Below are 244,160 nucleotides of genomic sequence, written 5' to 3'. Positions count from 1 at the left end.
ATGTATACGGGAATCTAATTTAGGAAAATGATTAAGTAAAAATGTTACTAAATATCAACAAAAAAACCTGAACGATAGTGATGTTCTGATGAAGCTTCATGAAACAGTGTCATGTTGTTTAGAGGTCAGTAGGTGGCGCCATTAGTTTAAAGTGATGTTTCATTAGAATAATGACACTGCTTCATAATGCCTCATCAAACCTTCACTACTGAACGATATGAGGGTTTTAAAAACATTGGACTCAAAAACAAAAAAACTACTTCAAAGTAAAATAAATAGCCGTAATCAACATAAATTTGATCGCAAAAATACACAACAACCAAATTTAACTACACGAAAATGTACTATATTGTATCCTGTAAGAACAATATAGACGAAGACCTGTTGGTTTTGGGCAACAAAAAAAAAACAGGAATAAATATATATATATGTATTTTTTTTCTTCCTTGCTTTCTTTGGATGACTATGTATGAGTAATAAGGGTTTAAATAGATTAAATTAAAATATATATATATTAACGGTGTTTAAAATGATTAATAGTTAGTTAAGCATCGGATACTTAATAATTTGTCTTATCAATGTGACTGCATACACAGAAAACACAAAATCAAAGGATAACTTCCTTTTTAATAATTAAATACACATGTTCAATTAAAAGAAAACTTCATCCACAACAAACCACCAGCAGACTTCACTTAAAGATTAATTTCAAGCGTCGTCCGACCACAGTTTTCTTCTTCACAGCGTTAAAAAAAAAACCTGCTCTTAACTGAAACCTAAATTCCCTGACGATTGAAAAGTTTGGAAACGATCATCTGGTTTCTTTTGTGTTGTCATCAGGGCGCATGAGTCGGTGGTTTGAAGAGTCCAGTCTTCCTCAGGTACCGGACGATGAGGGGGACCGACACCAGGGTGATGCTGATGCGCACCGGGGCGAAGAGTTTGTGGATGGCGTAGGCCAGGACGAACGTGCTGGTCCCCGCCGCCATCTTGGAGCGAATGATGGCCTCGCTCAAGCCCAGCTTGGACAGAAGATACACCACGTCCAGCCCACTGAGGAGAGGAGGCAGGTTAGACACGCAGTTCAACACACCTCCACCGAGAGGCGCCGTTCGGAAAAATAAACGCCGGCTCAAAATAATCCGGCGGTCTCTCACCTGGACACGAGGAGGTAGAACATTCCCAGAGACATCAGTGAGATCCCGACGTGAAAGGAGACCCCCACCGCTCCGTATTCTTTGAAGACCGTTTTCAACTGCTGGGCTTTGGTGGGTTTGACGGCGCCTGGATCTGCCTCCTGTGCAGACGAGGTCGGCCGGTCCTGAACATTCTGCTCCACCTGTGAGGAATCCTTCAAGGACACATGGTGAGGATCCTGAAAGTAATACAAATATAAAAACTTCATTAGAGTCAGTAGAGAAAATATCATTACACTTGAATATCACAATGTTTTTTCACAAAACTGTATCGATGATCAAAAGAATTTATCAAATTTTCAATTTTTTTTACACCAAAAATGTTTATTTTCTTTGGTTTTCAATCATACTTATTTTATCATAGTTGTTTTATGGTCAACTTATAAATGCGCGTAAAGTATTTGTTATAAACAATAAATCGGTGCGTTTGTTTATTTTTGTGTTGCAATTAAATATCATGCCACTAGATGGCTGCGCAGATGAAGGACCGCGTCCAAAAAAATGCAACATCCTTGACAAATATTGGAGAGAAAATCTCAATCACTCACTAATAGAACATTTTTGAAAAATCCAAAGACATAAAATCTAAATAAATAAAACTCAATAAAAACTAAAGAACAACAATAGTTTTCCTTGCATTGAATAAATCCGTTTTAAATATAGCAACAAACAAAGAATGGCTGCTTTGGTGCTTGGTTGTGTTTTTCTATTACTTATTTTGTGTATTATCTTATTTAATTATTTTATTGTGTACCGACAACCCAAAGAAACCCTGAAGATAGTTGCGAGTGTAACACAGGATGAGCTGTGCTGCAGAGCTGCTGCACTGGAGGGGCCTCTAGTGTGTACACTCGCTTCCCTTTGTACTCGTGACCTCAACACACATGACCCTCAAAGATGAACTCACACAATCCCACGTCTGACTTGTACCAGTGTGTGTGTGTGTGTGCGTGTGTAATAAAACTGATTAGTGGATCCAGTGACAATGGGATCTCTACAGCAGAGGCACGTGGAAGGCCAGCATGTGACTCCAGAGCAACGACCACTTTATGGTGCTCTCTGAAAATACTGAGTACTAGAGGAGCCTTCGCTGGTGCTTCGCTCGGTTTGTTGCAGGATTCACAGACAACGTGACTCTTGACGAAGTCGTAACTGCTTTCAAAATATGTCCAAACTTCAGCTTTAAAAAACCGCTGGAGTCGACTGTATCCTCTTGTCCTCAGTCATCTCAGGGTATTATACTGTACCTTTGGTAGGATGTGTTGAGTGCTGCCATCTAGCGGCTGGAAGTTAGTTGTTGATTCACAGTTGAACAACGCAGTACATGTTTTCATGTTAATTTTACATTTTTAAAAATACTTTTTCAATTGTAAAATACTTGATATAGATTAATTAACCATGAAATAAATAATTCAAAAATCTTTCAATACTCGATTCCCAGTAAACAATGCAGTATCTTGAGAAAAGAATATTGCGACGATGAAGTGAACGTCTTCGTTGTCGTCGGGGTCGCCGGGGTCACAGGCCGAAGACCTGAACTCTCCATAAGTAAAGAGAAGGTTGTAGCAGCACAAGGAGGAGTTTTGCTGGAGGGCTGTGCTGACGTTAGATCGCTGCTTTGCTCAACGGCTCAAGATAAAGAGCTCCACCCCGTGAACACCAACTGACTCCAACTGTTGAAGAATCTTCCACGTGGGCTTCTTCAACTCTTGAGGATCAACACGGAGTCATTAATACTGTTGTGGGGATGGAATTAAACGTCGCAAACCATGTATTTCTGCGGTAACTTTGAAAAAAACAGACTGAACGTCTTTCTTTTGCAACACATTTTCAGCCTGACATGAAGCTGCGACTGAAGATAAACTGGCGAAGCGAACAATGGACAATAGGAAGGCGAGAGCGGGAGCGGGCGGCTGTTTTTCAGACACCATCTTGTGAAAAGTAAAGGCGGGCAACAGCGTGGGAGGGGTCATGTGACAAAAGAAGGCCTGAGTGAGCGGTGGGAGGCTGTGGAGTGTGATAACAGCTCATGTGGAGGGTGGACCAGGTTTTCAGAGCAAGAATGTGTGTGAATGAGTGTCTTTAAAAGACACAAAGAAACCCTGATATAGTCGATCTATGAAAGTCTGATTTGAAAATAAATAGTTTTACAACAATAACGAACCGTTACTTTAACATCAGTTCAGCGTCACAACACGTCAACCTTAAAATCAGAAGCAAGATGGCCGACAGAGAAGAAAACACTTGCCAGGGAAAATAGAAAATATTTTGGCGGCACCAGGCGTGAACATCCGTTTAAAAATGATGTATTAACAATAACAACAATGATTTTTTTTAATAAAACCAAACTGAAGCAACTTTCATTTATGATTCAAAGCAAAAACAATACAATGAAAAGTTGTTTTGTTTTGACTAAAAGTCAGCGAGGTGACATGATGTCAACTTGTTTTTGTGTAGTTGATGGATCTACTGACTCCTTTAAGAAACATCTTAAGACGTTTTTATTTGTTCAGGCTTTTCCTTGATTTTCTGGAACTCCTGTTGTGTTATCAGTTTTATCTTGACCTTTAAAGTATATACTTTATTGAATATTGTTTTGATTGTTTAAGCGCTTTGTGACCCTGGTCAGGAAAAGCGCTGTACAAATAAAAATGACTTACTTACTTACTTAGTGTGGGGAAATGACAATTTTACAGTAAACATTTTTGAAGGGAAAAACAAATGCTCTGATGGTGTTTATTCTCTGAAACTCCTCAGGCCGTAACTGTCGTTTGATTCTTTTGACGGAGACGGTTGTAATGATGCTTTTGTGAATAATTGTAGACTTAAATTACTTGTTTACATTTGCCTGTTAAAACTTTAAAAAAAATGTTAATTGATTTTAGTGTTTTTATTATTATTATTATTGGCACATCAGCCATTATATTATGACCACCTTCCAAATCAATCTACACCTCTGACCCACTAGAAATTTTAAATGAATATATTTGGAATATAGTAAGTAAGTAAGTAAGTAAGTAATTGTTATTTGTATAGCGCTTTTCCAGACCAGGGTCACAAAGCGCTTAAACAATCAAAACAACATTCAATGAAGTATATACTTTAAAGAGCAAGATATAGTCAAGAACTATGGACAAAATATAATATTTAACTATAAAATGTGCAAATGTTTGAAAACAAATATTTCCCCTTAGTGACACAATTACTCCTAAAGGGACTAAACATAAAAAATAAATGATTTAGGTTCTAAACAAATACCTTAATTAAAAATATGATAAAAGAAACAAGTACTAAACTAAGATATATCATCATGGCGCTATGAATGAATACTTTAAAACAATAAACATTTCCTTAGGGGCAACATTATATACCGAAATACAATACAATATAAACAATAAAATAAACGTAAATATGCCAATAAAAATATATATAATCATTTCATTTCTTTAAAAAAGGATATACCTGTATAATATATTTTAATTCTAAACACGATCTCAATTATCACTGAAACTATTTTTTAGAAAACGTAGAAATGTTTATAAAACTGATGTAAAGTTGTCGCAGGATAAACGTGTCAGACCGGATGTTGTTTACATACGTCACAGACGGTTTTTTATTATGAAACCAAATGTACCTGTTTCTGGTTCTGGTCCTCTTTCTGGCTGCTGGGTGACGTGGACGAGGACCTGCAGGGCTGCATGGCTCTGGACCACCAGCTTCCTGTCAGCGCGGCATGACCCGCGGAGGTCAGCGGGGTCACGCGTCCAGGCTCGTGGGTCAGACGCAGGTGTGACGAGAGATCACCTGTGACGCGGAAACACCGGTAGCCCAGTAACGCGTGTGTCTTACGTAACGACCAGGTGACGTCACGGAGTCCGTTCGCCGTGGCTCGGATCGAACCGGGTGAGTGGACCTGACCCAGAACACACCTCGAGGCTCGGCTCAGCAACATGGCGGGTCCTGCTGATCTCAGAGACGCTTTTAATGCTCTTTGTTGTCGTCTGTCAACATGGTGCCGCCGCGCGTGCGTGTGCGTGAGCCGTCCTCGCGATCACTGACGGACGCAGACACTGACGGCGCAGGCGCGATCAAGGGCGGTGACGTAAGCGGAGGGGGAGGAGCCATGTAAATAAGCTTTTATAATGTTTTTTTTATTGTTATTATTTTACTGTGGAGTGAGGAGAATATCATCAGGTTAAAAATGAATTGTTTCTTCTGTCGTCCTAATGGTTTATATTTCAATTTACTTTAACTACGATTCTTAATGATTATAGACGATATATTTCCCTTTATTCTTTTAATTATACCTTTTCACGTCTTTATAATGATACAATACTATATACAGTATATATATATATATATATATATATATATACTAACTACTACAATAACAATTATTATAATTAAAATAACTATTTATAATGTGATTATAACATATAAATAGTGGTAATAATTATAACCGTCATTTGTATTATTTAAACTGTTTTATATATTGTGTAAAATGTTTGTTTCATTCAATTATTTCCCTTTTTTGCATCATTTAAAATGAAACACATTTATATTCAAACATAATTCTAATTGTTTTGGGGTTTTTCCCCCCATTTTTTTTCTTCCGTTTTCTTAAATTTCCTGATGACTTGTTATTTTTAAATTAGCTACTTTCATTTCTTCATTGATTTATTTATTATAAGGTTAAAACGATTGCATAGTGTTTTTCATACATTGATTAAAAATATTTTTTATTTAGCTTTATGTATTTGTTCTTTTAATTTGTTTGTTTTATTAAAGTTACTTAATTTCATTATTTATTTATTTTGAGAGTAACTGACTGTCTGTGAATCTGTACTTCGGTGTTTAAACATCGTGAATAATTTCCCTCTTTCTCTTTGGATTCACCAGCAGTTCCTCCCTCAGCATCAAACATTAGCATGAGCTGAAGAGCAGTCTGTGTCTCTGGGGCCGGGACCAGGTCCAGCTGGACGGTCCTGTATAGCTGAGCCACAATAGTAAAGACACGCAGCGTGATCCTGCTGACACTCGTCTGTGTGTGGGTGTGTGTGTGTGTGTGTGTGTGTGTGTGTGTGTGTGTGTGTGTGTGTGTGTGTGTGTGTGTGTGTGTGTGTGTGTGTGTGTGTGTGTGTGTGTGTGTGTGTGTGTGTGTGTGTGTGTGTGTGTGTGTGTGTGTGTGTGTGTGTGTGTGTGTGTGTGTGTGTGTGTGTTATTCACACAGGTCTCCAACAGTCCACACTGTTACATCAGCCTCTTGTGGAAGTTTGCTCTGTAAATTTGATTTTCTGATCCATGACCTAACATCGTCGGTGTCACTGCTGAGTCAGCATGTTGAATATACCCGCAGGAGAACTGTGTTGGCTCTGAAATACATGTTGATGTGACGGAACTCTGGGAAAAACTCTTCTCAACAGTGAAGCTTTATTGACAACTGTGAATCAACAAGTAACTAAACTTGCTTAAAAATCTAAAATTCTCCCTTTTGTGTATCATTGAACCCATTGTTACACATGTGTTACAACCTTTTAAGCACAATCATCTTCTAAAATCTGGCCAAAATGAGTCTTTAAAGAGGCGAACAGCAATGTGTAAAGTGATAACTGATTCAATGCATAAGCAGGAAGAATAAAATACTGTTATCAATTAATGTAATATACATATAACGGTAATAAAGTATATATAAATATATTCTTAACAACAATATTAACACATGATTTCATTGATTTGTTATAGCACTGAGGTTGAAATATATAGAAATCAAGAAAATAAAACATGTTTGTGTGGCTTTTTTTGTATGTCATGTACCACACATAAAAAAACTAATTGAAATAAACTCTCACAAAAAGAGGGTTTAATGTAATTTGATTTAATTTACCTGTTACCGCTTATATTGTGGTATTTCTTTCAAAACATTCCTCCTCCTTTTCCTCTCCGTCTGAGCTTCGCCCGTGGAAACATGGACCTCGTTGACCCGCGTCAGGAACGAGAGGAAGTTCCACGGAGAGAAAACAACGGCAAGTCTTTTGAAGCCGACAGCTGAAGTGGAGCCCAGACAGCTGAGCAGTGACGGACGCCCTGACCTCTGACCCCTGAGAGAGGACGACGCCTCACAGAGAGGTAACGCACCCGCTATGAATCAGTTCAACAGACGTTAGGAAAATTCCAAAATATACACTTTATTCAAAATATGTTGACGCAAGCATGAGTTTACAAAAATCAGTAGTTTCTCAGTTGGGGAGACAAACACAAGCCTCGAGCTACGAACCACATGGCTCTGCAACAGGTGAGTCACTTTTAGGGGGGGAAGATGAGAGGAGGTCAAAGTTCAGGGTGGGACATCTGGGTGACTGACGGCCAGACAGGAAAGACAAATATTCAGCTTCATTTGGGGCATATCAATGGACAATAAGTTTATATGAAAATGTGTACAAAAGTAAAAGGCAAATAGTGGTTAAAAAGTTTATTTAGATCCTTTTTTTTTGTTCTTGATGCATGAATACCATTTTTTTTAATCTTGAATCTGTTTTACGAATTTGTTGCAGTGCAGTTTGGGACTCAATGCGACATCATTTTTATTTACTCTATTTAAGTGGTGACGTCCTCAGAGATGCAGTAATATTGTTTTAAAACTATCATTTTGATTTATTTTAGTTATTCCCTTTGAAATGAAAATCATGGGATGGTTTGAACTTCTTCAAACAGGTTTTTAATTAGTAATACATCGTTTTATAGTAGTTATATATCAGAATTGTATCACGTAACAAGAGTAGTTTTCTTTGGCACTTACCATACACGAGTACACACTGCTTTGGTCCATTTTACTTGAATTGTTTGCTCTAAAAAAAAACTATAACCAATATTTCTGATAATTTTGGAAGAAACTTTTTACTTTATTCAAAACTGTAGAATTGATGCATGTTATCCGGCAGATGGCGCTAACCGGCAAAAAAAATAATGTGGCTAGAAAGTCAGCAAAGAAAACAAATTAATCTCAGTATTGAGTAATTTATGGTCCTTAATACTGACAAATATGTTGTGTTTTTTAGGTAAAAAAAAAATGGTAACGGAAGTCTGAGCTCAAAAGAGTTTGTGCAAATGATTTAATAATAAAAAAAAAACACTGAGTAAGTGACATCATAGGACATGAAAAAAGCTCTGCAGGAAAAGTTAAAAAAAAAAAAAAAAAAGAAGTTAATGACAAACGGAGTTATAGGGCTTCATACCGTCAAACTATTTTACAGTAATTCACAATTTTCAGTTACTGAGACAAAGTCAGTGGAGACACAGGAACACAGGAGTTTGTCGACACGAGTACAACTTTGTCACTTTCATTGAACACGCGCCGCATCCATCCACGTAATAAATACTCTTTAAGAAACAATGCTTTTTACACATTCATTTCATAAATAAAGACATATACAGTCGTTCTTCTCCGTCAATATCTGCTTAAATTATTTCCAACAAACGGGTTGTGTCAGTTAAAGAAAGGGGACGGCGGTTTAAACACTGGCGATGTTCCCCTTATCGACAGCAGGCGGCGCTCCTGAGCTCAGCAGTTTTGCTACGTTTTTTTGCTGACCCTGATATGACGACAGAAAAACACATCAGTGGCTCCGGAAGTTCCCTCTTCTGTGAAGGATAAAGTGGCGTCTCTCCCTCCGCTGGACGAGTGTGTGTCGGCAGGAGTGAGTGTCTGTCACTTCCTGTCGCTACAGTGCTACGACACGCAGCAGCAGGTCCGTGTTTTGGGGGGCTCGTCCTCGAAGGGCTGCTTGAGCTTGAGCAGGGGCGGGTCGCCGCTGGCCGGGGTGTAGTAGACGGCGCTGCCGTTGGAGGAGACCAGCGGCATCCTGGGGTCGTCCGAGAGGAGCTTGGCGTCGGAGAAGGAGTCCGTGGAGGAGCCGTTGCCCAGGTGACCGTTGAACAGGGGGTGGTTGAGCAGCTTGGCGGCGGCCCTCTGCTTCTTCAGCTCCGACAGGGTCTGGGCGCGGGGCCAGGGGTCGTCCGGGGTGGAGGGGGCGGAGGGGACCCCGCTCTTGTCGGGCGTGGACGCGCTGCCGTTGGAGGGCGACTGGGGCGGCGCCGACGCAGTGGTGTTGATGAGGCCGTTGTGTTTGTTCCGGCTGTCCTTGAGGATGGTGGCTAACTTGGGCTTGTCCAGGAGCTCCAGGGCCACGCTCGGCTTCACCTGCGCACATCGGACGCACAACATGAGAGTCACAACGTAACTTTAGAGAACACACACATTTGAAAATAATGAACATTTCAGACAGTACTAATCAATTGAAGAGAAAATATATCGGGGTTTTTTTTTTCTTTCTGTGCAGCTTGGTAACAAACAATGAAAACAAGTTTTATAAAAAACCTTTTTACTCTCTTTAGTAGTTTAAATTTTAGTTTTTTTAATTTATTTTTTACTGTTAACTGTGTTTTTGGCCAAAGTTCATGTGCACTAACTAAATCAAGGTCAGCCTCTAACCATACAAGGAAGGCTTTAATCTCATGCCTTTTAATAAATAACCTACTGATTTAAAAAAAAAAGTCCCACAATTCACTACTCTTAAAACCGTCTGTTATTTTAACCAGATATGGTAAAGATCCACTTTCATATTCTAGTTTGTATTTTAGTTTCCACTGTATTCAATTGTTGGATGGTCTGGTTCTGACACAAAAATGAAAAAATAAAAAATACATTTCTTCATTTTTTCATGTGTTCTGTAATGATCAGGTTAATTTTGAACAGTCATCATTGTAAGTAAGTAAGTAAGTAAGTAATATTTATTTATATGGCGCTTTTAGCTATTATTTCTATTATGATCTTCACTTTGTAAGTTCGTCTAGGTGAGTATTATGTGACCAAAAAACTCTGTTTTCATATGAAGTACTGAGAGACGGAAACAGACACGAAAAACCCTTTCATGGCCTTTTTTGACAGCTGTGCGACGACTAAGATGACCTTGCAGTTACACGGTTCTGACTGACGGGGGAGCCAGTAACAACGTTTACTAAATGTCACTTTAAAAATGAAAGAAAATTGCCATTTCAACCCTGAAATGTAACCTCGACCGAAATCGAAATGGAACACTTTTTATCCTCATGTTTGAATGCACTTTTGCTTTTGGTTGAATGATTTATTTATGTCTTTTTATACGTTTTGTATGTATTTATTCATTTGATTGTTTTTACATGTGTTCATTTAAGGATGTTTGTTTGGATGGATGTATTTTTTACTGCTGTACCGTTTTTTTTTATATCCCTGACGATAATTTCTATTCTTAACAAACAATGTTTTTATATGTGTCAACATGATTTTTGAAGGTAAACATCTGAAATAAGCACCTTGATATATATACAAATGTTGATTAATAAATATCAATCTAGTAAATGTCATACAAATTTCTAAATGATGAGGTGAAGGATTTTTTAAAGGAAGTTAATGTAATCTTAAGAAAATAAGGAAGTTGTGCTTCTTTTTTAAATCATGAACACAATCAACATTGTTGCATGTTGTGTGACCCGGTTTTCAAAGGTTAAAAATAATATCATTTAAGTTCATTATGAACACATGCACATCATCAATGTTGTCGTGAAAACATTCAGTGGATTCATAGTAGCAGCAGAACTTTTGACCAGACTTCCCACTATAATCATCCGAGGCGGCGCCTCAGACCAGATCCCTGCTGTGGATCCCTGAGCTGCGTCTATTAATACTCTGGCCCTGCAGCCCTTAAGTCCTGGCACACGCCTCGTAGTAGCTGCTTGTGGCCTCAAACCGGGGGTGAAGTGGTGAATCATGGCAGGTTTACACCGGGAAGATTTCTCCAGCGTAATCTCGCCGACGACGTTTGTTATCCAGGATTAACTGGAATCACGTCACCGTTTGAGGATTTCATTTAATCCAGAATAAAAACGGCTTTATTCTGGTTTCTAACGAGAGTTTTTTACGATAGACTTTGGAGCCAATGGTTGTGTTCCAGGATCTCTACCTGGATGGTCTCCTGGTCCGGGTCCTTCTCCCGGACCTCGGCCTCCTCCCGGCCCCCCCGCCACACGATGGCTTCGGTCTCGTACTCTTTGCGACACAGGTTGTGTCTGTCGGACAGGCTGGCGCGACGCACCACTTTGCTGCGGACAGATGTGGAGCATTTTTAAAAACAAAACAAAAAAAAAACATGGAGGTCAGTTGTGTTGAGCGGCCAGCAGGGGGCGCGACTCACCCGCGGCTGCCTGCGCTGGACGTCCTTCGACACAGTGACGTCTTGTGTTTGAGCTGTGACTTCATGATGATGTCATGCTTCTGCTTGAGGTCCAGCAGGATGTTCCGGAACTCCTCGTCCTCACACAGGTCTGTGGAGGACAAGATGGAGGTGTGAGGAGCAGTCGTTTGATTTTATGCAAGAGGATGTTTAAATATTCACCCAAACATCTGTAAAGTGCATTAAACTATTTTTATTGTTTATTTTTCTATTGTTTATTTTTTATTTTGTTTAAGTCAAAACGGCTGCGTTTGAGTCACACGTTCTTTGAACTTCCGTTTAGGCATAACTTAAGTTTAAAAAAAAAAAAAGTGTTAAGCTCGAGTTTCATGCAGTAAAGGTCACTTAAAGGTCATAATGTGAGTCGACTGAAAACTATTCAATTCAATTTAAATCAATTTAAATTTATTAAATTTTTTTATTTAAATGACATCAAAAAAGCACCGCGGCCCACCAGTTATGAGGAAGGCATAGATAAAGTATATCAGAGTTTTATTTCAGCATTTAAAATGTTTGAACTTTTACTTTTTTCATTTTTTTAATTTTGGTTTTGATAATTTGTTTTGTTCGAGCAATTGGTGATTTTTATATAATTAAGTGAAATAATTACTATATTGAGAGGTTTAAAAAATGTTTAATTAAATAATTGAATAATATATTTCGTATAACATTGAATTCCTTCTTTTTTTTTTAAATAATCTTTAAGCTATTATATATATATTTTTTAAATCAATACATTTCCATATTAATAATTCTTTTTTTCATAGTCAAAAATTCTGATATAATATATAAATATTTATTTTCTAAATTCAATTTGCTTTTGTAGCCTTTAAATTCAGTATTCTCTGGTGACACTGTACAAACATTTTATATTGAATTTAAAAGGCTACAATGAATTTAGAAAATAGTTTTAAATATTGGAATGACATTATACAACTATGTGTTAAGAAAGTAATTCATTCTTAACAACAACTTGAGTAAAAAAACATCTGACATGATGCCGACATTACCGATGGGCGTCTCGTCCAGGAAGGTCTTGGCGTTGAGACTGGCGCCGTGAGACACCAGCAGCTCGGCCGCGTGCATCTGCAACATGAGCGACACCAGATCAGTCTCCAGCGTCACAAACCGTCCTCCGGTTCCGAGGCGTCGTCCTCACCTGACCCCAGCAGGCCGCGGCGTGGAGAGGCTGCCACCCGTCAGAGTCCCTCAGGTCCATGCGGGCCCCGCCCTCCAGCAGCAGCTCCGCCGCCTGCACGTAGCCATTAGCCGCCGTGATGTGAAGCTGCAGGAACACAGGGGTTACAGGTCACTGATCCTGGACTCCTAATGGTTGAACTGACTCTCTGACAAAGTGATCAGAGTTATTAAAATCCAAGCCAACATCAAACAACATCAACCCCCCGCGAATCTCAGATGTGAGAGAAGATATTGTTCCATCTCCACCTGTCCAGACTTCACCTGCGACCATAATGATGTTTGTGTGAGAGAAGTGTTGTCTTCACGCATGTTTAGAGATGAAGAGGAATGTTGTCTCTTCTTCAAGAATGTGAGCATCTTTGATCCGCTGAGACAATTCCTGCAGCTAATGTATAACTTATTTTACAAATTTAATTAAATAGGAAATAAAGCAGAGAACGGGGAGTAAAAGTGGTAAAATAAATGTTGGAACAAAAAGGGTTAAGAATGGGTTAAATTAACATTCATCAAACCACAAATGTATACTTTTTATGAAATGTTCATGATGTTAACTCGTGATAAAAGAGGGAACACTGTGTATAAATGTGTGCCAGGCTGACTGGATGTGCCAGGATATACGAATTTAAGCGTCAAATAACTGAGAATCTTCTCAAAGGGTTGATCATCAGAAAAATTCTTGGAGAATATCAAGATATTTTTGTTTAAAAAAAAAAACACAAAGAAACATGCAAAAAAAAACTTTAATTAGTTTAAAGAAAATTAAACAATTATTGTACGAAAAGTATTTTTATTATATTATATTGATAAATTATATAAATTCTATAAGTTATTCAGCATAAAACACTTTCTACAATTTTCATCCCCCAAAAACTGCAGACAACAGACAATATTTTACTAGGGGTGTAATAAAATATTGATATTCTTTTCCACGATATACTTTTCCATTATACTTTATCGATTCTCGACAGCTGTTTATTGATGTTTTTTTTCTTTCTTTAGTTACTTGCAAATTCTATTTAATGTGTAACCATAATTCTTAAGTTATAGTTCAAAAAGTGTGTTTATCATTAAATAATTTTTTGGCAAAAGTCATAACGGGCGGATACTGAGGACGAGAGGATACAGACAATTCCAGACGCTTTCAAAACTGATGTTTCGCCATATTTTAGTTTCAAAACAAATGAAAGCAGTTACGACATTGTCAGTTATGTGGTATTATCTGAATCAAGTACTTGGACAATACTCTGAATATATCGTTGTCCCTGCAGTATCACAATATATTGTAATGTTGCCCATGTATCATTATACGTACTGTGTGGCCAGATCCTTGTCAACCCTTATAACCCTTTATTGTCGTCCTCATGTTTATTCTTTCTTAATTTTAAAAAGATATATTCAACAAAAAATATAGTTTGCATTACTCTTTTCTTATAATTCTACATATTATTAATAAAGTCACAAAAAAATAAACAGTTTAAATAATACAAAGGTATAAAACAATTAAACTTCTTCTAAAATGCACTGAACTTCGTACAACTTGTACATTTCTTCTTCTTTCAAAAGTCATAATGGACGACCGGTCTGGTTGAGGTGAGGTTTCTGCTACAAACAAATCGATGCTTAAACTGACTGAAGAGACAGTTCATGTGCGTATCATTTACTTGAGAGATTTGTTGTGAATATACAACACAACTCTTCTAATTCCTAAAGTGTAAACGATATCTTCCCCACATGTGAGACTGGCAGCTTCCCCTGATCAAACATGAGCCTCAGAACAAAACCCTGAGAGCACTCAGAGGGAGAGAACGAAGCAGAGGAAAGACTCCATCATGAGAGGTGAAGCTGAAAGAAGAGCAGACGCTCAGACTTCAGAGCTCAGCGAGGTTATTCCGGGCTACTATCACGTCCCCTCGGCTGTTTTCATCCTCGCAGTCTGTCGCTGTGTTTCCCACCGAGATTTAATCTCTCATGCGAAGACTCCATCAAAGCGTTAACTCAATATCGTCCGCATTATTTCAGGTCTCGACGCCTCGCCGCTCTGAGCCGTGCGCGGAAAAACAGCGAACGTGTGCGACCGGATTTAAAAAGAGGGAACGGTGGAAGGAATATGGTGAGATGACACAACTTTACCTGGAGTTGCTTCTCTCTTGTGTCATTTGTAGCTTTCCAGTGTATGCTCGCACGGCGTGACTCGATCGAGTCAAATCAGAGAATTGAAACGCTTCGGTACAGAGAGCTGGGATTCATTAGGAGTCATGTTTCGCTGCTCTTCTGACAATACTTCACACAAAACACTCACACAAAACTCTCACACAAAACTCTCACACAAAACTCTCACACATCTTCAATGATCTTCAGATCGACATTCATTCTTAGGTTGTTGAGTCGATGATGTGCTTTGTTTGTGTTTTAAGTGTTTAAGTATATCAGCATATTGAATGGCTTGTGTTATCTCAGGGTCAAGGTGACCCAAAGGCTTAAAACAAATGTGTTTATAGTATCCCTTGTGTCGTCTCTGGATCAAGGTGAACAAGCTCCATCACTGCATATGTATTTCTTGAAACCAGGAAAGTCGTTCCTCAGGACCCAGAGACAACACAAGGGATACTATAAACACATTTGTTTTGAGCCTTTGGGTCACCTTGGCCCATAGACAACACAAGGGATGATTTTTTTTAATAATTGAATTTGATCATTTTTACAGTATATGAAAATATTTTTTGTTAATATGTTTTTTTGTTTTGTTTTTCATGAATGAAAAAAAAATCTTCACACAGAGTTTGATATTCTAATTCCACTAATATGTTTGAATTAGTGACGTTAGTAAAATTAATGTTAAGTATAAAAGTGAAACATTATTGGCTGATGCGCAGTAATGTTTTGTTATTGTCTGGGGGGGATCATACCAACATTTCAATATTTTATTTGAACCGCTCAATTAAACTTATGTTTGTTTGAAAAATAATATAAAATGATTGGAATTAAAATGTAAAATACTGTTTTAATTTTCATTTTAAAATGTTAAAGGGAACCATTCAATATACTGATGGCACTGACTTACTTCCATAGTTTTATCCTTTTTTTTATTCAACATTCTGGATTTTTTGAGTGTACAATGGAAAGAAAAGAGTACAAACATTATTGGTTTTGTTTTAAACATATTGAGAAATCCAGAATAACATGAATGGTCAAAATGATTATAATTGGAATTTTGGATTATTTGACATGTTTATGAATACTAACTTTATCTTCTATTAGTCAGTTTTTCTGACTGAGTTTATCCTTCAACAATCGCTTTCTAACTCAACAGACACTGTCGTACTCGCTCTCAAAACTTGTTTCCAACACTCACTTTCTGCCTCACTCCCTCCCAGTGAACTCATCACTCCAGCTCTGATTCTTACTTTAATCTTGGATGCATGAAACCATATTTTAAATCAAAGAATCAGAATGACCTCTTGTAACCTCTATTTACCCTTGAATTGAATCCAAGAGTCTGACCTTTAAAGTATCAGAAAAAAACTTCTGCTGCTCTGAAGTCTTCATCACCTTCAGCACTGAGACCCGCGAGATGATGAGGAGGAGAGACGCTCACCAGTGTCGCCCCCTGCGAGTCCTGCTGGTTGACTTCGTCCCCTCGTCTCAGTAGTTCCTGAATATCTCCCAGCATCCTCCTCTCCGTGGACGCTCGCGTCTGGTTGATCATCTCCTGAGTGATGCCTGTCAGTGAAGAAGATCTGGGTCAGGACCCCACAGGAGGAAACACACGCCGAGTCAAGAAACCTTCAATCCTTCTGCTAGAAACGGAAACTTTTAATAGATACTTTTGTTTGACTGCAGCCCCGTCAGACTAAAACATGCTTAAAACTAGTGGTTTTCAAACTTTTTTTTGTCCCACTTGGCTTCTAAAAATGGCTTTGACACGAGATTTAAACACATATTTGTTACGTTTAATTACTATATTAATTCACTAAAATAAAAATGTTAAACCTCATGAATAGGGAACAAACCATGCTTCGTCTACATGTCAAACATGACAAAAATGTAGTATTTCAAGTGACATTTACGCCACCTTTATTGCAAATTTGTTTTATATTGATTTTTGCAAAAAACATGTTGAGAAGCTGAAATAACTTAGTTAATGGTTGGAACCAACAAAAGTTAAATCGCGCCAAAGTGCTCTTGCGGGGGGTCGAAGGGTTGTGGTGGGACTTCACGGCACATCAATCCCAAACCTTTGCGTCGCCGAAGACGAGCGCTCGGCTCAAAAACGACTCACCACAGAGCCTGAGTTTACTCTAACACGTGTCATTAATGCAGCATCTGAGAGGAAATTCTAACGTGTTTTCCTTCCAACATCCTCTACGGAAGGGCAATTTTCCTATTAAGAACAATAACATTTGTTTTTCCGGAGCCGCTTCCCCCGTAAATGTCATTCCCGCGAGCCTTTTTTTTAACAGAATACCTCCAAGAACTGGAGGCGTAGATTAAACAGGGGATTCTTTGCATAATAAATGAATCAAAAAGATTAAATTATTCAGAAACGAGACGATAATTTGCCCTGAGAAGTGGCAAGAATCAAAATCATTCGAATTGTGCCAAGATCCATCTTTAAAAGTTCCCTTGTTGAATCCGTTTTGTTTAACGTCCTGATTTCCATGATAAACACTATGACTCCTGCTATAAGCCCCATAATGCACTGCAACTGAATATTATAAACTAATACAACTTATTATTTTTATCCACTTTTGGGAGCTGGTGAGTAGAACAGTGATTTATCCGAGGATAATTGTGGCGATGGATGGTGAATATCTCCCGGAATTTCATGTATTTTACACTCAGACATATTATTTTACGACTAAAGCCGTGTGGTTTTCCATCATTGAAGGAATTTAACCGCCGTTTATTATTTATTGATGATATCGTAATGACTGCGGCAGACTGGGCTGCTCATGATTCTGGAAACTCGCGGTTTTTCTCGATCGCTCCGAGATTCTTGTTCCAGCAGCTTCTCTAAAGAGTCTCCAGCACAACAGTGGTTGGAACAGTTTCAGAGCAATTAGCAAGTCGCCCCCCCGTCTTTGATCGGCCCTCATATTCATTCTTCTCACCTCTCACTCTCTTATTAAACACCCTTTCCCTTGCCCTCACAGATTTCCAATATCATCTGCACCACTTTTTTTTTTTTTTCCTCCACCAAAATTCCGACCCGTAAATATTCTGAGAATCTTTTTTGTTGACTCGTCGGCTTCATAAAGCCTCCGGGATTCTGCTGTTTAAACAGGAGTCACCTTCAGGATGTTGACAGAGGCTGAAAATGGAATCTTGTGTTTTGTCCTTCACCACAACTAAACAAAACATGTGATAGTGAGTTTTAAGAAGGTGTCGGACAGATTCCCCCCGTCACGGTTCGCATCTCTCTTTTTATCTTTTTTTCCTGTCAGCTACTTGGGACAAAAGGCGAAGGACACCCTGGACAGGTCTACAGAACATCTTAGTGCATATACAAACTTTTAACACCAACAAAGTGTGGAAATGTACAGCAATACGGTTTTAAATACTCAGAAGCCACTTTATATTATACTGTTTTTAGGGAGCGTCAAACCAAAAGATATCTTTAGGAAAATATATGTTAAAAAATGCATGATAAAGATCAGCAGTAAATAAATTGTGTAGTATTTAATTTTATTTAAAATAATATCTTGTCAAAACACTATGAGAAAAAAGATATTCAAAGAAAGATCTTTAGGAAAACATGTAAGTTGAACTAGTGATTTTAAACATTTCTAAATGTCCAGTTCTATGGTATAATTTGAGGTTCAAGGGGTCACGGAGATGAAGGTCAGTGTGTCCTGGATCTAAGGTCTGACAGCTACTTGGGGAAAATGGCGAAGGACACCCTGGACAGGTCTACAGAACATCTAAGTGCATATACAAACTTTTAACACAAACAAAGTTGCATGTGGAAATGTACAGCAATACGGTTTAAATACTCAGAAGCCACTTTATATTATACTGTTTTTAGGGAGCGTGAAACCAAAAAAATATAAGAACAACCAATTAAAAAAAACAACAACTTAATATGCCAATAAAATATTTATAAACCTTAAAAAAAAATAGAATGTTCCCATTTTTTTCAAAATATTAAAATTATTTTATAAAAAGGCGAAAGAAAAAAAAACCTAAACAATGCCGTACTATGTCTATAATTGACCCTGAGAACCCAAACTTTCTTTTTTACTACCATTTTATATCAACTACTCTTCACATTGTTCATTTTATTTTTAAGCCTATATGTTTTCAGGACAAGTTCAAGCTCTTTTAGGGCCACATCAAATATCTTGGTGTGGGAAACGAGAATACCATAAGGAGACCAACGGCAGCACAAACTTTCAAACAATAAAACAGAATCTTCTGACTGGATTCAAACCGAAGCCTTCTCATCGTGAAGTTATTACTCTTTAAGTAAATGTTATACAGATGCATAAATACAGTCTTCATGTGCAATATTTCTCACATCACGTCCAAGAATGACTATTGAATGGAAACATGAGAAATTCATCCTCATCACCTCTGTTGGCCATGGCGGACTCGATGATGTCCAGCGTGGGGTCGTCCTCGCACAGGTCGTACGGCATGTTGCCGTCAGAGTTGACCGCCAGCAGGTCAGCGCCGCTGTGGGAGGAGATGAATAATTCACAAAGGGGTCATATTAATTCTGAAGCACTCGTGCGTCGTGTCATTGATTAACGTTTAACATCCTCGCCGGCGTGTTGTTAGTCAGAAGCCGGCGGCTGTGTGGACGCCGTTTCATAGAAGCGTTAATTGATCCTCCGATGAGTTCTGGCAGCAGTCAACCAGGCTGTAAACATGCAGAATTGCTGCACTTCAACTGTTTGTTGGCAATTTTTCTACTTAATAGAAGCTGCAGAAGAAAACTTTCTCATCTAATCTCCAATTCAACTGAAATTAAACCCCTTTTAACAGTGACTTTAAAGCGATTAAATATTCAATATCAGATAAATGCATTTAATATTCTTCCCTTCAAGCCAGACTGTTGAGAGAAGGAATGACAAAAAAAAAGTTTATTCTTTGCATCAGAGAGAGGTTATGATTTGTGGAAAAAAACAGAGGAGATGAATGGATGGATGGATCCATTGATCCATGGGCAGGTGAAAAAGGGGATGAATGGATGGAGGTTGGGTAAAAAGGTATATGGATGGATAGATGATGGATGGATTAAATGGTGAATATATGGGTGGCGGTTGGGTAAAAATGCAAATGGATGGATAGATGATGGATGGATGAAAAGGTGAATATATGGGTGGCGGTTGGGTAAAAAGGCAAATGGATGGATAGATGATGGATGGATGAAAAGGTGAATATATGGGTGGCGGTTGGGTAAAAAGGCAAATGGATGGATAGATGATGGATGGATGAAAAGGTGAATATATGGGTGGCGGTTGGGTAAAAATGCAAATGGATGGATAGATGATGGATGGATGAAAAGGTGAATATATGGGTGGCGGTTGGGTAAAAAGGCAAATGGATGGATAGATGATGGATGGATGAAAAGGTGAATATATGGATGGAGGTTGGGTAAAAAGGCAAATGATCGATAGATGATGAATGGATGAAATGGTGAACTTATAGATGGAGGTAGGGTAAAAAGGCAAATGGATGTATAGATGATGAATGGATGAAAAGGTGAATATATGGATGGATGTTGGGTAAAAAGGCAAATGATGGATAGATGATGAATGGATGAAATGGTGAACTTATAGATGGAGGTTGGGTAAAAAGGCAAATGGATGGATAGATGATGGATGGATGAAAAGGTGAATATATGGATGGATGTTGTGTAAAAAGGCAAATGGATGGATAGATGATGAATGGATGAAAAGGTGAATATATGGATGGATGTTGGGTAAAAAGGCAAATGATGGATAGATGATGAATGGATGAAATGGTGAACTTATAGATGGAGGTTGGGTAAAAAGGCAAATGGATGGATAGATGATGGATGGATGAAAAGGTGAATATATGGATGGATGTTGTGTAAAAAGGCAAATGGATGGATAGATGATGGATGGATGAAAAGGTGAATATATGGATGGATGTTGTGTAAAAAGGCAAATGGATGGATAGATGATGGATGGATGAAAAGGTGAATATATGGATGGATGTTGGGTAAAAAGGCAAATGGATGGATAGATGATGGATGGATGAAAAGGTGAATATATGTATGGATGTTGGGTAAAAAGGCAAATGGATGGATAGATGATGAATGGATGAAATGGTGAATATATAGATGGAGGTTGGGTAAAAGGCAAATGGATGGATAGATGATGGATGGATGAAAAGGTGAATATATAGATAGAAGTTGGGTAAAAAAGCAAATGGATGGATAGAAGATGAATGGATGACATGGAGAATGTATAGATGGAGGTTGGGTAAAAAGGCAAATGAATGAATGGGAGGAAGGACAGATGAAAAGGTGAAAGGATTGATGGAGGTTGAATTAAAAGGTTTGAAGGATAGATGGATGGACTGAAATGGATGGAAGAACAGATGAAAATGATGCGTTCCTTTATCGGTGCCTGTTAGGGTCGATGGAACAAAGATGGAAAGACAGTTGAAAGAAAGAGAGATTTGACATTATAATGATGGATTGATGTTTCTACAGATCATTTTAGACGGTGGAAGAAAAGATGGATCTATAGGAGGACGAGCGAATGAATCAGATGTGAGAGGAGAAGGAAGAAAGGATAGAAGGACCACGTGGACATGAAGAATATGGAAAGAAAAAGGACGAGTGATTGACTGGCAAGAGGGGGTGAAAATTGAACACAGATTTTGGTTAAAAAAAACCTTCCTTCTGTAACCATGGCAACACTAAACGTCTGCAGCGGATTAATTGAGTTTGGCGTTCCTTCCTCAGCTTTTGCCAAGACCCAGGTGCTCCATCCATCTGCACCTCCAGACCCACATGACTCGGGTCAGAACCTCATGTAGCTAACATGCTCACGACAAACAACGTCAGAGGTGATCCACTCAGATCTTAGATCATATTCTTGATCAAAACGATTATGTTTCCTCAGGAGCCTCATTACAAAACATTTAAGGGCCGTCAAGTCGAAACAAGAAAGGGACAAAAAAAATCATTTTAAATTATGGGAATTTTTTTAAATAAATAAAAAAAAAAAAATTAGGTTTTAATTTTATTGCATATCATTTTACTATAATTCATTTTAATTTTAATTACGAAAAAACAATTCCATATATTTTACCATTTGAAGTAAAATACGTCAAATGTAAAACAAGTGTTCTCATGTGATAATTTTATGTTATTTAAGTAATTTATTATTATTTTATATACTTTTAAAAAACATTTTATAAAAGCAGTACAAAAAATATATATATCTTGTAAAAACACTACAAGAAAAGGTATCACAAGAAGGATCTTTAGGAAAATATATGTACAAAAATGCATGATAAAGACCGCCAGTAAATTCATTGTGTAGTATTTAATTTTATATACATTTTAATTAAAATAATATTTTGTAAAAACACTACAAGAAAAAATATATTCCAAGAAAGATCTTTAGGAAAACATATGTACAAAAAAGCTTGATAAAGACCGGCAGTAAATAAATTGTCTAGTATTTAATTTTGTATACATTTTATTTGAAAAAAATATCTTGTAAAAACACTACGAGAAAAAAGATATTCAAAGAAAGATCTTTAGGAAAAAATATGTAGGGTTGAACTAGTGATTTTAAACATTTCTAAATGTCCAGTTCTATGGCATTATTTGAGGTTCAAGGGGCCACGGAGATGGGGGTCAGTGTGTCCTGGATCTAAGCTCTTACTGTGCAATGAGGATCTTGACCAGGCCGGCGTGGCCACAGGTGGCGGCGGCGTGCAGCGGCGTCCAGAGCTCGTTGTCCTGAGCGTTGACGCTCGCGCCTCGGTCCAGCAGGATCTTCACCATCTCCTCGTAGTTATCGATGCAGCACTAGAGAAGGACAGCGGCGTTAGATGATCCTCTTCCTCATCCCCGACAGAACACGACAGAGGGATCTTCCTCCTCCTATCACCAGCGAACACCTGCCCCAGAATTAATTAACGGCCGTCGTCGGACGTAGGTTCTTTTTTTTTGTTGTTGACCGAAGCCTTTGAGCAATTTCGGCGCTTCGTCCCCGACAAAGAGTCATCCTGAAGACCAATTAGCAGAGAGCCGGCGCCGCCTCGGGAGTTTAATCATTGCAGGAGAAGAATTCAGAGAAAAACAAAGAATCAAAAAGAATGGCTAACAAATTGACTTTAGCGAAGAGACGCTAGGCTTCACGTAGCCTGAGGGCTGCTCTGAGACCTGGCAGCTGGAGATTTTTAAATAAAGTTTTGATCAAACTTTTACACTCTTAACTTCGCTACAGCTTATATGAATATTCTTAATTATTTCTTTCTTTTTTTTATAACTAGGTATGTTTAAACTGGAGGCCCATGGACTTAATCTAATCCATGGTGTTCCAAGGACCAACACTTCTCTAAAAAAAGTAGGTTAATGTCATGGGGGCTGGTCTAAAGTTAGTGGAAAGTTAAAATGGTGGATATTGTTGCACTTAATCTAAAAGACAACAATTTTATCATAGTTCTTTTATGTTGTATTTTGAGTGTGCATACATTTATTTTTCCTCTTTTAACAATTGACATGCAAATATTCTCAGCGTTTGTTCATATTTATGTTGCAATTTAAACATCCAGCCTCTAGATGGCAGCAGTCATTACGTCCTCTGAATCTAAAGTGCATCTATCCGTATTAGACTGTGCAAGAGATGTTGTATTCGATGTTAATATTTGTATCCTTTTGAACTATGCTCTTTAAATTTGCACTTTGTTATTTCTTTGCACTTTTTATTTGCACTCTGTTCTTGTTCTTGCTTTACCTTCTATTGTCTGCCGTGTACTGGAAATCTAATTTCCCAAAGAAGATCTCCAGAGGGGTTTCTATCTAATCTAAAGATACAGTGATATCCAGCGAGATCCCGGCAATGACTGAGGGCGAGAGGATACGGTTGACTCCGCAGCTTTTAAAGCTGATGTTGACACATATTTTGGTTTAAAAACAAATGAAAGCAGTTATGACTTTGTCAAGACTCATTTTATCTATACATTCTGCAACAACAGAGTCAAGTACTCGACAATACCACATGTATGACCTACAGTATCACAGTATATCGTATCATGATGCGTATCGTACCGCCAGATTCATGCCAATACACACCCCTTGTAGGTCATCTTGAGAATTGCACCTTTTTAAAAGTTAAAGTTACAAAATGTTTCATATGTTATCCCTGGCACATCAAGGTTTCGCCGACGACGCTTCTTTTGCGAGTTCTTTTGTCCGTGACACGCCACAGAAAAACATCATGTCGCTCGGCAGCCTCGAAACCCAATTCTCTAAAAGAGCCCTCACTCCCTGAAGTCATCAGGCATCAAGTGCCAAGGCTGCTCACACAACAGTGAGGCGTGTGTTCCGATATGAAGTCACAACGGAATAGGAAATTAAATTACTGCACAGAGACAGGAACAGATCGCTCGGATAAGACGGGAACCAGGTGCTCGCTAAGACAAAAACCTTGAATCAGAAAAAGCTGTCGGAGTTAATGAAGATTGTGGTTCAATAATCGTCCCTTATTAAGGATCCTTCAAACATTACTGTGAAAATAATGTGAGTTAGCGAGAAAATATTGAACTAATATGATTTATTTTTGCTGCTTTATCATTAGGAAAAATAAAAGTGTAGCGCCCAGACATTAACCAGGTGGTAAACGCTTTGTTTATAAATCTAAATCAGTGACAAAAAAAATCTAATTTAAAGACGTTTTTAAATGAATATTTCTTCCTACATTATTTATTGTTCTCAACTGATATGTTCGACTAAATAATACATTTGAATTTATAACAAAAATACCTTTCTTCATTTTAATTCAAGGTTCATTTTATTTTATTTTGTTTTTCAACAAAAAACGGTATTGATTAAGTAAGATAATAATAAGGATAAACATGTTAAAAAAAAAAATTGTATTCAAATCTGGCTGACATATGTATGTGTTGTTATTTGTTTGTACTTTTATTATTTATTTATTATTTGACAAAAAAAAACAGGAAGCCAATAAGTTATTAGTGATTATTATTAAATCTAAACTTTCCTTTTCCTTTTTTTTTTTTTTTTTAACTCTCACATCCAAAAAGCACCACTAATGGAATTAAATAACATTCTTGTGTAGATTGAACAAGAGTGAGTTGATTCTTTTCAGGCAGGAAATCTACTGATCATATGACTTCAGTGTAGAATGAGAAGAAACACCAGCAACAGACAGGAAGTCGACTCATTCTGACCAACGGTTGACTACTAAAGATAAACTAACTGTCTTCTGAAATCTCTCGTCTCATTAAAGGGTGACGTCTGAAGAGATTGATTGTAAATCTGGAGCAGAAAAAAAGTATAATTGGAGGGAAAACAAGCAGCAGGATGACAGGAAAACACTCAAAACAGAAACAGACGACTAGTATCAGTGTTTGATGCAGTGAGATGACGGATGAACAATCTAGAACAACAAATAGTTGTGAACCCACACTGACCCTGGAGTAAACTAGCCAGACACCTGCCCTGCCCTCCTCCTCCAGACTCTCTAGCGACACAATGCAGCAGGTCAGGAAATAATGTGGCTTTCACAAAAAACTGTCGACTCTGAGGTGCAGACAAAGGCGTGGGTTGTTCACATCTGGCTGGAAAACAACAGAACTGAGATGTTTCTGTGGGCGGAGGATTGTGGTTCCATGTGTCTGGAAGGCCAAACAGAGGATGTTCAGTTTGTCTCACATTTGACCTTTTGTTAATGGTTCACTGAAAACATTTACTGGTCGTCAGCGAGAGACATTTTATTACCAGTCCAGAACCAACTGAGCGACAACAGTAGTCCAGTTTAAAACTTATTGAACAAAACGAAGAACATTTAAACATAGCTTAGCAATTAGCATAACATAAACTGAACACAAACTTAACAATTAGCTTAGCACAAACTATAGCATAGCACTAACATAACAATTAGCTTAGCATAAACTGTAGCATAACACTAACATAACAATTAGCTTAGCATAAACTGTAGCATAACACTAACATAACAATATGCTTAGCATATACTGTAGCATAACACTAACCTAACAATTAGTTCAGCTTTTACTGTAGCATAACACTAACATAACAATTAGCTTAGCATAAACTGTAGAATGACACTAACATAATAATTAGTTTAGCATATACTGTAGAATAACACTAACATACCAATTAGCTTAGCATATACTGTAGCATAAGGTCAACCTAAAAATTAGCTTAGCATATACTGTAGCATAGCACTAACCTAACAATTTGCTTAGCATATACTGTAGCATGACACTAACCTAACAATTAGTTTAGCATATACTGTAGCATAACACTAACCTAACAATTAGTTTAGCATATACTGTAGCATAACATTAATTTAACAATTAGCTTAGCATATACTGTAGCATAACATTAAGTTAACAATTAACAAGCATACACAGTAGCATAAGGCCAACAATTAGCAGTGAGGATAACATCATTTTTTAAAATGATTGTTAACAACTTAACAACTAGCATTAAACACAGTTTGAACTTTAACCAGCAACACAGTGACTTGAATTCTAACACGTCAATCATCTAAACCTTTAATCAGGGGCCAAATCTTTGTTCACTAAAAGTGGCCTTAACTAGAAGAGTCATGTGATCTACACGTTTAGTCAATTAATGTTTGGTTGTTTTGTCTTTATTGATTCCATATCTCTAAATACACAATGCTAATGCTTAATGCTAAAGTGTTGCTACATTCTTGCTAAGCTAACTCAAGCCGTGTGTGTGAAACCATCAAGATTTCTGTGATCCATCTCAAAGGAACGGCTTCTTCATGGATCTGTCAACGTGACGTTCAGGTTCAAGTCCAGACGAAGGTGTGAGAGAGACGATGAGATTCTCGGATTAGAGCCCAAAGCTGAACAGATTAATCAGATAAGACAAGTCGGGATTGTTTTTTTTTAAGATGGATGAGAGTCTGGATCAGAGAGAAGCAGCTCTTCAGGTTGGGAAGTCATTGAAGTCAAAGTGGACTCGCGGCGCTCGACCCTGATTGTTCCCCGGGTTGTCGGCTCGTGTCCCGCTTCCTTCCCAACGAGTCCAGACCCTCTGAGGACGAGCGTCTCTCAGCAGGTCCATGAAATACACTTTTAGAAAATAGTTTTGAAACTGTGCCCATCCAACAGGAAATGATGGAGACTATAGCATGTTTTTACTCAATGATCCAGAGGGGGGCGCTTTATATATATATATATATATATATATATATATAGTGTTAACAATGGAAATATAAATAGTAAATTAGTAAGATAGCTTTAGGCGAAAGATTAAAATAGTTTTATTTTCAATATTTTCTCCACAAAAAGAAAGGCTCCATAATATATGAATTGTTGAAAAAAATGCGAAATAAAAAATAAATAATTATAAAAATATTTTTATTAAAAGGTAATGAAAACAAAAAGTACAAAAAAAGTGAAACAAACTTCTAAAAAATTGCAATTAATTCATTCTTATGATCCATTTAAAATGTTTCCGCTCTTTATCCAGGTCTGCGATTATTAGTTTACACGAAAATAGTGTTTTACACACTTCTCACTGTTTAACTGTTTTGTGACTAAACCAACTAAATATAAATAAACACAAGCACAATAATAAAAATAGTAATACAGTTTCTGATTTAAAAATAAATAAATAAACTGTAATTTAAACCTATTTCATGGGATATATCTACAGTAGCACATTTTATTTACTTGTATATACTGCATATAATACTTAAAATAATATCTAATAATATAATATAAAATATATTTTTATGAATTCCTTCATTTTTTAATAACCATTTACATTTTTTATATTTTACATTAGACTTGACTATGATTTTTATTTTTTAAATGGTATGTTTGCTGTTTTTCTACTACCCAAGTGTTTTTTCTGCTTCTGTCAAGTCACCTCTACTTCCTCCTCTGACATCACAGGATGTGAACAACAGTGAGGCACCAAGAGCGAGACATCACTCGTGTAGCTTCTGAAAACAAATCCGATGGTTAGGATGCAAGTAAACAAGCCAATAAAAAAAGCCTCCCACAGGCGTTCACGAGCCTCCAAAAAGCACAAAAAGCTCCGACGACTACGACCCTAATTACCAGCAACCAGAAGCGCTGCTTAGACAGTAGATGTGAAGAGAAGAAAGTTTCTCTCTATAATGAGGTAGCAGTCGATGCTACAACGTTCCTAAAATAGTTCTGGAGTTGTTGTCTTCTTACGTCTGCCTGTAGAGTTCAACACTTATCTCAGGGAGGTTCAGAAGAAACTTCATTTATAACAAGTTTCATTTGGTGAAGCATCCTCCACCAGTGAAGTGTCAACATACCTTTTGTTGTTGGTTCAAAATAATAGTTTTAACGCAACAGAGAAATGTTTAAAATAAAAGTAATTAAGCTTGCATTATTGCGATAGTACAGTATTTAATGGATACGTTTTTAAGAAAATACTGAATATACCTTATTTGGCAATATTTATTTTTATAAAAACAGTCGGTATTGATTTATTTAGTTTTTGACTTTCAAATTATATACATTTTTTTTATCATAGTGTAGTTTACAAATAACATCTATTCACGCCATTTGTTCAATCTCATTTCGCAATTCATCTTCTGTACGCTAGATGGCAGCAGTTGAATGAAATCCAGCGTGATCCTGGCATTGACTGAGGACAAGAGGATACAATCGACGCAATTTTAAAAGCTGATGTTTTGGCATATTTTGGTTTAAAAAAACAAATAACAACTTCATCAATAGTGCCATCCTGTGCTCGGACAATACTATAAATTGTTCGTTGCTCCTACTTTATCGTAATATATTGTGATACGTTATAACTTTGTCACTATATCATGATACTTTTTGTGTCGCCAGATTCTTGCCAATACACACTCCTAGTAGCGGAGTTCATTTCAAATGCAGAAATGAACCAGTAAGTATAGTCAGGAGGTATAAGTACTTTGTTACAATGCTTCTCAAACGCACAAAGGTTGCTCGGTCTCACCATCACGACTGTATTTTATCAAATGCAACTTTTTTATTTGGACGACAGTTTTCGTCTCCAAGCTCTCTGTGATTCATTGCTGTGAACTTTATGACGTCAATCGACTGAAACTGCATTTTCATCAAACGCAAAATAAAGATAAGACTTGGGACTTGAAGGGAAAGATGATCTGACTCGTAAAGACAGCAGTAATGAGGAGAAGAACTCACTCAGGGCTTTCCAAGGATCATCACAGCGTTGAAAAGTCTCGGCGTGAATCTTCCAGACGTGGAATCACCGGAGCTGACGTGATCGGAGGAGACGACCCCGGCGTCCACTCCGGCTCGACCCGGAGCGAAGCCGAGCGCCATCTGTGACTCGGCGGATTTGGGGGCGACGTGAGGTGAACTGAGGGAGTTTTTGCACTTCCTGCTGAGGTTTAGGCCGACATCAGCGATATTTGCCGCCGAAGCATTGGGAAGACACGGAATTATAAATGACTTAATCTCAACTTCTTCTCAGTGGTGCGTCCCAGAGGGCAGCAGCCTGGAGTTGACAATGAAATATGACTGTATTTTTATATTCTCTTTTTTTGGGAGAGAAAAAAACAATCCAGTGGAGGACGGAATATTTGAATATTAGGATTGACTTGACTTTTTCGGGTTTAAAAATCTTCACATTAAGAGAAAAACCAAGCTTCATAGATGATTATAATATTAAATTGTTACTCTATTATTCGGACTATAAGTCAGACAGTAAAATTCTTAAATACATTTTTACGGACCCTCATGGAGTAATAGTGCCAAGGCGCGTATAAATCAATATTGCCGAGGTAGTATTCTAAGAGATACGATCTAGAATTAAGAAAAATCAAAGATAACCTTTCGTTCTCTTCATCAGCCGTCAAGCTGCTTCTCGTAATGAAGTAGAAATGATGCTTCTTTCTCAAGAATTGTACTCGTAGGGGGCACAGCGGCACAGTGGTTAGTACTTCCTTCTCACAGCCAGTTTGCTCTCATCTCTGAGGCAAGCTGCTTCCTTTCTGCATTACCCTGTGGTTTTACTCCGGGAACTCTAGTTTCCTCCCGCAGTAACGCTTATTTAATGTCATCTAATGACACCTGTCAGCGTTGAGTGGGCTTCACCTCCACTCAAAACTTGTCGATGCCAATGTCAGCATATTGTCACAAGAAGTACATCACTCACATCGAAATTTTCAATTGTAGAAATTAACATTTAAAATGTTGAGATTTTTTTTTTAATTCAACTGTTATTTTAAGTATTTAATACGTTTTTTATGGAATTCAATAATTTCTATATTGAATATTAACATTTTATATATATATATACTGTATATATATCCTTTTTTTTACTCATATAATCATATAATTTCATTTTCTTTCATTTTGAATATATATATATATGAATAATATATAATTTAATATAAAAAAGTGGGTCTAATGGGGCAAACTAGGGCTGCACGATATTGGAAATTAGTGCAATATCTGATATTGGTGTCTTGAATTGCGATATCCATATTAATTGCATCGGTTTTTCCGCAAAACTGAGCGACATCAGAGAGGAGCCGCCTGCAAGACACGTCACCATAGCAACCGAGCCTAGCAAGCTGCGCCTTACAGCCCCATAGACAGACAGAGACGTAAACAACAACGAGACATAGAAGTACAAATTGACAACTTTACAGAATGTGACACTGATTGGTGGAAGTGCGCATTTAAGAAATGCTTGATTTACATAATAAACCATTTATAAATGATCACATGTTTTTGATATGCATATCGTAGGGGCCAATATGTTGATATCGATATTTTGGCCCTAGTGCCAACATTTCTGTATTGAATTTAAAAAGCTACAAATTAAAAATATAGATTCATTTTTGATTAGAATAAAAATATCAAATTCCATTTAAAAAAACAAAAAACTTTTAATTTGAATATTGACGTATTAATTATTAAATTTAAATATTTATTCAATGCTTTAAAACAAGTTTCAACATTTGAAATGTTTATCCCAAAAGACACTGATGCACTTTCACAATAAACCCCGAGCAGATGATTGTGAAACTAAACCATGTTTCGATCTTTCCTGAGAACAGACGGTGCTTCTCTTAAACAAACACACATATTAATAATTAATAAGAGTCTCACGTATTGATGGAACTAAAGACATCCTCACTGACACTGACTTCATCAGCATCATCTGCACCGGGGGTCAAAGGTCGGCCCGGTGAAGGGCGAACCTGACATGGCAGCAAACGCGTCACATGACAAGTGTGGGTGAGTTAATGGAAGATGGTTTCTGAGCCACATTTAAAGGTTAGATTGAGGTCTGGAGGGAGGTGTGTGTGTGTGTGTGTGTGTGTGTGTGTGTGTGTGTGTGTGTGTGTGTGTGTGTGTGTGTGTGTGTGTGTGTGTGTGTGTGTGTGTGTGTGTGTGTGTGTGTGTGTGTGTGTGTGTGTGTGTGTGTGTGTGTGTGTGTGTGTGTGTGTTCAATCTCTCACTGATGGACATTTGTGGGTGCAGGTGAACAAACCCGGTCAAACATCTCATTTTAAGAACCATCACATTCCTTATCGTCTTCTTTCTTCGCGTGTTTCCACTCGTTTATATCTCCTCCGCAGACCAGCAGAAAAAGAGAGAAACGAGTAAACGATTCCATCTTCTAAACTTCCGTGTGTGTGTGTGTGTGTGTGTGTGCGTGTGTGTGTGTGTGAACACTAGGACCACCAGTGGCGCAGACGTCTCTGCTCGAAGACCTACGTACCGTGTGACCGCTGCAGATTTACACACACATTCTCAGCCTAAAGGTCAATCTGATCTCATCGCCCTCACTCCCGGCCTGACTGATGGACTTCAATTTTCTCGTCTCCACTTCATTCCGCCGCCTTCCCAGTAGGACGCTGAGTACCAGAGGAGGAGAGGCGGAGCGAAGATGACAGGGAAAGATGGGGGGAAGACGTGGGAACGAACACTAAAGAGGCAATGAAGGCCTTCACAGACAGTCGTCTTTAAATCTCCGCTGCAGAGAAACGACCTCTTAACACTCCATGTTGGAACCAAAGCAGCTGTTGCTGGACTATAGTATGTTTCTTGTGTCAAGTTAATAGAAAATTAAATAAACACATTTTACTCATAACTGACAAATCATTGTGTTTTAAGAACGAACATTTTGTTTATTTTCTAAATGATTAAAGCATGCAATTATATAAATAATAGGACTTTTTTGTGTGTTTCTACTATTTAAAAATGCAAAAAAAAACAACAATAATGTACAAACAAAAATAATTAAGTTGAGGATATATTAGTATAGCTTAAAAATGTTTATACTTTGAGAAAAGGAACAGGATTCAAAAGAAAATATGAATACTAGCAAAAATATATCTTCTTTTAGTTTGAATAAAAAACATTGTTACAATTGTTTATTAAATTATTAAATAAATACAAAGCATAAAATGTCACCAAAATGAAACATGGAGAACAGAAATATGCATTTAAGTTGAAAAACTAAATTGTAATAATGCATATATTTGTAAATAAATGTCATTAAAATTGAAATTACAATATCTTAAGGGTTTAAAAAAAAAAGGCTATATTTTAATATTATTTACTTTTAACAGTCTACATATTGTCACGTTCCAATACTAACATCCTAATGGCCTCAAGACTGAGAAATAAAGTTTCAGGTTCCCTGCATGACAAGGGTTCATTTAAATTCTCAAAGGACTTTTGAGTATAATGAGACCGTTTTTTGGACGCGAAACATCGTAGGAGTCAAACTAAATCACACAAGGTCAAATCTGAGAAGATGAAACTGAACATGTTTAATTAGAAATATGAAAGGAAAATCTAATTAAAGCAAGTTTGTAACAGCCGCAGTGCACTATGGGATTTGTGGAGTCAGTGGCAGTTGACATGATGAGTTTTTAACACGTGGCGTCCACATCTGTTGTTCATGCAATCAAATATCATCTTCTTTTGAGATGGGATAATGGACGTAAATTAAGATGTGATTTTGATTTTTTTCTTTTAGTCAATCGAGCCCATCAGTCGTGACAGTGTAGCAAACGCACTTGTGTGCACGTGGGCGTCGATTTAAAGTCACTTCCCTCCTGATTAGGAAGAACGAGTTGTTAATGTCAGACGTCCTGATGAGTAACAAGTGAGAGAATGACTGCAGACGACAGAAGAATCCTTTGATTATAATGTGCGTTTCAGTTTCAATGAAGCAGTTTCCACCTAAACATCCCATAATCTACTCGTTTCCTCCCAAACCTCATTCTGATTATTTAATTACCAACAACGTTGAGCAATAATCACGGCAGGAAATTAAGTTTTTTTCAATAGAAGTTTATCCGAGGACACGTTTGATAAGAGGTTCTGAACAAAACTTTGATTAATTCCATCTGCAGGTTTCATATTTGACCAGGAACGCAGGAGAAAATGTTTGTTCAATAAACTTCATTTTGATTTCTTGCACTTTCATCAGCAAGTTTGTCTGGTTTCAGCAAACAGCAGCGATTTAAAATAAAAGTACAGAAGGAATGAGAAGAAGAGGAGTTGTTTAAGAAGACGTTTTAGAGGTAGCAAGTTTTTCCTTTTTTGACTTTTTCAACAATGCTAATGTTTAAAAAAAAATGTATTGTATTTACTTCATGGCCATAAGATATACCTGTATACTGTACTGTTCCGCTTGACTGGTTTGGTTTTGATTTAATGGCTTTAGAATTGTCATATGTGTGTCAGTAATTTTGTCTATTTTCTTTTTTTAAAAAAAGGATATATATATAAAATTAAATATCTATAGCATTGGTCCCCCAGACTACAACCTGCGTCCACATTTGGCCTGGACCCCTGACGAATAATTCCGATTTTTTGTATTTCTTTTTTCTCATATACAGTGAGTGACATAAAATATAGGACCACTAAATTATTTTCAGATAAAGACTACGTTTTATCTTGTTGTATTCTACACCTACCTACATTTTTGCTCTCTAAGGGTAAATTCAAGAATTCAAATTCAAGGGCCTAAAATTACATTTCAATACTGTTTTCTGTGAGGAGGGTTGTTTGATTATTATTAATTTAATTCATAGAGTGACTATTTGACTTCTGTGAGGAACCGGTTAAAGGGCTTATTTGTTAATGTGTGGCTTTACAATTTTTACATTTTTACTTATAGGAATACCTGCAATGGTCACACCTTTTCTGTTACAAACTGATCTAAAGTAATACAATAATACTGTACATTTTGATTTGAAGTTATGATGTTTAAAAACAAACCTTATGGTAGGAAATCTAAAATTAAACTTTAAAAACGAATTTTGCCAATTTATGTAATTTTAAATATTTTAAGTATATATTATAACATTTTCACGATTGGTTGTTCGGTTTTCGGCTAATTGACAGGTCAACGTGCAGGTGCTTTAAGCTGCTGTGGTAGAATTTTGAAACTGAAACTGAAACAAAAATGGCTTTTTGCACATGGTTTCAAGTGAGTTGTTTGTTCAAAACATGTTTTTTTTCTGATTAAAAGTGCCAAAAAATGCTTATGCATCACTCACACAAGTAAAGATAAAAAAGAAGGTGCGATATTCAGAGGTAGTTAAGACCGTCGAGATGAAAGGAATAAAGGATAAAGCCGCTGGTATTTTCTAAAATAAAAAAAAAACAGTCCACTAATCTCACCTGATGCAGAGCCGTGAGACCGTCTTCGTTGCAGAGATCTGGACTCACATTGTTCTTCAGCAGGTAGCGAACTAGAAGAGAGAAAGGGATGGAAGTGAGTCTGTGATTAGCTTTGATGGGTTAAAGCTTAAATACTTCAAAAGCCTATTGTATTGTGTTTCCATCTGTATTCTTTGGAGTTGTGCAAAGCTGTGCATTGCTATTGAAGTGTTACTCATGAGGAAACAAGGATTTTGTCGTTCATGTTTTAAATGGGTTCGAACTGGAACCTATCCAAGGATTCTGCAGCCACTCCTGACCCGGGAAGTCGAACCAGAATTCCCATTTAAATCTGCACCGCCCCGGTCGACCAGCTATTCATTCTGACCTCCGCTGACAGGTGCAGCGATAACACAACGTTCACAGCTATTTTATGTCTCAACACTAAGCCGTCACTCATCGTCAGGAGACAATTGACGAGCTTGACTTCACCTTCACTGACGCACTAAATCAAGAGTACATTTTCGGACGATTTAACTTGAGGATAAAAGCTGCCAGAAACCAGTGGTCATACTGTTATGGCCAGCCTGAGAATGTATTCCCCCTTTTTTTTACATCAACCTCTGATTTTAAACTTTAAATGATCTCCATCAATCTTCGCAGATTCAGGTGATGTTTATTTCTGTGTCTTCACCACAAGAGGGCGTATGAGAGTTAAGAAAGAATCTGGAAAAGTCATCATTTAACAGGTGTTTTAGCAACGATCGGAACTGGAAAGCGACAAAACCTAGACCAATGTGGAATTCCTAAATGGTGCTGTACTTCGGCAATATTTTACCAGCTGATCCACCTGTTCTTTCGCTCCATGAGGCGTTTAAATCCCAGGACGCGACACAAGTGACGCAGCAAACAGATGCAGACCGCACTTATTAATTCATGGAGTTTGAAGTTTGTCCGATCCATGAAAACAGAAATCCCCTCAACTATTCCAGGTCTTATATTCCTGTTGTTTTATTAACCTTTTATCCTTTAACGAATAAATATTTTTCCGACTAGTAAGTTCAAGGTTTCTGATTTAATATATGAGCATAATTTTACATATATGTTACTATATACAACTTGCTGACCAATAAACCGTGAGTCTATCAAGTCTTCAAATCACCAGATCGGTCCAGCTGTTGCGTAACCGACCTCGGAAATATGAGGTGAGTCGGTGGGTTTTTGTTTGAGGTGATGTAACAAGAGATTATTTGTTTGCCCGCATCGCAGCCCCAAGAGATAAACCCACCGTCGAAAACTAATCACTTAAATTTAAATCCAGTTTGAACCGTAAGTCCAGTGGGTGTTACGTCAGACTCCAACAACAACATCACCATCATCATCATCACGTGGTGTTTTGGAAGCCTGGCCTCTTTTTTGAGGGACAAACAAAAACCCATTGAGCAGATGATTCGGCTCAAAGGGCTTGGAACGGATCTTTGGTTTGGGAGTTTCCAGCAACTCAAAAACTACTAAAAAATAAAATTAAAAAAATATATTTATTTGTAATGTTCTGCAGGATGGATGTTATTTAGAATAGTGCATTTCATTCATGTTGCTTAAGCATATACTTTATTTCCCACTGATTTTTCTACCAAGTGTTCAAGCATCAGTGTTATTACTTGTGTAGTTAAACCTGCTTAAAAGTAGGAGCGATTCCCGTCCAACACTTACTCTGTATTCGATTTGCACGACACTTCTCTACTGTGTTTTCTTCTGCTATTACCAAAGCATATTGTGCAAGTTCTATTGAGACAATTAAACCCGGTCAGTGCTTAGAGCGACTCTCGTCTAATATTAACCCTGGTGTTATCTCTGGGTCAAGGTGACCCAGTCACCTGAAAACAAATATGTTTGTGGGAGCTTCACTAAATAATTTAGTCATAAAAGCAACAACAGTGTGTTTCTTTTTTTAATTTAAGGCTTATTGCTTAAGTTTACGAAGTTAAACCCAGTCAGAATTCAGAGCAACTCATACCCAAGATGAACTGTTGTTAGTCACAGTGACACACTCGAGCATGCTTCTTTTATATATATATTCCAAGCGACAAATGTGATTCATTTTGTTCAAGTGTAAGAGCTGCTGAGACAGTTAAACCCCGTCTACCCTCAGAGCAACTCCCATCGAAGATTTACTTGCACTCAATTCAAACTACTTTTGTGTTTTGATTCTCTTTAGTGCAAAGAGAGGTTTCACATGTGATTCAGCATTAACTCCACAACCTCAAACACACACATCTCTCTCTCCACAAAAGGCAGCAAAGGTAATATGTGGTTGATTTGTGGGGGACACTAACTGCACATTCTCTTTGAGAGGTCACAGCCCTGCTCAACAGTCACACTGTGGTCATTCGGCTCTTTAATGAAAAGCTGCGGCATGACAGCCAGCACAAATATCTCTGCGGTTGAAGGTAAAATGAACAGTAAAAAAATAAAAATCGTACGTGGTTTTCTCACCTAAAATAGACATGAAACTCTCCTGGGTAATGTGGAGTTGTTATCCACAACATAGTTTGCTTAATGTAATGGTGATTTATTATAAATATTACCTTAGTGACAAGCAGTATTGGGAAAGTTACTTTAATTTAGCAATTTTATAAAAAAGGAAAGGAACTAGTTACTAGGGAAAGTAACTTATATGTAACAGAAAAATCTGGAAAAAAAATAACAAAAAATGAGATGAAAGAAAGCAATAACAAAAAACAAAGACTGTGTATTAACAGGTTAAAATATAGTAGTGCATTATAGTTTGTGAGATTTAGAGAAAGGTTTAGAAAATAATATTAATGCTATAGTGAGACTCAAAGTGACATAAAATAAAATAGTTAAGTAATAAAAATATTCATAAGAAACAGTGTGAATAAATAAATGATAAACAACAATAATTAATGATGGATTATAAAAAGAATATGTTGTTGTACATGAAGTAAAAAGCCTGTTTGGATCACAGTAATGATAACCATGTATGTTTTGCAACACTGTTTTTGACAAAGTAATTACTGTAAGGTTTGATTTGTGTTACTTCCAACACTGGTACCAAGAGAATATTAGTTCTTTGTTATGTCATTAACTTATCATGAGGGAGACAGAGAAACTATTTTCTCTGTTGAGTGATGAAAAGATCCGACGTTACTCTTCCATGTCTACATCGACTAAATCCAAGAAGAATACTTGTCCTTCAACATCCTGTTGTCAGAACATTTGATTGTGTTGCGATCTTCAGCACATCAGCAACATTTCTTTTTTTTTTAAAAGACCAAATAAAAAACAAGCCGCCTGAAGCGGGCGAGACAGCGCTCTACCGCTCCTTCCCTCCGCAGAGATTAAAGCAGAAATGAAAGATGAAATATTAGCCGAGGATCAAAACCCGAGCCATGCTGCTTGTTATTTGAGAGCTGTTTTGTGCTGTGCACATGGAGGGATTGAATCGTTTTTCTCCGTCTTTTGTGTGTGGCAAACACATCTTATTACGGCAACCACTTCATGAAGAAAAACAATATTAAGTGCATTTCAAAAATAAAAATTACATTGTCATGCTAATGTGGCACCGAGAGAAAGAACATTAGTTTCTATTTCAGCTCAGACTCTAATTGAATGTCGCAGTTTAGCTGTAATTGCAAACATATAGAGATGAAGCAGTGTTTGAGATCATACGGGAACATAAACGCCTGCAAATAAAGAAAAAAGTTGCCATTCATTTTACCATAACTCCTCACCAATCACTGAGACGCAGGGGGCGCACCAGCCCAGACAGCAAGGCCTTGAGGCTCCAACAGGAGCCGGAGCGAACACAGTCGTCTCTGACTCGTGAAGAATTGTGCCAAAGAATGACTCAGTAATAGAGTTTGGAAGAACTCAACACACTTTATCAACTTCCCAAATATTAATAAGAAAAAATTCATAACGCATCGAGTCCCAAAGCTCGGAGCAGAAGATGCATATAATATTGAGCCGGGGTCCCAGAGGGACGGAGAGCAGGAGGAAAAAAAAAAGCTGTGATCTGATAACAAATCAAATTTTGTTTGCGTACGACACTCCATACTTTAGACGAATTGAAAACAAGCGAGGGTTGGCAGTCCCACAGTACTAAAAATAAATGAGGAGCGGCGTAAACACTTGCCGCTATTTACTTCTCCGCGCTTTGAGCACGTTTGTGATTTAGCATTATTGTGGTGCATCATTTCATATTCATGAGGCTTCCACACTACATTTGACGGAGCAGAGAGACTAAAGTGGGAGTCGGAGGTCGCTGCATGAACATCATCTGTTTGCGGGAGCGATCGGGGGGTGAGGGGTCAGTGCTCAGCAGAACTTGACGCAAAGGTGTTTCAGGTGATTTTTCTTTCGTTGTCAGGGCTGGTGAGGAAAAGCTGTCTCAGTGACGGAGAACAGATGCAGGAAATTGACAGACTTGAATCAATAAACCATTAAAAGGTCGTTGTCGACAGAAACTTGACTGACATTGAGAAGCAGAGGTGTGTATTGGAAAGAATCTGGAGATACAACAAGATACGATATATTGTGATACTGTAGTAACAAGGATATATTTGTAGTATTGTCGAGTACTTGACTCTGGTGTTGAAGAATTTACACACCACATGACTCTGGAAGGAAACTGCTTTCATATGTTTTAAAACCAAAATATATTCAAACATCATCTTAAAAAGCTGCTGGAGGAAACAGTATCCTCTCGTCCCCAGTCATTGCCGGGATCTCGCAGGATTTCAGCTTTCCTTTAGCTGTTGAGGACGTCAGGACCACTGCCATCTAGATGTCGAGTGTTTAATTGCAACACAAAATGAACAAACAACGTGAATATTTGCTTTTGAATTGTACATTTAAAAAGTATTAATAATTTTCCAAAATATAAAACCATGTTAAAAATTATTTGAAAGACAAAACAAAAGAAAATGAAAGATACAGTGACGTTAAATATTGATACGGTATCATGAAAAAAATATTGCGATATTTCACTGTATCTGTACTTTCTTACACCCTTATAAGAAGACACTTTGATATGAAGCTTAATAAGATTAATGATGTTCTGGTTAATATGATGACCTATTATGATGCTAGTGTTTCAGATAAGATTAGGTTTCAACTGTACAGAAACAGGAATTTGTTTGCAGAAGGAGATACAAAAACAGAGATAATTAGGATAAATTGAGCATCAAAGAATGAAGCGACAATATAAAAATCAGAACTTTATAAATATACATTTTGTTTTCCCTTAACTTGAAATTCTAATAGATGGACCCTTGTGTTGTTAAGTTTGAAAACCCCTGATCTGAATGGACTTCTTCTCTGCATGTGATGCCAACATAAGAAAATGGCTGTTGGATGTAGTTTCCAAACAACATTTTAACGCAGTTTTAAGTCTGCTCTAGCTTTTAAGTTTAGTTAATGTTCATGTAGCTTGTCCTTTTTGTAAATACACAACACAGTCCCTCCAATTCTTACTCTGCTTTGTCATGGGTAGATTTTAGACTTGATCAACTCGGGTAAAATGTAATCCCCATAGAATAGTTTTGTTGTTTTCATCTGGCAGACCAGTAGCCAAAGTGCACCACAAACTTACCGCCCTTTAGTCATTGTTTCTTAACAGTAAGCTAACCATATCGTAGGTCTTAAGATTGTTGTTTTATGTAATACCGTCTTTGAGCTCCTTGGCAAAGGTATGTATTTGCCTCACTTTCTTTTTGGTTAAGATGTTTCTACTTGCATTTAGTGCATCTGTAGGTTGTATTAGCACGACAGTCCATAAAATCACAAAAGTATTTTTTTATCCATTCTTTTTTTTCTCGGCCTCAATTAAATTATAGAGAACTGTGACACATTTGGCTCAGATTCATTTAAGCAGGATGCGACACCTAAAGCATAAAAGCTCACGTCTGTGGCAATCGTGAAATGAGGGTTTAGAAGCTACACAAATGGAGGCAAACAGGAACTCTGATAAATGAGGCTGGTGGTCATAATGTTTTGGGAGATAATATGGCATAGCAGGCACATCCATTTAATTCTGCTAAACTAAGAGACAGAAGGTTTGATAGTATCCCAGCTACTAAGGGTATGAGGCAGGGGACACCATGGATCTGTCCAGAATATAGCAAACACACCAAAAAAAAAGGTTCACTAAATAATTAATTTTACTATAACAAATCATCCTTTCATTAGTTGTTTTTGTTTCAATCCTGATGTAACAGCCAAACATACAGTATGGGAAATACTTTTTTACGAGGCACACAGCAGCTTAACAACAGTAGACGGACGATCGATGGCGAAACTATCTGGTTTCAAATTAAAGCGAGAGATAAAGCTTGTTAGTAATCAAAACAACAAACAATAGCGGTTCCTTAAGAGGCCGCTGATCAACACACCTTCAATTACCAGTAAACATTCTGGACACATTAGCGCACTCAGCAAACAAATAAAAACCATTCAGCTAGAATGAAGTTAATTTCTCTGAATTACAGAAACACTGGAAGCTTTTTTTATTCCCAGCTAAATCCACGAAGATAAAGCCTCTGGATCATTATTAACAACGTTACAACAACCTGGAGTTTTGTACGTATCTGGCCGCTTTTCTGATAAACTCGCTTATGTTTTCCATTATTGCTTCATTTGAGAATCGATCAATCGGATTACACTTGATTTTAGTTCAGAATGTTATCGTAGAGAACAGAATTTGATATAGAAAAACTGTGTAGGAGGCAAATATCAGATATTTCAGATAACACGATGTCTACCTTCATATCTGAACATATAGTATATATATTTAGAAAATTTATTTATTTATTTACACAAAGTAAATATAGTTAATTTGTAATGTATGCTTGTAATGTATACTTTAAAGACGCCGTTCACATTATGCATGTATATATCTTTAACTGGTTTTGACCAACAAAAGTTTCCAAAACATGTTATTAGCAATTAGCATCGAGCATTGTTTACATCTTGCAAATATAGCTTATTTTTAAACCTTGCGTTATCTCAGGGTCAAGGTGACCCAAAGGCCAGAAAATAAAGGCGTTTGTGGTACCCCAAGGTGAACAACCTCCACCAGTGCATATGTACTTCTGGAAGCCAGTGAGGTCGTTTATCTTGAGCCCAGAAATCTTGACAAGGGATATGACAAACACATTTGTTTTCAGACAACCGGGTCATCTTCACCCTGAGATAACACAAGGTTTAAGTATTTTACATTGTCTGGTGGACATTTAAAACCTCATGTACTAAGAAGTTCGTAGATCTTCTACTAAATATGTCCGTTAACTTAAATCCAGAAGATGGTGCAGCACAAAAATATTCAGATGTATGAATCTGTGCACGACACGAATTTAGGTAATTTTTCTTTCGTACATCCCAATAAACCTAGAATTAATCACTGACTTGTTCGGTGATTTTTCTCCCCGCGATCAGAACAAACAAATGAAAACATGAATGTAAACTGGATTACCCGTTTTTTTTCGTTCATTTAAACATTTCTGACATGGACCACATACTTACATTTAAATAGTTCAGACGAGCTCCGCTGTAAATGTTTATATATCACATATATCACATGTGTGACGCAACTGCAACACACACACAAGTTCTTATTACATTTGTAAAATAAAAATGTTTCGTTTTGTTTTTATACAAGTGTGTTTTTCAAAGAGGTCTTTGGATCACATGATCACACGGCTTCAGCTGCTTTTATTCTACATCTTCACTTTGATCAAACCTTGTTTCACTAAAATCTTTATGACTTTTGTTGACTTGAAGCATCAGGCGTGAATCATTTTCTTTGTTATATTATAAAAACAAGCTCATAAATCCTTTCATTCTTCTGAATAGATTAAAAAAAACGGATTAAAATATTCATTATAAAATGATCAATGTTTTTCTTAATAAATACAGATCATCAATTTGGTGAATGAGAACATATTAATAAGTTTGTGAATAATTGAACATCCACTCATGTAACTACAACTACCGTGTGATAATTTATGATCTATATTGATTGTTAATGTAACTGATGTGAACATCTCAACGTGACCAGTGAGGCTGACATGCATCTGAGCAGCTGATCCAGGCGTACACGACCTACAGACCTTGAGGGAATTACGAAGTTTTTACAGTTCTTTACAGTATTGATAAATATGGACTTTCACGTAAAAGGTGGCTAAGCCCTTTTTGGGCGTAAAACACCTTAGTACATGAGGCCCCCGGAAATGTATTCATACAAAAAGTACTTACATATGAGCTGTATGATAGATAGTACTGTTGGCTGAAATGGGGTTTAATGAAACAACTTATGGTTTCAAGATACAGTTTTAGCATTTCCAGAGCTCAGTAGGTGGAGCTCAGATATGAGGTTTTGTTTTGTGTGCTTGAATGGTTTAAAACCAGATATTAAACAGCAGAACGCCATCTTAAATTGTTAAATTATTAAATTGTATCACAAAACATCGTCAGGATTTACCAAACCTGATCCACTTGTTGGGTAAACAGCTCAAACAGGGACATGTTTTAAAACAAATAAATAACTTGTATATCTACACACCTACAGATCATGATGATCAACATCTACATATTTATTCAGAAAAAATGATCAAAGCACTGAAGTGCCTCTGAGCCATGGTCGAAACATTTTCCGTTTGGCAGCACTTGCAGAACTCTCGGGGGAAAATAAATAAAGCGGGTGGATCTTGTCTGGTATCAAGATAAACTTAAGCCCATTGGCAGTCCAGCAGGGGGAGCGCTCGGGGGAGATAAGAGGGGGAGGCGGCAGGAAGATTCCAGCAACGATTGGGGAAAAACGAGGGCACTCCAGAAGAGTCGGCAGAAACTTCAACATCCTCAAACTTCTCTTGAGGCTCCGAAGCGTGAGGCACGGTGGACGAACAGCACATCAGGCACAACTAATGGTATTAAAGCCAGAACAGACCAGAGGGTCTTGAAGGGGTGTTTAACATGCAAATTGCTTTTTTTTTTTCTTTCAACCGCTTTATCTGTTCAACATTTGTCATCTTGTCGCTGCGAAGCACACAAGTGAATCACTTCAGTCATTAGGACGTATCCTACAGAAACATTAATACACTCAGCCATGAATCATTGTGTGGCGCCATCATCAGCGATGATAACATGGTTCGCAGAGAAACACTCCAGGATCTTTCTGTAAATAACACCCGGTGTTCAATGATCGATGATGATCTTAAAGAGTAAAAACATCATTTTCACAAGATAGTCACAGTTGATCAAGAAGTTAAGCTTAAACAAAGCTTTTGCTTGATTGAATTCAACAATTTAACTAGAAACCTCATGAACATTGATGTAAAATTCAGAGAAAGACACAATAAAAAAAAACTTATGCAAAGTCGTGCAGAATTTTGTTTAATTAAAATCGGCTCAGCCCACCATTTGGACTGAATTAAAAGTTTTGAGTTTACCTTTAAAAGACGCTAAACGGAAGCTAAGTCACTGACGACACATCTTCGGAGCAGTTACCTCACTTTACCACTAAACAACAACAACACAATGAAACAACTTAAGAACTTTTTTCGATTGGCGAAAATCGCTACCAAGTGTCGGCGATAGTTTTCCAAAGGCTGGTTGCAATCAGCGTCAAAAAGTAGTAGAAGAAGAAGCTGTCTAGTCATTTCAAGTGTGTAGCGTCAGAGTTTCATTTGAGACAGTACTACCCTGTGGAAAATTTGCCAACTACCCAAGTAAGTGCACTGTTTTACAGCATTGGAAATTGTTTATTGGTCCTAAAGAACCTTCAGGCTCAGTAACTTTTACTCTTTTTCTCCTTTTTAGTGATGATTTTTGTTTCCTCCCTGAACACGAAGTAAAATTACATGAAATATCAGCATCTGTTACTACGGATGTTATCAACTGCCCTGAACATGAACAAGTAAGTCCTCATTATTGTGACCCACACCTAAAGAACAAAACTCAACTTTAACCACTTAGGATGATGAGCTCCATCGTTCCCTAGAGACTCGGAGTAGAGCTGGTCCGGTTTTGTTGACTCCAGGGAAAGATTAAATTGAAATACATTTAAAATTGAGGGTGTTGGTTTCAAAAGGTGAGGTTAACTTTGGAAGTGGTATCATGAATATGATTTGATTGTCAGCATGCTGGGAAAATTCAAAACCAGCGCCTTCAACCAAATCTGATTCCCATCAGTCTGCTGTGCTTCCTGTGTGTCGCGAGCAAACGCATTGAAATATACGTTTATTACACACAAAAAGTTCAGCCGGCCGCCCACCAGTAACACAACAACAACACAAAAATCCTCACACTTCCTGGGCAAGTCCAGTGAATTCCAGCTCTGGGAGGAGAAGCTGCTGTAGATGCTTCCCAGAAGATAAAAGACACATCAACAAACATGTGCGCAGGAAGAGCAACACTCCCTTCCTTCCCGTTATCTGACTGACGGCTGTGTGGGACAGTGAGTGACAGCCAAACACTTGAGATGAAGAAAGAAGTCATGAAGCAAACACTTTTTTTTCGGTCCTGACAGAATTTCAGAGCTTTTTGAGGACAGAAGATTGACGTTGAAACGTAATCTTTTGTAAATAAAAAGATCAGGATTATTATATAACTTGTGAATAAACAAAGGACTATGAATATAACCTAAAAAATGATGATTATTGTAAGCTTGACTCAATCCTGAAAGTCCTAAAAACCAGCCATAAGAGCCTAAATACAACTCAGAAATTTGTAAAGATTATCTTTCATTCGTTTCATTTTTTTATTATATCTTGGATTATTTTTTATTTATGAATATTCTTTGGCAACTACATATTATCTAATGAATTGTATACAAATATGATATATATATATTATAATACGTTTAATAAAAATCATTTATTTATCATTATGTTTGCTTGTTTTTGTCATTTATAAAAAAAACAACTTGGTGTTGCTTCTTCAAATTACAATGTATTTTTAATTGTAACTCATCTTCAAGGTCACATCATGTATTAATTCTCAATTTTTAAGTATTATTTTAAGCTTTGTGTTGTTTTTTTGTTTGTTTCTATTTCCAAAATGATATTATTTTGGGTTAGTTTTACACATAATGCATATTTGTTTGCTTATTTTCCAATCCAAAAAGTGAAAAAGAACATCATATATATTACGTTTAGAAATAATAAGGTCCATGTTCCGGTGTGTAGAGCAGAAAAGTAGGACAGTGCACCTCCATCAGTAGCAGTGGAATGACTTTGCCTTTAGTAGGACGTTCAGAGAGATGGTTGATAAAATTAGCGTTTAGCTATGTGGTATAATTATCCAGCACACAAGGACCGCGACTGTGCTCCGTGATGCTTAACAAACGCAGCACATGAAGGAGGGCGACGGGAGGACGACCGACTACCATGCAAAAATATATTCACTGGGTCACTAAACAAAAACCACATGATGTCCGTGTCCATTAAATATCACTGTTAGATGATGAAATTCGCTGGTAAAAAAAATACACTCTCAAAAGCTCATGCATAACACGATCAATTCCAAGTGTGTGAATTAATTTTCATCGCATCATTTGCAGGTTTTATTAGCGTACCATTGGGCCAGCAGATCCAGGACTCATTAAGGGTTCAAAATAACTGAATATTTGAACTAATGAGGCCAATTTATTCCCAAATAAACAACCCTCCCCAATGTTCAAGATTAAATTATGCAGTCATTTGCCGTTCATTTAGAGGATATTTAAACCTCTTCAGCGGTGCAAGCACATTTCTTAGAGTGGTTCAACTCTGAATCTAAACCTCACTTTGGACCTGGGAGTCATTTCTCAAAACCTCGATGCTCACTTTTACACGTCTTCAGATCAAAGTGTAGTCAATATTGACACAAGGCTGTGAGTCTTTCAGCTTTCACAGTCGTCTGCTGGTTACAACCGACAGCAAAGAGGTAACGATCGTCCATTTTTATCTGTTTTTTACAAAATAACTGAAAATTGTACTTTTCCGGAACTATTGATAACAATTATTGTAGCATCTCACCGACAGATGGTCCCGTCTTTACTGCTGATTCTTGGATTTTTGTTAAAGGTTTCTTTCACCTGATCCAAAAGTCACCATAAGAGCTGGACAGACCCGCAACAATCAACAAAACATGCATAACAACATGGACAACGTGGACTCAATAGTCTGTAAAAGGCATTTTTAATGTTAATTTACTGATGAACATAACATACAGATATTGTGTCGGTTTGGGGGGGTGCTTGAACAATAAATGTCTGTTAATTATTTATTTTATTTATTCGTTTGTTTTCAGTTTGTCTTATCTCATTTGGAGCGCTTTGAACAGAATGTCATTTAAACCTTTTCCTACACTTTAAAATAAAAACTATAAACGGCGATCATTAAATACACAAAGGAATAAGCAATAAAACTGAAACTACAGTAATTTGGCTTAAGACCATGAATGAAATAAAACAGAAATAAGGTCATTTACATTGTTGGGGTTTTGTTCCAAAGTACCAGCTGAACATTAAATGCTTTTTTTTGGTGTTAATCCAGGTTATCATCAGGACCCAGGAGTCTGTTTGAAGAATTTGTCACTCTACGTCAGGGGTGTCGAACTGGTCCAGAAGAGGGCCGAGACGGTGCAGGTTTTTGTTCCAACCAGACAAGCAGACATGAGTTAACGAATCAGGTGTCGGCTTAAACAAGCAACACCTGACTGACAATCAATTGATTACTGTATCCAGGCGCCTGATTGGTTCAACTATATGGTTGGATCTAAAACCTGCACTGTCTCGGCCCTTTTCTGGACCAGTTTGACACCTGTGCTCTACGTGGAAATAGAGGGATGTCCGTCCCATCTCCTGTCATATCAAACGTAATGCTATCAAACTCAAGTATTTAATTATATGAATTAGATAAATGTAGGGCAAAAACAGGAGTATAAAGAAATATCTACAAATAGATAAAAAACATGAAGACACGATATTAAGTGTCGTTTCTGTGAGAGGTTATAGTCTGCAGTGAGAAAAAAGTGGTTAAAGTGCTGCAAGAAATCATCAATGTGTGTCCAAGAGTTGATCTATTCGCTCCATTTAATGAAAGATCTATAGCAGCTTTAAATTGCATCCAGACAGCGAGGTGTGAGGGGCTGCTGAGGACCATATTCAAGTGAGGATCACCATGACGATCCACTCAGGAACTATCTGGTTTAAATAGAAGAGCACTGAGGCAGAGCATACCTCTGCCAAGGAGAGCATGAGTCTCAGGAGTTTATAGAAACAAACGGGTTACAAAATGATTCCAGCAATGTAAACTTTATAACAAAAAAAAAAGGAAACAAATACTTCGTACACAATTCCATGTCATCTTAATAAAGTTGTACTTTTTCTGAAGCTAACAATCACTCCCACCAAGTATTAACTAAATCTTTAAATATCAGATTATCTTTGTCCACGTAGTCACTGGGACAAGGAATTACTTTATAAATCATTGAACTACAGAGTCAGGGATTATGTCTTGCATCAAATCCCTGTGTTGGTTCTGATGTCCAGCACATCAAGAGTTGGTTTAACAACATGTTTTTCATTTATTTAATATATACGCCATCCAAGTTTAAACCAAACTTTGTCTCAACGATGGATTACATTTCTGTCACTACGACACCCAGAGCTGCTTCATATTCACTTCATGAACATCCTGTGGGGGGGGAACTCGTACCCTCACCAGTTTCTGGAGACATAAGACATGTTCGTGGTATTGAAATGTTCCACTTTCTACGCTCCTGCTTGTAAGATGTATTCATTGGATCACATCTCTTCTTCTCCCCCTGCACTGGTGCGTCTCCGTCGCTCTTTTCACTCTTATTGAATTGCTGATTTGGAATCTTCGAGAAGTCAATTCCATTGAAGATATTTCAGCACGAAGATCTAGCTTCATCTACCCTCACCCGAGTTGACGTGAAGTTTGTCCTGAAAAAACAAATAAGTAGAAGATATTCCGACTACATTTTGCTGGTTTCGTGATCACATGATTGGTTGACTTAAGTGGCATGCCAACACTTAACTTCATACTAAACATACTAAACTTCACTCGTTTTCTACTCAGCCTCATGTTGACAAATGGTTGGAATTATTTTTAGAGTAATCCGTTCCTTTTTAGAGTTATAAGCAAAAATGTATGTTTATTTTAATGTAGCGACTGGAGCCCAGTGGACGAACTTCCTCCAAAAAGACGCTTGAAACATCCATATACCTGAATACTGCTCGTATGTAATGTCCATCTTGTATTAAAGCCTCGACGAGAAGAATTTTTCCGGAAAAAATAACACAAGTCTATATTTTACGCTTGTTTTTAGCAGGCGTTGAAAAACCGGAAGTATTCCAAAAGTACTTCAGGTAAATATCCAAATATCGCTTCCTGTGTAGAAAGTAGACTGTGCGCGCTATGGAAGCGCTTGCGATATTTACCCGGAGTACTTCCTGTTTATATGGCTTTCTACTGTTGAAATATAGACACTTTTTCTGGAATAATCGTGTCTTCCAGGCTTCAATACAAGATGAAGGTTGTATATAAAGTGTACAGTCGATTGTTAGTTCGTAAGTAAGAAGATAATTCTGTTGTCATGTGTCTTTTGTCAAATAAACTTGATTACATTTTCAGGAAATTATGATTACGGGTCAAAAGATGCACCATGACATTTTTGTGGTGTTGTGTAGCACCATTTTGACTTCAGAAGAAAAAATAAAAAGAAACTTCACTTTTCAAAACACTGAATACAATTCAAGTACTTATGAATATGAAGATAGTTTTTTATTGCACATTCTGAATTTTTGGAATTACTAGATATCATCTTTATAGAGCACAGTATACAGTATACAGTATACAGTATACAGTATATAGTATAGTAAGACAGTAAGTCTGCATGTAGCCTAGTGACGAGGATTCCCATCATGCTCTGCGGTTCTCTGGTAGATGTATACTCCATGACATTGCTTTTACAGTTAATCTTTTATTCATCTTAAATTCTTAAACATGTATTTAGTTGTTACTTAAATATCTTACAAAGTGTTGGGATATTGTACAGTGTTCTTTTTTCATTTGTTACAATACAAGCAAAAAAAAGTTGCTAAAATACTCAAATACTCAAATATAATCGGCTAGAACTGAGAGCAATATGATGAGCAATTGCGTGGTTCTGTTATATTAAGGCAGGCTCAGATATTTTTTCCGCTAATTTTATCTAATGCTAAATTTTGAAGCGGCTCCTTTATCCTAATGTACATTACAAAATGTTCTACTGAAGCTTTGAATATACTTGTTGTCATTCTGGATTGTGATTATGATCCAACACACTGTCAATCATCAGCCAAAATAAGGGTTCAGTGTCTTGTGACGCTAACAACAGAGCTTCACTTGCGATGACACTAATCAGCCCCTTTTGAAATTATTCCAAGTTGATTGAAACAAATTTACATGCCAAGTATCCCCCAAAAGTCCTTATCAGTGTCTCCGACTGAAGCCCACCTGCCTCCACTCAGAGCTGCCGCCGCTTTTTAAGCACCAGCGTGAGTCAGTCTGGATCCACAAGTGCCAATCTTCAAAATGCACGCTCAGCATCCCCCGCCCTCCCCCCTTCAACACCAACATCCTTTAACAAGCTTTTTCAGCACCACTCGTCCACCACCCCCCCTCCTTCCTCCCCCAACAGTCGTGAATGAACTGCCCACATTAATCCCGCAATAGGATTCGGGATTATCCAGCGAGGATTAGTCGTCACCAGACGAAGCAACAGGGCCGGAGATCCTCGTCGGAGCTCAAGAGAGATGGTGTCAAAACAAGAGAACTTCTGGGAGTGACTTCCTTTATCGTATCCACGGAAACACCGCGAAACGAGTCAACAATATTTAAACACATGAAATTACAGAATGAAAACCACAGATCTCACAAAGAGTAGAGAAAAACATCATAAGCCATCATAGAAGAAGCCAGATGATAAAAAAAAGAAATGGGCAGATGCACCATTTGGACTGAAAATGTAAAAAAAAAAAAGCACAGATGGTTGGATCGGGCAGATGCACCATTATGGTCCAGTTTGGCTATAATCAAGTTGAATTTTGACATTTGGATCCAGGATTCTAATCAGACGAAGTGGAAGTGGAGCATCTGCATTTAGTTTTATTAAGAAAACACAGCGTTTAGGTTCACTTAACTAAGTGAAGGGGTTTGACTCAGGTCTGCCGCTTTCATCGGACTTTAAACTCTTTTTATTTAATGAACTTAATGGTGAAATCATTTACTTCATTTTTACAAGGTTTCCCTTTTGATTATATTTCCCATGGAGTCTACTGACTCCTTTAAGAAACATCTTAAGACGTTTTTATTTGTTCAGGCTTTTCCTTGATTTTCTGGAACTCTTGTTGTATTATCAGTTTTATCTTGACCTTCAAAGTATATACTTTATTGAATATTGTTTTGATTGTTTAAGCGCTTTGTGACCCTGGTCTGGAAAAGCGCTATATAAATAAAAATTACTTACTTACTTACATATTTCTGGCTTAACCAGATGAAGACCACATTTCCAAGATGGCCGCAACCCCGGATTGGCTTTAAAACTGTGCTTAAGTGACGGACATGTGACATCACAAAAACTCCTTCCATATCATATAGTCTTTGGTAGCGGTGTGAAAATATTGAAACACTTTAGTAAATACTTCAAGAGACAACTGAGGAAGTACAACCAGCACCAGGAGAAATCCATCTCCCAGTCGGTTTTCTGAACCTCTGTCAGGACAAGAAGGGACTGTCAAGACTGCAGTGACATAAATAAAGATATAAACTAAGACAAGCCCCTTCAGAACATCGAGCATCGTGTTCTGATACAACTTACAAAGTGCAGAGAATACGTTGAAAATGGTATTCCTTTTTTTAATCGCTTATGCTGACTCTACAGAGTTTTTATACCATATTCAATTGTTGTAGCATGTTTTGTTGCACTCTAACTTGTTTGGTATTCAAAGTTATACTGCCCGTACCAGGAGTGTTGTGTAGTGTTATTGTGTCATTTAAGGTTTTTATTTTGACATTTCAAAAGTTAAATCAATACATTTTATTCAGATCAATTTATGTATCAATTCATCGCAATTGCATATTGTTTTTTTGTTTTGTTTAGAAAGGATTCGGATTTATTTAAGTATGGAACTGAATTCCTGCGGTAGATCATAAGGTTCCCATTTAGGTAAAGTTCAGTCTGAAAAACATTATCTTTTTTCAATTCTTGCTAATTTTAGGAAGTATCTGTTTATGCACTTTAAGCAGTTATTTAAGTCATTTTCTAGGCAAATATATGCAATTAAATGTTAAGCTAGTCAGAGAGAAAATCTTGTTTATCTTTCAAACCAAAGCTCTGAAAACACAAGGGTTTCAAGTATGAGGGCAGATCTGTGGTTTTCAAAGATCATTAAAACAAATTGTCATTAAAAAAAATCTTTCAAGTGTCTACTAATCATTATTCTGATTGAAAAATACTGTCAAGTGAAGCTTCAGTCCTCAGTTGAAGTCTCTTTAATTATCATGGATAAACATTCAGGACTACAAAAAAATGTTTTGATGCTTTAAAAGTACCAAAAGATGTAAACCCCTACATGTAATTCAAAGTAGAGTTCTTTTATTAAACAAATTGTGAGTTATATTCAAATTACTACACTTAAAGAAGAGTGCATTTTTCTTTCACCCATCTTTCCTGCATACTTATAGAATTACTGTGCATTCCTTTAAGACCCACAACTTGTTTTGTAACCTCTGGCATTCCTATTTGTCTGGGGTTCAAATGTACAAGAGAAAAAAGATGAAAACATTTGGCTCTCTTCAGCAAGGCTGGAGTTACTCAAGAGAGAAGTGCAAGAACTGAAAGACAATATTTCTTAACCTTATATTTTATTAATCATTTGTTGAAAGGACCATAGGAAATAGAATAAAAACTTTAAATATCTGATCTTATTCTTAGAAAAAATATATATAGTAGTCTCCAAGAAAATAAACTTGAACCAAAACTTAAGTTGGTCAAAACAAAAGCTTATGTATTTATTTATAATTCCAACTTTTAAATGAATCACACTGTGCAACTCTTCCACCTCCAGCACAATTTAAAACCTGAGGCACATGTTTGTACAGTCGAATGGACACTTTAAGGTGATGCATCTTGAATCCTTGGATTGAAGTTTCAAATGACACCTCCCTGGTAAATGTTCCTCGTCTTAAGTTTTTGCAAACACTTAACGAGTTTAATGACGCTCTGGCCAGGACCCTGGACCACCGGTCTTCCATAAACCATCCCATGCGACAGCAACCACAGCAATGAGGCTCAATTTATAGTTTCCAGCTGAGCGGCTGGGAGTCTGTGCTGCCGCGTCCCCTCTGGATCTGCCTCAGTTACCATGGAAATAGGAGGCTGCTTGTGAGGCGAGGCTCCTGCAGGAGACTTGACTGATGTGGAAGGAAGAGGAGCCTGGCAGGTTTGATTGTGGACTATTATTTACTTTACTCAAGCTTCACTTCATACCACAAGGCTGGAGATACAGCGTTAATTAACACAACTTTGTCTTTTATAATGAAGGCGAGACGACAGCGAGGATTTAAGAGACTTTGTGATCCTAGTCAACTTACTTACATTATTATTACTATTATTTTCCAAATGCATGATTGAACTGTTGATGCACACAATAGAAAAAACACTTTATAGGAACAAGTCAACATAGAGACAAACACAGAAGCCCCAGAAAATTAAGAAATATCTGCACAAATAAACATGTCTTAAGATGTTTCTTGAAGGAGTCAGTAGATCATCAAACACAGAGGGAGAGGAAGATCGTTCCAAAGCTTAGGAGCAACAGCCTTGAAGGATTTCTCTCCTCTGGTCCTGAACTGTGTTCAGGAACCATCAGCAGATTCTGATCCACAGACCTCAGAGCCCGAGCTGGGGTGTAAGGCTGGATCAGATCACTGATGTAAGGAGGAGTCTGACCATGAATAGCTCTGAAAGTAAAAGCCAGAATTTGAAATGAATGTGAGTTCTTCTACTAGAGCAGGTCAGTTTCTTTATGCGGGTTTTTCATACATATTGAATTACAAAGTTTATACATTTTTTACACTGTGTAAATGTCAACCACAACCAGTCTTTTTTGCTTTTTATTTAAAGCATAACCAGTTTTACTTCATAGTTTAACTATTCTAATACTCAGTTACTCAAAGTATCAGTATAGGGATAATAAAAGTCGGATCGGTGCATCCCTTTTTATAATTATATGTTATACTGCCCATTCCAAGTGTCTGGTTCAGTGCTATTATTTAAGGTGGATTTTTTTATAACAGATTTTTATCAAAAATCTTGAAAAATTAAATGTTAACAGGTACTAATCCATTTCCCATGTATTTATAACACAAACATAAATTAATAAATACATGTATCTATTGATACTGTTAAAATTTCCATTAAAAATTCTTGATTTATACATTATATGTATAATACTTACAAAAAAAACAATTTTTTCAAACAACCTTGAGGTATGGCCAGTATTAACTGGATCCACTAGGAAAAGAATTGTCCGAACACACCTGAGAATAATACAAAGAATTGTGTAACGTTTTGCTTGAATCCAGGCTGCCAAGTTATTTTGATGCTTTAAATTTGTTTAGAATTCTTAAAAATAATATAATAACAATTTTTTTTGTATTTTGAAACAAACAGAGAAAAATTTGCTAGATTCGACAAAGAATAACTAAATGAGAAGCAGTGTTTTCCGTTTACAGAATGACAAAAATAAGTACTTAAAGATTTTAATTAAATTATGGGGAAATGTTAAAAATGGAACACATGCAACAGATGATTGCATCGTGGTGCTTTTTCCATCTGGATCGAAACATAATTTAACTTTTCATTAGTCTGTGGTCAAGTGATTTAAGCAGTGCAAATTCATTTCCAGGTAATCGATAACTTTATGTAGATGAATAAATGAAATGCAAAATGAGTTTGTCAAAGACAAAACAAGGATGGAAATTAGCCACTTGGCAGAAGTATGCAGACTCAAGAACAAACTTCATCTAAAAATGAATACGGTATGAAATTGCAATAGGTTGGTGTCAAATATTGAATTGACACTTTGTATTTGATGTTTGTTTACACCATTTCTTGACCATTTTACATGCTAAACTTTTAAATTAAGATGAGCAATAGAAAATGAAAGCAATTTAAAAAATATATTTATATATTCTTTTTTTTTAATCATGTCCTACAACGAACCTGACAAACCCTAGAGCTGTGGCGGTCATTTCATTACAAGCCTGACAGAAACCACCATTCCTGTCCAAACTCCGAATACGTATTTTCTGACATTCTGCCATTGGAATGTCATTATGGGATGCAAATGATTCATCCTTGTTTACCCGAGCGGAAGCATGTGAGCCGTCGTGGGAGACGGCGTTTAGCAGGCAGCTCCAAAAAGGGCAGCCTGGAGCAGCCCGGTTGTATCAGCCCCTCTGAGGGCTTTAATTCAAAATGACAAAATCTGACCGCTTCATCCGACGGCACTGACAGCAAAGGAAGAGAATTGCTTATGACTAAATAAATTTTAGGGTCCAATAAAAATAGCTGTAATCACACGGTGTTGACAGGAGAAATATACATTCAAGGACCGACGGTAAATTAGCAAAACAAGATCAACAATGTATTTAAAACATCATTTAGAACACGACGTAATTGCAGTCGCAATCTTTGTTGCGAGGAACTGCTGTGGAAAACTGATAATCACTTCTCAAGCAAACAACAGCTCAGTACACAGTTAGATGCAGCGACAACACAGATTGTTCCATCATAAAAAGTCCTAAATAATAATATCATGATAACTACTTGGGCTTCAACTTTTTATCTCAAGAAAACAGCTATTGTATCCTAAAACAATTGTGTGGCTTATTAAGTTTCTAATGCCTCGCACCGAAAGCTATAAAGTCATGTACTTATGTTGGCTTTTTGGAAAATAGCCTTAATGCAAATCCACCAGAGGATTCACGTGTTAAGCAGGAGCCCAGTTATACAAGTTTCTATTTAATTTGTGTCACTTTGTACGACTTTTAAGGTTTGCAGTCGCATCAATTTCTGGACAGAAACCCAATTTTGAGACGAGTCATTGCAAATGGTCCCGGGTAATATTCCAGCGACTAAAGATTTGAAATGACTTTTTAAATCAAACGTTTTTCTCCGAGATGATTCACCTCAGTTTGACAGACAAGCCGTTCAAAGACGTGGAAAGAAAAACAGAAAGGAGTGTATCTTTCACCGCCCAATCTTTTCCCCTGTCGTTTTCAAAAATAATGCTTCTTAGAAGAGATGAATCGATTGGAAGGACCAGAGAGGTACACATGCCACGTCTGTAGGTGGAGTACACAACAACAAACAGATAGTAATAGAGTCATAAGACCAGAAAGGAGAGGGATCTTTGTGTAGAACCACTTCATCTTCCCACGGAGAAAAGCAAGTCATGTATTCTCTGCCCCTCGGGTCATATTCCTGGAGAGATTGCATCTCTGTGGCGGCTTCAGGAAAACAAAGTATTCCTGTAAAAGAATGAAGTGTCCATACTGGGAATGAATTCCAAGAATTGTTGACCTGAAAAACCTACAATCCAGGATAGGTACAACAACAACTGATATGGTCCAGAATAAGTAAAAAACTGATTTACTAGACGTTGTCCGATACATTAAACTAATGATGAAAAATGGTTAATCGTTTTTAGAGTTATAGTCAAACATGTATGTTCATTTTAATGTAGTGACCCGAGCTCAGTGGAAAACTTCCTTCAAAAAGACGCTTAAAAACATCTGAATACCTCGATACTGTTCATCTGTAATATCCCTCTAGTAGTGAAGCCTCGACAAGAAGAATTGTTCCGGAGAAAAACAGTGAATAGTCTATTGCCTACACTGGAGGTGCTTGTGATATTTAGCTATAGTACTTCTGGAATACTTATATCGCTTGTTATTCTTTAAACGTCCGCCGCAAAAGAGCATAAAATATAAACTAATTTAATGTGTCTGTTTCTACAAAACTCTCTTTTCATTAAAAAAATTTACATTAGTAAATGTGCTTAAGCCCCGCCAACTGAAAATGCTTTATTTTTCTGGAGATTAACTCTTGTTTACCATAACCACACCCACTCTGCTGTGATTTTTCAAACACCAAGGTCTGTCGCTGTGCATCATCAATCCTAAAAGTGTCCGTCTCCAAGGGACTTGTTGTATAAACAAAGCAGGGCATGATTACAGCTGACTGGAGGAGGAGTGAAGGCATTATTACATCAAAATGTATGTCAGTAGGTGGCACCATCAGTTTAAAAATGATCTGATGTTTTATTAGAACGGTTGTTCAAAACAGGAAAATAGTGCAGAGACCGCCATCTAAAAAATCTGAAATGACACTGCTTCATGAAGCTTCAGACCATCACTAGTGAGCAGAAAAATGAGGGAAGTTTGATCTAGGATGAAGACACCAGAGCAGAGGTCCACAACCTTTTTTTTGCACCCGGGATTTTCTTCAATAAATTTACGGACCGAAAAATATATCGTATAGAGTTTGTTCTTGAATAGTTTACACTAGTTAACGCGTTTATTTTTCAGATAAACTGATATTAAACAAGCGTTTTGAAATGTCATGAGTCACAGGCCAATATAAAATTCAAATTTCAGACAGTAATAATCAAAAGAAAACAATTATCTAGATCATTTTTTCCTTTCTGTGTGGCCCGGACAAACACGCCTCAAGGAGTGATACCGCATTAGAATTAAAGGTCACAAAGTTGATTAGGCACCAATATCTGATAAATGAAGAGGTTTAGCCTCTTCTTGGTCTCGAGTCGGTGGCAGTCGTGTGAAGAACCCTCAGAAGCAACTTCACGCAGCTTTAATTGGTCTCAGATTCAAAGTTCATAAGACATCTGGCTCAGAAGTTTATCTAAAGTCCTGGATTAATTGGGACTCAAAGACAGCGATCGGGGCCCGCGGGAGTTCGACATATCTGAACTTGGTGAGCTATTAAGAACGTTGATGTGGGTTTTGCTCAAGATGACTTCAACATTGGGATGAATCAATCGTCCTCCAGTTGAGCACGCGTCTCTTATTTCTGTCGGACTAAGCAAGAACTCACGACAAGAGTCTAGAACACGACAAACCCAGTCGGATTGACACCATTTTCTTCTCGGTTTTCTCTCTTTACTGATTTATCACTACAGGAGTTGGAGAATAACCAGCTTCAAACATAACTTGTCTTCTGCTTCACAAGTCTTCTCTTTAAGGAGCAAAACACTTTACATTTATCAGATTCTCTTTCGTCTCTGTGGAGGAAAGTATCGGTGAAGTCTGCATTGATCTCCAGGGCGAGCCGAGGAGGCGATCGTTGAAGAAGTCGTCTCACGCTGTGATCCAGGGTTAGTCTCATCACTTGATGTCTGTCACACGTTCGCTTCTTTTTTATTGCGGAGGAATAAAAGTAAGGTAAATATTTATGTAGGCATCAGAAGCATTTCTTTTTTCCAACTAACAATTATTTGAAATGGGGTCAAAACATTAGTTTGACAATGTTTTTTAAGGCCAACTTATGTTTCAAATGTTGAAGTCTTCCTCTTCAAGATGCAGTAAGTCCTTCATCATGACCATGTTTTGAACTTATTTTCTTTATAAAGTTCTCCCCTGTCGGAAAACTGAGAGTCCATTTTGATGTAATAATGTCTTCACTCCTCCTCCAGTCAGCTGTAATCATGCCCGCTTTGTTTATACAACAAGTCCCTTGGAGATGGACACTTTTAGGATTGATGACGCACAGTGACAGACCTTGGTGTTTGAAAAATCACAGCAGAGGCGTGGTTATGGTAAACAAGAGTTAATCTCCAGAAAAATGAAGCATTTTCAGTGGGCAGGCTTAAGCACATTTACTAATGTAAATGTTTCAATGAAAAGAGAGTTTTGTAGAAACAGAAACATACTGACGAGTACAATAGAGGTCCAAGATCTATTTAAGACACACTTAAATTAACATATTAGTTGCTCTATAAATATTTAAGGATATTGTGACATTGAACGCAAATATTTCAAGTCAATAAATAAACATTTGTTAGAGATATTTCCATCTGAGTGTCCAGGACGCTGATCGTTCTAACTGTCCATCAATCTGCCAAAGATGCACCTCAGGTGTGTTTCATTATTCTCCTCACAACTTGTGACTTCACCCTTTCATTGAGAGAGTGCTGTTTTATAGTGTTAATTATGTGTTTATTGATTTGAGATGTTACAATCAAAGGTGCTGAACGGTCTGTAAATTCTGAAGGTCGGTAATGGACGGAGATGGAGGCCAAAATAAAAGTGATGATCATCTGTTTCCGTTTTGTGAACAAGCCCAGTCATCTCGTGCTGATGGAAACATTATTCTTATGTGTTGGTCTGGTTACTAATGGCATCAGAAGTGGCATCTGACAGATAACAACAACAGATGTGTCTTGTCCACAACAGCGTACACCGGCTGAAAGCCTGCAATCGATCGTGAGTATATAGCATAGCCATTAACGCTGTGGTTAGCTTTGTCTTGACGTGCTGCTCAACAATATGATAACCAGGAAGTAGTTGACAAGGTGGTCAATAAATGTGGGCTTTGTCCATTTGTAGTCCTCATGAAGTTGAAGCAAAACTTTAGAACTTAACAAGAATATTTCTCATTGTTAAATAACTTTAATTCTTTATCACTTGTTCAAATCAAGGAGTCAATTCCTCAAAATGATTGACTAAAATAAAATATTTTAACTAAAAAAGTATATGTATTATACTCATTATACTAAAATACACATTTCCTTCCTTCTTAATCCTTAGATAAACATTTTCCCATCATATTAAGGCAACAGACAAACTAAAGGTTGACGTCTGTGGTGAACTATTGGTTTTCCTCAACATTACGGCCCCTTAAATGGCCCTTAACTAACAACTGCAATTTTAAAAGTCCATGTCTTGTTAAATGGGAGTGAAAGTAGCAGCTACTCGGGGTGACATTAAAACAGACGGAGCATGTCAGGGTTTCATTGTTGTTATTCAAACGACGAAAGTTTTCACCGGAGCGTCTTCGTCGCAGCCATATGTCTGAGCCTCTGAGGAAAAGAGATCTTCCATCATTAATGAGACAGCGATGACAACAGCTCCGCCGAGGACTCATTTGCACACAAATAGATACTAAGTGACAGAAAAAGAAGGACAAAACCATTGATGAGCGTTCCGTCCCCAATCTCCACGCGTCTGATGTAATTCCATTCTAAAGCTTCCTCCCGTGGATTTTTTTTACCGTGATGACAAGTGTGGTTCACCAGGAGCCGGATCTACGCGGCATTAAAACTGGAGCATGGATTTTTCCATGTAAATCAGGTAATCGTCGTCCATGTTGGCTGCAGGGTGTTGGCAAAACAAGAGACCAGGAGAGAGATGTTGATCTTCTATAATGATGCTTAAACTTTGACTTTTCAAACTGAGCTTCTTACATCAGCGATTAGAAGGAATAAAAAAAAAAATGGCTGATGGCAGAGAAGCTAATCTGAAGCACTGCGTGACCACATGTTTTTCGCTAAAGGGCACGTGGAGCGGTCAGAGTGGAGTTCATTTGCAGTTAAAACAGTGAGCATGATCACGCTGGATGAGTTCTGCACTCATTCTCGTGCATTCTATACTGTGGCATGTCAGATCCGATTGTGGTTTAATGCATAACTCTGAATTAAAAATAGATCCTGTAGAGCTGGAATGAATGCAACAGTCTTTGCACAGTTCAGATGGTAAATGTGCTTCATTTAACCCCCTTAAAAAATATATATATTTGTTTTGAATATGCATGAGTTCCAAAGTGACATTTATATTTAAGCTACAAGAAAACAAATTGTTTTTGTTCTTTTTTGAGAAGGTGTTAACAAATAAAGTAGAAAAAGGGAACATTAAATGATTAATACGCTAAAAGTGTAAGCAGTAGGATTAAAGTGGGTGTCAGAGGAGGCCTGAGGCAGTGTTGATAAGCTGGAGGGGAATTTCTTTTTTTTTTTTTTTTTACTAAAATAGTCCTGATGGAAAATATCATTTGCATCATGATGAAAACGCTTGTATGCCAGCCCTGGGGTTTGACTTCAATGGTTTGACCAGTGACTTTAGATCTATTCCTTGTTATTGTTGCATGAACAATAAAAACAAAAATTACTGCTAATAGTCGAACTCGAAATTATTAAGTGATTTGATTTTACGATGTGTCTCGTAAAAGCAAGTTTTCCAGCTTCTACTTGTTTTTACTGGTCATCCTGGACACCGAAATGAACAACAAAACCTTCAAAACTTTGGATAAACCAGACGAAAACTACTCAAATAACTTCTAAGTTAGCTTGTTACTCAACTATCACAATTTACTTTGGGGGAAAAATGTTGCACAAATCGTTATAGCACTATTTTCTTTCACCCCTATCATAAAGATGAAGAATGACAAGAAAATACATTTAATTTAAGGTGGACGTGGCAAATAAATTGGGTATGAGCATCTTAATTAAAAGTTAATCCAAAATTTAACTTGAACTAATTTTTGCGATATTCGATAGCTCTTGCAATTTGCAAAATGATTCTCTCAGTGTAGACAGAAGACACTGGAAACTCTTGCGGTATTTATGGTGTTTCCTGTCTGAGTAACATTTTAACTTCTGTTACAAACGATCTATAAATAAAGGCATTTTTGTCTTTTTCCGAACAATGCCGTGAAGGCACCATGGAGATATTTTGATGTTTTTGAGTGTGTCTTTTTGGACAAAGATAAACAACTGAGCATAATTCGCTACATTAAAATGAACATACATTTTTGCCTTTAACTCCAAAAAGGAACATATTACTCTATAAATAATCCCAATGCTTGAGGATGAGTATAAAATCAGTAAAAAAAAGAAATTGCAGTATTTTTTGGTAGGATAAAGAATGTGAAAAAGATGTTTTAACACGGCAGGAAGGATCCCTGCAGTTTGTGCGGGATCAAGCTGTAATGTGTTGCGAAGTAAGATTAACTGCAACTGCATTGGCTGAGAGTGAAGTGTTGCCCTGCAGCACTGTGTCCTCTCGGGTGTGATGGAGGTGAAGCCAACACTCCGAAGAAGTCCAGGTCAGCAAATGTAGCCACTAATTCTGTGCCGGTTCAGCAAACTCCCCAAAATCTTCTCTGCAGGTTTACTGAGTTGACACAACCGCCTCCGAGGATACCTGATGAGGATGCCATGCAAGAGTAATTACACTGTTATACGTCGATGCTTTAGTGAATAATTGAGGGGGTATTTTCAAAACTATAGAAAGATGATATCAGGAATACATTTTCTTTCATCTCGTTTCATAAGAACCATCAAAGCCTTCAGGGCTTGACAGGACACATTCTATGCTTCAACCACATCATTAGTCCAGTTTCCTTTGACATGTCTGACTCGTATCCAAACAACTCCGTGGTACAATTCTGCACTGGTGTCAGAAAAATGACAGCCCGGTCCGTCTCTCGCCCTCTCACTCAGATTCAAAGGCCTTTTTTTCTGTCGGCGGCTCTCGGGAGGCTCCAAAACAAATCAGGTTTCCAAGCCAAAGGGTGGCACGCACGAATTGATTCATTTTCCAGCCTGTGTCACATCACGAGGGCACGAAGTTCACAGAAGAGGCAGATATCAGGGATTAATCCTTCAAAATATACTCGTGTTCATCTATGGCAGGAGTTAACAGCAGTCACGATTCCACTACAGCCCATAGAAACAGTACCTCTGTAGACGCATCGTCACGAGCCTCCGAGCGCCTGCTCAGCTTGATACAGTCCTCGGAGAAACAAAGACAATTTCATTCCTGACAAAGTGCTATTCCTGCAAGATTTACACCAGCGAGCGAGAAGTAGATTCAACACAAAATGAAGCTCCAGAGTCACAAGACTTCTTGTCAATTATCTTTACAAAAGAGATTCACATCCATGAACCTCTTCTCCTTCATCCCGGGGTCTCCATCTCCAACATTCAACCTCAAACACAGCCTCCAGTTCACATGTCTGCATCATCTGACCTCCCTCGGTTGGTAAGTCGGTCCGGAAAACAATTTTTGTTCTTTCTTTTCAATAAAAATGTCTTTATCTCTTACACTTCTTATAGGGGTGACCCGGGGGGGGGGGGGTCACATGCAAAACTTTGCCAGTGGTTCGTCCTCCCTCCAGTCAGCTATTAAACCCGTCATGTATAAATGTTGATAGATTAACTATTATATTTATTCTTTTCATTAGTCACTTCAATTATATATTGAATAAAGGGCTTAATCTTCGTTTTTTCTGCCACTAGATGGAAGCTGCCGTTATCCCACGAGATAACGATGATGACTGGGGATGAGAGGATACAGTCGACTCCTGCAGCTTTTCAAGCTGATGGAACATAGTTTGGTTTCAAAACAAATGAAAGCATTTACGACTTCTTTAAAAAGTCATGTGGTCTGTGAAGTCTGCAACACCAGAGTCAAGTACTCGGACAATACTACAAATATATTCCTATAGTATCTCAATACATAGTATCTTTGTCACATACACACACACACACAACTATACATTAACTTTGCTTCCTTGTTTTGTCTAGAAACATAACATCTACAACTCGAGGAAAAAAAACATACTAAATCCAAAATAATCCAATACCAATAATCTGAGATTAAAATCATTCTAATCCAGCCAATCGACTGCACGATTACAACATCAGGAGCAGCAGCTAATGTCCAGGTCAGTCTCACGTTCTCCATCTCCCTCCATAAATGAACAGACATCATCTCCACACATCACGCGTCATCTTCCTTCTCGCCTTCACCACTGATCAGACGGAAACAGGGAAGTTGTCAAGAGTGTTTTCTGGTGGAGTCCATGAACAGCAGCAGCAGCAGTATTGCGTGAGTGAGTGAGGACGCTCGACTGAGCATTTGGGGACCAGAGGGAACGAGAGCGGAGATTATCAGGCTCCTGAACTAGCCAGCTGCCACTGGCGCTGTGTGGGCAACACGGCTGTCTTCCCCTCATCATCCAATGTTTTTACCCACTGAAGGAATGTGACGTAACAACACATCTGCCTCTGATAACAAGTGACTGAATTGATTTCTTGTTCATTTTATAAAAGTCCCAAAATTAAATTAATAAGTTGGGAGTATTTGTCGAGTTAGAAAATGAGTTTGAAAGACGTTTTATTTTACTTTGGTGGCTCTATAAAGTTTAACTTTATAGCTTCTACTGGTGCCAAGATATCTATCGTAATTTGACATTCTGCTTGCGCAGTTTTTGAAATAGCTTTTCTTCACCCAATTTGTTTCGGGGCCTAAGGGTCAGCTTGACCCCCGAGATAACACACGGGTTAAAAGAAGTCGTAACTGCATTCATTCATTTTGAAAACCAAACTATGTTCCATCAGCTTGAAAAGCTGCTGCATTGGACTGTATCCTCTCGTCCTCAGTCATCCCTGTGATCTCAGAAATCAACACACTTTATTGAAATTAACCAAAAAATAATTATGATGAAAAAAAAAAGGAGCATGATTTGAAATCACTGCATTTTTTAAATTACCGTATAGTACTTTTTAATATCTATAAGCTCTCGTTGGGGGGAAAAAAATGGTGATATATATTTAGGTGTATTTATATCAACTTACACCTCTAACCTGCAAACGTAAAAAAAAAAAAAAATTCTCCCTCACTGAACGAATATAAACAAGATATAGTTCAAACACACTCCTCATTGAAAATAGCGACGTTCCGCCCGATACAGGATGCAAACGTGGCACTCAACTTAAGGATGAAATGAACCCACTTCATTATTTCTCAGAGCTGCACCATTAAAGCCTTTTAATTCACTTCCTTTGGCAGTTTGGACAACAAGGAGTAAAGCTAATTGTTTGTACAACCTTAACCTTTGGCTCGGACTGAAGTGGCGAGCAATTATTCAAACGGAACATTTGTTCAGGCTTTGACTTTGAGCTCACGATCACCGGCCTGCTGCATATTTATCGCGCGGAGCGAAGGATACATTTATAATGTCAACCCCAAGTACATAAATCACAAACTGTACTGTTCCAACTTTTCACTCGACGTACCTTCGTCGGGGTCGTTCCTGGCCGAGGCCTCCAGGAGGGCCACGCTGGCGGCGAAGGAAACTCGTCTCTTGGACTCCAGGAAGTTGAGGTTGCCGGCGTTGCGCCCCTTCTTGTCCGCCTTGCGCTTCTTATTCTGCATCTCCTTCTCGTACACGGCCCATCGCTTCAGCTGCTGGGTCCGGCGCTTCTGGGCCGCCCGGAGACGCTCCAGGCTCGGCACTTTGTCCAGCTGCTGCAGCTCCTGGATCAGCTCCAGGTGGTTGGCCATGGCAAAGTGACAGTGAGGTGGGTGATGAGCAGCGAGATGAGAAGGAGGATCCTAGCGAGGTCTGCACTGTCGGAGGTGGCCCCGTCCCACCGTCCTCGTCGTCATCGTCCAACCGCTCAGCAGCAGATAATGTCCTGAGAGACAAATATAAACATCAGACGTCGTGAAAGAGATGTCAAGACGAGTCAGTTGTGGGCAAAGTCTGGTCGTCCAGGGGCCACATACATCTCATTTTCTAAACACAATTAAATGTTGAAACTGTGATTTTCTGAAATTTAAAAAAAATGTAATAATTTAATTTTTTTTTCTCCACGAAAACTTGAAAAAATTCCCCCCCAAAATTGAAGAAAATACAAAAAACAACGTTTAATATGTCCAAATGGTGTAAATGTTTTTCCAACAAAAGGGAAAAAATGTGACCATTTTTTGTTGTGTAAAGTTTTTAAAAATGGCCAAAAATTCTAAATCTCTAAAAATTGAAAGAAAATGCAACAAAACCAAAGTACAATATTTGGTGGGCCAAAATGTGAGCACAAATAAATGTCGAAAATGTGTTTTTCTTAAGTCCAAAAAAAGGGAAAAATGTAACCTTTTTCTCATTTAGAAACGTTTGAAATAGTCCAACAATCAACGTCCCTTAAAATGGGAAATAATGCGGCAAAACCAAAGTTCAATATCTGGCGGACCACGTTAACACAGATAAATGTTGTCTCAAAAGAAACAGGAACATTTTTAGTTTAGAAAGTTTCTTTATTTTAGCTTCACTAAATTATTTATCATTAGAATGAAATTGATATTGCTTTACAAGTCGTTTTTTATCTGAAGACTTCTCATCCATTATAGTGAATTATTAAAGTGCCTTTTTAATCAATTTCAGTCCAAGACTCATTGAATAAAAACATATTCAAGCAAATGTTTTCTTTTTTTATTTTATTCCAATCACTGAGATAAATTGTACATACATCCAAAATAAATGCTTCCTTGTGATCAAATTAATGTATAATTGTTTGTTGTTGTGTATAATGTACACATTTGTACAGAAAAACTAATGAGATGAAAATGTAATAAAATGTTTGTTTTTTTTTCCTTATGATTTCCTAAAGATCAACTCTTTCATTTCGATAGTTTGCCGAAGTCAGCGACTATACAACATGTACATATTGTGGACAAATAACATTCCATTTTCCAAATAAACAATTTGGCTTTTTATTAAAATAAATAGCCAAACCTGTGGATTTTAAGTAAGTTATAAGTGTTTAATTGTACTTCAATGTTTGCAGTGGATTATGGGATTGTAGTATATATTTTTAAAAGAAAAAGAAGCATATTAATTTATTTATTTTACATTTCTGATAATATGATGATTAAAAAGGAGAGAATAAGAAATAAAATAAAGTATATTATCACTTGGCATAGTTCCATTTGATTGCACAGGGAAAATAATACAAATTAAAAATAAAATATAAAGTTTCAGGAAGTAGAAAAAAGAAAACAAATAAATGGTGCAAATCAAATTCTATGTACTTATCCTATGTGTTTAGTGGGAAAATGCTGGCGGTCATAATGTTATCATATTATATGTGTTATCATGTGAGATCCTAACATCGTAGTATATTATTTCGATTTTACACAACAAACTTTCCTTCATCTTGCTCGGCTCACTCAGTCTCCGGTCATGCATCTTCATTTGTAAAAAATCATGTTTCCGTGTTGACGTTGGATCGATATGTCCATGTCCTACTGGTCTGTGTGGGCCGTTACAGATCTGAGTCGCCCACCTCACCACTTCCTGGCTGCTACGAGCAGGAGCGAGAAAATAACAAGTCACAGAGGAGTTGAGGTGAAACTGACGGTTCTTCACATCAAAGCGTCCTGGTAAGAAAGTTGCGGTCTTCTGGTAAAAACGGAAAATGTCGACACACCATCGAGAGTCACAAACTTATTGTTCCGACACAGGAAGCGGAATTATTTCACACGCACTTCTTAAAATTCATTGGTCTTTGATGTCGAGCACTTTTTCATTTACTCAGTCACATTTCAACAAACACTGCAACAAGTAGAACAGATACATATTCATGAACTCACTGTGCGAGATTCTCTTAATCCTGCCTCAATAAAGACACCTTCCTGCAGGCTGAGCTACACAATAAAACCCATCAACACAATGGGCTTCAGCGCCTACACTTTCTACTACGTCTCTTCGCTGCCACATCACAAGAGGAAACAAGCAGCTGTATCACTTCCTACAGCATTGTCGTTGACCTCCAGGACGAGAAGTACCAACAATAATAGTCGATCAATACATCAAAAATACAAAAACAGTTGACCGTCAATAAACCCAAAGAACCACAGTATTTGAGATGCTATTTGTAATCTTCTAGAAGAAAGCAGCAAATGTGAGAGTGCAGACCTCTGCCAAGCAGCTCATTTCCATTCATATTGTTAATGTTTTCCATCTGCGACCACGGCCATGCCTCTTACTCGACAAATTACAATACAATTATAAGGGAAATGTTTGAAAAATGTTCACCGCGGTACAGTATGTTCTGTTTTTTTAACCATGCTGTCAATAGGTCAATAGGGGTGTAAGAAAAATAACTGCACTGATGTACATATTAATATTTTTTTATTAACATACTGTATCAAGATTCAATTCAGTACGATTTTTATTTCTTAGCTTTTAAATTGTATTATATTTCTATAATCAATCTTTTTTGGTGTATTTTTATTGAATAAGGGGTTTGTTAAATAAAATAATTAGATTTTTCTTTTCACAATTAAAATGCAAATATTCACTCCTGTGAAACTTTTCACTAAGTCTCCCGCCGCTAAAGGAACAATGAAATCCCGTGATGACTTTGGACGAGAGGATACAGCTGGCTCCAGCTGCATTTAAAGCTGATGTTTGGACATATTTTGAAATTTCGGTTTAAATAATTCAACAAAACAATAGTGGAACAATCATAAGATGCGACTAAAATTCAGAATCCCCTTAAACGGTTCGGAAGATTGTGCAAGTGTGTCGAAATATATCGTATGAATCATATCGTGAGATGTAATATTTATACAATTACGATTGTAATCTCTGTCCTTCTATCAAACACTCTATCAAATTAATTCTACTCGACCCCATTTTATCTCTTATTGGAACTATCTGTATAATTGTTGACGTCTATAATCTTTTCTTTAACATATTTAAAGGTCACTTTATCAACATACACATCAAATCTACTTTCATCAAATTTTGAAGTTATCTTCAATTTGAATCATCTGACAACGTTTTACTCAGCGTAATTATTCAACAGAAAAATTAATAATTGTGTATATTTTATTCCTATACGGTCCATTTTAATTACTTTTCATACTTAAGCAAACAGGGCGTATCAACGTGCCAGAGCTTCCATCACCATCTGCTCTGCGCTGAAAAATGCTAATTCATTTAAATGGTAACATTTGAATTGGAAATTAACTAATGGAAGCAGCACATGTTATTAGCTTTTATTGGATAAGAGCTAAAGAAGACTGTGGAGGCCAAGGACAGCATTAAAAAAAAAGAAAATCTCCATCAGTCATTTGTTCCAATGACTTTTTGATAAATAGTTTCCTCTGCTTCCAAAAGTATGAAAACATGAGTCACTGATTTGTTTCCAAACGTGTGTTGTGTTCGTTGGAGTAAACAGAGAATGTGACTATAGACGTCACATTCTCTGTCTTGTACGTTTTAAAAAATTCTTATTCATTGAGATTTAGAAACATCTGAAACAGCATAAAAGTGTAAAATAAAAAATGTTTTTAGCATAACTTCTCATTAGCTATCGTCTTCTTCACTGGTTCCGTGCTGCCTGCACTCTCTTCTTCACCACTCCTTCATTCATCTGGAAGATTGACCTCTTGAACTTTATCGTTCTAACTACCACTACTCTGTACATCTTTCCTCATACTCCTGTCATTTAACAATGTCTTGCTTCTACTGACCTTCATCCTCTTTTCTCCAGCGATACAGCTCTGCTCTACAAATCACTGTATCATCAGCAAACATCAGAGTTAGTCTCCTCCCTAACCTAGTCCATAGGTTTTGTCCAATAAACATCCGAAAAAAAGGCTGATCCCTTCTCTGACCTTCAACTCATTTGACTCACTGTCCTTGTGCATATCCTGCGCAACCCTCACATACTTCTCTTGGCATTCTCAGAACCACGTAAAGATATTTGAAGTGTTTTTGTTGTTTTTTAGTAGTCACAAATTAGTTAACCCTTGTGTTATATCAGGGTCAAGGTGACCCAGAGGTCTGAAAAATGTATGTGTTTGTTGCATCCCTTGCACTGCATATGTATTTATGGAAGCCAGGGATAGTTTTTACTTTGAGCCAGAGACCACACAAGGGATACCACAAATACATTTGTTTTTTGGGCCACGACCGTGAGATAACACAAGGGTTAAAAGAAATCAGCGTGACATGTACTGCAGTCATTTATTTGGATGTCCCTGTGGTTGACAAAAAAAAATCCATTTGTGCTTTGTGTATTAAAAAAAAGCTTTTTGTGCTTTGCCAAAGTATTGAGACTGGACATAAAACGACCTTGAAACGGCTCCTGGGATTATAATTGGACACGTGTCGTGTCACGAACGACGTCAATGGTTTCTTGTAATTTATCAGTGCAGAGGTTGGACACGCCTCTCTCTCTCGGGGCCCCCCCGTAGATGAAAGTGATCCTTCTCATGACGGGGTGCGTCTTCTTTGATGCTCCACGATATGAGCGGCGCGAGTACGAAACCCAGCGGCTCGGCCTGATTCGATTACCAGAACCAGTGTGGAGGTAATCACATCCAGAAGAACACGTGCGATTACGACGCACACGAACAGGACGGCGGAGACGAAGAACACAAACATGAAGTGCATTCATCAACAGCTGATAACCGTAAACAAATGATCGCCAGGCCTTTAAGTAACAGTGTGGACGTGAGAGAGAAGCCATGAGACTCATCACTGGCAGTTTTTAAAGTTTTTAAATGAATAAATGACTTAGTCTTGAATGTTCTGAGAGTTACAGATGACAAAGGCCTTAAAGAAACATCAGAACCTGCATGAATGAATGGACTATTACATTAAAAAAGTGGAATATATGTTTAAAAAAACAGCTCAGCCAGAGATAAAGCTTAAAGTTAATAGTTTACCTACTGACTTCACTTCAAGATTAGGCTTAATTTTATATGGAAAATGGATGCTATACACAGGTTTGTCCATAACAAGTTGGCAATCTTTTTACAAAATTAAATTAAATATACAGTAAATAGGAAACAAGGATTTGGCAAATTCTAAATGTATTATTTATTTATTTTATTAAGTAGTTCAAATGAATGAATGTTTTGAAAAAAGCCTGGTTACTTTAAAAACGTAATATGCACCATTTTATTATGTAGTTTTCTGACTTCCTATGTTATCTTTCTTTATTATGAAAATTAGCAATGCGATCAAAAACTGGTTAATGGCATCATCTTGGGTGGTTAGGATTTTAATTTTTTTTATTTTTAGTGAGCCTTTTGTTCAAAGAAATACAAAACAATAATTATTTCAAAAAAATATTTTAAATAAACAGTTTTATTTACTTACAAAGCATTGTAAAATATATTTTAAAAAAACAATAAAAAAGGAAGGCAATATGAAGATAAGTCTTCATCTGAATTGAGACTAATGGAAAAAAAGAAAGAAAGAAAGTTTCATCACAAAAAGAATTTTGAAGAATTCATGATAAAAAAAAAGAAGAATATGATCATTTATTTTAGACATGTCATTAAATTCATATAAAAGGTAATGTTCTAATTCTAATCAAGCATAATGTGTTTAAAATTTTGGGTATTAGGTGCTATACAAAAAAAACAGTTTGTATTTATATGTTGATGTATTTATGTAAACTGTCTGCAGCTTTGTTGAGGACTACAGATGGAAATTAGAATTGTGCTAAATCTGGTGCAGCCATCTTTTTAATGGTCCTTTTAAATAAACTGAAATTGAAATTGAAATTGAAAACTGTTGTTTTTTTCTGAGTGCAGTTCATTTCCAGTAAAGAAGTGAAGCTTCTTTGAAGTTTCAGTGAAAGGGGAAAACTACAAAGTAGACCCTAAAATAAGATTAGAATGCAAAGCTAATCACAACCAAAGGCAACATTTGGATCTTTATCACAGTTGACCCCGAATGTGGCGATGAATTCATTGATCAATGTGATCGAGGTGATACTGATCAGAATCTTAAAAACCTTGTGACAACTTTATTTCCAAAAAACTACTTTGTTGTAGAGACAATAACTAGTAGTAAAAAGCGGAACAAATATGTTTTTACAATTATGTTCATCAACCAAGAGCATGAGTGGAAATGAGGACGGAAATATTGTGGGCAGCTTTTGCAACAGTCGTCACTTGTTCCACTGAGTTGTGTGGCGATGATTCGAGATCTTGAGATTAACTGTAAACAATACGTCTTTAGAACTGCTGCGTCGAGAACGGCTGAATTGATCAAGACTCAACAACTAAATATTAACAATCTATATGTTGTCGTCACACTGTCACCGCAGCAAGCTGTACATTCACCGAACGTTTGTTAGCGTTCGGTGATATCACCGCTGGTCTCAGAGCCGAGGCAGCAAATCACAGATTGACCTCAATCAGTTTTCCTGGCTTCGGATAGAAATGTACCAGTTGCATTTCACTACTAAAATGGAAACCACGCAGGCTTAGTCTAAAAAAAAAAATGTTTTTAAAGCAGGTCAGGCGATACATCAAGCGGCTTGTGAGATTTTAAAAAACAGCCGTTAAAACCACTGAAGTCACATGTATTTCACGTCATGTGGAACACACCCCCCAGCCACAAAGAACTCGATCTACTTCCTTTTCAACCTCTTCAAAATAAAACAGCGGAAGTTAATATTAACACAATGGCGAGTGCCTAGAAGTCGGCTACAGTGGCATATATGCCGCATTCAGAATTACAAACACGGACATGCGGATTCGCACGGGATTAGTATCATCACCCGACGTCTGTGTTTGGCGAATTATAGTGTGTTATTACATTACAAATCAAAAACATGGCGCATTCACACGGGATTAATACTCAGACATTCTCCGTGATTATTACAAATGACCAGAGGTCCCCAGGTTATACTTATACAGTGTGAATCGGACAAAAGAAGAGACAAGGAAAATCTTCAACTTAAATCTTTCATTCCTACTTCAAAATAAAATGTATTATGCTCAATGTTGCGGCTGTTAAGAGTCACTAAAGGAACAATGGAATCCTGTGATGACTTTGGACGAGAGGATACAGCTGGCTCCAGCTGCATTTAAAGCTGATGTTTGGACATATTTTGAAATTTCAGTTTAAATAATTCAACAAAACAATAGTGGAACAATCATAAGATGTGACTAAAATTCAGAATCCCCTTAAACCGTTCGGAAAATTGTGCAAGTGTGTCGAAATATATCGTAAGAATCATATCGTGAGATGTAATATTTATTAGATTACAATTGTTAATCTCTGCCCTACTATCAAACACTCTATTAAATTAATCCTACTCGACCCCTGCCCGGGCGGTCATCGGCGTCATCACGCTTTCCCTGTGTCGCCGCAAAAAACGACGAGATTGTCCTTGATTTAAATGTTTTGAGTGCTTTCGTTTTGGCATGACTCGCAGTGTAAACAACGTATTTTGAATGTAGGTTCCCGGCATAGGCGCAACGTAATAGCGGAACCAACCAATACGATTCGAGTCACGCTCTTTGAATTCATTGCGAGATTCCGTAACATGGCGCCTGACAGAAACTGGGGAATATCGATAAATTTGACCCAAGAACCCCTGAAAAAGGGGGGTAAAGACCCTATATCTGATGATGATGTGTGAGATGGCGCGGCCACACAATGAGTCGAGAAGAGTATGACCAAAGTGAGCCAGCGAAAAAGAGCCACAAGTGACCATGACCTAGAACTGAGTGCGGTACAACATAACAACATGCAATGAGATGTTTATAATGTATGAGCTAAACAAGTCAGAGGAGTGTCAGCCTGGCTTTTTAAAGACATCGGATACCTTCATTTGAAATCACATTCGATCATAACTTCTTCCGTTCCACAGAAAACATCCTTCTCCAAAATTAACTAGATCCACTTTATATTCCTCCCGCACGAACCATCTGGTATAGACTAGATTGACAAGGTCTTAAAGTGCAGAGCAGTAAACATAGAATGGTTGTGAATATAAATGGTAGAGCACCAGCACTGACCAAAATTTAAGAAATCAGTCAAGGAACCAACGCTGATGCTTGTAATTGATGGGTTAAACTTTTCTGGTTCCGTGACTGATACATTTGTCTTCTTATAATGTGTCCACGAACCTTGAGGGTTTTACCTTGTGTACTTGTAGACTGTGAAGCTCTTTAAGAGATTTGGAGACATGTTGCTACTCATGTCCTTTGATATCCAGCATTGAAACAATGTCCCGCCTACTCTCAAGTTGCATTTTCAAAGTAGGTCAATGTGTCTGTGTCTCAAGCTAGTGGAAATTCATAATGTCAGATTTGGAAGTCCCCGCCTAGGGGTCTATCAGATTCTTCAGAGGTGCGATCATTACTGAGCGTTCCATTTAACTTCTTTTAGATTCTTTTTTTTTTTCTGATTTGAAGGATTTATTTCCAAGTGAAGTTTAACAATACAGATGTTCAAAGTGTTTTAATAAAGCATTGAAGGTGCCTTCAATTTTTGGTTTAATTTATCCTTTTTTTATGAACTTAAAATGACCCAACATTAAAAGGAATTTCCACCAATTGAATTCAAACCATTTTCAGCCAAGTGTAGTTGCCCTTTGTTGGATTTTCATTCACCGTGTATCACAGAGATCAACTTCCAAACCTGAGAGAAACAATGATCTTAAATGCTACATGAGTACAATCTTCACATCCATTTTAAGTCACTCAAGTTATACTTATTAAAGAGGGTGCAAAACATTAATAAGCTTATACTGAAGTCGTGGAGTCCACTGCTGACCTCATCATTCATCTTGTATGTCCAGAAAGCTGCTGTATTAATGTTGTTCTGAGACTTGCATCATCATAACTCTGGCGATCCAGGACAGGCTATATACAGTAGATGTACACGCGGGGTTAACACACAACATCACATACATCTTAACAATAAACCTCAGGCAGGATTAAATGAAACATCCTTTTTATGAAATGACTAGAAGCCAAAATTAATTAAATTCATGGTAACACCGGAATTCGAAGACTAAACGGATCCAGACAGAACATGTAACAAATGTAATATCCGTTTAAGCTTTACTACACAAAGTAGAACACGCTGTCAGTCGAGACACTGGAGATTATCAAACCACAGAGAATTAACCTGCAATTTACTTGAAATGTTCCCATAAAACGAGCTTTATGCCTGGAAAATCAAATAAATAAAGCAAAGTCTGTTGTTTAAACTCAATTTATAGCCGTGAGCTCCAGTAGTGACCTTATGAATAAAACATTTGATTGACATTTCTAACATTTTAAGCCATCGTTTTCTTCCGGCTTATGTCGGCTTTACAAAGGTTGCTGCACAGACAGGACGCCTTGTTGTCTTGTAAGGCTGTAGAAATATTCTGGCCTTTTGTAAATGTTACTTATAACAATAAAGCTTATCAAGTTGTATGATTTGTCGTCAGTACATTGTAACATGATTAGCTTTGCCAGCATGAAATTAATAGAAAGCTTTAGATACAACTATTCCATACAAAACCCTATAAAAAAATATATTATTTTAACATGCACTTTGGTTTTTTTTTTAGTAGTGTTACCTTAATACATTTAGATATTTATAGGTGCCGAAGAGTGCTTAAAAAATTAATTTAAAATATGTCCAAAAATATTTTTTTATATATATTATCTATATTATAACATGACATTTGATAGTGATGAACTTCAGTCATGTTCTTCATTTTGTCAATTCTGATAGACTGAGTTACTTCTGTCAATATTCTTTTGGGGTTATATTGTGTCAATTGACACAGACTGAGTTTCTGTTCGGTCATTATTACTTTAGACTTTGTAGACTGTAACAAACGAGTTGGAAACAAGGCTATAAATCACTGTCAAGACTTTATTTTTGAAAATACGTGCTGAATGTTTTTATTTTAGAAAAAATATCAGTGAAAATGAAACCAAATTGGCAAAAAGTGTACTTGTTAGACGTGAAAACGACTTTTAAAGTTTTTTTAATGGATTCAGAATAGCAGCAAACAATAAGTTATATCGTTAAAAAATAAAAATAAAAGTTATTCGGTTGTTTTAAGCCAAGTTCTACCCGACTTCCTTTAAGACAGCTACTGTTGAAAACTGGCTGTTAAAATGCCAATAATGGAAAGTAAGTATAAGTCAAAGAATCAGTCCAAAATACTCCCTATAATCAGTTCAGTAAAAGCTCTCTCCATTGAATAGAAAATGCATTTTCCCGAGTATGATCACATCCAGAGCATGAGAAAAGGGTTGAAAAGAGGCTATAATTACACCGACGTCTACAGAAAACATCTCTTAAAACCTGCCGGGTTTTTAAATGTAATCCGGAAAGTGCCTTTATTCGAAGAAGTCCCTCAACTGTTGAAATCTTTTGTGTAGTTGTTTGTTTCAAAGGCAAAAAAAATTACATCAGCCACGTTTGACAGTTGCCACGCCATGAAGAGGGAAATGACATTGGAGAAACTGTGATGTCAATCAAGAACTGCTGAAGGGGAACGCTGTGCTACAGGATGAGTGATTCATTCTTGTGCGGCTCCTTGTTTTCCTAAAGCAGGAGGCATGTAAGCTTTGTTATCAGCCGTCCTCATGATGTGGTCAGTATCCAGACGCCAGAGAGAGTAAACAAAGAAGCAATAAGAATCCTTGTGTCTAAGATCAACATAATACATTTGAATTATATCAAATAATACATATCCTTTAACGGTTTGCTAGATATTTTCTCTTAATTCTACACTTGTTTTTTTCCCTGGCAATAAAAGCTTCGAGACATCACTTTTCCAAACGTATCACTGGTGTTGCTTCAGAAGAAGATTCTGATAAGAAGTCCATTACTGTCTTAAGAGGGCTAAGTCCACATACCAGAGCAAGGATTGAATGTTTTCTATTTGACTAGATAGTATGTGCGATTAGAGGCACATACCAAGTACCAGTTGTCGAAACTTCCTCATCAGATAAATCAATCACTGGAACTTTTTTAGGTAACTTTAGAAAAACTAAAGGTAGCCGGCTATTAAAAACAAACAAACAACCTTTTTTCTTTTATTACATAACTTTGGGGTTTAGTCATGCAACAATTCTAATCATATATATATACATACATACATACATACATATAGAAGATGCATTTCTACATTGCATAGTATCAACTAGTTCAATATTTTTTATGAAAAATAATATATATGATATTACATTTTTATATGGCAGAATATTCCTGACCATTAGTAAAACGATCTGTCCATGCATTAAGATCACTCTACTTGATAAGTATATTCCCTAAAATTAAAATTTAATAACAAGAGGGGAATATTTATGTTTGATGGAATTTAGGGAGTTGTAACTGTGAGCAAATTGAGTGTGGAATACGATTAATTTCCTGAGATTATAAATCTGCTCTTGATAATACGAGGAAAATTTGGCAACTTTAAATCCCACATCAGGAAAACAAAGTACATTGGCTACCTTGTTTTGAGAGTTATTTAGTAGTTTTTTGTACTTTTAATTCAATTCTGCACTCATAAACAGCTTTACATTTGATATTTTCATATATTCATATTTATACTCTTGACTATAATATAGTTTCTTATTTTACTGGTCAATAATTTACTAGCTTTTCTTCCACTTTTCCAATTGTAATTCAAGTTTCACATAAACCCAAAGTCAATCTCATGACTTAACACAAATAAAGTTTAAAAAAATCAGGAGATCACCCTCAAACAATGGTTAAGCAAGATGTAACTTGTTACTGTTTGTGTCATGTGACTAACGGACAGAGAAGAAAAAAACATGAAAAGCCTAAAATCCCTATGATATACAGTAAGAGCTATTCATGTAAAAACGTTAATATTCAGCTCTTAAATATACTTTAACGAGCCATTTTAGTTTTTTCTTGTCACTATATTTGTCACAAATGTACTATTAATTGTACCAGGTACAATAAATTGAAGAATGCATGGGTGGTTTAACATTATTAAATACCCTTGTTTGTCTTCATTTTAAGTCATTTTTATGTTAAAAAATGCAATTTTGTCTACCTTAAGCCTCGCAAATCTTTTCTATAGTCTGAAATATTTCTTGTTTTGTCATATTTGAGCAGCACTACAACCGAAAAAAACTCTATTTGACCCGACTTATTTTGGAATGTCATGGCAAGTATCAATTAAATCCTAAATTGTTTTATACATAGACATTTATTTCTGAGACAACTCACATTCTTAATGTAGGACAGTGTGATGGGCCTGAGTAATCTGTTCCTTCTTGCAGTTATAGGCAAACATTTTTAAACTGATAATCGCTTTCCAAAAAGACACGCTTAAAGCATTTTCCATGGAATGGAAGCCCTTGCCATATTTACTTCCTGTTTGTGAAGCATGTTATTCTTCAAACTTCTGCTACAAAAGAGCTTAAAATATAGACTTATGTGTGTCGCAACAAAATGGACATTACAGACAAGCTGCTTGGAGGTACTTGGTTGTTTTTAAGTACATCTTTTTTTGGACAGCGATTATGAGCACTATGTTGCTGCGATAAAATGGATTTACCTTTTTGCCTACAACTACAAAAAGGAACAGATTACTCTTGAAAATAATCCCAACCTTTAGACGACATGAGTAGAAAATGTGTATTATATTCTAGTAAATCTTTAAAAACAAGAGGGTATTGATCAGTAAATAGAACAACGTGTTGCATAGAAAAAAGGAAAATAAGGTATAGCTCGAAATTAAATACATTTATTTATTTACCAATTCAGTTACGTAGTGTTAGGTCAAAGAGGACATAAGACCACGTTGTGCAAGTTACATCAGCAGCACTCTGCCACAACAGTGCGGGTCAGCGAGGAGGCGTGTTGCCGTGTCAGGACGCTCTGCACAGCCTCACAATCGCCTCAGTGTCGCACACAATAGCCACAGTGTGCGTCTTCATTTAGCCATCGTTGCTCACTAACTGCACCAGGAAGAGAGCGCACAGAGAGTACCTGCCGTCCCACCACCTTCTTTTTTACGAGACGTTTCGAGGCCTTCCGTTCCGGTCCAGCGCTTTAATGACTTGTTAATCCATTTAATAACCGCACAATACCAAAGGTGGACCGAGGCTGATGACTTAAAAAAACCAAGTCGGACCAAAGCAATCCATGCAGAGAGAAGGAAGGAAGATGACGACCATAATAATTCACAGTGGAGATACAAGCGCTTTGTTTCCTGTCAAATCTTCAGTGTCCTTCATCGTAATTCCAGGGTCACAGATCCACGTTCATTTCACGACAAAAGAAACATCTACAATGCAAATGTGTTCGTCGCATCAAAAAGGGGTTTTGTGAGTCAAAGGTTAAAATCAAGCCTCACATCTGTCGTGACTTTTTCATTTCAGCATCTCTTGTTAATTGTCAGTTATTACACAGCAGGAAGTCTGACACAGTCTACAGGAGATGGCGGTTAAATAACAGGCTGATGTTATATTTGAATAAATCCATTTTTAGCAGTAACTTACATTATGAAAAGGACTTGATCGTTCAAAGGACAACCTTCAACTCCCCTCACGTACTAGTTAGTAATCGACCGCAATAACCCTTTGACAAGGAGTTTCTCGAACACTTGAATTCAATCAAGTACAAGTACGTATAATACTGGGGCAAAAGAAGTGACTAGAAAATCAGTAGGACGAATCATACCACTGCCAAGGAGCTCATTTCAGATTCCTTAACTAAAAGACAGTAGTGTTTACCAACAAAGAATCGCACCCGTAGTATGATAGCAAAGTGCCAACCAACTAGTGATGGGTATCATGAAACAGCTGATGGAAGTATCATGATAAAGTGTCTTCATTATTAAATTACACTCTCAGTTTGAAAATGATTCCAGGTTTCATTGAATGAGTAGATCAGGCATCAAGTAGTAGTAGTAGTAATTGAGAAACTGTATCATGATACGTGATCAGCTGTTTCATGAACCCTCATCAACCCATCACTACTACCAACTAACACTGGTTGTTGAATGAAGGTGATTTATTTGAGCATTTCCATTACATCTATTGTTTGATATAGTTCTTAAGGGAGCCGGAACAGCAACAGCAGCAGTTAGAAGCCATACAAGTGACAACTATTTCCAAAAACTTCCTTAATCCAGAGGTAACAACCATACAAGATCATCATTTTAATCTGTTACTGTTAACATGTTCTCTTTTCAAACAAACACCAACACCTTTCTTGAAGTAATTAAGATTGTACAAGAGAAGAAACGTATTCAAAGTCACTTTTATAAATAAGTTTTTAAAAATACAATTTTAAAGGATCATTAAGTTAAGCCAATATTCTTAACATGACATAAAACGAAAAGTAAAGAGTTGATTTCTATCTACTCAGGGTAGAGAAACCATTTAATTAAACTTAAACAAAGCATTTCTTGATGCTTATTGTCCTCACACGGTCACAGTGGTTGGACACGCACATCTTGGTTCTCACAGAAAGAACGTTCATATTAAGTTCAGTCGGGTAAAGAAGAGCAGCCGATGTTAGAAAAGAACGCTCAAACTTCAGGACCTCTTTGTCATCCAGGAGTGGGGGATTATTTTCTGCCTCGTGAGCTGCTGTTTTAGAAACACCACAGAGCCGCTGAAAGACGCGCCACATGGCAATTAAAAGAGGAAACAGTTGGTTTTGACAGTAAGGCAGAGAGTTGAACTCTGACCCCTGCGACGACCGCAACCATTAGCCGGCACACGACCCCGGAGCCGAGTCAAAATAAAGTCATTGGAGTGAAAGAACGCAGACCCGAGGGAGACCATAATGAGCCCGTTGTTAAGTTCTCTGCTGAACTTTACAATCAATTATTTTTAGGAATTAGTTTTAAACATTATTTTTACATGTTTGAATACAAGTGTACACAACTTTAAATGTTAAAAAAGTTAAAATATGGTTTGATTAGATGACGTTTTGATCCTAACAAGTGAAGAAAAAAATGCTATCAGTTTCTAGTTTAATGATCTATATTCAGGATTCTCTCCGGGAATGTGAAAAGTTGTGTAAGAGTTTTGGGTCGTAACACAAAAGGAGGATTATTTAGGGAAACACAAGCACTTAGTGTGTGAATGCTTCAATAAACAAAGGCAGGACGGGCTCTTCTTGAGTGATAGGAGAAAGCAGAGTAGAAAACAAATGTAGAAGTGGCAGCTGCTGCTGTATGTAAACAAAGCGCAGGCCCGGCTTCATTGAGCCACACTTACACACACTTACACACACACTAACACACACTAACACACGCGTCCACAGAAACCTTTTTGATGTAGCGAGTCAAAGAGACACAGGTGGTTCTGGCCGAGGTCTCTAGCCAGGAGCAGGAGCAAAACACATTTGCTTTGGAGGACGGACATAAAGCACCGTCTGGGAGCGACATTTCCCTTCAACAACTTTTTATAAATGTGAATTAAGTCTCGAAACCAACCCAGGAATTTGGCACAGGATCATCCAAATGATCTAATTCATCTTCACTAATGAACTGCCTCACTCGGCAAATAGATGTTAACATTTTTTTATTTTTTTTTATTTTCACAGTGATCATAGATATCGACACTAAATATCACAATCTTTCAACAGACTTACTAATACAATTATATCAAGCTAGATTTTGATTTTTAACTTCATAATGGACTGAACTTAACTCCTTAGCAGTATTAATCCGCAACTCTCCTTAGTGCTGGCACTTTAATAAAAGTGATTTTTTTTAACTGATTTTATAATTAAAATAAGTGAATAAGCACTTCAGAAATTCTAAATTTGTACCCTTAAAGGTCAACTAATGTGTTAAATGTTTCTTAAATATTTGTTGGACCTCTATTGTACTCATCAGTATGTGTCCGTTTGTACAAAACTCTCTTTTAATTGAAAAATATACATTAGAAAATGTACTTAAGCCACGCCCCTTCCTTACAATAACCACGTCTCCACCTCCAATGGACTTGTATGATTATTACTAATCATCAATACTATGATTGACTGCGCTCTCGTAACCTCTTGTTCGCCGATATTTCAGATGGGGAGAACTTTATAAAGTAATAAGTTCAAAACATGGTCATGATGAGGGACTTAAAAGACCTGTAAAGACCAGGTTCTCTGCTTTCATAGGAGCGTCGAAAGTCCTAAAAATGACCTTTTAAGGGGAGAAATGACGACATAAAAAGGGGAAATTAAAAGGTATCATCAGGAACAGGATTATGAATCAAGGGTTAAACTATATAAGAGTCAAATAACTTGAAATTAATTTGCAGGTTTCAGTATTTGGACCTTTCTCCAGCATCTCCAAAAACATGCAGTCTATGTGATGCAGTGGTCAGTAGTGCTGAAGGTTTCCTCTTATTATTTGGATTAAGAACTGAAGTAATGAGACATTAGCAAAAACCACAATAACCTCCGAAGTAATCCCGTCAACAATTTATCTCGCCCTCTCCACCTCTCGCTCAGCATCCTCTAACAGGGCATTTTATATCCGTTTGGATTACTTGTCCTAGTTGGCGCTATGGCTCGCTGCGGGGACGGATTTCATTTCCTTCGATGGAGCCTTGATTTAAAGCGCTCGGGTCAAGTTGATTCTGGGTCGTCGTCTCCCCTGTTGTAATGAACCAGGGCAGCGCTGGATCACGGGCGACGCTCCTCACAGCAGACAAGCGCAAGAGGAGGAACGTGCTGCACCGAGGCAGGCTTGAGAAACATCAATCCGGAAAGTAATTTAGCGGCATGTGTGGAAAACATGGACGCCAGCTCACACTCGCTCATGTCCACATAAGCCATTTACTTCAAGCGTGCAAATAGCAAGCAGGGAAATGGGTTTTCTGCCAAGCCAGATGCTCCCGGGCCAGCTGACAAACATATTCATCTTTGTAACACGTTAATCCACTATACTCTGTATTACATGCTGACGATACAGTTGGATCATTAACAGCCATGCCATAGAAGATGCCAAGAACGACAACAATCTCTTATATCATTGAATGCTTCGCCTCTATGTGATACATGTCGTTTTCTAACTGGTTCAAAAATGGCCTTTTTACGAATAAAGAAAACAGATTCTGAACACCTTCCTCTCCTGTGTTATGTGTATGATTGAACTATCTTAAAACTCTACAGGTCTTGATGAGAAGACTGCTTTAAAAATGAAAAAAATCACAGAAAAATTGACAATTTGAGTAGTTTAAGGAGGCAGCAGTATGGAAGTAGATCAGTAGCATTGGACTATTGAATGGTTCATATAATCCTTTATGTTGAAACTTTAATTTTATTTAATTATAATTAACTTGGATAATATGTTTGAATCATTTCTTTATTTTACATTTTCCAAATAATTAAGATTCAACAATTTATATTATTAATTCCAATAATTCTCAAATAAAAGATCCGATTTGATTTTTTTCTTTCAAGTAGCTCAGTACTCGTTTGGTATTGTCTGGTGGCGCCATTATAAGAACATCTTTATACTGGATTTAAAAGGTGACAAAACAAAAAATTGTAAATTTAAAAAACATTTATTTTTTAAAAATGGAATTACAGTATGAAATTCTATGTGTAACTATGTGTAAAAATATTTCATTTGAAAAATATTCACGTTTTCTGATTCAATTGTTATCCCTTCTGGGTCAAGATGAACGACCTTCATGACTTCTTGACCCAGAGACAACACAAGGGTTACATTAAATAATAATTCTACCTTTCAATATTGAGTGTATTATTTTTAACTATCAAAAAATATATAAAAACATCAAATTAAAATTATTTTTAAAATGATGATTACATACTTTAAACAACATTTCAATTAAAGCAACATTTTAACATTTGAAATAATAAATTCAACCACTTAATATCAACCGAAATACTTTGATCCAGCAGCTGATTCTATTCAGGTACAGGTACAATAAGACGCACCACCTTTCTCTGAAATGAATGCATTTAAAAATATAGATTTAACTACTAAACCAAACGATAGAAGTTAAACATTGAGCCAACATTCTAAAGATCGAACACATCCCCTCAAGCGCGTTACAACAAAAGCGTCCAGCATGAAAAGCAGGAGTGGGTCGGTGGGCACGGATCAATACCACTTGAGAAGTGAGTCAGAGGGCGACACAAACCAAACACTGTTTTCTGACCAATGTGAGAAGAATAACTTTTACCGTCCTCCAAAATAAATTCAAAGCTTCTTTCTCATCGTCAAAAAAAAATCTAATTAGCAATGCTCAGTCAAGACATTTAATTCAGGAAAGAAACTTTTGCTTTGAGCTTTTTAAAACAATACAAACTTCAAGCTGCACCTGAAGATATTTTAAAGATCCTTGTGTCAAATCATAATAATAATAATAATTAATACATTTTCACAGCACATTATGTTATGAATTGACATGCCTCCCATTGTTACCTTTTAACTATGTTTTGAATGAATCATCTTAATGTTGATAATTTGTATTTAACACAAATAAGTACATAGAAAAATTACGGGAAACCAAATCGAAGATATATGTTACCTTCCGTCTAGTTGCTACTGTTTTCGTCAAAATAGATGCCACTATGGTCCCTACTCAAGATTTATGGTGTAAGAAAGTATTGATACAATTGAATATTGCTATATTTTTAAACTATACCTTATCGTAATTATCAGTGTTGTTTTTACTTTATTTAATGGATATTAATCATACTTAATTGTAATCATTATTCTTTAATGGTTTTTATTTAAATTGTGTGTGTGTTAAAATAAAACAATTATATATATTTTTTACACTTAATATGCAGTTAATAGTTTATATTTGTGTGGCAATTAAAATAGATGGCAGCAGTCATTACGTTCGCAGCTGAAGGAACCATAAAATCCCTCGAGATCCTGACAATGACTGAGGACAAGAGGATACAGTCGACATCAGAAGCTTTTTAAGATGTTTGGACATTATAACTGTTCCTTTCTTTCTAAACTTTGCAGATCCTTTAACTCGTAAAGGCCAAGGACTGAATAAAAAACAAGGTCATCCGAGTGACAAAGTCCAGGTCTCAGAGTCAAGGAGGTGAGTTAACAATTCTTAGCACATTCCCACAATGAAACAAGCTCCCGCTGTTTTCAGAGAAGCGATTTGTTTTAGTGCGGCTTATTTTTCACCTGAATTAATGAGGTTATTGCTCTCGATTTCATCAGCCCAGGAGACTGCGGGTCTGAGACCACAGGCTTCACAGATCTAAACTCGCTCCTACTTCCCATATCAGAATGAATGTTTTTGGTGGGAATATTCCGACGTGGGATTGACTAAAATAGCGGAAACCTTAAAGCGTGGAAATTGTGTCATGGAGCCGTGTATTCTTGGATCCTGGAGTGGGTCGATCCATCCTGCATTCCTGCTTTCCTTAGCCATATGTGTTTATTCGTCAAAGGTTCTGACCTCGGCACAACCTGGACACTGCTCTGAGCGAGGCCTCAAAACATCCAAGTGATCGTCAGACAACGAGTTTGGGTTTTTCCTCTCGGGAATTCTCCTGGACAGTCGACTCATTTTGCTGCCTAATGATGATACGAGGCTCCAGCATGGACCGGGCCAAGTAAACAAGGCTTAGACTCAGCCAGCCTGCAGTAAGTGTCACTTCTAATCCAGCGCCAGAGCAAGACGGGTGCACATTGGACCCGAACTGTCCCAGGATCTGAAGCCATGCAAGTGCAGCAAGCGGAGAAAGAGCTGTGCATGTCAGTTGTTCGCTTAAGCTACGACAACAGAAGTGAAGATCACTCTTGTGCTGAGATTCAGAAGCGCTGACCGAGACGGAAAAATGCATTTAAATGTACTAAAGCAGCACAATGGGTTTGTCAGTGTGAAGATGCCTTTATTTGTTGCTGCGTAGGAAACCTTTTTGTTTTATTCAGACCCCCATAAACAGACTCTCACAGCAGAGCTTAATAGGTACCGATATTTGTTAAATGTCTGATGGTTATGGAATAAAGATTATCACGTCAAATGTTATCGTTTACATAGCTTTGATTTTATAGTATAAATCTATGAAAAAAAAATACATTTAGAAAAGAATGGCCTGAATCTACAGTGAAACCACACATATATCCATACAAAACAACAAAATACAAAAGTGAAATTAAAAAGATGTTCAAAAAAAGCTGCTGAAAAATGCCAGCGACCCAGTCTGCAAAAGAACTGGCCTCCAGAAGCCCCCGAACCAGTTGAGTTTGAGGCCCCTGATCAATGAGACATGATAAAAAAAACATATATAAATATACTGTATAAATACAGTAAATATTAAAGCAGGGCTCCCAAACCATTTATTAAATGCTAACGCATTAATAGTCAGGATTATATTCACGGACACACGTTCAGATGGATAAAATAAAAACTACAATAGCACGTCTTGCAAAAAAACAACATCTCCATAATGCTGATTTTCGCAAGAACTGGTTAAAACAAGTGTTGGGTTTTTGATTGTATGCCGATGATGGTGTTCTGTATGTGCGTCTTCCTAGCTTTTAGAGACGTTATACAAATGTGTGAGATTGTGTTTTTACCATTGGTTATATAGAATGAGGACCCTGAACGGGAAGTTTAGTATCTTAAGAGTTTGTGTTTTACTCATTTTCATGAGTCAAGAGTGACATGCTAATGTTATTGAACCCTTGTGTCGTCTCTGGGTCAACATGACCCAGACGCCCGAAAATAAACGTGTTCAAGGTTTCGACTTGACCCATAGACAACACAAGGATTGAGAACAACACAATTCAAGCAACAGTAATAGTCATTAGAACATGTCTTTCTGTTTCCCAATAACAAATGTCTCAAGGACTGGCACTGGTCCCAGGACTGGGGGTATGGGACCACTGTATTAAAGGGTATTTTATTTAAACACTTTTTTTGTAAATCTTTATTCTACAAAAGAGTTACTTTTATTCCGTTCTGTCCATTTTTTTGTGTTCACTCAAAGAGCTTGACTGTTGCAGGGTTGTTTGCACTAAGTTCCTCACAAATATATCGCTTTGTTTACAGTATATTGTTGCACAGGCCTTGCTTGTTTTTTGCAGGTCATACAGTAAACACAGTTAAATATTTAACTGTATTCTCTGTCTTCTCAAAAGACTGGTAAACATTAAAACATGTTACTTAAATAATCACTATTTTTGACCCGTGTCATCTCACAGTAGGGCAAGAAATATTTTTTATTAATATTTTAACCCTCGTCTTGTCTTTGGAGCAAGGAGAAATGTATTTGCAGTAGTGTAGGTCACTTTGACCCAGAGTCAACACAAGGTATACCACTAACACATTTGTTTTCCAGCCACTGGGTCACCTTGACCCAGAGTCAACACAAGGTATACCACTAACACATTTGTTTTCCAGCCACTGGGTCACCTTGACCCAGAGTCAAAACAAGGGTCGATACTCATAACCCTTGTATCACTATTGGTATCGTGACCCTAAAAGTTGCATCACTACAGAGAAAAAACGAACTAATTGTTGGTCATCCTTCAACTTAAAGGGGTTACAACTTTGCAAAAGAGAGAAATATGTCCTAAAACTTCGTTAAGTTATACTTTCCAATTGGACTCATGAGCAAGAATGAGGTCACATGGGGTTAGGGTCAGAGCTACAGAGGTCAAGAGACCGGTGAGGTGCTGGACAGGGTAAGTGATGAAGCCGGAGATAACTCAAAGAAAATTACACTTTAAGATAATCCTATGTTTAACCTAAATTGATTATTAATTGCTCTATTAAATTGACTCATTTTTGTCGGAGCAGACAGTCTCATGATGAACGTTGCTAACTTTAGTCGAGCATGATTCATGCAGGACCAGGAGCGTCCCTGCGGGTCACTTCCTCAAAGTCTGTTCCCACTTGTGTGTCCCTCACTCCTGCTGACGGGCCGACAAGAGAGTTCATTCCGTAGAAAGCATCGGTTAAGGGCCACTCCACAGCAGAAAGAGTTCGGACAAGCATGTCAATGAGTGAAAACGGCGGGAAGGGAGATGTGGCGAGGGGGCGGAGGGGGGGGGGGGGATAAGGATGACCACACTGACCAAGAATGAGCAGCAGCATTAGTCCGCGGCCGACGTGAGGGTCTCAAAAGATACACTCACGGAATTAGATTTTCAAGTAGGATCTAATGCTCAATTATAGTTATTTACAACACAATTTAAATAATCAATGCTTTTATGCGCACACATTAAGAAAGTTGTTTGTCAAGTTAATGTTTCTTAACCCGTTCGTTGCAGACATCACAAAATGGCTTTTCAATTGTCTTCTAAAAAGGTTTAAGATTCAAAAAAATATTCAAATGTATTCTTTTGTAGCAGAGATGAGCAGTTTTTGTGCTTATATGATGGTAAAAGTCGTACTTTATATATATATATATATTTTTTTACAATATAATATGTTTGTCTTTCTCTATAGCAGTGGTTGTAACCAGGTCGCAAAGAAAGAAAACAAAATTATTTGTATTATAACTGTTTAAAAGGTGATTCAGTTTAAAATGGATTTTCTCTTTAATAATATTAGCGGTCGATGAATTGTAGTTTTCTTGCAGGTCATGCGATTGCGTTTTTACCATCTGATTGTCTGTCCATGAATATAATCATGATATTTGACTTGAGCCAAAAATCGTCACATTAAGTGTTTGTATTTCATTGTTTTTTTTTCTGTCAATTCTGTGGAATTATAAGAAGCCGTTTAGGAGTTTATGTAAATTTGGTACTTACACCTAAAAAAGCAATTTATTGGTACATTTACTTCTGAGACTTCCTGTGAAACTTGTAAGCAAAGCTGGAAATGTGCTGCATCAGTGGTAGACCTTGTTCCTTAACTAAAACTCGTTTCATTTCACCCCAAAAAAAAAAAGATCATCTTAAAAATTCAAAATCTGCACTTTGTGGTGTCCTATTGAAGCACTAAAAGGATCCCGGTGTGTCTAGACGGTAAACACGAGTAATGTTTGTCCTCTTTGCCTGGAAAGAAGCTTTCAGACAGACCAGAATTTACCATCAATATTTAAAATCAGCTGCACTATCTGAAGGATTAGTTTGTTCTTGATTATGAAAACCATATCTGAAAAAAAAACATGTGGTAATGGAGGGCTGAGAGAAAATGACAGCGATTTAAAAAAAAAAAAAATCCAACCACACAGACGTTCACTGAGGTCTTGGTACGACTAAGCACGGCCAGGCACAAACGCAGCTCTCTTTTCGGAGCTGCAGACGGAGAAAGATTAACTGCCACGTCAGGCAGAATACTAAACACAGTCAACGTGAACCAGTGAATATAAAATAAAGACTTAAAAGTCTTGTATTTAAAGCTTGTTTGTATTGTGAAAGAAAAAAAATGAAAATTAGTTATTGTATGGTTTCTATTTTTAAAATGTAGAGATATACTTAATTATTTTTTATTTTGAATGAAATATGATGCAAATATTCACGGCATTTGTTCACTTTTGTGATTAAAATTCCCACCGCTAGGCGACCGCAGTCATTATGTCCTCAGCAGCCAACAGAACAATGAGATCCCGGTTGTGACTGAGGATGAGAGGATACAAGCGACTGTCCAGCTGCTTTTAAAGCTGACGTTTGGGCATATTTTGGTTTCAACACAAACTATATCACTTACAACTTCCTCAAGAGTCATGTGGTCTTTAAATCCTGTAATACCAGAGTCAAGTACTCAATACTACAATATACAATATACAACGATATTTGGTATCATTGCCCGTGCATAGTGATACACATGGCCAGGTTCTTTTCTAATACCAAAAATGCCATAAGGTCTGACATCTGTACGTAAACACCTCTAGCCACATGCTCTATGTATTTATAAGGACTATAACCACAAGTCACAAAGCATGAGCTGAAGGTCGCAGCTCTGTGACCCTTGCCTTGACAATTTGAAGTCGGTTTCACCAGTTCAATCCGAAGCAAACAGGCAGCAAGAAATTGAAGCAGTTAGGAGGTATTAAAGCGTCAAAGGCATTGATTTCAGAACAAGCCTGTGATAGTGATGAAAATGCTGCAAAATGCTGACACTATAATGGTTGAAAAGTATTTTGTAGAGCATGCATCAAGTAGTGTTGTAAAAGATGGTGGAGTATATCTTTTCTGTTGATTTTCCCTCATCAAAGTTGCTCCCCCTGAACGATTTAGTAAAGTCCAGAGAGTTTTGCAGCGTCCTCCACAACAATGTGAGGAAAGAACATTTACAAAGCTGCCCCCTCCGTCGAGCTCCTTCCTGAACACTACGAGAGCACTTCCTGTTTACATTACCTCTTTGAATCCGATTGGCGGATTCAAACGTTAGGCCCCCGATGATGGATTTTGTTTTTCAAAAGGCGAATTAGACAATTGCAGCGTCAGATCAGAACTGAGTCACTGCGACACTGGAAGCTTAATGTCTGAACGCTGACACACACAGTTTGAACTTCTGAGGTAACGAATTAAAGAGCTCAAAAATGTAAATTCAAATGGCTCCGAGACACTGCTGACTTTACAACTCTGGGATAATTAAGAAGTACCTAAAACTGGGACGTGGAACTCTGTGACCTCTGGATAACTTTGTGCGGAGGAGAATTTGCTGGGGGGGTCGAACAGATATGGCTATCATATTGAAGGGTGACCTCATTATGAAGACGTATGTGTGGCTATTTCACCATATGTTCAATGATCTAATGCCTTTAGATGATTCAGAAGAATTCATGAGGAAATACATGAAATAAGTGGATTAAGCAACAGAGTCTCTTCTGAAGAAGGAAGAAGATTTTGGATGTAAAACGTCACTATTGAGACAAGATAACAAGGATGTTTCTTCATTTCTGTGTGCAGGTCATGATGACTGTGTTTGTAGGCGTTTTGTTACTTAAAAAAGAACAAAGAAAGAAGATGTTTTAAACCCCGTGTGGGCATTAAGTCATTAATCTCCTTATTCAAACTAGTACTTGTGAAACAAAGCAAAATGTAAAATAATTGTCTTGCTACTTAATCTTATTTTGCTGGCAGGAGGGATGATAACATGTTAAAAGCATTTTCATACTATTAAAGAACTATTTTCTATGAGCATTGAAAAACATTTTATCCAGTTTAACAATTTAATGCAATACCTTTTTTACGCTTTTAAGATATAATTGATCCCTTTCTTTGACTTTCTAAAAAAAAAACTAACATTTCAAATATTCCAAATTAGGCCGATTAGGAAACAGAATTTTGGGTGGGTGGGTTACAGAGGTACGGGGTTTTATGTGTGAACCGATTTTACTACTGGTGTTTTGGTTTGTCTTTGTTGTTGTGCTTTATTTATTTTTTAAGTTTGTTTTTGAATTGCCGTGCCGTGCATGGCTTGACATTTATTGCCTGGGTCTCTGAGATCATCGCAATTCATCAATTTAATACATTGTACCCGCTCAGGTCACCAACATATTCTGTAATTTGTTTGTTTTATTTTATCAATTTTTTCTGTATGGGGTGAAAATGGAACACTTGAAATGTTTACATTGATATTGTCAATGCTGTTTCCTGTAAAATTGAATAAAAAAAAAAGGTGTGGAGAAAAAAAAAAGATATAATTGATGGCAGTGACCTCATATGTTGCCAGATCTATTATCAACATTTGTCTGAAACTCATTTTTTTTATTCATTTCCTGAAAGACAGTTAAACACCAGAGATCGCAATCAGTCTGAAGATGTGCTTGAACGCTCTTTAATTGTACTTCATCCTTATTTAAAATGTGTAAATCACTTCAGACCGAACAAGTGTTCAATCTATCGGAAAAAAGGGTTGTTTTGAGACCAAGAAGCCTCCATAGATGTGCCCGTCTCAGGAACAAGAGCATAGATTAGCAGCCTAGCGCCCTGTTGCTGGCTTTAATCAGAACGCTGATCTAGTATAATCGCTTTCCGATCGTAGGAGAGAACGACGGTGTCAGCCTCAGCTCAGAGAAGACGTCTTATTCAGCAGGAGGTCAAGAAGCAGCTTTGCAGTTTAAGTGGACAAAAGGGGGGATTTCTTATAAACACTAGTTCATCTACATCTCCAGGGTAACAATAATTTCCAAGGCCTGCTAAGCTTTAAGTAGAAACACCTTATTCACATTCTTTCATCGTGCATGATGTGTAAAAGTAAAACAAGATCACAGCGGGATCAGAGAAGACACTGCAGGGTGTCAAGATTTTCTTTAATTAACAATATAAAGTCCAACGGTGCAGCAATTTAAACCCTCAGAATTACAACAACTATATAGACACGAACTGATGCACTGTAGATTAAATACCCATCTGTCTTCGCTCATGCTGGTTCTGCCCATTTACCCCTTGTTTAAAAAGTGTTCTTTAGGGATATTCCTTCCTGTTTAAAAGGAGCTCTTTGGATAATTAAGGAATTCATTCTGCATTACAGACTGATGCAATTTGGCATCGTGCTATCAATAAAGAAGAGTTACAGATCAAGGTGAGGTACTTTGATCAGCACAAGGGAGTAGCTAAATTGTACCTTTTTCCATTTCTAACGTGTATACTGTCGTTTTCTTTGGTTAAGAATCCAGGGTCACTCAGCCGACCCTCCATGACCTCCACCCAGCTATCAAGTGATACAAAGCAAACACTTTTTACTTTCCCTTGCAAGGCTTTGTTGGGCTGAAAATAAATGAATCCTTTGCCGATTTCTCAAAGCCAGGAGCCCTAGACAAAAAGTCTCCAATCTCAAGAGGTACAAGGGCATTGAGCTGCACTGTGTTCCTGAGCAAGATTTTTAAATATCCTACCATGGATTTTTAGAAGTAGTCAAAACTTTGTCAACACAAGATTCCTCAGACCCCCAGACTCTAATCCAGTGTTGTTTTTAAAGTGGGGGGGACCCCTTTAGTAGGTATTAGGGGGGCAATGAAAACATCTGGGAACCCCATACAGCAGTGGTCCCCAACCTTTTCCAACTCAGGGCCCACTTTTAAGTCTCAAAAACCTTTGTGGCCCACCTCCGACCCCATAAATACGAAAGCATTATAATGCGTTCTTATTGAAGATTGAACATAAAGGAGTGATATCAATAAAGGAGAAACATATTGGAAGCTCCACAGAACACATCTCTAACATGTTATTTATATATATATATATACATCCAATATATAATTACATCCAACCTCCAACAAAACAAGTTATACCCTCTTGGAAACGATTTTGCTGTCCACTTGCAATACCTTCGCGGCCCACGAGGGGGCCGTGGCCCACAGATTCCAGGAAAACAAAGTGTTTACAGTGGGCGGGGCTTAAGCACATTTTCTAATGTAAAACATACACATACTAATGATACGATATAAATAAAAGACACTAAAATCAACATATCAGCTCCATAAACCACTAGCTTTTACACTTGGTTAAAATAAACAGAGGTAAACCACTGTTAAGTATGTGTGGCTTCTCCCACTGTAAGAACAGAGTAACTGCCAACTGTTTACAACCAGGGTCTTCACAGTCTGCATGTGCCTTCTTTTTTTTTTTACAAAACATAAAAAAAGCTTTTGTTCATTCCATTTCCTGTTTTCTCTTCCTGGAAAAATAAGACAAATCGAAGTCTGGGGTCCTCAGTATTATGCAGATGTGTGCCGAAGTCACTTTACAGCGACACACAACAAGAATGAATTTCTGTCCAGAGGCTGATGAGGAATTTTATTTTTGTAAAAATCTTTTTTCCGCGGTTTTTCTTTTACTTTGGTATTTAATTATTTTATTACTTGTACATCAAAAACTTTATTGATACTACATGGTCCCGGAAAAATATTTTTGTAAAGGTCGAGCTGATTCTGATTCTACTTCTACTAGTTTGAGTATAATTAACAAATGGCTGCTTACTTGGTCAATGGGTCCAACCATTGAGTCTAAAGATTTTATAGGACAAGCTTGCAGAAACAGTTCTAAGATAAAACAGCCGGTGTGCAGTTTAAGATGGCTGAATTAAACGTATGAAATCTTTTGATTGTATCGATCTAGTATTGCCTCATGGGGTTATGTAAAGACATAAACATATACTTTACATATTAAGGTTTGTCAAAATATTAATTTAAAAAAAATGTTGTGTATTTTTGGAGTAAATAGAGCACCACTGTATTTTATTCATAATAGAAATAAATTAAACTGCCGTCTCTGACCTGCTGCCTTTAGGCACTTTAGTGGTCATGGGGGAAAGTCCAACGCAAGAAAAGAACACCTTAAATAACAACTAGAACTGCTTGTCCACTGAACAATCTCATGAAATATTAGATACTTCTAACATGGTTTGGTTGAATTTAAAAAAAAGTATAATTAAACATGAATAATGAATGTGTTGCAGGAGGTTTCAGGGAAGACAACCTTGAAGAGAAACAAGAAGAGAGAGCAGATAGAACTTGAGATTAATATTTATGGGATGTCCGCTGTGTACACAAGACAAGACAACAACACCTGCTTATTGTCACATGGATAAAACTTCATTTATAAAACCTCCTACAGCGATGCGTGACCCTGTCAAAAGGCAGTAACACCTAAACTATTCTGCTAATAACTGTATAATTAAGCCACAAAATAAGAAGCTATCCAATTCATCCTGTTTGCATAAAGACTGGAGGCGAGATGAAGTTCAAATGGGAAGAAATATGAGCTGGAAAATAATGATGCCGTACAAGAGAACACAAGTCAGAATAACCTTGGCTGTTGTGTGAAAGATTTGACTTGTAATTTAAAATACGTTGATGTGTATATTGGAGTAAGACGGCACAACAAACATCTTCTTTTGCAGACATTTGCTTTGGAAGCAAATTTTTAATATATCAAAGTGTACTTGTGTCAGTTTGAGAAGAACAACATCTTCCAACTGAGGAAAGATGTTTACAGAAGTAAACATTCTTAATGCATCTCAACACGAAGAGTGGAGGCGGCAGAGAACTGATGATCATGTATCCTAGTGTGAGCAGCAACAGATGCAAAAAGGCAACACAGAGCGATTGCTTCTTGAAGAGCGAAAATATATTTAAATTGTCACAGTGACAGCCACGGACCACCAAATTTAACAACAGCGTGTGAAAATGAAGAGAGGAAGCAACAGGATGTAAAAGTGTCTCTTGACGGGGCTCAGCCTGATGAGGCGTTATAGGGGTCATATATTTTTAATGAGGTCTTGTCTGTATCCAACGCTGGAGTGATTGTCTAGTGAATCAATTTCTATATCCACTTACAGAAAAAATCTGTTCATTTACATTCACTTATGTGAAGGATCAGCCCGTCTTTGTAGCGGTTGTTTTTAAATAACAATCATTTAAATGCATTAGTCATGTTTACAGTTATTTTGAAAAACATCTACATTTACTTGTGTCGACTTTCCAAAACTCTCTGGCACAGATTAAAATTCATAACGTTTAGAAATATTGAAACTGTGATTTATATTGCGACACAAATAAGAACGTCTACATTTGATGCAACTTTTACACACAAACTACAGACATGTTTGCTGATGACATGATCTTTCACTACACTAGAACCTGCCCCGAACAATATTAAGTTGAACTCAAGCCAACTACAAACCCCAAGATTTACTTCCCTGACAGCTCGACGTCCATTACTACTGTAGTTGCGAAAATCATTCAAAGGTACCATCAATCGGGTTGAAAGATGTGATGCATTTCCTCTCATTTTTATTATTTTGTTAGGCTATATGAGGTCAGTAAGTTTTGTGTTATGGACAGAAAAAGAAATGTGTGTATGAGGTTAGGTTATCTATCTTATTATAATAATTATATTTAAATATATATATATATATATTTTTTTTAATTATAGCAAACGCTAACTTAATCCTTTATTTATTTATTTTTTAAGTGACTTTTCAACACGCTTCAAACGGATTAAAGTTTATATTGTATTAACTTTTATTTGAACCGATCAAGGTGAGATGCTAAATGCTAAGCTAGTCATCTTATTGATGCTACTTCGCTGAACCAATCAGAGCACGATGCTGAGCAGCATGCTTGGCCATCAGCCAATGACGTGCCACGTAACAGGCAAAAACAAAAGAAAATACTAGTTCAAAGAATCCCACCATTGAATTAAAATAAAGAATATTATAAAATAGTGCATCGTCTATAATACAAGATAATGTTTGATCTATTAGGTTGGCAAACAAAAAGAAAATAACAACAGGTGATCGCAACCATTTTATAAAGTTAATGAATTAAACAGTAGAAAAGATAACAAATTATCTCATTGTGTCTATTGCAAGTATTAGTGTATTTAGAGTAAAATACTATTAAGTATTTAATGCTAACATGGTTTGCTTTCTGGTAAGACGTTCCAGTCTGGAATTCTGCAGTCTAGACACAACAGAGGAAACAAAATAGTCGACAGAGGTTAATAAAATATATATATATAAGTGACAGAAAAGTTGTGTCGATAAAGAGAAAATACAGCACTTTTTTTTTTTAAAAGGTTTGACATTTCATTATAAGTGACAACATCATCTCGACACATTATTTTTTTTGATTATATATTATTATATTGTACACAAAACATGGACCTTTGTAATTTTAAACTTCGCCAGAAGACGTCCAAACGTGAGGTCTAAACAGTAGTAAAGTCAGAGAGAAGAGCTCAGGAGTGAATGGAGAGCATGAGAAAGAAACAGGGAGGATGTTGAGTCTGTTCTCTTCACAGGCGCCAGCAGCGGAAACAGAGCTTTAACCCATTTAATCGCGACTTAATAAGACGTTAGTGGACTTGTGTGGAGAAGAGACTCCAGAGAGACCAGAGTTGCTGAAAGAACTCCAGTGCAGCTCTTCTGGAAGAAGCTTCTTTTTTTTCTCCTGCTACTGACAGAGTGAACCAAACGAACCCACCTCGGTCCAGGTCCAGGTCCCGGCGCTGATGGTCACATATCCGGGCGGCGAGACGACAGCACGAGCCGCGGAGGTTATCCTGAAGTTGTCCCGTTAGAACTCACACTCAGACTGATAAGAAAAAAAAAAAAGCTTAGTGTGTGCGTGTGTGTATGTGTGAGTGTGTGTATGTGTGTGCAGAGCGACTCTGGGCTCTTCCACCAAGTCAGCCCGGGAGGGCGGGGCTGAGCGGGTGGGGTGGAGACTCGAGGCGCGGATTCAAGAGAGGCAGGGGCGCGCACGAGAGGGCTGAGGGCGGCGGGGCACCCCGTACCGAAAAAAAAGGGAGTGATTTTTGATACAGTTTTAAAACTTAAATACGCTGTTTTTACTTATCACGGTTGAAATAACAAAGTGGTAACACATACACAAGAGTAAGTAAGTTAGTAAGTAATTTTAATTTATAGAGCGCTTTTCTAGACCAGGGTCACAAAGCGCTTAAACCATCAAAAAATAAATAAATAAAATACTCCAAAAAATATATATACTAAAAAGATCACGATAACACAGAGAACAACACAGGAGTCCCAGAAAATCAGAGTTACGTTCTGAGAACCACCCTGAAGAAACAAAATTATGAACATGGATTCATTTCTCACTATTTAAATACATGTCAGGACTCACACTTTACACATTCTCCAGAATTTTAAGCTCTCGAAAACGTAACATTTTACCAAAATGTAAGTCTTAAAAGACAACTAAAGTGTTGATTAAAGTGTCTCTTAACAGTTCTTGGACTTCTATTGTACTCATCAGTATGTGACTGTTTGTACAAAACTCTCTTTTCATTTAAATATTTACATTAGAAAATGTGCTTAAGCCCCGCCCACTGAAAACGTTTCATTTTCCGGATATAGAAACTAGTTTACCATAACCACGCCTTCTCTGCTGTGATTGGTCCAGCATCAAGGTTTGTCCCCGCACGCCATCAAAACCCGGAAGTATCCAATTCCAAGGGACTCGTTATACAAACAAAGCATGGCCTGATTACAGCTGGCTGGAGGGGTGAAGCAATTATTATGTCATAATGGACTCCGCTCCCGTAACCTCTGGTTCGCTGAGATTTCAGACGGGGTACAACTTTATAACGAATAAGTTTAAAACATGGTCATGATGAGGGCAATTTTCCACACCCTCACAAAGTTTATGCACTCTCAAAAACTTGATATTTTCGTCTTTTTTATATAAAGAATCGACAATTCATTTATTTAGTAGTGAGTTCAGGGTTTTTACGTAGGTCAGTGAAGGTGTCATGAGACCGAGCGACTGACTCTAAATTGGAGGAAGTTTTCGTTTACAGTTTAGAACTTAGTTTAACATTGAATGAGACTCAAACGTATAAATGTTATGGTTTTAAATAAGGTTTTCAGTTATGCCTTTGTCATTAAATCAAGGGAGAAGAGGTTGAGTTTCTGGTCCTGAGAAAAGTTAAATGTTATAACTGTTAATCCCCCTGAAATCCATCAAAAATGAAATACTCTGTCCTAGTGTTGTACTACGTTAGAACACTCTCTCTCTCCATCTCGTCCGGGCCATAATAACGGTCTTGATGGATAATGGACTGTGATTATTTTTCCTCCCCTTTAATGATACGCATGGAATAAACCTTGGCTCGCCTGTTAACTCCTTCTCCATAAAGCTCAGTTGCTATTGTGTGTCGTAGCAGGTTATTGTGTATGTTATCTATGTCATTATTTTTTCTATCTTTTTCTTTCCTGTCTCAGTATTGGACCTGGAAGGGTATTTGGTCCCCACTGGGGTGATCTTTACTTCAAGGCTATTCCGAAATATTTCATCTGTGTCGACACAAAACAAAAAGGTTCATTTAGCCAACCGTCTTTAACCGGAAGTATTGTCTTTCTTTTCGCGGTTCAGTCCGTCTTAATTATCTCTGTGTTTATCCCTTTTCTCAAACATTCTTATCAAATTCCTTTCGTTTAACAGTTCAACTCTTATTGGTTTATTTAGGTATATCTTTTGAGTAGATTTGACCCAAACTCATGTTACTGTTACTTCAGAGAAAATTCCTTCTTTATCACAACAAAACACCTTTAAGATTCTCCTAATCAATGTTACAGAATTATATCATGTTTTTTTTTTTCTTTCTGTCCCCGGACCGGGGATGGTGACTACTTCTCTAAAGTGTATAAGTGGAAAGAAATGAATCCAAAGGTTGAATGACACTAACATAAAGGTAATTTAAGTACATTTTACTCAAATTAAATGTCTTCTTTAAGGTATTTTAAGATATTTCTACTTTTTTTGGATATTCCCATCACAGATTTTATGTCTTGGATCAATTTACTTTTCCTTTAAATGAGTTAACGTTTGCATCCTGCTTTTATGTGTAAAAGGTGTGAGTGTTTTGAAAGTAGGTCGACATCAATGGGTCGATGGAATAAAGCACTAGTTTAATTCCCCCATCGCGCCCCATCACTTCTTAACCCCAATCTCTCTGGCCCGTGGTATCTGGAATCGCGGGCAGGCTTTACATATTTCATGGATTGCTCCACTTTTCCTTTTTTTTTCCCAAGGAAACATGTTTGTTGCTTGTAAAATATAGCTCTGCGTGTAGATTGATGTGGAGTTGATTCTGAAGCCATTAAGCTCCTGCTGACAGTAATGTACTCGAGGTGATTCATTCCTTTGTGATGGTTATTGAAAGTCTGAAAGTTTCCGTCGTCAACTTTAATGACGAGGAACACGTTGAGCGGTGAATCAGCGGCGATGGCAGAAGACATCTGAGTCGACGCCATAAGGAGCTATTATGAATGTGCGGCACGACACAAGGCCTGTCCTGCTGCCCTCCATTGATCCTGCTTCCAAGATCCTCTCCTGGATCCTGGCTCTGTGCCTCCATGATGTGATGAGCTCCACCGCCTGTCCCCGTACATGGAGGATGTTTGTGTTTATGATGCTCTTTTTACAGTTTTTGGTCAATCCATTTCTTATAGTCGTACATCATTTCGTATTCCAGCTTTGTTCTGCACTTGGACGACTGTGGTTGATGGTATTGACCTTCCTGCTGCGGTTAACAGCACTCGGCCAAGAAACAAGCTTGCCAATAGCATAATGGACTTCTCACCGCAGGTCCTTAAATAATGAATGAATATCATAGTACAAAAAAATGTTGAAAAACCTACGACATATGTCTGATAAACACCATGGATATAACACGAGTATGTACCTGTCTCCAGATCCTTTAGGTCGGGGTGTATAGTCTAGAGACCTCTAGCGGTTGAATATTGTATCGCTTTTCTTTCTTTCTTTGGTTCAAAGAGTGGAACATGTGCTTCAATCTGTGACCACTTGAGAGACTCATGGAGATGCAAATCCAACAGTTGCTATTGTCATGTCTCTTTATAAGCTATTATAAATATCTGAATTAGTTTTAATTATATTTAAAGCATGTGGTGTTGAAGGGTAGTTGGACCTCACTAGTAAAATAATTTAACATATATATAAAATAAAGGCAGCATTTCTTGCTATATTATTTATTTGTATCTACCTGTGATTCTGTACTTAACAGAACTTTAAGGGATTTTTGTCATAAAAATATTTTAAAAGGCCTTTAAAAAAAACTTTTTGTGGGTGTCTGTAAGCCAAATAACTCTAAACTGATTTAACCAAAACTCCAGGAAATGGGAATAAATATAATTTAAATTCAGACATGTTTACTAAATTACCATCAGGATCCACAAAGAATTTGAGGATTTATGTTTGGAGTTCCCTTTTCCTCCTTGTGTCTTATGTGTGTACTAGAAAACTTTTGTAAACACAACACAGGAATTTATTCTGGTGGTATTACAGAATATAAAAAAATTATAATACGAAGGAAAACATATATATAAAAAAACACATAATAAATTTAAATAAAATAAGTGATATTTCCATATAAAGGCATATCAATAAATAATTAATAAAAATACAATGAAATACATTACATTTGATTAAACAATATTAACAACATTTCAAATGCCAAAAGGGTATGTTTTTATATTAAATAAAACACATATGCAGCAAGTTAATTGGTGAGGGAAATAAATCACATTACAATATAGGTATAACTTAGCTTTTAATTTTCAGTTTTATCTTTGCTTTTGTTTCTTAGAACCTCTCACTACAACTTCAGAAAGAACACTTTCTTGTCATCTTTGTATAAACATGAAGTAGTTAAGTCAAGTACATGGTAAATGTGAACCCTGTATTCCTGTCGGAGCCAGTACACGACAATATCATCCTGTTTCATCATTTGCCAAAAACCAAGCATTTTCTGAGGGAAACAATAAATGGATCACTCAGAGGTCTGAGGATTACCTCGGAGCCTCTGACAGTCACAGCCACTGCTCCTCTGCCAGCGCTGCGTCACCTTCTCTCATATTTTATTGGCGAAAGTAAATAGAATCTTCCGGCAGCCTTTCATTCTCTCTGGCATCCTGTTGACAGCTCTTGCATGGTGTGCCAGCGGTGGTTAATGTCCAAAACTGTAAATCTGCCTGAAAATAACAATAAAAAAAAGAGGCTTTTTGAGCAGCGAGAATTGCTTATCCTACCACAGTGAAGGCAAAAACCTGACTCCTTTTTTTTTTCCTGAACGTGGGAGTTGAAGCAGAGATTTGACGTTCAGTCTGTGCCAGGAGGGATGTTGTTGCAAAGCTGGAGCTACCTTGAGGTTTAGAGGTTGCAGACACTGACAGTGCACTTTTAAGGCTTTACAATTTTCATTTGGACGAATTACTTTGATGGAAAAAAACAAAAACTGCAGTGACAGTAAATCTTTGGTGTCCATTAAAAAGGGTTTATGGAAGAAATAGCAACAATTAAGTTGTGTTTGCCAAATAAAGTGAATTGTCTTTTGAATGCCTTTTGGATGACCTAGATTGCTGCATTATTGCCATTGCTAACAAAACTTAACTTGATGCAGTGTGTTTTAATAAATCCAGTCGAGGGATCAAAGTATTCATTTGAATAGTTTACACCAATAAAAAAGTTGTTTTATTGAGGGAGGAAAGCTAGCCATATGCTAAGCTCAGTTTATAGTTTATTGGTCACAAAATAATTTTAGAAATATCTAATAAGGCAAATAATTGACAGATCTGTATAAGGTGTTTCTTAAAAAAAAAAAAAAGGGATGCTATGATACACTATATATATTATTTCAAACATTACAAAGGTTTGAAAACGTTTTTAATGATTTTATATCCATTAATATTTTATATTTTAAAGAATGACAAACAACATTTATCTCTTGAGACATCGATATCAGGGGTGGGTGTGGAAATAATCTGCATTTTTTTAGTACTTTAATAATATTGATACAATTTTTACAAATTATTTTTTCTTTTAAATTATGGCCTCACCGTCCAAGAGCGCAAGTTTACTTTCCTAAGAAAGAGGATAGCGACACTTAGCGGCTACAGTTGAAATTACAGAAGACTTTGAATCAACTTCATTATAATCACGAGGAAAAAGTCAGTTTAGATTTAATTTTAGATTCATAACTTGACATTATTTGAGTAGAAAAAAATAGAGATATTAAAACTCTCTTTGGTAAAAAAAACAAACAAAAAAAACAACCCATACGTGGTTATGAACCCTTTTTTTCTTAGAATAATCTTAAACCTCAGAATTCTACCAAAACAAATAAACAAGAGGCAAATCTCAGCAACTATTAATTTTGATGCTTTTGAAAAATCCTTTTAGAGCCACTCAGAACGGACTTTAAAAATAGTCAGCAACTAATGGACATCAGCTTTTGTAAGCATCTGAGTCAGAGAACCCAAGAGCTTTTGACAGAATGGTACCAAAAAACCTTAGAAGCACAAAAATATGTATTGATCAATGCTCTCACAAAGACCCTCATCTCTGTGTGAGATCATCTCTGGTCATTCGTCATCGGAACCCGTGCTGCTGAGCTCACAACCCAGCTCTGATATTAGTCGCCGTCATCAAGTTTAATCCCAAAGAAGGATTTTGAGTCATTGCTGTTTAAAATTAGCTCAATCAATGGTGTCCATTGTTAGCAGCTTACTCAATGCAAAGCTCTTTCTCGGAAAACAAGAAGTATCTGAATCCTGATGAATAGACTGTGTGCAGTCATTCTACAACGATGAAGAGATGAATGTCATGAACATGAAAATAAGTCTTTTTTATTTATTTTTATTTATATATTTACTATTATATTTATTTTTACACATTAAGATGAGGTTCAATGATGTTCATATATACGACCGAGTCTTTCCTGCTTTTACTTAAACACAAATAAAATCATAGCTTAATCGATCTTCAGACATTTTCCTAACAAACTATTTACATCATGTTGTAAATACATTCTCATTGAACAGATTTATTTAACAGAACATATTTTGGTAGACCACATTGAAAAAAACATGTGGAAAGTGAAGACAGCACTGATTTTGTTGGCAATATTGAAATAAAAAGGACTTTTTTCGTGAGTGAAACAACATGTTTATGTAGAAAGGTATGTCTTGTACAAATAAATTGTAAACAAAATCACAGAGTAGCAGTTCAAAGATCTCTTTAAGGATGATGTTTTGATTGGAAACAGTTGTGAACACATTCAATGGATAAATATTCAACAATGTATTTTTAAAATGATGGAAAAGGGTCACAAAATACACCAATGAACCTAAATTAATGGTATTAAAATAATATAACAATATTATATATTGCTATATTTATTGTGATTAATGTATTATATATACATATATATATATATATATATATATATATATATTATTTTTGTTTTATTAATATATATATATAGAAATAAAACTAATAATAAAAATAATGTGTTATTTATTTTAAAATAAAATCTGTTTAATTGGATTTAACTTTAAATCAAACTTAAATTACATTTGCAAGAAAGTATTGTGATCTGTGTATGTTTGACTATATTATGTACTAATTATGTCTGTTTTCTACATATTTTGTGTTAGTAGCTTGTTTAGATTTATTTAGACTCAAAGTTGTTATGTATCTTTGCACTATTCCTAGACTAGACCTAGTAGAATCACATCCCATTGTGCTACCTTAATCAATAACATGTTCACCAATGATATTGAAAATAATACAGTGAGCGGACTATTAATAAATGACATCAGTACCACCTACCAGCACTTATAACGTATAAAAACAACCACCAGAGAAATCAGAAGAGGAACATTTCTAAAAAGGTATATAATGGAAGTGATAGTAATGTTGCATATGAAACGTTTTTAATAATATTCACGGCGTTAAATTATTAAAAAAAATACGAATAAAACAATACTGCAGAAAACAAAAAAAAAGACAAAGATCGACCATGTTGCACAAAGGGATTACAAAATTCCTGTAAAAAGAAAAATACATTATGTAAATAATTCATAAAGAAAATAACTAAAGAGGCAGAAAATAAATATAAAAAATATAAATAATAATAATAATAATAAATAATACAAATATTATAAGGGTGTGTAGGAAGGAATACTACAGTAAAATATTATATAGTAACAAAAACAATATTAAAGGAATTTGGGACACATTAAACAATCTAATTAAAAATGGTGCCAAACAACAGAGCTATCCTACACATTTCATTGAAGACAATATTAAAAAGGAAAATATGGATGATGTGGTCAAAGCTTTAAATACATTTTTTGTGAATGTTGGACCAAACCTGGCAGGAAAAAATCCTGATGCATTGTTACTTGAGGATTGGAATGATACATTTATAGTGAAAACAAGTTCCTCACAGCAGTGGATAGAGAAGAGATAATAGATATCGTAAATACATCCAAACCAAAAACATCTACTGATTCAAATAAAATTGATATGAGAATTGTAAAAAAAAAAGGTAATTGAGGGGATTTCAGAACATACATCTTATCATTCCAAACCGGTAAATTTCCTAACAAAATGAAAACAGCTAAAGTTATGCCGCTATATGAAGCTGGGGATAGACACCACTTCACAAATTACAGGCCTATTTCTTTACAGCCACAATTCTCCAAAATCCTAGAAAAAACGATTCAACAACAGATAAGATAATTTGATCAACAAACATAAATTACTTTCAGACAGACATGTGGATGTAGAGCACATAGTTCACTAGCATTAATAGAATCAATTGAGGAGATCACAAAGGCAAAAGATCACAACAAAGTTTCAAAAATATCAAAATAAGTTTTATTTGCAGATGACACCAACATTTACATGAACTGCTGGGGAAGATCACAACGGGAAACTGAAAATGTGGTTTTAAACATGATTAAACATAAGTAAAACTAAATTCATGTTATTCAGCAATTGCTATTCAAGTACACAATTACAGATAAAAGTAGACGGAGTGGATATTGAAAGAGTTAATGAAAATAAGTTTCTTAATGTAATCATTGATGATAACATAAACTGGAAGTCTCATATAAAACGTATAAAAAACAAACTCTCAAGATGCATTTCCGTTCTGAACAAAGCAAAACACATTCTGGAACACAAATCACTGCACATTCTTTACTGTTCAATTCTTCTATATATTCATATATTCATTACTGTGCAGAGGTCTGGGGAAATAGTTACAAAATAAACCCCTTAAAATTCATCGACCTGGTTCACTACTAAACAGCACAAACCACGTACAAACAATCTACTGCCTTAAAACATTCAAAAATATTTTTTTAATAGAGAAAACATCAGTACAACGTTAAAAAGTTTTTGTGTTTCTGTTTGTGGAGTGAGGTTGTGGAACAGACTGGATGAGGAGCTCAAGCAATGTCAGAGAATGACCCAGTTTAAGAAGCGCTACAAACACACAAGGTTTTCACAAGGTGCAGGGAAGAAGAAGGACGTTAACAATCGGGTGTTTTTGGTTTATGTATTATTTTAATTTCCATGTTGTTAATATGTATAATGTCATTATGTAAAAAATAAATGTGATAACAGGTTGCTGTTATTAATTGCATTGTGGAGAAGGGTTAGGTTTAAATAAGCTTATTATCCTTTCCGTACATATGGGTTCATATCATTATTGTTTGACTATTATTATTTTGACTATCGCTATCTTTGTTTCTCTAATCTCATTGGTTTTGTTTTATTGTTTGAAGTTTATTTTCTTATGGACCTACACATACACTAACCAGCTATTTATTATATATTATTTTACTTTTTAATGTCTTACATCAGCTTTATAACTATGCACTTTGTTCAAAAACTGTTTAGCCACACACCTGTCAGCAAACACCTCACAATGATTTGTAATGACCCTGCATATTGTGACAGTTTGAGGTCAGGATTTCACTGAAAGTGTCACAAAGTGAAAAGCAGCGTTGCACGTGCAGAGGAGCTCAACAGATGTCTGGCCTCTTTCTCAGCTTTAAGGAAGCAGCTGAAGGCGCTAAGAACCTTAGCGATCCTGCTTAATGCACACATGTCAGAAAGTAAGCCGGAGTCGAACCTGAGCTTCCACATTTTTCTCTACGACAACAAGAGGCGGATATTCTCGCAGCACAAGATTTAGATGATCCTTTTTACTGCGAGGAGTGTTTTGATAGCTCGTGTTTGAGTGCTCACGTGCAGCAGGGTCCACGAATAAAAGTCTTGTTTTATTCAAATATTACTGCAACTGAACTGTGTTTTTGACACAGAAGTTACTTGTGTATGTGTGTTTGTTCATTTAATAAATCTGACAACATTAATGTGTTCTAGTGTGCGGCTGCAGATTCCAGAAATCACAGGTTGACCCTGAACAGTTGCCATTAATGCAGTTTTGCTGATGATGCAATTATCCAGTAGCATATTCTGTGTCTCCATGGTAACACGGGGCAGCTGTGGTCGAGGGAAGGGGGGATGTCGTTGCTGGTCCAAGCCTCCTCCCAAGGGTCTCTGAGATTAAACAATAGCAGGAAGACATCGGGGCGACTCGACGGGTTCGCTACGAAATCTATCAAAGTAGCTGGACCTTCCCCTGCTCGGTTATCTGTGGCTCTGTTTTCCCTTTTTCCACATTCTTTCTCTCACATGCTTGACCCACAGAGATGAAATGACTAACTGGCGAGAAGGCTCAGTCCACAATGAAAACAAAAACAGGATGGAAGGAAGAAGTCATGGGTCCAGGAGGAGTGAAAATTCCAACTGGAGTTGCAGGTGTGGCTTCTATAAATCAACTGTCTGAGAAGGGCGTATGACATGGTGAACAAGACGTGTCATTATAACTATAAAAAAGGGGAAACAATGGTGCAGACGATGTTTTTAAATATACATCGAACACGAGACACGTTGGCATCAGTTGACGGTCATCGTTGAGAAGACATAAAATGAACAATGTCAGCAATAAAAAAGTATTAAAGGCAACTTCCTGGTCGGCAACATTTTCGCACTCACAGTCAGAAAAAAGATGCATAAAGTATATTCTCTGAATATGAAGTATATTCTCTGAACATGAAGTATATTCTCTGAATATGAAGTATATTCTCTGAATATGAAGTATATTCTCTGAACATGAAGTATATTCTCTGAATATGAAGTATATTCTCTGAATAAAAGTATATTATCTGAATATGAAGTATATTCTCTGAATAAAAGTATATTCTCTGAACATGAAGTATATTCTCTGAATATGAAGTATATTCTCTGAATAAAAGTATATTCTCTGAACATGAAGTATATTCTCTGAATATGAAGTATATTCTCTGAATAAAAGTACATTCTCTGAATATGAAGTATATTCTCTGAATATGAAGTATATTCTCTGAATAAAAGTATATTCTCTGAATATGAAGTATATTCTCTGACTATGAAGTATATTCTCTGAATATGAAGTATATTCTGTGAACATGAAGTATATTCTCTGAATAGAAGTATATTCTCTGAATAAAAGTATATGCTCTGAACATGAAGTATATTCTCTGAACATGAAGTATATTCTCTGAATATGAAGTATATTCTCTGTATGTGGGTGGCTGTTAATGTTCCCAGTATAAGACTGTAGACCAGATTACCATCTTGAAATATTTTTACTACATTGACCTCTTCTTCTGCATTGTGTCCATTTAATAATTAAAATGTTATTTAATTGAAGTTCCCTGATTATAACCAAGCAGACAAAATATTTTTATTTTATTGTATTCAAACACAAACGATAAATACATATATTCACGACAAAATAAATAGATAGGACACCAAAACATTCCTAAATACAGCGCTAGGGCTTTCTATGTAAATTATATTTATATGTTGAATTAAATTAAACAGTTTAACTGCAAGTCGATTTTTTTTGTCCTTTTAAGGGCTTTTAAAATACTTATGAAAATATTATTTTATGCTGTATATACTTTACAAAGAATGTCGTTAACATTAAAATCATCTGAAACAAAAAGGTTACATTCTTACTCATATATTCCAATATGTTCAAATGAGATCCTGCTTGAGACGCTCTTTGGCCTTGTCGCGGCTGTGACGTCACGCGCATCCCTCTCCCTCCTCCTGTCTTCTCTCCCTCCATCCAGCTGGGAGGAGGTGAGGTTCACTCCCACCATCTGCTTGTTGTCACCTCGGCATCTCAATCTCGTTTGTGTCCCACATGGAAGGATCTTCTTGTCCAAGAGAGTCGGGTCTTCTCTCTGAAGGGTCGACGCTGTTTCCTCAGGTGAGAAGCTAGCACAGGATGCTAGCACAGGATGCTAACACAAGTTTAGACTTTATTTAATGGCGATTTAAATGCGTTTAAAATGTTAAAATCCAAAATATCTGCTGTGTATTCCGTTCGTATTTAATCCGATTCATATTATTTACAACTTTATCTATATATATTTTAGGAGCTGGTGTGGTTGCTAGGGTAGCAGGATCCGGTTGCTATGGGCGTTCACCTCAATCCCATTTGACCTCTTTGTTGTGATGATTTTTAAATTAACCGTCTGGATTAACTCAGATTGAGTAGATTTAAGATGATTTATCCACTTGAATTTGTGGTATCACATCAGCATTTCAATGAATGTTTATCGAATTATAACGGTCTGAAGTATAATGTAAACATTTTTTTTTTTAAGGTGTCTTTTATTATGTAAATTAAGATTGATGTATTAGTAATCTCAATCTAAAGATATTACTTGGAGTGGATTTACTAATTATTTAAATCTTGATAGTCACTAGTACCTTTACAAATGGCTGGGAAGAGAACATTGTTTAATCTTAATGATCTCTCTTTAAAATAATAAATTGATGTTTATAATTTTTCTTTACTACTTTTTGATATATTCTAGTTAAATATCAACATGTGATTTATTACTAATAGAGCCAGCTAATTGTATTCACTCAGTCTTCAAGGAACAAAGAATACTTTGTAAAGCAATATCATGTGTTTAAAATACTTGGCTATAAAATACAATGTAAGTGAATTGTTGCGGGTTATTTGAAGGCATGTTGAAATTATTCATTCTTACATTGGATTTATCAAGTAGTCAAGTAACTTCTTGTTAGCAACGATACTACAGTTGTGGCATCAAACAACAGCAGTGGAGACGAGGAGTATTTGCAGATTAAACTTTTGACCTACTCAACATTTTGTTGTCGTCGAGTGAGTGTTTGGCTACTTATGTTCCCAAGAATGTGAAAGCACGACACGTGCAAGTGAAGAGTCCTGTGTTCAAAATACAAGGAAATGCTTTGGTAAATAAAAATAGCTTTTACATTTATTAATAGTTTCTACAACACTTCCTGTATTTGGTTTTAAATATACTCATCTCAAATATTTCACGTTTTAATCGTAATCATTTCAACTTTATAGTTTAAAAAGTCTCTTCTTTAATAAGAATATAATGAAAGTCTTCACATTAGACTTTTCTTTTATTGTCATCGCACAGAAAACACAGCAGTGAAACTGGCAACGAAATTTCGTTGCTTGGCAACCGTTAAAAACACAGCAGAATGAATGTATATATAAAAAGTATAAATATAATTATTAATAAGTTCAAAATAGGGCAGTATAGTATAAACAGAATAAATTAATAGTGTTTTAAATATAAATATAATAATTAATGTATATAAAAGTATAAATAAGTAATGGTATTTGTAAGTGTGTGCTTTGTCTTAACCAGTTATATTCATTAGTTCAAGTACATTTTTTTTTTGTCTACAATTTTTCATGGGTTAATGTTTATTATTAATAGTTTTTGTTTATTGATATCCCTTAAGGAGATTGTAGCGGAGCGTCAGCGTACCTCAGCTACATCAGGCGAAAGGCAGGGATACCTGGTACATGTCCCTCAATGCACTCTCCGGCTGCTCGTGCCAAATCCACCTCTTGACTTTTACTTTTGACAAGCTCAACGCCCTGAGAGCCAAGAGGCGGATGAACACGGCGTGAGGCTGAGCTGGCCGTCAGTTGCCATCTGTGGGGTCAAACCCCAACCTGTCGACTCCCTTTGCTTCCAGGCATATCTGTGAGCTGAAAGAAAGTGCCAGTGGTGCAAAGAAAAGGTGATTGATCACCTGCCGTTGTAAACCAGGACGACAGTCTTACAGTCTAGCGCTGGCTTTGAGGGTTTAACTAAAACAAATGTTGCATTAGAGGTTTCTTTTTATCGTCTTTATCTTAGGTAAGAGCTTCATAACTTAGATACTTGTGAATTCAAATTAAAAAGTATCATCAATTTTATTTCAGATCGAGTGAGGAAAGTAGTGTCTCAAAGCCGTCCTAATCTGGGTTAGTCTAGTCAACCAGAGTCGGAGAGAGTTCAGGAGTACGATCGAAGATTACAACATGTTAATACTGGCATCGACCACCACTAGTTTGGTAAATCATCACTTCATACGCACACACAAAATAGATGTTGATAAAAATGTGGGATTGTAATTACACAGCTTTGTTACACTATGTACTTTAAATGGTGAAGCCAATGGACCACCAACGCATTTATTGTCAGCAGCTTTTCATTCGTATATTTAGCTCCAGACTCACTTAAAGAGGTCAAAAACATCATAGCCAGGCTCACAAAAACGACGCCAAGTTTCAAATTTTTCCATTTTACAGGCTGTTTCCAAGCAACCAGATGTTTTATCTTTTCCGGTTTTTAAGTGAATTAATTGGGAAAGAAAAGCAGAGAAATCTGGAAATGGATGCCAGGGGAAGTACAATTTATGTGTTTTGAAACAAACAACTTGGATTTTTATGCGTTCACACTCAGTTTAGAATATAATATGCATTATATATATATAATACATATGTAGTGACAGTTTTTGAGCGTGCGTATTGGCAAGAACCTGACAATACGTTTACGTATCACGATACAGGAACAACGATGCGGTTGCGATACTGTAGTAACAAGGATGTATTTGTAGTATCGTCGAGTACTTGACTTTGGTGTTGCAGAATTTACAGACCACATGACTCTTGACCAAGTCGTAAAAGCCTTCAATTATTTTTGAAACAAAAATATGTCCATACATCAGCTTTTTAAAGCTGCTGGAATCCACCGTAATCCTCTCGTCCTCAGTCATCGCCAGGTTCTCGCAAGATTTCATTGTTACTTTAGCTGTGAATAAATGATGTATTATTGTATTAGTGGTGGTAAATATCTAGATGGTATTATGGAAAAAAAGAATCGCGAGATTTCAGTTTCAATTTCAAATTGTATTTTCTCACACCCCTAAGTAACTAAGTAATTTATATTTATAGAGCGCTTTTCTAGACCAGGGTCACAAAGCGCTTAAACAATCCTAAAAATACTCAAAAAATACATAATAAAAATATCAAGATTACACCGAGAAAAACACAGGAAATCAGGGAAAAGCCTGCACGAATAAGAAAGACACATCTACAATAAACTTGCAGTTTTAGCTTCATTAAAGTCTCTGACAAATGAAAAAAATGTCCCAGTAATGAAACACAAACCTCACTGACACAAGTGTTTCTTTTAGAGGTGCGAGAGTCGCCCCGCCACTGTCGCACCTTCCACAACACCACGGCCCGAGCAGACTTCCTTTCCTGTCCCAGGATGCGTGGTCGTGACGCGCCGCCTGACGCGGAGCGACGGTCCTTGTTCTGGCGATGTGTTTGTGCTGTGAAGAGATTAGAAGGGAAGCAGCTTGCCGAGGGCAGGCAGCTGCTGTTTCCTCCGGCTCGCGGCAGTTTTGGGGGACATCGGCAGGATGCCGTGGGGGAGAAGCGGCACTCTGGCCCTGCTGCTCCTGACGGGCAGAGTCATGGGTCGAGGCAAGGCCAGGTAAGAGAAGGCCTGGAGTGTCACACTTAATGGTGCAGTTGGTTTGTCCATGAATTTGACTTTTGCCTGCGTCACGTGAGCATGTGTTTAACAGGTTTTACAGCCTGAAAAACATGGCTTCGATTTTGTTGACCTCCTTTTTCGTATCATTAGTCCTAAGATCTGTGTCAAAAGCTGACCTTCTCTGACTTTTCAAAGGCTTTTAGTAAAAAAAAAAACTCTTTTAAACTCTAGTTTTCCAGCCAAGACTCTTTAAAAAAAGTTGTTACTTAAAGTCACTAATGGTAATTACGCCAAAATATGACGTGAGGAATTAATAAGAGCTCAACGTTCCATTCTTCCTTTGGCTTCCTGTTGTTAAACGTGAACGTCTATTCAGCTAAAAACAACCTGACATTCTATTGTTGCACACAGAGTGAGTCTTGTGTGTTTGTTCAGGCTGTCATTAAGGAGTGAATTTTGATTCGAAACAAAAGCACAAAGGTCCGAAACAAAGGCATAATTTGTATTTGTCGAAACGTTTTTGAAACCACTCAATAACAAGACAGAATTCAGTCTTTTACGGCATTTAGAAAATGCATGATGACAACATTTCTTTGAGATTTAAGTAAATCAAACACAAAGAAGAGTGTTAAGTCACATATTTAATTAAAATGTGAGTATGTGTGTACATCAAAGTGCAAGTGTTTCTATGGATTATGGAAGTTGTGGACAGAATCTTAAAGAACTTTTTTGATCAAATAGTAGCACACAACTCTCTTGCTTTTTTTTTTCCACTAGTTTGTGCGACAGCTTTACCATTGACTCTTATGTATATCCATTATATAGCAAATGCTTAAAGAAATATGTAGTTGTGAATAAAAAATGAATGTTGTACAATTATGTTGGATAAAAGTCACAATATAGGTGGAAATAAACTGCATAAGGTTATAAGGCCAGCTGTTTGTGAAACATGTGATCTTTGTTTAAGACGTCAGTCATGGAATTCAAGTTGGTTTCAGAGGTTAGTTTTATTCGAGGTTATAATGGATTTCAAGTTGGTTTCACAGGTTAGTATTATTCAAGGTTATAATGGAATTCAAGTTGGTTTCCATGTTAGTATTATTTAAGGTTATAATGGAATTCAAGTTGGTTTCCATGTTAGTATTATTTAAGGTTATAATGGAATTCAAGTTGGTTTCCATGTTAGTATTATTCAAGGTTATAATGGAATTCAAATTGGTTTCCATGTTAGTATTATTCAAGGTTATTTTATTCATGTACATTTAAACACTGGGCAACTGTAAAATGCTAATTTTCTTTTTATAACTAACACTTACTTGTATTGCAAGAACCTCTAAGGAGGCTAAATATTTTTTTGGTATTCCATTTATTATTGTTAATATTGCTTACGGTTTTGTATTGTATGTTATTTTTCTATCACCAGGCCCCTGAAAAATAATTCTCAAATCCCAATAGATGAAATGACAACTAAAAAAAAAATTGAATGATGCTAGACACACACAAATGTATTGGGCGAACCACATTTCTATTATCTTAAAGGTCTGTTACTGACCCTCCTTTAACAGTTAGTCAACACCTAATGTCCTTTCAATCTACGTTTTTATTCTTAAACGCTAATTCTACCATTTAGCATCCCTACTGTCATGTACTTTGAATTAAAATCCATAAATTCAAATGTACGATCCTTCATCTCATGCAATATTTTTGCTTCATCTTTGATCTCCTCCCCATTGCATGGGTTTCCTCCCACAGTCCAGAATCTGGTCATGTTAATCGGGTTATTTATGAGTCCGATCATCAGAGACACATCCTCTATAGATACCTGCTGCACCATCCGCATGACAAAAAGTCTTAGAGATTTGTGTCCAGGTCGCCTGTCGACGGACCTGTTGCACTAGAAGAACAACTTTCTCTTGCAGCGTGAATCTGTTTTGTTTTTCCTCCTCATACTTGACAGTGATTTATCAGTAGTGCTCAGGTATGAGGTTCAACTTATACGATAGTAGAACAATCCTGTCCTTCTTAAGTCATGTGTCAAGTCCCAGTCGCAAGTGTGAGCTTTTAATTGATCAGTGTTTTCGTAATTGTCGTCTTTGTTGTGGTCGTGATTCGTCCGTCGACTGGTGATTGATTGACAGCCGAATGACTTGGTGGGTTTCAGTTATTCGCTGTTGACTCGTGTTGTTTTGGAAGAGCTACTGAGGGGTTTAGTTGATGGGTTTCAGTTCGGGGTCTTCAAGTGTTGCTAGTGTTATGATCAGCTTTGCTACACGGGGTGTGTCTCCATTCAGGGTGTTGTGGGAGGAGCTCAGGTGAGAGTGTTTCGAGGACTTGCTCCTCCCTTCTCGCTCCGATCAGATCTCAGACCAGCCTCCGACCAGTACAGCAGCTCGCAGTGGAACTAGAGGAGCAGCAGGATTTGAACACTGAAGGAAACTGTGGGATCAGAGTTTTTTGTGCTGGACTGTGATTCTCCTCGAGTCTTGGAGGACATGAGAGACAGAGAGGTCATGGTGAGCAGGATGGAACAGAACACCCAGTTTCCACACACAAGGTTGAACCGATTCCGGTTTCGTCCCAAAAAGGAACAAATGAGAAGTAGGCACTTGAAACCCACGTCCTTCAAGACAAAGATCAGGTGAGCCGGAAATGATATTTCAGTCCTGGAATCATTGCTAATATTATAATAATAATAATAATAATAATATAATAATTACTATTATTACTATAATAGCATTGACCATTTTTTTGGTGGAGATTTTTGGATTTAGATGTTTTATTTTAACTTGTGCACACTTAGGCGATCAGTTCCTGTGAGAATATTTTACTTAGATGTGATTGATGTTGATCTATTTTCACGATCAACAGCGTTGGTTCTCTGAACAGCAACTTACAATAATAATAATACACTCTAAAAGATAGTTCAGTAAAAGCAATGATCCAACTTGCTTGTAAATATATGGCATGACTTAGCTTCTTATCATGTTGAACTGATTTATAACCGTGCGTCCAATGTTGTTTGCAAAATAGCTTTTAAAATCAAGTTATTTTCATATGGTTTGCTTACACAAAATGAATATTTACCTATTTTCAAGTTCTCGTTAGAAAGTTTGTATCATTGCACTGAGAAATTCTTGTTTTGAGTTTGGAGGATCTGACGTTTCACCTTGTTAGAAGTATTACCATTGTGAAGCTACGTTTTCAAACCTGGTTTCTTGTTAATAGATACTTTTTTTCCCCCATTTTATTCAACTTCTGAAAGATAATGAACTTTAGCTCTCGCACTCATTGTGTGGTTGTATTTTGACAAAATGTTTAGCGTTTTCTATTTTTGTCTTTTAGTTTGTTGGTTGCATGAAACAACCGTAGCACGGTTTACACATGCATGTTTAATTAATTCCTCTCAGTAAATATAATAATACAGACTTCAACACGGTTTCTTCATGGGCTCAGATGACATCTTAGATAAGGAATCTACCATGAAAGTCAGTGCAACACTGATGAAAGAACACTTTGTAAATCTCAATCCTCAATTGGACTCTGATAATCTCTGAAACATTCCAGAGTGATGTACTTCTTCAGTTCGGAATGTCATCCGAACATTTCCAACCTTAAGAATGTGCCTGAACCACACATGAGCAGAGTGAGTCAGCTGACCGTTTCCGGTGTCTCTTATCACCGGGTCACATTTGACTGCCAGAGGGTGTGAAGGAATCTGTCTAACTGAGGGTTCTTTTGTTTGAGCACAGAGAGAAATTAAAGGACAAACTATTTTTAAAATGTTTGTGTCCTCACGATGCAAATTAAATCAGTTCAAAACCTTCATCTTGTGCTCTTGGGCATGTTTTTTTATAAAAGCATCTTGTCAACATCTGCGGAAGTTGATAAATGTTTCTAGTCATATTATTTTTGAAAGCTATGATTTGAATGACTCACGTTTAAAGAATCAAACTTGCAATCTTAGAATTGCTGAAAAACTACTCATCCATTTACTATCACAGTTATTTTTTCTTGGATTTTTCATGGATCCAGATTTCGAGTTACTTTTTTCTTTCCATTTTCAAAGGCAAAGGTTATGGAGTATTTTTCATATTTGATCATTTTCAACTTATCTCATAATATCTAATTTATTTTTTGCCATATTGTTCTCATGGGCTTTCCCACTTTCTCAAAAATGTTGCTAATATGCAGCAATAAAATGCGATTTCTGGACCACCTGATTCTGTTTTTCTATTTTATTTTTTTTGGTGTGTTATCTTACTTCATGGCTTTATTCTGCACCGACACCCCCAAAACAAATCATATGTTGTGTTTAGAACACTGGCAATGAACGTTTCTGATTTGTATAATTGAATGTATTCATTTATTTAAAAAACTTATTTTATTGTATTTTAATTAATTAATCTTTGTTTATTTAATTTGCATTATTTCATATTTTTGTTTTCTAAAGCCACCACAACAAATCCCTGTGTTGTGTTTACAGCGCTGGCTATAAACGTTTTCTAATTCTGATTCTGAAATAGATTCTGAAATAAAACCATTAATCTTATGTGTGTTTTAAAACACCGCTTACAGTTGAGACTAAACCAGTATACAATACGTATTTATATTCTCTAGCACTCTCCTAAAAAAAGATTTTAAATAAGCATTTCAATTGAATTGAATTTATGTATTTATTCCTCGGCTGGTTTAACGCCCATTTGTTAATTTAATCTTACTCTGCTGACATCTAGTGGCCAGTCGAGGTACCTCGGCTGCGGGCAGCGTTTTTCTCCAGAACAATAGACTCCCTCCTTTGTGTCCACTCCGGCGTCTCCTCTCCTCCCTCCATCCTCTTCCTTTTGTCTCTCCATCTCTGCTCTACCTCCACTCCCCCTCATCTCCATTTCCCTCTCTTTTTTTCATCCTCTCCTCTTTTTTTTCGCGGTTTGCATGCATGCGTGCGATTTCTTTACGTGCGTGTACGTGTGCGCCAGAGACCCCAGCCCCACCGAGATGAGCGTGGAGCCCTGGGTGAACCCGCTGGACCAGGCTGCAGCTGAACCCCCGCAGAGCAAGACCCTCTCCTCGCCCCTGGACCAGGAGCAGCACCCGGACAAAGCCTGCCTGGATTCCTTCTGGAGCGAGGTCGAGACCATCAGACTAGGGAGTGGCGAGGACCTGGACTGCAGCAGGAGGGACTCCAGACAGTCAGAAGGTAAGATGTTCGAACATGAATCTACTTTAAAAAAAACTGTTTTTCTTCCCATGACTCTGCTTTAGTTTATTGTGGCAGGACTTCCTGCAAACAACGTGCAGCCATATCATGTTTCTCACGCCGCAAAGTAGCTCGTATTACCATGACAACAGCATCACACACTTGAGTGATTCCCACTCGTGGAACAAGCTGCTTATGATGGACTTAACTTAAGTGTTCTCATCTCAATATTGACTTATTTAACTCTGTTAATTGAGACTCAAGTTAATTACCTTTTCATTAAAAACAATTGTAAAAAATAAATAAATGTGTAGATCTTCTTTAAAGATAATTGTGTGTTAAATAAAGTGTCTATGGAAATATAAGATTATTGAAAGGTTCGATTTAACATGTAAAATGTTATTTTTTTATGTCGATATGGTATCGTTTTTTAAGCATTGATTTAGTTTTATTTAATCATTTATTACATTTCGATACATTCTATATTGACAAAATGAGTTTTTATTTAATTATTTAATAAAAAGATAAATTACACATACTGTTTAAAATTCTGTTTCCAATAATCCAGAAATACATTATCTATTTTTTTTTCATTCGTAGAATTTAAAATGCAATATTAATGTGTTGCTATAATATAGCACCATGATTGGACGAAAGTTCAATCAAGTAAAAAATACCAAAAAAATAAATAATAATCAAACTTTATATATAAAAATGATGGAATTAAATAATTGAATAAAAACAAATTCAACCTTTCAATAGAACAATTATTAAAAAATATCAATATAGAAATGATTGATTTTAACTATTAAGTAAGACATTTTTATTTGTATAGCGCTTTTCCAGACCAGGGTCACAAAGCACTTAAACAATCAAAACAATACTCAATAAAGTATATACTTTAAAGGTCAAGATAAAACTGATAACACAACAGGAGTTCCAGAAAATCAAGGAAAAGCCTGAAAAAATAAAAACGTCTTAAGATGTTTCTTGACGTAGAATAAATGCAACCTTTCATATAAGAATTATTGAATTCAAATTCAACCATCAATATGGAAATGATTGAATTTGAATCAAAAAGAAAACATCTTTAAACAACTTTCAATTTCAATAAAAACATTGTAAAAGTTAAACTCCGCCAGTCAATATTCACTGATACACATGTGACTCTCAGAGGGCGAACAGGAGGAGCAGTGGTTGGCAGACGCAGGCTTGTCGACCCTCATCAGTGACGACAGCGAGGATGTGGAGAACGCCGTGCTGCTGTCCACTCTGACTCGCGCTCAGGCCGAAGCCGTCCAGCGCCGACTGGATTCCTACACGCTCTCGCTCCGCAAGAGGAACAAACCGGCGCCCAGGGACGTCCGAGACATCTTCCACGCTCCCATCAGTCAAGTGAGAAGCTTTTGTCAAATATATCTTTTGTGTCGCTGTCGCTTACACTGAGACGTTTGAATCTCAGTTGTTGTGAATTTTGTTGCCATGTTTGGTCCCAAGGGGAGGGCGGACAAGAAAAAAATGCAATAAAGGTCATCTTTTGTCCTGCTGTTCGCTCACAGCACCTCAGGGACTCCTTGTGAGATCCTTGTCAGTGTCTATCAGCTCAAACATTCACGTCCTCCATGAGACCATACATTTCGTTGTTGGACCAGTGAAGGCGTTTGAATGTGCCGTTTAACCCTGTCCTGTTTGATTGTCTGGATAACTCAAAAATATATATCCTTTCTTTTTTATCCTCCCCGTAGACTCTTCTGTCTGACCCTCATCACAGTGACGACCTGGCTCAAAACAGCATGGCGTCGGTCCAGAAGACACCACTGTCAGGTGAGAGCATGTGTAGCATTGATGGTTGTTTACTCTGCTGTTGCTCCTTAAAAATGATAAACAGCTTATTACTAATTGTTACATGTTATGTGTCAAATAGTGACTATATTATATCTCTTTCTTCCTAAAAATTAAGTTTTTTGAGTTAATTTGATAACAGTTCTGCCCTCTTGTGTTTTCTTATTCACGTCCCCTTTTCTTCTTTTTTTTCTTCATTAAAGCTTGCTTTGCACCAGGATTATATTTTCTAACCAAATAGTTCATACTTAAAATGGTGTGTTTTTATATTGTTTACTATTAGACTCTTGCTCAATTTTTTTAAGCATTGTAGTCTTTGTTTTTAATAATTGAGTTCAATACTTTTTATATTGAAAGGTTGAATTTGACTTTCTAAATAATTGAAGTAAATTTGTTAAATTAATTATTTTTACACAGAATTTTATAGATTTTCTAAATTCAATATATATTAATTCTTAGCCTTTTAAATTAAAAAATGCAAATACAGTAGTGCCACCTTGATTGGATTAAATAAATTGAATTAAAAGGCTTAATTAAAAACTATACGTAAAACAAAGTCAATTTTTGAAATGTAATGATTCAATGAAAAAATATATAATTAACTCTCAATATAGAAATTAATTCAATCATTAAAAATAATTAAATGCTGTTTAAAACATGTTTCAACATTTGAAATGAGGCACCAATATTCTTCCATGGGTGTGTGACACCTTTTCTAAAATAGTCAAGTCAAAGTTACAATACAATAAACAAACTGATACCAGGTTTATATTCAACTCTAAGAAAAGCTTTCTTGTGATTATCTTCATACACGTAATCGATGCGATTTGTTTTCTCCCCACAGCTTTGACCCCGGAACACCAGCGAGGAGCTCCCAAAGAAGAGTTCTTCATCACCGACGTGGCTTATTGCGAACAGGCCGTCATTCTTCTCAAACAGGCCAAACTGCCTCAGAACAACGTCCAGCGTCGGAAAGAGGACGGAACCCTGCCGGTGAGAACTCAACGTCTCAAATAATACGTTCATTTTCACTGAAATTTAATCAATATAGATGAAACTAAATATAACTTTCCAAGTCTTTAGAAATGAGGCTAAATGTACACATGTTAAAGATTCAATGATGAAAACCATCAAACTAAATAGATGTTTACATATTTAAGTTAAATTAATTGAATGGAAAAACTGCAATGGGTTAAATCTTTCAGGGAAACAATTCTACACTTTATGATGATTATATACAGTATACTGACACTACTTAAACTGTATTGTGTTTTGAGATACCTTTGATTTAACGCTTATTAATTCAATTGAATTTCATTCATAGTAATGTACACTATAACAACTTGTGAATTTTAAATATATTAACTTACGTTCTGTGTATCTTTTCTTTATTTTACAAATATAACTGTCATTTCTTTTTTGTCTGTTGTCGCTACGATCTCGATCCACTTGCTGTGTCAAGTTATACACATTCATCCACTGTAGTGGATAAAACTATCGTCGTTTTGTTTATATTGTTATTAAACCCATGTGAAAACTAAAATAAATACACATTTGTTGATGTAGTAAAATATAGAAGAATAAATAGTTGTATTTAAGATTAAACAGTATTGACCTGGTTAGAATAAACTTTATTTCAATTTCTCACAAGTAAAAAAACTGAATTGCAATGATATAACTCACAATAAATCTTCTAGCTCAGTGCATTTTTTAAAAGATTACTTTAATACTGTTATTTCATCCTTGCAAACTCAATCATCACTCCACACTTTCTCAGCTCCAGAATAACACCGTATGAATGCAGGAATTAGCTCAGAACAAAAGGAGTCTTGTTTTGGTATCAAAGAAAATCCGATTTAATTCTCTATTTGTGGCTACATTCACCAACACACTCACTGCTGTCCGAGTGTTACATCACACTCAAACTGTGTTTCCTTTCCTGTCTGACAGAGGGTGATCTGCCCCAAGTGCCGGTTGGGAGTGACCCGGATCCAAGACCTGTCCCACCCCGACATGAAGAAGGTGCGTCAGCTGGCTCTGATCGACCTGACCGCGCTCTGCGACCTGCTGGAGCTGGAGGTCAAGAGGCACAAATCCGGCCGGAGAAAAATCCCAGGTATGACGATGACGTGTTACACGTACGTAGAGCGATAAAAGATCTGGACTACGTTCCTCATACCTGAGATAGTGTCACTTCTTAGGCACGTGTGTTGATACATACTTTGCCAGTGAGTTTGATGAGTCACGTGCAGGAGTTGCTCAATTCAATAAGAACAGTGACGTCTGGATTCCTGAGCAGACGTTTTTAGAGGAGAGGTTTAAAAAGCAATTGGCTGCCAGAATAAAACAAACAACAATAATTCCACCAACTAGAAATATTACTTTGACATTAAAGGGTTTTCGGTGAAAAAATAAAATATTTACAGCATTTCCTGTCGTGACCTTTTTGTTGTTAGAATCTGATATAATGAATAATAAGATACAGAATATATAAAACCATGGTGGTCAACACACACTCATGCAAGACAATAATAAAATACAGAATATAAAAAAACATGGTGGTCAACACACACTCATGCAAGACAATAATAAAATACAGAATATATAAAAACATGGTGGTCAACACACACTCATGCAAGACAATAAAAAAATACAGAATATAAAAAAACATGGTGGTCAACACACACTCATGCAAGAAAATAATAAAATACAGAATATAAAAAAACATGGTGGTCAACACACACTGGCGAGGAAATAAAAAGAAGCAGTGGAGGACACGAGATAATGATACATTATTGTCAACAGCCAAAACAGAGAATGTGCAGGACGGTCAAACATACTTAGAGAAGATGTCACCAGTAAACTCACCAATAAACTGAGCTGTGAAGGACACAACAGGAAGTCCAAAGAAGAGCCAGATTACAACCTCTGGAACACAAGGAGCTTTTGTTTGTGCAGAATTGTTTATTGTGGGATGAGTTCCATCTGTGGGTCATTAGGACAGCCGTCGCAGGAAGGAGCTCAACAAAATAAAACCAAAATAAAACCAAAACCTTTAAATGAAAGTAGATTTACGTTGATGATGTATGTCTCACTCTCAGAGAGCTCACTGTTCGGGGTGTCGCTGGCGGCACTGATGGAGAACGACCAGAAACTGAAGCCAAACTCGTCTACTCCTCTTTTTCTACAAGCGGTAAGATCTATCTATCTATCTATCTATCTATCTATCTATCTATCTATCTATCTATCTATCTATCTATCTATCTATCTATCTATCTATCTATCTATCTATCTATCTATCTATCTATCTATCTATCTATCTATCTATCTATCTATCTATCTATCTATCTGTCTGTCTGTCTATCTATCTATCTATCTATCTATCTATCTATCTATCTATCTATCTATCTATCTATCTATCTATCTATCTATCTATCTATCTATCTATCTATCTATCTATCTATCTATCTATCTATCTATCTATCTATCTATCTATCTATCTATCTATCTATCTATCTATCTATCTATCTATCTATCTATCTATCTATCTATCTATCTATCTATCTATCTATCTATCTATCTATCTATCTATCTATCTATCTATCTATCTATCTATCGTATATATATATATATACGTATATATATATATTTATATATATATGTAATGATATATATCGTTTTTAAATATATATATTTATATATATATAAGTATTTATATATATATATATATATATATATATATATATTTAGTTTGTAAATCTGTATTTGTTTTCAATCGTCCTTCAGTGAACTTGACTGTTTGTTCTCGAGGAATGTAATGCTTTGACCACACCCTGCTGTAGAAGCAGTTACTCAGAATGTCCGGCAGGGGTGACCGTGATGCTTATCTTGTGATGTTTCCCTCCGCCCTAACACCTCTTTTTCTCTCTCTCTCTCTCCCTCCCTCCCTCTCCCTTTGCAGTTGCTGACATTTTTAGAGAAGAAAGGAATTGATTCCGAGGGAATCCTGCGGGTTCCAGGCTCTCAGTCCAGAATCAAGGTGAAGCATCTCATCAGTGAAATACAGACTCTGGGTCAAATCATTACTTCTCCATGTTGATTTGTAAACCAAACAACATTGACACCGAGAAATGTCAGAAAGTGTATGAATGTATTTAATTACAGGTGACATTTAAAAACACAGAGGGAGGAAATGTAGCTTTACATGAAACCAGTAATTTGAGTGGGCACCAGAGGGCGCTGTTGGTTACTAAAATGATCCTTATGTTGAGGCGTCTTGATGTCCACGTTTTTTATCCTGTGTTGTCTTATCATTCTTTTGGTTCTTTATTCTCAGTTGCTGCAGCAGAACCTGGAGAGCAACTTCTACTCAGGTCACGTGAGCTGGGAAGAAGTGAGTCCAAACGACGCTGCGGCGCTTCTGAAGAAGTTCATCCGGGAACTTCCCGCTCCTCTGCTCACCGCCGAATACCTCAACACCTTCAGCGCCGTGAGAGGTCAGTTCAATTCATGGACAGTCAAAGACTGCCATTTTAACTTTGTATTTCATTTTCATATAACTTTATCTTTGTTTTTTTTAAATATTTTTAAACAAAAAATTCAAAATAAATAGTTAGTATTAAGTGCTTTTATATAATATTTGTCTATATACTGTATATGTCTATATTTTTCATGATTTGAGTTTAAATAAAATCTATTTAAGGGAAACAGTCAACTGTAAAATAAAATTAATGCACTTGGTAATATTGGTGTTATATATTGGTCAATCATTTTTGATGTCTTTCAATGTTTTCTTCCTCTCATAATGCAAAAAAAACAAAACAAGATTGATATTATAAGAATATTATTAATGTGTAGTCGCCGAAGAGAGTCCAGACGGTTCTATGAACGATGAGCGTGACCACAGACCTAAGCTAACAAAGCTAATGGCCACCTGTCACAACGTCATTAATCTTTGCACATCCCATCATTCTTTGTCACACACAGAGGAAATGAACTGTGTGTGTGTGTGTTTGTGTGCGTTTGACCTGACGTAGCTTTGCCTCTGCAGACATCACAGATCTGAAGCAGAAACTCCACATGTTGAACCTGCTCATCCTGCTGCTGCCAGAGCCCAACAGAAACACACTGAAGGTAAACGAAAAAGACATTGATTCATTTTTTAACCACTGACAATTTTGAGTTCAAAATCAACACACATGTGACTATAAAGTTTCTAAAAATCTTGTATATTATTTATATATATAAATATTTATTTATTATTATTTATTTAGATTTGTTCAGGCTTTTCCCTGATTTTCTGGAACTCTGTGTTATTCTCTGTGTTATCTTGACCTTTTAAGTATATATTTTATTGAGTATTATTTTAATTGTTTCAGCACTTTGTGAGCCTGGTCTGGAAAAGCACTCTTTAAATATAAATTACCTACTTACTTACTTACATACTTACTTATATTTTTAACTAACAATTTGAGAGAAGCTAGTTTCTAATAAAACAAGTTCGAAATTACATTTTATTTGTTGTCACTCTCCTATTGTGATGCAGTAATAAGTGATTGTATCGAAAAAACGAGGGTTGAAAATCTTCAGTGTTATATAACTGTTGCTCTGACACAAAAATGTCCGGATGTGTAAATCTGTTATCAAGTTGGCAGCTGAGGGTAGTTCTGTAAAAACTTTCACAAGACCTGTCAACCTTGGTGGCGCTGCATTCCTCTTCCTGTTTGAAGCACTTATGTAACGTCACCGCGTGACTCACTCACACTATAGTGGGCATCAGTCAGCTCTACCGTGAAACCCACCTGATCCTGGATCTACACCCTCTAACCACTGTTCACGTGTGACCTCCAGGCTCTCCTGGAGTTCCTCAGCAAGGTCGTCTCCCGAGAGAAACGGAACAGGATGAACCTGTGGGCGGTCGCCACCATCATGGCTCCGAACCTCTTCCTCCATAAAGCTGTCCCCAGCAAGTTGACCGAGGGCGCCGAGAAAGGTCAGGCGGAGAAGGCGGCCGACGTCATGAGGCTCCTCATCCGCTACCAAGACCTGCTGTGGACGGTACGTCCCGAACCTCTGCTGTCACTCTCTCAACACCTGTGATAATGAAGAGGAATTAATCACAGATCGGAGCTCAGTCGTCCTGCATTGTTCGAATAAAACTGCTGGTTGCATAATTGAATACCGATGACAACTGGTTCAATGTTGAAAACATGATTACTAGTCCAGTTTAGACATAAATAAATACAATTTTTACAACAAATACATGTATATTCAACTCATAATAGAAGTCTAACACAAAGTTAAAGCAAAAAACATTTTAATATTATATATTTAGATCCAAATTATTAAACATAAATGATTTTTACTTTACATTTATTTTCACTTCATGCGTGAGTTTAAAACAGGATCGCCTTGGCTGCATTGGAAATGTCACATTTCATACAAAAAACAAGAACTGGGGATGTTTCTGACTGTCCATAATAGCACAGGGTCTCAGATAAACAGCAGCCAAATTTACACAATTTAGCCCTAAAATAATCCTGATAGATCTCAAAGTGTCTTTTACAACTGACACAATTTGGCCCAAAATAATACTGATAGAACTTAAGTCAGTGTCTGTTACAATAGGCACAATTTATCACCAAAGTAAAACCGATAGAACTCAATTAGGTGTCTGTTATAATTTGGCACAAATGATCCCCAGAATATTACTGATAGAACTCGAATAGTTGTCTGTTACAATTGGCACAAAATGTCCCCAAAATAATACTGATAGAACTCAATTAGGTGTGTGTTTAAATAACAAAATTAAGCCTCATAATATAAGTAAGGAACTCAAATCAGAGTCTGTAACAATGGACCCAATTTAGCCCCCAAATAATACTGACAGAGTTTAGTGTATAACTATGTTAACAGGTTCAAAACGTACTTTCATTAATGTTGTCTTCATTCTTTACACGCTGCTTTTTGCATCAGATTAGTATCAGAGTCTAAGAAGCAGGTTTCTACTTCAGATCCCAAATTTCGTCATGAGTCAAGTCCGGAGGCTGAACGAGAACAGCAGTCGTCGCTACAAGTTCTACGACCGACGGATCAAGGACCTGCTGAGGAAGATCCACACGGACAGTCGTGACAAACCCGATAAAAACGCCTCAGAGGTATATTTTCTTTGACCATCACCGTCCTAAACGTTTACCAAGAACGCGTCAATGACGAAATCCTCCTTCACGTCCCGCAGCTGTGCCGCCCCGTGAAGATCCAGGTGGCGGACCAGGTGAGCGGCACCATGGACTTCCAGCTCAACATCCACTCTCGTGCCTCGGACCTGCTGACGCAGTTCCACCGCCACCATCCTCACAGCCCTCAGAACGTCAAGGGCAAACTTCGAAGGAACGGCTCGGTGTCGTACTCGGACTACGCCCTGTACGAAGTGGGCGGAAACATCGGTGAGTGACTTCCTGGTTCTTCTCTCCGTTGACATTTGCATGTCTGCTCACTGAGCCGACCCGCTGAAGTAATGAAGTGTGCGACCTCCGGAGCGACACGAGCAGTGCATCTGCAGTTATCAGAGCAGACAAATGCTTATCGCACACATGCTACAGTGTCGACACAGACCTGCGCCGCCGCCGCTTCCTCTTTGTCGTCCGCCGACATCTCACCGCGTCGGAGGTTATGACTCAAACACTCATCTCTAGACTGGCTCTTAACTCGGGCTCGAGCTGACATATGAGCATTCCAGACGACCAATAAAATTTGTGTCCAAACATCAGCTTTTAAAAGCTGCTGTAGTCAACTGTATCCTCTCGTCCTCAGCCATCGCCAGGATTTCATTATTTAGCTGCAGAGGACGTAATGACTGCCGCCATCTAGGGGCTAGAAAGTTGAATAGAAAGTGTATCACCGTTATCGATTTCAGATCCCAAATATATATATTTTTCTTTATTAAAACAGTTTTTACCCTTTCAAAGACTTCAGATGTTAAAATTGTACCTAAAAGATACAAAAACACACTTTTTCCAACGACTCAACAGCAATAAATTGAAAATACAAGAGGGCACTTTTATGAAAAAGAGTAGTCGAGGGTTAACATGCCTCCAAAACCAAATTTTTATTTCTAAATGTTTTTGTGCAAATAATAAAACAAATGTGTAAAATAGATATACATTTCTCTTAAGTATTAAGGATATTAAGGGTGTAAGAAATATCAACACTTTTTCTTTTTTTTCACGATACTGTATCGATCCTTTCAAAGCATTTTAATTTTCTAGGCTTTTAAATCAAATGTTCTGTTTATTATAGTTCTTTTATAGTTTATATTTCATTAAAGTGAGTAAAAAAAACTATTGTAATTTTTATTTATTTACAATCAACATGCTTACAGTATATTCACAGCATTTGTTTATTTTCTTGCCAACTAAAGGAAACAATGAAATCCTAAGAGATCTCCATGCTGACTGAGGGCAAGAGGATACAGTTGACTTTGCCAGTTTTTAAAGCTGATGATTTTGTTTCAAAACTAATCAAAGTACTTACGACTTTCCTTTTTTTCTTTAATAACACTGTTATTACATAGTCAAATTAAAAAAAAGGACCACAATCAATCACTTTTACCACTTTGTTGAACAATTAAATCAAAATAAAAGAGGCCATTTTGATAAGAGTAGTCAAAAAATGGGTTAAAATGCCTCCAACCATAAAAAAAAAAGTTTTTGCTAAGCTAATAGAAAAAATCTTAGCTACACAATACACTTAAATACGCCTGAATATATTTTATTTTAAATACTGTATCTCTACTTTAAAAACATTTAATTTTTATTTCGGTTTTGAAACCTAATTTTCTTTTTATCATAGTTATTTTCGTGTTTACTTTTCAACAAAGTGTTAAAAAAAATACAACAATTGAACAACAATTTTTATTTATTTACAATTTACATGCTAATATTCAAAAATAGTTTTTGTGTGTAGCTAATAAAAGCTCAAATATATGTGTCCTAAATATTTGCCTTGTTAAACAATTGTGGTCTAAAGTGAAGCACAGTGTGTGTGTGTCGCGTCGGGGAGTGTGTGACGACGGTGTGTGTGTGTGTGTGTGTGTGTGTGTGTGTGTGTGGAGCAGAATGTCACAGTGTGTGTCTTGTGTCTGCAGGCGAGCACTGTCTGGATCCCGACACACACCTTCTGGATCTCTACAACAGCAACTCGGGAGGAGAGTGGGTCGTCAAGCCCAGGCCCAGCGCCGGCCGAGGGATGTGACACGGAGGGAGTGGAAGGACGGACAGATGGACAGATCTGAGGACAGGCTGCTGAAGAAAGAAAAAGAAAAAGAACAAAAAAAGATGCAGCGCTCTCCTCGCCGTCCGTCTCATCCTCGGAGCAACAAGGAGGAGACAGATGGAGGAAGGAGGCAGACGAGGAATCTGCCAGAGGAGTCTCCAGAACTCCCTTTGATCAGATGAACACCCGCGTCGCTCCCTCCATCTTTTCTCTCCTCCTCTCTCGCCGCATCACTGCTGCGTGACTCATTACTTCCTGACGGAGGACTCGCTCCGTCCATCTTTTTTTATTTTTCCTCCGGAGCCGTCACCTCCAACCCACGAGCGAGCAGATGGGGGTTCAGAGAACAACCTCTGGCCCCGCCCCCCCTTCCTCAGATGAGCCCCCTCGTCATCAGTCCGCCGGGCGCTGTGCGTCCTTCTGTGCCTCGGACCCTTTCAGGGTCTTGATCCGTCATCAATAGCATTTTGACACCAGTGTTGTTGACTCAGAGAACTGTAAATACAATCCATGATTCCACAACTACAGCCTTAATGGCTCATTCTAAGAAACTAGTGCTGATTTTTAAAAAATACTTTATAAAAACTGATCTGAAAAAGTTTTTTTTGAGGCTTAAATCCCTGTTAATATGATTTTTTCTACTGTGACTCAGGTCACTTATCAGCAGATGAATTGATTCAATCACAAAGATACCTCCATTAAATTACCATTTTTTAATTAAATTACATGTTTTCCTGTCATCAAAAATGACTTCAACTTGTCATTATTAGAGATGATCTGCTTGTTTACATTACAATGGAGTAGCTTAGCGTCTTATTGGTCACATGGGTGATCAGTTTAAGATTAACAACTAAAAACTGAGAGCAAATAAATCACCTCAAAGATTGTGGGAACTTGAATCCTTGGCTCCCTGCAAAGGTTTGAGTTACATCATCGGCTGTATGTACCTGAGGAAACCGTTTCTATCGACCAGAACATCAGAATTTGATGTAAAGAAAAATGTCGTATCAAGAGACATAATTCAACGAAAATATTACTGTCATAATTCAAACTCATCTTCTTTTTCAACACTATTTGGCCCCCAAAATAATAGTGAAAGAACTCAGTGTCAGACACAGTTGCCACAATTTTAAATTAAAATAAAGAGAGTAAAGAGCACTATTCTAATAATAATTTCGGTTGAGGATCTTGTGAAACACACAACAAAAAGGCACCAGTTTCATAGAATGACCCCTAATTATATTCAACTCCTGCTGCAAACACCGTTTTTCTTCTATTGTGAAATGAGCCAGCAGGGGGCGATAAATCGACCCATTGAAACGAAAAAAAATCTTCTTCTTGTGTTAAACGCTGGCATTCGCCAGAAACCAATAGTGTTACCTTCAAGTGTGCCATTAACTTTAAGACCCTGATGAATATGTGGAACCCTAAGACCCCCCCCCCCCACAACCCCCCCGGACCAGAGGCGACCTCTGGACGGACACGGTGAAGCTGGCCTTCACTCGTTGGAGAGACTCTCGTCTGGTTGTTATTTATATGACTGTCGTGTTTGAGCAGTGTTGCGTAGCTGTAGCGTCGTCGTGTTCAGGTTGTGCGTCGTGTTTAGCGTCGTTGTCGAAATGTCTCTGAAGTGTGCGGCGGTCAGTGTGCGTCGAGTCCACGGTCGCGGAAGAGTCGTCGACCGAAAAGCAAAAAAAAAAAACAAGCAGTGTTAGCGTTTCGCGGCCATGTTGGTGGTGTCTCGCCGCCATTTTGTGGGTCTCACCGGTTTCGGAGTAATGGCGGCGAGCGGCGCCATCTATCAACGCCCCCCCAACCCCGCCCGCCACGCTCCGTCTCCTCCCTGTAATGGACCATGATGGCACCCCAATCACTTTTCTTTTGATAAAGGGAGAAAGGTAATAAACGGCTGTTGTAAATTCTGAACCTGATGACAGCCCCGTGAGCACGTGTGTGTGTGTGTGTGTGAGTGTGTGTGAGTGTGTGATGAGCTTCATTACACGAGTCCAATCGCAGTCCTAGCCACAGTTGAGTGGCTCGGCACAAAGACGAGCTGATGGAACTGCCTTCTGCTGACGGTCGGTGGAACTAGGTCACCTCTGCTGCGGCGTCCCAGAGGGCGAGCGGCGAGGGGCCAAACACCCGGGGACACACACACACACACACGTGGACGTGATCAGCCGCAGACTCGAGAATGTACATTTGTAGTTTCATATCTGTAGGAAGCTTTTTTCAAATTGTTTTTTGTCAATAAATGTGAATCTTTTAACGGCTCTGATTTATTTCCTCAATGGCGGAGAGATGGTATCAGCGGCGCATTCATCATGTGGAGGGTCAGGAAACACACACACACACACACACACAAACACAGGAGAAAACCTGAGCTGAAGTATCGGTTTCTGGTAATCAACGGAGCGATTAAGTCGGAGCGTGTTTGGGCCGGAGCGGCTCGGCTTCTTGATTAATGGATCCTGCCGGTGCCGCTCGCCAGTGACGGGCTCATCAGCTCTGATTATTCAAGGTTCCTGCATCCACGGCGTTCTCTATTTCTGGAGACAATGAAGGCCTAATTGATGGCTGTGACTTTTACTTCAGAGAAGAACTGTTTTCGCCCTGAGGTTCGTCTGGTCCTGTTTTTAAGCTAGTTTGTGACGCCCAGTCTGGTTCTACTCGAGGTTTCTGCCTCGGTGTAAGAATATATTCATACACTTAATTATTGCAATTTATTTCTTCACAATACAGTATCAACATTCAACCGCATGGTATTGATATTTGAAGAAAAAAAAAATGTTGGCTTTCAAATGTGATTTGGTTTCTTTTACTATAGTTTTTATGGTTAGTATTACAATCAATTCCGTGAAACAGAAAATAATTCGATTTTTTAATTTTTTATTTCAATTTACATGCAAATATTGATGCCGTTTTTTTTTGTGTTGCAGTTAAACTTCCTGTCATTACGTCCTATTACATAGGAAACAATGTAATCCAGAGAGATCTTGGCGATAACTAAGGACAAGAGGATACAGTCGATCCATCGGCTTTTTAAACCTGATGTTTAGACATATTTAGGTTGCGAAACAAATCAAGCAGTCACGTCTTCGTCATTTGTCTTGCGGATACTGCTGAGGACGCCATGACTGCTGGGAATATATCTTATTTGTACATTTAAATTTTTATATTTCTGGAGACAATGAAGGCCTAATTGATGGCTGTGACTTTTACTTCGGAGAAGACTGTTTCCGCCCTAAGGTTTGTCGTTCGTCTGGGTCTGTTTTTAAGCTAGTTTGTGACGCCCAGTCTGGTTCTACTCGAGGTTTCTGCCTCGGTGTAAGAATATATTCATACACTTAATTATTGCAATTTATTTCTTCACAATACAGTATCAACATTCAACCGCACGGTATGGATATTTGAAAAAAAAGAAATGTTGGCTTTCAAATGTGATTTGGTTTATTTTACTATAGTTTTTTTATGGTTAATATTACAATAAATTCTGTGAAACAGAAAATAATTAGATTTTATTTTATTTTATTTCAATTTACATGCAAATATTGATGCCGTTTGTTTTTGTGTTGCAGTAAAACTTCCGACCTCTAGATGGCAGCAGTCATTACGTCCTATTACGTAGGAATCAATGTAATCCAGAGAGATATTGGCGATAACTGAGGACGAGAGGATACAGTCGACTCCATCAGCTTATTAAACCTGATGTTTAGACATCTATTTAGGTTGCAAAACAAATCAAGCCGTTACGAATTCGTCATTTGTCTTGTGGGTAAAGCAGAGGAGGACGTTATGACCGCTTGGAATATATCTTATTTGTTCATTTAAATTTTAAATTTAAATTAATTTTTTCATTTTAACACACTTTTTTGAAATACAAACCAATTATAATTACAAAAAATACATAAATAAAATATGACGATGCAAAAATATTATATATATATATATATATATATATATATATATGTTTGTGGTATTCCTTGTGTTGTCCCTGGGTCAAGATGAAAGACCCCTACCCCCTATCATGTACTTCTGGAAGCCAGGGAGGTCGTTGACCTTGACCAAGAGACAACACAAGGGTATCATTATTTTCTTAAAACCTCGCTTTTATTGAGGTGCTATTAAATACTATTTTTGTTAAACTGTAACGTGTCTAGCTCTGTTAGCATTTGACACTTGAACAAAAAAGTATTTCAATAAATTAGCTTGCTAAGTTAACTGTCCTCAACACAGTCGTGAGACTTCCTGGATAAATAAAGGGGTCTTTGAAGGCACCACGATAGATCTCTGTGCGTCAGAAGGACCAGCCAGACGTGGGTCCCTCCGGCTGCAGGTCTAAATGGCTGTAATCAGAGGATGAATAGCAATCAGAGACCTCGCATGAGCCGCCGGCGAATCCCCGGGACCCCTCGGCCCTCTTGGCCAATCGCAGCTCAGCGTCTCCTTTCATGACTAATCGCGGTGAACGGGTCGGTGGAGAGGAAGCTCTTGTTGTCTTTGTTCGACGGTGGCGGTGAGTTTTCACATTCAGACTCGGACTTCAATTGGCTCTAGAGAAGCGGATGGATCCACGTGGACAGGATCTGCTCAAGTGTCTCCAATTAGAAGAAGTAGAAGAAGAAGCTTCAAGTATTTTAGATTCAGGGTTCAGAAAGAATGCAAGAGAACTCAAGACTTCAGACCTGAACTGAGTTTCAATAGAAATTCCCAATAGAAAAAAGCTTTGTATTGTCCTTGAGTGAATATGAAGGTTGTTATAGTGTATCGAAATTTAACAGCATTGTATTGACTTTCCTTGTCATCATCATATTTTATTTTAACAATCATCAATAGTTTATATTGTATAAAATAAAATTATAAATTTGATTTTTTTAAATCTGCTAATAACTTAACATACTAATATCCTACGAGGTTTTTTTTTTCATTTTGTGTTTTAATTAGACTTCCGGCAGCCGTCATCATGTCCTGCTCAAGTAAAGCATAAATAAAAACCCTGCGAAAAATTCCAGCCGATGACTTAGGACGAGAGGATACGTTTAAAGCTGATGTTTTTAGCATATTTAGGCTTTAAAACGAATGAAAGCAGTTGCTACAATATCACAATATATCGTGTCATTGCCACGATATGTATCGTATTACCAGAATATTTCCCGTATTTGAGTTTATTCAAAGTAAGTTAGGTAGAGAAAATAAGTTAAACTCTCCAGCTGATTCAGCGTTATTATAAGATTTATTATTATTGTCATGACCATTTTATTTTGGCTGTTTTGGTCTGTGAAAATAATGCTGATATTAAACCGGTCCGTGGTGTAAAAAAGGTTCGGGACCCCAAATTTGAACACTTTTTTTATCTCAGGGTCAAGGTGACCCGGAGGCCCGAAAAAGTGTTTGTGTTTGTGGTATCCCTTCCACCACTGCATATGTATTTCTGGAAGCCCGGGAGGTTGTTCACCTTGACCCACAGACAACACAAAGGATACCACAAACCCATTTTTTTTTCGGACCTCCGGGTCACCTTGACCCAGAGTCGATGCAAAAAAAAGAAGCTTGAAACACAACTAACTAGGTGTGTGTATTGGCAAGAAGCGGGCGATACAGGGCCATATATTGTGATACTGTAGTGACAAGAATATATTTGTAGTATTGTCCAAGTACTCGAGTGTTGCAGAATATACAGACCACATGACTCTCGATGAAGTCTTACTGCTTTGATTTGTTTTGTAACCAAAATATGGTCAAACGTCAGCTTTATAAGCGGCTGGTCGACTGTATCCTCTTGTCCTCAGTCATCGCCGAGATCTCTCGGGGTTTTATTGTTTCCCTTTTAGCCATCTAGTGGCCGGAAGTGACTAGTCTACAGTATAAACTATCACAACCCTGTAAACTTAAAAATCAAATCACAGCAGATACTTCTGTAACCTATGCGGGAGACCAGAGGTAAGAAAGAAGTGAGTGTACGATGAAAACAAGACAACAAAAAAGGCAACAGAGACTCGAGACCTAAAGCAAAAACAAACCCAAGGTGAGACGAGTTGATCGCACACATATATGAATATAAATGTGGGAGGAGAACTATATTCCAGGAAGGACAAGAGAGGACAAGAGAAAGTTAGGATCGGATAAGGAATAAGACAGAATAATAGAAGACAAAATCAACATAACAGAACATAAGAAGGAAAACACAAGTAAAAAATACAACTCGGGGACATTAAACTACCTTGAACTTCAGACAAAAACTGCAAAATAAAGTGCATACAAGAATGGAAAAAGGAACTATTTAAGATGCCTATGAGACAGGGAGGGAGAGACAAACATAAAAAAGTGAAAGTTTGAGATATCACTTGTCATTAGAAAACAACCTTGTCAGAGTAGACAACACAATCTATAAGACAACTGAATAAAGGTTGTACACGGTAAGACACACAAGAAAATTCTAACAACACAACACAATGGTGATAAAAGTATGTATGGACACAGAGTTTGTCACATTCAAGACGACATAAGGAGACAAAGAAAAGATCAAGATAGTTAAATATTGCAATATTTAGAAAGTAAATAAATATATAATATATTAATAAATGATGTTTTATTTTGCTTTCAAAACGTTTTTCAGTCACGTTATTATTTTATAAAATAAAATTAAGAAGATTTACAATTTAAAAATACTCATGGAATTTGTTCATTGTTGTTCATTGTGTTGCGATTTAACTTCCGGCCGCTAGATGGCAGCAGTCATTACATCTTCCGCAGCTAAAAGGGAAACAATAAAATCCCAAGAGATCTCGGCGATGACTGAGGACGAGAGGATACAGTCGACCATCCACTTATATAGCTGACGTTTGGACTATATTTTGGTTTAAAAACAAATCAAAGCAGTTACGACTTCATCGAGAGTCATGTGGTCTGTAAATACTGCAACACCAGAGTCAAGTACTCGGACAATACTACAAATATATTCTTGTCACTACAGTATCACAATATATGCCCACTTCTTGCCGATACACGCCCCTAGTTAGTTGTGTTTCAAACTTTCTTTTTTTTAGACACAACACCACACGACAAAGATGCGTGAGGTGAGACCAGAAGTTTGAAGAAGGAGATAAAAGTGTCACTTTAGGAAGATGGAGTTTGTTCAACACATCCTGATGCTTTGTAAACTTGTGTAACACGACAGAGGATAAAAGACGGCTTATCTGTCATGAATAGTGACGACACCCCCCCCCCCCCCCACATCACCCTCCTCCACCTCTCTTCGCCTCCCTCCCTCGTCTCCAAATCTCTCCCAACCCTGGGCTCTCACCGGGGGAGGATCCCGGCGTTTATCTCTCGCATCCAGCCCTGGCGTCTCCTAGCAACAAGAATCGTTTAAACCGCCGCCGCATCCCACGTCTCACCCCGTCCTGTTGTTACACGTCGACTGCTGTTGTTTTCCTTTCTTTTATTCCTCTATATAAAAAAAACAAAAAAAAAACTTCCCAGTGTCCTTCCATGTTTCTCCGGCTTCAGCCGGTTGTGACACTCCAGTCATATCGGAGCCGCACTCCAGGCTCGACAGACAGGCAGGAGAGGCTGTCAGGATGTGTCACTCCAGAGCAGGTGCACACACACACACACACACACACACACACACACACACACACACACACCCTGACATCAATGAGGAAAGACAGGGCTTGGCCCTCCGTCTGAAAGGCCCTCGCAGAATCAATTAGCATTTAAATTAATGAAGCGCGTAATGAAGAGAGCGCTATCGCCGCCGCCGTCAGACGGAGAGAGAGAGAGAGAGAGAGAGAGATAGAGAGAAAGAGAGAGTGGAGTCTGCGTCCAGGAGAGACACTGGAAAGGAACATCAAAGCCATTTTTCGGAAACGGTCAACCCCTGTTTTTTCAAGAAGAGGCGCATGAAAGGACGAGCGTCTGTTTGGAACAAGGCGACAGTATTTGGTGTGATTTACATATAAAAAGTTTCCCATTGAAAGACGTAATTAAAGATAAAATGATTGGAGACCAGCGGCTCCATCGCTTCAACATCCATCTGATATGATTAAGACGAGGGCGCTGTTTCCGGCCTGATAACTGGGGCTCATTTAGTTCCAGCAGCTGATTAAAATACAATGTATTGTGGGGAGGTGAGGAGTCGGACACGTGGTTGGAAATATGGAAATATATATGGACTCCAAATGTCCCTCGCGTTCTGCCGCCTCTGACTGAGGGACCCCCGGTAAATATCAGAAACTGTTGCGTGTGAGACTTCTTAATGGAGACGACTTACAGAATGGAGAAAAAAAGACAGCGACAAGTGAAAAATTAAAAATTAAAAAACACCTGTCATGGCCCGGGGACCAAATTCAGTCCACCGGGTGGTTTTATGTGGCCCGACGCATGTGGTTGATGCAATATTCATGTAGATTAATGTTGTAAAATAAAAAAGATTATGAAATATTAATAATAATCTATTAATGAAAAGTGAACGACCTCCGCCACTGGAAGACAGGGAGGTCGTTGACCTTTGTTTTCCGGCCTTCAGGTCACCTTGACCCTGAGAGAACACAAGTGATACGGCAAACATATTTATTTTTCAAGCCTTCGGGTCACCTTGACCCAGAGACAACACAAGGGATACCGTAAACATATTTATTTTTCAGGCCTTCAGGTCACCTTGACCCTCAGATAACACAAGGAATACCGCAAACATATTCGTTTTCAGACCTTCAGGTCACCTTGACCCTGAGATAACACAAGGGATACCGCAAAACATATTTGTTGTCAGACCTTTGGGTCACCTTGACCCTCAGATATCACAAGGGAAACCGCAAACATATTTGTTTTCAGGCCTTCGGGTCACCTTGACCCTGAGATAACACAAGTGATACGGCAAACATATTTATTTTTCAAGCCTTCGGGTCACCTTGACCCAGAGACAACACAAGGGATACCGTAAACATATTTATTTTTCAGGCCTTCGGGTCACCTTCACCCTCAGATAACACAAGGAATACCGCAAACATATTTGTTTTCAGACCTTCAGGTCACCTTGACCCTGAGATAACACAAGGGATACCGCAAACATATTTGTTTTCAGACCTTTGGGTCACCTTGACCCTCAGATATCACAAGGGAAACCGCAAACATATTTGTTTTCAGGCCTTCTGGTCACCTTGACCCTGAGATAACACAAGGGCTAAAAGTATATAGTTTATTTAAGAATTTCATTGCAACTGTGGCTTATCGCATTATATCGAAACCTCCCAGCCGGTCACAGCAGGAGGCTGTCAACCATGAGTCTCGTTCTGCTTGAGGTTTCTGCCTTCTAAAAGAACGTTTTTCCTCCACACTGTCTTGCTGTGATTCACTCATCGTTGATAAGCTGGGATCTGTTTTTTTTTAATTCTCTAATATAGTCCTATTTAAATGGCAAAGTGTCTTAAGTTGACTTTAAACTTTAAAAAACGTCGAATTATACAAGCAAACAAAAAAGAAACAAACAACAAGATCTTAACACAATTAACATTTGATTCTATTTGAGACTCACATATTAAAACCACCGACTTATAGGTGATGACCTTTGAACTACTGTCACATCTAAAGATAAATGCAACATGAGCAGAACTGCTCTGAGTCACAAATGTATTTCTGATGATGTATTTAGTGTCTGTTGTTCCGTCCATGATCATTTCTGAACCCCTGCTGACCATCCCAAGGGGAGCTGTGACACCCCCACTGACATGACCCCCCTCTCTCTCAAGTATAAACACAAACAGACCTGACCCCCTTTTTTTAACTATTGACCCACTTCCTGCTGCATCAGTAGCTTCTAGAATCTGCTTCTGTTTTGTCTCACAAAAGCAGAGGATGAAAGACATAAAGAAGAATGGATACGGTTATAAGGCGACACACATTTCAGAAAAGACAGAATTAATTTCAAGATACGTAACATTATGAGGGACAAGACGATCAAAAGAGTGAGCAGGCGTGTGGCACAAAAGAGACGTAGAACAAGTGATTTAAAAAAAAAGGTTTAGACAACATTTGTTTGGGAAGAACTTGCCGAGACAAAGACAACAAAAAGTTGCGATAAAAGTTTGCGAACAGGGACATCAAAGCAAGTTGACGATCCCTTCACCAAGTTCAAGACACAAGTATGATTGTAAAGACGTCGAGGAAAGACGCAACCCGTGAGGCCTGTCGAGAGAGACGGAGATTTGAAAAGACAAGACACTAAAAAAGTTGCCAAAAAAGCTCAGTGAGACGTCAAGAAGACACAAGTCTAAACGACAAGACTTTAAGTAAGACAAGGCACAACCCTTGACCTGACGACAAAGGAAAAGACGGACAAGGCAGACAAAGGACATTCAAATTAGAAAGACAGAAAATAAGAAAGAACAATGAACAACTCACTTTATTTAGGACCCTAAAAAAAAGAGAAAAAGCTACACAAGACAAAATCATGTTAAACAAAAAAAAGAAACGTCACAAGACTCGCTTCATTTCTGTTTTCATGTCTTAACAAGAAGGAGCTGTCTCACCTACTATTGATTCAGAACTCTGCAGTGAGAATTCTCACCAGCTCTAGTAGAAGAACTCACATTTCTCCGATCCTTAAAACTCTTCACTGGCTTCCAGTTTCTTTCAGGATCAACTTTAAAATTCTGGTTCTTACTTTCAGATCTATTCATGGTCAGACTCCTCCTTACATCAGTGATCTGATCCAGCCTTACACCCCAGCTCGGGCTCTGAGGTCTGTGGATCAGAATCTACTGATGGTTCCTGAACACGGTTCAGGACCAGAGGAGAGAAATCCTTCCAGGCTGTTGCTCCTAAGCTTTGGAGAAATCTTCCTCTTCCTCTGTGTTTGATGATCTACTGACTCCTTCAAGAAACATCTTAAGACATTTTTATTTGTTCAGGCTTTTCCTTGATTTTTCTGGAACTCCTGTGTTGGTCTCGCTGTTATCTTGATCTTTTAAGTATATATTTTATTGGGTATTGTTTCGATTCTTTAAGCGCTTTGTGACCCTGGTCTGGAAAAGTGCTCTACAAATATAAGTTACTTACTTACTTATTGTTCAAAAATAATAAGATGAGGCCCAGAAGAAAGAAACTCAAAGGAAGAGGCGGATCAACCTCAGATTCAAAGCTGAACTGGTTCACGAAAAAGAGTTTCTTCCACCGTCCGCAGATATAAAAGGATGAAACTTGACAAGCTGAACCCTCACTATTTTAGACTCCTGTCCTCCACGTCAGCACCGATCGGAGCCACAAGCCAAGGACCCACTTCCCAAACCACGTCATCGTCCTGCAGCTGCTGATTTACGCCCCTGCATTGAGAGAACACCCCCTGATGCAGCATGTCCCGCAGGAGGACTTCCTCCACGAGGAGCTGACGTGGGTGGATCAAACGGTAATGACACTGGAATGCTGGAGGACAAAATGTGTGTGTGTGTGTGTGTGTGTGTGTGTGTGTGTGTGTGTGTGTGTGTGTGTGTGTGTGTGTGTGTGTGTGTGTGTGTGTGTGTGTGTGTGTGTGTGTGTGTGTGTGTGTGTGTGTGTGTGTGTGTGGGTGTGTGTGGGTGTGTGTGTGTGGGTGTGTGGTGATGATGATGTGAAGGGAAGAGGAAGAAAGGCCTTCCTTCATACACAGTGTAACAGCAACTTCAGCGAACTCAAGTCTGACACATGATGGATTTTCTTTTTCTTTTTTTTCTTTTTTTATCTTTCGCTTATTGATGTTGAGTTAGTATATTCCTTCAGGCACTCTGGTTTTCCTCCCACAGCCCAAAAACATTTTACATTCATAAATTGTGTGTCAGAGTGTGTGACCAGATGTGAGCCCTGATCCCTCTTTTAATGAAAATAATTCACATTTATTTTTGTTTTTCAAGAACATTTCTTTGTAGTTGTTTTTTTTAACATACTGTAAAATGTAATTTTTTTAAATTATTAAATCAGGGCTTCATTCCCAAATTCTCTCTATAGTTCTTTAATGGTAAATTGAATTATAAACTTGCCTTTTTACAGCATTTATTAACAATATAGCAATAATTTTATAAAAAGTTTTATAATATGTGTATAAATTATTTGCTTATTTTGTGCTTATTAACAAATTATCCAAAAATGCCTTTTTTTTTGCAATCCTCCAATAAAATTAATTTTATATATAAACATAACAAATCATCTTTATTCTACTAGGTTCTTAAACATATTTATACGTATAACCTTTCTGCAGTGATTCTATCGTTTCTAGAATGTAAGTAAGTAAGTAAGTAATTTTTATTTGTATAGCGCTTTTCCAGACCAGGGTCACAAAGCTCTTAAACAATCAAAACAATATTCAATAAAGTATATATTTTAAAGATCAAGATAATACTGATAACACAACAGGAGTTCCAGAAAATCAAGGAAAAGCCTGAACAAATAAAAACATCTGCAAAGTAAAAATATGTTAAACTCTCCCCAAATTATACTGAAAAAGTATAAAACATATATATAAATATATATAACGTATGAACATTTTAATTTATACAAACCTTTACCATTTACCCCTCTTTTTTCTATCTCTGTCAGTAGCATCTTTGCGCAGTTCCACTCCCAGCCTCTAGTTGGTAGCATTTGCCCAGCCCTCCTTCACTAAAAAGTCACTTTTTTTCTCTTTTTCTTTCTTTCCCAGACAGTTGTTGTGAGACACAATCACACACCAACACAGAGAAGAGGGGGAAAAATAGGAGGGAGCGCTCAGCATCTCAATTATTGTGACCATGGCAACTATCTTGGAGTATGGCCCGTGGTTACGTTCACTATTACCAGGTCATTGCCCTGCAGCCTCCTATCGACACACACACACGCACACGCACACACACACACACACACACACACACACACACACACACACACACACACACACACACACACACACACTGTCGAGTCTAATCATCAGACGCCGAGACGACACAATGCTTAAAAAAGGACAGGAGGGGAAATAACCATGGCAACAAATCTGAGGCAATTTCGGTAATTCTATGAATTATGCCAGATGGAGGAGAAAAAGCTCTCAGCCCTCCTTCTTTTTTTTTGAAGTGTCAGGACCCAAAACTCTCTTCATCAAAAGAAAGAAGAACGCTGCATATATATACCCACAGCTTGTAACCACGCTGTCATAGTAAGCTTCGACATAAGTCTCGGCGTGAAACGGCAGCTGGCGATGCAAACTTATCCGGGCGTGAAAACCTACGTCAATTCCCAGTCGGCGTGAGCTTCGGCGCCCTGATGCGGCTTTTAGCGTGACCCGCGTCCTCAGACACCCCTTCACACTGTGGAGTGCCACAGTCCATGATGTGGAAGTCCTCTCTTGTCGTGGAGACGGACGTACGTCCAGCGTCATATAGTAGATTTTGAGATTCTTTGTCGAGTGGTAGTTGTGCTTACGCTCCTTTCATCAAAAACTAGACTTGCATTTTAGGTATTTGTCTAAGAGCGTTTTTTTTTATACAATAGACTGCACCAACTTGAGTTGTGTATCCTTGTCAAGTCTGTAGGAGTCCAGGGACTTGGTCTCATCCCACTGTTGTGTGAGATAAAAAGTTGTATTTAAAAGTTTCCAATAAGGGGGGTTGAGATCTAGGTGGTATTTCAATTAGGGTTGGGGGTACAAAGTACTGTATTTTTTTAATTATAAGTCGCAGTTCAAATCCTGGAATATTCTCAAATAAAGTGAACCTGATAATCTGGTGAGCCTCGAGACTGAGGTTGAATTTATGTGGTACAAGCTGGAAAATCTTTCAAAATGAAGAAGCTAGGCTCCACCTCACTGTGAGGCTTTCGTAGTATTTCTCCGCAAGGCTCCACCTCACTGCGAGGCTTTCGTAGTATTTCTCCGCAAGGCTCCACCTCACTGCGAGGCTTTCGTAGTATTTCTCCGCAAGGCTCCACCTCACTGTGAGGCTTTCGTAGTATTTCTCCCCAAGGCTCCACCTCACTTTGAGGCTTTCGTAGTATTTCTCCGCAAGGCTCCACCTCACTGCGAGGCTTTCGTAGTATTTCTCCGCAAGGCTCCACCTCACTGTGAGGCTTTCGTAGTATTTCTCCCCAAGGCTCCACCTCACTTTGAGGCTTTCGTAGTATTTCTCCGCAAGGCTCCACCTCACTGCGAGGCTTTCGTAGTATTTCTCCGCAAGGCTCCCCCTCACTGTGAGGCTTTCGTAGTATTTCTCCCCAAGGCTCCACCTCACTTTGAGGCTTTCGTAGTATTTCTCCGCAAGGCTCCACCTCACTGTGAGGCTTTCGTAGTATTTCTCCGCAAGGCTCCACCTCACTGTGAGGCTTTCGTAGTATTTCTCCGCAAGGTTCCACCTCACTGTGAGGCTTTCGTAGTATTTCTCCCCAAGGCTCCACCTCACTGTGAGGCTTTCGTAGTATTTCTCCCCAAGGCTCCACCTCACTGTGAGGCTTTCGTAGTATTTCTCCGCAAGGCTCCAGCTCACTGTGAGGCTTTTGTAGTATTTCTCCGCAAGGCTCCAGCTCACTGTGAGGCTTTTGTAGTATTTCTCCCCAAGGCTCCACCTCACTTTGAGGCTTTCGTAGTATTTCTCCGCAAGGCTCCACCTCACTGCGAGGCTTTCGTAGTATTTCTCCGCAAGGCTCCACTTTCGTAGTATTTCTCCCCAAGGCTCCACCTCACTTTGAGGCTTTCGTAGTATTTCTCCGCAAGGCTCCACCTCACTGCGAGGCTTTCGTAGTATTTCTCCGCAAGGCTCCACCTCACTGTGAGGCTTTCGTAGTATTTCTCCCCAAGGCTCCACCTCACTTTGAGGCTTTCGTAGTATTTCTCCGCAAGGCTCCACCTCACTGTGAGGCTTTCGTAGTATTTCTCCGCAAGGCTCCACCTCACTGTGAGGCTTTCGTAGTATTTCTCCGCAAGGTTCCACCTCACTGTGAGGCTTTCGTAGTATTTCTCCCCAAGGCTCCACCTCACTGTGAGGCTTTCGTAGTATTTCTCCCCAAGGCTCCACCTCACTGTGAGGCTTTCGTAGTATTTCTCCGCAAGGCTCCAGCTCACTGTGAGGCTTTTGTAGTATTTCTCCGCAAGGCTCCAGCTCACTGTGAGGCTTTTGTAGTATTTCTCCCCAAGGCTCCACCTCACTGTGAGGCTTTCGTAGTATTTCTCCCCAAGGCTCCACCTCACTGTGAGGCTTTTGTAGTATTTCTCCGCAAGGCTCCGCCTCACTGTGAGGCTTTCGTAGTATTTCTCCCCAAGGCTCCACCTCACTGTGAGGCTTTCGTAGTATTTCTCCGCAAGGCTCCAGCTCACTGTGAGGCTTTTGTAGTATTTCTCCGCAAGGCTCCAGCTCACTGTGAGGCTTTCGTAGTATTTCTCCGCAAGGCTCCACCTCACTGCGAGGCTTTCGTAGTATTTCTCCCCAAGGCTCCACCTCACTGTGAGGCTTTCGTAGTATTTCTCCGCAAGGCTCCACCTCACTGCGAGGCTTTCGTAGTATTTCTCCCCAAGGCTCCACCTCACTGCGAGGCTTTCGTAGTATTTCTCCCCAAGGCTCCACCTCACTGTGAGGCTTTCGTAGTATTTCTCCCCAAGGCTCCACCTCACTGTGAGGCTTTCGTAGTATTTCTCCGCAAGGCTCCAGCTCACTGTGAGGCTTTTGTAGTATTTCTCCGCAAGGCTCCACCTCACTGTGAGGCTACGTGGTCAGGAGCCTCCTGGACTAGTACTAGGAAGCTACACCGCCGCTTTAAGTCAAGGCTATCAGTCACGCAGCAACAAAATGCACCTTATAATCTCGTGTGCCTTTTATCGTACTACTTTAACAATTTGGAAACAAACCATTATGGTCAGACGGTCAGACGAAGACTGGTACGCTGAGCCGCTTCTTGTACCCTCAGGCGAGGGCTCGCAGGTCGGGATGATGAGGGGGGCTGGGCTCTCAGGTTAGGGGGAGGAGTCGTGCCACCATAACCGGTGCAAGAAAAGTCGGCGCCTCCTCAATCAACCACAGAATTACTTCTCTAGTTGCCATGAAAGTCGTTCGTAAAAAGTTTTCGATGTATTCATCCGGAAGTTGCACTCATGGCGTTCAACTCCACTGGCCAATGAGGTGGCAGTGACGCTTCGGTTTTCCCCAACCAAGGTAGGTGCGAAATCGTCAAGGCTAGTCACGGGACAGTACTTGTCCGCAAACACTGGGGCCTTTGAAATTCCGGACAAAACTGTACTGTACCTACCATACCTACCTTGGTTTTCGTCAAGGGTAGTCACGGGACGGTACTTGTCCGCAAAAACAGGGGCCATTGTAATTCCGGACAAAACGGTACCGTACCTACCGTACCTACCTTGGTTTTCGTCAAGGGTAGTCACGGGACGGTACTTGTCCGCAAACACAGGGGCCATTGTAATTCCGGACAAAACGGTACCGTACCTACCGTACCTACCTTGGTTTTCGTCAAGGGTAGTCACGGGACAGTACTTGTCCGCAAACGCAGGGGCCATTGTAATTCCGGGCAAAACTGTACCGTACCTACCGTACCTACCTTGGTTTTCATCAAGGGTAGTCACGGGACGGTACTTGTCCGCAAAAACAGGGGCCATTGTAATTCCGGACAAAACTGTACCGTACCTACCTTGGTTTTCGTCAAAGGTACTCACGGGACAGTACTTGTCCGCAAACGCAGGGGCTGTTGTAATTCTGGACAAAACTGTACTGTACCTACCTTGGTTTTCGTCCAAGGGTTGTCACGGGACAGTACGTGTCCGCAAACACAGGGGCCAGTGCAGTTCCGGACCAAACTGTACCGTACCTACTGTACCTACCTTGGTTTTCGTCAAGGGTAGTCACAGGACAGTACTTGTCCGCAAACGCAGGGGCCAGTGCATTTCCCCGACAAAACTGGTGAAGTGGCCCCCTTGGGGATTTAGACACAAGGATGAAAGGGAGGTCCATGGGTGAACAGGTCTCACAAGGGTGGACGATTAAGACGGGTAAAGGTGGTGGACTGTGTTTTGTGGGGCAAACCCTCTGGCGAGATACGCCGAAGGAATGATCAGTTTCGGTTTCAGACTTTCTAAGCCACAGTGTTTCGGATCCGTCAGTCTCGGTTTGACATTTACCTCCTGCTGCTCCCAGGTGCCCTTGAATCACACCACGACGATTGCCTTCAGGTCCAACTTGTCCTTTTATAGTTGTGGAAATCAAGAAGCGTTTTCGAGGCAACCAAAAGATCCATAAACATGTGTCTTTCAGCTCAAAGTTTAGCAACGTTTTCCACAAAATCTGAAGCTCAACTTCGTAGGGAAAAAAACACCTCATAGATACTGAAGATTGCTTTAGTGCCTTTTGGCAAACCCCCATCTTTGCTACCAGCCGCCATTTTGACTCTTCTCTTCTCTGGTCATCTTGAGTCTGCCAGTGATGCTGAATGGATATAAATAACCTGTAATTTCCACTTGCGGCTCTATGAAATCAAAATGGTCGAACTCGGAAGCGGCGAGTCTTTTCACCCTCCAGAAAGCACCAGCTGTGGGAGACAGCGGTGACGGGGAAGAAAAAAGGGGGAAATAGAAAGAGAGGGAGGCCATTAATCTCTCCCCGTCTTTCATTGGTCTACAATGAAATTGCAGCTGTGGCTGCAGATAGAAACTGATCTTTTGCTTTCTTTCTTCTCGGGTTCCTGAGCAGAGGAACAATCACGACGGACCGGCAGGAGGAGAAAAGGAGGAATGAGGGTGTAGGTGCAAACACGTTCAGCTCAGAGGAGGAGAGAGAAGGAGGAGATGCTACGTTTATCTTTGACCCAGGTGACGTGTGATGGAGCTCAACGCAGACTTCAAGTCGCGTAATTGCTCTGGTTTTTGTCCTGTCGCCTTGTAACCTGGCAACAATGTCATTAAGTTGTCGCCCGTGTTCGTACGTATGACGCAAGCGCTGTTTTCTAAAGAAGGGTTGTGGGTTTTAATCCACAGTACACAGAGCTAGTTTCTTTCAATACAGGTGTTGGGTCAACACACTTTTTTTTTTAAATTAAATTCAGAAACAAAATGTATAAGAAAGGCCAGTTGTTTAGGCCATAAGCATTAAAAAACTAAAATAGACTAAAATAAAAAGGTTTAATGCTGTAACTTCTGTATTGGTGGAGGTCATTCAACTTGACCCAAGAGACCACAAGGGATACCACAAACACATTTGTTTTCAGTCCTTAGTGTCACCTTGACCCTGACATTACACAAGGGTTAAACAAATAATGTTGCTTCAAATATGACCATATTTAAGATTCACTCTCATGCCTGAATATATTCTCTCCTCCTACTCTAACTTCAGATTTTCGTTTCTTTTTCTTTATAACATCCTTTTCCATGTATATGTTTATTTATTTCTACGTAATGTCTTCTTTTTTTGTCATTTCTGCCCCTTTGTATGGGTATTTCAGCTAAAAGTGAATAATAAACCACAAAATGATTTAGTACCGCAATGCATGCTGGGACAGGGACGTCTTGATTAAAAACCTTTTTTTAGAGTTGATTTCACTTAGATTAAGTTTCAGATAACTTCATCACAACTAAAACAGGTTTTGTGTGAACAAATCGATCATTTTATCATTTTATTTGATTTATTCATTTTGCTCCTTTTTTATGTATTGCCTGAACCATCAATCTGTCCAGGGTGTCCTCTGTCAGTCACCCCTATTGGCCTGGAAAACAGACCATTGCAGTGATTAAATTAAAAACATGGCTGTATCACTAAACGTGTCTACTATACCACTGAGGAAACATCTAAATCGTTGAATCAAAATGGAAGGAAACATCTCATATTAAAGTATATTGCAAAAGCTCAATGATAGTACTTGTTCAGCAACTATGTCTTACAGAACATGATGTACTTCTCAACACAATAAGGTTTTTAATCTCAAAATCCTATTATTTTATTCACATTTTCCCCATTTAAACATTTTTCCTTTAATTCTGTTGAAAAGATGATTCATTGTGTTGGTCCAGAAAATCCCTCTTGTGTCATTTTTCACGTTAAAAATTGGAATAATTGGAGTTTTATAGTCAAGATGAGCTAATTGTTGTTACCTCGACAGGTATATTTACGTAGTCACATGACCAGTTCTAGTCGAGAACACATGGAGTGATACGTGAAGGTAAGAAGCAACCATTTATTTTTTTCTGTAGAATTGTGAAGGAAATCCGACTGCTGAGGTAATGAAGCGTAAAAAGAACCAAACTGAGTGGAACAGAATCATCTGTCAAAAACAGTCCATCCTGTCCATCACCGTGAAGTCAATCAGGTGCCAGACTTCAGAACACCTGCGCTCGCTCTGCGGCGACCAGCTTCCTCGCTCGCACCTCCATGTGTTTCCAGGAGAGCATCTGGACTCCAGCGCCACTTCCTCTTTTGCATAAACATATTAAAGTGCAGCATCTGAGCATCGGAACACGAGGCCCAAACTAAAACACCGCCGGGAGATTCCACCACACTGGCGAGGAGGAGGAGGGCCCGAGGCGAGCGAGGGAAGCGTAATAAAACATCAAGACCTGGACGCCGGGAAGAGAGAGGAGATGTAAGGCTCAGATACGGATGTGTTTAATATTGTTTATCTGCACTAAACAGAGGCGCACAATGGCGACGCTATCTCGGCCACCTCAGGCTGGCAGCGTTTGAGATGGTGGTTGCGAATGTGATAACCGCCACATTCGAGATTGAATTAGAGGGAGTCGGCATCTGATAACTTTCCCTTCTGCTGCAATTGATACTCGGAGTATTGACTTGTTTTCAGTGGAGCCGACGAGGCCACCTGGTGATGACCAATCTGCTGCTGGAGATGCTTGATCAACGCCTACCTCTTCTCTCATGAGTCTGTGGTGACTTCTATTCAAGATATTTCTTTGAATACTTTTATTTTTTACTTTCATTTAGTACTTTCATTTAGTATTTTTTTAATCTATGGAAGCCTACACACATGAAGCCAAAAAAGTACACTTAAAAAATGATTGAAAAAGGTAACATTATTATTATCTGTAAAATTGTTTTAAAAATGCTAAACATTTGTGATTCAAGTGGAAATGTATGTGGACTTCACCTGAAACTAGCAAGACAAACAATTACGAAGTTGGGACGAACAGTTCGTCATTCATGTACTTAACATATGGTCTTTTCACAGCGAAGTACAAAGTGTTAATCGTAGTTTATTCCAACACAAGGGTATTTATAGTGATGCTTAGCCCAATTTTTTTTTTTATTTTATTTAACCTGATTGTTTTTATCATTAATTTAACCCTACTTTCATTTTCTTTAATTGTTTCTATATTGATTTTTACTAATCACCCCTGACGTTTATTTAACCAATTTATTTAACTTTTTCTTCTTTTTTTCTAACCTCACCTAATTATTTTTTTCTGACATTATAACTTAAAAAGAATACTGACTTCAGCTATAGCTGAGAATACGTAATGAAATCAATCAATATTTAATGGGACTCAGATTGACTTCTTGTGACGATAGAATTAGATGATTTAAGAAAAACGTCTTCATGTAAACACCACTTCTCTCTTTACACTTAAAGCAAATGGACAAATATATATGTGATTAAAGAAAGTCCTGAGATAAAGTATGTTTAGCAAATTTACATTTAAAATGATTACCTCACGGATTGCATTTCTTACTACTGCTTGCGTGGGAGAGGAATGTTGGAGTAATCCTGTCTTCACTCCAGGTACGATCTGATACTGAAGCAGTGAATAACTTAACCTCAACCTTTAGGATAACAACTTATTTAAGTTAGTGTTTGGTGGAAACCTTTGGATTAAGATAATTAACGGCTTGTGAAACTGCGACGAAGATATAACAGCGAACTAACAGCTTAAAAAAGGATTTAGACAGATTAGATAGACAGACTGTGTTTTTCCTTCTCATTTGCAAGTATAATGTGTTACTTTAAACCAAATCTGATTTCTATCCTCTGTTTAAGTAAAAGTTATATTCCTAACCCGTACGTTACCAGCAGTAATACTCTAGCCCAGACACGTGTAGTCCTTAAACTCTATTCATTTATTAAGCCCGCATGATGACCAAGTGAAACTATAGCTAACAATTTGATTTCATATTTCTCATTATTTATTTGTAATTGTTCATTAATTGAGTCTTTTTTTCCTTTTGGAAAGTATTTTTTCTTTAAAATGTAGGGTAGAGAAGGTTAGTTTTGTCACTTCAAATTTCCTTCAAACCTCTCTTGACAAGTAAAGGGGATAAAGAAAAACCTAACAGCAGCAGCAAAGGAAGTGACTATAGTCACATTACAACAAAACAAAATACAAATTCAATCAAATCTGAAGATGTGAAAAAAGGCTCTCGAGAGGTTCAAAGAACCGAGGCTAAAGTGTGTGTAAGTGCACTCTCTGTTGTGTTGTGTGTGTTTTTAACCTGTGTTCTCCGAAACAACAAGGATTTGAGGAAACAATCGGAGCAGAACCGGTGTAGTGCAGAAGAGCCTGAGGGATGCTGTCGGAAAGAATACATGATCCGTGGTCTTCAGGGACCAGAGTCACTATGTTGGACAAGATGCTAGTGAAACAGCATCAAGACAGAAAGATTCACATCATCAGACTCGTATAAAAATATGAAGTGAGTCTTTTGAAAGAACATTTTGATCCTGACAGGCGGACTAAATATAGATTCATCTGGTGTTACAGAACAATCACGTCTCGGCGAAGACAAAAACACAGTGTCTGGCACATCATTGCACAAATCAATAGTAACATCTTTTCTCCTGCAGCGTGTGAGGTGCTTTTTTTTTTCGGTGTCCTGTTTTTTTTTTACGGCTCCCGATAAGTGCTGTAGTATTTTTCTCTGCTCTTGATTGTGTCGCTGCCAATTGCAGTTAATGACAGAGTGTGCACAGTCGGGGGGGGGAGGAGGCGCAGAAGGGGGGGAAACCCATTTTCAAAAGCATACACGCTTTTTATTCATAGACCTGTGTGCAATATGGCCGACGGTTGCCTCTCTAAAGCTCCTCCTCTGAACAGTGTCAATTAAATCAAAGCCGTTTGAAGGCTCGCCCACATCACAGCCGCCGAACAAAAAAGCTTTCAGCGGGTCGCCAATGTAGTCAATCGCAAACAAGACGTGCATTTCAATGAATCATTCAGAGCGGACGGCGTGAGGAAATGGTTGAGTTATACTAATAAAAACACATGGAAGGAAAAAAAAAAAAAAGACCGGAGGTTCATTTGAACCCGGGATTCCCTCTGATGGAGGAAATATTTGATCGTCCTTTGATCCACAGAGACTCCAAGTTTATTTGTTTTTATTACAGGGCCAAAAAATGTTAGTTTATTGTGATATTGTCATAACCCTTTTGTTGTCTCTGGGTCAAGGTGACCCGGAGGCCCAAAAACAAATGGGTTTGTGATATCCCTTGCGTTGCCCATGGGTCAAGTGGGCTATTAGGTCACCCCAGCTCGGGCTCTTAGGTCTGTGGATCAGAATCTACTGATGGTTCCTGAACACGGTTCAGGACCAGAGGAGAGAAATCCTTCCAGGCTGTTGCTTCAAGCTTTGGAACGATCTTCATCTCTCTTTGTGTTTGATGATCTACTGACATTTTTATTTGTGCAGGTTTTCCCTGATTTTCTGAGACTCCTGTGTTTGTCTCTATGTCTTGATCTTTTAAAGTATATATCTTAACTGTGTATTGTCAACTTTTATAATATTTTTTCTGTGGAGAAATTCATAAGGGGATGTTCAGTTTTTGCCAGACTTTTGGGGGGGGGGGTACCTGAAAAGAGACAATCCGACTGTTATATATGGAGGTAGCATCTGTGATGTCATCGGTCTGTTACTGAACCAGAGTTTCGAGGACAAGCGGAGGTCGTTGCCATCTTGGAAATTAAGTCTTCCAGTTTAGCCAGACTCTGGTAAATAGCCGGAGTTCAGGCGGGCTGAGTTATGATTTTGCAATTTAAAGCGCGTTGAGTTAGCTTCAGGCTACTGTCACTGCTACGCGCTCACTACTCAGTCAATTCAACCCCCCCTATAATGCAAATTCAGGAAAACTGATGCATGGCACGATAATTAAAAGAATAACACACCACTTGTACAGTGTGTGCTGGTGGTCAAATTCGTGTTTAAGAAATGGTTTTCAGTACCAGGCTGTACATATGTTTTAATGTTGTTGAAGTAAATCTTTTGAACATAATCCTGCTCTGTTGTGTTATCAGTTTTATCTTGCCCTTTAAAGTATATACTTTATTGAATATTGTTTTGATTGTTTAAGCGCTTTGTGACCCTGGTCTGGAAAAGCGCTATACAAATAAAAATGACTTACTTTCTGCAGCCAGCCTCAAGTGGACATTTGAGGAACTGCATCTCTTTTTGCACTTTGCATTAGCTTCACTTTTTAAATCCGGAAATGTTGCCCCTCGGGACGCTCACTACGTTGCAGTTGTTGATTGATGGAATTAAGTAACAAATGACAAAGTGCTTGTTGTTTAAAAAAAAACAAAAAGAAATGGCAAGAAATGTGCATTCAGTTTCTCCTCATTGTGGCCCCTTTCTTCCCCCCTTGGTTGTGACCTCACGTCGCCCCTGAGGCTCACTTGCACTGTCAAGTCAATGTAGGCCACGGACCAATCCGAAGAGACGCCACATGTGTCCTTCCCACGTCCGAGCACACGTTCATCTCTCCAGTCCAATGCCAGATGGATACTAGGAATCCAAACAGCCAGAGTGTAAGACTAAAATTGTTTTTGTGATACTTCCTCCCTCGGCTGAGCCTCGGATCAGAGTGCAGCCTGCATCAACCTTACAAATCCCACGGGGAGCCGACAAGATGCTCTCAACACATACAAGTTTAATGAGAACAAAAGTGTTAAAGAGCCACTGAGAGCTGTTGTTTATTGACCAGACCACACATACACTACACGTGTGTGACCCCCCGAGTTACTTACACTCCTCATCAGGACCAGTGTCTCTTTAAACAGAACCGTCATTAGCAGAAGAAATGAGCTCCGATCCAAAAGCCTGGAGGCAAAAACAACAACAAATACATCATCATCAACAAAATCATTTCAGCATAACAAAACATCATGAAGTGTTGATGGCACTTCTTTTTATTTTCCAGCAGTGTGTGAAAAATCGATGGCGCAGCTCCGCTCTCGCCCCCCGGGCGTACCCGGGTCCCTGCAGACGGGCTGCGTTTATTGTGCTCAAAAAAAGGCAATTACAATGTTAATGTGTCGCAGCAGGAGAGTGAACCCGAAAAAGGAGCGCGTCAAAGGTTGATGCCGTGACAAGAGTCACCGTGGGTTAACAGCCAAGCGGCGCCAGGGGAGCGCTTGCTATCAAACACACGCAGAGGAATCAACTCCGCGGCACTTCATCCACAGTCATTCACATGAATACATGAATAGCTGATGATGATGTGGAATGATGGAAATGTACAGTTGACAGGAAGTGTTGATGGAAATGATTTGGATAAATGAATCTAGAATGATGATTGTGAATAAATCTGAGGACCAAAGAAATAAAAAAATATATTGATGGAAGCAAAGCAGATTTTACAGACATACATTGAAAATAAAAATAAAAAGACAAAAAAGGGGAAGTAGATAGATGGAAGGATGAATGTATTGATTGATAGAATGATTCATTTTTGGATGGATGGATGGATAGTTAGAATATATGGATGTAGAGATGGATGGATAGGAGGATGATTGTGTATGGTTGGATGACTGTATAGATGGATGGTTGGATGACTGTATAGATGGGTGGTTGGATGACTGTATAGATGGATGTATGGATGACCGTATAGATGGATGGTTGGAAGACTGTATAGATGGATGTATGGATGACCGTATAGATGGATGGTTGGAAGACTGTATAGATGGATGTATGGATGACCGTATAGATGGATGGTTGGAAGACTGTATAGATGGATGGTTAGATGACTGTATATATGGATGGTTGGATGACTGTATAGATGGGTGTATGGATGACTGTAAAGATGGATGGAAGGATGACTGTATATATGGATGGATGGATGGATGGATGGATGGATGGATGGATGGATGGATGGATGGATGGATGGATGGATGGATGGACGGACGGACGGATGGATGGATGGATGGATGGATGGATGGATGGATGGATGGATGGATGGATGGATGGATGACTGTATAGATGGATGGATGGATGGATGGATGGATGGATGGATGGATGGATGGATGGATGGATGGATGGATGGATGGATGGATGGATGGATGGATGACTGTATAGATGGATGGATGGATGGATGGATGGATGGATGGATGGATGGATGGATGGATGCATGAATGCATAGATGGATGCATGAATGTAGATGAGTGGATGGATGAATACATAGATGGACAGACAGAGGATGAAATATAATGCAATAGAAAGAATGGACGGATGAATGGGTACATGAATCAATAGGAAGGGTCGAATGGATGGATGAGCAGGTTAATGGATTGATAAAGAAAGGAATGATTAGACCGATGGAAAGAGGAGAAAGAAAGGATGTTGTGGAAGGGTAAAAAGGAAAGATGTATGTGGATGGATGAAGGTTCATGGAAAGATGAGTCGATTGATGGATGAGTCGACGTAGAGCAGGATAGAAGGACAGAAAGTGAGGGATGGATGCTTGTGTAGATAAGCCCCCCCGCACCCCCACCCTCCCCTGGGAAGCCATAATAAGCCAATAAACAGCAGCATTAGTGTTCTAATGAAAAGCCTCTCAGTGGTGGCAGCACCTGGACGTCTCTGTGAGCCGACATGGTCTGCAGACTGCTGTCCTGGAAACACATCTGTCGGGGGCTCGTTCAACTCTCAGCCGCGTTCCATTCCTCACCGTTGCACGTCCTCTCGGTTTCTAACAACTTCCTGGTTACTCTTAAACTCGAGCAACCCCCGGCTAGCCGGCACCAATGAAGTTCTCGAACGAAAGGAATTTATACCTATTTTAAGATGTGTTCGATGTGTTATCACTGATGTGCGATGTGCTAGCGAGTCGCACCAAACATTCCCAAAATTACAACCTCACAACTTAAGCACACACTGGACCAAAACATCTTGAGTCGCCATGTTTTTACGGCAAACCATACGAAAAAAAAAGCAATAAAAAAACATGGCAAATCCAGACAGGCCAATGCACATGCGGAACAATTGAATCATAGCTTGTTCCCTTATTGTTCCCTACCCTTAAAAAGTAAAAGTTCTTACAATAACCATCTTATTTGGGTGTTTCCTTCTTGTTGCCCAATTGGTAGTTATTGAAAAAATAAAAGATGTGATTAGTGTGCAGGTATATCGTGTATCACCCACAAATATGCTGTATATATAAGATATGTATAGGTGTTTGTACCGAAACGATAAGGCCTTTATATAAGTTTGAATAAAAAAAAGTGGGCGAAGAAGTCGAGCGGATACATTTTAACTAAGTCATCTGTGAGCGACTCAGAAAAGAACGTTGGATCGATACAAGCAGTAGAATAGCTCTGTCCGTGGTGCTGAGCCAGTGATACGCGACCGTGGACAGAGCTGGGTAGAAAAAAGGGGGCCACCTGTGATTGTGATGCAAATGCTAATGGACTCTGAGCTTCTCTTATTAGCTTGATATGGACTAATTTCCCTCCTCGTCGCTCCCCAGAGAGCCCGGAGAGCCTTTTTCACTTTGTCCTGCTATAATGGAGGAGCGTTGGTGGTGATTTCTGCTGCGGCTCAGCCAATCACCTGCTAAATGGTAGTGGTTGTGTTGCACAGCATGGAGATCTACACACACACACACACACACACACACCTACACAAACACGCGCGCACACACACACAATCAGGGTTTACTCGAGCGTCATCACCCTGTTAGCTCCCATTTAAAACCTTTTGCTGCTCATCTTTCTGAGGTATTATGGTAAATAATTCATAGATATTTTCCCTTTTTTTTTTCTTTCTCTCAAATATTATGAAAACGTGTTTGTTTTTTTTCCTTTCAGGGCATTAAGTAAAATATAAAAGAAGTATTGCTATAAACAATTCATCAGAAAACATTTTATCAATTAAAAATGTCTGTGCTGTAAAGCCTGGAATAGAGGAGCAACAAAATGTTCAATAAATACTGAACATTTCTATAGTTTAAATATGGTAAAATGGTTCATTTAAAGTTGCTTGAGTACATTTTAAAGTTTCTCTACCATAATGTCTTGAATATAAGTGCAACATAATCTATCTAATCTATAAATCATTGTGTATGTTTTTGCATCTTCCTATAAATCAAGGATAACGGTGTTCCTTTGAAACCCTTTGAATTCCGTGCGTTGACCTCTTATAAACGTCCTCTGACCCAACCCTTGAGCATGACAGAAAATCTAGCCTCCATCTTCAATCAGCTGCTTCCACTCATGTCACACTGTAACACTGACACACACTCACAAAGTCAGGCTGCTACAAAAAGACGACATGATTGCAGTCAATGATGGCAAAGAAAACACACCTGGCAGACACACACACACACACATGCTGTTGCACAATGTTACATGTTGTGTTTTTTTTACAGGCGTCATTTCATCATTTCCGTCTTTTGTCATTCTGATTTATCTGCACATAATTGGAGAAATTAGGCTCGTATTGCGGGACTCGATGGGGGTGTGTAGTTTGTGTGTGTGTGTGTGTGTGTTGGGGGGGGGGGCGAGGAACCTTGTGCCAGCTCACCCAAGTGTGTAATGTGAAAAGGAGAGCCTGGGGGGGAGTTGGAGTGGGAGGGGGGTTGAAGTGAAAAAGCGAGGTTGGATTATGTGTCCGTGTGAGTGTGTGAAATATAGGATATTATTGGTTCTATTTATTTATTTTCAGGATGAGAAGGTTAATTTTTTCTAGATCTTGACGAGGGTTCGCGTGAACATCGCGGGTCCCATTGTGCTGCTGAACCTGTGAGCGACAGATAAGAGGCTCGATTAGTGGAGTGTGAAAGGAGAGACACGAGAATCCTCCCGGGACCCCGTGACACCCCCTCCCTCCCTCTCCCCAAAAACCTCGATGATCGCCGATGAACTGCAGAGAGAAAAATCCGTCGATTCTCTCTCTCTGCAGTTGAGAGGTGGACACCGTGAGAACACACAAAAGGGAACGTCACGGAGGCCTACGACTGTGTTCATAAAAAAATAATTTAAAAAAATCTGTTTTAGGCAAACCTTTTTGTTCTATTGTGTATCTGCGTCGATAACACACAATTACATTTGTTCAATAAAGTTTTCATTTATGTGTGTATTTTCCTGTATAGCCTATAATTGTGTATAAATTTCGTGTACTGAGGGAGTGTGGGTTTGTTTGTTTGTATATATATTTTTTTTGTAGTATATATTTTCAGCAACTTTCGACGTGTGTCACTACACGACGTTTTGTTTGCGTGTGCGCGCGCTCACGCACATGTGCGCGCGCCATCACTGTACAGCGGATACATTTATCAGACAGTTGTTTGTCGTTTTCTCTTGTGCTGCGTGGACGTGGACTCAGTCTCAGACCAGAGGGGGCTGCAGTCTGCTGATAAGGACACATTCACACACAAATAAAAACACACACACACACACAGAGAGATACAAACACACGCGAGCGCATGCACGAAGATAAATTATCCTATTCTAAAATGGGAAATTAAAAAGATAAGGCGCTGGTTTAACCTGCTTATATCACAATAATGTTTGAATTTAAAAGTAGTGTCAGGTCCAGTTCGTTGGGGTTAAATTCGGTTTTTAATTTCATTTTCGTGGAAGTCAGTCCTGCTGACTAGTACCTGCGTGGTTTTATTTTTTTCTGCGCCAAAATGCAGCACGCAAACAAACAACGTGCGCAACTCTTGTCACGCAGTTGACCCCTTTTTTTTCCTCTCCACGAGAGTCGTCCTTTTACAGTCCATTCAACAGGTTGGAGCTTCTAATGGCTGCTCTTTTTGTTCAATGTTAAAGTAAACAAGCGACGCAGATACTGTTGAAATGCAGATAAAAAAGGCCGCGGTGTTGTATTGTTGCAACAATACTTCAGCAAATATTTGATCAGTCGAATAAAGCCATGATTTTTTTTCTTCAAATAATACAACCCAGCCCAATATTTCATATCAAAAGCTAAAATAGATTTTTCTTTTTTTTAAATTTAATTAAACATTTTAAAATGATTGTTCTTAACGAAGACGAACCCAGGGCCGAGAATAAACTAAACACAAATTTAAAATATATTAGATTTATACTAATCTTTAGTTGGTTCCGCAATAAAGCAAGGTTTTACTTTAAAATATATATATAGCAATGCTGCTGGATCGATGCCCGTCCACGCGTGCCTGAGCAGGACTGAACCCCTAATTGTCCTCTTCGTGTGGCCCGCGATTCCATTTGGGGAAGAAAAAGAAACGGTGCGTAAAATCCCCCCAAAGAATTACGAACTAGAGAGATGTCCTCGTCTTTTTTAGAAAAAAATAAAAAATCAGTCGCGGAATTTGACATTTATAATAAGAAAATGCGGTTAAATTGTCTACGAAGGGTTTTCTTGCCTCCTTTTATACGCGTAAAGTTGGAGGAGAATCGAGGCCCTCGGAATGTCATTGGATGTGATGGGATGAGGTATTATAGATTATGGGATGGAGGGGGGGGGGTGTTGGAAGCACCTCCCCTAGAAATGCAGCAAATCTTCTCTCCTGGTGGGGGCACTGGGAGGGCTGGAGACGTGCTTTGCATTGGCAGGCTGGCGAGGACACTCCCCCCTGCCTCCCCCTCCTCACCCTCAGGCTCCATGGTACCGCATTGGCATCAAGTGAAAGCACCTGAACGGGCGACTCCTGGAACTCGCTGCAACCTCACAACCCCCCCTTAAATGAGAACGATATCACAGGCCTTTTTTTTTTAAAGAAACCTGTGGCTTTGACGCTCTTTTTTTTCACCCCCCTCTCTCTTCTCAACGTGCGTAAAACAGCTTTTGCGCCCGGCTGGAGAGGTGCGTCAGAGCGCGCGTGGCGAGGATGCAGAAACCGAGCAGCGACGTCTGAAGGTGAAATGAACCTGGAGATAACCGAGAGGCTGAACAAGAAGTGGAGATAGCAACTGACGCGCGACTCTACCTTCTTCTTTTTTTATTTTTAAATTCTTCTCCCGAAGAGAAGCTTCGCAACATTGTTGACCGTCTGGAGGAGGACTAAGTGCGCACCAACTGTCTGAGAAGAAAAAAAGGAAGGGAAGATGGCCACGTTAATCAGAGGAAAGCTTTCCAATAAACTGTCCAATGCGGCCACCACGGTGTCCAACAAATCGCAGGCGAAGGTGAGCGGCATGTTCGCCAGGATGGGCTTCCAGGCCGCCACCGACGAGGAGGGTCTGGGCTTCGCCGCGTGCGACGACCTGGACTACGACCACCGGCAGGGCATGCAGATGGATATTCTGACCTCCGACCAGGTGGCGGGGGGAGAGGGCAGCGGGGACGGGGGAGGCTTGGACGGGGACAGCCACTACCAGAGGGAAGGCACCGGTCCGTCGCGATCCGCCTCCAAGGACGGAGGCTCGACCACCGAGCTGGAGTCCGAGGTCAGACCAAAGATCACGGCGTGGGAGGCCGGCTGGAACGTCACGAATGCGATCCAGGTAAAGACGGTCGAGGGGTGTTCACCCACGCCCCGAAATAAATGTCATATATTGATAATAATCCGTGTGAAAAAATACAATACAATTTCTGCATTTGGACACAGTTCAATTTCAAAATGAAGTTTTTCTTTAACGAAATCAATTAAGGAGAATAAAAATTTAAAAAAAGATGTAGTTTTTAAGGTGTCAGATTCAACCCTGAAGCCACTCAGCCTTCTCCTCCCACACACACACACACACACACACTCTTTGTCTAAATACTGATGTCCACTTTCACTGACGCACATTGAACCCCAAAATAAAATAATTCAAATTCAATTACTTTTTATTTGTTCTATTTAGAAACATCATCGGAGACTTTTCAAACAAAAAACACATCATGCTAAAGTTGTTCATGTAAAAAAATTATAAAATGAACGAGAAAAAAAAGGGTATTTTAAAGTGAAATAATTCGATTATAGCTGCGCAATTTAACGTCGGTGTGCGCGCGAGGTTCGGAGTGAGCACGCGCGTCTGCAGGCCTCGGACCACGTTGGTCCTCGAGAGTAAAAAAAAAAGAAAAAAGTCTCTGCGACAAAAATCCTCTCAGACGCAATCCTTTTTCACGCCTCCTCAAGGCTGTGGTCACGGTGACGTCACGCCGTGTCTCCTTCAGCCCTCGCGTGACGTCAGAAGCGGACGGATGCGCTAAAAGCCAAGTGGAAAACCCTCGACATGAAAGTGGGAGGGACGCCCACCGATGTAGTCACGCGTGTGGGTTAAAATAAAAGACGATCGGTTGCTCGTTTTTTGTACACACACACCTTTAATAGCCACACACACATTTATCTACTCCTATGATTAAGTGTCGTTCGTTGAAACAGACACTAAGAAAAAAAAGAAAAACACGTTTTATTATTCTTTCGTTTTATATTCGAAAATATATATATTTTTTAAATTGTCATTTTTAAACAACTCTCTAATACTGTGTTTTTTCTCCTAATACCACCAACATATGACGTTAATATTCATGAAAGCATCACTAAATTACAAAATACAGGAACATTGAGTTAATATATTTCTAATATTTGAAGTAAATTAAATACTTTCTTTATTAGTGACGCCCTTTCATCCATTTTGTAGAGCAGTTTACGCGCAGATATTTGCGGCCTGTCGCTTTTTGTTGAATAATTGCTCAACACGTAAATTTAAGTAGAAACGAGGGCGTAAAATTCAACATATTTTGGTTGATACAATTGAAAGTATGTATTGAGGTCACATGTTCGAGCACCTCATCTACATATTGCGCTGTAATGATGCGTTCAACATAACCATAATCTCACTTCCCCAGTTAAAACCAGTATCTTTTTTTGACTGAACATTTTACGCATCTACACCAAATAAAATGTGTTTTAAACCATTTATGCATCTCATTTTTTTTTTACAAATTGGCGATTTTTTAATTCTGAAGTTCTGATTTTCTTAAATGTTTCCCGGTGTTGCCTTCAGTGTCAGTCCGCCATTTTGAAGTCACAACATCAAACTCGTGTAAATGATTTAAACTCAAAACTTGATCTCTTCGCTACATAATGAGGTTAATAATGATTTTATTTTTGACCCTTTTTCCGATCGACGTGAATAAGAGGATTAATGAAGATCTTGAATTCAAGAGACGTCCGTTTCTTTGAATGCACCACGGGTTGAATTAATGATCTGCTAAATATTTGTTTGTTATGTTTTTTGTTTTTTTTTAAGTTTCTAGTTGTTCATAGTTGTTCATATGCTAACCAAGGCCTATATGAACCCGAGCCTATAGGGGGAAGCATTTAGGCCTCTTATGATCCGGAACAACGCTATAGAAACACTTCAATCTACGAATACCAACCATTAGCTTGATGTTTATTTTCACTTCAACCATTTGTTGAATTTTTTTTTTTTTTAACACATTGCATACACCTGTAAACGCACCTTTTTAAGACATCTGTTGTTAGATTTTCTTTTCAAAATTATAAACCATTTCAATATTTGTGTCTCTTTAAACCAATTCATTTATACCGTTTTATGCTTTTTAAAATGAAACATTTAATTAATTTATATCTTATTGGTAACATACATTTCTTAAAAAAGAACAATTCAGCCAAAAAACTACGAAACTCTATGTTTATAGTACTGGCAAAGATGTCGAAAAACGGTGAAATCTACTGGAAAAAATTGTAGTATTTTGGATAATAATTTGGAAGGAATTATGGTAAAGTTATCAAAGCAATTTCAATGGAAAAACATTTTATCAATGTATTATCTTACCAAACATTTTAACTAGAATAAATAAGTTGATGTTTAATCATTAAATAATTTGAAAGGGTTTTTTAAGAGTTTTCATTCAGATGATCATGTCATCTTCCTTTCAAATTCACACTGAGATCCCCGTCAAATGTTCAGTGGCTTTGGTCCAAGGTTCTTAGCTTCACCAGAACCTTGGATATGGTCCAACACTCTATTACTTGCTGTTACATGCTATTGTAAAAGTCAACACGGTGTCTTGTGTGTGTCTGCCTCAGGGGATGTTTGTTCTTGGGCTGCCCTACGCCATCCTGCACGGAGGATACCTCGGACTCTTTCTCATTATTTTCGCGGCGGTGGTGTGCTGCTACACGGGGAAGATCCTCATCTCCTGCCTGTACGAGGAGGATGAAGACGGGCAGCTGGTGCGCGTGAGGGACACGTACGTGGACATTGCCAACGCGTGCTGCGCCCCCCGGTTCCCCACCATCGGCGGTCACATCGTGAATGTAGCCCAGATCATCGAGTTGGTCATGACCTGTATCCTCTACGTGGTCGTGAGCGGGAACCTCATGTACAACAGCTTCCCCAACATGCCCATCTCCCAAAAGTCCTGGGCCATCATCGCCACCGCCGCCCTGCTGCCCTGCGCCTTCCTGAAGAACCTGAAAGCCGTGTCCAAGTTCAGCTTGCTGTGCACCATGGCCCACTTCGTGATCAACGTCCTGGTCATCGCCTACTGCCTCTCCCGGGCCAGGGACTGGGCCTGGGACAAGGTCAAGTTCTACATCGATGTCAAGAAGTTCCCCATCTCCATCGGGATTATCGTCTTCAGCTACACCTCCCAAATCTTCCTGCCGTCCCTGGAGGGGAACATGCAGAAACCGAGCGAGTTCCATTGCATGATGAACTGGACCCACATCGCCGCCTGCATCCTCAAAGGTCTCTTCGCCTTGGTGGCCTACCTGACATGGGCCGACGCAACCAAAGAGGTCATCACAGACAACCTCCCCCCGGGTATCCGCGCCGTGGTCAACCTCTTTCTGGTGGCGAAAGCCTTGCTGTCGTACCCGTTGCCATTTTTCGCTGCAGTCGAGGTTCTGGAGAAGTCCTTTTTCCAGGAAAGCGGACGAAAGTACTTCCCGGATTGCTACGGCGACGACGGACGCTTAAAATCCTGGGGACTGACTCTCCGATGTAGCCTTGTGGTGTTCACCTTGCTTATGGCCATTTACGTGCCGCACTTCGCCTTGCTCATGGGCCTCACCGGCAGCCTGACGGGGGCAGGCCTGTGCTTTCTGCTTCCCAGCCTCTTCCACCTCAAGCTGCTCTGGAGAAAGTTGCAGTGGCACCAAGTTTTCTTTGACGTGGCCATTTTTGTAATAGGGGGTATATGCAGCATCTCGGGTTTCATCCACTCCACAGAGGGGCTCATAGAGGCTTATAGGGACAACATAGAAGAGTAGACCCGCGCAGATGTAGATGAAGAAAACCCCATTTTAGTGATTAAAAAAAGCGCTGCCAAGATGGAGGACCAGACCTTCAACTAAGGCGAAGGAATTGATTACAGAGAACAAACCATTTCATTAAGACGATTCTGCAAAGTTGAATCAGACATTTTTTTTGCTAATTTTCACCAGATCAATGGTACGCACTCAAAGTTGGTGGAGTTTATGAAGTGGCAACCTCTTAAAATGTCACCCAGCTGAGGTAACACGAAGTAAAATCTTTATCCGGAGGGTAAATTTGAGCGAAGAACCTCTATTTCAAGTCTAGTTGCAGACAGTGATGGAAAATGTGTCTTTGTTTTCATCTAGATAGGTAGAAATGCTGTGTTAAACAATGGGTTTCAATCGTATGGTGTCGATATCCGAAACTAAAAAAGTTTTTTTTGGTCGAACCTCAACTTGGCCTTGACTCAAAGATGGCTGCGGGCCATGTGAACACTAATCAAAGGCCGCAAAAGCCCCCCCGGACCGGACTTTGGAAATCCATCCCAAATGGATAAACAGCTCAATAATTCCCCGATTTGTCTTCATACCTACGTCAAATTTTTTCAGCCCACTTTGAGGTCTGGTCCTCTGAACCCTCCTGCTTACTTCATGCGTAAAAAGCGTGCACAGCACATCTTCATAAACAGCCTTCGCACACATGCTAAACCCGAAGCGAGTGCGTGCGACACAAAACACACTCCGCTCACTATATGGACAGTAAATGTTGTATAAATGGATACAAAAGTACATCGACGTATTTTTCAGTGGTGAGTAAACGTTTACAACATTCAATTGCAAAAATGAGCGCAGGGGGCGCCGTCGCACCGCAAGACGAGATTTCAAGACCGGATCAAGTGTTTACTTCAAATTTTGCAATAGAGGCAGTGAATGTGGAGAGAGAAGCCAGGATGGACGAATATATAGGATTATAATAAGGGCTCCTTTACCAAGATATAGTTATTATTAACCGATAATTACAGATGTGGGCTCACAATTAAGACTTTCAATTGTCATTGAAACACGACCATATTCATTCTTAGCAATATGGCTGTCAAGACTGTTACAAAAGAAGATAAAAAACGTAATGTGTACAACTTAAAACAACAGCAAAAAAGAGCTAATATCACTTTATACTCAGCGGTATGTTAGATAGCCAGCTAAATATTGAATTAAGCTCAATAAGTATGTTAGAAATACAATCAAAAGGTTGTTTCTTTTCTCAAATTCATCACCTTATAATGCCAAATTATGAGCCCAGATCCTATTTATAAATGTATAGGGGCTTTTATTATGAATAAATATTTCACACGTAAGAAGATAGCCCGGATTTGTTTGGACCTAGAGCAAATACAGGAAGTGGAAAACAAAAGGATAATAAATCAAATATAAAGCAGCTATTCAAACTATGCATTTGAATGTATTATATTTCACTAAACACTATGGGAACTAATTTTTTTTTTCGTGTAAAAAAATGTAGTTTGATCAGAAATCCAAACTGGTGGAAATGATCATTTGGACCTAAATAGACCATACAAATGAATATTCTTGCTCCTAGAAAAACATCTTCATCACTTTAATAGGTGGCCTGTTCTCGAAGATTCCTGTGTGCAAATTTGGTGTTCAAGGGAAAAAAAAACAATTTGATTCAAGAGGAAAATGTGGAATACAGACATTTTCATTATGTGCAATCAAAATGGGGTCCTGTGGAAATGTTATCAAACCGTATGTGTAGTGTGTTCTTGTGGTTTCAAAAAGATGGAATGTATATCTCAAAGTCGTTCTCCTATATCGTGAAGATTAATATTAAAAAAAATAATAAAGATTAAGTGAAATTATATTGTAAAAAGAAATGTGTGTGAATTTATGTAAAATCATCCAAAAAAAAAAAAAAGGATCAGATCGTGTATTTTTTTCCCTCGTTAATAAAAGAGAGAAAATAGATTGTTGTTTTTATTCATCTTAACAGAGGTGGATTTTGAGAGTGAAGATTAACAAATGGTTCCTCACTTGTTTTCCGCTCGCACTCAAATTAGAAAGCCAGATTTTCTGCTGCAGGCGTGAGCGGGACGTCATGCTCGACCTGTTCCTTCTACAGTGTTGATTTACTGCACATCTGGATGAACCTTTTTTTTTACTCCACTGATGCTCTGAACACAGCTGCTGATGTTACCAGATATTTAGTGAGAATAAACGCAACAATGATCACTCAATTATGGAGCCGAAACTAGTCACATTATTTTAAAAAAAACAGAAAGAAAATATCAAATACAAACATGTACATTCTAAGTCCAGTATAAAATATGAAACTGCCTAATATTTCAATGCTGCAGTGATTCCCAAGCACTGCAGCATGGAAATACAGCTCATTGAATAAACCCCCATTATAAATAGTAAGCCGTTTTTAAAGCCCAAATATGTAAATTGCAAACATTATTACAGCTCCACCTAGTGCCGCTTAGTGTAACTGGAAAACAATTTTTGTTGGGTCAGTTTCTTGTTTTGTTGCTTTAATAGAATCATCATAAATGAGATGATACAGAAAACCCTCACAAAAATTAGTGAAACAAACTAACACTAATATAATGACAGAGACAAAATGGATGCACAGATCACGCGTGTTCATAAATAACATGACTAAAAAAAGGGACACATTCACGAAATATACCTCTTTATCGGTGCATACACTTACAGCGTTACACGATTCCCAGAAAAGGAACTTACAAAAAATACATGTAAACATGCTACACATGGACATAGATCACAGATACAATTAGAAAACATTCACATGGACGACAAAAAGGAAACCACAAACAATGGAACAGAAACACTAAAATATAGAGAACATCCTTGTATGCTGGGTATTAAGATAGTGTAGGACTTGGTCTCAGGAAAGTATCTCCAGTAGCAAATGTTTTTCCTGGACAAATAAAATAACCTTGAGACCTGTCGACTTTTAGAATGGTGTAGTTGTGTAGAAAAAAAAAAGCATATAGGAATTTATTTTACGGATTAAATTTAAAAAAAATTGCTGAATAGTTACCAATTATTGAAGACAAATTAAATTTTAGTTTCATTGCGTTGTCGCCGTCACCATTATCAACTTCAATCATCGACGCTTGACACACTTTACACTTGTTAAGAACATTCAACGTTTTTATTTTAGCAACAGCATAACCATGAACAGTGTCACGACTAGACGTGGCATCCATAAGTGGCTCAGCAGCGTCCTCTGCTGGAGAATCAGGCATTTTATTTAGATCAACCATTGATCCCTCTGGAGGTCTCCTTCGGGAAATTGTTCATTTCAACTGTAAAGAGTCAAAATTCAGATGAATTCTTTATAGACCACAAATCAATTGGCAAAATGTCCATTAATTATAATTTATTGTTTCAATTCAAGACTCGTCAGGAAATGATAAAATTCTGGAAACACAAAACGGTGAAATATTTACAGGCAGAAAACTGCCACAGTGGTTCAAAACAGCCTGAAATTATAGGGCGAAGGAAAAGTGAAAGGTCAAGCAGACATCTGGAGTAGTAGAAGTCATTTCGGGTTAAACTGTTAGAAGAGGAAGAACGAAGGTTCACTGCGAATCCCTGCCCATAGTGGTGGGCTTCTTCGTGGAGTTCTCGTTGACCCAGGGGTGAGCCAGGACCCCCTGGATTGGCAGACGCAGCAGGGGGTTGTGCTTCAGCAGCCTGGCGATCAAATCTTTAGCGCCATCGCTGACTTTTATCGTTGCAGGATAGGTGTACTCCACCTGGATGAAAAATGCATCAGGTTCAGAATGGGAGAGACGAGATTCAGTTTTCCTGAAATGCCTAAATAGATGGACAGTGTTTGAAAATAAGGGGATGATGATGATCAGGGAGAAGCTTTTGTTTACCCTGGAAATCCTGCGATAAGTGTCGTCGTGCGTTTTGGACTCAAATGGCGGTTTTCCCACCAGAAACTCGTAGCAGAGGACGCCCAGGCTCCACAGGTCTACCTTCTCATCGTGGGTTTTGCCCTCGATCATCTCAGGAGGCAAGTAGTCCAGGGTACCACACAACGTGGATCTCCTAGCAACAGCAAGTAACCTCATTTAAAGTAAAATCAAAATCCAATTCGTACTTGGTTGACAAGGCCTCATGAAACAGCTGATGAGGTATCATCACACTCATACTTTTTGGTTCCGATCCACTAAGTCAGTGAAACCTGCCATAATTTTTTTAACCGAGAGGACGTCAAAAGAAGACACTGTACGATACCTCACGTCAGAATTTTCATGAGGCTTCATCAACCCATCACTATTAACAACTGAAGTCTATGAATAGTTTCAACTACATAAAAAAGTGAATCTTGTTAATTAGACGTCAAAACAATAAGGAAAGTGCTTTGTTGAGCAGATTATATACCTGGACGAGGGAGTGTGAACAGACCAGCCAAAGTCTGCAATCTTCAGCTCCCCGTTGGCTCCCAGTAATAGGTTTTCTGGTTTGATGTCTCTGTGAATCACCTTCTTGGAGTGGCAGTAGTTGAGTGCGTCCGCCAACTCCATGATGTACTTCACAAACAAGAAAAGGTGGTTGTTCAGTACGGTGTTCAAATAAGAATCTTTTAAAAACTTAAAATAAGAACACTTATTAAAAACAAGCTACAATAATGACACTCTAGCTTAGGTTATGAATCTATTGTTGTAGAGGCTTTTGACAAACACTTCTACAATTCGTATTTGTAAATTAGTTTCTTTCTGGGACTAGCCTTTGTCCTACTCTGTCTCTAAGAGCTGGGATTATTTTCAAAGTAATCCGTTCCTTTTTAGAATTAAAGACGAAAATGTACATTCATTTTTAATAAGCGACCCACGCCTAGTGGACGAACTATACTGCGCAGATGTAACGCCCATCTTGTACTGAAGCCTTGACGAGAAGAATTGTTCCGGAAAAATAACGGTATATTTTACGCTCGTTTGTGGCAGATTATTAACAATACTATTAAATTAACAATAGTGAAAAAAACAGGAAGTACTCCAGTTAATCGCTTCCAGTGTATACAGTAGTGTGTATGCACTGTAGAAGTGTTTGCAATATTTACCTGAAGGTACTTCCTGTTTTTAAATCAGTTTTTATTTTTAATTTAAAAAAAAAGTGATAGTGTCAGAGCGAGCGTATGATAAATGACAATTTTAATAAATACATGTACAAATATTGAACCAAATGATTCATATAAAAACATCTAATTACTTCTGGTTTTATAATTGACAGGGAACCGTGACATTACCATGTCTATAAACACATAAGTTAATTTATTTCACATTTGATGATTTGTGCATTTTCTTAGTTCACCGTTTGTTTATACATTATGTTTACAATCAAGTTTCTTTTGACATGCCACTGGCTGTCATATATAAATGTTGTTTTTAATTATTAAGCACGTCAGTCATCGACCTTCATGCACACTCTTCCATTCTTCAAATGACAATAAAACAAATCACTTTTCCTGCGAGAGCATACCGTTGCACTTCTGGTTTCACAGAAACCGTTGCTGCGCTGCAGCTCGCTGTAGAGTTCTCCTTTGGGGGCGTACTCCAGGATCAGGTACACTCGGCCCGTATCGTGGAAGTAGCCGTAGAGACGCAGGATATTTGGATGTCTGCAATTTATATACGACGCAATCATTTTTAGTAGGTCGAATACTGAATGGCTTAGGACAGAAAATGTCAGGATGTGATGTCAATATTCCTTTATACAACAGATGTTTAGAAGCCAACTGAGGCGTATAGTTTATGTTCATTACATATCAAGTCAAACATACTAAGGTTCATAATCACACACTAGTTTCATCCCTTTACCTGAGGTGAGACTGGATCTCCACTTCCCTCCTCAGCTGGTGCTCCACCCCGGCCTTTTCCAGCTGCTTCTTGAAGAGAACCTTCAGCGCCAGGATGAACTTGCTTTGCCGCTCTCTGGCCAGATAAACGTTGCCGAATTTACCCTTTCCAAGAGGGCGACCGATGTCAAAGTTCTCCAAGTGCCACTTTTTCCTAAGTTCACATTGTGATCCGTCAACAAACAGAACATTGAAGATGATACGTTTAAGGTTTTTCTACCTACTTTGAGGAACTCTCTGAGGAGTCACTGGAAGGTTTGCCTGAGAACATTAAAAAAAAACAACATCATTAGCTTAGCAACAAAATATTTCACAGAATGAAGAGGCAAATCTTCTTCAGGCTTACTCTGGGTTTTCTCAGGCTTTGCTGGTCCCGTCTCCGCTTTACCTTGCACTGGGTGCGACTTTGTGTCCTTAGAAATGTTGTGTTTGGGCACAGATACTTGGTTTGGCTTAAAAGCGGGATTTACAATACGAGTGGCAGGGTTCACATTCTGATCCACATGGCTGGTGGGTTTTGTAGCAGCCATTGACATGTTGGAAGTGGGTTTCTGAGCAGGAGGTCGCTGAACCCGCTGCGGTCCATTTGAAACACCCAACACATTTTGGTGCTGCGACGGGGTGACTGAGGCCTTTGGAACCACGTGAGACGATTGAGGAATCCTCTTTGGTCCATACGTTGGCTGCAAAAAAAGAGGAAAAAATTAACTCTAACAATCTATCAGATAGTCCATTTTAACAGAGTTTGCCGGCATACGCATACATATTGCTAAATATAGCCGATTAGCAACAAGCAAATCCAGACTTTTACAACAGCTTATCAAATATTTCTTGAGTATAAGAAAGTCTGTCATTTACTGTAGATTCTTGCATTGTCTGACAGGCACAGGCAGTGTGTAGTGATTTATTAAAGACAGCTTTTCAGTATCAGGCTTGTGTAGACTGGGACTCTTTCCAGAACACAACCAAGATCTGCAAGTCTGCTAACTTTGGTTGATTTTAACTGCATTCTGGAAGACCTTGAAATGGAATTATCGAAGTGACATTTTAAAAAAATGATTGCATTTTAATTTCTGTTTGTACTTCGTTTCAGTATTTTTAATTCGGTATGTAAAGTGAAACTGGGTTGTGTATTGGTCAGGACTACATTGAAAACGAGATCCGAGAATCTAAATGGAAATTTCCAGAATAAAAAACTGATAGCCGGGCAGAAAAAAAATAAAATATTAAAATATTAATTTCAAACGTACAAGTCTGGCGAGTCATCTTACCTCTGGCCGTTGAACTTTCATATCATAGGTCTTTGTGACTCCTGTAGCAGCATCCATGATCTGAAAAACTACTATTATTATATTTCACACAATAAGAGCCCATTGGTTAAGTTTTAACTGTGAGTGGGGGAGGAGTAACAGTTAGCACTATAAACAGTGGAGGGTTGACATTTGGTGGAAGCTATATTTTATGGGGAAAAAAAGGAAAAAAGTAATTCAGGCATTTTCCATTAACTTAAAAAAGGTCACTTACCTCAAACTTTATTGCACGTTGACCAGGAACAATGACAAGGTTAGAATCAGTAGCTAAAGCGACGTTAGCCAAGCTAACTGGAAGCTAAGGGCTACACATGCGACAACAACAAAAAATAAAAGCAACGCGGTGCTTTTGTCGCAACGTATGTCTAGAACCAGTTGAATAAAGCCAAAAGCACTTGAAATCCAGATTATTTCTTCAAAAACGTCTACAGGGACCGATCAGTCTTGAGCGTGACTCTTCCTTGTTCGCTGCTCGTTGAAATTTTAAACGATCCCGGTTGAAAGCCTTTACAACGAGTCCCGGCTTGTGATTGGTCGAGAGAATGCTGCAGGTCGGTTATCATTGGCTAACAGTCAGTGCGGCGGGGCGTCGATCTAATCATCCAAACCAGCAGATGTCGCAGTTTTCTAATGCTAGTTTTCTAGCGTGTAAAACAGAGAGGAAACGGAAATAATTTACGATTTCAGAAAAAAAAGGTTTTTATCTTTTTTTTTTTAATACAAAAATACTATAATAATACATTTAGTATCATTTTACATATCTGACAAAGCTTGCAATTGGTTCTAAAAGTTGAAGTCCAGTCACGAAAACGTTAGTAATAAAGACGAAGCCATTTTAGAAAACAAATTAAAATCTTTTATTTATTTGCTTGTGTTTCCACATTCTTAAGTTGCTTTGATCCTCTTGAGGCACACAGAAAATAAAATAAATCAACATGTTACAATAACAAATGATACACGTTTGTTCATCAACCTTCAAAGCAGTCCTTTGTTTTAAATAAATAACCAGGTATCGATTTCAACATTTGTCATTCACAGTTCTATTTTTTCGCAGATGATCTAAAATAGCAGCTTTTGTTGGTCAATACACAAATAAGAATTAAATAAGGTTTTCACACTGACCCATGCAGATCTTGCTCTTCATCAAACCACAAATAAATTAACTTGATCCCTTATCTTAAGGAATATTACTCAATAACAAAGCAGTTTATATTTGTCACTGGTGTTTGGAAAGGAGTATTATGGCCCGCTGTAAATATTTTCATCACCTGTCCACATGGCGGGCAATAAAACGTTGATTAAAGGTGGAGCAACAAGGATCCATTGCACTCAACACCCTACAGACAACATTGCTTACTGTTCACGCAGTCACTTCACTGCATCGCTACATTGCAATAACCCAGAGTTTTTTTTGGCAGTCTGAGGTATTTTACCAGAAGCTGCTGGCAATTGGTGTCTTGAAGAAGCCCCAGAATGATCCGCACAGGGCTTCTCTATCTTCTTGGCACATTTTGACTTAAGACAATACTGCAGTCAAAAGAGCTTGATCTGGCAAAATTCTCTCACACAGAGAGTGGAGATAGAAATGTTGTTAAATAGACACCACATGCCGAGCTGCATCCCCGAAATAGACAGATTCCCTTTATGTTCCAAAGTGCTTCTTAAACACATCTAATGTAGACGTTACTGGAAAAGTTGGCGGTCAGAACCTCCTGGGGTGTAGAAAGTTGTGCATTGCACCACAAAAAAACATGGCTGGCACTGTACAGTTTTTGTTTGGTGTTGAAAAGGTGGATGTCATTTGTCTATCACTGCTGCTGCCATCGGCGTGCGAATGGTCCCTCGTGCTGTAGCGGCCAGGTCCTCCAGTTCTACATTCAGCTTCCTGATGACCCACTCCATGGCTTCACGGCCCTGAAGGAGGTACAGAAGAAACATTTGTATGAAAAAGAGATACTTAATAATACACTTAAAATGTCTTTCTCTGTAACATCTTGCTTGATTTAATTTGAGAATTGTATCAATATATGGTTAGCCGAAGTACCTGGTGTTACCCGGGTGATTTCTTTAAAGATACAAAACTGCAAAAAATATTTTAAATTACAAATGCAATGGCCATGTAATCCAGTTTTAAATATTTGATTGCCCCTTTAATATGCTTGAAGTGTCATTCTTCGGCCAATTGTTACAGATTCCAAAGAATGACGCGGAAGTTGCTAAGGGCTAAAAGAATGTCCAAAATGTTGGTCTTGCGACTTTTAAAAAGCTGTTACGTGCTTCATATTTGAGGATCGTTAACGCACAACCATTTTCGGACTTCATGAGGCCAAAAACTCAACATAAAGTAAGTAAATGTAAATGTGCACCAAGAACAATATTTGTCAATCACTATGTCAATAATGCTTGAGACTGATGCTCAAGCAGGTGGACATAGATCCTACTAGAAAGTTTTAAGAAAACCGGTTTTGGGTTTTCTGTCGCGATTATTAAGGGATGTTTACCTACTTTTCATTCATTATTATTAATTTGCTTTTTAACAACACCTTTGCATGACATTTTGAATTGAAGGTTTATTTTATTTATAGGATATCTGTAGGATATTAATATGAAAAGAACATCTTACTTTCCCTGCGTTCGTGGTCATGGTGCTGGCCAGGACACCCTCCAGGTAGCTGCTTAGACTGACACCTTTGACTGAGATGATTGCCTCCTGGGTCAGTATTGTTCTAAAAATAAATACAATACATTAAACCCATCTCTGATCTGTGAGCTTTTCTGCCTTATTTGTTATTTGAACACTTACTTTTCAGAGTCATGTGGGTGGGGTTTGTACGTGAGCTTCTCATCTACGGAGACTAGGTTTGTGAACGTGATCTAAGGAGCAAAGAAAAGACAAGAAGAATAAGGTCAAAGATTAGACATATTTAATGCAAATTGTCTGCAAACAGTGTTGTTGGAATAAGATAAGCTTTATAATTAAAATAAATATAAACCAATACTTCTTGAAAGTAGGTCAGAATACCTAAAATCAGTAAAGGTAAATTACATACTACATTGAACTACACCCTGAAGTATAACTTGTTCTTTTAATATAAAATATTTTCAAACATAACTTACATTGGTGGACTGAAGCTCAAAACTCTGCTTTTTGGGATCCACAACCGACTGCTCTTGGATGTATGTACAGGTACGGGTGTTGCCGATGATCTGGAGACAGACATGACAGACATGGAGGACACATTTTACAACTTAAAATCTTTAAATTAAAAGGAATGAAACAGCTGTCATTTTAAGGACATGATCATGAGGAGATAAGTACCATTTTGTTGACCATAATACAACTAAATATAAATACATTTTTACAACTCACTACATGTGCATTCCTATACATTTTATCACAGCTAATTAAAATCATGGAAAGAGTTTAGTCATTTTATCACAGCTAATTAAAATCATGGAAAGAGTTTAGTCATTTTATCACAGCTAATTAAAATCATGGAAAGAGTTTTAAAGTGGTCGGTAATCACACAAAAAAACAATCTATGGAAGTAACAAATTGTTATCAATATTGATGCCTAGAAAAGCCTTAGATATAATGCATTCAAAATCGGAATCAATCAATGCTTCCACATCTCAAAGCAAAGGTTGGACTAAGTCTGCTTCCACATCATGAGCACGTCAAAGTTGCTGGATCACTATCTTACGCCGACTGCACTCGTTCTTATCTGAAGTTCAGGTGATGAAAGAGGGACAACAGACAGATTAGCAGTAGTACTGTCTGTTCTAGTGACATCAGGTTTCAACCCCCGATAAAACACTGACACGGAGGGTTACGTCACACGCGGTCAAGGGTTACATTTCAGCCATGGTAAAAATGGCACATCAGTGTCGTATGCCGCACGAGTTGTGGCGCCGGGCCACAGAGTCGTCGGAAACCATGTCAGCAGCCAGGTCATCTGCCCGTGACCGGAATAGCTCTAAGTTAAGGTCACTCTTAAGTGACTGGAAGCATGTACCTCTGTCAGGTGCTACAATGACATGGGACATAACTTTACTTCCACGTCAAGGATGACATTACACTATTTTCAGAACATTGACTTCTGTCTACTCTTGAAGTTGAGCGCTAGGTCACATTGTCTTCATCAATAAGCGGGTCACCGAAGCGGTTCAACCACAATCCTTCCGAGGGTGTTCCTACATGTTGGAAGGCTTCAAAGCGGGTCCACTCACAGATTTGACGATAGATGGAAGGCCCCACTCTGTACTGAGCAGTCTTTTACTGTGAAGGCGACCCTCTTTGTCGATCCCTCTGTCCAATACATCCACGCCAAACACACTGGGGTTCATGGGGTTTGGGTACTTCTGCATGGCTGCCTTGATCACAGTCTCCCATGGGTGGCTGTTGGAGAAAATAAATGAAGAAAAAAAAAACTTAAGAAAAAGAGTAAACGTACACCTATAATAAAGCAGGGTTTACACCTTGCATGTTTATAAGTAAATAAACTGTTTTCAAACTGGATTTAGTTTTGGTTCTTAAAAATACTTTTAATCCATCATCCACTGATTCTTTGTGTAAAAACCGTGAAATTATATTATACAGTATATATTATATTAAAGCACTGCAATTACCGTGGCTATTTTAGTCATGCACTTCCCCTGCAAAATAAGAGAAAACAAATCAATAATATTTATTGATTTATATTGCATCATAAGGGAAACGCGGAAGTACGCATGAATACACGCATTATTCTATTGTATACATTTTCTAATAATGGGGAGATTTCAAGGATTCAATTTTTCAAAAATTACACTTTCAATTCCATGCTTCCGAGATTTTTTAGCTCTTTAAAAAAAAAAATTTTACAAGCTAAAAAGCACCTAAAATAGGAAAATGGATAACTTAATCACACAATGAAATAGTCTAACACTAACTTGTGAAAATAACAATAATAATTGTATATATAATAATTGCAGTTAATGTTACTTCTTCCTGTCGTGATTTTCCTATTTTTGGTGCCGTTATATATGTATATATATTGCATAACGTTGGCAAAGTCGTTGGACTGAGACGCAGCTACTGCAATGCTTCATTTTAAGAGATTTAATATTGATGTTTTTAATTGAGTAAATATACAAATTAAAGCGACCAATACTTGTTTTTCTTTAAACACTATCCCTCACTAGTAGCTTCTGGCCATCAATGGTAACCATGGAGAGGCGTGAACGCGCCTGCGTCACAGGCAGACTCCAGCCACGATGTAGAGGAAAGGTCGCGCGCAGCTCACCGGCTTATTACGCAACGTGAACGCACTCGTCGTTTATCCATTTTTTATCACGTGTTGTTTCATAACTATTATGTTTGAGAGGTTATTGTGGAAACATGTTTATTTTCTAAACGCGTCTGTCTCTTACACGAACAACACGAATTACGGTTTATCGGATTAAGTGAAGGCTGACTGAGACGATGAAAGAACCTCAAGATTTGTTATCAAAACATAAACGATGGGAGAAAAACTCACTTGAAAACGTGTTCCGATGTCCAGATCTTCATGGCTGTGTGGGTGTGAGACGGTGCGGGTGTCGCCGGGGAGAGGTCCTGGTGTGGAGGGTCACTAGCAGCACCAGAGGAGGCAAGTTCACGCAGAGAACTACAAGCCACGCCCCCCTCCTGGGATCGGTCACATGATGATGACGCACTTCCGCATAGAGTCGCACTGAATGAAATAATACGGAATCTATTTACATTTAATCTTAATTACGTTTAATCTTTCGTAAGATCACATCTACATGTAGTCAGTGGTGGAGCTTTTAAATTATATATTTATAGTTTCTAATCTGATAAAAACTCATTCAACCTCAGCAGTTGCACAATTGACCATTTGAAGGTTGCATGTTCCCAACAACCTTCAGGCGCACAGATACAAGGACACAACAAGGACAGAACGAAGTTTTAAACACACATTTAATCACAGATAAACACCATTCTCAAGCTCTTATTATTTCTGGGGGAAACCTTCCTTTTCCTAATCATTAGTAATGATATAAAATAATCTGTTATGTATTATGAAGCAACTTTTAAAAATATTTATCAAATTGTTTCTCATAAGCTTATGATAATTCATTCTTTTTTTATTTTTCTGTCTCAATATTTTTATTGGAAAACGAGAAATTAGATCGTACAATACATCACAAAAACCAAAAACTTTCTTTGACATTTTCCTTTTCTTTTTTTTTTTACATACATAGAAGACAAAGACCGAAATAAATTTAAAAACAAAACAATTCAATATTAATAAAAAAAATAGAAGGAAAACAAAAGGACAATACAAGAAATCAAATAATCACCCACCTGCACCCTCCCCGTATCCTGGCATTCGTAACGTAACCTCTAGATACGTTAAAATAATGAGTAATACTTCTAACCACTCTCAGTCGGGCAGAACTTGCAAAGCTTTAACATATAGCAAAAAAGGTTCCCAAATACCTGTGAATTTTTGTGTGTCATTGTATATTTGATTTTTTCAAGCTTGAGAAAAGATATGACATCCCTCAGCCACATTGAGATTGTTGGTGGCTTTGGAGATTTCCAAAGTAGCAGCAGTCGTCGTCGAGCAATCAACGAGGTAAATTCCACAATCGTTTTTTGGGAAGAGCTCAGATTTAAGTCTTCTGACGGGGTTCCAAAAACTGCTATCAGTGGGCATGGCTGAATTGTTTTCCCTAAAACAGTGCATATACAGTTAAAGTAGCCTGGCCAGAATGTGTATACATTTGAGCAAAGAAAGAACATATGCCTCAAATGACAATTGGATTTGAAACACCTATCACATTTATCAGCTGCTTCCGGGTACATTTGTGAAAGTCTAAATTTAGAGTAGTGAATACTGTCGGAACCGATTTCACAAACGACTTTATCCCACCAAGTCTCACCAAGCTGCATATTTAAGTCTTTTTCCCAGGCAGTTTTAAGTTTAATATTGGAACGATCACGGAGATTTAAAATTCGATCATAAACCTCTGACACAATTCCTCCTCAGTTTGTTTCGAAAGTCATAAAAACATCCCTGAGCTGCTGAGATGGCTTTGAAGGAAAATTAGTGAAGTTATGTGAAATGAAGTTCCTGATTTGAAAATAGCTAAAGAGACAGCTAGCTGGTAGTCCGTATTTCAAAGACAGGTTGGTAAAGTTTTCTAATTGGCCATCTGTATACAAATCAAGGAAATTATGTAGACCTTTGTTGTGCCACATAAAAAAAACTGAGTCCTGGGTTGAAGGAAGAAAGAGGTGATTTTTATATATTGGACCTAATGGAGATAAACCCAAACAATTAGTGTGTTTTCTGAATTGATACCAGATCTTAATTGTGTTCAAGATCACAGGGTTTTTAAGATATAATGAATGATAATTCATTCTTGTCGATCATTGCAGATTGTTTATCGTTCAGAGTGATCTGTCTCGAAGGTGACTTTAAAACGTGTGTCTAACACAGAAAGACAGTTTCGTTTGACGAACAATATTCATATTCACTGACTTTAAATGAATCACAATCAGAAACCTTTATTGCCAGTGTTGTAAACACAACATGGGATATTTTTTTGTGGTGGCATTACAGAATTAAAGATAGATAATATGATGCAAAACAGTATTTGTTCTACACTATTCAACAAAAATAAAGGGAACACTAAAACAACAAAACCCTAGATTTGAATGAATTAAATATTCTTATTACATAATTTGTTCTATACGTAGATGAAGGTGCTGACAACAAAATCACGCAGAAATTATCAATGGAAATAAAATTTACTAACCACATGGAAAAACACATTACTGGCTGATTCAACTTGCCGATGGCAACCTCCAGGTGCCTGTATGACCTCCCCTAAACATCTGAGCATGCGCCTGATGAGGCGGCTGATGGTCTCCTGAGGGATCTCCTCCCAGACCTGGACTCAAGAAACCTCTAACTCCTGGACAGTCTGTGTTGCAACGTGAGGTCTCCAAAGAAATGGTGTCCCACATCATTACTGACCCACTGCAGAACCGGCCGTGCTGGAGGATGTTGCAGGAAGGAGAACGTTCTCCACGGCATCTCCAGACTCTGTCACATCTGTAACATGTGCTCACCCACCTGTGGACGTTGGGCCCTCATACCATCCTCACAGAGTCTGTTTCTGACCGTTTGAGCAAACACATTTGTGGCCTGCTGGAGGGCATTCTGTAGTAGGTTGTTCACCTTAAACAAAAGGCAACACAAGGGATACCACAAACACGTTTGTTTTTCGGTCCTTCAGTTCACCTTGAACCTGAGATAACACAAAGGTTAACGTCTCAGTGCCTTTATTTAATGAAATCACCTGAAAGAGGCATTGATCGAAAGTTGCTCATCTGCCAAAAAATACAAAAATGTGGGTCCAGATGTAAATTTCTAACACCATCCATTTTCCTTCACCCATTCCTTAAAATGTAGTTAGATCGACTTATTAACTAATTGATTTACTCTAACTTATGATCATATTACTTTTTCTGGTCATAACCAGATAGAATATAGAGAGTGTCGAAAATTAGACAAGGTATTATATCAGTATATATCAGTCGTGTTATGATGAAACAAAGATAATATAAACAAGAATTGTTTATATGAGTGTTACTTATTAAAATATATTTGGCCATCTTCACTGCCACTCACTCTTATCACCAAGCACAGAGGAGGAAAAGTCATGCATAATTTAACCGCAGCAGGAAATGGTCAGACCATGTTGTCAGGCCCACGTCCATCAACACACTAATCTTGGTTGGGAATGAATTCCGGCAGGATGTTTTTAAACACAAATTATTTTATTTGAATGTTCATTGTACACAGTAATTATTTCAGTCTTAACAAAACAACCAACAACATCAAAACCTTGTCCTGCCAAAGCCGCCAATATCCTATGTTGGGTTAAGGCTGTGCAGTGAAAAGTAGGATATTAGACATATATTTGGCAGGCTGATATATTTGGACTTTGAATTCAAGCATTTGTTGCACCTTTAAAATCAGTATCAAAAGAAGCAAAGTAGCATCATTAGTCAAATAAAAGTTTTAAAAAAGATGCTTGATCCTTATTCAAAATCATATCTTGAAAAAACACTTAACACCTAATAATACAGATTAGAAACTTCTGGACAGGCAAAGTGAACTGTAAAAGTTAAGCGATGTGTAAAATAAAAGTGCGAACAGACAATTTTGTGTGGGACAAGATTTGCTATCTTATCTGGACCTCATGGGTCAACAAAAGTTGACGTTGTACTTTCCATCACTGATTCCTGTTGAACCTCAACCCGGGATTGAAGTGTCGCTGTTACCAATGGCGGACCTTCGTCTTCTGCTTCATCTTCAAAATCGGCGGTGGCATCTTGGTACTGCTGGTACTCGGACACCAAGTCGTTGAGGTTGCTCTCCGCCTCAGTGAACTCCATCTCGTCCATGCCCTCCCCCGTGTACCAGTGCAGGAAGGCTTTCCTTCTGAACATCATGGCAAACTGCTCTCCCACCCGCCGGAATATCTCTTGGATGGCCGTGTTGTTCCCGATGAATGTTGACGACATTTTGAGACCTCGGGGTGGGATGTCACACACGGCGACCTTGACGTTGTGGGGGATCCAGTCGACGAAGTACTGGCTGTTTCTCTGTTGAATCAACAGCATTTGTTCGTCCACTTCCTTCGTGGACATCTTTCCGCGGAACACGCCCGCGACTGTGAGGTACCGCCCACGCCTGGGGTCGCAGGCCGTCATCATGTTTCGAGCGTCGAACATCTGCTGCGTCAGCTCGGGGACGGTGAGGGCTCGGTACTGTTGGCTCCCGCGTGGTGTCAAGGGCGCGAAGCCGGGCATGAAGAAGTGAAGGCGAGGGAAGGGCACCATGTTGACCGCGAGCTTCCTCAGATCTGCGTTGAGCTGTCCGGGAAATCTCAGGGAGGTCGTGACGCCGCTCATGGTCATCGAAACCAAATGATTGAGATCTCCATAAGTGGGCGTGGTCAGTTTGAGAGTACGGAAACAGATGTCGTAGAGGGCCTCGTTGTCGATGCAGAAGGTCTCGTCCGTGTTCTCCAGCAGTTGATGGACGGACAGCGTGGCGTTGTACGGCTCCACAACCGTGTCAGAGACTTTCGGCGACGGCATGATGCTAAAGCTGGTCAGAATCCGATCCGGGTATTCTTCTCTGATCTTGTTGATGATGAGGGTTCCCATGCCGGATCCAGTACCACCGCCCAGAGAGTGGACCAGCTGGAAGCCCTGAAGACAGTCACAGCTCTCGCTCTCGTGCCGCACTCCGTCCATCACCTGCTCTACAAGTTCTGCCCCTTCAGTATAGTGGCCCTTCGCCCAGTTGTTCCCAGCACCAGAGCTACCTGGACGACCGAACAAAAACCAAGGATAAGATATGAAATTATCAAGGGATTAATAAGTTAAACATACGGTATAGGTATAACGACAAGAGTTTCAAATACATTTTAACACACAAATCTTGAGGTTTCTACGACATTTTATCATTAAAGCTTTTCAATACTTTGTCACTTGATTATAGCGACAGAGAGTGTTTCAAAATCTTACTTCAGAATCACTGTAGATGAACAATTATAAGTTGAACTTTCTCTGCAGTAAGTAACAGTTATTTGTAAAGCGTCTTTCTAGACCAGGGTCACGAAGCGCTTGAACGATCCAAAGCAATACATAGTGTTATCTTTTTGGAAGCGATATCAAGGCATAACTGTCAAAATCTTAGAAATGTGTTTATTAAAAAAACGCTAATGGGAACCTGTCTACAGACAATTGTTTGTCAAACATTTGTATTCATAATTAAATATTGTTCACCATGGATGAAGTTGTCAGGTCTGAATAGAGCCCCGAGATGACTTCCTCTCACACTGTCCATAGTTCCGGGCTCCAGGTCAACAAGCAAGGCCCTGGGAACATATCTTCCCCCTGAAAGGAGAGCTCTTAAATTCAAGCATACGAGATGGTACTTTTATTGTGAGAGATCCGTGAGTGTCTGGTACCGTGTGCCTCATTGAAGTAGACGTTCACTCTTTCCAGTTGGAGGTTGGAGTCTCCTTCATAAAGTCCTGTGGTGTTGATCCCGTGCTCCTCCCTGATCACGTCCCAAAACTTGATAAACAGAATACAGTGAAAAAATACCTCTCAGAATTTCTGCCGTTTGTCAATATGGTTAATTTAACTGTTTTATACTTGTATTGTTATTTGCTTTTGTATTGTTGCTTCTGCTTCACTTTCTTCCACTAAATGGATTTCTTATTAATCGCAAAAATACCTCATAGGTAATTTCATTTTAGTTTATAAATGCTTTTTAATGAACAGTGAATTGAAAAATAATCCAGTTTCGCTTACACAGTTTTATCTTCTAGTTCCGTTCTCTTGTTTTGTGTTGCACATGATAAAAATGAGTCACGCCCCGAGACGCAGTGAACTTGCCCTTATCTTAACACCAAAAGGCTTACAGAAACACCCTGTCATCTATGCTTTTCTTTGGATCTTTATGTGTAACACACAAACCATTTATGAATGAATTTCAATTTAATTTAAAAATAATAATTTATTAACTTTATTTGATATAGTTTCACAAAAAAAATATTTAATGTTAAATACATTATTCAGGTCGTAATGTGAGGAAATGTTATCCTATTAGGTAACAAACCATTAGCATTAGCATTACAATTAAAACAACATATTCTAGTCTGTAGGCATAGTTCTGGATTATATTAAACTTTAGCACAAGAACAATTTTGGTTGAATTACCTTTGAGCCAATCTGGTTGCCACATTGTCCAATTTGCAGATGAACGATTTCCCGCATGTTGAAGTGAAACTACAGTCAGAGAGCAGACGAGGGTCTCTGATACGCTTCCCCTCTTGAACTGGCCTCTTATAGCACGAGTGACGACATCGTGATGTCAGGGAGTCACTGCTGCTGATGACCCAAACTAGATTACTGCAGCCATGTTAAATGGGATTATTTATTAGCAATATCACCTTAAAATATTGTGCTTATCTGTGTCATCCTGGTAAATAAATTTAAATAAAACTTGATATATTAAATCAAGTGGGCGTTTATTAACTGTATACTATATAAACTACAAATGTATCTTGTGGCAGTTTTGTGTCTATGACTTCTTATATTGGGGGTTAAGACATTTGACTAGTATTAAGAATGGAAAATAAATGACCTCAATGGAGCTCCGTTGAGTATGACACCCATGTATTCATCATCTTCAGTGTTATTTTAAATGTAATTCATGTGCTATAGCTTGGCCAATTAAAAAAATAAGTATTTGAAGAGGAAATTCATCAGATTCTACTGCAGTTATGTTTGTTTAAATACATATTTTGATATGAGCAGCTACGACTGACAAGATAGCAAGGAGCAAGGCTGTCCCAATTCTTAATCCAATATTTCTACCCCAGTCTTTAACAGTCTTTTTCAAGGCGTAGGCAAAGAGTAGGGTCTAAAATTTTGACGCAGCATCAGCAGTCCTTTATGTTCAATGATCTGTTGGAATATCTGATAGACTAAATAGAAAAAAAGTTTTTTTAGTAGGAGTTACAAAGGTGAATGGACATGACTACATTTGACTCTATATTTCTAAATAACCCTGAATAATGGGTGTGATGAAAATGCAAAACAAGAGATGGATGATTGACAAAAATCCCAAATGTAAAAAAATGCATGATGTAAATTTCAGAGGCGATTGGAATAAATCAGTTTAATTTATTTAATGTTGACCAAAAGAGGGCGCCCTTCGCCCGATGAACCTTTTCGGTCACGTGATAGAACTGTACTTCAGCGGTGTTAAACGGGAGAGAATAAAAGTTGTTTGTATTTATTTCACGTTACCTTCACGTTAAGTAACAGTTCCATTTGATGATAGATGGACGCAATCCGTTGTTCGTAAAAGCTGGCAGTAAGGGGGGAATTAAATCCATTAAAAATGATGTTGCGATTTAAGCCTAATTAAAAATGCTATACTTTAAAGATTACATTTTTAGATAGGGGCTCAAATAATTATACATTCAGCACACAAATTCCATAGTCACATTTTGAAAAACAAGTAGTTCGAATAAATGTAAGTTGAATTTCTTTGTTTATAAATTACAAGAATTGGAAAAAAAAACTACTGTTGTGAAAGGAGAAACCGGAAGTATTAATTTCGATACAGTTCGGCTTGACCATGTCATTCGTTCCCAGGGTTCCGTGAGAGTCGTCGCTCCACCCATCTCTTCGCTATCTATCCATCTCCATATTCAATTCCCAGAGAGAAAACGGGGGCGAACTCATTCCCAGTGTCATCGTAAACAAACCGCCCTCAGTTCCCGGAGCAGACCTGTCCTCTCTGCGCCGGAAGCGGCGAGTGAACGCACCGCGTTGCGTTCACGTACCAAGCCCATGATCTACCGTGGAGGAGTCCAGGGGAAGACAAGCCCGAAGGAAGCTCCGACAGCCGGCTGTACCTGCGCTAACCTCACCTGGATATCGAGATCGATTCAAGGACATCCAAATGCGAGAAGCCGCTGCTTCTGTAAACCGGTAAAGAACGCGTGAACCCGGAAAAGAACAGCATCATTGAGGATCTGATCACAGCCATCGATTACAGACCCACGGGGTGATGAGGCTCCTTCACATGTCTTCACTTTAGAAGCTTAAAAAAGATTGTATTTTCTAATGTGCCTTTTCTTTCATCCCAAACATACCAACTGTATGAATTCGGGTTTGTCATCGAACCATGAAATCTCTAATCGATATTTGCGAATGAAATCAAAATCTCGTGGCTTTATTTTTGTAAATACTATTTATAAAAGGACTGGGACACTCATGGATGACTATACTGTCCAATGAGAGACTGAGGATCTGACACCCTCCAGGGTCACCCACATCTGGATCATCTGGCTTCATAGATGTCGAGGGATTTAGGATCGATGGACCCCCTCGAGTGACCCTTTCCTACCGACCCTGACCCCATCACTTTCTTTATTGTTTTCCTGCTGGGAAGATGGGCTGCCTGGGCAGCAGCAAGACTGAGGACCAACGAGGTGAAGAGAAGAAAAAGAGGGAGGCCAACAAAAAAATCGAGAAGCAGCTCCAGAAAGACAAACAGATGTACCGGGCCACACACCGGCTGCTACTATTAGGTAGGTCTTCTCTGGAGGTCATGGTCTTCTCAATTGTTTGCGGGTTTGTTTTCTCTCATTCAACTTCCTGGAGCATCAGCCAATGATGCGATGACGCAATTTAAACTTTATTAAAGTGTTTAAATTCAGATCAATTTAGACTTTTTATAGTCTTTAAAGTCATGTCTACAGTACTTAAAAAAAATGCTGCACACAAATAATGTAAAAAACACACAACAATAAATGTATTCTAAGTATTTTTTTTAAATTAGACAAACAATTATAAACTAAAGCTATTTTCTCTCAACATTTTTCTCCCAGGTCATGAAAGTAACATCTAACATTTTATTCAAAAGTGTAATTTTAATATTTTAACATTCTTACATTTTTTGTAACCTTACCTTACGTTAAACAAAATATATATATTTACTATTGAGATTTAAAAAAGGTGATTTGTTCCCGTATTAATGTTGTTGTTGTTTTTAGATGAAACCATGTTTAACGACCCATATTTCTTTGACCCATATTTATTGGACAGTATTATGAACCTTATGTTTACTCTGAGATTATCAAATGATAAGAGGAACAAAATAATAATCATTACTACATGTTTCGTATAGTGACAAACAAACTTTAGACTGAAATAAACATACAATTCTTAAAGCTTTTCACCTTTTATACACAGGACAGCTTAAAATCGCAGTCAAAAATAATAAAAACGACATATATGCAATTCAAAACGTAAAAATTTCATTTTCATTGGTTCAAACAACTTTATAATATCATGATGGAAAAGCACATTGAAGCTTCTAATAAAAAGAACAATATTTGAATAGATATTACATTCTTTCTTTCACAATCATTTTTAAAACTTCTGAAAAATGCCATGAAGAAAAAGCAGAATTCTAAACAAAAAACAAAAACTTCTAAAAAAGACTTTAATACAGTATTTAACACAATAACACTGCATTTTGTTTACAGTAAACAAATAATCAACTGTGACATGCGGTGGTCAAGGTTTCGCTTCCTAATCTAGTTATAAAGTTATTTATAACTATAGATGAAAATAAAACATTAAGATAATGTTTAAATTATTTTCAACAGCATAAAATTACTCCATACTTTTTCACCGTCCTGTTGTTGTTTAGCGCCTGTGTGGGTTTTCTCTGGACACTCCGGTTTCCTCCCACTGTCCAAAGACCATACAGAGGTTAATTGATGTCTCTAAATTGTAGTTGGATGTGACTGTAAGTCTTTGCCAGACTTTTCTAAATAATTTGACACAGTTGTAAAGAAGTTTTTTTGAATATCAATACAAACCTTCTGTTGTTAGTAATAAACAAATGATGCTAAGCTACATCCTTTCTCTGCCATTTTGGCTGCTTGAGGTTCACTTTTTGTGTTTTCTTGTCAAGTATTCTGGATCTATCTGGAGGCAAAAAGAAAATTGTGGTAAACATCATGAAGTGGTTCATCTTTAAATCTGTCGATAACATGAAACTATGAACATTATTCACCTTGTCTTTCTTTCTCCTCCAGGAGCCGGTGAATCCGGTAAAAGCACAATAGTCAAACAAATGAGAATATTACACATAGACGGCTTTAATGCAGAGTAAGTTTCACCTCCTTTTCCTTGTTACTTTTTTTTTGTCCAAATAAAGTTTTAAATGAAGATTATTGTGCATCCTAATGCTAGTATGAACCTTTTGGCTGGTTTGTCATATTTAAATATATAAAATAATTTCATTTAGATATTGTTTGAGCTGCTGCTGGTGTGTATAATCAATTTCAATTGTATGAATGCATTTATTTATTATTTTTTAAATGCTTGCTTCATCATTTAAAGTCGTGCAAAATATAGCAACAAAATGCATTAGCTTATTAGCTTGTTAGCTTAAACGGTAAGAGAAGATAACTTCTTTACAGTATGTTCCATTATTTTCTACATTTTAACATACAGTACATGTGATAACTTGTATTTAATTTCATGGTTAATGAAACAACTTGTCCTGAGAATTTAAACTTTTAAAACACAGGTAGTCGGCTTCAAAACCTGTGCTTACTGTTTTTGTTAGCGCAGCTAGCTTAAATCCTCTCTCCTTTCTCCAATTTTTTTAACTACCAAATCCAAGCTTCATTTCAAGTAATAAATCACTTTTTCTTTGCGACAACAAAAGCACAGTAGCGTAGTGATTATTACCTCAGTCTCACCAAAAGAGAGTTGTAGGTTTGAGTCCAGCGTAAAGGTAGCTAGTTAGCTCGCTAGCTCGCTAGGTGAGTAAATTGGATTTCTTTCCGTGTGAACTTTGTGCAACCTGTGCAGGGTGTTCCCCACTGCTCCTCCCCTAACTAGCTGGGACAGACTCCAGACGCTTGTTAAGGGAAGATAATGCAGGAGCGTGGACAACATCTGCAACATGACATCAATGAAAGCTTTTATAACTTTTCCTGGAATACAGTCGCTCTGATCTTTTTTTCTTCTCATCAATAAAATAGCTTTTAAAACACAGACAATTCTTGTTTGGCATCTGATCCATTTGAACAGATTTCATTGAGTAAGAGCTTTTTTTTTTTTTACGCTGTGCGACTTGAGAAGAAAGGCTTTTCTGTTTCGGGAGTTTTTTCCGCAGGAAACATTGCCTTCAGTGTTCGAAGCGCCACACTGTCTTGTGTGTGTTCTAAATCCTGATCCTGAGCTGATACAATGGAAACAAAAGTCACATTTTTCGGCTCTAAATCGGCCACTTCCTAGAAAGGTGTCTTTGCTAGACGGCATCATCATCATCATCATGTGCTTTATTTGGGGTGGCGTCGAACAGTTGCTCCTCACAGACATGGTGGTGCTGAAGCCAAGTCTGGAGTGGGTCGGGTATATTGTTGCATTTCTTCTATGTTCGTTTCTGTCTCTTGCAAGCGATTCCATCTTTTAAAATAATGAAGCTACAAGCTATGTTGATGTTACTGTGACGTATAAGAAATTATTTATTATCTAGTCATAAATGTTTCTTCATTTGAGTTACTTTTTTTTTCTTTTCTCCCCAGAGAGAAAAGACAGAAAATCAATGACATCAAAAACAATATCAAAGAAGCGATAGAGGTAAGAATTGTGTGAAACAATTTAACGACGAACCAATCCGTCAAAAGATTATGACCACCTGCTTCATTTTTAGCTGTAGCCCATTTCATCGCAACTTTAGCTTTTTAAGTACAGATTGTATGTATATTGAAACTCACATTACACTAAGAGATTGGTAAAAACAAAAAAAGTTTGTAATATTAGATGTTATAAAAATTAATTATAACTCAAATCGCTTGTTTATTTTTTTGCATTTATTTTATTTAAACAGTAAACAATAACATCATTCTAAAACTGAATTTGACATTGACATTTGATATTGAAAATGTAGTTTATTTTCAAAAATGATACTTTTTCTTGTGGAATTCTATAGACGAAAGCTCACGTGACCTTTATATAATTGTTTAGTTTGTACTTTTTCAATATTTTAGGTAATACAGTTTGAATGAAGTTTAACCTATTGTTTATGACGTCCCACCAAAAAGCTGCATTTGTAGCCGGAAAAAGGAAAATCTTATTGGTGGTCATAATGTTACACCCAAATGGTGTTAAAGAAAGTAACAGTGCTCTATTTTTTGGTAACATAAGTCCTGTTATTTTGCAGACCATTGTTTCTTCCATGAGTAAGCTCACCCCCCCCTGCCAGTTAGCTTCCCCAGCAAATAAAATTCGAGTGGAACGCGTCCTGAAGCGAAAACACCAGGAGGATTTTGACTTTTCTCAGGTGAGTGTCGCCTCTTTTCATTTTAGAAAGACACTCACTCCGGTTCTTTTGCTGCAGAGAGAACATTTTCGGTGGTGTCTGTGTTAAAAGAATTACCTTTGGTCCTTATAAAGAGTAACCCGTTAGCATACGGCTACCTTACCCTATAGTCCAGGGGTGGGCAATTATAATTCTTCAAGGGCCACATTCAATTCCATGAATGTTGTCAGGGGGCCGTCAAGCAAAAAGAAAGACGAGAAAATCCCTAAAGAAAAAGGACCTTCGTCATTATGCCGTGACATTTATCAAGCTAAAGAAGCTGCAATTTTATTCTATTATACATGAGTTTATTTCAAAACATTCAAAAACATTTCTTCAAGTAACTTAAAAAAATGTTTTGAGGGATTAATATATACTCGAAAAATTACACAAAAAAGGATTGCAGAGGTTAATGCATAAGAACCATTTATACATGATTAAACTTTGACATTACGAGGGCCGCATAAATACAGTCAAAGGGCCGCATGTGGCCCCCGGGCCGCACTTTGCCCAGGTGTGCTATAGTCTATAGAAGAGATGGTAAACTCACTAAACACCCTCTGGCCATCAGACTGTTGAATGCAATATAACTTCGAGCAATGCACTATTTAAAACATTATTTGTTTGTTCTATTTATAATATATTGCCCTATGTTTTACTTATTTATATTTATACTTTTATATACATTTATTATATTGCACTATTTATAACTTATTAATATTTATATTTATACGCTCACCCTATGCTGTGTTCTTTAAACAAATTTCGTTGCCAGTTTTCACTGCTGTGTCTTTCTGTGCAATGACAATAAAGAAAGTCTAAAGTCTAAAGTCAATAAAAAAAAAAAAAATTCTCCTTGATAGTACGATTTACTCCTATGACCCACTTTTAAAAAATGTTATATTTGTTAAAATATATACTTATAAATATGCCATTTGATTGCAGTCATTTCAAAATACAATAATGTTGGGTACAATATAAACACAGTTTATGTCTAATTTAGTATCATAAAAAGTCTAAAAAAGCGAGTATATAATTAGATGAGCAATAAGGTAATATGGTTTTGAAGGATACTGATGACACCTTGACTCTGTGTTTCCTTGTTTACCACTGAGTTGGTTTGTTTTCACTTGGGAGACATCTATTCAATGAGCTCCTCACCTGAGAGACTCGCTCTCCTTCTAACTGTTTGTAATCACCTTGAATACGTCCGCTGGGATGAAGCATTCTGACAGACGGAGGAAATCTTACTGAAGTTCCCTGACATCATCAGAGTCTTTGTTTGCTGTCAGGGTTCAGAACAACTCCTTAATACACTGATTAATTTGGAAATATACTTTCAATGTAATTAAGTCATTTCTAAATTTATTTGGAGTGAAAAATAAATGAAAAAACAAGAAGTTGGTTTGATTTTCATACTACGTTCGAGACTGCTGTCGCCCTAAAAACAAATAAGCGATAAAGATCTTTTTTTTTGTAAGAAACAAAAATAAATATTTTCTTTTGTAGTAAAGCCTATTAAAATATACAAGCAACTACTTTCCATCATATGGAGACAAACTAACTAACAAACTAAGTTTGTAAATGTAATCCAAAAGTGTGTATCATTTTAGCACATTGTCATACGATGACCTATTATTAAAAAATAAAAGAACACACTATAAATCAATTTAAACTATTGATCTCTTGATTAATGCTTTACTTTGATTTGTTTATAATCAGAAAAAAAAACTAAACTAAACAATGTATTTAATAAAACTTGTCATTTAGGTTCATAGTCTTTTAAAAAAAAAAATGTTGAAATGTTTTACTTTTTTCAACAATATTTTTTCTGAAATTAAATCTCACATACTGTATAAAGAAGACTTAAGTCATTATGTATTGCCCTGTCCTGTGGTTTGATCGATAAATATTGGATTAAATTGTTTAAAAAAATAGAAGAATGACAGAAAGTAGAAAGTTACTCCATCACTTGTCCTCCACTGCTAACCACACACACACACACACACACACACACACACACACACTTTGGCTCATAATGGCTGTTTTGTGCACATTGTATGGGAGCGACTGAAGATCTTATGAAGCAGATAGGCCCAGATGTATTGAGAACCAAGCTTTGTGTCCATAAAAAGCTCCTCATTTCTTCACAAACTCAGTGAACTGCTCCGTTTTCTGCCTCTGCCAGAATCTTCTCATCCAATATCCCTCGCTCTGCTTTAAGAAACGCTCTATTTACAGTTAGTTTCTCTGATCACAGATTTTGTTATAAACAAGTGTCCAGTGCAAACATATTTGTCGACCTTCCTCAACATCACATATTCCATATCGGGGGCTGCAGAAGTGATGTCTCGGCTGGCGGTTGTTTCCATCGGTGTTATGTCATGGATCCTTCTTCTCTTTCCAGGAGTTTTACGACCATACAAAGCTTCTCTGGCAGGACGAGGGAGTGCAGGCCTGCTGGGAGAGGTCCAACGAGTATCAACTCATCGACTGTGCACAGTAGTAAGTCACTTTTTCAAATACTTATTATCTGTATTTTAATATCTACAGTAAAAGTCACTCAAATGCATTTATTTTTTGTAGTAAATTATTATTATTCAATTATATTTAGGATCCTAAATTAAGCTTAAAAGCTCATTTATTTTACTTTTTTACATTCATTTGTAGCATTCACCTGTTTGTAATGTAGTGACAGAGGTAGAAAGTGACTTTGTAATGCACTTAACCAAAGTAAATTTACAACATGGCAGGAACATTTAAGTATATTCCAATTATTCATCATTATCAATACTAGCACACAAGCAACATATTTAGAATCTGAACATTTTTATTGCCAGTTTTTAAACCACAACATAGGATCTTTTTGTTGCAGAATAAAAGAATGAAATATTTATTTGTTACTTTTGTGATATTTCCCTAATACCATGTGAAACTTATAAACCCTTTTTTTGGATTATTTTCTGGTGGCATCTTTAAGTTGACCTCTTTCAATATATGTGCATTTGAGTCTCAAATAAATTAATAAATACATAATAAATGAATAAACAACAGTAATTAAACACGTTTAATCCATCACTCTAAAAGTGCTATATTGCTTAATTCTGTGTTAGCTATTCCTGACCACCAGTGTTAACTGCTGAAAAGGAAGGATTTTAGACAATGTTCTAACCAAAGTTCCTCATTATTTCTCGTTCAAGTCGTAGAATACGATATATAGACTACATATATTTACATATGTTTTTAAATTGACCATATATTATTTTTATTTTATCTATGTGTTACTACTCATGCAGTCCCTCATCTTCAGTAAGGCTGCAGAGCCACATGTGCTTGACTGTAGAAAGATCTTCTTAAGCTAAGAGAGATTGAAAATAGAAATGAAAGTCTGAAGTGACAAGAGGACAGACAGGGTTTCCCCCGTATAGCAGGATCTCCCCTTTTCCACACCCAGTAGCACCAGTATAATGCATGTGATGGTGGGCTGGGTGGCCAGACCGGAAGTGCTGCCCCCCCCCAACCCTCCCTCTCTCTGTGTAAACAATGAAGCTATTTCCACCCCGGAAGGCTGTATAGGAAGGAATAATGAGCAAGTCTCACACTTAACAAGAAATATAAATCCAAACAAGGCTTCAATATAATTTTTTTAAAATTTCTGAAACAAATAATTACATTTGTTTTGAATTGAATAGGCCACATGAAATAACTGGTCAGCTGTATTCTGACGCTCATGAAAACGTCCACAAAGATAACATGATCATCAGTGTTTGTATGTCTCGATACAACAGATTGAACTGAAATTCATTGAAATGTACTGGAAATGTTGATACTTCTTTGCTCGATATTTTGCATGCGAGTACTGGGATGTTACTGCCTCTCTGACTGAGAAACTTTTAATAAATGTTATCATGATATTTCAAATTATATATATATATATATATACAGTATATATATATATATAAATCGCCTTTTATATAGATAATGATAAATGTATGACAAATATATTGGGTAAAGATTATTATATTGGTTACATTAACTGTCTTGGCAGAGATAAACATAAAAAAAACTTGAATTTTACTTCAAATACTCACGTTTTATTTGGGATTTTTCTATTTAATTCTAGCAAAATGTATTTCCAGCTCAAAATAAAGAAATAAATAATATTAATTTACTGCGCTCTACTGGTAACATTTTTCTGTTGCATGCATGTTTTGGTTGTTTTCATTAAAAATAAGTCACTCAAAAGTCACTACAGTTAAACATTATTCAGTTTATACTGTGTTTATATTATTATTATTTTTACCAGACAAAGTTGAGCAAACCCCTCCTCTAGGGTCATGGACTTTGGATAGTGACCAAAAGTGCGAGGATAGAATAAATTCAAAAAAACAATACACACTAATAAACAATGTGTGAGAAAGCTTAGTCATCTGGGAGGAACTCAAACTAGAACCAATTATCCTCGAGGGCAGAAACGTTTAAAGCCTGTTCTTAAAACGAGAAGACCCAGTAAATCAACAGGCAGATCAAAGATGATAAAGAAGAATCTCCACTCTGGTTCAGGAACCTATCATGATACATAATCTCACCAGTCAGAGTTGAGTTCAGAATGTTGCCGATGCATTTTTGAGTTAATGATCAGTAGTTTTCTGCTCAAAAACAGATCTTATTGCTGTTTAAACCTCTTAGAAACGAGTACTTCCTCTTTCCCTCCTCCATCCCGATTCTTTCTCTCATGTGTTTCTGTTTACATCTGTCTCTCCCTCTTCCTGGCCTCCCTCCTGTCACACAAGATTCGAAGCTGATAAAGTCTATTTATAGCTCCTGTGGTGCTGTCGCCATGACGACCATACTGGAAGCCGGGCGCCAGGCAGCTATTTTGGGATCGGCCTGTATTGTCATACATAGCCTTCTCTCTATTTCCTTCTCTCTGTCTCTTTATTATGTCGCTCAGCTGGTGTTTGATTAGGGATCGGCCGGTGCAGACGTGGACTTTGGACGGGATTATAATCGTGTAGTAAACCTATGAAGTTCTGTCTCGCCCAGATGCTGCTCAGATCAAGAGACTTATCTTTTTTTTTAGGCTATGATGATGTCACAGTTTTAGATTTGATCCATATATTTCAGATGTTGACGGATCAATATCTTTCAATAATATCCACTTAATGGTTTCATTAATATACATATTGTTTGGATGTCTATCATTTTGTTGTTTATTTTAGATTAGTATTACCATGAATATTTAACTTTAATTTACAATTATTGTTATCTCAAGACATTTTTATTTGTTCAGGCTTTTCCTTGATTTTCTGAGACTCCTGCGTTTGTCTCGGTGTTGTCTTGACCTTTTAAGTATATATTTTATTGAGTATTGTTTTGATTGTTTAAGCGCTTTGTGACCCTGGTCTGGAAAAGCGCTTTACAAATAACTATTACTTACTTACTTACTTACTTACTTACTATTAAATCTTCTTCATGGAAGCTGTTTTGTTTTGGAGAAAAAGCTCCAGATTATTTATTAATAGTATTTCCATGTCAATTTTTTATAATTCACATTGTTTAACTATCTTTGTCACAACATTTTTTGTGATTTTTTTCTTTTTTCTTTTAGCAAACTCAAATAAATATTTGGTTAAAAAACATTATTAAAATAAAATCTTAAGGCTGGTTGACATTAACACATATTAGCAATACGGTACGGCAATAAAAAATATCAAAACCTTCCAGATATCATTCATATTTGAACTGATGTTAAAAGTCAAATGAATCGGTAAAGCAAACATTAAAAATGACAACTATTCGTCTATAAAAAATATATTTTTTAATAATTGTGTGGCTAAATAAATATACATTTTGCGTTTGATAATCCAGTATTTGAATGTTAATTTGTTTAAATGTGTACTTGACAATAATCTGGGTCATATTTATCATCCAGATGAGTGTTTAATGTGTTAATCAGGTCACGCTGAAGCCTTTAATAGTGTTAACATCCTGTTCTTAAGCAACACAACCGGTTAATTGATGTCCCATCTATAGACACTAAAATTGTATCTTTAAAATCAACTAATGGATATTTTTGAAGGTGTAGAAAGGATTTTTGTGGTGTCTCCTTCAGAGCTCATCTCGAGTCATCCAGGAGAGACTCAAACTTCTTATATTCACAATATATTTCAGAAGATTTTATCATATAAAGCGAATTGAATTGATCCGATGTTTCTAGATTTTCAATTTAAAATAGGGTTAAGACCTCAGTCAAGCTTTAGAGACTTTTCTTTTGGATCAGGACTCTAAAATAGAACCATCTTAAAATCCCTCGATCAGAGCCAAATTGGTCTGTTGACAACACAGTTAACCGCTGATGTAAACTCAGATAAAAAAAAAAACTTCTTCTGAGAAATCCATTCGTCATGAAAGACACGAAGGTCACCATCAGTGAAACACAGCATTTAATTTTGAAGAGATAAAGTGTGAGCAAGTATTTATAGAAAACTTTTTATTTTAGGATTGGTTTTGTTGAAAAGCCATTGTATTGTAAATATCTCATCTAAATGTCGAGGCTGAAAACCTTCAAAAAGACACGCGCCTATAAAAAGTGCTTCATCTCCTCGTGTAAATTCGAGTTATTTTCATTCACGACAAGTGCCTGGTTGTATTCCTAGAGTTAAAGTCGGCGTGTCTGCCACCCCAGAATAACCCTAGCAGTCATTCATAACAGCGGAGCGCTCTGTTACCGTGGCAGCCGCTATTATTTTGTACCAGGCCAAGTTATTATGGGCTCATCTACTATTAATAAGCAGAGGTGCTAAAAACTGTGCTCTTGTTTAGTGGTTCGAGACCAATTTGGATTGTTTTTTTCTACCCATATAATTTCATTAAAACTTTTTAGCTTTGTCTAATTTCTTGATTTGGGACATGGCTGGTCATTATGGGATGTTCCTGCTCTTGATAGTGAGTGGAAACTTTGGTTTCTTAACATAAAACATCAGAATAGTGATTTAACACTTGACTCTGTATTCCTTGGTAAAGTAATGCAGTATTATGGAGCAAAATCAGGGTCTCTAGTTTTAAATGTGAAAAATATTTTTTTTATTCATCCAAACAAACATAATTTGAATTAAACATTTTTTAAACTAATTACTAATTATATCATTTTAGTTTATTGGTTTTTCCAAAATAAAAAAAACATTAATATTTATTATTTATTATGTTTCTGATGGGATGCATTTCAGGAACTTGATCAAAAATGTTCTAGTTAGGTTTATTTTCACTGTGATGGGTTGTGCGTGTGTGTGTGTGCGTGTGTGCGTATGTGTGTGTGTGTGTATGTGAGGGGGTGTGTGTGTTTGTGTGTGTGAGAGTGTTTGTGTGTGTGTGAGTGTGTGTGCAGGTGTGTGTGTGTGTGTGTGTGTGTGTGTGTGTATGTGAGTGTGTGTGTGTGTGTGTGTGTGAGTGTGTGTTTGTGTGTGTGTGTGTGTGTGTGTGTGTGTTGTGTGTTTTTAAAAAGCTGGATGCCCTGTTTCGTTTTGAAACTTATAGCAGTAGTTACGCTTCAGTAAACCGTTAATTAAACACAAATAAACACTGACTTAAACCACAAAACAACAGTTAGCTTCCACTTGTTTTTTAATAAATAAAAAAAATAAAATACACAAAACATAGGATGAGTTGTAAAGATTATTCCTACGAAAATATATTCAACTCCATCAGACAGAGTTTAAATAGTCATTTAGTCTTCTTTTGTTGAATAAATGTTGTCCACTTTTCCCCATCTCTCTCTGTCTAAAAGCATTATTTTCATTTGGTGGGTGAGCAATTCCATTTTGTAAATTCCAGAAATTCTATTTGTCCATTCTTTTACTGGTTCGTGCTTCTTTTCTTGTATCAGTTCTTGGCAATGGCTTTCTTACTATCCACAAACAAATATTTTAAAAGTTATGCGTCGCCCTTCAATATGGTATTAAAAGATAATATTTTTGAAAGTACATGGACAATTGCAACCAAGTATTTAACCAATTTTTGAATGTATTTATTGCAACAGTTTGTTTTCATGTCTTAACAAGAAAGATCTGTCACGCCTGCAGTTGATTCAGAACTCTGCAGCGAGAATTCTGACCTGCTCAAGTAGAAGAACTCACATTTCTCCGATACTTAAGACCCTTCACTGGCTTCCAGTTTCTTTCAGGATCAATTTTAAAATTCTGGTTCTTACTTTCAGAGCTATTCATGGTCAAGCTCCTCCTTACATCACTGATCTGATCCAGCCTTACACCCCAGCTCGGGCTCTGAGGTCTGTGGATCAGAATCTACTGATGGTTCCTCGCACACGGTTCAGGACCAGAGGAGAGAAATCCTTCCAGGCTGTTGCTCCTAAACTCTGGAACGATCTTTATCTCTCTTTCCGCTTGATGGAGTCTACTGACTTCTTTAAGAAACATTTTAAGACATTTTTATTTGTTCAGGCTTTTCCTTGATTTTCTAGAATTCCTGTGTTGTTCTCAGTGTTATCTTGACCTTTTAAGTATATATTTTATTGAATATTGTTTTGATTGTTTAAGCGCTTTGTGACCCTAGTCTGGAAAAGCGCTCTATAAATATAAATGACTTACTTACTTACTTCTTCCCAGAATGTATAAATAAATAAACTTTCATGTGACTGTGAGATTATGCAACGACTATTGAAGTTATGTTTTTGATTTTATGAACTTTTATTGATTAGATCATAAGTTATGTAAGTGTCTCAGTGTTTTCCAGAGTGAATTCATGTTGTAAATCAATTAACAAATAAACACATTGTTTGAAAAATCCATCGGCACAAATGACGCCATCATCAGATGAGGCCGAAAATTTCCCATCTTGTCCAAGCTACCTCCGGCTTCCTCTGTCTGAGGAACGTGTTCCACCCAGTTTGCTACCTGCAGCCTTCCCGTCACATTTCACTCTTGCCTGCAACATTCCCTGTCCTCTCAGAGTAGGTCGCATACCTGCCAACAGATGTTAGCCCGACCTCCTTATTGACATGTTGTTGTTGTTACACTAATAGGTCAGAAAAAAGCAAGCATGCTGGAATATTTGGTTGATATTTGGCTGTCGGATTAGATTGTCATATTACTTAATGTCTCTGTCTTTTAGCACGAGTTTTGACTTTTTAGTTTTATTGGAAGTTCATCCGAGACGTCGTTCCTGGAATTTTGGTCTATAATAAGTCTATAATGCTTATACAATTAGCATTCACTTAAACACCTTGTTGACTTTGGAGGTGTGCTGGAAATATGAACTCCCACACACTTAATGAACAACTACTACAGCAGGAGACAAACTGCTGGGGAATCGCTGTGCTGACAACACCTGGTGGACAATCCCGGGACTGCACTACACTACCCAAAGTGTCAGACTCAAATTGAAGGTCTGAAATGTCCCAAAAATGTAGTTTTACAGTTGGTCAAATAACATGTCCGTCTGTTGCAAAGTAACAGCAAAAAATACGAGTTTGATCTATTTCAATGAGATTCCAGGACATTCTCATAGAACCCATGGTTCCAGAGACACAGGTGGCTCCTTCACATCAGTTTAGAAAGGACAATTTTAAGAGAAATAAAAAAATGTATTTTATATATAATATAAAAATATAATGAAATTTATATGAATTGAAATATATGAATTTATATTTATTTTTAACTACTATTTTTTACTATATTTTTACTTTTTGAATTAGTAGTTGATTGTTGTTAAGTATAGTTAGTTCATTCGATGATATTTAAATTTAATTAAACTTTGCGTCTTCCAATATCATTATTATTATTTATTTTTGTCAATTGATAATGTTCCTGGTGAAGAAAGAGTTACAGCTAAAGCGCAGACCTAAACTACATTTTAAAATAAAATGAGAAATGACCAATATTGTTTTCGTCATTCAGTTCAAACACCAGCTGAGCGACATTCCGTTTTTGTTTACTATATTTTAAAGGAAATTTATCTGTGTTGTCTTAAGTTTATATATCAAAATTTTTATTTATATCATAAAAGTCTTTGCTCGGTAAAGGTTGCTGTCCCTGTAAGAGAGTGAATTACGCGATCTCTACTGCCACCCTCTGTCCAATAGAAATAATTGCATCAATTATATTTCAAACTCTAAGACAATCTTTTCATTTCTATAGAAATGTATCGGAATACTATTGATAATAACTAAATAAATAAATAACAATATGGATGAAAAAAGTAGCTTCGAGGATCTTAGTGCATGTATTGAACACACAAATGTGGTTTGAAAAAAATGTTAAGCTGTTTTGAAATGTTTCTTTATTGGTACGTTTGTGGTTTATTTACAAGTTTAAGTATGTACTTATACCTTATACTTGACTGTTCTTATTGCAGCTTCTTAGATCGCATCGACGCGGTCCGACAAAGTGACTACAGTCCCACTGATCAGGTGAGAAGTCCCTTTTCTGTGTTACTTATTCTTAAACTAGTTTTCATCACACATATTTTTATTAAAAATATTTTAAATGTATTTTGATGAATCTCTTAAAAATTATTATTGTTGAAAAGGGTACTATATATTAGAATTATATTGAGGGAGTTTTTGTGGGTATAGAAATTATTATTACCATTATTGTAAAATACAGTGTTTAAGGAAAAGATTTTCAAAGACTTTCTCAACTAATGTATTTATTCAGGAAAAGTCATTGGTAGTAAAATGATAAATACAACTTTAAAATACTAAAAAGGCACACTATTATTGGATAATGGCAAACAATGACAGATATAAGTACATAATTAGTGTCCCACTAGATGTTTTTTAAAAAAGATCATCCAATGAATCAAGTTAAATAGAATATAAATCCAGACAGATATCTTTATTAGTGATTCACTGAAACGGTTGTGAGGTTTGTCTTCATAGTGTCCGTTCATATACATTTCTTTTCAAATCCTCTTCTATCTCGAGTCTGACGTTGATCTTTTCCTCCACAGGACCTGCTGAGGTGCAGAGTACTGACGTCCGGGATCGCAGAGACCAGATTTCAAATAGATAAAGTCTGTTTCCAGTGAGTGACCATGACTCTAGTTTCACACCAGCCACAGAGGAAGTTGTTCAATAAAACAGTGAAAAACCTTGGAGATGTAGTTTATAGACTTTTTATCTGCTGATCCAAATTGACATAGCTTGAGGGTTTTTTTTTATCACAGATAATTCAGAGAAACACTTCAAAGTGATGTCACACTGAATACCTGTGTTTAATATAGCTTATGTAAGGTCAGGCTTCTGGGCATTCCTCACCGTGAAAACAACTCTTTTTATTGCAGCATGTTTGACGTCGGAGGTCAGAAGGACGAACGACGTAAATGGATTCAGTGTTTTAACGGTAAATTGAGTCCATTCTTTCATAACTCCTGCTTATTCATCATTTATTGTTTTTAATTTTTCTCTCATGGCAGATGTGACGGCCATTATCTTCGTGGTGGCGAGCAGCAGCTACGACATGGTGATCAGAGAAGACAATCAGACCAACAGACTACAGGAAGCACTTAATCTCTTCAAGAACATTTGGAGTAACAGGTGACTGAACCAACGATTGTGAACATGAATCCTGTTCTTTTTTCATAGACTTCAAAGTTTGAGCTGTATTATCATCCAAATGGAAATCTATTAAAACTCATTTCTGTGCATTTTTTTTCAACAATTTCTTTCTGGAGAATAAAAACATGTTCACGACTTAACTGTTTTTTCCCCGTCCCAGGTGGCTCCGGACCATTTCAGTAATCCTCTTCCTGAATAAACAAGACCTCTTAGCCGAGAAGGTTCTGGCAGGGAAATCCAAACTTGAAGACTATTTTCCAGAGTTTTCCCGTTACACTACACCTGACGATGGTAAGACACTTCTTTGACATCCTTTTTTATTTGAATTATTGTGAATTGCAGTGTCTACAGTCACTCAGTGGTGGATTAAAGAAAGACAAATAGCCGACTCAAGTGCATCCGATCCTTCTTAAAAAGAAATACATGAAACTGGAAGACAAATTAAGGTTTTAGTACACACTGGGTGGTCATGACATAATTCTCATCACTAAATATTGCATCCTTTTACCAAAAAACATTTCAAATATATAGACTAGTCCATGGCCCTGGTGCCATTTGCATTCCTAGAGCATATTCATGCTACTCGCAGTCTCTAAAATAAACTATATTATTTGACAAGAGGATGTAAAATGATTTGATGCTAAATCCTAAATAATGAATATGTTTTTTCCTAAGGTTTTTCAACTCTATGTTGAGCAGTTTGAAGATATATAGAGCTTTATATTTGCCACTTCTGGAAGAGATACGCCTGATGTCGCTGCTCAAATTTGTCCCCTGCTCGTTCTTATGTTAACAAATGTGGCCCTCTCTGAAAAAAGTTTAGACGGAAAAAAACTCGAGCAAGATACAGTATGTTATGCATATAAACTGCTACATGATGGTAAATAAATAGGTGTCACTGTAGTAGCTGTACTTTTTAACCCTTGTGTTATCTCTGGGTCAAGGTGACCCGGAGGTCGGAAAGTAAATGTGGTATCCCTTGTGTTTTTCACCTTGACCCAGGGATAACACAAGGGATATCACAAACACATTTGTTTTCGGGCTCCGGGTCATATTGACCCAGAGATAACTCTGACAGGGTTAAATGTCTTGTTGTGATTTAATGACACACATTGGGTTATTACTGCCTTGTCTTGAATTGACCTGATGATTTGTGCCCAACAGCAAAACCAGAGGCAGGCGAAGAACCACAAGTCACAAGAGCAAAATACTTTATTCGGGATGAGTTTCTGGTACGTCAGGTCCATCCTGATAAATCATGTACATTTTGATTTGTATTTGTCGAGTAACTGTAAATTAATACAGTCAAGAAAATGTATTTTTAGAAATCTGTTAGTAGACTTTTTGCCACTTTAAGGATACAAGTATACTCTTTAGTAAATTGACATTATTCAAAGATGGAATCCCTTGCTCGGGCCCCACCACGGGCCGCAGAATGTTATCTAACAGGCTGCAAATGGGCTACAGGTTTGGAAACTTGTCTTTGCATTGGAAGTATATTTAGATAACTACTTGAAAAGACATTACTAACAGTTATTTGAAAATCAATCGTTTAAAAAAAAGAGTTTCCAGACTTACTTCCGTCTCTTCCACAGAGGATCAGCACAGCCAGCGGAGAAGGACTTCACTACTGCTACCCTCACTTCACCTGTGCGGTCGACACGGAAAACATCCGCCGAGTCTTCCGCGACTGTCGCCACATCATCCAGCTGATGCACCTTCGGCAGTACGAGCTCTTGTGATGATCTACAGGACTCTCCCCTCTTCCTCCCTCCCTCACTCCCTACACCAGGTGACCTCAGATTCTCCCGCCAAACAAGTGACTATCAGCTTTACGACCTCTGGAGGAGAATCATCATTAGTATCATCACCTGTCGTCATGGCAACTTTTCCTACCCGCCATTTGGACATATCAACACACTTGTACGTCTGCTCACACACACACACTCATATATCACATGTTGAATCTGAGCAGGAAGGAGTATGACGGACTGTCAATCAAGTGGATGGAAACAGAAGGAGGCTTTTTTATGACTATGGATCACCAGGAGGACGAAATGCAAAAGTAAAATAATAAAAAGACAATAAATGCATCACATTATGATCACTATGGAATTCATGCAAAAGATAAAACTAGAACTATGTAGATATTTATATATACAATATAAATATGTATGTATACGTTTTTCTTGGTCGTGGGTGACTCTTCGTTCACCTTCATATTCACTCGTTCTGCCTCTGCTGCTATTTTCACCAGATTTTATTTAATAAGGATATTTGATTATTTTAAATGTAAGCACTGAGACTGGATGTTTCTCCCCTTCGTTCCCCTCTGGCTGTAACAGCATCTCTTGTTCTACTGCTGGACTCTTGTACAGACTGTAAAATGTATTATTCTGTACAACTTTATTGAAAATCGACTTGTAGAAGAACCCTGTGCCTTGATCGCGACCATACGTGTAAAAACAATGAGCTAAGTTATATTCCACTGCGCTGTATAGCTGGACGGGTCACCCCGTCTCTGCTAGCTCACCCCCACATCTGGGGTCGTGGGGAGGGTCTTCGGATCAGGGCGGAGGCCTTTTTTTTTTGTCTGTTGCTCACTTTCCTTTTTGTTTCTTTTTTTTCTGGTTTCTAGAATTTGAAAACAATCAAACACTTTAAATGTCGTGACAAACTGGTAACTTGACTTTATATATATATATATATATATATAAAATATGTATATATAAATATACATCATAATTTATATTTTATATATAAATATATTAATAAGGACTGTACTGTTTCCCCTCTATGCTTGTTCCTATGTGTTTTCGATAACATCCTCTGGTTGCACTGGAGGTTTTTTTGTTTTTTTTTTACTTTTTGGAAGACAAATAATTACTCGACTGCAAAACTGTTTCTACACTCTCAAATTATCTTTTGTTGTTTTGGTTAAACGACAAGAAACAACAGCATCTTTGTCTGCGTCGTTATTCCATCTGTGTTTTTTAATCATGATAAGAACCAATACTTGGACATGGATGGAGGTAAATATGTTTCTTTATTATTCAATAAAAAGTTGCTTCAAACTAAACAAATATTTTCAATTCATGAAATTGCTTAAACAAAAAAAGGGTACTTCAATTAAAAAGTATTTAAATAAACAGAATAATTTCTTCAATAAACAAAACACTTATTCCACTTCAACGAAATAAATGATTCAAAACTTTTATTTCAATTAAAACGTTATGTCTTTTTTTTACTTTATTAAAGAAAAAAACGATTTTTGGATTGAATAATAAATACACAAATGACCTGCTTATTTTGTAATTGATGGTTCTAAAGCTTAAAAGTTAAGTTTAAAGTATATACTTTATTGAATATGGTATTGATTGTTTAAGCGCTTTGTGACCCTGGTCTGGAAAAGCGCTATATAAATAAAAATGACTTACTTACTTACTTAAAATTGAAAATATATTTTTTTATTAAAGCAGCTATTTTGAAAATAAATGTTTTTTTATTGAAGCAACTTATTTGCTTTTGATTAAAAATATGTTTTTTTATTCAAGCACCTTTTTTTAATAATAAAACAAATGGTCCCGTTGCTCGTTCCATCCGCTGTTCTCCACCGCTCCACCAGAGGGTGCCAGAGACGACACCGGAAGACGCAAACACGCCAAGCAGGAAGTACCGCCTCCGCGTCTCCACAATCTCCATGCTTTGGCGCGCATCCGTGGCCGCGACTCGCCTCTCTCTCTCCCGGGTGGACTTGCCTGCCGGTGGACCGGATCCCTACTAGCCCCCGGCGCAGGTGTACTCGCAGCAGGGATGAGCGCGAGCGGCGTGGCCCGGGTCCAGCAGGGCCTGAAGGAGGCTCTGATCGAGACCCTGACAGCCATTCTGTCCCCGGTCCAAGAAGTACGTGCCGCCGCGGAGGAGCAGGTTAAAGTTTTGGAAGTGACGGAGGGTGAGTGGTGTGGTGTGGTGGGTTCGAGGCGACCCCCGGGGGGTGGACGTCGAGTCCGTGTGTAGCGACCCCTGGACCTGCGAGCAGCTGTCAGTGCTTTAGCTCCAGCCTTAGCTCGAGCTAACATGCTAGCATCGCTGCTTCGAGCAGGATGTGTTTGGGAAAGTTAGTGGAGGGACGTGAAACCGTTTAAACGTCACCAGACACGAGCCCTCGACCAGGTGCGTCATCGTGGATCACCTGGTGATCCCCCCCACCTGACTTGTAGGGTTAGCTTGTTTACCCACAGAGAGAAGCACGGAGTCCGGCCTCAGCGGGGCGGACACTCCACACAAGTACCACAAACGACACATCCTCCCTTCCACGTGCTGATACTCCAATCCGATCCATGGTTGGTAGCTATGGCAACAAAGTTTTTAATGATTATAATCTCCCGCGAAAGTCTCCCCCCGAGGAGATTCCAGATCCCGCCAACCACGTTGCAGCATCAGCACCAGAGAAGGAATGCCAGGTCATCACTAACATGTCCTGGAGAAGAACCCTTGTTCTGATCACCTCCTAGAAGGTTTAAACCCAAATACATGAGTCGTTTAATGAATATTCTTCTACGTAGTCACTAAACAACTTGTGTATTTCTTAGTTCAGGCCACAGTTTTTATTTGTTCAGGCTTTTCCTTGATTTTCTGGAACTCTTGTTATGTTATCAGTTTTTATCTTGATCTTTAAAGTATATACTTTATTGAATATTGTTTTGATTGTTAAAGCGCTTTGTGACCCTGGTCTGGAAAAGCGCTATACAAATAAAAATTACTTACTTACTTACTTACATGACCGATGGATGATATCAATGAAACACTAACAATAGTCGATATCAACAATGATCTGGATTTGTCGCACCGATCCTCTTCGTGAACCTGTCGTTGAGTCTGGACACAAGAATCCTAAAGTCGCTAAATCATTAGTTTAATTTTAATTAAGGACAAAAGCTAGAGTCGAAGTTATTTTGTTCATAATTACCAATGGATGTAATTCGTATTAAAACAAATACTGACTGTTAAACTACACAGTAGGACGAGTTTGTAAAAATGAATCACAAATTCCGAACAAGAACAAAACCGAGCGTCTACAAAGGTAGTTAATGTATCAAACCGGTTGATGAATACGTAGTAAAATAATGTTATAAAGGATGTTCAATAAATTCGTTATACCATTATATCTTGGATGGATGGTTTGCTTTGTAAGTAAGTCATTTATATTTATAGAGAGCTTTTTTAGACCAGGGTCACAAAGCGCTTCAAACAATCAAAACAATTCTCAGTAAAATATAAACTTAAAAGGTCAAAATAACCCAGAACAACAGAGGAGTTCCAGAAAATGAAGGAAAAGCCTGCACGAATAAGAAAGTATTTTGTGTCCTCTATACATAAAATAACAAATATTATAAGTCATTTAAATTGTAAAGACGCAGATCACAAAGTACTTGATGTTAAATACAGTTTGAATAAAATCCATCGCCTACAATATCGACTGGAGAATCGTGTCAGTCGAATGGATACATTGTGTAAATTCAGACTTTTGCGGTTACTACTCTACTTTTGTGTACATGACTTGTACTGCTTGGTCAGATGTTTTGAGGAGACGAGTCTGCAGCACCGGACCTCTCTGCTGGGCCCCTCTGTGGGGCCGTGGCTCTGCAGGAGTGTCAGCAGTTATATTGTCCTCGAGGGCCGGATGTATAACGACCTGACAGGAGACCTGCTTTAGAGATAAAGCTGGTCCTGAGCTGTGTTTCTCTCCAGCACTCTCATCTGTGGAGTTATTATTAACAATACAATTGATTATGATTACAGAATAAGATGTAACAATGACAAAATAAATACTTTATCACTTTTTACTTTGCAGTATTAATTAAAAATCACAATAATTGCTTGATATTAGAAAATCACTCGGAAATCGCAGATATCTGCCAAGCAGCTCATTAAAGCATTGACTTTTACGTCCATATAATTGAAACATTTTCCAAAAATATAGTTTATTCATAGAAGTATTAGAAATGGAGCTTGCAATGTGGCTTCTTAAACACTGTAGAGTGAATACATCTTTAAATAAATTGTGGATCCAGATGGTGATTTAAGACCCCACCAAAAAAGAATAAAATGTATTATTATTATTATCTGTTTACCATGCATTTATCAACATTTAGTGATTTTCTTTTTTAAACTATTGTACAGTTCATCGATACACGTTCACATAACCTCCATGGTTGAGAAAAAAAAAAGTTCTTCATTATAGAATTGTTATTGTTGTTTATTTATATGAATTCCTCCTCAGAGTTTGGTGTCCACCTGGCAGAACTTACAGTTGACCCACAGGGGGCGCTGGCTATTCGTCAGGTGAGTGTGTGACATTGGATTGAGTTCAATTTTAGAATGTATTAACTTTTTTTCTCTTTTTTTTATGCAGTTGGCGTCAGTCATTCTGAAGCAGTATGTTGAAACTCACTGGTGCTCTCAATCGGAGAAGTTTCGGCCTCCAGAGACGACCGACCAGGTAACCTCTGATCCGTGCTGTGACCCTCTTAGAAGGTGTTTATATTTTTAATTTTTTTAATCCACTCCAGGCTAAAGCTGCCATCAGGCTGCTGTTGCCGGGCGGCCTGCGAGAGTCCATCAGCAAAGTTCGCTCCAGCGTAGCGTACGCCGTGTCCGCCATCGCCCACTGGGACTGGCCTGAAGCCTGGCCTCAGCTCTTCACGCTGCTGATGGAGATGCTGGTGAGCGGGAACGTCAACGCCGTGCACGGAGCCATGAGAGTGCTCACAGGTGAGCAGGAGAACGTGTCCTCAAGGGAAAAATGTCTCATTTATAGGGTGTAAGAAAAAAATTGATGCACCTGAAAATAGCGACTTTATCATTAAACAGTATTGTATTCAACATCACTGTATCAAAATATTATTTAGTTTTCTTTTTGCTTTCAAATCGTATTTAATTGTTTTTTCTGTTTTATATATACAGTATATATCTAAATTAAGTGTGAATACAAAATAAATATTTTTTATTATTTACAATTGACATTATTCCTGGCGTTTGTTTACTTTTGTTTTGAAATTAAACCATGGCCACTAGATGGCAGCAGTCATAACTTCCTCTGCAGCTAAAGTATCAATAAAATCCCTTGTGATCAAGGCGATAACTAAGGACGAGAGGATACAGTTGACTCCAGCAGCTTTTAAAGCTGATGTTTGGACATATTTCAAAACTAATAAAAAGTAGTTACAACTACCTCGAGGGTCATGTTTTCTGTAAACGGCAGAGTTAAGGTCTCAGACAATAATGCAAATATATCCTTCTGTCTACAGTATCATTTCCCTTGTTACTATTCTTTGTCAAATGAATGATGTGCAGACGCTACGATTGTCACAATACTAACCTTTTCAGTATAAAATGTTCAACACTATATACCATACACATGCCTACAGAAAAGCCTCCCCAAATAATTTTTATAAAAAATAAACAATTTTAGATGATATTGATCATTATGAAAATAAACATCGTATCCTGATATAACATTTTAGTACAGATACCTTTTACAACACAAACAGATGCTGACTATTGTGAACCTTCTTCCGATTCTAAATCAATGGCGTGTGTTTGCAGAGTTCACCAGGGAGGTCACGGACACACAGATGCCCCTCGTCGCTCCTGTCATCCTCCCAGAGATGTACAAGATCTTCACCATGGCTGAGGTAGACTTTCTTCACACATGGAATGTCTTCATGAAACTTATCGTCGTTGTTCCGTGACCCATTAAATGGATGTTGCAGGTTTACAGCATCCGCACTCGCTCCCGAGCAGTGGAGATCTTCACCACGTGTGCCAACCTCATCTGTGCCATCGAGGAGATGGAGAAGGTTGATCTGCTGTTCGCATTCGTTTCGCGAGTGGTTTAGGGCGCCGGCTCACTCACAGCGTTGCGTGTTCGTAGGGTGCGGCCAAAGCTCTGATCTTCCCGGTGGTGCAGCAGTTCACGGAAGCGTTCGTCCACGCTCTGCAGATGCCAGACGGGCCCTCGTCTGACAGCGGCCTGAAGATGGAGGTGCTCAAGGTGAGGGGGTTCATCTGCAGTTTCTGATGACAAACGAAAACAAAAAAAAGATTTGTTGTTTAAAATCCTCTCTCCTGATCACCAGGCGGTGACGGCACTTGTGAAGAACTTCCCCAAACCCATGGTGTCATCGATGCAGCAGATTTTACCCATTGTTTGGAACACACTAACAGAAAGTGCAGCTTTATATCCTTGGGTTAATTTTTGGTAGCATTTACTACATTTCAAGCCTATAAAATCAAATTATTTGTTTGATTAAAAAAAATATTAATCATGTCTTCTAATAACCAAAAAAACTGTTTAACCTTCTGAACCTAATGTTTATTTAAATTGAAGTATTTATGTAGCATTACCTTTTAACTGATCAATAGTAGAGTCTTGCATTTACTGAAAACATGATTGTTCAACTGGTTTATGTAGAAAAGTTATTAGTCAGTTTTCCTTGACTGCAGTTTACTTATGTAAGAACAGAAGTGAACTACACGGAGGAAGTGGACGACCCGGTGGATTCTGATGGTGAGTTCTCTTCCAAATGTGGCCTCAATAATTTGCATTTTATAGATTTTTGTAATGTTTGTTTTTTTTCTAACTTTTGCTTTCTTTCAAAGGTGAGGTTTTAGGTTTTGAGAATCTGGTCTTCAGCATCTTCGAGTTCGTCCACACGCTGCTGGAGAACAACAAGTTCAAGAGCACCGTGAAGAAAGCTCTGCCGGAGCTCATCTACTACGTCATCCTCTACATGCAGATCACAGAGGACCAGGTGAGCCATGAACCTTCAATGCATCAGCTGCAGGAATTCAGCTTCACTCGATATCCTTTCATTTTGTTTTTCATTTTGTCTAAGATTAAAGTGTGGACGGCGAATCCTCAGCAGTTTGTAGAAGATGAAGATGACGACACTTTCTCATACTCGGTCAGGATCTCTGCGCAGGACCTGTTGCTGGTGAGAGGACATGTGTCCAACACAAAGTATTTGCATTTGAAATTCTGAATGTATTTACTCTTCATTCATAAAGCATGAATTCTCCAAAATTGGAGCCAAGTATTAAAATAATTAAGAACTAAAACTAGCTTTTAAGGATCGTTCTTATTAAGGAAGTGTATTGGCAAGAATCTGAAGATACGATTCGTGTCATGATGCAGGGACAACAATAAAATATATTGCAATACTTAAGGAACAAGGATATATTTCTAGTATTGTCAAGTACTTGACTCTAGTGTTGCAGTATTTACAAGACCACATGAGTCTTGACGAAGTCGTAACTGCTCTCATTTGATTTGAAATCAAAATATGTCCAAACATCAGCTTTTAAAGCTGATGTAGTCCACTGTATCCTCTCATCCTCAGTCACTCACAGTTTTTGGGGGGATTTAATTACTCTTTCAGCTGTGGAGGATGTAATGACTGCTGCCATCTAGCGACCAAGTTGAATTGCAAGACTAAAATCAACAAATACTGTGACCATTTTCTTGTTAATTGTAAATGACTAACTGGAATAATTTTATTTGATCCACTAGATTGTTAAATATTGCTATATTTATTTTATGATATCGAATAAGTATTCAAGTTTATCAGAATTTGAAACCCCTAGTTCTCGTTAAACAATATGTTTATTGATTTATTATCACAGAAATGCATTTTATTAAATCGCATTTCCCTTCCAAAACAACAAAGACAGAATAATAACATTATATTACATTACAGTTAAATCACTTTGAAGAACAATACTTTATATAAACCATTGTCAAGACTTTTCTAAAGGTCATGTGTTCAGTGTTTTTACTATTTATATTGAAATTCAGAGTAGGAGTCTCAAGTGACTTATCTCTTCAGGCGGTTGCAGCAGAGTTTCAGAACGAGAGTGCAGCAGCTCTGGCTGCAGCAGCGACTCGTCACCTGCAGGAGGCAGAACAGGCTAAAAACGGCGGCAACGAGCACTGGTGAGGCTCGTCTCTTGTTCTTCGTCTACAACAGTTTCTTTCTTCTTCGGCAAACACTTCTTCCGTTCCAGGTGGAAGGTCCACGAAGCCTGCATGTTGGCCCTGGGCTCGGTCAAAGCTATCATCACAGAGAATGTGAAAAACGGTCGAATACAGTTCGACATGCACGGGTTTCTGGCCGGAGTCATCCTCGCTGATTTAAACCTGGCAGGTGAGTCGAGTCGGCTCTGTTGTGGACTCAAGCCTAATGTGAGCTACACTGTCCTCAATGATCAATGAAGGCAAGGTTTTCTTTTTTCAGGCTTTTTCGTCTGTTGTGAAAAATAAATTGTCACTACTTTATTTTAATGCAAGGGGATTTCGGAACCTCACAAGTTTTCACCGGCGATGTAGGAAGCTGTGAACTTCACAATCTAAGCACATATGTCATTGTTTATCTTATCTTTGGAAGAAATGCTCTCCTTTAATTTTCCCCACTTTACCTATTTGTAGTTTCTTAAGAATTTAGTACAGCTTTCTGTTCGACGTATGGAGGGGCTTGATTTCTCCACCACAGTAGCAGGTTAAGCTCGAGTGCTTGATTTCCCAACATATCTAAATGTCTCCAACAAAAAATATCTAAGCACTTCTGACTTGGAGTGAAGATTTGTTTTAAAAATATGTTTTGTGTTCATCACCACCAGCCGCCTCTCCGTTCCTCCTGGGCCGAGCTCTCTGGGCTGCCAGTCGTTTCACTGCAGCGATGTCTCCAGAGCTCATCCAGCAGTTTCTCCAGGCCACAGTGAGCGGCCTCCATGAAAGTCAGCCGCCCTCGGTTCGCATCTCCGCAGTCAGAGCCATATGGGGGTGAGTTTAAAAAAAATCACACTGCAATATTGAACACAAAAGTTTTCAGATGTTCAGTCAAATGCAGATTTGATGACGAATAATTGTTTAGATAAGTGAAATGGAAATGGAAAAACAATAATAATAATACTAATAATAATTAATAATTAATAAAAGGGAAGAGAAAACAACATCTCCAGAAAAACCCCTCATAACCCACCCCTTCTTCTTATGTCCATTCATTACTACTTGTTCCTTTTTCTTCTTTAATCCCTAGTTGACTAGATTCGACCGATCTCTCTTTATTCAAACTGTTTTGAGGAACTAGGGGTGTGTTTTGCTACAACTGTCAATACCAGTAGGATGTAAGAAAATATACACCTAATCATCACAATAATTATTTATTGTGTCTCTTGAGATATTCAACAGCGGTGTATCTTTTTTTTCTCTCTCTCTTTCAAATCACATTGAATTTTTACCCATTTCTTTTTTATAGTTTATATTTCAATACAGTGTGTGTGAAATAACATACTCACCTGCATGTGCCAAGAGTTGCAGCAGGTTGTTCAATGTTGTGTAATAGTTGTATGATCATTGAGAAAGAAATAATGTTTAAATGAGTTAAAATGTGTTTTATTTTAGCTAGAATGCTAGTTGTTTTTTCACATTTTTGAGCACAAAATCTCTCTCAAAACAATGCATAAGTCAGTATTAACTTATTTAAAAATCTAAATTCATCATCGTGGAGTTTTAACCATGTTGTAAAGTACAAATTAATACACATTCAAAAAGTGTAATAACTGCCAGGTAAATGAAACTCACTTATAGCATTAATCATTAGAATTCCACATCCATGTAAAAAAAGTAAATCAAGCCCACAAGTCTATCATTCCAGTATTAAAATGCTAAATTACATTCCTGCTGTTTTTAAAGGTACTGTGACCAGCTGAAGTTGTCAGACAGCACGCATGTCCTGCAGCCCTTCTTGCCCAGTATCCTGGACGGACTGGTCCAGCTGGCAGCTCAGTTCAGCTCAGAGGTTCTGACTCTCGTCATGGAAACGCTGTGCATCGTTTGCACCGTTGACACGGCCTTCACCACCAGCGCCGAGAACAAGATCTGCCCGCTCACCATCGCCATCTTCCTGAAGTACAACAACGGTACAGCAACGGCCTCCCTTCACGCTTTGATCCTGACCTTTTGAGTTGACGGCTGCTCTTCACCACAGACCCGGTGGTGGCGTCGCTGGCCCAGGACATCTTTAAAGAGCTGGCTCAGATAGAGGGATGTCAGGGTCCGATGCAGATGCGCCTCATTCCAACACTGGTCAGCATCATGCAGGCGCCCACTGACAAGATTCCCTCTGGACTTTGTGCTGTAAGTAAAAAAAAATGTTTTAAGATCTGAAACATTTCCAGCCCATCGATCTCCACCACAGTATGAACGTTGACTCGTGTTCTCTGCTGCAGACGTCCATCGATATCTTGACGACAGTCGTGCGAAACACCAAGTCCCCTCTGTCAGAGCTGCTGGTGTGTCAGGCGTTTCCTGTGGTGGCTCAGTGCACGCTACGTACTGACGACAACACTATCATGCAGGTCAGTCCATCGGTGATGTTCTGTAGAAACCATGCCCTCTTTCCCGTCCACTTTAGATTAAGAATCCAATATTATTATTATTTCAGGAGCTTCTTAATTGTTATTGGGTCTTTATTTCAGAAAGATTTTTTGTTTATGTCCCATAAAAGTTTTATAGAAGATGATATTTTCCTGTTCTACTGCCTTCATCCGGAGCTGTAAACCAAAACGTTTTTTATTATGTATAACCACCTAAGAATGCCTCCTCGAGCAACTCTTTTGTCCTCCTTAATCTGAGCCTTAATAATTTATTCACTGTTCAACAGAGAGGTAGAGATGCTACCAAACACCAGTTAATAAACACCTTAACTGTTACAAGAGTGACTCTAAAAACAGTCCTCTTGATGTCATCAGGTTTCCGCTAATCCTTAAAAATTCTTAAAACGCATTAAATTCTGGAATTAAAAAACAAAGCCTTAATTGTCATTCTCAAAAGATCTGGTATGTTAAAAGTAATGATGCACAGGTTGACACACAATCACAACAGCGGAACTAAAACGTTGATGTGGTTGCATCAGGGACTCGGATGCACGTCGCACTTCTACCTAAACATGATGCAACTTTGGAAAGACACATTTGTGCTTTGGTCAACCGACGTGGAGAATTAGCTTTCTAGTGCACATTTAGTGGCTGAAAGCAGTACCAGACAATTTTGTGATTTTTCAAAATCATGCTGGAATCAAAGAAATGGATCCCAAATGACAGCGAGTTACATATATATCCATTTCTTTGAACACAAAAATGTCTGGTACTGCTTTCAATGTCTGGTACTGCTTTCAATGTGTGTATATATATATATATATACATACATACATACATACATGCATGCATATACAATACCTATTGAATGTTAGACTTATGGTAATATTGTGTTTTTTTATATTTGTAAATAAAACTTATTAGTGGACTCAGAAACTCCTTCCTGTCTAATGAGTTCTGCGCATTTGTTTGATCCAAGGAAGAGTAACATTTAGAATTAAAACAGTCAATTTATTAAAAGTAAAAAATGATTACAAAAGTAGGCCATACAAGACCTCAAATACAACAGTTAACAAAGAATGCAAATTATTCTGTCCGAAATCCTCGTTCACCCACCAGATCCTTTCAGAGAGTGGCTCCAATCCTCTTAGCATGTTCCTTCTTTTAAAGACCTCGAAACCCTCCCTTCTCCCAGTATTCCTTCACACACGTTATCTCGAGCCAGGTCTGTAGGCCATAAATTCAAGGCGTCCACATGACTGTGTCACATATATCTTTCACAGTTTGGAACTATTGTAACACAGAGTCAACCACCAGTCAATGGTATCAGAAACACAAACCAAGGTTCACACAAAGTTGAGCCATAGATGCTTAGAGCCTTCAACTTTTGAACCCTGCTCTTTGGGAATAACAAGTTGTTAAAAGATAAAATACAAGAATATGTTTTTACTCTGAATAAAAGATAACATTATCAATGTTAACAAAAGAGTACATAAAATGAGGATATATAATTGAACCCTTCAATGAGTACATATATGTGGATCAATCTGAGGATATATCTTCAATTACCATATTTTACGATGCCATTGTAACAAGGATATATTTGTAGTATTGTCGAGTACTTGACTCTGGTGTTGCAGAATTTACAGACCTAATGCCTTTATTTAATTTTTAAATCATAATATACAAACGTTAGCTTCAAAAGCTTCTGGATCCAACTGTATCCTCTCGTCCTCAGTCATTGCAGAGAACCCCCCCAGGAATTTGTTTTTCCTTTTGCTACAGACGGTGTAATTACTGCTGCCATCTAGCGGCCAGAAGTTTGATCGCACAACACAAAAATAAACCTTTAATATCTGCATATTAATTGTTAAATAAAATGTATATTTATTATCAATATATGAAAAATTACTGAAAAAATATTTCTTTAAAAGCCAAACAATACGGATACAGTGCTATGATGTGATACAACGGTATTGTAAAAAAGATATATTAAAATATTTAACTGTATCGATATTTTGTAAAAGTGTTTTCTTGTCATAAGTGTTTCTAATAGTTTTGACTGAGAATATGTTTCATGTCTTTGGCTCAGAACGGGGGCGAGTGTCTGCGAGCGTACGTGTCCATGGCTCTGGAGCAGATCGCCCAGTGGCGCGACGAGCAGGGCAACACTGGTGTCTGGTACGTCATGCAGGTGGTCAACCAGCTGCTGGACCCCAGAACGTCAGAGTTTACGGCCGCCTTCGTGGGTAGACTGGTGTCCACACTGATCTCTCGGGCAGGTACGGAACTGGGCGAACAGCTGGATCAAATCCTGCGAGCCATTCTGAGCAAGATGCAGCAGGCGGAGACTCTGAGTGTGATGCAGGTGCGACATCATGAGACACCCTAGGAGCAACTGATGATTAATGTTTCCCTTTTTTTACCCCCAAGTCTCTCATCATGGTGTTCGCCCACCTGGTCCACTCTCAGCTGGACCCTCTGCTGGAGTTCCTGTGCAGCTTGCCCGGTCCCACGGGGAAGCCCGCTCTGGAGTTCGTCATGACCGAGTGGATGAGCCGCCAGCACCTTTTCTACGGACAGTACGAGGGGAAAGTCAGGTGAGTGCTCTCGTCCAGAACCACAAATCTCAGCGCTCAACCGACGACTTCTTCTCCTCGCAGCACGGTGGCGCTGTGCAAGCTGCTCCAGCACAGTCTCAACACCGACGACAAACGACTCCAAGACATCGTGGTGAAGGGGGACGAGATCTTCAATCCTGACGAGGGAATCAGAACCCGATCCAAGTCTGCGAAAAGTGAGACAACCTTCCAACATATTTGATTCTTTTGAAGGTTGTAAATCGATAAACCTAAATGTTTTCGTTTTTTTTTCATGATACTGTATTGACTCAAAAAAATTATTTTACAATTAATATGTAAATATTTACTGTTGGTTCATTTATGTGTTGCAATTAAACTTCCGGCCCTTAGATGGCAGAAAACGTTACGTCCTCCGCAGCTTAAGGAACAATAAAGTCCTGGCTATGACTGAGGACGAGAGGATACAGTCGACTCCAGCAGCTTTTAAAGCTAATGTTTGGATATATTTTTATTTATTTATTTTCTTAATGAAAGCAGTTACGACTTCATCAAGAGTCATGTGGTCTATAAATACTGCAACACCCGAGTCAAGTGCTTGACGATACTACAAATATGTCGTATCATTGCCTGTGTATCCTGATCCGTGTCGTATCGCCGGATTCTTGCTAATAAACGCCTCTACCTTTTACAGACCCAGAGAGATGGACCAACATTCCACTGCTAGTGAAAATATTCAAGCTGATCATCAACGAGCTGTCGACGGTCGTCGAGGCAAATGCCAGCCGGTCGAACGCAGCCGACTGGAGTCAAGGTAACCGTTGGTTCTTCACCTCCATTTTATAAACATGTGATACGTTTCTGTTAGTTTATTGACGCGCATCTCATCTTTCTCAGACTCCACTGGTATGTGGGAAGAGCAGGATGAAGGTGAGGAGGACGATGATGAAGACGAAGGACTCGCCGGTCAACTTCTGTCCGATCTTATCGCCTCCAACAAATACGGTACGAGATATCATTCAACGTGAGATCATCACAAAGATCATTCCCCTGAACGATCGATTTTCTTCCAGATGACGATTATTACGAGGATGACGATGAAGACGATCCCGACGCATTAAAGGACCCAATAAATCAGATTGATTTGCAGGTATAAGATCTACCGGGAAGTTCAAATGTGATAAAACTGTTCCAGGTTGATGAGTCATCACTTTTTGGTCGTATTCTAACAGGGTTTCTGTGTGTTGTGCAGGCGTACCTGACCGACTTCCTCACCCAGTTCGCCCAGCAGCCGTGCTACAGCATGTTTTCAGGTCACCTCAATCAAGTAGAAAGACAAACCTTGCAGTCGATCGGCCTCTAGCGCCCCCCTGTGGTCGCTTTGTTTGTTGTACTTTTAAGCATCATCCGTCGTATCAATTGACTGCCTGAGGCGGGAGGGGATACCTGCGCCTCCCCGGATGTTCCTCTGTCTTCACTCTCGATGGGATGAAGGACCTTGCAGGTGTTTAAACGAGGAGGATGCTGAATTTATGCAGTCGTCTTATCCTCTGTTCGTTTTAGCTGAACCCAGAGTCTGGACGAGGTGTTACGAAAGGTCACAGCAAGTGAATTATAAAAACTATTTTTGCCTTGTTCAGCCTAGTTATAACCGTTTCTCTACAAACCATGAAAGAAACTTGAAGGTAAATAAAAGTAATAAAGAGAAACATTGGTAGCCTTATATTCCACTTTTTGACATGAAAAGCTCTTAAAACTGTCTTGTTTGTGTGGTCGGTGATTGGAGTCTGTTGCCACCATGATTTCACAGACTGTTTCCTTGTACCCACTGTCATTTGGGATTTATTTCTAAATAAAGTCTTTATCAGACAAGTACTACATCGGATTGGCAGTTTTCTCCCGCTCACTTTTTACTTTACAGTTGAAGTGGAGCTGAATCAAAGGGCCGTATTTACCAGAAACCTTTTCCAGTTCTTGGAAAATGTCGTTTTTTAAACTTCCCCACAAAGTTTAAACATGTTTTCCTTAAGGGTCCTTCTGGGCAAGATGAGTGAAATCTCATCCCTGCTGCAAAAAAAGAAATATTCCTATACTAACGTATCTTGGAGTGAAATGGTCATGCAACAAGGGATGTGACTGTGAGATATTTAGAGACGGTTTTGGTTAAAATATTTATGGAAGCATTACAACTTTTTACTTTAAAGCGTTTATCATTGCATTATTTCAAAATGTATTTAATTCCAAATGTAATCGAAAGGAATGCATAATGTTTTTACATCATATTTAATGGTTTATTTTTGTATTACCTGACTTTATATTCTATATATAAATAACTGGATTTACAGCCGAAATTAACCAGTTGTCTCTCTAATGAAAATTGAAGACCAAATTTTAAGTCATGAGTCATTAAAAAAATAATTTTCAAAAAACATGCTTAAAGCACTAATGTGTTGATTTAAATGTCTTAAATAGATCTTGGACCTCTATTGTATCATCAGTATGTGTCTGTCACGTCGTTCCACCAATCCCCGAAGCATCCAACTCCAAGGGACTCATTGGATAAACAAAGTGGGGTGTGATTACAGCTGGAGGAGTGAAGACCAATATTAAGTCACAATGGAATCCCCTCTCGTAACCTCGTTCGCCGAAATTTCAGACTGAGGATATCTTTATAAAGCAATAACTTCAAAACCTGGTCATGATTAGGGACTAACTGCATCATGGAGAGATAGACTTCAACATTTGAAACATGTGAGTTGGGTAGCTGCCATTTGACAGACTCCTCCGTCAAGTGCCTAGACTCTAGACGGTGGCGGCATTAAAAATACATAATTTTCAAGTTTTTACATAAATTGTATTTGAGCCATATATATATATATTTATGATCTGAACTCGCATTAAATGACCCGCTGAACTGGATCTGGCTCTCAAGCCATACGTAGAAGAAGCGGTTCTTGCGTTGCATTCAAGATCATCGTAACACGGCGAAAACGTCATCGACAATTCAGTATATAATTCAGCTGCAACGTCTGATATTATTTGTCAAGTACTCTTCAAATTGTTTTAAAGAAGATTGAAAAAACATATTGAATTTTCCCAAAAAAAAAAAAAAAAGTTTTTTTTATCTTCACGCCTTTTGTTGGTAATGGTTTGCAACGCGTGTGATCACTCGTAAATCCCGACTCTCTCGCTGGCCCGTGAACGCAGCACAGTTCGAGGCGTCACTAAATGTCATTTGGATGATAAAGTCTTCTCTGCCGCAACAACCGCAAGCATGTTGGAAACAAAGCGTTAGAATCTTCATTTAATTGAATTCTTTTAAACCATCAAACCTTTTCCAAGTCGCTTCTTTTTTTCTTTCTTTTTTAAGCCCAAGGATGAGGATAATGTCTCCAGCGGGGAACATGTCTGTGATCGCGGCGACGACGCTGCTGCTGCTGGCGGTGGTCCTGAGCTCATCCCCGGGTGAGAACATCCGCTCACAGGCCGATCCTTCTCGAGGACCATACCCGGGGTGTCGTGTCCTCCTGCGGGCTCTGGCATCTCCCGGGCTCCGTGCACTTGCGACATCAGGCCCCGCTCGGTGTTTGAATGTAGAGGTTCAGCCACCGTGAGCTAGCTTAGCCGCGACCAGTGATGTCGTTACAAGTTAAACTAATATATCATATTATTAAACATTACAGGTCTTTATAATGACATCCTAGAGGCGTGTCTTTTAAATATATTAACGACAGGTTATGATTATTTATTGCATTCCCTTTCCCTCCAATTCTGGATAATAAACGTAAATACTTTATTTGTAATAATATTTTTAATTTAATATTTATTTATTGTTGATTTTATATGTCCCTTAAATGTGATGTACTGTGTCGTATTTATTAATTGAATTAATGTATACATTTTAAATTTTTTTTTACAGCACTAACAATTCAATTCTTCTGACTTTAAATAATTTAATAATACTTTTCTTTAAGTCTTTACTTTAAGAAGGTATTAAGACAGTCAATAGGTGACCTCAACAAATGACAGAGAAATATGATTTTTGTGTGTTTTTCTTGCTAAAGAAATTCATATTCCCTGTATTCCGAACGGCAAAGGAGATTCAAGGACGTAGTAAATGAAAATATACTGTATATAAAAGTATATATAGTAAGTAAGTAAGTCATTTTTATTTGTATAGCGCTTTTCTAGACCAGGGTCACAAAGTGCTTAAACAATCAAAACAATATTGAATAAAGTATATACTTTAAAGGGCAAGATAAAACTGATAACACAACAGGAGTTCCAGAAAATCAAGTATATAGGAGTGAAGATAAGACATATTTTCGTCTTATCTACACTCCTGTATATACTTTTATATACAGTATGTTTTTATTTACTACATCCTTGAATCTCATTGGTCGTTTTTATACGTCTCCATTTTCCTGATATCAGTCTGAAACTTTCTTCTATCTCCTTTGTCTGACATCTTCCAAACTTCTCCATGTGATCTGAGATATACTTGCAAATGTAAACGGTCAATTTAAATGCATGAGTTTATTTGTAAACAACCATTGTTGATGCTCTCAGTGCAACTGGTTTTGTCCCCTGAGATAACAGTTCTCAGAGTGAGTGAAGGCTGTATTTCTGAACCTCATTTAGTTTTCATTGGAGCTATTTTTCACGTTTCTTTTTTCGAGTACATTGTGCAAATATTGAATGAATGTAATGATTTAGGGACTCGACGCCAATGTGTCGCTAAACATCATGTATCATGACAGGTCCCAACACATGTTGAGCGTCAAGTTACTTTCTTTATCAGTTAAAAACATCCTCTTTTAAAATAAACTGAACTGAACTTTAAATAAACATTCAATTGTTTACCAAAATGACTACAGTCTTATTAAGAGACAGATCCGTCATAGCTTCGCTCTTGTCTTTGCAGATCAATTTCAATTGTTATCATTTGTCTTTCGGCTTAAGTAAAAATAAACTCTCTCTAAAGTTCAGATGGTCCTAAAGAAACGCATCTTATTACCAATTTGTTGTATTGCAGATTTAAGTGCTTTTGTTTTAACACGGACAACCATAAGTAATATTAGACATGTATATTACACATTGATTTGGTTTAACAGTTAAATAAATAGAGTTATTTAAACGACAACCAGCAAGTAATGTTTTACTTAAAAAAAATAAACGAACACAGACATTAGCAAAATACTGTCCAGAGTTACAGTATGTCAAAAATATAAAAATGTATTAATGTTTTAAGGCTAACAAGTTTATTAGTAAACTCATTTAAGTAATTTAAGATCTTTGTTTGAGTACTTTACTCTCTCTTTTCTTTCTTGAATTTTTTTTTTTGGGGGGGGGTCTTAAAAAAAGTTGTTTTATATTACTATAATTAAATTATAGGCATTTAAAATGAAATATTACACACAATATTATGCAATCACAATTTAATCTTATTTTTAATTTCCTTGTAATATATATATATATATATATATATATATATATATATATTTTCTCATGATCTCAAAGATCCTTTTGTTTCTTCTCTCTTTTGACTTGATGGCCCCTTTTAATATACTGTAATGTGGCCCCTGAGGGAATAAACAATCCTAACTTGTAATTGCATAAAACATTCAATATTCCTGCATGTTATAGTAATATAATAACTTTGACAAAATCTTTTTGTACATGAAATATGTTTTTGTTAATAAAAAACATTTTAATAAAGTGCTTGTACACATGAAACTAAAGAAGTCAGTAATGTGAAGTAACTAATGGATCTTGATGGTGTTGGTAGCATTTTCTCCTCCTAAACGACTGTGTAATTTTAGCTCAAAGAGAAGCATGTCATTTCAACAGAATACAAATGAAGGCGTTCTAGATTATACGCATGCCAAGTCACTGCATTGCCTTTTCATTTTATATAAGCTTTTCCCACGGTTTTCTAAACGAACTGGAACACGTTTGTGACAGAGAAGATGTTGATAATGAGGGTAATCGAGTGAGGGAAGCGTTTTTTAAGAAGGTTACCAGAGGACATCTGCCTATGTGATGGAGATTATTGAGAACAGGATTACAGTCACTTATGAAGTTCTGTCCACTAGGATGTAGGGCATCATGAAATGAATAAATATGAATTTAAAGATAATTCCTTAAACGTTTGTCTTGAAACGTGCAGTATAAAGAGAAAAGAGTATTAGTCGACTAGAGTATCTGTTTACTGACGCTGGACATGGTTATTTAGAAATGGGATGTAGACGATGAGTCGTGTACTAGCATGTGTCAATGATACAACTTCCACTGTGTGGTCAACTTTAAAAACAACATTATGTAAAGGATGTGTAGAAACTTAGCGAGTTTCTTCATCTTGTTGCCGACTATTGGTTAAAGAAATTCAAGACCAAAGCCTTTATTCCACGTGTTATTTATATAATCTTGGCAGTAGTTCAAGATTTGGTCTCAATCCCAAAATTGTGTTTACTTAACCAACCAACCAAGCTTGTTATGCAACTTTTCTTTCAGTTAGGTGTTATCTAAAAGAATATTAGTTTTAAGAATTATCTGTTCTTATTACAGACAATTAGATAGAACAAATTAGATAGATTAGAAAGGCGCTATATAAATAGAGATTATTATTATTATTATTATTATTATTAGATTAGATTGACTTAATCCCTCTGAGGATCTCTTTCGGGAAATTGGGTCATCATTTCACAGCAGACATCATAAAAACAATTATAAAGGACATGGATAAAAAAAAAAAACATAGATCAAAAGGAAATAACACAAAGGGAAGGATACAAAGATTAACATAGTATAGAATACATCATACTTTCACTCCGCTCCTAGATAGATAGATAGATAGATAGATAGATAGGTAGATAGAACTTTATTGATCCCTCAGGAGGTCTCCTTCGGCAAATTGTTTTTTCCAATTAGCACACAGCAATACAGAGGATAGATATAAAAATAAGACCAAGAACAAAGTTTCTATAAAAAGAAAGTACAAGATGACACAATCCAAGTCTAAAGATGAAGAACATAGATCAAAGAACAGAACATCATGATACTTTGGCTCCACTCCTGTCCCCAAACTCAGAATGAAACAGTCCAATAGCCAGAGGAATGAATGAGTCCCTGAGTCTATTAGTTTTGCATCATGGGAGGAGCATTTGTGCTCCATCTGCTTCTCTGCTCAATGATGACAGTGTTCAGAGGATGACTGTCATCATCCATGATGGACAGTAGTTTGTCCAGTGATCTCCTCTCAGCAACTGTCACCAGTGAGTCCAGCTTCATGCCAACCACAGAACCATCTCTTCTGATCGACCTGTCCAACCTATTGACACTCCTTTTGGACACATTTCCACCCCAAAACACCACAGCATAGAACAGAACACTGGCCACCACAGACTGGTAGAACATGCAGAGGAGCTTCCTGCAGATGTTAAATGATCGAAGCCTCCTCAGAAAGTACAGTCTACCCTGAACTTTCTTATATACATGGTCTGTGTTGCAGGACCAGTCCAGTTTACTGTCCAGCCACACGCCGAGGTACTTATAGTTGACAACAATCTCCACCTCTTCACCTCTGCTGGACACTGGAGGTGGCTTTGTCCTTGACCTGCCAAAGTCTAAGACCACCTGCTTGGTCTTTGAGGTGTTCAGCTGCAAGTGGTTCCTCTCACTCCAGTCCACAAAGTCACGTATCATCAGCAGTGTTATCAGTATACTTCTAGACGAGACTTGGCTCGGAGTTGTAGTGAAGTGTAGATGGTGAAGAGGAGAGGGGCCAGTACGGTCCCCTGAGGTTCTCCTGCACTGCACACCACAGTTTGAGACGTGATGTCTCTCAGCATGATGTACTGTGGTCGAGCATTCTGGAGACGTACATGGTTTTGATTCAACCTGTAAAATGTCAGATTGAATGGTTCAACTGTCAAACTCTAAAGTATATCCTACAAGTCCAGGTGTTTTGTGAATACTGTTATACTTTTAACTTATCTTGGTCATCATAAGTGCAGCCGTAATGAAATCACAAAAGCCATGACGTAAAAATGTATGTATACACTGTATGGTAGAGACTTTTGAAGTACCAAGAATGAAACCCAGTCGACAATAAAATCCTTTAGGGGATCACTGGCAATATTTAGTCTCTTGGTAAATTTCAAAATAGAAAACTTGTAAATTATTGAATGATGGACTATTACTTACTTACTTACATCAATCAATATGTGGCTAGAAAAGTGGACATTTTTAGTATTTTCTATAGATGTTCCTTTCGGTCATTTCATTTTCACCGTCCTTAAAATGAACAAGATGCTTTTATCCAGATGCTAAACAATAATGTAGGTCACAGAAAAAAGGGGGACCTTTTCAGGCGTTGTCTTCACAGATCTGATGTTAATTTTGTTGCCTTCATTTCCACCGTTTTATTTAAAACATAGATTTTGTCATCAATATTTACTTCTTTTTCTTTTAGACCATTTTCAATATTTATCCATTTTTCAATTGTATTCATTACTCAAATGAATACCTTCACTAATATATCGATGTGTATCCTTTTCAATTTTTAATGTGTTATTTTCTTTCTTTTACTTTTAACTCCCATTAAATATTCAATTTTTTTTTAAACAAAAATTTAGAGAATGTACTTTAATACACTAAAATAAATGTCCTAAAAATAAAAAAAAGTGAAGAAGTTGGGGAAATCTTATTTAGCTCAATTTGCCCTCCAACAAAGCAGTACATGATGAATGAAAGAGGCAGTCTGGTTCTGCTTCATGTCAGTTTTATATTTCTTCTAATCACCAAATTCAATAAATGTTAACTTTGTTTGTCTTGTAACTCAGGGTCTGTTCAAGATGTCGGCCTTTCTTGTGATTAAGATTGACACTCGTCGTCTAAAGAAATAACCATTTCCATTAAGGCTGCACGATATATCGGAAAAATATCTATATCGCGATATTGGCCCGTGCGAAATGCATATCAAAAACATGTGCGATAATTTAAAATGTTTTATTGTATAAATCAAGCATCTCTTAAATGCTCACTTTGACCAATCAGTGTCACGTTTACTTCTATGTCTGCCTGTGAGCTGTGCCGCGCAGCTTGCTAGCCTCGGTTGCTATGGTGACGCTGACTTGGTGCGGCCCAGTATATATACACGGAAGTAAGACTAACTTATGAGCTACTCGAACACTAGTGCTCTAGTCAGCCGCTCATCTCTTTCAACCCCCTTTGCTAAAGCAACATATTGAAAGTACTTTTCATCGCGTCTCAGTTGTTTTCTTATAAGATCGTTGAACTTCCAAACAAGTGTAAACCTTTCCGTCTTTGCCGTATGCTAATGAGCTAAGTTGTTAGCGTCAGGTCATTTATAAACTGTTATATGTGTGTGTACAAGGAGGTGGGATTTATTATTGATTTGGTGATATCGCGACGCGCCGGCGGCTCCTCTCTGATGTCGCTCAGTTTCGCGGGAAACTGATGCAAGTCCCGCGAAACTGAGCGTCATATTTTTTATATTAAACTGAAAGTCATATCTTTGTGAGAAAACGAAAGGGATTTACGTGTTGTTTTCCTTATCCAAACCCCCAGACCTCCCCATCAGTATTCGCATGTGCGCGTATATACAGTATATCGCATTTATATATATCTTCAAAACACCAATATTGAATATCGCACATATTTCGTGCAGCCCTTGTTTCCATTCAGTTCGACTCACTTTGAACGAAGTTTCGATATGTTGTTTTCAATATGTTTGACGTTTGACTAACCAATGGAATGACCTGCCGACCCTCACTCGCCATCTCTGAGTTACAGTAAACGCCAACGAGGACTGTCTGTGGTACGTGGACAAAAATGGAACCTGGCACAATGGCTTCGACTGCCCGCTCATTACGTTCTGCTGCGGCAACTGCCAGCGGCGCTACTGCTGCCTGGACGCCTTCAAGATGATCACCGAGCGCGAGCAGAAGCGATGCATGCTCTTCCAGTTCAGGTGAGGACAGCAGGGCGACAGAGGGCTTTGAATGTAATTAACAATGTCCTTCCACTTTTAATTCAAGGCCGCAGACGGACACCGTGTGGCGTTCGCTTGCTCTGGTGCTGTGGGCTTTAAAATATTAATGGCCTGCTCGTAAAAACTAGGAACAGGCTAATAAATAAACAACCTTCAGATTGAATAACACTGAACATAATGGACACGATAAAGTGATGAAACCATTGGACAGAAATTCAAGCTACAGGGCCAACAATATGATATATTGTTATACTGTATGAATAAGGAAGGATATATTTGTAGTATTGTCCGAGTACTTGACTCTGGTGTTGCAGAATCTACAGACCACATGACTTTTGACAAACGGAAATACTTGCACATACACGTCGATACTTTTTTTCATTGGTTTTAAAACCAAAATATATACATAAATCGGCTACAATAGATGCTGAAGTCGACTGAATCCTCTCCTCCTTGACATGTCATTGACAGAATCTAACAGGATTCATTGTTCCTCAAGCTAAGGACTTAATGACTGCTGCCATCTAGTGGCCAGGAGTTTATTTAAAAAAGCCAAATGAACAAACGGCAGTAATATTTGCATGTTTATTGTACATTTAAAAAATTGAGTTCTCTGATATTATACGTACTTAAATGAAATGGTATCCATAGAATAAATGTGATTTAAAAAAAAAAAAGGATTTGAAAAGCCAAAAAATATGTATATTATAATTAGTTTTTGATTACAATGCTGTTTAATTTATGTAGGTTATCGTGCAATTAAAAAAATATATATATTTAAGTGTTTTGAAATTTTCTTACACCCATAATATAGATGGAGTCGTACACCTTAACCTTAACCTTTTAACGGCTGGAGCCTCAAATAAATTCTTATAAAGATTGATATTAGTTTATCAGAGAGACGGTTGGTGAAGACTTTTATGTTCTAATGTGTATTTGTTTCATAAAAAGCCTTGAAAACCTTCGGCCAAATTTCTAAACTCCCTGGACTTAAAGGGAAAGACGTGTTCTATACAATTAGCTTCAGTAAACATTATTACCCTTGATATTAAAGTTGGCGCACACGTTAAAACGAGTATATATGAGTTAATTAAAACTTTTTTTGTTGAGTTTTCCTCGACTGCTCTGATCATCTGTCATGTAGCCACTTAGTTGATACAGTAGGTATCTGATCAAGGCTATTTAAAGCTAACAAAAAACATGTGTTAGCCAGAGAGTTTAAATCCTGTCTGGCTAACACATGTTTACTCAAAAACCCTATTTACCCTAAACAATGAAATATTGTTTTAGTTTCAAGTATTCACAGGGTTGCTGACCATGTTCTTGAAGTCGGGATAGTTGTCTTCAAAATAGTCCATAATTACAACCACGTCGTCTCGCTAATGTTGCGAGGATTAACTACCGACGCTCCTCGCCATGATCCCGGTTTAGAGCTAAACCCGCAGAAGCTGCAGCATGCTAGTGTTTCACCGCAGTGCAAGGAAAACCATCCATGAGCGATCAGTGCACTGCAGAAAAAACCTGCAGCTTATCGAGCCCAGTGGGAGATCAGATGAGGAGGAGGCGGTGGAAGGGATTTGTTACTTCAACTGAGAACTCAAGATGATGGTCTTTTAAAATGGCTTCGGTAATTGAGGCATTTTTTAAAAATCTGATTGAATGTGTCTTTATTCAATAGAAATGTATTATTTGTGTGATTTAAATATCCTATTCCACATCTATTCTTTCTTTGGCTTTCAAATCATATTTCTTTTATGGTTTACATTACAATTAAGTGGGTGTAAATTACAATACCATTTAAAAAAATAAATAAATGATCACGTATTATCATACCATTGTTGTGTTGCAATTACATTTTGGACACTAGTTAGCAGCAGTCATTGTGTCCTCATAATGCAGTGAAAAGAACAATAAAATCCTTTGAGATCCCGGCGATGACTGAGGGCTAGAGGATACAGTCAACTCTGGCAGCTTTTACAAGTTAATGTTTGGACATATTTTGGTTTCAAAACAAATGAAAGCAGTTCTTGGGCAATACTACAAATGTATTCTTGTTCCTACATTATTGAAGTATAGCATATTGTTGTCCCTGAATCGTGATTCGTATAGTATTGCCAGATTCTTCAATATACACCTCTAATATTTATTTTTTGTTCTATAGTATTATTAATTGGATTCTATAGATGCATCTGTCTGGTTGTCTTTCTTTAAAAACATTTTAAATGCATTTTTCTGTTTCTTTTTCAGCCCCACGACTCTCGCTGGCATCGCCTCGTCCGTCCTCCTGTTCGTGGCGATCATCGCGACCATGGTGTGCTGCTTCATGTGCTCCTGCTGCTACCTGTACCAGAGGATGCAGCGGCGGGGCCGGACCCCTTACGACGGTACCAGCTCACGCTCATTCCTGGGGACGAATATCAAGAGTTTCTCCTCACCAAAGTGTCCCTGTGCCTCACAGCTCAGCACATCCCCATGTCCAACTACCCAGTGGAGCCCATGTACGACGCGTACGGAAAACCGCTGGGACCGATGGAGTATCCTCACTCTGGTTATCCGATGGCCCCTCAGTATCCAGGGATGCCTCCGCAGTACCCCATGATGCAGCCGGGGCCCTATCCTGGACAACCCATGGAGCCTGCGTACAGCCAGGGTAAGTCGTGGATCAGCAGCAGGAGATTTTCTTTAGATATCAAGGCTTTAAAAATGTTTTCTTCTCTGTTGATTTGGTTTTGTTCTCAACAAATATTCCACTTATCCATTTCTTAATATTGTTATACTATCAGAATTGAACATAAAATTGCGTAAATAATATTAACTTAACTAAAACAAATTGTAACGATACAAAAGTCTCTCTCCTGCAGATAAATTGCCTTTAACATCCCAGTAATAAACTTTGTTTTGCCATTAATATAAGAACCTCATGGCTGTTCCAATAATCTCTGTACTTCTGCGTCTTGCTTTCCAGCTCCTCCTCCGTACTCTCCACCTCAGTATCCGGGTCATTGATGAGCCAGTCGGGACACAAGGGGTCGGGGAAAAACAAAAGACTATTTCAACAGGAGCACACACACTCTCAGACGCACGCCACATTGCTTTATACAGGAAAGATAACAGGATGCACTTTAAGCTTTTTTGTTCCTCGTTCGTCATTAATGTTCCCTTAAGCCCCCGTCTGACTGGTCCGTGGCTGTGAAGGCATCATCCGAGCGTCATCCAGTGTGTGAAGAGGACGAGTGGTGGAAGGGATGAGGTGTAGACGGGAAGACCCTCGGTTTGCTTACAAGACTTGTCGTTTAAAAAGGGGATTCAATCTGTTCAAAATTGGGTTCATATAATGCTTTTTATGATACAAAAATTTGAAATCCCTTTTCTTCATATCCAAACAAAGATTTTTGTTTGAATTTTCAGGTTTTAAATTAAATAAAACTAAATTCCGCTTTTCCTTCACTTTGATAACCACCTAAGGGACACCGTGAGTCGGCTCAGCGGCCGATTAAGCTGTCGAGGAAACGTGAAACTGTGAAGAGCATGGGTGCATGCCTGGCTTCATCATCTTTGATAAACAGCTGAGTGAACTCTGTGAAACTACTCGAGAAACCTCGCCTGCTTCTTTCAATCCACTACTGGGTAGTTATAGTCGCTGTTTTGTGTCCAACCTGAAGATCAGCATGCTACCCAGTCTTCCCCTCTTTTCAAATGACACCCCGGGCTCCTCTCACTCTTGTTGAATATTTATTTCCTGTCATTTATTATTTCAGGGATGTGAACTTAATACCTGACAGTTTTTGTAAATGGATTAACCAGATGATGAATAATTGTACTGCTTTTTAATATTTTGGACTTGTTACCTTTCGGCGTGAACGTGTTTCTCACCTTCATGGCGAGCATTAGTAAACCGGCGTCAACTGTGGCGAGCTACTGTTCACATTGACTGTCACATCGTTCTCTTTTGTCCTCAGGTCAGGGTCGTTCGTTTTACCTTCCGTCGACACCATGTTGTGCACATTTCTCCTCTACGTGGAAGCATATGGTGTAAATAACCCGTTTTATTTTCCTAATTCATATGCTGGCGTACATTTGCTCTGCCAATATCTACATCTGCTGTATGGAAATATTATCCCACTGCTGCTTAGCATCTGATGTCAAAGGTCAAGGAAAATGGCTGATTGACTTTTAACTAAATAGTAGATCATTTAAACATCATTTCACATCCGGAAAAACCTCATATTGATTTTGATATGATTGATTTTGATTGGCCATGGAAATGATTGAATGATAATGTTAATTACATTTAAATTAACAGTTTCCTTGGAAAACAAATGAAGTAAAAGCAAAGGAGTCTAATATAATCTTGAAGTAACTATGACTTAAAACAATAGATCTTTTTATTTCATTATGATGTTGACCGGTATATACGTTTACCTGCGAATAAAGGTGGGCGATCATTAGCTGCGTAGGTGTTGGATTTGGGGAGTCTGAAGAAAGGGGTTTGGAATATTCAGCTAAAATCTAGCTCAAACTCCATCTTATGATAAAACATTTTCTTTGATCGCAGTGATAATATTTTGGCTAAGGGTACTATTTAGGTCTTTATTGCCATTTTACCTTATTACCGAAGTTGAACAAAAATTAAATTTTGAGCTGTTCCAAAGTACATATCACATTAATTGTAAGAAAAACTTCCAGACAAACTTTGATGCACCTCCTCATGTCTGTGCTCTTTGACCTCTATTCTCTGGACCGACCATGAACTCCTTAACATGTTTTCATCCTGCTTGTTTTGCACAATAATGGCTGTTTTTAATTTTGTCTTCAAATAAGCTGGTCACATTTATTTGGCTGCACTTATAAAAGTTCAACTTCATCACTTATTTCTTAGTAAATACTTGTAAGTAAGAAAGTGTTCGAACTTCAACTGAATCTTTTGAAGCTGAGAGCTGCAACACATGCTGAAAATAAATATATTAAATATAATTTGTCCAAAATTTTGTTTTGGAATATGTGGAATCCTACATACAATTGTGATAATAATAATATTCTGTTTACCGTCTGCAGTATAGATCTTTAAAATAATTTTATATTGTAGACAAAATTCAGGTAATAAAACATGACTTGATTTTAATATGTTGTAAAATCAAAATTGAAGGTTTTAAAAATGATTTGTTTTTAAAGTGAAATACAGTTCTCTGGTGATCTTGGAATTATTACCGTATGTATTATAACTGAAATTATTATAAAAAAAATTACGACGTGATGCTTTACGTGATGTAGTAGTTGTTTGAAAAGTATAGTTGTATATGTTTACTATATTAAATCATTTTACTTGTTCTGTATCAAGTGTTGCAGCTCTGAGCTTCTCCTGATTTGGGACTTATTTTAATTTAAATCTCTCGGTCGAGATGCATTCAAATGTTTTCTCCGTCCTGCACGACTTCTCTTCGATTTCAATAAACGCTGATCGAACTTGACACACACTTCCTGTTCATTTGTGCCTCTGACCACGTGTTTGACCAACTGAACATCCTCCGTCTGTCATTTGTCCGATGAAACGTTGTAACTATGGAGTGACTTCAAATTTTTTTTCCCCAGTTGCATAAATTTTAACTTTGGAATGTAAAACGTGTCTTTTTCTTTTATTGTGGTCTGATTTTCAGTGTGGGGTTGATTGTCGTAGCCTTGAATCCACCACTAGGTGTCGATAATGGCAGACACAGCTGCGTTGCCAGACATATACAGTATTACATAGTATTGATCTGCAGTCAGTGCCCCAGTAAAAATTACACCAATTAAAAAAAAAAGAAGAAAAAAAATCACTTTAGAGTTTAAGGTCTACATAGCATAAAATAAACAATACGCACATTGCTAATTAATATGGCAATTTATTCACTTGACCCTCATCTGAAGTCGAGTAAAAAGGAAAAGGAACAGAATATAAAGCTATTTACATAATTGTTGGCCTGGGACCACTCTGGATGTTTCTCAGCGTGGATCCTTCTCTCCTCCTTTGCCATTTGGTAATAAACCTCCTTCTCCTGCGACGACAACATCTGCCACTGTAGAAACAGTAAATCAGGTTGTCAAATAAAGAGTTTTCAGACTTGCCTAACATGTTAGTCTGGCTGGATTCTAGAGAGCTGTAACCACAAGAAAGAAAGCAAAATATAACGTTAGAAATGTCTACAAGTTACAGAAACGGTGGGTGATTCAAACGAGCATTATTGTGCAGTGGATCAAGTCGCTATAACAATGAACACTTTCCAAAACATAGCGGCAATCGTTCGCAGTTGCTTCACAAGATCTGAAGGACGGGTTTTCAGTAACTCGGCATACGAAGGTATGCAGCAGGCTTTCACTTTTATCTGTGTGCATTAACTTTGTTCTTTGTTTTTTTTTGTTTATACAGTATTCTGGTTATTAGTTGTTTATTTAAGTTTGTTGATCATTTATTTCATTTTGTTGGTTATTTATTTTCTTGAATGTCTTAACAGCTAAAGACTTAAACAGACATTAATTAAGTCTTTAAATGTTTTAAGTGTTTAATGTCTTTGATGTTTTGCATCGTGGGTCAGAGAGGCCAACAATTTCATTAATGCTGTATGTCTTAATACATGCATATTTGACAATAAAAGAACTTGACTTGACTTAATGTAGACTTTCATAGTATAAATAATTTAAAATATTTTTTTTGTGATAGCATATACAAACTTTTTTTTTTTAATCTGAATTAATTGTAATTTTACAACTTGATAGAAGAGAAAAATGCTTGGACAATGTTGGCTTGTTTGTTTATCTTGATCAGCAGAACAATGTTACAAACTGTATATGAAAACTTTACTTGACTTATTTCTGGTCAATATGTGTTAAAAAAATATAGGTTTAGCGAAGTCAAGGAGGTGCTTGACGCTTTTCTGGAGAAAAAACAAAAATTGATATGTTGCTTTTATAAATTGCTGTGTTATTTTACTTATTTCTTAATTTACTCAAACATATTGCTTCTTTTTAAGCGTTTTACATTATTGACTTCCTCCTGTATCTCTTTTGTCGTAAATGAAATGTCTTATAAAGTTAATACAAAACAAAATTACCTAAAAATGGGATTTTAATTTTATGTCTCTTTCATGTCTCTTTAAATATTAAATAATAGTTCATCTTTAAACATTTGAATTTTTTTTACTGCTCCATTTCGATTTATTGCGTGTTCAAATATTACTACTTTAGGTAGAAACTATGTTTGTTAGAGCCAAACAACATTAAAAATGGGTAATAGTAACATATTTAATACCCATTAAAACTTATTTCAGCTCCTGATCTAAGGTAATTGGAAAGTCTCTATTCAAATCATATTTTCTGTCTGATCATTTATTATTAATACTTTTAATCGTTACTTATATAGCAGCTTTAAGACAGACAGTAGCCAAAAAGGCTTTACAAAAGAGCAGAATTAAAAACACATTTAATTTATTTTTAAAAATTACACACAAATATACATTAAGAAACAGCACAAACATTAATACATTTAAAACAAGATTAAATTAAGTCAATTGGGTCAAAACTAAAGCGTGACACTGAATACACTGCCATCTGCTGGACACTTTTAGAAAGCAACAGGATAAACTATTCCTAGAGAAGTTGTATCAGTTTTTGTTAAGATCAATAATACAAAATTCAATAATAATAGATGTTTAAGAACATATTTTTATCCAACATGTTCTGGTAGTGAGTGACAAATGGGCGACAGTTTAGGTGAAAAAACAAGCGTTAGCTTAGCTACAAGCTAACGTCAACCGTGGATGATTTAAATAAACGGAACTTTAAAAATAACATGTCAAATAGATGCATTTATTAAACCAGATCGACGGTAGTGACATGTTTATTTCCACGTGTTGCGACAAATGAATTTAACAGGTAAAAATGTAGTGAACGTTGACAAGAGTAACGGCTAGCATGTTTAAGTGTTAGCCGAGTGACAAGTACAAACTTATCACAACTCTTCGAACAGAAGATCAAACATAAAAAAAATCGTCTCAGAAATGGAATTAAAGAACAACATGTTCACTCACCGAACGTTAAGGTACGAACACACTGAATAACGCCTGAACTTGGAACAAACACTCGCTCGTGATTGGCTGGTTCGCGCAGCATGCGTCATTAGTGACGTCATGAAACGTCAATATTAAAACGATATAAATTTCAAGTTCAACGTCGATTCACCTCATTTCGCTTCGAACGTTCGGTAAGTATCACCTTTTCCATTTCCGTCCATCTTCGGTTTTACACACATTTCTGCTAACGTCTCTCACCTGATGCAACGTCACTCAACACACACGTCAATAAAACTACATTTAACGTGATTTTAAATCAATCTAATGAATCGTTTACATTAAGAATCTACTTTATTACTTTGACATGTTTTTTTTAATCCTCTGATGGCAGTGAACATAATATGAAGACAATATTTTAATATTACACCTGTAATTAACAAGATATACAATAATATAACTTTATTTATCTGCACTCGCGGACATTACATTACAGTTTAATGTCAAACATCAGTTATATCACAATAATAAAGTACAATCTTAGAGCTAGAATTCTTTTTTATATACAGTTCATGGATGTTTATCCGTGAAATACTTGAACATATTTAATCTGAAACCTATTTGTATTTATTTATTAATATGGATACTTTGGAGTTTTTTTTTTTAACCTAATAACAGGGAAATTATCCAAAGTACTGAAACTCTAATGGCAATGATCTGATGTTCCACCAGATGCTGTGGTGCCAGAAACACCAAGGTGTACATCAAGAAACCACCAAACGCATTCATGGTGTTCATGAGGGAGAGCAGGGAGATGGTGAAGAATATAGTGAAGCCAAAGAACAGTGCGGAGGGCAACACCATCCTGGGACAGATGGTCGGTGTCTAGAATCCAGCCAGACTAACATTTTAGTCTGAAAACTCTTTATTTGACAACCTGATTTACTGTTTCTACAGTGGCAGATGTTGTCGTCGCAGGAGAAGGAGGTTTATTACCAAATGGCAAAGGAGGAGAGAAGGATCCACGCTGAGAAACACCCCGAGTGGTCCCAGGCCAACAATTATGTAAATAGCTTTATCTTCTTTTCCTTTTTGCAAATTATTTAATGTTTTATTTTTTCTGTGCAGGGAAAGAAACACTAGAGGGAGAGGAAGAGAAAGAATATCTTCATCTGAAGCCATCATTGTTTTTAAAGTGTATATATGTTTAGTGTAAATAAAATATTTTAAGTCAAAGCGATGAAATGACTTTTTCTGAACGCAGCAGATGATATTTTCAACATCATCTACAACATTTATTGTGTGATAATAAATATGAAGACTTTCACAGTATAAATTATTCAAACCAGTTTTTTTGGATTAACATATACGTAATTAAGAAAATAAATCTGAATTGATTGTAATTTTACAACTTGAGACAACACAAAAATGCTTGGACAATGTTGGCTTTTTTTTTTTAAGAAATGTTAATTAGCAAAACAATGTTACAAACTGCATATTTAAACTGTATCTTGACTTAATTTTGGTCAATAATGTGAGGAAAATACACGTTGTTTACCCAGGAACTAAAAAGCGATTCCAAGTTAAAAAACAAGAAAGGCAGTTCAGCACAGAAATGATAGTGTTGGGGAATTGGACTCTCAACTTACCCAGAATAAAACTCAGTGAGCCATCGCAGCAGGAACCTTTAATCCTCATCACCCAGCATGAAGTTGACCATCTTCTGGAGGCTCTTGTTCATGTTCTGATGGAACAGCTCAACATAGAACTGGCAGATGTAGCAGCTCTTGAACACCTTCACCACCGTCAGCAGGTCCTTCTTCAGCTGCAGGCTCATGCTGTGGGTGTCGGTCTGGAGGCAAGTCTGCTTCACACGACTGTTGGATGAGAGCGACGTGTTCTCCAGTCCTTCACCTTCACCTTCACCAGGCTAGTGAGGTGTCAGGAATACGGAAGCGATGGACCCGAATGCAAACAGGCAGTTCCGAAGGAAAAAAGTCTTTAATTACAAAAATAAATCCACTGGGAAAGTTCTTTAAACAGACTTAAATCCAAAAGCGTAGTCGCTGATATGAAGAACCAAACGGGGAAAACGAAGAAACAGACGGGAACTGAGGAAGGTGCAGGCTGCAGACAGTCACTGGCACTGAAGACTAACTAGAAGAAAAAAACAATTTCAGAAAACTAGAACTACCAACAAAAAGCACGTGAGAAGAATTTGTCCAGGTAGCACTAGGAAGTATTCCAAAAAGATCAAAGTAGTCATCAGGAAGGACCAGGTCATTTGACGAGATCCACTGACGATGCGTTCAGGGAACCCAGGTTATTTTCAGCACCGCTCAATAATTGCTAGATTGTCCGCAGCTGAGGCTGTCTGTGGCGTCCACTTCCACAATGAATTGTTGCGAAGTGTCCGGACGTCGAAGAATGGGAGCCGAGGAGAAGAGTTGCCCGAGATGATTGAAGGCGGCATCGGCCTCCGGTGTCCAGATGAACCTCAGTTTGGTGGATGTCAGTCCCACATGCTGGGAGTGTTCTTCATGGGACCTGGCCGATGAGGAGGTAGAGAGAGTGCCCGATCTTTGCTAAAGACCTCGCCAAGGTCGTGATACTCCGGCGGAACAGAGGTGAGATCAGGCAAAGATGTGGGAGGAGAATAAACAGATCTAGCAGGAGCCTCAGCAGACAGTGAGAGTGATACAACGGGCTCCAAGCAGAGATGGAGGACTTAGACCAGTCGAACTGTGGGTTGTGGAGACGAAGCCAGGGAAGACCTAGTACAGGGGTCGGGAACCTTTTTGACTCAGAGAGCCATGAAAGCAAAATATTTGGAAATTTATTTCAGTGAGAGCCATATAAATAATATTCAGATGTAAGAATCTGTGCTTGACACGAATTCAAGCCCTTTTCCTTTGTTCATCAAAATCAACAAAGAATTCAGACGGGTTCATCCCTTTCCATGCCTCCATTTCAATATGTCGATCATATTTAAATGAAGCACAAGAATTAAATTTCTCCATTTCTGTGATCATGAAAAAACAAAAACAAGTGAAAACATGAATTCAAACTAACAGTTTATATTTGTTTATTTTAAACATGTCTGATATGAATCACACAAGTGGATTAATTAAATTTCAGATGAAGTTTAACGAGAATAAAACTGTTCATCAGTAACTTCACATCATCATCGCTTTGTCTGATCGTCTCTGACGTCATTAGAATGTGTGTCTCACCTGCACCTGTTTAATGTATTTGGGTTTGAGCGTATTCTTATTACATTCGTGAGATAAAGGTAATTTACAAATAGTCATCATGTGATGGTGTATTAATGCAAATGTGTTTTAAGGACGCGATCACAAATTTCTAATTTTCATATTATTGAGATTTGTTGTCATATTATTGAAAAACGGTTGTAATATATGAGGGTTTATGGTCTTAATTGTAACATTGAAGTGGCCAATCAGCGACATTCTCACATCTAGCACTTGATTGGCTGAACCGGTCTATATAAATATCGGCGAAATTCAAAATTCTTCCTGCTTGATTACTCATAAGTGATTAAGTACCGATCGAAAAATGGTAAACTTTCGCGATGAAGTTCGCCATTTCTTGCTCAATGACGACTACAACAACCTTACTCTTGACTGTGATAATCCTAAGAACAGAAGGAGGATAATTAGGAGAGCAGTACTAATTATATGTATCTTAAAGACTAGATTTTAAGTGATCTGCATTTTTTTTCCGAATAAATAAATGCAAATTTAGTGAACATCTTAGTAAACCACCCTTAAAAGGTTTATCTGATTGCTTTTTTATTGTATATGTATGAGAAAATGGTGACATTTGTTAATATTCACCTTAACTCATTTACTACCTATTTTTATCTAAAAGACGGCCAGTTGTATGACTGCTTCAATGATGTTCTACTCCTGGTATTGTTCACATGGGACCAGGTGTGTGAAGTCTTGAAGATGTGCCATGACGACCTTGGTACCGGGGGTCACCCAGGTACATTTTTTGTTCTTGTTCTTTTGCATGTCCAATATTCTTTAACCTAATTGTTTTTCTTACTCCACTCCTTCTGTATTTCTCTTCCTCCAACATGCCTAACTCTCACACCAATGACAACCCAATGATCCGATCATACAGGTAAACGCCAAACTTGTGAAAAGGTTACGGCATCATACCACTGGACTAATCTTCGACAAGATGTGGACAAATGGGTGAGATTTTTGGAGAATTCGTGACATTTTACTCAATATAAGATAGGTCTGTAACATATTTTTCCAAAGGTCGATGAGTGTCCCCGCTGCCAGCATCATGAGGTTTTGAGGACTGTTGCTCCTGTACTTCATCCCATTGAAGTAAAGGAGGCATGGACTGTTCTTGGCATAGACTTGATAGGTCCTCTCCCAACCACCGCAAAGGGAAAACGGTAAATACAAATAAGAGTAATTGCCATACGACCTTCAGCATGTCTTACTAAAATGTTTTGATTTATCTTGTAGGTTCATATTGACGGCCACAGATTTATTCACCAAGTGGGTGGTGGCTAAAAAAACGTTATACTAAAAGTGGCCATGAAGTGTCCAAAAAGATTGTGAACATTCTTCTGGAATTTTGACTTGTTGAAAAAATTAATACCGACCAAGGCAGAGAATTCATCAATGAAGTATGTGATATATATATATATATATATCACACAGTATATATATATATCACAAAGTATATATATATATATATATGGCAATTAACCAGGGCTGGGTCTAGGCAGGGGCAAGAGGGGGCCTGGCCCCCTCAAACTAAATGTTGTGCCCCCTCAAACTAAATCCCCCAAAATATATTAAATTTCATATATTTTTTATTATCTCATGCTTCTCTCCTCCGCTCCACTTCTTAATGTCTTAATGTCTTGCTTGCCCCCTCAAATATAAAATATATCAAGTTGTTTCTCATGTCATGTTTCTCACCTCCGCTCCATCTCCCCTTTTCGCTCTGCTCAGTGTATCGGCCTGCTGCCGGTTCACTGTGAGGGATAGCTGTCTGCCCAACTTCCAATCACCCTTTAGTATGCAAATGAGCTAGTGTCAGGTTTCTAATAGCAGCAGTAAACTGCGAAGCAAAGGAGCTCTGTTAAATTCGGTCATAGTGTTTTGTGTAGTGACATACTTAATTGGTAATAACAAAATAAAAACAAGAGTTAATATTTTTCTTGAAAATCTTTATTTGCTCAGTCAACAACAACAACCAAAACCACATAACCAAATTCTTGTAGTAGCTAAGCTGTTGCCTTTACTCCTAGATCAGGGTGTGTGGGCCCACAGTCCCTGTCATGTGTCACAGCACGGGGAGAGAGCACTGTCCGCTCCCTGCCACAGACTGAGCACAAATGATCTGTGCGTGCAGACCCCTAAAGAAAGCCCCGCCCCCACCCAACTTCTGCAATCTGGCTGCTATTTTACAATCCCATAACACCAGCAAGCACTACTTCTACTCTACCTCCTACACGACCATGGCTTGAATACTCTGCTGAACGGGATGCATGTTTCTGCTTTCCCTGTCGCAAATACAGTACTGTGAATGAGAGGGATGTTGTGTTCACTCTGACTGGTTTCAACAACTGGAAAGTTGCACTGGAAAGTGACAAAGGGCTGCAGAGGCATGTGTCCTCCCACAACCATGTGCATGCTTCTACTCTCTGGGCTGAGCACCAGAAGAGAGAGGCTACTGGGGGAAATGTTGACACATTATTGGTAGGCAAGACACAGGTAGAGAAAAACCGGTACTATGTTAAGAGTGTGGGCAACGCTGTGAAGTTCCTCTGTGTCAATGAGTTGAGTCTACGTGGAACAACGGAACACAGGTGTGATGCTGCTAGTCATGATGATGATGATATTGCTTCTGGGCTTTTTCTTAAGTTAATGGAATATACCCTTGAGAAAGATGAAAAACTAGCCAGCATCGCCAAGGGTATCCCAAGGAATGCATCATATACATCAAATCACATACAAAATGAAATTATTGACACACTGGCAAACATGGCGCTCGGAGAGATAAAAAAAAATGAAAATGCTGATGCTGTGGGTTTTTGCCTCAAGAGTGATGGGAGCAGGGACAGGTGTAATGTCGAAAACATGTCAGTTATGATTAGGTTTGTCAGTGCTTCCCTACCCGAGGAGCATCTCATTGGGTCTGAAGTGCTCATCTGAGATCCTGAAGTGCCTCTCTGATGCTGGTTACAGTGCTGACAACATTCTGAGCCAGTGTTATGATGGAGCTTCAGTGATGAGTGGGGTGAGAGGAGGTGTTCAAGCTCTGCTCCAACAGAAGCTGGGAAAGTATATACCCTACATTCACTGCTACAACCACCAACTGCACCTGGTAGTTGTGCATGCCATGCAGAGCGAACAATGTACTAAAAGATGTTTTGATCTGTCTTCTTCCTTGTACAACTTTTTTCAGCATTTTAAAATTTTATTTAAAAAAAAACAAAGAAAAATGTGTGCAATGCAATATCTGCAAGGCTAATTTATATTGATACTAGCTGTAAACGTTGACATTAGCGATGACGATTTGATTCATTAGCCTTAGCAGCACACATATTTCATGTGTTTTTTGTAACGTTATAACAGTGATGTGTTTTGAATAGGAAACGTGTTAACGCTAATGTTTTCTAACGTTATGTTTCAGTGCCAAGAGAGTACGTTCCTCTTCAATGGACGCCTATGTCACAAAGCCAGCTACATGTACTCCTCAGCAAGCAAATGTCCTGACTGGGTCCATACTGAACATGTTGGTCACGGATATGAGACCACTGTCCATGGTGGATGATGACGGGTTTAAAGAGATGATTAAACAGTTCAACCCGGATTATCATGACAACTACCTACCAGGCAGATCCCACTTCACCACACTGATGGAGAAGAAATATCATGCAACCTTTGAGAAGGTCAGTCTCTCTTTCTCTCTCAATTTCAATGTGATTTATTGGTATGAATGTAATAAAACAATATTGCCAAAGTAACAATAACACAGTAAAATAAATAAATGATTTAATAATTAGCCTAAAAGTTCATAGATCTCTCACTCACTCTCTCTCTCACACACTCACTCGTTTATTATTATTATTATTATTTTTTTTTAAAAACCTACTTGCCTGTATTTGATAACTGAATTATTGAATTAATAAATACATGTAAAGCTTGATGCATAAACTGACAAATATTGTTATGAAAAAAGATACTGTATATAATTTTCTTCCTAATGCTTACTATTCTTCCAAATCATCTCATGTCTTTAAGGTAAAGGAGACCCTCAGAGGCATCAAAAGTTCCCTCACTCTGACTGCTGATGTGTGGACCAGTCGTGCAACAGAGGCTTACCTTGGTGTGTCTTGCCATTTCCTGACTGAAGATTGGAAGATGAAGACCTTCAATCTTTCCACCATGCCTCTTGAGGAGAGGCATACTAGTGCAAATATAATGACATGGATGGAAGAGGTTTTAGCAAAGTTCGACATTTTGCCCAGAAAAATAAAAGCAGTAGTTCATGACAGTGGTTCCAACATGGTGGCAGCAATGCGACTGCTTGAAGAAAAACATGGATGGGCCTATATCCGCTGTGCTGGACACACACTCCAGCTAATAGTCAACACTGCACTCAAAGAAAACACCATCAGCAGAGCACTAGGTGCTGCTAGGCAGCTAGTCGAGCACTTTAAGAGAAGCGAGCTGGCTAGTACAAAGTTAAAGATGAAACAGGAGCAAATGAATGTTAAGAAAAATGCACTGGTCCAGGATGTCAGTACAAGATGGAACAGTACATTCCATATGATAGAGAGACTCCTCGAACAACGCTGGCTACTCACTGCCACTCTCTCCGATCCCGAGGTCACTCAAAGGGGGAAACACTACTTCGACTTGAAGCCAGAGCAGTGGGAACTGCTTCAAGAACTGAAGGAAGGGTTGGCACCTTTTCAGACCCCTACTGTTTACCTTAGTGGACAGCAGTACACAACCATTTCAGGTCTTCAACAGGTGGTCAGAGGGCCAGTTATTCTTGCAGCGGCCTTGGACCCCAGATACAGAAAACTGAAGTTTTTGACTCCTGAAGATGGCAACAGATTGCAGGGGTATGTTGAAGTGCTTGCTGTACAAGAAAGAAAAACAACTGGGACACAGGATGCAAAACTGCAGAGGGCCAATGGTTCAGGCAGAAAGAGTGCTCTGGAAACCCTCCTTCAGTCTGACACAGACAGTTTGAGTGAAAATGAAGGAGAATCTGAGGAGGACCGCAAGATCCAAGTTGTGATCAGTGAAGTTCGGATGTACTTTGGAGAGGCCACACTCTCTAAAAAGGATGATCCTCTGAAATGGTGGAGTGAAAATGAGGGGCGTTTCCCCACGCTGTCAAAGCTAGCAAAATCTTTTCTGTGCATCCCTGCAACCTCCACCCCGTCTGAGCGGATTTTCTCAGCAGCAGGGAACATCTGCTCTCAAAAGAGAGCAAGCCTTTCGCCTAAACGTGTAGAAATGCTAACTTTCCTGGCTATGAACAAGAGCATTGTGTAGTTTTGGATTATATAGTTAGAGTGTAGTAAAGTTGAATGCAATGAGCAAAAAATGCACTTTTTTAAGCGTTAAGTAGGCCTATTTATTTTTGTGTTGTTAAGGCCAATGCCTTATCCTTTTACTCAGCTGTTCCTGTTTGCACTGTCTACACAGTTAAATAATTGTTTGTTACAAACATATTTCATTAAAGCTTTAATGAACTATCATTTTAATTGTCTTCATTTCTAGTTAGCATATACCTTAAACACTTAAAGCTGAAAGCTAATGATTGTTGTATAAGAGCAGCTGCATGCTGGTGCGATAAGATGTATGTTATACGTTAAATTTACGCATTATCCGATTAGTCGACCAATCGAAAAAAATAGTCGGTGACTAGTCGACTATCAAAATAATCGTTTGTGGCAGCCCTAGTTGGATGCATCAGGGACAACAGCGAAGACGAGTATAGGAGTCTGATACGTGACTTTGTGGACTGGAGTGAGAGGAACCACTTGCAGCTGATCACCTCAAAGACCAAGGAGCTGGTCTTGGACTTCGGGAGGTCCAGGACAAAGCCACATCCAGTGTCCATCAGAGGCGACGAGGTGGAGATAGTTGACAACTATAAGTACCTCGGCGTGTGGCTGGACAGTTAACTGGACTGGTCCTGCAACACAGACCATGTATATAAGAAAGTTCAGAGTAGACTGTACTTTCTGAGGAGGCTTTGATCATTTAACATCTGCAAGAAGCTCCTCTGCATTTTCTACCAGTCTGTGGTGGCCAGTGTCCTGTTCTATGCTGTAGTGTGTTCGGGAGATCAATAAAGTTTTACCTTACCTTACCTACAATGTTTCTATGTTGATCTGTGTTCAGCTCAACAGCAGTGTTTTTGAGGCTCTTGGCGTGAAGCACTGCATCCCCTTTGCCTATCATCCACAAGCCAATAGTCAAATACTGTGGAGATGAACAGAATGACTGGGATGTGTATCTCCGGGGGAGTTGTTGCAAGCATTAACACATCCAAACAGGTAACATGCCACAAAGTACTCTGGTGGACAAAAAAAATAATCAAATGTTTTTTTTAATAGGAGGTCAATCAAGTACACACCGTTTTACGCTCTGTTTGAAAGACACCCCCGTACTCCAGGTGTAATTAATGATATGCCAAGTGAGATGGAAACTACATCCGTGTCTGTTGAAATCTCAGAAGAACACCTGGAGGCAAAGGCTGCAACAGTTGCAGAGTTACATGCCAAGGTTAATGTAATGATCATCTGAAAACTTCATGTATTGAAGCAAAGAATGTCAAGTATCCAATAACATTTGGTTTTGTATGTTTTTGTAGATCTACAAAAACATCAAGATAGCCCAAAAGAGCCAAAAGAAGGCATATGAGGCTCGGAAAGGAAGAAACGTGAATTATTTCCAATTCGACGTCGGCAATGAGGTCCTTAAGGCAAACAAGAGGAAGAAAGGCCGCAAAGGAGGGCGTTTGGAGTGCAACTGGTCTGGACCCCATGTTATTGCCTCCATTTCAGGGAAAGGTGTGGCAATGCTGGCGATCACTGCAGGATCTCTCCTGAAACAGAGTGTTAACATTTCCCAGATCAAACCCTTCAGACCATAATTAAGAGGTAGAAGATTTATTTCTTAGGTTAACAATGGTTACAATAAGATTAACTAATACATTTGTATGTATTGGTTAGGTGAGATGATGTATGAATCTTCACAGTACACACTCCATCTAACCATCGGATCTCCATTCTGGTTTAATGAGGTCAGCATCTTACGTATAAAATATATTTGATATTAAAATGATTAGTACCGAACATGTATTGGGTATAACACAAATTTTATATTAATAGGATGACATACCATGTATCAGAAAGTGGTGGTGTATAACCCTGATGCAAAGATTTGAGACTGAAGGGTAAGACTGAATACCTTTTTTTCCTAAGATTTCATTAAATTAACCCTATTTCCACTATCTCTGCTCTCTATCAAAATTTAAAGCCATTGACGAAGATTTGCCTACTGGACCAATGAAGCTAGAGTTCTGCTTCAAGGGACACTGAAACCAATATTTCAATAACATTCAATCTCTGGATTGCATCTAACCATTATTTTGCAGATGCCATAGGAGATCCTCTCAGAAATCCTCCTTGGGGTTATCCTACTGGTGTGAGATGGTGCATACCTAACGTTGAGCCTGGTGTGCCCCAATTTCAGAGACACTGTTTCTGCAGATTTCTTCAGAATACGGGCACATTTTCACTGGCTTGATAGTAAGTACAACATGCATGTATTCACAAATCCTATCCAACTCCTTTTTCTTACGACTTTTCTTTTTTACATTTCCCGAGGCATTAATACCTGGAGCAAAAACTCTGCATCCTTCAGATAAGATTTCTACAGGATGTACACGATCGACTCCTGCAGAGGGTGTGGTCTGGAATTCAAAAACAGTTTACCAGGTAAACGTTTTCAATTATATGGCTTAGATTCACTCACATGTACATTAAGGTCATTCTTTGAACATAAATATGGATAACCTTATTTTTATTTCCATAGGTTACACTGGGACCGGAAAAAGGGGAGATCTGCAGGCCTTTTACTCAGAAGGTTCTGAATACTGCAGTCACTTTTGCAGTCTAATGCCATAAGCAAAAGTTAGTTGTTTTTAGATTTCCATAATGTAGAATAGTTGCACTCCCTACCATGTATCTCTGCCTTCACAGTTCCTTGCCTATAGGCACACATACAGTCTCCATTGTCCATTCTGGTAAGCTGGCTTTTTTCCATTTTTTCCCAAGTTGGAGGATTCAGGTGAGTATTGTGTCTGAACATTGGCTTCCTGTAGAATTTAGAATATAATTTAAAATCCTTCTCTTAACCTATAAAGCCTTACATGGTCTAGCACCAACATACACTAAAGATCTAATCCAAACTTACCAACTTTCTAGGACTTTACGATCCTTAAACGCAGATCTATTAGTTATACCACAAATCTCTTAATGTAGATTTGGAACCAGGGCCTTCAGTTTTCAAGCCCCTCTGCTCTGGAACCAACTACCGGCTTCAGTCCAGAGGGCAGATACCCTCTCTATGTTTAAAAACAATCTTAAAACCTTTTTGATAAAGCCTATAATTAACCTAACTGTTTATCTTAGCTGCTATAGGCTGAGAATGCTGGAGGAGTTTTAGACACCGAGCTCTGTATATCCTTCTATTCTGCATTACATTCATCACCTGTGCAGTTAAAAACCCACACCTTTTTATTTCTCTCCCAGAGCCCCAGGGCTCCACCTCCAGAGCTGCTGCTGATCCAGGATCTTCACCACGTCATCAGATCCCGAGTTCTCTCCAGCACCTCTATACTCTCCTCTTTTCTCTCACTATATCCTCCCTCACTCTTCTCTTTATCCATCTCTACCCCCCCATCCTTCCTCCTAGCCGGTCAAAGCAGGAGGCCATTAACAATGAGTCTGGTTCTGCTCGAGGTTTCTTCTAAAAGTAAGTTTTTCCTCACCATAGCTCACTGCACAGTGTTTCGCTTATTGCTCGTTGTTGAATTGCTAGGATCCATTTTTCCTTTCTCCACTATAGTCTTACTTCAACTGTAAAGTGTCTTGAGATAACGTTGTAATGATAAGACACTTTAAATAAAATTGAATTGAAAGTTTGTATTTTCTTTGATTTGAAGCGGCGAATAAACGACCCGTTACACACTCTTCGTGTTAGAGTGACGGAAGTGTCGTGTTTTGATCGTTTTATGAACCA

The 244,160-nt window shown here is 38.0% G+C and overlaps 11 protein-coding genes and 1 pseudogene across 13 annotated transcripts in view; 7 read left to right on the top strand and 5 right to left on the bottom strand.

Moving 5' to 3' along the window:
* Positions 1-607: 607 nt before the first annotated feature.
* Positions 608-5,148, bottom strand: mims2 (mitochondrial inner membrane scaffold 2). Its single transcript, XM_087801345.1, has 3 exons — positions 4,831-5,148; positions 1,158-1,375; positions 608-1,053 (listed from the first exon to the last, which is right to left on the bottom strand). Exons 1-3 carry the CDS (start codon positions 5,146-5,148, stop codon positions 837-839), a joined length of 753 nt encoding a protein of 250 aa, XP_087657471.1. The 3' UTR covers positions 608-836.
* Positions 5,149-7,411: 2,263 nt separating this feature from the next.
* On the bottom strand, positions 7,412-96,221 carry ppp1r16b (protein phosphatase 1, regulatory subunit 16B). The gene is made up of 11 exons (XM_087801861.1): positions 96,065-96,221; positions 64,698-65,099; positions 34,544-34,614; positions 22,534-22,679; positions 19,233-19,336; positions 16,257-16,381; positions 12,621-12,746; positions 12,472-12,547; positions 11,423-11,552; positions 11,192-11,330; positions 7,412-9,393 (listed from the first exon to the last, which is right to left on the bottom strand). Exons 2-11 carry the CDS (start codon positions 64,963-64,965, stop codon positions 8,923-8,925), a joined length of 1,656 nt encoding a protein of 551 aa, XP_087657987.1. The 5' UTR covers positions 64,966-65,099; positions 96,065-96,221; the 3' UTR covers positions 7,412-8,922.
* Positions 96,222-98,870: 2,649 nt separating this feature from the next.
* Positions 98,871-104,152, top strand: LOC148071008 (uncharacterized; annotated as a pseudogene).
* A 7,009-nt stretch (positions 104,153-111,161) lies between these two features.
* On the top strand, positions 111,162-129,902 carry arhgap40 (Rho GTPase activating protein 40). 2 transcript variants are annotated; one of them, XM_087800655.1, is made up of 14 exons: positions 111,162-111,318; positions 116,298-116,518; positions 117,693-117,913; positions 118,264-118,342; positions 119,205-119,353; positions 120,311-120,476; positions 121,462-121,553; positions 122,322-122,399; positions 122,697-122,856; positions 123,411-123,493; positions 124,211-124,417; positions 125,374-125,517; positions 125,598-125,805; positions 127,506-129,902. In XM_087800655.1, exons 1-14 carry the CDS (start codon positions 111,245-111,247, stop codon positions 127,610-127,612), a joined length of 1,989 nt encoding a protein of 662 aa, XP_087656781.1. In that variant the 5' UTR covers positions 111,162-111,244; the 3' UTR covers positions 127,613-129,902. The 2 variants fall into 2 exon arrangements, with proteins under 2 accessions (XP_087656781.1, XP_087656780.1); XM_087800654.1 differs by lacking the exon at positions 111,162-111,318 and adding an exon at positions 113,690-113,959.
* Positions 129,903-157,466: 27,564 nt separating this feature from the next.
* Positions 157,467-163,955, top strand: slc32a1 (solute carrier family 32 member 1). The gene is made up of 2 exons (XM_087801251.1): positions 157,467-158,264; positions 160,802-163,955. The coding sequence occupies exons 1-2, from the start codon at positions 157,866-157,868 to the stop codon at positions 161,987-161,989; spliced, it is 1,587 nt and encodes a 528-aa protein (XP_087657377.1). The 5' UTR covers positions 157,467-157,865; the 3' UTR covers positions 161,990-163,955.
* A 1,426-nt stretch (positions 163,956-165,381) lies between these two features.
* Positions 165,382-169,655, bottom strand: aurka (aurora kinase A). Of its 2 annotated transcripts, none has more exons than XM_087800540.1 (9): positions 169,413-169,655; positions 169,160-169,227; positions 168,235-168,571; positions 168,113-168,149; positions 167,851-168,042; positions 167,513-167,651; positions 166,415-166,563; positions 165,904-166,078; positions 165,382-165,777 (listed from the first exon to the last, which is right to left on the bottom strand). In XM_087800540.1, exons 2-9 carry the CDS (start codon positions 169,214-169,216, stop codon positions 165,601-165,603), a joined length of 1,263 nt encoding a protein of 420 aa, XP_087656666.1. In that variant the 5' UTR covers positions 169,217-169,227; positions 169,413-169,655; the 3' UTR covers positions 165,382-165,600. The 2 variants fall into 2 exon arrangements, with proteins under 2 accessions (XP_087656666.1, XP_087656665.1); XM_087800539.1 differs by having other exon boundaries at positions 169,160-169,219.
* A 405-nt stretch (positions 169,656-170,060) lies between these two features.
* Positions 170,061-174,830, bottom strand: prelid3b (PRELI domain containing 3). The gene is made up of 6 exons (XM_087800370.1): positions 174,718-174,830; positions 173,429-173,597; positions 172,316-172,405; positions 172,002-172,072; positions 171,822-171,924; positions 170,061-171,112 (listed from the first exon to the last, which is right to left on the bottom strand). The coding sequence occupies exons 1-6, from the start codon at positions 174,747-174,749 to the stop codon at positions 170,996-170,998; spliced, it is 582 nt and encodes a 193-aa protein (XP_087656496.1). The 5' UTR covers positions 174,750-174,830; the 3' UTR covers positions 170,061-170,995.
* A 3,183-nt stretch (positions 174,831-178,013) lies between these two features.
* On the bottom strand, positions 178,014-181,091 carry tubb1 (tubulin, beta 1 class VI). Its single transcript, XM_087800610.1, has 4 exons — positions 180,999-181,091; positions 180,242-180,350; positions 180,057-180,167; positions 178,014-179,593 (listed from the first exon to the last, which is right to left on the bottom strand). The coding sequence occupies exons 1-4, from the start codon at positions 181,053-181,055 to the stop codon at positions 178,458-178,460; spliced, it is 1,413 nt and encodes a 470-aa protein (XP_087656736.1). The 5' UTR covers positions 181,056-181,091; the 3' UTR covers positions 178,014-178,457.
* A 1,378-nt stretch (positions 181,092-182,469) lies between these two features.
* On the top strand, positions 182,470-201,754 carry LOC148071002 (guanine nucleotide-binding protein G(s) subunit alpha-like). Its single transcript, XM_087801186.1, has 12 exons — positions 182,470-183,385; positions 184,904-184,976; positions 186,407-186,461; positions 187,045-187,164; positions 189,590-189,687; positions 197,554-197,608; positions 198,151-198,224; positions 198,484-198,542; positions 198,616-198,736; positions 198,918-199,048; positions 199,922-199,989; positions 200,353-201,754. The coding sequence occupies exons 1-12, from the start codon at positions 183,247-183,249 to the stop codon at positions 200,497-200,499; spliced, it is 1,140 nt and encodes a 379-aa protein (XP_087657312.1). The 5' UTR covers positions 182,470-183,246; the 3' UTR covers positions 200,500-201,754.
* A 694-nt stretch (positions 201,755-202,448) lies between these two features.
* ipo9 (importin 9) lies at positions 202,449-215,649 on the top strand. The gene is made up of 24 exons (XM_087801195.1): positions 202,449-202,709; positions 205,041-205,102; positions 205,173-205,259; positions 205,330-205,531; positions 206,366-206,454; positions 206,533-206,619; positions 206,694-206,813; positions 206,899-206,999; positions 207,271-207,329; positions 207,422-207,573; positions 207,658-207,756; positions 208,648-208,754; positions 208,826-208,965; positions 209,438-209,600; positions 210,513-210,739; positions 210,808-210,956; positions 211,049-211,177; positions 213,288-213,563; positions 213,629-213,795; positions 213,859-213,992; positions 214,469-214,588; positions 214,672-214,779; positions 214,848-214,924; positions 215,027-215,649. Exons 1-24 carry the CDS (start codon positions 202,571-202,573, stop codon positions 215,135-215,137), a joined length of 3,105 nt encoding a protein of 1,034 aa, XP_087657321.1. The 5' UTR covers positions 202,449-202,570; the 3' UTR covers positions 215,138-215,649.
* Positions 215,650-217,024: 1,375 nt separating this feature from the next.
* Positions 217,025-226,817, top strand: shisa4 (shisa family member 4). Its single transcript, XM_087801584.1, has 5 exons — positions 217,025-217,239; positions 223,591-223,768; positions 226,037-226,173; positions 226,248-226,439; positions 226,755-226,817. Exons 1-5 carry the CDS (start codon positions 217,152-217,154, stop codon positions 226,793-226,795), a joined length of 636 nt encoding a protein of 211 aa, XP_087657710.1. The 5' UTR covers positions 217,025-217,151; the 3' UTR covers positions 226,796-226,817.
* Positions 226,818-238,357: 11,540 nt separating this feature from the next.
* LOC148070999 (E3 SUMO-protein ligase ZBED1-like) overlaps positions 238,358-244,160 on the top strand; it is a 7,150-nt gene continuing 1,347 nt past the window's right edge. The window contains exons 1-2 of the mRNA XM_087801028.1: positions 238,358-238,777; positions 239,130-244,160. The exon at positions 239,130-244,160 is cut by the window's right edge and continues 1,347 nt beyond it. Coding sequence (XP_087657154.1) covers positions 238,544-238,777; positions 239,130-240,398 — 1,503 coding nt within the window. The 5' untranslated portion in view covers positions 238,358-238,543 and the 3' untranslated portion in view covers positions 240,399-244,160. The remainder of the gene's footprint in view (positions 238,778-239,129) is intronic.

Source organism: Callionymus lyra, chromosome 10 (genome assembly GCF_982586985.1).
Source record: "Callionymus lyra chromosome 10, fCalLyr1.hap1.1, whole genome shotgun sequence".
Classification (NCBI taxonomy): domain Eukaryota; kingdom Metazoa; phylum Chordata; class Actinopteri; order Syngnathiformes; family Callionymidae; genus Callionymus; species Callionymus lyra.
This window is presented reverse-complemented; position numbering and strand designations above follow the sequence as displayed.

What these genes read in the sequence shown, in the direction of transcription:
- mims2 (XM_087801345.1), bottom strand. Translation starts at nt 5,148, where the DNA reads ATGTTGCTGAGCCGAGCCTCGAGGTGTGTTCTGGGTCAGGTCCACTCA. An exon ending in AGGACCAGAACCAGAAACAG is followed by an intron (nt 1,376 to 4,830) that starts GTACATTTGGTT and finishes TATTACTTTCAG; the next exon opens with GATCCTCACCATGTGTCCTT. An exon ending in TTCTACCTCCTCGTGTCCAG is followed by an intron (nt 1,054 to 1,157) that starts GTGAGAGACCGC and finishes TCCTCTCCTCAG; the next exon opens with TGGGCTGGACGTGGTGTATC.
- ppp1r16b (XM_087801861.1), bottom strand. Translation starts at nt 64,965, where the DNA reads ATGGCCAACCACCTGGAGCTGATCCAGGAGCTGCAGCAGCTGGACAAA. An exon ending in CAGGAACGACCCCGACGAAG is followed by an intron (nt 34,615 to 64,697) that starts GTACGTCGAGTG and finishes TCTCTCTTCTAG; the next exon opens with TTCGCTACCTGCTGAAGAAC. An exon ending in GTCTCACGGCTCTGCATCAG is followed by an intron (nt 22,680 to 34,543) that starts GTGAGATTAGTG and finishes GTCCTTCTCTAG; the next exon opens with TGCTGCATCGATAACTACGA.
- arhgap40 (XM_087800654.1), top strand. Translation starts at nt 113,814, where the DNA reads ATGAGAGACAGAGAGGTCATGGTGAGCAGGATGGAACAGAACACCCAG. An exon ending in CCGATAAAAACGCCTCAGAG is followed by an intron (nt 125,518 to 125,597) that starts GTATATTTTCTT and finishes CACGTCCCGCAG; the next exon opens with CTGTGCCGCCCCGTGAAGAT. An exon ending in CGAAGTGGGCGGAAACATCG is followed by an intron (nt 125,806 to 127,505) that starts GTGAGTGACTTC and finishes TTGTGTCTGCAG; the next exon opens with GCGAGCACTGTCTGGATCCC.
- slc32a1 (XM_087801251.1), top strand. Translation starts at nt 157,866, where the DNA reads ATGGCCACGTTAATCAGAGGAAAGCTTTCCAATAAACTGTCCAATGCG. An exon ending in ACGTCACGAATGCGATCCAG is followed by an intron (nt 158,265 to 160,801) that starts GTAAAGACGGTC and finishes TGTCTGCCTCAG; the next exon opens with GGGATGTTTGTTCTTGGGCT.
- aurka (XM_087800540.1), bottom strand. Translation starts at nt 169,216, where the DNA reads ATGGATGCTGCTACAGGAGTCACAAAGACCTATGATATGAAAGTTCAA. An exon ending in TGAAAGTTCAACGGCCAGAG is followed by an intron (nt 168,572 to 169,159) that starts GTAAGATGACTC and finishes CTTTTTTTGCAG; the next exon opens with CCAACGTATGGACCAAAGAG. An exon ending in AAAGCCTGAGAAAACCCAGA is followed by an intron (nt 168,150 to 168,234) that starts GTAAGCCTGAAG and finishes TAATGTTCTCAG; the next exon opens with GCAAACCTTCCAGTGACTCC.
- prelid3b (XM_087800370.1), bottom strand. Translation starts at nt 174,749, where the DNA reads ATGAAGATCTGGACATCGGAACACGTTTTCAA. An exon ending in ACATCGGAACACGTTTTCAA is followed by an intron (nt 173,598 to 174,717) that starts GTGAGTTTTTCT and finishes TTTCTCCAACAG; the next exon opens with CCACCCATGGGAGACTGTGA. An exon ending in CACCCACATGACTCTGAAAA is followed by an intron (nt 171,925 to 172,001) that starts GTAAGTGTTCAA and finishes ATTTATTTTTAG; the next exon opens with AACAATACTGACCCAGGAGG.
- tubb1 (XM_087800610.1), bottom strand. Translation starts at nt 181,055, where the DNA reads ATGCGGGAAATCGTTCATCTGCAAATTGGACAATGTGGCAACCAGATT. An exon ending in GCAACCAGATTGGCTCAAAG is followed by an intron (nt 180,351 to 180,998) that starts GTAATTCAACCA and finishes CTGTTTATCAAG; the next exon opens with TTTTGGGACGTGATCAGGGA. An exon ending in CTACTTCAATGAGGCACACG is followed by an intron (nt 180,168 to 180,241) that starts GTACCAGACACT and finishes CTCTCCTTTCAG; the next exon opens with GGGGAAGATATGTTCCCAGG.
- LOC148071002 (XM_087801186.1), top strand. Translation starts at nt 183,247, where the DNA reads ATGGGCTGCCTGGGCAGCAGCAAGACTGAGGACCAACGAGGTGAAGAG. An exon ending in AGGATTTTGACTTTTCTCAG is followed by an intron (nt 187,165 to 189,589) that starts GTGAGTGTCGCC and finishes TTCTCTTTCCAG; the next exon opens with GAGTTTTACGACCATACAAA. An exon ending in TTATTCGGGATGAGTTTCTG is followed by an intron (nt 199,990 to 200,352) that starts GTACGTCAGGTC and finishes TCTCTTCCACAG; the next exon opens with AGGATCAGCACAGCCAGCGG.
- ipo9 (XM_087801195.1), top strand. Translation starts at nt 202,571, where the DNA reads ATGAGCGCGAGCGGCGTGGCCCGGGTCCAGCAGGGCCTGAAGGAGGCT. An exon ending in CTGCGCAGGACCTGTTGCTG is followed by an intron (nt 207,757 to 208,647) that starts GTGAGAGGACAT and finishes TTATCTCTTCAG; the next exon opens with GCGGTTGCAGCAGAGTTTCA. An exon ending in ACGACAACACTATCATGCAG is followed by an intron (nt 211,178 to 213,287) that starts GTCAGTCCATCG and finishes TCTTTGGCTCAG; the next exon opens with AACGGGGGCGAGTGTCTGCG.
- shisa4 (XM_087801584.1), top strand. Translation starts at nt 217,152, where the DNA reads ATGAGGATAATGTCTCCAGCGGGGAACATGTCTGTGATCGCGGCGACG. An exon ending in TGCATGCTCTTCCAGTTCAG is followed by an intron (nt 223,769 to 226,036) that starts GTGAGGACAGCA and finishes TTTCTTTTTCAG; the next exon opens with CCCCACGACTCTCGCTGGCA. An exon ending in GGAGCCTGCGTACAGCCAGG is followed by an intron (nt 226,440 to 226,754) that starts GTAAGTCGTGGA and finishes CTTGCTTTCCAG; the next exon opens with CTCCTCCTCCGTACTCTCCA.